Source organism: Hypanus sabinus, chromosome 12, assembly GCF_030144855.1.
Source record: "Hypanus sabinus isolate sHypSab1 chromosome 12, sHypSab1.hap1, whole genome shotgun sequence".
Lineage (NCBI taxonomy): Eukaryota > Metazoa > Chordata > Chondrichthyes > Myliobatiformes > Dasyatidae > Hypanus > Hypanus sabinus.
In genome coordinates, this window is record NC_082717.1 from 56,368,604 (window position 1) to 56,656,961 (window position 288,358).

A 288,358-nucleotide genomic window follows, 5' to 3' on the forward strand; every position below is an offset into this window, starting at 1 on the left:
TCAATGCTGAAAATATCATCATAGGTAAGGAAGCAACATCTGTACAGAGTATACAGCTGCAGTTTCACCAAGATCAGATATACTCACACTAAAATATATTCACATCTATACTCAAATCCTCTCAATAAAATGGGATTGAAAATTATGGAAGGGATAATATTCCATTCCTTGTTAGTTGCGAGAGTTTTGCAATAGGGCTGGAGAAATGCAGAGTGCAAGGACAAAACCAGCAATTGAGCTCCCAGCATTCCAGTCTCCAGGCAAACACAGTTTTACTTCAGTTACCAGTTTAGCCAGCTGAACTTCAGTAGCAAAGCAGCTTTTTAAAATAAAAAATCATAATAAAAATAATAAAATGAGTAATCTGTAATGTTTCACTTCTAATGCTTTTTGAATTAGAATATATGAAAACTTCCCATAAAGCAAATATTCCCTTTAAATGAGTTGCCTTCTATAATGATCCTAAAATGGTGAGAGAATTAACAAAACTGCAGTTTAAACTGTATCATAATTCCCTTTTTCTCCTGTGATAATTACTCTGTGTACAATCTCAGTCCTGAATTGGGACACGGTGATATTCCAAATTGTGAAATAGATTCCTTCCTGCTAGACACAGCAGCATTAAAACAAATGAGTGTTCTACAACAAGGCGAAAACTCAGCACCACGGGCTCAGATTGCTACTCACTGGCACAAGGACACAACTGGCATGGGATGGGCATCAACAAAAACAGAAAAAAAAGGCAGAGCAATCGTGTTGCTGAATCCCGGAAGGGCACTGGGAAGTGGTCACAGGTGATTGTCATGTGTGATAATTATTATTGCTGTACACCTGCTCCTCCACACTAATTAACTTTGGATATGCAAATCCTATTGCATCATGGCCCTGCTCTCCTCCCCTACAGATAAGAAGATGTTCATCTGCTGGATTTAATTAAGATAATGAACGGCAGGCCCACTGTGGCTTGGCAGGGAAGAGGGAAGCTGTGACTGACCTTTTCTCCCAAAACATTGACATTTCCCTCTCTTCTGAGTGCTCTGAGTCACCTCAGTGACTCAGATGCTGATAGGAATGGATTGATGAGGTGTCATTAGAGGAAAACATCATGACACCCGTGTTTGCTCGGAGACTACCGCAGGTGTTCTGACAAGGACACAAGCCTTTGCTGCTATTTGCCAAACAATTCTCCTGATTCACTAAAGTTTGATAATTGCAGAAAAGGTCTTGGAAGAGGGAAGCATTTCAATAATGTTTTCCCGCTGAAAAGACAAGGACACAGCATTTCTTTTCAGCTCAGAGACGCTGTATTAGTTCTACAAAAATATGCCTTTTGGAAATGGCAAACAAGCAGCTCATAAAATTCATTTATGCCGAGCACAGAATGGTACAAAGAGCAGCAGTAATAAGAACAGCTTTTAGCCAAAGCATTAGGGAGTTTGCATCATAATTTGAATCATTGCAAACCAAATCTGTGTGCACTTGGAAACATGTTAGTAATAGTGCAGAAGAATGTAATATGTCTCTTGAAACCTGAATTAGGCTACAATATGTATTACACCACTAAAATAAACTTAGTAGAGCAATACATATTCAGAAGTTGTCCCAAATACAAAATCTTTATTATAATCTTTTTATGATCTTTACAGCCAGCTGGATTACACCATAATTTGACACGTGCACCTGTGTTTCATCACATTAAAAGTTTTAGTATCTCAGGATAACAAATGCCAAATAGCTTTTTACAATAAAACATTTGCTGAATATTGCAGTTTTTTACATTATTAACAATCTGAGCAGCCTGGTTTCAAATTTTTTGAATTTTCCATCATTTAAATTATCAATTAACTAAACCCTTCAATACTAAATAAAAAGCTGCAAGGATAGAACAGCCATCAGGAATATGTTCATTTAGGACTTTTGAACTAAGTATTAATACCCTGCAATGTTCTGAAAAAAATAATAGCTATTTCTTTGTCTCCAACCATTATATTTCAGGACCAGCAAACTTGAAAGCCACACTGAAGATGAATTTTGCATGTTGTATTGTTGTTGTTGCATTTTGGGGAAGCTTTACACTGAAAAAATGGTGTAAGAGTTTAAAAAAAAAAGAATTTTCTGGAGTTGGATCTCCAAATGGATGCCAAAATACCCAGAGATGTTTGCTCTTTAACTCTGGATTGCTTAGATTTTTCAATAATGCAACACCTATTCTTTGGAATTATGTGCAGAAAATTTGAGGGCCCAGTCTGCAGTCAATTTCAGCACTTTTCTCAATCTTGCTCTGCCACAACATTACATCTCAGGTCTAACAAACTTCCCATGGGAGTAGAGATAACAGTTCAATGTAGAATGACTACAGTCCAGAACTAAAGTCACAAAGTCCTGCAGTATACAGATGATGCTTGTGTTTGAATGTGCTGAGACCCAGTCCATCAAGCCATAACTGATTTAATCACTGAAGCACTTAAGAGGATGGGCCTTGCATTCAATAATCACAAGGCAAAGATCTTCTACACCTGTCTCACTTCACTGCACTGCCCTTTCACAGTCAAGGTTTAGGGTAAGACTCTGGAAAACTTGGTAACCTCTTCAACCTCTAACCTCTTCACGGTGATGAGACACATTAATGATAAGCTCACCCACTTCTTTTAATTTCCACCTGATTCAAGGTAAAAGGAACTTGAAGCTCCATATCACAACACCATAAGACATAGCAGAATTAGGCCATTTGGCCCATTGAACCTGTCTGCCATTTCATCATGGCTGATTCTCCTGCCTTCTCCTTGTAGCTGCTAATCAAGAACCTATCAACCTCTCCTTTAAATATACCCAATGACTTGGCCTCCACAGCTATGTGTGGCAATGAATTCGCAGATTCAATAGCTTCTGGCTAAAGAAATTCCACGTCATCTTTGTTTTAAAAGCATGCCTTGTATTCTAAATCTGTGTCCTTTGTTCCTAGACTCCCCCACTATAGAAGACAAACTCTCCACGTCCATTTTGTCTAGGTCTTTTAATACTCAATAGGTCTCAATTAGATTCCCCCCCCCCCCCCAATTCTTTAAAATCTCAGTGAGTACAAGCCCAGAGCCATCAAATGCTCCTCATACATTAATCCTTTCATTCCCGTGATCATTCTCATGAACCTCCTCTGGACTATCTCCATTTCTTTCCTAGATAATAAATAATCATAGAAGATAACTAGGCAAAGAGAAGAAAAGATTCAAGCATGTGCTCAAAGCCTCCTTGAGAAAATATGACATTCCCACTGACTCTTGGCTATTGCCACTGAAGGTTGAAAAGTAGCATTTGGGATGATATTAGGAATCTAGAGGCTATGTCTTCAGAAGCACGTTGAAGACATATGCAAGAGCTGGACAGAGTTGGCCACCCCACAAACTACTCATCCACCTTAGAACCCAGAAAAGCCAACAAAAGCAAACCATTCTCAATCCTAAGGGACTGAGATGCTTATTTTAAGTGAAGAGGTGATATTATTTGTCATTTTGCTTTGATCAGAAAGCAGGACTAACAAGTCAGCTAGGAATCCTAATCCTGATCATTTTCCAGTGGGTCTTCCTCGTAATTCTGTGTGCACAAATGCATTAAGCCTAGTTGGGAAACTGGAGGAGGACGTGGAGGTCTCAGTTACGGAGACCTATGATCGTCAACATATTTAGCTGATCTTCAATCTGGAATACATAAAATTTAGATTCTAATGGGAGTTTTGAAACAATGGGACTTAGTTATAATGAGTCCTAACATTAATAGGGCTTCCCTTGAAGGAATTGTGAGATTCTAATCAAATGCATTTAAAACTGAATTAATACCTACTAAAATCCTTTCAGAGCGTCTGTAAACAATTAGTTTCAAATGAACAATAGTATAGTCAAATAACAAAGAGCAGTAAGATATGCAGGCCAGATGTTGGTGAAATGCTACATGGTTCAATTGCTCTCTTGCAGAAAAAATGGCATTTTGGCACCGATGTATCATTGTCATGTCATCACCTATAAACTTTTGTAGCTCACATTATGTGATACCCCAGCTTCATGACAGTTTTAATATACTGTGTCAAATGAGTGCAGAGTTCTGTGTTGACAGATTGGACTGTGAATTTTAAAAAAGCAGCTTTATAGCCACAAAAACAGAAAATTAAGTGCTGGAAATTAAAGCAATCTGCTTGCTCTTAGGAAAATCAATGAATTTCAGATCTATTTTCTCCATTTTTACCTTGTTCTAGTGATTGGCATACATAGCTGAAGTCATGAGCCAGAGCAAGGTGTCCTTTACTGAAACTTCTTGGTCTGGAAGCCGAGAAGCATTGAACTGACACACACAAAATGCTGGTGGAACACAACAGGCCAGGCAGAATCCATAGGAAGAAGCACTGTTGATGTTTTGGGCCGAGACCCTTCATCAGGACTAACTGAAAGAAAAGATAGTAAGAGATTTGAAAATAGGAGGGGGAGGAATGCATTGAACTGTTCCTTTTTCCCTTTGGAATGCACCTGAAAATACATTTCCAGAATGGAAAGTGACTATGACCTTTTTGTGGGATGAATTGAACCTCTCAGGAAGTTTGACTGGACACATGCTCATTGGAATGGCATCCATTGTTCTGGGAAGTGCCTACCGCAAGAAAGAATTAGTTTTATAGTTGCTGTAGAAAGGGGATATAATACAGGTTTTTTCAGGTTAGCATCAGCAATCCAGCCCTGATTACATCACAGCAACATCCCACCCCAATCTAGAATATGGAAAGGGAAGGATACAACACATCACCAAATCTTGCTATAACGTGTGTACAATTAGCAGCAGCCGCACAACAACCTTTTAGCTCTTTATTGAAGCTGCAGGTGAATGGGTAAGGCCCTCTTCCTTGATACTGTCATTTATGGGTTGATTAAAAATGTATTAATGCCGCAGCAATTTTTCTCAGGCTGACACTGCCACCGGTTTTACATTCATTTGACATGTTTAGGAGAGGTTGCTGACTTGACCTCCAAGTACCTTTAGGAATCCAGGAGAAGACCTTTGGTTGAAGGATGTACTGTAACTACCTTGAACGGTGGGATGACAAAGTTGGCTCCTCCCATCTTCGGGAAAGTTTGATGTACAGGTGACAATACTATTCATTTTATGAAAATTCTGCTTTACAGAATTCACAAATTTATGTGCAAAAATTTGAGATAAGGAATAGAATCCACTCCTGCAGATTCATTTATTAATCACATGAATATCAAAGCACACAGTGAAATGCACCATTCGTGTTAACAACCAACACAACCCAAGGATTTGCTGGGGGCAGAACCAGGGCTTTGACTATTCCGACTCAACTTCTGGACTTGCTGACTTCGGTCTTCATCCTTCAGTCTTTGATCTCGATATCGACCCAAAGACTCACCAAAAGTCAGGACCCCAAACTCTGGACTCAGTGACTCACTGACCTAGGGGCTCACCAGCCCTTGTGCCTCCTGACCACATGAACCTCCAGTCCTAGTACCCGCTGACCTGGATGGGCTCACCAACTTGGAGGTCCCTCAGCCCTCCTCCTCACTGGTCTTTGTCCAAAGTACTTGCCAGCCTGATATCCATCTGGGGAATTGCTGGCCTTTGAATGTGGAGCATGGAACAGAGGACTAGACTCTGGTCTCAGCTCTAGATTCCGGGTATACGTGTGGAAAAAAATGAAAAGAAATCATCACTATATTTATTTTTTATGCACAGATAATTTGCCTTCATGCTATGCACTTTCATGATGTAGCCCTTTTTCCAGAATTTCAATCTCCCTGAGGAACACCCCATCCTCCCCTGGAACATAAGGTCACCTGTACAATAAAGGCAAAGAAAAATGTTTATGGAAAGAAACTGTGGAGGCAAAATGATGCTACCATTGAAGTTTACATCCCTGAAAGTCCATATCTGTAACTAAATTCAATTTTGATCTGTTGTACATACATCAATAGATTTGATTATCTCCCAGAGGAAAATTAGGCTCTTTTACTCTGCTAATATGGATCTCCATGCAAGCAAATAGACACAAAGTCTTTGTGGGTTAAAGTGCCCAGGAAAGTAGGAAAATCTAGGCAAAAAGAAAGTTGGCAACTCTCTTTTCTCCATGAGGTTCAGATACTAGATCTATATTGACAGAATCCTGATGAAGGGTCTCAGCCTGAAACATCAACTGTACTTGTTTCCGTAGATGCTGCCTGGCCTGCTGAGTTCCTCCAGCATTTTGTGTGTGTTGCTCAGATTTCCAGCATCTGCAGCTTTTCTCTTGTTCACTACATGTGCTATTTTACAAGAAAGAACACAATTAGAATAAAAACAAAGGGAAGTCAATTTTAGTGGAGATTGATCAAAGTGTTCATAGTGTTTCTAAAATGTAGTGTTTAGGGTTTTGCTGGTTGATTCAAGAACTGAATGGTTGAAGAGAACTAGCTATCCTTGAACCCAGTAGTGTGGGACTTCTTGCTTCTGTATCTCCTGCCCAATGGTAGCTATGAAAAGATGGCATGGTGCAACCTTTGATGTTACAGCACCTCCTGTGGATATTGCCAGTGGTGGCAAGGAGGTGCCCATGATGTATTAGATATAGTCCACCACTGTCTGCAGTTTCTTACATTCCTGTGCATTCAAACAGCTGTAGCAGACCATGATCCAACCAGTCGGGATAATTCCAACAATTAAGCTAGATAAGTGTGTTAGAGTGTCCGAGGACAAGCCAAATTCTTAAACTCCTAAGAAAGTAATAACACTGGCGCGCTTTCCTTATGAGTGCATCTATGTGGTGGGCCAAGGACAGGTCATCCTATTGGTAATACCTCAGAACTTAAAACTGCTCTCTCTCTCCATTGTAAACTTCCCAATGTAAACTATCCAATGTTTGCTGTCAACAATCTACTCGTTAGTCTTGCTGGCATTGAGCAAGGGGTTATTGTTGCAGCAGCACTCACTGAAGTGTCCTACCTCAGTCTGGTAGGCTCAGTTGGGGGTCAGGTACAGAGGGCCCAGTTATCAAAACAGTATTAAAATAGTAATTGTTTAACAATATTCTTTGTAGATCCTTACAATCAGAATCTAGCATGTTGGGTGCTATCCAAATAAAGTTATCATCAAACGATCTTCACGAAGGTTGTCCTTTTTAGGGTAAAACAAGTGAAAACAAGGTTTGCAATAGATAATGTTCATATTGTTCTGTATAAGAAGTTAAACTGACAGAATGCTTTGAAATTCATCATTTGTAATCTTCCTTTGCTGGTTCTTCCATTAGCAGATTGCAGTCTGGATGTTTGATTTGATATATATTAATGTTCAGCTTTAAGATAATCAACAATACTTGGATTAGATCACTTTTAGTTTTGCTAGGTTTAGTTGGTGGATTTACACAGACCATATCCTTCAGTCCACAGCAATGCTTTTTGCCATTTAACCTCACTGAGTCACTTTCTCCCTGTATTTTTAAATCTTTTTTTCTGAAGAATGCATCAAATGTCCTTCCTAAAGAATTCATGGAATTGCTTCTACATCTATATTTAGTAGACATTTCTAGTCATTTTTTCCATGTTAATGTATTATACACTTCACCTTTCATAATTATCTTACATTTGTTTCCTTCTCTTCCTGGATTACTAACCAGTTGATGCAATCAATCACTATTTGTCTTTCCAGTGATCCTTATTACCTTGAATACTTCTCTTAGACCACCTCTTGACCTTCTCAGCTCATGATAAAAGCTGCAATCTCTTCACAGCTGCTAATCACCAGTGATAAGTGACAAACTTATTCAATGTTATCTTTCTGAAAGTCATATTTTTAAAAATAATTTTGATTGGTACCTTTAAAATGGGTTGGTTTATTTTTCCTATGATGGGAGATAGAAAGAGAAATTTTACAAGCTCCAAGGAGGTCCAAATTTGATCCTTGGCCTTGAGAATCAATAGTGCATCATAGGTTTGCGTATGCAAGAGAATGCAATAGTAGTGCAATACTGGTTGCTGAACAATATTGTGACAAGATATGAAACAGAGAGTACTGAAACAAGGAAGATTCTGGCATATGACAGTGATGTAAATTGTCACACTAGGAATGCTTGAAATTTCTGTTACAACAATGACTCGCAGATCTGCTCTTAAGAACAGCGTGATGTCTGAACATAAGAATAAGCCCTAAGAGAAGGAAGCCAACATCCTTCTCCTTGGTAAATACTGATATAAAGTACTCATCAAGGATCTCACCCACATCCTCCACATCCAAGAAAATGTTTCCCCTCTTTATCATTGGGTGGTCCCACCCTCTTCCAGTTATTCTCTTACTTTTGATGCTTGTATGTATAGAGTGCCTTGGGATTCTCTTTAATCCTATTTACCAATGTTTTCCATGGCACCTTCTGGCTTTCCTAATTCCTTTCTTGAGTTCTTTTCTGGCTACCTTACAGGCTATGCTCTATGCTCTACTCATAGGCTATGTTTGACTCTAGTTTCCTAAGCTTTGAACACTTTCTCTTTTTCTTTTTGATTAAATTCATTGCCTCTGTCACCATCCAGGGTTGTCTTACTTCGCCATACATGTCCTTCCTTCGGACTGGAACCTACCTGTCCTGTACTCTGTGCAGCTGGTCTTTATGCACCGTCCACATTTCAGATGTGGACTTGGCCAAAAACAACTGTTTCCAAACAGCTCACCCTAGTTCCTGCCCAACGCTCTCGTAATTTGCCTTGATCCAATTTAATACTCTCCCGCAAGTTCTGTAATAATCTTTATATACAGCAATATTAAAACTTAAGAAGTTGTGGTTAGTGTTCCCTAATTGCTCACCCACTAAAAGGACAGTCATATGGCCAGGCTCATTACCCAACAGCAGGTCATAATCTAATACCAGGTGTAGTACAGCCCCTCCCCTAGTTGGATTACTTGCATATTGATTTAAGAAACCCTCCTGGATGCACCTCATGAATTCTGCCCTGTCTTGCATTCAGAAAGTTCCAGTTTACGGTAGGGAAGTTGAAGTCCCCATGACAGCAACAGCTCTCTTTATCCTGCCTGCATATCTGTTCTTTGATGTCCTGATGCCTATCAGTGGTAGGCTGGGGTGTTTGTAGTACAGTCCCATCAGAGTCATTGCACCCTTCCTGTTTTTGAGTTCTACCCATGTAGTCTCAGTGAATGAGCCTTCCATTATGTCCCCTCATTGTGCAGCTCTGATATTGTCCCTGATTGGTAGTGCAACTCACCCTTCTCTTTTACCTCCTCTCCCTCATTTCCAAAGCATCAAAATTCTGGGACATTAAGCACCCATTCCTATTCTCCTCTCAACCAAATCTCTATGATGCCCACATCATCATAGTTCCATGTACTGATCCATGCTCACTTTCACCTATAATTGCCCGGGTGTTAAAGTGGATGAGGCTTCCATCAGTCAGGGTCAACCATGGATGTTGCATCCGAGCTGCCTAGATACACAAAAAATGTAGCAAGCTCCCCCTCTCCGCGTAACTGATGAACACTAAGGAATGGCAGGGACTGATACAGTTTGGCACCAGCAGCGTCAAAGGAGTTGCCAGTCAGCGTTGAGCTCAATGCAGGACTGCCTTACTCAAGTCAAGTCAACTTTTATTGTCATTTCGACCATAACTGCTGGTACAGTACATAGTAAAAAAGGAGACAACATTTTGTCAGGACCATGGTGTTACATGACACAATACAAAAACTGGACTGAACTACTTAAAAAAAAACATAGAGAAAGCTACACTAGACTACAGACCTACACAGGACTGCATGAAGAGCACAAAAACAGTGCAGGCATTACAATAAATAATGAACAGGACAATAGGACAAGATGTCAGTCCAGGCACTGGGTATTGAGGAGTCTGATAGCTTGGGGGAAGAAACTGTTACATAGTCTGGTCCTGAGAGCCCGAATGCTTTGGAGCCTTTTCCTAGATGGCAGGAGGGAGAAGAGATTGTATGAGGGGTGAATGGGGTCCTTCATAATGCTGTTTCCTTTGCGGATGCAGCATGTAATGTAAATGACCATAATGGCAGGAAGACAGACCCCGATGATCTTCTCAGCTGACCTCACTATCCGCTGCAGGGTCTTGTGATCCGAGATGGTGCAATTTCCAAACCAGGCAGTGATGCAGCTGCTCAGGATGCTCTCAATACAACCCCTGTAGAATGTGATGAGGATGGGGGGTGGGAGATGGACTTTCCTCAGCCTTCGCAGAAAGTAGAGACGCTGCTGGGCTTTCTTTGCTATGGAGCTGGTGTTGAGGGACCAGGTGAGATTCTCCGCCAGGTGAACACCAAGAAATTTGGTGCTCTTAACGATCTCTACCGAGAAGCTGTCGATGTTCAGCGGGGAGTGGTCGCTCCGTGCCTGCCTGAAGTCAACCACCATCTCTTTTGTTTTGTTCACATTAAGAGACAGGTTGTTGGCACTGTACCAGTCCGTTAGCCGCTGCACCTCCTCTCTGTAAGCTGACTTGTCGTTCTTGCTGATGAGACCCACCACGGTTGTGTCATCGGCAAACTTTGTGATGTGGTTCAAGCTGTGTGTTGCAGCACAGTTGTGGGTCAGCAGAGTGAACAGCAGTGGACTGAGCACACAACCCTGGGGAGCCCCCGTGCTCAGTGTGATGGTATTGGAGATGCTGTTCCCGATGCCGACTGACTGAGATCTCCCGGTCAGGAAGTCTAGGATCCAGTTGCAGAGGGAGGTGTTCAGGCCCAGTAGGCTCAGCTTTCCAATCAGTTTCTGAGGGATGATTGTGTTGAATGCTGAACTGAAGTCTATGAACAGCATCCGAACGTATGAGTCTTTTTTTGTCCAGGTGGGTTAGGGCCAGGTAGAGGGTGGTGGCAATGGTGTCATCTGTTGAGCGGTTGGGACGGTACGCAAACTGCAGGGGGTCCAGTGAGGGGGGCAGCAGGGTCTTGATGTCGAGCCTCTCGGAACACTTCATGATGATGGACGTGAGTTCAACGGGACGGTAGTCATCTAGGTAGTACACTGTAGACTTCTTCAGCACAGGGACGATGGTGGCAGCCTTGAAGCACGTTGGAACGATGGCGCTGCTCAGAGAGGTGTTGAAGATGTCAGTGAGAACATCTGCTAGCAGGTCTGCACATCCTCTGAGCACTCTACCAGGAATATTGTCTGGTCCAGCAGCCTTCCGTGGGTTGACCCTGCACAGGGTTCTTCTCACATCAACCACGGAGAGACACAGCACCTGGTCATTTGTAGGAGGGGTGGACTTCCTCACCGCCACGTCATTTTCCGCCTCAAACTGGGTGTAGAAGTTATTCAGCGCATCTGGGAGGGAGGCATCACCTGCACAGTCAGGTGATGTTATATTGTAATTGGTGATGTCCTGGATGCCCTTCCACATGCGCCGCGGTGTGTGTATGCTTTGCCCCTCTGATGGCTCAGGACAGTTTGGCCCTCACTGTTGTTACAGCTGCCTTGTCGCCTCCAGCTCTGGATTTTTCCCTCTGGGCTTACTCCCAAAGCCTTCCTCATGAGTGGGTATAGCCACAAGGCAGTGGAGGTTTAAGATCAGAGTAACCCAGAGATTAGTAACTTGCGAGTTCCTGCTCTTCAGCCTCTTCCCTAACTCCCTATACTTACTGTGCAGGACCTCTTCCCCCTTTTTACCTATATCATTGGTGCCAATATGCATCACAACCTGCAGCTGTTCTCACGTGGACCCTGGCACCTGGGAGACGATGCATTACCTTGGCACCTTTTTCATGATCACAGAACCTCTTGTCCATTCTCCTAACTATTGAGTCTCCTATCGCTATCAATCTGCTTGAATTTACCCTTCCCTGCTGAGCCTCAAAGCCGGCCACAGTGCCACTGGCCTCATTTCACCCACCTCCCCACCCCCCCCCCCACAACCAAGCAATACCTAAAGGGGAAAATACTTGTTACTGAGGAGAATGGCCACAGGGAACATGGCACTGACTGCTTACTTCCCTGACTTCCCCTGGTCGTCACCCATCTACTTCTAAAACCTTCAGTCTTATGCTGAGTACACCCAGCTCCAGCTCCTTGACCTTGCCAATTAGGTGCACTTCTCACAAATGTAGTCATCAGGGAGACAGTTAGGTACCCTACAATGCCTCCTTTTACATTCCACCGCCTCAACTACCATCCTGCCTATGCTTGTTATACCATCAAAGTGCAGTGCAGACTTCAGACAAATGAATGGCTGCAAAGGAATCAGGAGAATCTCTCCCCAATTTATTAACTTGCTTTTTTCAGTACTGAACTGACAATATTCATTTAATTGTCATGTCCACAGACATCTCAGGCTACCAAAGACTTGGGATATGCTACAAATTGAGCCTCTACAGGTGACATTTTTTTATCTTGTAAGTTACCATAGATTGTAAATTTCTGTTGATTTGACTGCGGGCTCTGCACGGGGTCAGCAGTGGGCAGAAGAACGACAACCTGTAAGCTGTACTAACTCTTCTTTGCTCTCTTATTTTGTTGTTGCCCTTCATTGCAGCTTAGTGTCTTTACTTAGGGATCGCTGCAATTCATGATTAATTTTCACTTCCTTCTATTTCAGTGGGTTTTCCTGCTCATTATCATACTGAGTTTATTAGACCTTGCTGTTCATGCTCTTACTCTGTCATATGTTCCATAGGTACAGTAAATATCACTTATCTTGTAATTAATATGCACATCCTCTGCAGTAATTAAACCAAGGACCCCCAACCAGCTGAGCTTTCCTATTGCTTCTAGCTTATCCTGATAATGGACTTACAGTAATCCAAAACTACCTTTTGAATATTGTTCATAAAGCAAACAGAATGACTTTTAACATCTCTATGATGACTGTAATAATATTTGTGGAATTTCTTAATAACCAAGAACGTTATGAATTGAATTATGTGGATGTTAATTAAACTTTGAATCTGTTTGAAGCTCCTTCTTAGGAATAAAACCATTCTATGGTGTCTTGAAAGACTGCCATTTGCTCTTTGTAGTTCTTTTCCTTTATTTGGGGGGAAAAAAGAATAAGATTAACAAAGTAGAAAATAGTCCTGCAATAATCTTTATCCTTTTGGGAACATGTTATTTTTGAAATGCAGGTTGCGTTTGTGAGTTTCAAACCTATAACAGGATAATACAAAAAGTGGAAGTCAAGTCAAATCACATTTCCCCTAACTTAACTAACTGATATTTTGTCAGCCAGGTAGGTGTACATTGCAGCACATACTGTACTTAGCCATTACAAGTTTTTTTTTACCGGGTTAAACTTTTCAGTTAAATCATTTGTAAGCACAGAAACAATGAATCACAAGATAACATTAGTTGATCAACCATGTCAATAGTGAATTCTCTGTCTAAAACTGCAGAGAAGAATTTATGGCGTTTGTCAAATGACAATGCATTTTAAATTGTCATTTAAATATTACTACTTCTTGTGGCACTTATGATTTTTAAGCTTTTGACAGAAGCTTTTGTGCCATTCATTAAAATTCAGAATATTTTTGGTTCCTTTGCATACAAGCAGACCTTGCTGCTGCAGACTGGCTTCGAGCTTTCAAACGCAGAGATGAAATGTAAAGCACAGTGCACCATTCTTGCCACTAGTCTATGCTGTTGTACCAGATATCATCCTTTATTTTCCAAACATGTCCATAACACTTGTGATCAACTGTGACCAAGTGTGCTACAAAATGCATAAATGGTAGGGTGCAAATCTCCTGAGATATCCACAAAGTATTGTCCGTGCTCTGCTGTTTGAGAATGTACTGCATAGAAGATTGGAATTTCTACTCACTTCTCCTGGCAATTGAAGGAGAAACAAATAATCACTTCAGAGCAAATAAGGGTATCATTGAAAAGAGTTCAATAATCAATCACTTGGATTCCTTTTCAGTTCTACAGTGGGGAGGTATAGTGAGGTAGAGATTTGTAATATATAGTTTTTGTGATAGGTACAATACATAGTCAGTATTGAGAAACTCTCCCCCAGAAATGTTTAAGACCACAGGGCAGAGTTTAAGGTGTAGAGTTAGAGGTTTAAGGAGATGTTCGGAAGAATTTTTCACTCAGAGGATGACTGTGTTATGGAATACCACAGAGAATGTGGTGGAGGCAAGTTCTCTCATGTTTGCATAGTATTTGGACACTTGAATCACCAGGGATACTAGGCTAAGGACCTGGTAAATGGGATTAGTATAAATAGGTGCTTGATGGTCGGCATAGAAATGGTGAGCTGAAGGACTGCTGTTGCACCGTGAGAGTCTCGGATTCTACGGGTGCGTTTTTTGGAGGATAGGGAATCCTGTCATAGGAGTGTGCTAACTGAGTCACTGGCTTGAGTCTGTTCGGTGTATCCCTAATGAATCGTTACATGGAAGAGTAAAGTTGAGTCTTGAGATGCAGAAACATTCCCCTCATTTGTTGTACTGCATGCAAAGCAGGTCATCTGCCACTCAAAGCGCACATCTCCTGATGACAAAGGAAGGATATGAACCTCAAATTCCTTTTACCTGAAGTGAGATATTTATGGCAAACAACCTCTATATAGAAATGATGCAATTTCTGCACATAACGATTATAAGCACAAACTATTATCAATAGGAACATATAAGAATCAAGATTCGTCAATTTTCATGTGTTTAAATCATTGTTCCTGAGCAATAGGAACTGCAAATCTAAGAGGGCTTTCATTGTATTCAATGCCTTGATTTTTCCTCATTCCTACTCCATCCGATTCACATTTAAGTCAAAACTTTGTTTGCCAACCTACCCCTGGAATGACATATGGATGTAAGAGATGCAATATGGTAAAAGGGCCTCCAGCCAGTCCATCAGTGTCAACCGCCAAGCACCCAATTTTACACTAATCCTAACCTCCCCCGCCCCCCAAAAAAATTCTCTTTCCCACCATTTTATTGACTTGCTCAAACCTACCTCTCATCCTCGCACTGGGGACAATTCACGGTAGCTAATTAACCTCCCAACCCACATTTGTGATGTGGGCGGAAACTATCACATCCAGAGGCCACCCATGCAGTCACGACGAGAAGATACAAACTGCGTGCAGGTAGCACCAACATTAGACTGAACAGGTTGCTGAAACAGTAGAACAACAGTTCTACGAGTGGTACCACTTTGCCACAGACAAGTATACACAAATATTTACAAATTTATATCAAAAAATGTAATCAGCTCATTAAATTCACAAAGTACCAAACATAGCAAAAAAGGTACAATGTGCTTTTAGAATGTGTCACAGGAAAATACTACATTCATATAATAGAATCATTTAGTTAACTGGCCACGTATTAATTGCAATGCCATCCTGCCTTAAATGATGTTAATTCATCACAAGCATATATGATGAAATACCTACATGTGTAGGGCATGCTGTGATATCAGCCAGTCTAGTTAACTGGTCAGCTCATAAATGTCATCGCTATTGTAGAATATTAAAATACTCCTCCAGTTTTATATAATATCCTATAAAAATCTTTATCTATTCAGTTATACAAAAGGATCTCCTAAAATCAAGTGGGACTTTGTAGGACATTTTAAATTCCTAATAATATGTTGACTATGATGCAGGAAAGGTTGAAGTAGGTTCATACAGGCTTGTACTATATTTGTCACGTGATGTTAAAATCATTTGCTTCTTGTGCAGACTTCCTGATTATATTCATTTATATTAGATCTCATTGACTGGAGCCGATGGCATCAAACCCAATTGTCAAATGGAAAAGGAAGCTTACCAGTGGACTGAAAGTGCTCCTTCTGTTACTGCAGTCTATGCTTGGATGCTCCTCGAGTTCAATGGCAAAACCTATTCTTGATGGGATTCCCTGGTGTTACACTGAAAAGCTATCACGTTGACTCGATTGCACTTTTGATTAGGCAAAGGTTATGATTCAATGGAGTATCTAAGCCTCTAGATTGAGGGACAGAATTATATATTTTAATTAAATGTTTTCAATTATTTCCATAACTTGTGTTTTAATTCAGTTTATCTTTCTTAAAATGTTTTAAAGTTACTTTAGGTTTAGTAGTTTGAACGTTGGCTGATAGTTTAATAGTTGGCTGCCGGTAACAAACGGTGTTCCACAGGGATTGGCATTGGAACGGCTTCTTTTCACATCAGATGTCAAGATGTCTGACAAAATTGATAGATTTTGCAGACAATACAAATCTAGCTTGAGCACAGGTAGTGTTGAAGAAGAATGGAGTCTGCAGAAGGACTTGGACAGATTGGGAGAATGGGCAAAGAAGCAGCCCTTTGGTAGAAGGAATAAAAGTGGAGGCTATTTTCTAAATGGGAAAATATTCAAAAATCAGTTGTGCAAAGGGACTTGAGAGTCATTGTGCAGAATCCCCTGAAGTTTAATTTGCAGGTTGAGCTGGTGGTGAGGAAAGCAAATGTAATGTTAGCATTCATTTTAAGAGGTCTAGAATACAAGAGCAAGGACGTGATGCTGAGGCTTTATAAAGCACTGCTCAGACCACACTTGGTGTGTTGTGAGTAGCTTTGGGTCCTTTATCTATAAAAAGATGTGCTGGCATTTGGGGAGGGTCCAGAGGAAATTTACAAGAATGATTTCAGGAAAGAATGGGTTAATGTACAAGCAGTGTTTCATGACTCTAGGCCTGTACTGACTGGATTTTAGAAGAATGGGAGGGTATCTCATTGAAACCTATTGAATATTGAAAGGCCTAGACGGGGTGGATGCTGAGAGAATTTTTCCTATAGTGGGTGAGTCTAGGACCAGAGGGCACAGCCTCAGAATAGAGGTACAAAGATGAGAAGGAATTTCTTTAGCCGCAGTGTGGTGAATCTGTTGAATTCACTGTGATGGATGGCTTTGGAGGCGAAGTCATTGAGCATATTTAAAGCTGAGGTTAACAGGTCCTTGGTTCATCAGGTATCAAAGGTTAAAGGGAGAAAGCAGGAAAATAGGGTTGAGAAGAATAGTAAATCAGCCATGATGGAATGGCAGAACAGAATCAATGGGCCGAGTGGCCTAATTCTGCTCCTATGTCTTATAGTAATACGTATTGTAATTTAATGTGAAAATTTAGCAAATGCTTAAAAGAATTACATGATGTTCAAGGTGGCAATCAATAGGCTTAAGACTCTTTTATCTCTTGCCCACAGTTGTGGTGAGAAGTGACGATAAAGCTTGTACAAATGCATCTGCGTATCCTCGTTCTCCAGTCATCTTTTCAGTTCATTCCTTTCATTAATATATTTATTTAAGAAGCAATGACATCTAAATTGAATCATGTTTCAGTCTCTTAAGGAATTAGTCAAGATGGTTGGTTTGATTTTAATTTAGAATCGGATCTGATATTGATACTAAATAGGCAATAGATGTGCAGTGGGCTTTCTTAATTCTCGAATAGAGTGAGTTTATAATGATGTGATGTCGAGTGATGCTGGTAAACTATTAATGATTGTTTCCAATGGCCAGAAGTAAGACAGGAGGTGAAGCACTTGCTGTGAATTTCCTGCATCATGCCCCTTCCACTTTACAGTTGCTTGGGCACATTATTGACAAAAGCCTTATAGAAATATATCCTCAAATAACATAAACCGTTTTAGACAAATCTGATCATTGTGCCAGTTAATTCTAGTACTTTAGAGAGTTTACTATATTATAAATGGAAAAACCTGCATGACATCAACCACTTAAACAGTGAATTTGACTGTCCTAAAGAAGGGCTATGCCAGTTTGGCAGATGTCAAAGGAAATTAGATGAGTTATATTATAAGCAGCTTTAAAATTTTATTCGAGCAACACACACAAAATACTGGAGGAACTCAGCAGGCCATGCAGTATCTAGGAAAAGAGTGCAGTCAATATTTCAGGCTGAAACCCTTCAGCAGGAATTTAAAATTTTATTTATATTTTGCTGATTTCTGATTACAAATATACAATTATTATTTTTCAATTATTGAATTGATAAATATGAGAATGCAGTTAATGCTTCAGATTTTATTCTTATGATTCTCATACAGGAGTAGCTTACAGCTTTGTTGCTGAGTTTCCTTATATAAATGCCACAGAAGATCACACAGATGATGTAGGAACCAAATTCAGAAAGGAAACACAGGTTCATTTATCATGTGCTACCTAACCCTTGCCTTCAATGTCATTGTTCCTGCATTTTGAGGTCCTCAGGATAGGTTGCTGAGGCAGTAACAGCTGAACTGTGTGCTCGTGGTAAGTGGGAAAGAGGCGCAGGGCTAAAGGTTATTGCTGTCAGGTAAGGGTCAGAAAATAACAGGAGATAAATATAGCAAAACCACCCTCTACAATACAGGTGTGAGGGGCAAAGTTCAGTAGAGCAACTGTTTGTTCCAATTGCTACAGCAAAACCTTGTTAAACTACTGCACTAGTAACAGTGGACTCAGAAGTTAACATGCCTTTTATAGAGGACAGCACTATGGAGCTGACCCACAGATATAGCAGAAGAAAATATGGATGCACTGTTGTATTAGAGATGGGACAGGTGTAAAATAATTGCCAGTTATAGTAGTATCATTGTATATGTCAGTTTGGTTTATAGAGGTGATTTCATGCAATTTTTCTCTTGGTGGTGGAGAGGGGTGGTGCGTGGCAGAAGGATTCTCCATGCCGTTGTTTTATTTTTGAAAAGGAAAATTAAATATTTCAATTATTAGAACGGTGGAAATTCTGAAAAGTTGCTTTGCATGTCAGGGCCGATGCAAACTTTTCTGAATGGTCTTCCTACCACCACAATTATGAATACTAACTTACTCCTACCTTCCCAAAAAATGCACTGCTAGTGATCCATAATTAGCAGCATGGTTGTAGTGCATATCATCATAACCAATGCTCAAGAACTGCCTCCTTTTTTGTTACAAAATTCCCAAAAAATCATTATTTTGGACTGTGCGTACAATCCCGTGTTTGTTTCTCCACTTGCTGCTTGCCTCTCTCTTGATTAATGTCTCCTCTTTATTGTGAGCAGTACCTTGGCACATTTTATTCAGGATGCCCATTGAGTCATGCTTATATTGCACTTCATCTTCTGCTGCCTCCACCAACTCGAAGGAGCATTCAGACTAGTTATCTAATCACCTGATCCTGCGCAATTTCAAAAATGGTACTCCTTGGATGGGAATTTTCCCAGGAATGGAGGTTGTGGGATGAGAACAGTTGACTTTACTCAGAGGGAAGATGAGCACTCCATGAATTTTTTCATGTTAGACACCATGTAGCCCATGCAGTCTCTCACAAATCTGTTCCGCAAGATTTCTTTGACCTCAGTTTAACTATTTTGTAACACAGTGTATTTCAATGACACGAGTCCTTCTAACATGCTCACTTCCAGGAGCTGCCTCAAATTTACATGTTTTTATTACATGAAGAGAATTTTAATTTTAATTGATTAAGTTGTAGCTATGAGTAGCTCTGCCTTCAAAAAATACGATACTTTCAATTATTTTCTGATTAATAGTTTGGACCAAACAACATTTTACCTCAGCAATCAACCTGAGTGCTTAGAGGTGTATTTAAAACTATCTGAAAAGTCACTGTTTTATGAACATTGCCAAAACGTTTTTGTTATTTTAAACAGTTATTCCTTATAATCTAATATCCCAGATTTTTCAAGGTGTAATTGTTCCCCCTGCAACAATATTATGTTGACACTGAGATGAGCAGTTTTTCTAACACAGTGTGAAATGCATGCTTCAAGACTGATTCAGTTAATTGAATTGGTCATAATCAGTCAGGTTTTTGCACTCTTCCCTAAAGATACGTATTACTATCTGGTATGAAGATGATTGCAAATGCATCCAAAAGTATTCAGACATTCATATAAAACAAACTAGAAACACATCAATGCTCGGAGCAGTCCTTTTATCTCATCCTTTATTTTGCATTTTGTTTTACTGGCTGCCAAGAGACATGTGGCCATGCAGCAGAATAATGAAGTTGTCTTTAATTTAGTTATACTTTATTAATGTCAAAGATGCTCACCCATTAATCAATTAAAAACACGGTCGTGCAGGAAAAAAAGCTTCACTGCGCTTCCTTTAGTAATAAGATCACATGCATTTTAAAAAGGAGTGCGATTATCTCAATGTGTTTCTGAGTTGAAGTTAAAAAATGTAAAAATGATTTTCATTCCAAAACTAATTAATATGCTAAATTATTCAAATTAGATTGTAATTAAGCATCTACTCTGTAGAAAGCCTTTTCGAGATAATTTATGATAAAATTGGTACTAGTGATGCTTGAGATTAATTTTTGGTGGTGCTTGCTTGCTGTCCTGAATGCAAAAAAGCACCTGAACAAATATTTTTAAACACCTAATTTCATTTGGCATTCTAATGATGTCTTTATTATTTTTAACAAAACACCTACACAGCAATGAAGGATCTGCAGACAGAACCCTCAAAGCACTATCCAGACAGTGAGTGTCCATCTACTTACCCTCGATATGCAGTCACAATTTATCATTTTGTTGTCCTAGACCCACTCTTAAACTATTCACCATCAGCTTCTCCCACATTCTTTCTTTCTGAGCAAGAGAATAATTGGGAACTGCAAAGTTTAGGCCGCTTTGTTAAAATTGTTTGGTGTCACCCTTACCAGCTTGCAGTTTGGCACCTAGTTCAATTCTTAAAATAGCTTATTTTCTGCCTGGACTTATTTACAGGGATGCGAAATTTGAGGCAAAATATCAAAATATTTCCTGGCAAGCTTAGTTAATCCAAAAACACTGCTTCAAATTAAAGCATTCATTTCATGCTCCCTGCCTTTTTGTCAATGTCTCAGTAGGCCATTCTTCAGGAATAATGGAAATAACGTTGCCCATACTTTCAGAATAACAACCAGATACGGCTTTGTGCCTGTTGGTGAAGCTTCCATAAATCTTCTCTAGTTTCAAAGACTGTGTAGCATTTCATCATCACATTCCATAATTTTATTTTAATACTACATAGTTTTACACAAAATCATGCACCATTATACTGAAGCTCCAATGCTTCACTTTAAGACCAGATGGCCATGGCCAAAAGTTAGAATCTTTTCTTTAAATAATTCCCATAGAAATTATTGTCAGCTTCTTTTCCTTAGAGTTAACTTGCAACCTTCTGGTTTTGATGGAACCAAAGCAGCTGGAAGTTCCTGAGTGGGACAAACAGGTGGTGCTTCATTTGCAGAGATGTTGCACTGACCTTCTGTTGCTCATCCAGGCACTCCTTGTACTCCGGATAAATTGACTTGAGGTTCTCACTGGCTACCCTGAAGCTGCTCCTTCAGTTTAATTGGTCAGAAACCTTGTGATTCAACGAGAATGTTACAATGGGAATGCTTTTGAAGCGTTTTCTGTCCTATACAAAGCCTGAAGTACACTAGAGGCTCAACCTCACGCTAAAAATCTGGAAGACAAAGGTTCCCCACTGGCCACAGAGGATCACTTGATACACCAGGCATGACCTTGGGACAAAAGAGGACACCGGTGGTGAAGCTGACCACTACCTGCAGTACTTTACTGCAGCCTTCTGACTGAGGGAAATGGTGGTCAAAATCCAAGATCTCACAACTGCTACTAAGCCCATAGTGACACATCCCAACTCAATCAATACATTACTAAAGCAACAGCCTAAATTGTATACTCAGAATGTAGAAATTCAACTTGTGTAGTAATGCAAAATGCTAACAATGACTGGGAAGCCTGATTATTAGGACAGACCAAAGGACTGTAAGATGAGTTCATGATTTGCTATTGCTCATTTTGCTCCTTTACCTGGGATGAGGTGTGTGTGTGTGTGTGTGTGTGTGTGTGTGTGTGTGTGTGTGTGTGTGTGTGAGAGAGAGAGAGAGAGAGATCCTCCTCCATTGCTCATTGACAGTGACAAAGCTCTAACCTGCATGGTTTTATTCTGCTTGTTAGCAATAGCAGTAGTGCAAAGTGCACACTATGCTCCAAGATGAGTACAATTGATTCTTCCATTGCCAAACACAATTTTAAATTTAACATTCAAAACCTGAATCAAATATAATTTTGGTGTGCATATGCATCAATCAGATTCAAGTTCATTTATTTATTACAAGTACTGTACATCAAAATATTCAGTGCAATGTGTCAGTTGCCATAATAACCAACACAACCAACATTCCCTCCAATTTTTTTTTACAGCAAAAAAACAATTGCTCTGAGCAGGAAATTTTTACACGGCCTGAAAACTGTGCAGCATATGTATAAAAGAAAATTCCAGCTGTGCAGCATCAAAGACTACAAGCGCAGGAGCATTTCAGTTACTCTGTGGCCACACACCCACACAGCTTACAGAGTACAGTGAACACAACCTAAGGATGTCCTGGGCAGCTGCAGGTGTCGCTACACATCCTGGCACCAACATGGTCAGCAGAACAACACAAGCGACAACAGTAACTAAGCAAAACAAACCCCTTTTTTCCCTCCCACTCACAAACAAGTCTCCACTCCCAGGACAGGCCACCTCCAACCTCCAGTCCCTGGCCCAGGCTGCAGATACTGAGCAGACTCACAGGGGCTTCTGACCCCAAGATTCATCAATTGAGTGGGGAAGGATTCAAACCTGGACCGGACTCACAAACATCGGGCCTCCCAAATTCTGGACACACCAACCTAGGGGCTTCAATCATCAGTTCTTGACTGCTGAACTCACTGGCTTTGGTCTCCGACCTTCAGTATTCAACGTTAGCTATCGACCTAAGAAAGCAGGGCTTTGAACTCCAAACCTCAAGCTCTAGACTCACGGAGACATCCGACCCCAGGACTCACGAAACTGACCTTTCTGCCTGCTACCCACGTGGTCCTCCAATTGCAGGACTCCCTCACCTGGGGTGTTACAACCCTTGTCCATGCCGACCTTGGTCACCAAGTGTCAGTGCCAGACAACCTGACATTTATCCATAGGGGATCAGTGACCATTCACCGTGGAGTGCACCAGCATGGATTCTGGCTCCTGCCCTGGCTCTTCATTTACTTCCCCGATTCTCTAACTACCCTCATCCCTGTCCCTAAACTTTAACCTATCCTCTAACCCACTGCGCTGCTCTCAAACTATCCCAATTAACCTAAAGAACAAATAAGTCAGAGCCACATCCTCCACAGACATCACAGTTTGCTCCCAACATCACCACTTTCTGCTTGTTTTACATCAACACGCCCAGAATGAAACAGTTTCATATGCCATGTAATAACTACAAAAAGCTTTTTGTTCCCTGCTGTGAAAATAATCCTTGGTAAAATTATTTCAAGATCAACCTTTTTTTTTAACATAGAATTTTTAAGACTGTCTCCCAGACAGGACTATCAATTGTGATCAATAAAAATGTCAAGTTATTGCCATCTGCTCAATAATGCAACTTGTTAAGATAACGCCAATAAGTGGTGAGTCTTTGTGTGCACCTTCAATGGGAATTATCATCAAATATTTCCATCTAAGAGTATTATAGGTGAAATCTACAGTCACAACCATGGGTACTTCAATAAGCAGCATCATTTTAAGATGTTTTAAAAATCTACCAATACTCAAAATTGACAGATGCGGACTGCAGACTCGGGTTGCGAGTGTAGTTCCCCTTTAAGAAAATGGAAGTGGGGCTGGCATACTGGTTTTATGGTTATGATTGATTCACTGAAGCCTTAGACCACCCCCCCCACTCCTGACTATCCTGCTGTCAAATCTATTGTCTGAGGAAGATAAAGCTGAACACCTCAGAACAAGATGGCTGTACAGAGAGACATCAGGGCTGTTATGCAGTTTGCTTCACGGAAAAATGGCCACCCTCTACAATTTCAGATGCAGTACCACAGCCAAATAGCCTCACCATTCTTGGCAAACAAAAGACAGCTCAGTCTTTTAAAGACAGAGAAGATGGAGTATCATTGTGGTTCACTGACGAAATGGTTCTGTATCAGTCCTACTCACCAAACTCAGAAAAACTAGTGGTCAAATGTTGTCCATTCTACCTGCCAAGGGAGTTTCTTACTATCATCCTGGCAACAGTGTACTTTCCACCTCAGGCCAACGTCAGGTAGGCACTGGAGGAGACGAGCGCTAAACAGCAGTCGCGAAACAGCACACCCGATGCTTTCCCTATCACTGTGGAGGATTTCAACCAGGCCAGCTTGAAGGAGTCTCTGAAAAACCACCAGCAACATTTCAACTGTCAAACCAGAGGAGCCGGCACACTTGACCACTTATACAACCATCAAGAATGCCTACTGTGCCATCCCACACCCACAGTTTAGAAAGTCTGATCACCTGGGTGGACTTCTAACTCCAGCGTCCAGATAGAGAGCAGCATCAATGGTAAGGACTAAGGTGGTATGGTCAGGGGAGACAGAAGAGGTTTACAGTACTGCCTTGAGTCGGGGGACTGGACATTATTCAGGGATTCATCTTTGAATCTGAATGAGTACACCACAGTTGTCAGCAACTTTATCAAGACTTGTGTGGATGAGTGGGTGCCTTCGAGAACATACCGGACATGTCCAAACCAAAAGCCTTAGTTTAGCCTGAGGGCTAGATCTGTGGCATTTAAGAGCGGTGATCCAGAAATATACAAGAAGTCCAGATACGACCTACAGAAGGCTATTATAAGACTGATAAAACAATTCTGTTTGAGGTTAGAAATGGAATCACATACATGCCAACTCTGCCAGGGGTTGCAGGCCATTACTTTCTACAAAGCAAAACCAAACTTCATGAATGGCTGTGATGCTTCACTCCCAGATGAGCTCAGGCCTTTTATGCACACTCTGAAAGGGAGAATAGAACTACACCTGTGCAAATCCCTGCAGCGTCTGGTGCCCCTGTGATCTCTGACTCGGAGACCAATAACAGAACATCTTTCAAGAGGGTGAATCCTTGCAAAGTGTCAGGCCCTTATGGGGCTCCTGGTGGGGTTCTGAAAACTTATGCCAACCAACTGCTGGAGAGTTCAAGGGCACCTTTGATACCTCACTGCTGCAGTTGGAGGTTCCCACCTGCCTGAAACATCACCATCTGGTATTGGACGGGCCTCTGCACAAGATTAGAAAAAGATGCGGAGAGTTGTAAGCTCAGCCATCTCGATCATGAGCACTGGCCACCCCAGCATCCAGGACACCTTCAAATGGTGATGCATCAGTGAGGACCCCCATCACCCAAGACATGCCCTCTGCTCATTGCTACCATCAAGGAGGAGGGATAGGAGCCTGAGGAGACACCCCCAACATTTCAGGAAGAGCGTTTTCCCTCTACCATCAGAATTCTGAATGGACTGATCCCATAAACACTACTTCACTATTTTTTCCTCTCTTTTTATTATGTCTTGTCACAAAACCTCAAATTTGATAACATATACCAGCGATATCAAACCTGATACTGATTCTCAAGTAAGAACATGTGCAAAGAAAAACTACCACGCAGCAGCAACACAGGCTCGTGACTTCAGATACTGATTGGTCACAAGAAAAAGCATAAATTAATCATAATTCGTACACATTTTTTAAGAAAAAGCACCATTAGAACAAGAGGAGTCTGTTATTGTGCAAAGCGATCCAAGTTTTGCTGTACTAAGGTTGTGAAAGTTGGTTCAAGAACTGGATGGTTGAAGAAAAGTAGCTGTTCTTGAACCTGGTGGTGTTGGAGGTAGTGCCCCATGTCACTGCTACAGATCACCTGGAGAGATGTACCTTTGATGTAGGGGGCTGGGTCCACTACTCTCTGGAGCTTTATATATTCTTGGGATGGTGATTTGTGTGCACAAGTGGCTGTTAATGCTGTTTGAATGTAGGCACGAGGGTTGGATGGCAGAGGTTAAAGGAAGGCATTTAGGATCAGAGATCCTCTCTGAATACCCTTCACTGTATCAGGATATTCAAACCAATTACCAAGCATTTTGACAAACAAGAGAAAATCTGCAGATGCTGGAAATCCAAGCAACATACACAAAATGCTAGAGGAACTCAGCAGGGTCCTGCCAAGGGGTCTCAGCCTGAAACGTTGACTTTACTGTTTTCCATAGATGCTGCCTTGGCCTGTTGAGTTCCTCCAACATGTTGTGTCTGTGACCAAGAATATTCAAGCAGGGACAGATCTTACGGTAAGGAACTTTGAGCCTTGTCTGCCATCCTGAACTGAGCTCCACGTTCTGACCTCTTCCCTGAAAGCATGAAATCCAAAAGTTCCTTGTAGATAAGGCCTGATTAGATCCTTTGATTCAGCGGCCAAAGCTCTCTGAGGTAGAATGTTCCAAGGATTCATGACTCCATGAGTGAAGTAGCACTTTCTCAACTCCATCTGAGATAGCTGACCACTAAGTGTGGAATTACAAACTTCAAAATTGTGACTCCAAGTTCTATGTCCCCATATGAGGAAGCATGGCCTCAGCATTTATTTTGCCAGCCCTCCTCAGAATCAATAAAATCACTTATGGTTCTCCTAAACTTCCACATAGGCCCAATATGTTCAACTTTTACACATAACACCTTTTTTTTTAATCAACAATCATCCCAGAGAGCCTTCTCTGAATTACCTTTAAATGTATTATTTCTTAAATAAGGATATCAAACTGTATGCAGTAGTCCCAGTGCTGAATTACCATTGCTCTTAACAAATACAGGAAGTGTCCTGGTTGGAAAAGTTACTGTGTCCCAGAAATTCAACAAAGAACTGAGGTAAAATTGTTCTAAGAATATTGACATAACACTTCATGTAAACAGAACTCCTAAAGTTGAATGATGTGACAAACGGGAAAAAGTGGGGCTAAAGCTGAGAGACTCATAAAAATGATGAAGTGGTATCTTGGCACTAATACTGAACAACATCCTAAATGCAAGGGTCAAATTCCAACAGCAGTTTGCTGGTTTTTCAGGGTTCTCACTACCTTCACCCAATTACAGTGGCAAGTGAGAGTAATGGTGGGGAAATTCAATATCGTACTGCCCCTAATAGCAGAGAAAATGGTGTGCTTGCTCACTGTAATTTTTTGTTTGAGAAATAGACAATGCCACAAGCACAAATGGAACCCACAGAGATTATCAAGCCCATTATATGCCAGGACAAATACATCATGGGCAGCCAAGTGAGATGGTTGGGAGCAAGGAGGTTATTAATTTAATAACTTCAAAACCAATATACTTAAGCTGTAATTCTCAATAATTTTCTCCATCAATTGTCAATCAATATACCATCAAAACCAAACTGTTCACTAATAGTAACAGGTCAAGCAGATTACTTGGGCCTTTGTTAATTCTTTCCGTTACTTAAAATGCTCAGAGGAAGAGATAGTAAAAAAAGAGGAGATGTTTTAATTGAAACCACACCCCAAAATTATTTTGACCCAGCTTTTGTGACTTAATTGGGTATCCTGGTGGGACATATAATAGTGCTGCATAGCACAAGCCACTCAGAGCTCTCCTGGAAAGCTCCAGTAAGCTTCTAGTGTTAACAGCCATCAAGGATTTCACAGGTCAGGCATTCGATCGATACAGCTAAAAGCAGCAGGGACTATAATGTCGACAGTCGACTTCAGAAAATGCTGTAAGTGCCAGCTTGCTCCCTCTCGCCCAGCTGCTGAAGACAGCTTAATTAACCCTTAGAAAATACAATTTATCCAGAGGCTCCACAGGGCTGCAGTGATAGGCCTTATTGGTAGACTGATGACTTGGAGATCTGGCAGGTCTGAATTCCCCACTTCCTCCTCCAACGGATTACAATTGGGATGCAAAAACTTGTTTTCAGTTTGTGTGTTCATTACCTCCTTAAGAGAATGCTGCTGGGAGACACAGGGGAAAATAGTTTGTAGGATTTCACATGTGATATTTGCGGGAGTCTGGTCTAGTAGGCACACTGATTACTCATGTCATGGGCTCTTTGAGTCCCACCGTTCCACTATCCCTTTGCCTCTACCTGAAACACTCCCTGTTCGTTGTCTACTTTAATAGCATTTTAAAGCCCCTTGAAGAACTACAGCTAAGATAACGACAGGAATTTAGCAGGCAACATGAATAAGGAAACCCTGTGGGTCAGAGTCCCCCTAGTGCAAGCATTTTAATATTATGAGCAGTGAGTGGTTTTTAATATGTAGACGGTGCTTTTGTTTAAAGTTTTGAAAAAGCTGAAGAGGTGGCCCTAAATAGCACCTCCGAAGGTTGAGCTGAATTGGACAGTATTTTATGCACAATATCCAAGTGTTAAATGGTGTTGAAGCCAACAGCAGATGCCAACACCCAGAGGCTGGTTAAACAATTGATCGCCTGCTGCCATTTAAAGATATTTTACTGGACAGCTCTTCAATATTACACCCTGTCTTCTTAGTGATTAGCTATTTGGGAATAAACATACTTGAAGGGATATTCACCACTTGAAGAAATATCTTTCACTTCTGGAATCTTACTCATGGGATTGTGAAAAGACCCATGGAATGCCCAAGGAGAATTTCTGGGATGCTTTGCAAGATTTTAGCAATTTTTAAGGAATATTTATTTCAAAATTCTCATGAGATTTCACTTGAAGGGGGGGGGGGTGACTCTCTATTGTAAGACCTACTCGGGTGTAGCACATCTTTCTTAGGGCATCTTCTTAGGGTTTGGACAAGGAACAACAAGACAACATCAGGGCTACTGAAGCACAAATGATGGTAACCAGCAATTAGTGTCAGAACTGTGAACCAAATCCAGACCTTTACACCAGGTAGTCTTATTATCTTTGCACTGATTTACTGCCTGTTTTCATCCACTGGCTGAAATAAGTGTTTTTGTTTAGGAAGTATAGCAGGTGTTGATTCTTGTTGCATCCAGTCTGTGTGAGATGTTATTCTGTCAGAAACAAAATGTCATTTATGCAATGGAGATGACTAAAGTGAAAAACCAGAAACTGCATTTGTTCGCTGTCAAGATTTATGTCCTTGATGAATTTCAATAAACATAGCAGATTGTTCAAAAAATCTTATTTAGTCAAGTTCAAAACCATGATACTAGGGAATTCTGGGTCCAGAATCAAACATAAAATGTCATAGAATATTTCAAGATTCAGGATTCAAGATTGTTCTAATGTCATTTGCAGTACAGTAAAGGAGAACAAAATGATTGAAGTTCAAGTTTAATTATCATTCAACCATACATGAATACCAATGAATACAGCCAAACCAAAGAGCGTTCCATGAGGGCCAAAGTGCAAAGCACAGTACCAACAGTCATACACAGCACAAGTCACACATAAAACAGCAGGTAAACACAGTCACACAAAAAATATACATAGCCCAAGTCCCTGAGCGACATATGCTGTAAATTGATGGTGCAGCGGAGTAATCGGCAGGACAAGCAGTTCTCACCAATTGGAATATATACATATGCACACACATGCAATTTAGCTCGTCATTCCACCAATTGAACACTGGGAGGCAGTACAAATGGGAGGGGCCAGGTCCAACACAGCATGAATGCCCCACTGCACCTCCTCTGGAATTTCCTCTCCTGGACTGCTGCAACAGGCTTCAGGCCTAGTACTTGCTACAGCCAAGGCCACTCAACTTACCCACCATCTGTCTCACAAGGGAAATGAACTTGCAGCATTTTGACATTACTAATGTCCAACAGAGTCTTGCAGTCGCAAGAGAAACATCCAAGGCAATCTCTCACTGTTGAGCTGCACTCTGACGCCTTTTATATATCAGGCAGTAACACGGGCTGCACCAAGTCCAGCTCTTCTGCCAATGAGCACCCCACTTATGGGGTAGTACCTGAAGTTCTTAATGCCGAGCATTACCTTGTGATCGTAAAAAAGATGTGCATCAGTTCCAGAGTAACAATTTGTCATTTTAGAACAACAAGGTAAAGCGCAGAATAATAATAAACACATAAAATATAAATACATAAGATAGCTTGTATACATTGATTGTATGTCCATAAACTGACACTAGGCACAGGAGTGTCTGTACATAAGGTGACTCTGACAGGAAATGATAAAGTAGTGGTGGTTGGGGTTGTTGAAGGGTGGGTTAGTGGGTGGAGGTGTTGGTCTGCCTTACAGTTTGGGAAAAAGTAACTATTTTTGCTTCTGGTGATCCTGGTATGGATGCCACATAGCCTCTTCCCTGATGGAAATGGGACAAATGACTACCCGTTGTCAAGCCCTCCTGTCTGCCTCGGTACAGTCTCCGTACCAAGCAGCGATGCAGCTTGTTAGCATGCTCTCCACTGCACACCTGTAGAATGACACAAGTAGAAATGTGCATAGTTCAGCTCTCTTCAGCCTCCTCAGAAAGCAGAGGCATTGGTGAAGTTCCCTGATTCTGTGGAATGCGTTCAGGAACCATAGAGGTTGTGCCAGATGTGCACTCCAGGAGTTATTTAACACTTCTGTACAGAACCTGCAAACACTTCAATTGTTACTGCCCTCTTCCTTATTAAAAATTACAGATATTCAACTCATGTTCTTCACAATCCCTAATCTTGACAATCTGATACCATAAATTTTAATCCCTTTGCTGTAAAGAATAAGTCTCCAAACTAGATTTTAGTCTCAGTGCCTGAACAGCAGAGCAAACATTAATGCCATTGCTTGATTTCAATGTTGTAATGACAATGACAACGGAAAGCAAAGTTGTTGCCACAGCGATGAAAATGAAATTCTGCTCCTTTATTCTGAATCTCATGCTTTATTTTCTCACTTTCTCAGTTCCAATATGGGGTCATCAACCTGAAGTAATAAGCCTGCTTCACTCTTCACTGACCCATTGAGTGTTTCCTGCATTTAATTTAATTCCTTTTCTCAGATCCCTATTTAGGCTCAGCTCGACACAATGAACCTTAACATCCTGTTGGATCTAGGGCAGGGCTATAAACTCCTCATCCATTACATTATCCAAAAGAGTAAATGTAACTCATCCATTCGGACTACACTACCCTATTGAAAGGCCATTTTGGCCATCCAATAGGAGGATATCATGAGGTCTGGCAGAACCTCATCAAAACAAACATTCTTAGAAATCTCATAAGATTTCATAAGTACAACAAAATTTATTACCTTGACTGCCAATTTTAGAAATAGGATCCATAACAAGTGGGCCATTTAGAGCTGAAGTGAGGAGGAATTTCCTCACTCAAAGGGTAATGTATTGATGAGATTGTCAGATTTCTGAATATTAGAGCAATTAAGACATACAATGGCAGACCAGGAAAGTGGGATTGATGTATTAGGTCAGTTCAGTTGTATGCTGGAGAGGGTTCTAAATTACTTAGTTCTGCTTCTATTTCTTTTACTGTTCCTATCACTTTGTTTAGATGAACATTTCCTGCACTACTATTTTGGGCTAGTGAGCTACAGAAGCTCTAATCAGTCTATGTCCCAAGACCTTTATCCTATCTCACAACATATCCTAATATTATATCACTGCATACCCTTGCTGAATTCCACTGGTATTCCAATCCTCAGTGCATGCATTTGGAATATTTTTACTTATTCCATTCTTATACTCTCTGGCAGGATGTTCAGCTAGTTTGGCCTTCATGTTTACTCCCTAAACCCATCTTCCTCAAAACAGCTGTCTGAACCTAGCAATTTTCCTTTAAAATCCACCCGTTCATCGTGCTTTCCATTTCCTCCATGGTGGCCTTGCCAAGCTGTATTGATAACATGAATTATCTTGAGACTCCTTCCTTTAAATAATAGAACATAAACGCAAGTTTTGTTGAGGAACAAAAAACATCATTCTGTATTAAATGTTTTCGTTGATTGATGCCTTCCCCAAAATTGTACTACTTCTCCAGTCAGATTGCTGGTTATGTTATAGAACCCAGCATGGCACAGTCAACATTACTCTGTGCTCAGTCAAAATGAAGTGATTTCTCAGAGTTTTCTACAAAAGCAAGCAGCATCAATTATACAGCCACTATTCAGGAGTATTGGTCAGTTTTAATTAAATCAGAATTTATAGGGCCTTTTGCTGAAAATCACATGTTTATTTTAGTAGTGAGGTTGAAGGGGAATTAAAGCAATAATCTAGTTTTAGAGTTTAGGGAAACAGTGTTAATTGAACCCATAAATTTTACAGTTCTCCGGTAGCTATCAACAACCTTCATTTTGGTACAATGCTTTAAATGCCAAAGGTAGTAAGTGTGCTAACTTTGGTCCTTGATTTCAATTTGTAGTGTATGTGAGGAATTTGACACCAATTCCCACAGGAACACACATGGGATTCTCTCTGCAGTCCACCTGATTTGTGAAGTTTCAAATTCCATCTGTACGCTTGATTAATCTGCAAGAATTGTCAGACATAAAGCCAATAACACATTGTTCCTAAGTACAATTTTATAATCATGGCATCAGGAATCAAAGCTATTTTGAAGCTCATGCACATAACTATCAAAAATGATCTCTGATGTTACATGTGGTTTACATATTATTGATGTCCAGTATTTATTTGGGACAGTGAAAACTTGATGTACCTGTTCTTTTTTGTTCTGAGTATCTGATTATAGAGATAAATGAAAGTATATGATGATTACTGAGGATGAGCTGATGATGTTAAAATATGTTCCAAATTGATTTAACAATTTCTGTTTAACTTTGCTTGAACAAGACAATATTACTGTTTGTCAACATCTCAATAGAATTTGATTATTGGATTGACTATTGAGTAAAAACTGTTAATTACTGAATGATAATATTATTTTGCATTATGTCCAAATGGTTTATTTTAAAAGTAACTAGAACCTTTAGCCAATTAATACCTATGTTTTTGTATATCCTCAAAACAAATTTCTTGCACAATGAAAGAAAATTGCTGAAAGGAATGAAACCATATTTTGAAATTAACAGAATTGATTTTAATTGTTAAGAGAAGGATGCTGGGGGTAAATCAGCCAGTATCAATGATGGGAAAAACAAAGCTAGCATTTCAGGCTGATTAATTTTCATTAATATTTATTTTAACAAATAGCCATGTGAAATGGAAAAGGGTTACATTTTTGGACACCTCTGCTCCCACTTTTTTGTACCTTCTACTTCATCCTTCCTATGCTAAAAATGAACTACCTCCTGTTTCAAGCAGATTTCAATCTTAACCTGCAAATTGGAGCACATCATCACTGTGTTTCTTCTGGTGTTATGAAAAGCAGGATCCAATTACAAGCATTATGCTTTGAAGGTGAGGTAAAATCCATCTACAGGTGCAGAGTTTAACTATTCAGACATCTGGACATTCAAGGATGGAAACTGAGAAGGGCAATGAGACACACTCAACGGGAGTATGTGACAGAAAGGGAAAGGGGAATGCCAAGTGAGAGTTGGCACTCATATAAGTAATTCTTTATATTCTGTATCCTTTCTAATGTAATGTGGTGGATAAACTGCAGTGGTCTCTCTTTCTATTCTTGGTCGGCCCTCCATCCACAATAAGTAAAAATCTTCAAATTTTCTTTAGTATTTTTATTACATTAACTAGCAGTTGTGTCAAATTGCAGAACAGTGCTCTGTTCAAACTTCTCTGCTCATCTATTCTAATTTTAGCACTCCAACCACTGTGCAAATTCAGCAAACGCTGATGATCTTAAATTTCAGATCATTTCTTTAGTTCAGGCCCTAACTTAAAGAGAGATTTCAACAGAGGTCAAAACACTGGTCCAACCTCTAATATCCATATGAATGGATGATGACCTATAATTCACAAGAACAGATGTGCTCTAGATTTTGCTGGGTAATGGGCAAGAATTAAAATGCCTTTTCCACCCCAAAATGCTTCCCAAGCAAAGATTAATTGCCTTTTCTTTTAACCACTATTGGACTCATCAAACTGATTCAGAGGGCAGGTTAGAGCTTTGCTGAATTAAGAAGATAACTGGAATAGTATATGTCCTGGAACTTAGTTTAGAAACTCGGATTCTAGTCTAGTGTTTTAAATTTACTATGAAAATCCAGGTATTATAACTTACTGCAACAATTACGCTAAGGTAGTTTAAACTCTCTTGCCTAACATTTCTGAAAATTGATGTTCAGCAGATGCTTATACTGAAGACAGCCTTATTATCGCTCTCTGGCTGAAATAGGCATTTAATTCTTGAACTTTGCACTGGGAAATTAAGAGTGTTGTCTATCCTCCTCCCTCCCCATGTCACTATGAATTTAATCACCACAACTGATGTAAGAATCGTTTGAAACAGAAAAACCCACAGAACCTCAGTCTGGAGCATTATTCCATGATGAATACAATTGTATACTGTTGGATGGTCACCTCAAGAGTTAATAGACTGGCCGTAGTTATTAACAGAGAGACCCCAGCATGAATTTAGATGCTCAGATAAAACGAGAATAAAACAATGTAAAATAATTCAAATGGAAAACTTCAGCTGAACAGGTCTGTAAACTGATGGCAGGCTAGATAGTAAATCTAAACAATGTGGGGGTGTGATTTTAATTAATGCAGGTGGTTATAGACATGGAAATTTAGGAGCATACAGTTACAGAGGGAAAAGTCTAACCTCTATCCATCCTATGCAAATAAATCTGGTGACAGAATTGAATCCAGGAATTAGAAATGAAATCTGAGGTGAAAAAGAAATTTTATTTTAGAAAAGAATATCGTTAGGCATAAGATTCTAATGAATCAAATCTTTGATCCTGCAACAAATTTATATTGGAATTGAAACAAATGATAACTTGCATCAAGCAGATGGACATTTTTTTTCCCTTTGGCACCTGGCCATCCCTTTATGCTGAACCAAACAATCTTATTTGAATCTGATAAGGAAAACAGCTCAACTGCATTACAATGAGGTGCAAATTGTATAACACATAGCGAGAGCAAGTGAAAGTAAAACCTATCGCGCATAAAGGCTAGATGTCTTTTCAATACATATGAAATTATCCTGCTGCATTTTTAGACCTATTTCTGAGAAAGCCATGGTGATGGCTGCATCAGTTACAAATAAAAGGAAATGTTATGAAAATGCTCTGTAACTAAATTTATAGTGACTTACATTTTGAGATTGAAGCAGAAATAATAGAGTGGTTTAATCTCTCAGCATCCAGATGCAAAATAATAGCTTCTGCCATTGCATGCAATCTTGTTCATTATACATTGAAGAATAATGGGTTGGTAGTGGGGCACTGGCAATAGACCATGCAAAATACTGAAATCCTTACGTAATTTTAATTTGCCATCTATGTCTCCTCACTCTGTGAAGAAAGGACACACTCGCATTCCAGGTTTTATATGTAGCATGGTATTCCTTAAAGGGATTTGTCGACAACAGGCTGCTTAGCACAATATAGAATGCAGCAATAAGACCGCAAATCTGATAGGTTACTTTCAACAAGGCCATATTCAAGTACTGCTGTTTTTTTATATAATGAAGATCACAATGTTTAAACACTGTAGAGTGTATTTGAAAAAGTGCAGCAGTCCATTACCATGCTGTGTATACTGTCATTAGTGATAAAAGCTAGACCATTTAAGTCGTCGCCATAAATGCTCACCTTCTCACCTCTGCAGAAGGATGATAATATCACTGTAAATATAGCAGATATTTCAATACATTGTGTGTTATAACACTTTCACCTCAGAACCGAGGATTAAATCCAGCCACGACAAATGAGAGTGAAAGAATTCTCATTCTTTTTCTCATTCAAAAGGTTAACTGAAATACGTTTGGACAGTCTCAATCCTACTCCCCGTGGACATGAGTTTACAGCATAAATTGTCTCGCTGTGGTGTTTACTGGCAAGAAAATATCTTCTAAAGTGCATTTTAAATAAAGAATAGCAAAACCAAATCTCAATTATCAGATTACATACATATATCGTAGCAAAAGTCCATGCTTGATATTAAATTCAAAACTTACCAAAAAGGCACAGAATTATAAATGAGTTAGAGAGCCATAAAAGATTTATACTCTTACTAAACCCTAGAGAGAGCGAGTGTAATCTGATCTCTGTACACTAGTGTCAGAGATTGTTTGTTTACCCTTGTCAATATGCATTACTTTCAAAACCTCTGTACCAGCATTTTTCCATACTGTAGTTTTCCTAAAGAAGATTGGCTCAAGTTAAAACATGGCTTATAAATAAAGGGTTTCTCGTGAAGTCCACAATATAGGTTAATATTCTTTTTGCAACACTTGAGATTCATCAATGAAATATATGTTCTGAATGTATCTTCTGATAATGAACACCATTTCACAGTTAGCAATTCTGGATCTGTACTAGTTGTTTTATAAGCCTCTATTCTTTCTCAATCATCACTTACAATTAATAGGAATTTGGTGGCCCATTGATTATGATGCTATTAATATGACCAAAAATTACTCTCAATTTCTCTTTTTTATGTTTTAATTAGCTGGTTAACATCGAGAACAATGCTTCGTCTCTCGGTGTATGAAGACCAAATTCCTAATCGGCTAGTTTAATATTCTTTAGAATGGCAACAATCTTCCTCCAAGGAACAAAGCATCTTTTTTTTTTCCTGTCCAGAAGAAATCCATTTTCTGTTTTACTTTATCTTTAATCACAATTCCAGCCACTCTGTCCAATTCAGCCACAACCAGTGTCCTCTCTGATGCAACTGTTTTCATTGTCTTCTGTCTGACACTGACACTTCTGGTGGTTTTGGAGTTGATACACATGTTTTCTGGGCTCTATATCCAATTATGGCCACTTTCATGATCTTCTACCCTATACAGCTGTTTTCAGTGTTCTTCTGCCTGCAACTACTGCTTTCAGTGAAATTCCTTCATTGAAGATTCCACTAGCTCTTAATTAAGGAAATAACTCATCATTCTCAGTTGTTGAAATCAATCATTACTCACCCTCTGAGCTCTTTGGTTCTTATTGAGTCTTGGTGAGTTCTGTGAGCCAGACACTAGTTTATTTACCTGATTGGCCTCAGTAATAATCAAATAGAAACCAGATGGCTCCATTAAGGTAGTTTGCTCATGCCAAAAACCAATACTGATGACACTGCTGTCAGATGCACGTTGGAAGTTACCCACAGCAATCTCAACTATCTATTAGACTATTATTTGTTTCAATGCCTTTAACCTGTAACAACAAAGAGAGACATCTTTAACTCTTAAAAAAAATCAATTTTTGCATATTACACAAAAACACAAGCTTGGGGTATATTATTTTGAATTATCTAGCTTTTATTCAATTGTATTTTCTATCTCAAGGTATGTGGGCATTTGATGAGAGGAGAAAAACAAGATGTAATTTAACTAAGAACTGGAAATTCAATCTATAAATGCTCTTCAATAATGCAAGTGCTTTTTGCCAGTATATGGTTTAATATGAATACAATATCAATAATGCTTGGTTCATGAGACCGATATATGCACGTATTTCATCTGGCTGTGCACTAGATGGCAGGTTGGTACTGCTTGGCAGCATCAGTAAGCTCTGCATTGCACAAATTTTGTTCTGAAAATACTTAATCATTAAAGAAACATAATGGGAAATCAGCAACTGGACTTAACTGCTGAAGTTCTTTAGATCTGCTACTTCAAACTAGAAATTTATTTCACAACAGAATTTTTCAGGGTGATTTAGGATGGTACCTCCATCTGTGCAGTTTGCAAAACTGAACTGCAAACAGCAATCAATGCTGAATACTTTAATCATCATGCAGTAAATTGGGTAAGTTCATATAGGTCTGGCAGTGTTTAAGCATTAACATAAATAATGTGGTGGTTCATAAATGATAAAAGGTGCAAAAAAGTTAAAAGTATCTTCTTTCTTTCAAAGAAAAGAAGTATTTATTTGCCTTTTTACATCAGAATCACACATCAGATTAGAAAGGTTGTGATAGTAGGTGATTTTAACTTTCCACATATTGACTGGGACTCCCAAACTGTAAAAGGATTGGATGGGAAAGAGTTTGTCAAATGCGTCCAGGGAAGTTTCCTTAATCAGTACATTGAAGTCCCAACTCGACAGAGTGTAGTACTAGATCTCCTATCAGGGAATGAGACAGAGCAGGTGACAGAAGTTTGTGTAGGGGAAAACTTTGCATCTAAGGGATCATAATGGCATTAGTTTTAAGGTAATTATGGAATAGGACAGGTCTGGTCCTTGGGTTGAGATTCTAAATTAGAGAAAGGCCAATTTTGATGACATCAGAAAAGGATCTGTCAAGTGTGGATTTGAACTGGCTGTTTTCTGACAAAGGTGTACTTGGTAAATGGGAAGCGTTCAGAAGTGACATTTTCTGTGTACTGGGTTTGTATGTTCCTACTAGAATAAAAGGCAAGCATAACAGGTTTATGGAACCTTGGCTTTCAAGAGATATTGAGGTCATTGCTTTAAAACAAAAGTTGCGCAGCTGGTGTAGGCAGGCAGAAAGAAGTGAAGTACTTTGAGGAGTATAAGAAATGCAAGAGAACACTTAAGAAGGAAATACAGAGGGCTGAAAGAAGACAGGAGATTCTTCTCACAGACAAGGTGAAGGGGAATCCTAAGGGATTCTACAGATAATAAGAGCAAAAGGATAGCTAGAGACAAAATTTGTCCTCTTCAAGATCAGAGTGTTATCTATGCATGGGGCTGAAAGAAATGGGGCAGAGCTTAAATGGATTTCTGCATATGTGTTTTCTGGGGGATAGACACAGAGTCTGTAGATGTGAGGAAATGCAGCAGCAAGGTCATGCACTCTACATTGATTATAGAGGAGGAAGTTTGCTGTCTTGAGGCAAATTAGGATGGATAAATGTCTCAGACCCTGTGAGAGGCTAATGTAAAAATTGCACGGGCCTTAGCCACGAGTGAGGTATCGGAGGATTGGAGGGCTGCTAATGTTTTTCCATTGTTCAAGAAAGACTCTAAGAATAAGCCAGGATATTATAGGTCAGTGAGCCTGGCATCAGTTGTGGGAAAGTTATTGGAAAGTATTATATAAATATCTGGATAGACAAGGACTGGTTAGAGATGGTCATCCTGGCTTTCTGCAAGGTAAATTGTGTCTAACCAATCTTATAGAGTTTATCAAGAAAGATAGCAGGAAAATTGATGCGGACAAGGTAGCAGGTGTTATTTACATGGACTTTAGCAAGACATTTGACCAGGTCCCACATGGGAGGTTGTTCAAGAAGGTTCAGTAGCTTGGCATTTAAAATGAAGTGGTGAATTGGATTAGACATTGGCTTTGCAGAAGAAGGCAACAAGTGGTAGTAGCTGGCTGCCTCTCTGACTGGAGGCCTGTGATTAGTGGAGTGCCGCAAGGATCTGTTCTGCGTCTGTTGTTGATTGTCATCTGCATCAACGATTTGGATGATAATGTGATAAACTGGATCAGCAATATGCAGATAACATCCAGATTGGGGGGTGTAGTGGGCAGCAAGGAAGACTACCAAAACTTGCAGCTGGATCTGGACCAGCTAGAAAAATGGGCTGAAAAATGGCAGATAGAATTCAATGCAGGTAAGGGGGAGATGTTGCACTTTGGGAGGACAAGCCAGGGTAGGTCTTACATGGTGAGCAGTAGGGCACTGAGGGGTGCAGTTGAACAGAGGGATTTGGGAATGGAGATCCAAAATCCCTTGAATGTGGTGTCACAGGTAGATAGGGTTGAAAAGAATGCTTTTGGCACATTGGTCTTCATAAATCAATGTATTGCATAAAGAGTTGGGACCTTATGTTGGAATTGTAGAAGACATCGGTGAGGGCTAATTTGGAGTATTGTCTTCAGTTTCAGTCACTTACCTACAGGAAATATTTAGAGAAGATGATTGAAATGGTACAAAGAAAATAAACAAGCATGTTGCCAGGACTTGAGGGCCTGAGTTACTATATATGAAAAGGTCGAATAGGTTAGGACTGTATTCCATAGAACATAGAAGACTGAGGGGAGATTTGATAGAGGTATATAAAATTATGTGGGGCATAGGTAGGATAAATGCACGCAGGCTTTATCCATTGAGGTTGGGTGAGACTACAACTACAGGTCATGGGTGAAAGGTGGAATGTTTATAGAGAATATGAGGGGGATCTTCTTCATTCAGAGGGTTGAGAGACTGTGGAACAAGCTGCCAGTGCAGGTGTAGGATGTGGGGTTGATTTCAACATTAAAGAGAAAGTTGGGTAGGTACATCGATGAGACATGTATGGAGGGCCATAGTGTGGTTGCTGGTCGATGGTACTAGGCAGATTAATGGTTCGACACATACTAGATGGGCTGAGGCCACGGTTTCTGTGCTATTGTGTTCTATGATCCTATGACTCTAAACACTAGCATGTGTTAAACTTTGCATCTTGCATAGCTGCATGGGACCCCATGTGTGGCATAATGGGTGTAAGAATCAGCTTTCCAAAGGCAGACAGTCTCATGATGAGTTCAGTCTCTCATCATTGTGAGAACAGAGGCTGTGACGTGAGAATGGATGCAGAATGAGAGCAGAAGTACTGCTGGATGAGACAGATGGGGAAAGAGCAAAGAAAATTTCAAACACCAGAAAATCTGCAGATGCTAGAAATCCAAAGCAACACACACAAAATGCTGGAGGGACTCAGCAGGCCAGGCAGCATCTACGGAAAGGAGAGAAAAATCGTTATTCCAGGCCGAGACCCTTATTTGAAACTGGAAAGGAAGGAGGAAGGAGTCAAACTAAGAGGGTGGGGGATAGGAGGAAGAAGTACAAGGTGACAGGTTATAGGTGAAATGGTGGGGGGGGGGTAAAGAGCTGGGAAGTTGATTGGTGAAAAAGCAATAGGGCTGGAGAAGAGGGAATCTGATAGGAGAGGAAAGATGACCATGGAAGAAAGGGAAGGGGGAGGAGCCAAAGGGACATGATGGGCAGGCAAGAAGAGAAGGTGTGAAATGGAAAAGAGAATTTATTGAATTTATTTAGATTTTACATCTATCCCGCAACAGGAGGGAGTAAAAACCTTTGCATTGTGACTCCATCGCAACATACAGACATGTGAGTTTATTAGTCTAATGACTTGTAGAAAGAAGTTGTCGCATAGCCTGTTGGCTTTTATGCTACAGTACAATTTGCCTGATGGAAGCAGATGAAACGGTCTATAGTTGGGGTGACTGGTGTCCCTGATGATCTTCCAGGCCTTCTTTCTGTACCTGCTGCTGTAAATGTCCTCAACGGAGGGAAGTTCACATCTACAGATGTGCTGGGCTGCACTCTGCAGTGCCCAGTGATCAGGCTTGGTTCAGCTCCCGTACCAGGCAGTGATACAGCCATTCAGAATGCTCTCAATGGAGCCCCTGTAGAAGGTCTTAAGGATTTGGGGGCTCATGCCAAACTTCTTCAGTCACCTGACGTGGAAGAGACATTGTTGTGCTTTTATTGCCACAGCTGGAGTGTACAGTCCAGGTGAAATCTTCAGTGATGTGTATACCAAAGAACTTGAAACTACTCACCACCTCAGCTGCAGTCCCACTGATGTTGATCAGGCCGAGCCTGTCTCCATTCCTCCTGTAGTCCACAATCAGCTCTTTTGACTTCTGGACATTGAGGGAGAGGCTGTAATCAATGCACCACTGTGTCAGGCTGTTAACCTCTCCTCTGTAGGCTGTCTCGTCACCACTAGAAATAAGGCCGATCAATGTGTCATCTGCAGATTGGAGCTGTGTATGGCAGCATAGTCATTGGTATAAAGGAAGTAGAGGAGAGGACACGGGACACAACCCTGTGTTGTGGGTCAGAGGGGCAGAGATGAGGGAGCCTATTCTTACCACCGGTCGGCATGGGGAATGGTGGGGGCAACTACCAGAAGTTTGAGAAACTTATGTTCATGCTAACAAGTTGGAGCTACCCAGCCTGAATATAAGGTGTTACTCCTCCAAACTGAGTGTGGCCCCATCATGGCCATAGACTGACATGTCAAAAGGGGAATGGGAAGTAGAATTAAAATGAGTAGCCACTGGGACATCTCACTTTTTGTGGTGGATGAAGTGAAAGTGCTTGACGAAGTGGTCTCCCAATCTACGTTGAGTCTCACCAATATACAGGAGGCCACACAGGGAGCATTGGATACAGTAGATGACCCCAACACACTCACAGGTGAAGTGTCGCCTCACCTAGAAGAACTGTTTGGGGCCCTGAATGGTAGTGAGGGAGGAGGTGTAGGGGCAGGTCTGGCACTTGTTCTGCTTGCAAGGGTAAGTACCAGGAGTGAGATCAGTGGGGAGGGACGAGTGGATGAGGGAGTTGCATAGGGATCAATCACTGTGGAAAGCAGAAAGAGGGAGAGAGGGAAAGATGTGCTTGGATTCTGAGATCTTGTTGGAGATGGTGGAAGTTATGGAGAATTATGTGCTGGATGTGGTTTGTGGAGTGATAGGTGAGGAGAAGAGGTATCTTATCCCTGGTGTGGCAGCGGGAAGCTAGGGTAAGGGCTGATGTGTGCAAAATGGAAGAAATGTGGGTGAGGACACTCTGATGGGTGATTAGGATGGCTCAGCACATCTTTGGGACTTAACCACTGGACCTAGAGACAAGCTACAACTCTTGATATCTACGGTGCACTCGTAACATCATTAAAGACCCATTCCATCCCAGACACTGTTTGTTCAATCACCTGTCAGATGGCAGGAGATACAGAAACATCTCAGCCAAGACAGTTAGACTGAAAAACAGCTTTTTCCCGAGATCTGTTGTGTAGCTGAATAACGCTGCGCCCTGGCTTGCCAATGAGTGTCACTTGTTGCATGCAAATATGTGATCATTTTTAATTAAGCCATACCCTATGCATTATAAATATCTGTTTTGCACAGACTGGAGAGGAACTGCAATTTCGTTGTCTTGATCAAAGATAAAGTTCTATTCTATTCTATAGAGGGTAATGTACTGGTGTAGATTGAGATTGGTAAACTGGTGAAAAACAATAGCAGCAAGCAAATTTGGGAGTCTGCGACTGGTAAGATTCAATAACAATCAGAGCTTGATACATAACTATTCACAACTTATGTCAGTGAGTTGGATGCTGAAATCAAGTGCAATATTTCAAAGTTTACTAATGATATAAAGGATGGAGCGTGGGCAGTGTGGATAGCATGCAGAACCACTTCAAGGAAATGGAAACATGAAATATGACTACACAAAGACATCACAGATGGAAAATAATAAGGGTAAATGTGAGATTTTTATAGTTTAATAAGAAAATAGAAAGGAAGAATATTTTTCAAATGATGGGTGTTTCATTTGTGCTGCTGTTTGAAGAGACATGGGTGCCCTAGTACATGAAGCACTAAATGTTAACATCTAGGTATAGCTAGTAGTTAATGGTAACATTATATGTCATTCTTTATTGCAAGAGGAATTCTATATAAGATTAAAGATAGTTTGTTCTAGTTATATGGAGAATATGTCTGAAATATGGAGTACAGGTGTAGTCTCACAACCTACGGTAGAATATATTTGCAATTGAAGGAGTGGGGCAAAGGTTCACTGGGTTCACTTCTGGAACAGTGATTTTATTAGATGAAGAAAAATTAAGCAGACCAGATCTGTGCACTCTTACATTAAGAAGAATGAAAGGTGATCTTATCGATTCATATAAAGTGCTTAGGGAACTTGACATGGTACATGGATAATGTTTCCCTTGGCTGTGGTCAAAGTCTAAAAATATGGGTTCAGTCATTCAGGACAGAGGTTAAAAGGAGGAGAGGGAATCCATGGAATTTTGTGTTCAAGTGGACTGTATAAAGTCTGTTGCAAAATATATTTAAGAAAGAAATCAATAGGTGTTAAGAGAATCACTGGGAATGTAGTTAGCCTCAGTCAATGGCACTGATCAGCCACAATATTATGGAAAGGTGAAGCAGGCAGAAGGGATCAATTTTTCTTAAGTTCAGCAGTTAGTCCTTATAATAAGTTTTTGTATAATACAAGACAGATTTGCCATTTTGGACTAAATTGCACTCTTAATGAAAAATAGACAATTTGTGCCTTTCCTTTTTAATTATCAACTTGTTAAAAATACTTTCTCAGAAATCATACATTCTGTATCACTGATGATTCCAAGAAATAAAAGATAGTCAACCATTTTCATTAAACAAAGTCGGTAACCTCTTAATACCTTGCCATTGGATCTTGTGCTTCTGGAACAACAGTGCTTTACTGGCAAAGTAGAGCAGGCTTCAAGCTGCTTTCACTGGGTCTAGGAGAGGGTGCATGAGCACTAAAGAATCTTTTGTAACAAAGGGAAGATAGCAATGAAAATGATAAGTGGTTGTCACATTTAATAAATGACACGGTAAATATTTTAATGACCCTGATCATTTTGTTAAGATTTCCATTACTTTTTTTTATCCTACAGCAGTATCAAAAGCCTTAGGGAAGGAAATTCTGTGCAGGAAATGTAGGATAACCAAGAGAGGTTACAGGTTCAAATCTGAACAAGGAATTCCTTTCAGTCACAGTAACGAAGCTTAAGCAGTTGATACCTGTAAGGGGCAGATCAGTGCTTTTATTATGATTTCCATAGTTCTTTTAATATAATGTTATTGCAGGATGAATGCCCGATTGTTAGCTGCCAGTATTGTTATGTCATATATGGTGGATGTTAAATTGTATGAATGTTCATTATAATAGTGACTTTAAAGCTTGTTCAAATCAAAGTTGATTAAATAAGAAATCACAATGTCTGTACTAAGTAACAAATACACTCAGTGGCCACTTTATTAGGTACCTACTGTTGCCTTCCTGTCGGCTGGAACCAGTCTGGCCATTCCCCTCTGACCTGTCCCATTAACAAGGCATTTTTGCCCACAGAACTACCACTCACTGGATGTTTTTAGTTCTTTGCACCATTCTCTGTAAACTCTACAGACCCTTGTGTTGAAACTCCCAGGAGATCAGCAGTTTCTGAGATGCTCAAGAGACAAGGTCTGGCACCAACAATCATTCCACGCTCAAAGTCACTTAGATCACATTTCTTCCCCATTCTGATGTTTGGGCTGAACAACAACTGAACCTCTTGACCATGTCTGCATTCTTTTATGTATTGAGTTGCTGGCACATGATTGGATTTGCATTAACGAACAGGTGTACAGGTGTATCTAATAAGGTGGTCACTGAGTATACTGTATATTTCAATATACTAAAATGGCGTTTTACATTACTTTTAATGAAAAAAGCACAGCAACTTTTTTCAATCTAGTAAAATATGCACTTAATACATACAAATATCAGTTTAAACAAAGGGTTGACACATTTTAAATTTTCTGAATAAAATGCTGATATTTTAAAATGAACCTTTGCAAAAATAATCTCCCATCCCTACTAATTACAGAACAATGACTAATAATAAAACTGTACTGTAGATGGCCTTGTTTTTTGCATTTTGGCTACTGGGACATGATACTTAATTATCAGAGCAAATTCAGAGTGACTTCTTTTTCCATTATGGAACTAGTAAACATAGGATTTAATAACATAGTTCTTACTGCTGGCTTATAATCTGGTGGACTAGCCTAATAATTCATAGTGTATGTTATTTTGAGAGTTTGTACGCAGTTCAAAAACCTAGAAGAAACTTGTAGTAGGAAAGTAACCTTGAAGTTATCAAACTATCTTAATACCCACCTGGTTCACTAATGTGCTTTAGGAGATGAAAACCTTTTGTCTGGGTCCCACTGAATTAAATATACCGAAATCACATTATTCATCTTGCTGGAAAAGTGTCAACATTTGGCTATTCTGCTTTACTTTCCAGAATGTCTTTTGTGTGGTGTCTGATCTTACAGATGTACTCGGTGCTAATGGAATAGTTGCATGACATTGTTCTAACATGCGGATGTGTTGCAAGATTAGGTCCACCTTAGCCTCCTGTGTTCATGTATTGAATGGTAACTTATTCAACACAAATGATGCTACAGATTTGATTTGACGCACTGTCTAAGATCATTCCTCAGCTGCTTGTCCACTCACCTTCTCCGTCATTTACAACAAAATTAAATTGTGCCCTTATACCAATCCTATTCCAGTCATTATTATTGCAACACAGACAGAAGCAAAAGATAAGTGAGCATCAAGTTTCTCTTAATTACTGCTCAACAAATCCTTAAAAACCCAACCAAAAAAAATGCTAACTCATTACATCAACAACAGTAAAAGCAGATTGGTTCTAGGATTAATGGGCCAGATTACCTCATGTGACTTCAAAGTGGAAACTTATTCTTCACAGTGATCTGATTTGTCAAATTTCAAAAATCTGATAAGCCCTGTATTTTCTGCTCGTGCAAATATCTCTCCATTATTTCCATCAACATACATTTTGAAATGGTAAAGATAAATCAGGATAAAGTTCATAAAAATAACAATATTATCTGTTGAAGATCATGACCTTGAAGTGGCTGACTCAAAGAACACAAGCCTAATTGCTGCTCTGCAAATTAAAAATCTTACAAACTGTAGCTGTCAGTTTTAAATAAAAGCCATATTTTTATTATCATAGATATTTGACCTAAAACAAATTAAATATTTAATCTTGATGAACTTTTGAGATCTTCCTTTAATATGGGATTTTCTTTTCAGTCTTCTTAATTAAATATAACAGTGATCATTTAACAGAGTTTACAGTGATAGGTCTTCTGGCAAAAGAGTCTCTGCTCCAATAGGAGTTGGATATCTGAACAATGATTTTAGGGCAGTATATTTTGCTTTGTGGTTGTTTCATTTATTTCTTTCATTTCAGGAAGGGAAAAATGGAAGGATTTGAATGTATTCACCATAAAAACTAAAGTGATACCTTCCTACTAAATCAGATTGTGGTGTGGGTCATTATAATTTGATTTCTCATTGCTAATCCCTTGTATTTTGACTGAATGGTAAGAACTTTATTCAGCTTATACAAGAAGCAGATTTGTGAAAAATACCTAGCAGTAAAAAGCAAAGGAAATTTCACAGTAAAAATTCAATTTCAAAGTTTGCAAGGCAATTTCTATGGACCAGTTAAAATACAATTGCTTATTGTGGCAATATTAACTGTTCTTTTTCTATTCTTAACCTTTCAAAGATGGTCATGGTTTTTAAAAGCCATTTCAGAAAATATATCAGTACTGAGATTTTTAATGCACCATATAAAATTCTTCATGTAGTGTACTTTGCTCATAATTGTGTTTTGTATTTAGATTAAAGCAATTTAAAACAGCAGGTGTTTTTAACAGGTTTTGACACTTAAAGATTAATTCTATTATAAGGAATATAATGCAGTGAATAATTTAGCAAATTTAATGAAAAGGAAGCTTAGTGAGACCTTTTAATGCAATCCTGATAACTTAACCTGCATTCACTGAATCTCAGTGTATCATATAAACGATAACTTTCATTCAGAGACATAATATTTGGAAGGAGGAGTAAGAAGTTCAAAGTCACACAAACTTCAGCTTTCATCATTTGATTTTAGGAAAATGTAAGAAGTAGTTTTGAATCAAGGTCAAATGGTAATAATGCAGTGCACAGGAAGTTGAATAAGGGATATTCAATAGTGCATTAGCAGTGCCACAAGACTCAAAAATATTACTGTTGTTTGGATATGTGAGGAGACCATGATTGCGTGCAGGTATACACAATGCACAAGTGAGAATGATCTGATTTCCCTCCCCCTCCAACCCCACATCTGAATACATCACTCAAAGGTATCTGTGTAGGAAGTAGACCATTAGAGATGCATATTTCTAAATTACTTGTAGTTGGTGTTGCATAGTTATAATCAGTTTGGCCTTGATTTTAATCCTGCCATTAGCAGTGTGAGGGAAAGACTAGCTCTAAAATACTGGATGCTATTTCACCAATTGCTGTGGTTACACAACTGAAGTGTTACTTGTGATATTTACCTGGTTTCTCTAGGCATTAAATATGGTCAGAATCACATGTCCAGGACTCACTATTATTCCTTATCTCTAGCTTAACCTGCAATCTTGCTTCTTCCCTGTAAATGTCAGAGCCCTTCAGAGTGTGCTTTCTGTGTAGCAGGTACTGAGTAAAGCATGGTATTATCATTAGTTTTCAAACACCCATTGAAGGGGAATATTTCTTTTGCACCAAGTGTAATCAATATTGTGTAGCAAGAAAAAAAACTAGCTGTCAACTAATTTTGGTATTCAGCTCCTATATTAATACAACATAAAATGTGTAATAATATTTTTACAAATTGCTGCAAATTTATCACTTTATCAAAAAAAATGTCTGTAATAATTATACTGTTCTAATAAAAATGTGCGAATAATTCACCACATTATGTTACTACAGGCTTTAGGTGCTGAGTTTTCCAAGTCTGATAAATTGTATAGTCCACTGAATAAATTCACTGATTCCACAATCCCAGTGGAGAAACCTGTCTGAAGAAGGCATGAGAGGTGACAATAATACAGTAACTCTATGATCCATGGTTCTGCTGAGTTCACATCCCAGACAGAGAATGGGTTTGCTAAATGTTTTCTCCATTGCAGATGTCAGAATCAGTAGATATCTTGAAATATGGTAGCACTTTATTTGAATCTAAGGAAGCTGCATTGATTTCTTTACCTACTTCTATGAGTTTCAAACACTTGACAGAGAAAGGAGCGTTATTGAATTCATGAAAATAGAGCCCTCTAATTCTAACTCTGCTGAGATCTCAAACAAGTAACTTAATTGTCTACTATTTGAGAATTGTCTCATCAGGCAAGACTAAAGGATAACTTTGTCATTAATGGCAGCGTTTAAGTTATCACCATTCTGCTGGCAATAACTTGAAGATGGGCAGATCACTTACTTCTCAGTTCCAGGTCAATTTCCTCTGTTCAAAACCAATCAATCAACCTGTGATTCCTCTGTATTCAGGAGGATTTAGGACCAAATAAATCAGTAAAAAGAATCACAAGGAATTTGAAATTTCACCAACTGATTTTCATTTACAGGCGTTCTATAAAGTTCAATTTAAGGGGGAAAACCTGTTTAAGGTTAAAAAAAATGAAGCCAAAGACCAACATCTTGAGAAAAGCATACCATTTATTTTGCATTTTTCATTCACATTTGACTTGTGCAAGAGTTCAGTGGAAACAGAGGAAAGATTCTCATTTAAAACACTGAGAGTCAAAGAGTTAATTATAATATCTTAATAATTAATTGCATTTACTGTAATCAAACAACACAACCTGCCAATGTTGTTCTAAAATAATATTCAGACACAACATTTTTAGAGATTTTATGCTGTTTTGATACTGTTTACTGATTGCTTAGAGAAAACTACAGATTACCAATCTTGCCAGGATGACTTCAATTCTAAAGTAGAATACATCAATGAAAGGTCTCTAATTTAACTGTGATTTTTTATAAAACCAGTGATAAGTAATAGTTATGCTATCACCACTTTCCAAAGCTAATGAATTTTGAAAGAATGACAAACAGAAGGCAACAAAATACATAAACTGGTGCATCAGAATTTCTGTCGGCACAAAGATTTCTAAAACAGACATACATGGTTGCTACTGGGATGAGGGGATACAAAACAAAGGCTTGAAAGCCTGGTAATGTTTGCTTTTGAGATGAGAGGGCAAAGATTTCACAGAAGGATGTAAAATGATGAGCTGTCTACACAGGGTGGAAAGTGGTAAGTTGTTCCTTTGGTGAAGTAAAGGGGAAATCAGTTAATATCAAGATGAAGAAAAGATTTTTATTTACACAGCATATGGTTTGAATCTGGAATACGTCTCTAAAGATTCATGATTCAAGATTGTAGAATGCCATTTCCATTACACAAGTGTTAGGGAGAATGAAATACTTGTTACTGTGGCTCTGATGCAGCATTAAAAAAAAGAAATACAAGAAGATAAAGAATGCAATAATAATAAAAACAGAAAAAATATAAATACGTAAGGCAGATTATATATAGATTGATTGCATGTCCATAAAGTGACGCTAGTTGCAGGAGTGTCTGTACACAAGGTGACTGACAAGAAGCGATAAAGTGCTGGTGGTGGGGGTTGGGGAGGGGTGGGTTAGTGGGTGGAAGTGTTGATCAGCCTTACTGCTTGGGGAAAGTAACTATTGGAGGAAAATATGATGGAGGCAGGTTCCACTACTGAATTTAAGACCAAATCAACTAAATGAATAGCAGAGAAAAATGACTAGGGCCATGGAAAAAGAACAGGTGGATAGAACGGGAGAATTGCCCTGATTGAGAACTAGCATGAACATACTGGCCAGAATGATCTCCTTCTGTGATGAAATCATCCTATGATATTTTTGGTCAAAATTTTAAGCTATGTATCCTAAACTATTTTAAGCTGCTCTGTATTAATTTATTAGCATGTTTCTATGAAATGTCTGGGGAATTCTTACACAGTTAAAGTTGTTATATAAATAACATCATTGTGAAGGTCTATTCCTTAGTCTGACATTTTGAAGCATGCAGATTACTCAAACAGAACACTAGAATATAAAGTGAAAAACAAAAGGGTAGTTGAAGTTTGAGGCAGAGCATATTTATTGATAATAACTTCGAGGTTTTAGAATAGATCAATTATTAGTGATGACTGATAGAACGCTGTGGATGCAAGCTGTTGAATGAACTAAGTTCAAAGGATAAATACTTCTTCAGATGTTTGAAAGTGTGACTTTAAATGACTGTGGTAAATGAATACGTGCAGAATGCAGGGTAAACTCATGGCCTTTAGGAAAAAAAGCATAGCTATCATGAATAACAGACTTACAGACAATACAAAGCACGGCAATGAGTTTGCCAGGTTAATAACCCTATGGGGCGTGATCTTCCTTGGGTGCTATTATTAATGAACTAATTTATCACTTCACCACAAATAGCAAAAAATCTATCCCATATTTCATTCTCTAGTTTTCTCCTGAAGACAATAGTTCATGCTGAGATATAGCAGCAGTTTCCCAGCATCTGGCCCAAGAGGCCATACTTCATGTGTGAGCTTAGGTAGAAATGCCAGCAAGTTATCTGACCAGATGGTGCATGCCAACGGAACTTGATTCTGTCCTCACCTCATGCTCGTACACAAACAGTTTCCACCAGACATCTCAGAGCAACAATCAGTGCCAGGAAATCTTGCATGTAACCCTGTGGTTCATGGAGCAATTGGTAAGTCCATGCACACCTGCCTAGAAATACACTCCCAGCTGGTATCACTATACAGTATATTGTCCTATTAACAAGTTATATTCCACCTCCATATTGAAGTCAATAGAGCATGTTTTGAGAGGAGAGTACAATGTACTAATATGATTAAAAAACAGATGGACACAATGAGCAGAGATTAATTTTTAGGGAACAGTGTTTTGAATCTATTCAATCATTGTTTATAAACTTACAGGAAATTTGAAAGTCTGACAATTAAAGGATTAGAAAATGAAATAGACCAACTCCTGACTGAAATGAAATTAGTAATTTCCATGGCGCCATGGTAGCATAGCGGTAAGCACGACTCTATCACAGCTCGGGGTGTCAGTGTTATGTTTTGTGACTCTAAAACATTGAAATAATTGAATGAAAAACAAAAGAACCAGGAGATGCATGTCTTAGCTTCATTTTTACTTCAAGCGAGAGGAGAACATCTGACGTGGTGGTGTGATAACATATGCTATTCATATACTTTTACATATAATCCTTAATGATTTAAATGAACAAGAATGCTTGATAAAACAATATATTTACAGTATTACAGATACCACTGAAATATTAAATACACAACACTCCTCCCTGCTTAGCTATAAACTCCAACTCAATATTGTATGCATCTCAACTTAAATACAGGTTCTGGGGCTTCCTCCTTGGTGGTTGTAGGAGTTGACTCTGGGACTGCAGGAAGTGGTTCTGACAGTTCTGGACACCTTGTTTCTGGGCTTGTTGGCATCCAAAACAGTGGATGGGAAGCTTCACTGGACAATGTGAATCATAATGTGTGAGTACGATTGTCACCATTTCCTTAACTTTTTGGAAAGTCTCCTCACACTGCTTTGTCCATTGCCATTTCTTCCCGATCTGTAGTAATGAGTTCAAAGAGTGGAGCACAGTTGCATGTTTGGCTGGAACCTGTTATAGTAATTGACAAATCCTAAAAAGGACCACAACTGTGACATGTCCTTTCTCCTTGGGGCATCCACCACCATTTGAATTTTCTTAGTACATTCATGTAATCCTTGTACATCAATAGTGTGACCACAATAAATGATTATTGTTTTAAAGAATCCACACTTGTTGTATCATGCTCTGAGCCCATAATCTTCTAATCTTTTTAACATTGTCTTGAGATTTTGAAGATGTCCTTTGTCATCCTCACTGGTAACAATGATATCATCCAGGTAACACTGAGTTATTGGGCAGCCTTGGAGCACCAGGTCATAGCTTTCCACCAGAGTGCAGATGCAGATACTACTCCACAAATAAGCTTTTTATAGCAATAAAGCCCTTTTAAGTGCTTATGGTGAGAAACACTTTGGACTCTGCTTCCATCTTCATCTGTAGATAGACTACAGTTAAGTCCACTTTGCTGAAGTGTTTCCTTTCAGAACAGATGCTCTCTATCTTGGGAAGTGGGTATTGATCTACTTTCAGTACTGGCTTGATGGTGTCCTTAAAATCACCTCAGATGATGACAGATCCATTCCTCTTAGCTAATGGAACCACTGGTGTTTCCCACGTGCTCCAATCAACTTGGAAAGAATTCTTTCAGCCTCCATCCGATCTAGATCTAGCTACTTTATCAAAGATGTTATAAGGAATTGGATAAGCTTTGTAAAATTTGGGTGTGGCATTTTCATTTAACACTATTTTACCCTTGAACTTATGATGAGCATTCAGCCCATGATGTGAGATGAGAAAAGCTAGTTTATCTTAGCGGCCAGTTTTATTGCAACAAGCACAATAACAGACAGAGGGCAATGGTGTTGTGAAAACTAACCCAGCCACATACAGAAAGGGAAAGTGATTATCACAGACCTTGGGGTGGCACACAAACAAACAATTATATAACCTGAGCTACAATAAATTAAGTTGAACATCTCACCATAATTCTACTGAACATGCACACCACGAATGCATTTTAAAACAAGAACAGTAAGTAGCGCTGGCTGTTAGGAATGCTCAGGTGAACTGTCAACCACTCCCCCGGAGCACTGCAACATAACAGAGTTTTTCAATGCCAGCCTTGAACACTGCTATAATATCAACCAAGGCTACCCAGTCATCTGTCACTCTCATCATTATCAGAATTTTTATCAACAACATGCAGATTAGTGTGCTTTCTGAGATTCAAACTTTGCTTTTCCTCTTTTTTGCTTCCCTATGCAGTCCATTTATTTCCTTCTGCCTGACAGACTCTTTGTATATCTCCTATTTTATTGCGTTCTTTGTGAGTTTCACCTTTAAATCTGCATTAATCTGATGGATCCAAGCCTCTGTCACAATAGTAACACAATTTATTTGACCAGGCAGGTGGGTGTTTAGACACTGCAAATTTGTTCTCGTTTACTTTATTTCCTGATTACTACTCAATTGCATCCATCAGTTGTTTCCATTGATACAGCAGTTTCAACTGTACTTTAAAATGTGTGTTGTGTTTCAGTTAAAAGTTGTTTTTCAATGGTTTCTTTTAATATTCTACAAACCAAACAATCTCTCAGTGAACCATTAAGTCCATCATTGAACTGACAATGCTCATACAATCTCTCCAATTCAGCCACGTGTACGGAAATATATTCCCCTATCTTTTTCCTTACTTGGGAAACCTAAAGCATTCTGTAATCAACAATGGTTTCCGTTTTAAATGCTCCTGCATTACTTTCATGATATCAGCAAAGTTCATTTCAGCTGGTTTGGTTGGAACAGTGAAACTTCTAAATAAACTGTATGCTTTTCCACCCAATGTTCTCTGCAAAATGGTCACTCATTTCTCACTGGCTATTTCATTTGCTTCTAAGTACAGCTCAATTCACTCAGTATACATACTCCAGTTATCCCCTGGGCTATCCTTCTCATGTAGCTAGCCATTCCTTTTTTTAAAAATTTATGATTATTATCACATAGTACTCACTGTTTATGAACCCATGAATTTGTCCATTTTTTAAAAAACTCGAACTTTTTTCTCCTCTTGCAAAGAAAAATAGTGCTGCAATTTTTTAACATGAATTTCTCAATGCACCGCAACAAGTAGGCTGTCATCTTGGGTTTGTTTAAAATGTCTTTGTCACCACTCTTCTGTTTTGAAATTCCAAATATTGAACTAATTGCAAGAAAGACAAGGGAGATGGGTGATGCACGTCTTATTTATGATTTTACTTTTAGCAATGCATGCACATATGTCTTGGTGACATATCCATTCATGTGCTTTTACATATAACCCATAATGAATTATTTAAATAAACAAGAATGCTTAACCAAACAACATATTAACAATATTGCTCAAATACTACTGCAATATTAAATACACAACTGCCGGTGTTTGAGACTAAATACTGGCATCTTCTGTAAGAAAGTTTGTATGCTCTTCCTGCATGTGCTTGGATTTCCTTGGGGTGCTCTAGACTTCTCCCAAAGTCCAAGGACATACCCATTAGTAGGTTAGTTGGTCTTTGTAAATTGTCCTGTGATTAGGCTAGGGTTTAAATTGGTGGGTTGCTGGACAGTACAGCTTAGTGGACTAGAAGGGTCTATTCCGTGTTATATCTCTAAATATAAAAGAAAATAATTATTATATTTTACAAATAGATAGTTGATAGGATAAAAGAGAATTGGGAGGGATGACAAGAAGGAACAGTTATCTTTTTCTTCATATCTATTTGTAATGCCAATGAATTGCAGGTGGGGATATTAACTATGTATTTTTGTTCGACATTTCTTTACTTTTTTTAGCTGAAGCATTACCAGAACTTTTTGTAAAAAGAATTCATGCCTCCAATATAGTGGAGGAGGTTGGGAGTGGTCATGAAATTGCCACTCCCAACCTCACATGTTAACATTCACATGTCAATATTGTAAAGGTCCAAGCTTTCAACAGTTCTATAAGGAATTCCTGTAAGTTTGGAACTATCTGCATAAAGATCAAGCAAATTTGCATCCAGCTGATTGCCATGGATTTTCCAGTTCTGCTCCAATGTTAGACATTTCATGGAGTCCAGCAGCAGAGCATAAATCTCTGCAGTTACTCTAGCATTTACATGGAAATTGCATCTCATTTCATTCACATAAATAGAGGAAAATAGCTTCAAGGAAAAGGGATACCTACAATGTAGCTTCTGGTTTTATCTGATGCTACTGAAGTATTTAAAATATTGAAGAGCTTGCAGCCAAAATGTAAATCATTGTCATTTCTAACATCTCTTTCCTCTCCTAAGATGTTGCAGCGGAAATAATACTTTTTTCACACTCCACCAAATGATAACATGCCTTTCAATATCACACTATTAGGATACTACATTACAAGACTGAGTATACTTTAGCAGAGCTTTATTGGCTACCAACCACTTTGAAATCCCTCGATTAAATGACATACTATATAAATACAAATTTTTCTTTCAAATTACACTTTTATTACCATAAGCAGTCCGCTTCCTAAAATCAGTACCACCCAGATCAGCTTTTTCAAACAAATTCTCAAACTTCACAAAACTATCAAGCTGACGCAGTTCAAAGTCTTCATCTTCAATATTTGAATTTCCATATTACTTTACCAAAAGAAACAAACACACTGTTAGTTGAACATCTTAGTCATTTTCTTTACTCTGGTACATGGAAGTAAAGTGGCCCCTGCTTGAAGTAATTGCATCAGTGTTGTTTTAAGAAAAGTAACTTTGGTTTAAAATAAACTTGACTGAAAGCTGGCAGTCTCATCGTGGTGCATTCAGTCAACTGCAGCAAAACTGTCAGATTAATAACACCTGTGTAATTTTCTCTCATCTCTTGAAAGATAGGGAGTTGGCCCATTGCTTTGTGGAAGCAATTTATCCATCAGCATTTCTGGCAGTTTAATAGGGAGGGGGTCTTAAAGTTGATTAATCTGTTTGATTCTCTTATCTGAGTCAAACTGTTAATAGCTGTTATTTTTCTTTTATAAAGAGAAAGCACTTTTATTTATGATAAGGAATATGGATAAATGCTTCTATAGCGAAGGAACTATTATGTTAAAATATAACTTGGCTTAGGAATACATAAAATTCAAAATGTTAAGTCAAAATGCAAAGTGTAAGTTAAGATCAGTCAACTCATTCTAATAATAAGAATTGGGATTTACTGTCATTATATCTCTACATACCAAAAAGAGATTTTCAATAATAGTTCATTACAGTTTCAATATTTAGTACAAGTTCAAGGAATTTGTCAAGAATTCATCTGCCATAATTTCCCTAAAATAGTTATAAAGACTAGAGATTTTCTTTCCACTGATACTGTCCATATGCTTTATATGACATAAAGAATCAAGGGTCTAAAGAAAGGACATTCCTAATGAAGATGCATCTTTTAAAAAAACATCCTAGTTACCTTCTATTTTGAGGTATGCATTCCATTTCGACCTTTTAATCTAAGTTCAATAAGTTGGTTTACAGCTTCAGAACAATGCTTTCACAAAACAAAACCCATGGATACAGAGAATTTATGATGGCTTTTCTTTAGCTCAGTTGTGCTGTGGCTTCAGGAATAGTTTGCCAATGTCCAATAAATATAAGGAGCTTAGTATTTATATACTGATGCTTGAGTAACACCAGACAAGCATAAACATCAAAGCCTAAATTGCTATCCGAAATGTACCACACAATTATCTCTGTGATAGATACATTTTGTACTGCCTTCATTGAAATACAATGGAAGTCATGAAAAGATTGTTTTGTTCTTTGGCATTCCCTTGGAATCAAGGGTAACTTGTTCCCACTCAAGGTCTGGGGGTCATGCGATGTTGATGAGGGCAATGTGGATCTCAAATACTTTGCCAAAGGGTCTCTGATTTAAAATGCTATCTCTTCCACAGATGTTGCCTGTCCTGCTGAGCTTTTCAAAATTATCTTTTTTTATTTCGTATTCCCAGTAATTGCAGACTTAAGGCTGTCAAAGCTGGGAAGGGGATATTTGATAGGATGGATATGCACTTGGGTGGCTTTGTAGTTTGGGAGGTGGCACCCTCCTTCTATCACTTTCACATAGCTTCAGTGTGCTCCAAAGACGCATATGCCTCTCAAGTGCACTTTCTCCATTTTGATCAGTTATACTATAGGGATTCCCACAAAGAGCCCACTTAATTCTGACTGTATTAGCTGCCAGAGATTATTTAACAATATTAAAGGTGTTAATTATTCCCAAAGCAACTATCTGGCTCTAAAAATTCACTGCAACAAATGTGGTATGTCAGTCCTTTGGTTTTTAATTTTTTGAAGTCAGTGACCTTTCATCAGAATTTGATAAAGATTTTTTACCTTCCTTTTTTCTATCTTAAGTTTCTAGTACCTGAAATATTCCAGTTCTGCTGTTGCACATTTCAAGTTTTAAAATGTAATTTAAGATTTTATTTTCTGACTTTGTCACCCTTCATCACACCCACCCCCTCCAACTCCCCCTCCTGTACTTCCTCTCATACACATACTCCCTCTCCTCCTTCTCTCTCACACACACATTCCCTCTCACACACAAACACATTCTCTTTCTCTCTCTCTCTCTCACACACAAACACATTCTCTCTCTCTCACACACACACATGCAAACACATTCTCTCTCTCACACACAAACACATTCTCTCTCTTTCTCACACACACATTCCCTCTCAAACACAAACACATTCTCTCTCTCTCTCTCTCTCTCTCTCTCTCTCTCTCTCTCTCTCTCTCTCTCTCTCACACACACAGTCCCTCTCTCACACACACACACACATTCCCTCTCTCAGTACTATTTTATTTTTCCTCTCGGGGGCAAATAAGACAACAACTCACTCTAAGTGAACCATAAATATATTATTTCATAAAATAAAAGCCTCTTGGTGTACAACAGTGAATTATTTCCTTTTTTAATTTTCTTTTCGGTGGATGTAGTAGTTGTCAGATAAGTCAATGCTTATTGATCTACTCAAAGTGCCCTAGGGAATTCGTAATAAACTGCCTTCTTAATATGAGCGTCTTGCTGGGCTGCTTTGAGGTTAAAATTAACAATATCACTGTGTGCACCTGAAGTTACATTTGGGCAGGCTGGATAGACCTTGTTAGACATTCATGAATCTGACAGGTTCTTACAATAACCAGTTGTTTCAGCTACTATTACTGATGCTAGTTGTTTTTTCAAGTTCTGCTTCAAAACTGAATTGAAATTACCATCTGCCTTGGGGTAAGATTATAATTCATGTCACTTAAGCATCAGCTCTGGTATACTGGATCAGCTTTTATGTCACCAGCAATCATTTGATTCACCAAGTCATCTCTGCTATTGCTTCCTTATCTTGATTTATCTAGAACTTATAAACCACAATCGAAAATGGGCTTTGTAGACCGGACAAGGTTCAGAGAAGATTCACAAGGAAATTACCAGGGTTAGAGAAATCTAGTTATGAAGAGAGATTGTTTAAGTTTGGTGCTTTTCTTTGGTATGGTGGAAATTGCTGGGAGAGACACTTATTGGGTACAGGCGGTTGACCTAATTCTCCTAACAATTTCAAAAGTTTATGTGTGGAAGGAAGTAGAGGGTAAATGTTTTTGTCCAATAAATGTTGGTGGTCAGAAACATATTGCCTGAAAAAGTGGTGAAGTGAGAAATTCTTAACACTTTTAATAAGTGCCTAGATGAGCACTTAAAATGCCATAATCCACAAAGCTATGGACCGTCACATGGAACGTGGGAATAGTTTAAATAGCTCTTGTGTTGCTCATCATATGCTGAATGACCTTGTTACATGCCATTAATTTCCATGATTCAATGAACAGCAAAATAGTGAAAATATTCTGGAAAGGACTTCTATGTTAGGGAAAGAAATGTTTTTGTTTTATGCTGTTATTATCTGACACTAATGAAGTCTAACCAATATAGCTAGCTCATTGCCAGGAGAGCCACTAGCACCTAAGCCAGACTTACAGGAATAGAACAGCTGCTGGGCATTCAATAACAGTCTCGGAATGCTGCATTGAGTAGCAACGATAGATAGCAGACTCGGATTCTCCTGCAAGTCTAAATATCTCATGGATCGTTGACTGGAGCTTTGTTCTTGTTTACAAAAATATAAATGCTGGGCCAAGTTTGGAGGGAACTCCCTGGGTTTGCTGTCACCTGCCAATCAAAACTTCTTTTTCACTCCACCAGCCTTTATATATCTTGAGCAATAAGATATTGTTATAGTTGTTTTTTATGTTCATCTTACTGCAGAATATGTAGTGGATTAAAGGGACAAAGGTCTTGTTCACAGTGTAGAAGAGAATATACTGCACCCTCATTATAACATGGCCTGTAGAAAGAAAGCACTTTTTGGTGTTGGAATATAGTCTGGCCTGTACTTGGCTTCCCAAGTAAAGTATTATCAGCAACATCAGAGGTGCAAAGCCAAATGTAGTATTGTGTAACTATTTTAACGTTAGGGACCATGAAGGCAGCAGGATAGAATCCTGAGTTTACTTAATGATCTACATTATTTAAAAAATACTAGTTTGTGCTCCTACTGGACTAACCTACAATAGGTCTAACTCCATTCACCTTCAGTCAAATATCACAGAGGAGAAGCCTGCAGTCAAACCAGAGGGAGCATGTAAAAAATGCTGCTTATCATTAAACTTACTTTAATTCTGCCATATAGAATTTCAAATGGAAATGTGGAATTGAAAACAAAATGAGGCTTAGATTTCATGTTGAGGGATATTAGTGAATGAATGCTTAATGTCTTTGCTATCATAATGGAAATGCTGACTTGTTTAAAACAAACAGTTCAGCAGCATATGTGCACTAATATCAAGCTATGTTATTTCAGAGCCTAAGTGAGAGATAAGAACAGAGCATGACAAATGAGAAATGACATTTTCTCAGTCAGGTTGTATCTCCCCAGCGCTAATCATAGTTTGTGTGCTCTCAAATTAAACTGAGATTATTTACAAATGGCTCATATGCCACTCATTGTACTTTATGTGGCACGGGATGACGATAGTGTTCCGGTGTGTGAGTGTGAGTTATTCCGGTTGATTGGTTGACCTAATTGGGTGGTCAGCACAACATGACTTAAGGAAGAAGCAATTTGTACCCCAAGGTGAGCACTTTTAGATGCGGGTGTTCAGTTCCACTCTCAGCATCTCGTTATCTTGGTGGGAGTCAGGCATCCTGCCGATGCTCATTTATGGAGCTGACTCAATAATACTTGGCTCAGAGTTCCTGTGTTTATTTCGCCTCAGGCTTTTGGGTACATTTAGGGCTGGGGGAAAAGTGAATTCTGTTTGGAGATTGCTCCAAACGGCAAAAATGAGTGTTTATTAGCAGTTAGTGACTGCCTCAATAATGACAGAACAGTTCCTTGTTATTGCTCATTAGATTCATATAATATGATTTGTAATAACATTTTCTATTTGATATTTATACTTGATTGCAACACAACAATAATTTGATACCTGCTGTATTATGATGATTATTATACAATTATAACACTGAAATTAATTGCTTTTTTGTAATTGAAAAACTTCAATCTGACCACTCAAATGCAATTTTAATACTTTCTGTTTTATTTCAAAATAATTCCAGGTACGTTGTAGGCAAGTGTCAAAATGTTGCATATTCTATCTCCTGTCCTTGCAAGGAAAGCTGCCATTTGCCAGTTGCTTGCCATATCAGTGAAACCACCATGATCCGGTTGATCCAGTTGCTTGCCATATCAGTGAAACCACCATGATCCGGTTGATCCAGTTGCTTGCCATATCAGTGAAACCACTAATTGCAGGGAAATCATGGACTGGAAAGTGGCTTTATGAGATGTGTCTTATAAAAGCAACTCCTTTAATTCATTTCATTTCAAAAACATACAGTTTGTTGAATCTGGAAGTGTATCTTTCTTTTCTAAGACAGCTTTCACAAGACCACTTCCCAGTCCTTGAGTCCAGCGTGATCCCACAGTCAGTGATGCTGGAACTAGAGGCTGATCTCTGCATGTCCCTCAGTGATTCTGATCTTTCAAATCCAGATGAACTGCCAGGCAGAACCTTGGCTAAATGCTTCAGTTTAAAGACAATACCTCTGACAACGTTGCACCCCCTTTGCCTAGGTTATGTTTTTCAGACCTTGCTGGGGAGTGTGTACCCAGAGTTGCCTAGCAAAGCTGATCACTTAACTGGCAAGTATTATCTTTCTGTGTAAGGGCAGGTGATGAACTTGAACTGTTTTGACAACTTCCCACTCCTCAGAGCCGTCATTACCATTCCCACATAATACCTGGGTGCAATCGTGACTGCAATGTATGTACTTACTTCTCACGATGCTGTTAAATCTTCACAGGGTAAAATAAGCAGGCAAGGAGGTTATAAAACAATTGTGTTCGATCAGCAGTGAGAACCCCAAACAATGATTCTGATTTGCCATCCCATTCTCACTCCCTGTCCTTGGTCAACGCATTGTTATGGAGTAACAGAATCATTCAACATGGAAACATGCCCTTTGGCCCACTGAGTTTGCAATGACCATCAAGCACCCCTCTGCATGATCTTTACATTAATATTTTTTGTTATTCTCATCTAGCCAGCAAACCCCCCCCCCCCCAAATTCAACCACCTATCTACACATTAGGTACAACCAACAATAGCCAATTATCCCAGTGACCCATATTTCTTTGGAATGAGGGAGGGAACGCCAGCAGCCATGGAGAATATATAAACTTTACACAGATACTAGGCTAGGTTAGAATTGATCCCAGTTTCCATCTAAAATATAGTGGCTCCATTAACTGTGCCACGGTGCCACCCAAATGAAGCTCAAGCTTGATGTTTGTTTGGACACAGTGCAGCCTGCTGGGTATTGAATTCAACGTCGTCGACCAAGACTACTCTGAGCACTTTTGGGCAGCAACTTTAGGATGGATATGGAGATCTTCAAATGGAAACACTATCACAAGTCCTGTTGACTGAGAGAGCAATAACCCACAGGAAAAGGATACAATGCAGTTTATAGGACCTACACAGGTAAAGGAAAAAGAAGCTTCCAGGGGATGCTAAAATCTGTAGTAAACTTTATATTGGCGGGGAAAAGGAGGAAAGAAGCTATATGAACCCCTTAAAGATAGATAGCAGGTCTGATCGAACCATATGACTGAATTAAAAGCATGGGAAAAGCTTACCACTCTTTCTATGAATGGCTTGGTTGTGTTTTCTGTTCCAATCCTATCTGACCAATAATATCACAAAGGGAAACAGGGCTAAAAATTCAAAACGATAAAATAATACAGGCAAATAAAATCCCCAACAAAGAAGATTGATGCAAATCAATAATCACTAAATTGTTTTGGACAGAGAAATAAGAGGATGCTAATAAAAATTCATAATAATTAAATTGGATAGTAAAATGAATAGTAAAAGTAATGATTTCACCACAGGGGACGAGTCAGTTGAGAGAACTGAGCTTGTGTTATTTAATATTGCTGATGAAGTATACTCTGTCACACTTCTACCTTGTGCACCTGGAACAGATGCAGTCTCTTTATGATGCATCATGAAGACTGCCATTCTCAACAATGAATTTCTAATGAAGACCACTTTGTTTTCAATCCAATATTATAAAACACTACTGAATATTTTAAAGCTCTGTTCTGCCATTCGGTTAATCATTGGTAAAAGTGAGAAGTATTTTACTTCAGCTCGATTGTACAATATGAATTTGTCACAAAGAAATGAGGTTCAATTTCTGCTTACAAATTATGTATGGATTGTTCCCAATCTCATAGGTGGAATTTGTGGACTGATTAATTAATTAATATAAGGTAGTAGTTAGCACACCTGATTGAGGTGAGTGGGGGGGGGGGGAAGAAAGAGTGGTATGTATCTAAATCTTCTACTTTATATAAACTTTTTAAGGATGAGTGTATAGACGCATGTCTCCGCACCTGGCTGAGGTTTATGAAACATAAACCCGGGAGATCCCGGAGAGATTTTAGCACTGCTTTAAATGTTTTGGCAGAGGAGAGCAAAAGAAGGAAAGAAACTTTCTTCTACAAAGTTATAAGGTATTTCCACTCATGTAGATATTTCCACCTGTGTAGACAGAGTTTCTGAAAGGCATTTTGGTGAAGAATATCTAAGACATTTTGAAATAGTTGCAGCCTCTAAGTTTTTTTCTGACACTATTCTATGAGTGGCCTTCTCTACCTCTAACCCGTTTTTTTTACCTTCTTGCGTAACCAGCACTACCACACTAACACAAACAACCAATACAGCCATCAGATTTGAATACCTGTGTTCATCTCTGCCACGCTTCTTCATTCATCTCCTCACTTGATATTGTTAAAGGGAAGCCAGAGGGTTAACTCTGCATACCCACGGTTACATTCCCTGCTCCTGGTGCTGCACCACACCTAAGTGGCAGTCTCCGATTCTCAATGCAACAACTCAGATATATCAGTGACTGTGAATGTAGCCACCTTAACCTGACTTCCTGGAGATCCAATGCATTCCACATGCTGAATGTCTCCTGTGCTCTTGATGTCATTATTTGCTCCTCTGCTACAGGCAACATTAAGGAGAAATCCTTGTTCAGCACTGTGACTCAGATAAATTAGTGAAACAGTTGATCCCCTCCTCAACTTCCCTGGCTGTTAAATTTACTGCTCAGTGCCTGTTATTTATTCACAACAGATGATGCATGGGTCCCAGTAGGGTCCCCAAGCACACAAACTCATTTGTGGCAGAAGTCATATTGTTAAGGGCATCAACACTTGCACAGTTAAAACCCAGCAGGAACATGCAGAGTAGGCACACTTCAAAATCAATCAGTGGGCAATGCTAATTTGACACCAGTACTGCCAAATTGGAGCTCAGTGCTCCAGCTAATGCCCTCTCTTAATCACACACAGCTGAATACGCTTTCAGCAGCAGGAAGGGACACCAGCAGAGCTATTTAAAAAGATAATCCACTGCTTTCTGGATAGTTGGTGTTACAGGAGTCACATGTCAACTTGTAAAAGAAATCTGCTTCCTCAATGACAAGTGAGAGAGGCATCACACAGGTTGCTTACATATCATGATAGAAATAACAATGTTGTATAACAGTTCACCATGCCATCTGCACTTCAGCCTCAAGAAACCAAAGGGTGGCAACTGAGTGACAGTCATTTGCTCATAATTTGGGTCCCGACTTCCTGATACACAACCCATGCACAAAAGGCCAATATGGACACAACAAATGCTGTACTGTCAAACAAAAATGTCATTGAGCCAAGCATGGACATGCTCAGATAACTGTTAACATAACAGAAAGAACAATGCAGATAGATCTCAGTCATGTAGGTTTGAAGATTTATGGTCAATGCCGTACAGCCTCAGCTGTTACTTAATGCTTGCTGTTCACACAGGCATGTCTTGACACAGAGATGCCCGATGAAGGTTTGTTCACCCAACTAGCCTTCAACCTTGTGATTGGGCAAGTCGATGATGTGCGACATCTTCTGCCCAAACCGCAGCAGAAAAGCAGGTCATCGCTATAACTTTGCTGGAACTGAGTGGATGCCAATACTTGTCCAAAAAGCAATTGAGGAGCACTCAGTTAGGGTTTGGCAGAGCAAAACTGCATGGCACTCCATTCCAGGTCATCAATGAAGGAGTTCAGTGTGGGTTACACCGCCAGGGCTCTCTCAGCATCATTAGGGAGCAGCCCCTTGCCACCATTTAGAAGAGCAAACATCCAGCAGCATAAGGAGAAAGGGAGGAGCCTCCCTTCTGGCCATGCTGAATGTGAAATACAATCGTCATGCCCAATTCAAGAAGCTGTTCCTGAAACATTGAGTCTGTGTGTTCAAGCTGTTGTACCTCCTCCTCGATGATAGTAATCAGAAGAGGGCATGTCCTGGGTGATGGGGGTCCTTAATGATGGATGCTGCTTTTTTGAGGCATCTCCTTTTCTAGGTGTCTTGGATACAGGGGAGACTGGTTCTCATGATGGAGCTGGCTAAGTTTACAAAGTCTTGCAGCTTTTTCTGACACTGTGCAGAGGACCCTTCAACCAGTCAGAATGCTCGGAATGGTACATCTGTATACACTTTGGTGATAAAGTAAGTCTCAAAAACTCCCAATGAAATATAGCCACCCTCGTGCCTTCTTTGTAATTGCATCAATATGGTGGACTCAGGATAGATTCCCAGAGATGTTGACACACAAGAACTTGAAACTACTCACCCTTTCCACTTTTGATCCCTGGATGATGACTGGTGTGTACTCCCTCAATTTCCCCTTCCTGCAGTCCACTATCAATTCCTTGGTCTTCCTAATGTTGAGTGCAAGATTGGTGCAGCAGCACCAGGCAACCAGCTGGTCTATCTTGCTCTGCTACGCCTCCTCACCACCATCTGAAGTTCTGCCTACAATAGTTGTGTCATCGGCAAATTTATAGTTGCCATTTGAGCTATACCTAGCCACACAGTCGTAGGTGTAAAGAGAGTAGAGCAATGAGCTAAGCATGAATCCTTGAGGTATGCCAGTGTTGATTGTGAGCAAGGAGGAGATGTTATTTCCAATCCACATAGTCTGTGGTGTCCCGGTGAGGAAGTCAAGGATCCATTTGCAGAGCGAAGTACAGAGCCTGTGTTTTGGAGCCTGTTGATTAGAAATATGAGGATGATTGGTTTGAACACCGAGCTGTAGCTGATAAACAGCAGCCCAACATAGGTATTACTATCGTCCAAGTGATCCAAGGCTGAGTGGAGAGCCAGTGAGATTGAATTCACTGTGGACCTATTGTGGTGATACGCAAATTGCTGCAGTCCAGGTCCTTGTTTAGGCAGGAGTTGATTCTAGCCGTGACCAACCTCTCAAAGCACTTTATCACAGTAAATGTTAATGCCTCCAGGCAACTGTCATTCAGACAGCTCGCCCTGCTCTTCTTTGGCACTGGTATAATTGCCAGCCTTTTGAAGCATGTGGGAACCTCTGACTGCATCAGTGAGACATTGGAAATTGCGCACAGCACATTCACTGTACTCTCCCAGGACAGTGCTCCACAATCCTAATAATCTGCTAAAAAGCAATTTGTTGGACTGCTAAGGTACTCTTCAAATGGTTACAGCAAGCTCTGTTTATACAACAGGAGCTTGAACTTCCACTGTAGAACCCAGTGACGAATGCAATGCTGCATTTTGGATGAATGTATAAGTGTGCTAAAGGATTGTTCAACATACACTTGTTGGAAAGGACATGCTCCCGAGTTCTGTTTAGTGTGGGTGCCAGTTCCTCAATATTACATGTAGACTTTTTGCTTAGCCTAGTCAATGTACCAAATATTACAATCCATATTTCTAGCAATTGACTTTAAAGGCTGCTGAGTACAGCAGAACTTGAGTGTGGTCTCAGTATAGAGGAGTACTACGCACCACTTGTGTATTTTCTCACCAATATGAAAGTACTGTAGGTCAGGAAAATCAGGTTAGTGCTAGATCCTTACAGATGATATTGGTAGGACGGCTATATGATTGCTTTCTGGAGCAGCTTGCGCTTGAGCCCAATAGGAGAAAGGCTATTCTGGATTGAGGATTGTGTAATGAACCAGATTTGATTAGGGAGCTTAAGGTAAAGGAAGCCTTAAGAAGTAGTGGCCCTAATTTGATAGTGTTCACCCTACAGTACCTATATATTGAAATCCCCCACAACTATTGTAACATTGCCCATTTTACATGCTTTGTCGATCTCACGTTTGTACCCCACATTTGTGACAGACGGAGAAAGATTCCAGTCTGTCTGAGTTGGCAGCAACATCTCAAGCTCCATCATGCAGAGCACTGGTGCCCCCCAGGGCTGTGGGCTCAGTCTGTTGCTGATGCACAACTGTACTGCCAGGTCTAGCTCAAGCCACATCACCAGTTTTGCTGATGATACAAGAGTGGTTGACCTCATCAGCGACAATGATGAGTCAGCATACAGTGAGGAGGCAGAGAAGCTTGTCACATGGTGTGAGAACAACTTGCCTGAGTCTCAATGTGGACAAGACAAAAGAACTGATAATTGACTTCAGGAAGGTGCACATTGACCACTTTCGAAACAGAATATTCCTGATTGATAAAGATAGTTGGGTAGTTGAGTGTCAGAGTCATTTTGCCTTGGGCATTCTCTGATGCCAGTGGCACAGTCAGGAGAACATGCTACATGAAATTGATTCACTGACCCAGAATGATCATGGCAAGACATTGAATTTGGTGCTGCACTGCATAGAGGTCCAAGCGCTGGTCTTGACAGTTTCTCCTCCCATTGTGTCTGTGAAGCCACTTGGCCAACTCAGTATACATGATAACTACCCTGTTTTCACTTCCTGCCTCACAACATCCAGTGCATAGTGTAATAAAATCATTGAAATGTACAGCACAGTAACAGGTCATTCAGCCTATCTACACTCAACCTTCTACATTCTAGGGAATAAAGTTCCAACCTATTTAATCTTTCCTTATAACTCAGGTCCTCCAGTCGTGGCAATATCCTTGTAAATTTTCTGTGTATTCTTTTAACCTTGTTTACATCTGTCCTGTAGGTAGTTGACCAGAACTGCACACAATACTCCAAATTAGGCCTCACTAATGTCTTATACAACTTCAACATAACATCCCATCTCCTATACTCAGTACTTTGATTAATGAAGGCCAATGTCCCAAAAGCTCTCTTTACAACCCTTTCTATCTGTGATGCCTCTTTCACTGAATTATAGACCTGTCTTCCCAGATCCCTTTGTTCTACCTGGTTGGTCCTCCCAAGGTGCAACACCTCACACTTGTCTGCATTAAATTCCATCTGCCATTTTCAGCCCATTTTTCCAGCAGGTCCTGATCTGGTTATAAGCTTTGATAGTCTTCCTCACTGTCTACTACATCCCTAGTCTTGGTGACTTCCACAAATTTGTTGATCCAGTTAACCACATTATCATCCAGTTTATTGATACAGATGACAAACAACAATGCTTGCAGCAGTCCATTAGTCACAGGTATCCAGTCCAAGAGGCAACCATCTTAGACCACTCTTGGGCTTCTCCCACAAAGCCAATGTATAATCCAATTTACTACCTCATCCTGAATGCCGAGTGACTGAACCTCTTGACCAGCCTCCCATGCAGGAGCTTCTCAAATGTTTTGCTGAAGTCCATGTAGACACCATCCACTTCCTTGCCATTAACTTCCTCAAAAAACTCTAAGATTAGTTAGACACGACCTACCATGCATAAAGCCATGCTGACTAATTCTAATCAGTCCCTGTCTATACAAATACTCATATATCTGGTCATTTAGAATACCTTCCAATAACTTACCTACAACTGACGTCAGGCACACCAACCTATAATTTCATGGTTTATTCATAGAGCCTTTCTTAAACAGCAGAACAACATTAGCTATCCTCTAATCTTTTGGTACCCCTACTGGATGATTTAAATATCTCTGCAAGGTCCCCTATAATTTCTGCACTTTGTCAGGCCCTGGGGATTTGCCCACCCTAATTTGCCTCAAGACAGCAAACACTTCCTCCTCTGTATTCTGCAGAGCGCCCATGACCTCATCCCTGCATTACTTCACATCTATAAACTCTGTGTCCATCTCCTGAATAAATACAGATGCAAAAATTTCATTCTAAGTCTGCCCCCATCTCTTTCAGCTCCATGTGTAGATTACCACTCTGATCTTCCAGAGGATTGATTTTGTCCCTTGCTATCCTTTTTCTCTTAATATATCTGTAGAATCTCTGAGGATTCACCCTCACCTTACTGCCAGAGCAACCTCATGTCTTCTTCTTTTAGCCCTCCTGATTTCCTTCTTGCTTTACTTATACTCCTCAAGTCCCTCATTTGTCCCTGCTGCCTATAGCTGCTGTGCACCTCCTTTTTCTTAACCAGAACCTCAATATCTCATGAAAACCAAGCTTCCCAAAATTTGTTATCCTTGCCCTTTATTCATACAGGAACATACAAACTCTGTACAATACTCACAAAATTTCACTTTTGAAGGCCTCCCACTTACCAAGTACACCTTAGCCAGAAAACAGCCTGTCCCAATCTACACTTGCCAGATCCTTTTTGATAGTATCAAAAGGTGCCTTTCTCCAATACAGAATCTCAACCCAAGGACCAGACTTATCCTTTTCCATAATTTCCTTGAAGCTAATGCCATTATGATCCCTGGATGCAAAGTGCTCCCCTACACAAACTTCTGTCACTTGCCCTGTCTCATTCCCCGAAAGGAGATCTAGGGTCACGTTCGCTCTCGTAGGGACTTCTATATACTTGATGCACCATCAATAACTCTCGGAGACGTGAGGCGAGAGACAGGCTTTTATTAGCTGGAAGAAAACACTGTCAGCAGCAAGAGACCACCACACAACCTCCTGGAGACTGAGGGAGGAGGAGTGCCTCCAATCGCCTTTATCCAGGGGTCAGTGGGAGGAGCCACAGGAGCAGTCAGCAAGGGGGCGTGTCCAGACAGGTATATGTAGTTCACCACAATACTGATAAAGGAAACTGTGCTAAACACATTTGACAAACTCTATCCCATCTATACTTTCACAGTATGGCAGCCCTATCAATATGTGGGAAGTTAAAATCACTTGCTATCACAACACCTTTCCTCTGGAGGGTTTCAGCCCAAAACGCTCTACTGTATTCTTTTCTATAGATGCTGCCTGGCCTGCTGAGATCCACCAGCATTTTGTGTGTGTTGTGTGTGTTACCTTTCCTACAATATCCTTTGCATTGAAATATATGCAGCTGAGAATATTAGTACCACATGCTCAACCTTTTGATTCCTGTCTTCACAAACACTCTATTACTTGTTCTAACACTCTTGTTCCTATCCCCTTGCAACTCTAATTTAAATCACAACCCCCACCCCGTTCAGTTCCAGAAAATATTAAATCCCAGTCTTCCCCATGTTTTGCCAATCTCAAATGTCTTCAAGTTCAGAATAACACCTACTGCAGCCACAGTTCAGCCTGTTCTCTTGGTGCAGACTAACCTTAGGTGGTGATGGCCATGATTCAATTCTGGTCTTCTGCTGAGGTGGCTAGCTGTTCATGTTGTCTGCATACACCAATCAAATAAACGGGTTGGTAAAGCAAAGTTGGCATCATATCTGCTTTGGAAGTGATTTGCATGGGTTAGTTGCCGATCACCAACCCTGTGTCTGCTTTGTGTGTCTATTTCCATTTCAGGGGCCTTTGCAATTTGACAGTGTAAAGGTTGTAACAAGAAACAAATTGATAATGTTTGCTAAAGGTGACAAGACCATTATGGCAGTAACTACTAATGCATATTAAAAACTCCTGAACTGAACTAGTGGACAGTCAGAACAGACTATAGAAAAGCATTCATAACTCAAGAGATTATATTTACTTTTTTATCAAGGGAGAGAGGGATTCCAATTTCATTCCATGTTATTTAAATGTGGTATGTTATTACTATTAAAAATTCAGTCAGGAATTTTCCTTCATAAATGGTTCTGATAGTCCTGAGCTGTAAGCTTTCTGTCAGAAGCAATAGCTTGTAATTTACAAATTCGACCATTGTGACATTTTTTTAGATAATTTTGCTCCTCTTTTTCATACTTGAGAAAGCTTTTTAAGTTTCTATTCCTTGAAAGTTAACATTTTAAATGGTGTCAGCTGCCACATCACTTCTTTGGTTCTGAGACATTAAGATTTTTAGTATTTTGACCTCGTTATCCATGTTGAAGTAATAGAGCTACACATCTACACTGGAAAATATTATCACTCAAAAAGCTGGCAAATTACGGCTTCTTGCCATCCATATCCATTCTCCATTACAGCTGGACATAGCACATTAACTGGCTCATTATCTGCTTCAAAACATATGGGCTTGGGTTTGGGTGGGTCACTCTGATGATATCTTTAGGTGCTTGGCTAATTATTACAATTAAGTGCTCTCATTCACAGGACCAGGTATAGAAAATGGTGCCACAACCTTGGAAAATGGACGCCAGATGCTTTGACAAAGACTAAGCAGGGGGACTCTAGCTACTAAAAATGCCTTGATCCTAACAAAGGAAATACATACAAAACAATTTAAAAGAAATTGCTATTCTATAGTTCAAATAAATTCCTTAGCTTTAGTGGTGCATTCTGTTGCACAAAGATTTTGAATAGTTTGCCATAAAGCCTGCTGATATGATGGGGAGAAATATGAGCAATTTGCTGGTGACCAGTTTCATATGATTACACAAAGCTCGATTATTTGAAAACAATCAGACATCCTTAAAGTATTTTCTGAATGTGTGAATTAAACAAAAATGCATTTTGCAGTGCAAACATTATTACACAAGAAAAAGTCATTCTGCAGTCATTCAAGTTAAAGCATATTTTATCCTCAGTGTTTCTGTAATATACTATATTTAGCAATAATAGCAAATTCCAGGATCTGTAGTCCATTGTTTCTGGATACTAATGCAAATCAGACAGTTGAACAGTTGAAGATTCCACGTGAAATACTTTGGTTTGTTGAAGGCAGGACATCAAGAGAGAATAAAATTTGCAAGTCCATTTTGTATTGTACGATCTAAGTGTCTATCTTACTGTTGAAATCAAAACAAAGCTTACTCTTGCGTTTATCTTTACCATGTTTCTAGACCAAAGAAAACTTTTGGCATTGAGTAGGTAAGTGTGTCCACCAACCCTAGGCAAATCTAAATTCCCACAACATTCTGAGGTCCCCGTGGATGTACAACATTGTATTTTGATCTATTAATACTATTTGTGTCAATGTAATATGATAGGTAACTCGCCATACAATAAAAGTATTTGCATTCTTCTAACAGTTTGTGTAAGAGTGTTACCATTATTATGTAGGAAGTAAAACTTAGATGGACTCAACTCAGTCTATTTTTAGCTATATTCCTGTTGTTGACTACAGGTAGCCATTAGATTTCCCTGCCACAAGGATGTGTGCTTAGCCCACTGGGCTCATGACTGCAGCTAAGCAAGCTGAATACGTCAACTGGAAATTTGCTTAAATCATGACTGTTGTTGGCAAAATCTACAAATGGTAACAAGGAGGCAAATAACATCTTTCTCAATGTCAGCAAGACAAAGGAGATGGTTATTCAGAAGAACTCAAACCACTCGCACTCCTCTTTACATTGGCAGTACAGCAGTGAAACTGCAAGCAATTTCAAATTCTTGAGAGTGCATATCTCACACAGCCTGTCCTCTCATGATCCCAGAACACATCCTACACAATCAGAAAAGTTCAGCAACACCACCACTTCCCAAGGAGGCCGAAGAGAGTTGGACTAAGCACACCCATACTCATATCCTTCACCAGACGCACAGCAGGCAGCATCCTAACATGCTGCATCAGTGCATGGCATGGAAAAGGCACTGTGGCTCTACAACGGATAGTCAAAACTGTCCAACACGTCACCAACACCAGCCCACCACCATCAAGGACATATATACAGAAAGATGTCAGAAAAAGGCCAATAACACCACCTACCCTGCTCATAAACTGCTTTTCCTCATTCGCATTAGGCAGGATTCACACCAGGACCACAAGACTCAAAAACAGTTCCTTTCATCAAGCAGAAAGAATGATCAATATTTCCACCCACTAACCCAACCCACCAAACGCTTGCCCCACCACGACTTTATCAGTTCCCGTCAGAGTCACCTTACGTACAGACACCATCTACGTAAATAAGCTATCTGACGTACTTATATTTATTGTGTTCTTTGTCTAATTGTATTTTTGCGCTGCATCAGATGCAGAAGCTGCAAAGGTCTGTAGACTCAACCATTTCCATCAGGAGCACAACTGTCCCTGTTACCAAGGGCGCCTTCGAGATCTGGTGCCTCGAGAAGGTGTCACCCATCATTAAAGACCCTCAGTATTTGGGACTTCACCTCTTCATGTTACTACCATCAAGGAGTAGGTCCTAGACCATAAAGAACCCACACTCAATAACTCTGCAATCGATTTTTCCCTTTCATCATCAACTTTCTGAACAGCCCATGAAGACAACCTTGTTACTAATCTTTAACAACTTCTAACTTATTTTGTAACTTATCATAATTTTTATGTCTTGCCTAGTGCTGCTGCCTCAAAACAGCATGTTCCACTACACATGTCAATGAAAATAAACCTGATTCAGACTCTGATTCTCTGAGGGATTTGTTAGAGGTTCAACAAAAGTGAGGTCTGTTGTTTAAATGAACTCCCAATGAACTGTCATCATGCTGAGATATTGACGCAGTCTCTCTTCCCTCCAATGCTGCCTGGCCTGTTGAGTACATTCAGCAGTTTTTCTTCGCAATTAAATTTCCAGCTTTTTTTTTGTCGATGTGTACTTTGTTGTGATACAAACTGAATCAAACCACAACTGTGCTTTTAGAATCCTGACAATGCAATTCAGGAACAGCTTCTTCCCCTGTGCCATCCGAGTCCCTAAATGGATATTGAACTTACAAACAGAACCGCACGATATTTTAAAAAATTTTTACTTTTGTAACTACTTATTTAATTGAACTATTAGATACACTTACTGTAAGTCACTTTTTTTTCTATTATTATGTATTATGTTGTACTGCTGCCACAAAGATAACAAATTTCAGGACATATACCGGAGATATTAAACCTGAATCTGGAACATGTGATCTCTTGGATGGCAAAATAGACAGTTAAGGAAAAATAAACTGGATGGTTTTCTATGAAGAATTACCAGTCCTTAAGGCAAATTTGGCAATTTTCCGGGGTTGTAGCTGACCACAGATTTACTTGTAGCTAGGATCTTATTGGTTGGATATCTTGATTTCTCTGATGTTTTTCTACTTGAGGCAGCAGTAGTTGTAATTAACATAATTTAATGACACTTTAATAATGGTAATTTAACAGGACTGAACACTCAATACCTGAACCGTGTATGTGAGACTCCGACGAGCTCAGGTTCCAGACTGACTCATCAAATAGCCGTTGCAAAAGCCTTATTCATTCATTAAGAGAATCATCTGCTCATCAACAGAAGTATACTCTATTAGAGAATGAAGCAAATATTGAGAGGTTTTAGAAAGCAGTGAGGCGAAGAGGTCAAGGAAATGTAGCAACGAACCAGCTGTAGAGGTCATCATATTTGTTGTGACATGAAGAAGAAAGTTCACTGGGTTGTCTCTGTGTATCATTGAGAAGTACAAGATCATGGTGGGTCAACTCTTGCGTAATTCTAGTCATCTTGTGGTTCAAGAAAGACAGGAGAAGAGTTCACTAATCATCAGATCTTGGAAAGAAGAAATTAGGTGCCATATATACTGTAAACTACTCTTTAAATGTGTTGAATATCTTACTAGGTTGTTTGAAAGCCAACATAATAACCCTCCTGACTGAGGACAAGACCAGCTGTTCATTATATCTGATAATAAGGTCCATGTTATGTATTAATACTTAGGAGCAGCACGTCATGCAACCAAGAAATAAGGCAAATTCCAAAAGAATAGGTGGGTTAATTCTGTCAGGATACCACACTGAAGGGAAAAAATCAACCTCATGTAAGTGAATTGTACATCTTCGGAATAGTAAAATGAAACTTTCCCATCAGAGCAGGAACAGAGTCAATGGGGAGTCTAAGACTGGCACTGCACCAACATAGCATGCTCGCAATGCTCAGCAGAACAACACAGAACACGACACAATTGAATATTAAAACAGCAAAACAAGCCCCACTGTTTCCCCCCTCCCACAGCCCTCCAACCCCAGAACAGGCTGTCTTCTTTGGCCCCCAGCAGACTCATAGATCCACATGCACTGGGCCACAGCTTCTCCAGCAGACCCACAGATGAGTTCAAAGGATTTAAACTTGTCTCCATGTTCTATAGCTGACATCTTTTATTGAAAATGATTGTTGCCAGAGATGCACTATTGCTGAAAATATGTAGATAGGAATTAAACTGCAGATGCTGAAAATCTGAAATAAAAACAGAAGATGCAGGCACCATTGAGCCATTGGGTAGCTCGTGTGGATGGAGAACTACAGTTAATGTTTCAGGTCAAATCCTCTTCAGCAGACACTGATAGCACATGAGAGATGTTTGAAAAGACTGGTACAGTGCAGTGCACTGAGTTACAGAGAGGTTCATGAGGAGAAGGAGAGAGCATGTGGCTTGACGAGCCATGGGAAGATGTCTGGACATCGGGCAGAGCAGGACAGCCAAAACTGAACACTGAGAGCTGAGAGTGGAGCTTGGAGGTATGGAGAATCTAGACAATAACAGACTTAAGCACCTGAAGAAGAAGTTAAAAATGAGACAGTGACTAAATGTGGTGTAAGGGTGAAGAGTAGATGTCTTGAGGGGATTGGTAACAATAGTTTTAAAATGATGAGGTGCTTTTGGTCTCTAAGCAAAGGAAAGGAATCAGAATTATCATCTATCAAGGGAAACTGGAGGAAAAGTTAAATGGTCAATGATTGAATGGGGAAAGGATCAGGAAGGCAGGATGTGGGGCTCCTGAGGAGATGATCAAGGTGAATGCATGGCAAAATGGGAGAGAAGCTGCAGTGATCTTTGCAACTGATGTCTTACACTGAATTATTAAAGTATGCTTTATGTTGGTGTGAGCACATTAAAATGTTAATTCTTAACCCCACTAGCTTTCAAGGAGTGGCAGAGGGCACAGGATGGACTCTTCACAAAACGCAGTACAGTCTGGCATAGAATGTTGGGAAATTCAATAACAATGATGTGCCCTGACACACAGAATCATAATTTCCCCAATAATCATTAATAAAAAAAAACTTGAGTCGGCAGTCTGCATAATACCCCCATTTGTGCCTTGCTTGGCATCTCATTTCAATAAAATACTCTTAAGAGCTTAAAAAGTCCTTCATAACCTTAATTTCTCTCAACTCAAACAATCTGGGATCATCTAGGTGACATTATGAAGCTGTAAAATGGTGAGTGCACTTATAATTTCTGTTCCTTAGAGATGCATCCCTTTTTCTAGATGATATAACATACAATTAAATTCACAGTGTGCCCTTCTTACTGTACTTCAGCAGGGAAAAGAATTAAACTGTTCCTCTGGAGATTTTCTACCAACCCTTACACGTCAAAGCTTGAGACTCTTTTGACCACTATTTTTAGTACATCTGTAAAGGTTCGTGCTTCAAATTACTGAGTTTGCCATTTTAATAAAGTTATTAATTCAGTTAAGATAAAAGAGTTAACTATTTTGTGTCCCATCCAACAATTCTTTAGAACAGTGTACGCATGGATAGAATCAGTCCACTAAAGTTAGTTGCCAGAAAATTTTTAAACTACTTTGATTTTCTCTCCAAGACTTTTCATGCAGTTTGTGTGGGTCTGCTTCTGGCTTCCGCCACATTATTTGCTGTAATGTATTTGCTTTTGCCATAAGTGAAGGGAAAATGACAGCATTGAAATGTTTTTAAGTTGCCAGGGTGAGTTCTATTTGCTTTTGGTTCATTTTATAATATTGGATTCTAAGGTCTTTTAGAATCTGCTTGGCTCTGGGGCGAAGTCTTATGACATCCTGTCAATTGTGCAATTTCAAAATAGACAGGTATCCTTCCACTAAAGCATTGTGTACAGCTACCATGGTGATGCAATATCCCTCTAGCTCAACTGCGGAATTCAACAAAACTAACAATCTTTTTCAGAGGCTTGTACGCTCATGTATTTGGTCACGTATAACCTGAATGCTTGTATAAAGCACATTTTCTCTTTTTCCCCATTTTCACAAAGTTTGGTCATTTTAGTTGACCCTCTCCCACTCTCTTCTTCTGCAGTACCATCCCTTTTGCTGTTCAATCTCTTCTTTGATTTATCCCATCACAAACCTTCCATTTTGTTTTCTCTTTCTCCCCCAACTCTTCCTTTTAACTCACATTTCAACTTCTGCAACTGCATATTGATTCGGATTAAAATGTTAAGTTATTGTTAAGGTACAGAATCCTTCATTCAACCAAATCAAGTTCAAATTTAGTTATCATTCAAATAACATTCATTATAATTCCTGTATATAGCCAAATGAAACAGTGTTTCTCTGGAACAAAGGTGCAAAACGCATTACCAACAGCACACAGCACTAATAGCACATGTAGTTGTGATTTCAGAAATACATACAATCACAAAGCAACAAAATGATATAGCCCAAGTGCCTGCGTGGCATGACTAGATTATCCTGCTCCAGCTTGTTCTGCCATTGAGCAAACACTAGAGGGCAGCACTGAGCAAACACTAGAGAGCTGCGCTAACTGGAGGGGCCAGGCCTCAACCCAGTACAGATTCCAGTGCACCCACAGTCCCCTGCTCTCTCCCATATCACCTTGGCGTCCTCTCCCCTGGACAACTGTAAAAGGTGACTCTGCGGCCTAGGCTTAGTCATAACCACAACTGAGGCAAAAGAGCTCCCCCACCGTTGGTCTGGCCAATGAACCAGTGAACTGGATTTGCAGTATTCTACATTACCAATGCCCAACAGGGTCTTGTGATCACAATAGTAATGCCCGAGACAAGCACTTCCACCGTGCACCATCCAACGGCCAACAACACTGCCAGATGACAACACAGCAACGGTATTCCAAAGTCCAGCTCCATCACTATCAAGAAACTCGCAGATGAGATAGTCCTGCAGTACTTTATAGTCTTAATATCCAGCAGTGACTTGTGATCATAATAAAGACATTTAAGATAAACAAATACACGTTTGATTGGACCCAGAGTGGCTGCTGCATATGAGGGGGCCACCATCTTCCCCTATCCTCAGAATGAATTCCAACAACCTTTGTTATTAGCATGATGGATTCTTAAGCGATTCATTCCACATAATCCTTTTGTTATTTAACAATATCAAGTAATGATTTATGATTTCTGATTAGCATAAAGTTTTACAATTTTCTTTCTGAACAGATAAATGATACTTAATGATAGTTCACTCAAAAGTACAAAGGTTGTAATCAACATTTTAAGTGAATTCATAGACAGTGGTCCAACTTAATTTACAATGTATACATGAATAGTTTATTCAAGGTTCAGGAAGTTTAAATTTCATTGCAAAAGATCACTTTCAAGTTGGAGGCATATGGTTAATAATTTCAGCTCAGACAAAAGATCCTGCTCCTTAATAAAACACAGTTTTCAACTGCCTCTAGTTTCTCTTCTATTCAAAGGTTTTCAGACAACAAAATAGGCTATCATATCGTGTTCCTGAATTTTGTGGCAAAATAATTGAATAGGGACTAAATTTAACTGATGTTGAAACCTGTTAAATCTTTTAATGGAGTTGTTTTTCATTCTCAGAAGTTTAAAGGTTCCTGGTAGAGGGTCAGCTGGGAAGACATATTCATCTTTTAAAAAAAAATCCTGAAACTATTCATGTTTCATGCTTTATATTTTGGTTCATCATAAATAATAATGTGTGTGAGTGAGTGTGCATAGAGAATTGATGATTCAAACTTACAACCTAGTTTTGCAAAATACAAACCGCACTTCTCGTAATGCAGCAGTGGAAGACAGCTGGCTTTAGTTCAGTGTAATCTTTCCAACAGGAGTTTTGCAAAGGTCTCAGTGGCAAGATTTTAACAAGAATGTGTTTTTTGACAACTTTATGGTTGAGAGTGCTGAGGACCTTTGTTGTTATTGTGCTGCATTCAATCTGCCTGACACAATTCTCACTGCAATGGAATAGGCTGCTCTATTGACAATAACCATTTCACATGGTGACAGTCAGTAAGAAATTCCTGTTTATCATTTCTGACAACACTGGACATTTGAATGATTGTCAGTTGTCCTCTTCATTTATAACATTTTGATACTGTCTGAGTGTTCTATCAAATACTGTTCAAGAAAATGTAACCAAACTATACAATTGTTTTAAACTTATGAAAATCAATGAAAGAGAAAAATAATGGTTCAATGGCTTTTATAGTGCTATGTGCTTTCTATAATAAGTATAATGATGGAGTTGAGTTCATAACAATGTAGAAGTGGAAGAATGAGAGATAAATAAAGATAATGTGATCGAGTGAAAGCATAGAAATTGCTCACTGATACCATGGGCACAATGAAGTTCTATGCTGGAAATAATAAAGATTTAATCATTAAAATAATTATACCTAAGGAAATCTATACAACTGTTTATACTAGAATGTTTTGCTGCTAATATTCCAAATAGATAAAGGACTTATATGCTTTCATTCAATCCAATTCTGACTAACAGCTCAAACTCCTTAATTAATTATAATTGGAATTCCCTTAACAAAATGAGCCTGAGTATCCAAATTGTATCCAGAATGCAGGGAAATAGAGCTAATGATTCAGTTTGATGATACTTCACCATCTCCTACTCTGATCATTGACACTGACTAGACCGCTGAGTTTTCTGGTTTTGTTTCAAGTTTCCAGCATTGATATTTAAAAATGTGATCCTGGGTCTTCCTTCCATTCGATGCCCTTGCACAAAAGGCATAGGCTGTGTTTACTAGCATGAAGATCCATTCAATGCATGTTTTCTGTTTGATTTGGGGTAAGTTGGTCCTTTGGACCATTTGTACAGAAGCAGGCCTATTTATACCAGTGTGACCTTGTTCATGATGACCCACGGCAATTCCTAAAGGGTTTTCCACTGACTTCACACTCCAACACAGCACCACACACTCTATCTCCAACCTCATTACTATGGCATAATTTGGGTATTTCAACAGCCATATCCTGCCTTATCCACTGCACATTCCTATGGATTCATAAGCTTCAGTGATGAGTCCAGACAGCCACTTCCCACCCGGATGATCACCACCACCTCATCCTCCCATACCTCCCCCTTAAATATCTGGAGTCTAGTTTGTCCCAATGACTGAAGCTTTGACTCCCTGTACATGTGACTTCCCTTGTCAATCCAACGTCTTAGATCCTTTTTATTGCATCTCACCTTCTATCAGGTTCAAATTCAATTTCTAGAATATTTTAAATCACAGTCTGATCTCATTTACTGTTACTTAAGTGATGTAAAACTTGTATAACAATGAAACAAAGATATTATTACACAGTGTGGCATACCCATGACAAAAGTAAATAATAGTATACCTGGCTTTCCTAATCTTTAATTTATTTTGTAGTTACAGTTGTTTCATTCTTCTTCCTATCCTTTTGATGTATTTCAAACTTGGTGTACTGAATGTCACCCATTGGCATTGGATGGATCTCAAATGGTTTTAGCTCATGTATGCACATTCCTGTCCTTACCATTTCAAAGACAAGCATACAGGGCACAATATCAAGGCCTTTGGTTAATGAACTGGATAGTTTCTCAATACCTGAATCACTCCCATAAATGGCTCAAGTCAGTGCAAAATTTTCACTCTGATTTCCAGGTAAACAATTGTAATCCTAAAACCATGTTTTATTGCCAGGATGTGAGTAAAGGATTTTCAGCCATGTCTCAGAGGATATGAGTATCATCTTAAACCTCAGGTGAACCAGAGTGATGGAATTCTAGAGCATGGAAACAGATCGTTCATGCCTACTGTGTTGCCTAGCAAGGTAGCCCCATCTGTTCGCTTGGCCTCTCCCATCCATGCACTGTCTAGGTGGCTGTTAAATGTTGCTGATGTGACTGCCTCAGCCACTATTTCTAGCAGTTTATTCCAAATATACACCAACGTTTGCATGAAGCACCTGCCCCAAATGTTCTTTTTAATACCTTGTGTTCCTCAACGTCGGACCTCAGTCAGTGAGGATTCATAACAACATCTTGCTGACTATAAACACAGATGCACCTCAAGTCTGTGGTGCTTGGTGCCCCCCCCCCCCATCCGAGTCTATCCTCTAAACATGTATGATTGTGTGACAAAGCAACGCTCCAATGCCAGCTTAGTCATTAAGGAACATCTAATGACACCACTGTTGTTGGATGAATCATAGGTGGCTTACCAGTAAGACAAGTCTCCTGGTTGAGTGGTGACACCAAATCAGCCTTTCGCACAATGTCTGCAAAATTCAAGAACTGATTGTTGCCTTCAGAAAGGGGAAGGAGGGTGAATTGTGTCAGTTTACATTGGGGGATTGTCAACGGAGGGAGTCATCTGCTTCAATTTCCTGGGTGTTAGCATATCTGATGGCTTGTCCTAGGCCCAGCACATAAATGCTCAGTTTTGTTAGTTTCCTGATCAGTCAGGGCTTCAAAGGGTATGGCAAGAAGGCGGGTGTATGAGGTTGAGTGGGATCCAGGATCAGCCAAGGCTGAGTAAGCTCGGCAGGCCTAACTCTGCTCCTATGTCTTATCATCTTATACACTCATAATGAAAGCGCACAGTGGGTTTACTTTCTCAGGAGGTTAAGGGGGTTTGGTTTGCCATTGAACACTCTAACAAACTTCTACTGATGTACTGTTGAAAGTATCCTGACTGGTGGCATGATGGTCTGGTACATCATTTGAACCTGCAGGAAAAGCAAGAAGCTGCAGTAAGTGGTGGGCTTTGCCAATCAGTCCCAACCGGTGGGAAAATCTTTCAAGAAGACAACATCTATCATCAAGTTCTCCACCACCCGGACCATGCCATCTTTCACAGCTACTATTGGGTAGGAGGTAGAGAAGCATGAAATCCCTTGCCACCAGGCTCGACAACAACTACTTCCCTTCAACCATTTGGTGCTTGAACTAACCAGCAAAACACTAATCAGTTTAGCAACGCTATGAACACTTTGACCATTTATCAATAAAATTAAATTGCTTTTTTTTTCCAATTCCAAAGTTGTTTTCCTGCAACGTTTGTGTATAAACTATGATTAATTTCTGCTTGTCTTTTGAATGCTGCTGATAAGATGCTACGTGTCTGAGTTGTTGCTGCAAGTAAGTTTTTGATGGCACCTGTGCATACGTGTACTTGTACATATGACCTGCCAGATCGATCTCCAACCAACTCATCAAGTTCACGGATGACACAACAATGGTTGGTCTCTTCAACGATGACAATGAGACAATTGCCCTTGTTGAAGAAGCCAACCACCGTTGGATGTAGCAGTAAGGAACAGATCATTAGTACAATTTTATACAGTACTGTGCAAAAGTCTTAGGCACATATATATAGCTATGGTGTCTAAAGCTTTTGGACTGTACTGTATTTGTCAATATGGGGCAGAGAGCGAGTTGGATTTGGATGTAGGGAAAAGCAAAAGTGGAGTGCCATGGGGGATGCGACAGGTGGCAGAGAAGATGTGCTGAGGTGCAGAGATGGTACAGGTACAGATACCCCCAGTCCCGAGACACCAGGCAAGATCACTTGATTCCATACAATTGGTTTATTGATGATTACAGAATATTTCTCTGGTGCTACCTGCTCCTTTCCATTTTCATTCCCCTTTTTTTGACCATGATTTCTCTCTCCTTGCCCCCTTCCCACTCTAATAGAGACCCAACTCAGAATCAGGTTTATCATCACTTACATACGGCATGGGTTTTTTTTTTGCGGCAGCAGGACAGTGCAATACATAAAATTACTACAGTAGTGTGCAAAATTCTGAGGCACCCTAGGTTAAAGAGATGATTGTGGGCTTTAGGAAGGTGCAGGTTCACCACTGCTCACTGCACATAAATGGCTCCTCCATGGAGAGAGTTACAAACACCAAGTTTCCAGGAGTGCACAGAATGGACAATCTCATCTGGTCCCTCAAAGGCACCTCATTAGTCAAGAAAACATAACAACATCTCCACTTCCTAAAGAGATTGAGGTGAGCAAGGAACCCCCCCCCCCCCCTCCACCCACCTACTCCAATTCTAAATAATTTTTCAAGGAGCACCATTGAGAGTGTCCTGACCAGCTGCATCATTGTCTGGTACAGAAATGCAAACTATCTGTCTGCAAGACCCTGTAAAGGTCTGTGAGGATCATTGGGATCTCTCTTCCAACCATCTGAAATACTTAGCACGAGTCCTGCATACACAGAGCCCTTAGTTTTGTCAATGATCCCTCTCATCTGTCCAGCAATCTCTTTCACTCCCTACCATTAGGCTGGCGGTATGGTAGTGTTAGAACAAGGACTGTGAAGATGGGAAACAGCTACTTCCCTCAGGTTATGAGACTACCGTTCTAATTCTCCGTCAAGTCTCACCATGTATGAAGCGCCAACAGAGTTATGCTGTTTACTTTTTAACTTTTCACAGAAATGCACCTTATTATTTGTTAATTTATTTGTGGTAATATTACTTCATGTGTTGTGCATGAGTTATATGTAAAAGAGATATAGTCTGTGTGTCAATACATTTGTAAAAGATGTCAGAGATGGAGACCAAGTGATAAGTTAAAGTGAGAGAACTGTTGGAGGTGGACCAAGTAAATCTGAGGTCAGGGTGGAAGTTGGAGGCAAAGTTGATGAATTTTATGAGCTCAGAGAGGATGCAAGAATGCAGTTGACAATATAGCAGAGGAAAAGTTTGCGAATGCTCCCAGTGTAGGCCTGGAATATGGACTGTTCCACGTAGCGAACTTACAGGCAGGCATAGCTACAGCCCATTGAGGTCCCAGCAATGATCCCATTGGCATTCCAATAGTCATGGGTTCCATTACTAGAAACTACCCTTGATCATCATCCTCAGCTTCCTATCACTGAGCCAATTATGAACCCAATCTGCTATCTTCCCTGGATCTTATGTGATCTAAGCCTCCTGACTAGTCAGCCATGAGGGACCTTGCTGCAGTCTATATATATGACATCCACTGCCCTTTCCTCATATAGTCTCTTGATTACCTCAAGAGACTTGTCAGACAAAGCTGTGCTGTCTGAATCAGACTTCGTCTCTCCAAATGTTGATAGGTTCTGTCCCTCAGAATCCCCTTCAACAATTTACCCACCACCAGTTTTAGACTCACTGGCCTTTAGTTCCCTGGCTTGTGCCCTGCATATTTTTTTTCCTCCAGCTTCCTGTAAGGTCTGACAATACACCAGGTTGGGGCCTGGGGATTTATCCACCTTAATGCACTTTCAGGTCTCCAATACCTCTTCCCTTCTAATTCCTAAATGATTGAAGACATCATCACTCATTTCTCCATTTCTTCAGTTTCCACTGTTTTCTCCACAGTAAAAGTTAAAGAGAACTGAACTGGAGCTACAAGATGTCACAGCCATACTTTGTAAGTGAGCAATGATATACGCCCAGGTTCAGAGTCAATATTTACCTCTCAATTAACTCCTAAAAACAACTTATGACTTGATAATATTGTTGATTGCAGGAGCAAAGCCTTTGTGATTGAATAATGCGGAAATACAATTCTAGGGATGGCTTTTGGGATGACTGGAAAGTGCAAATATTTATACAAAGTGGATTGGCATACAAGGAAGCCAGTGCTAGTGGGAAGATAGAGGATTGGGAAGCTTTTTAAAACTTGCAGAAAGAAACTAAGAAGGTCATTAGAAAGGAAAAGATGAATTGTGAGAGGAAGCTGGTGACTAATATCAAAGAAAATACTAAAGCTTTTTTAAGTGTATAAAAGGTAAAAGAGAGTCGAGGGTAGATATAGAACCAATACAAAATGACACTGGAGATATTGTAATGAGAGATGCAGAGATGACAGAGGAACTGAATGTGTATTTTGCATCAGTCTTCATACTGGAGGACATATGCAGTATACCAGACATTCAAGAGTGTCAAGGAAGTGAAGTATGTGCAGTGAAAATTACGACTGAGAAGGTGCTCAGGAAGCTTAATGGTCTGAGGGTAGATAAATCTCCTGGACCTGATGGAATGCACCCTCAGATTCTGAAGGAAGTAGCTGGAGAGACTGCAGAGGCATTAACGATGATCTATCAAGAATCGATAGATTCTGGCATTGTACCGGATGACTGGAAAATTGCAAATGTTACTCCGCTATTTAAGAAGGGTGGGAGGCAGCAGAAAGGAAACTATAGACCTGTTAGCCTGACATCATGGTTGGAAAGTTGTTGGAATTGATTGTTAGGGATGAGATTATGGAAAATGTGGAAGCACATGACAAGATAGGCCAAAGCCAGCATGGTTTCCTGAAAGGAAAATCCTGCCTGACAAACCTACTACAATTTTTTGAGGAAATTACGAGCAGGGTAGACAAAGGAGATGCAGTAGACATGGTGTACTTGGATTTTCAGAAGGTCTTTGACAAGGTGCTGCACATGAGGCTGCTTAGCAAGATAAGAGCCCATGGAATTACAGGGAAGTTACCAGCATGGGTGGAGCATTGGCTGGTCAGCAGAAAACAGAGAGTGAGTAGAAAGGGATCCAATTTTGGGGCTGCCGGTTACCAGTGGGGTTCCACAGGGGTCGATGTTGGGACCACTGCTTTTCATGGTGTATGTCAGTGATTTGGACTATGGTATTAATGGATTTGTGGCTAAATATGCCAATGATACAAAGGTATGTTGAGGAGCGGGTAGTGTTGGGGAAACAGAGAGCCTGCAGAGAGATTTAGATAGTTTAGGGGAATGGGCAAAGAAGTGGCAAATGAAATACAATGTTGGAAAGTGTATGGTCATGCACTTTGGTGGAAGAAATAAATGGGCAGACTACTATTTAGATGGGGAGAGAATTCAAAATGCAGAGATGCAAAGGGACTTGGGAGTCCTTGTGCAAGGTACCCTAAAGGTTAACCTCCAGGCTAAATTGGTTGTGAAGACAGCAAGTGCAATGTTGGCATTCATTTCTAGATGTATAGAATATAAGAGCCCGGATGTGATGTTGGGGCTCTATAAGGCACTCGTGAGACAACACTTGGAGTATTGCGTGCAGTTTTGGGCACCTTATTTCAGAAAGGATATAGTGACATTGGAGAGGGTTCAGAGAAGATTCACAAGAATAATTCCAGGACTGAAAGGGTTACTGTATGAGGAACATCTGGCAGCTCTTGGGCTGTATTCCCTGGAGTTCAGGAGAATGACGGGGGATCTCATAGAAACATTCCGAATGTTAAAAGGCCGGAACAGATTAGATACGGCAAAGTTATTTCCCATGGTAGGGGATTCTAGGACAAGAGGGCATGACTTCAGGATCGAAGGATATCCATTTAGAACAGAGATGCGGAGAAATTACTTTAGTCAGCAGGTGGTAAATCTGTGGAATTTGTTGCCACAAGTGGCTGTGGAGCCCAAGTCATTGGGTGTATTTAAGACAGAGATAGGTTCTTGATCAGCCAGGGCACCAAAGGGTATGGGGAGAAGGCAGGGGAGTGGGGATGACCGGAAGAAGTGGATCAGCCCATGATTGGATGGCGGAGCAGACTCAATGGACCGAATGGCCTCCTCCTATACCTTATGGTCAATAGGAGGTTTAGGATATGCCAGCTGGAAGGGCTCGAGATTTATGTGAAAAGTTCAGGTATTGTGACCAGAAGAAAAATCATAAGAGATTAGGATTCTGAAGAACCAAGTGTGTTTACTTTATTTACAGACACAGCTCAGAACAGACCCTTCCAGCCAATCTGCCGACAACCTGGTCACTGACTTAACCTTGGCCTAATCACTAGATAGTTTACAGTGACCAATTAACCTACCAACTGGTATGCCTTTGGACTGGGAGAGGACAATAGGTGCAGGAGTAGGCCATTCGGCCCTTCTAGCCAGCACCGCCATTCACTGTGATACTGGAGCACTTGAAGGAAACCCACACTTTCACGAACTCCTTTCCAGATGATGTCAGAATTGAACTCCAACCCCCCCCCCAAGCTGTAATAGCATTGCTACACTACCGTGGCCCCTCCACCAGTTGGAACAGTGCATCTGCAAAGATTAAATCAGTGACACAAGTCCCCAAAAGCACCATGTCCTGTACTGCAAACACGAGGAAATCTGCAGATGCTGGAAATTCAAACAACACACACAAAATGCTGGTGGAACACAGCAGGCCAGGCAGCATCTATAAGGAGAAGCACTGTTGACATTTCGCGCCGAGACCCTTCGTCAGGACTAACTGAAAGGAAAGATAGTAAGAGATTTGAAAGTAGTGGGGGGAGGGGGAAATGCGAAATGATAGGAGAAGACCGGAGGGGGTGAGGTGAAGCTAAGAGCTGGAAAGTGATTGGCGAAAGTGATACAGAGCTGGAGAAGGGAAAGGATCATGGGACGGGAGGCCTCGGGAGAAAGAAAGGGAGATGGGGGCGGAGAAAGCACCAGAGATGGAGAACAGGTAGAGTGATGGGCAGAGAGAGGAAAAAAACAACTAAATATGAACAACTAAACACCATAGGCATTGCTGCATAATCCAGTAGAACTCAAAAAACAAGTCAGCACCTTGTTGAAATATCCTAACATTTGCCTCAGTCATTAGCTCAATAAGAGTTGATGTCCCGAGTACGGATGACGAAGTGGGGACCAGACTGTGGTTTGGATCTGAAACACCAGGGATCGGGAAGGTAAAGAGGTTTACAGCTGTGTCAGGCGTCCGGAGTCCCTGTATATATCCCGCTACGTTAAATTCACTTGAATTTATATCAGTGCGTGACACGTAAGGAAATAAAAGTAAACTGTGTTTGGATATTGAAAAGTGTCCGATAGATTCTCGGAGTTTTAATGTACCCGGGTCGGCTGCTCCTGCGCTTCGCAACAAGTGGGGAATTGGGGTGCGTTGTGCATTTCTCCATTGTTGCAGTGCGGTTCAGGACAAAATCCAGATACTGGTGTTGTCCCTCATCTTCCCACTCCCCTACTGTAAAGTTTATTCCCATCTGTGTCAGTTGTCACCAGACTGCTCTTCAGTTTCGGTTTCTCAGTGGAACTGGAAGCATTTGTTCGCAAACCCTCAGCCGCTCCGCGCTTCTGGAGAGTTTCAAAGCGCCGCTACGGACTCGCGTTTTCAGGAAGTTCAGTACGGACAGGTAACGGCACTGAAAGATTTAAACACTTTCTCATGTAGCGACTGCGGCAGTTCGCTCTCTGCACAGTCACTAACTTTACTCGGGCAAAGCCGTCACTGAACTTCCGGAGTCCCGGCCTGAGGCTCGGAGCCGGCAGCTGTCAATCCGGCTCCGGGTCTGCGCGCTGTTAGTTTCCGGCCAGCTGGAAAGTTCCTCGATTGAGCTTCAACAAAATGTGTTCTTTTTGTCTTTAAGCTTGTCTTTAGTAGTCCGGTCGTGTAAAGCACTAACAAGAGGCCATGGAAATGTGAAAGGTAGACTTTAAAACGAATTATAATTTGAGAAATTAACTAAGAGTGACCATATGTAAACTGGAGTAATAAAGGCCAAAAAAAGTTGGACGGAATACCCACCAAATTAGATCACAGCAGTGCGAAACTACTTTTCTCCTATCTAGTATTTGCATCGTTTTCGATATTATTTATTTTGGCCGCGGACTAAATAATGAATGAGCCTCCCGTTTATTTAATTTTAAGCAGGCGATTTACAACATTAGGATCGGCTTGAGGTGTTAATTATTTGTCGGCGAGCAGAATCTTGCAGTATTCACGTATCCATTTGTGGAAATGAAACTGAAACTGTGGATACGATGTTAAGATTGCCCGTAATCTCCAAACCCAAACAAGGAAACTCGGAAGAAGCTTGGCTTCAGTTTGTGGATATTTGGGTATAGTCAATCATGGCCGTAACATTCTACAGGTTAACTATTCTTAACACAGATTTGTACTGTCCTTTCATGGCAGTGAAGTTAGAAGGATATGCAAAATCAACGAGATCTTTTGCCAGATGATTTGCGCCCGTTGTGTGTAGGCTATATGTGGTCACATAAAGGATGTGATTCATGCTCTCCACCTGTTGCTCAAGGAGGAGGGGTTCACGTTGTGGGATATTGCATGGTGGGGGGGGGTGTGGAGAGTGAGATACTGGTCTTTACATGGGACAGGTCATAGACATCTGCACCTGAGGAAAAAGGAGTGGGAATGCAAGGCTGGGGAGTGGTACGGATGGAGAGGGGTCTAGTTTCAGAGAATGGGATCTGGTGATGGATACTGGGTGGAGGAATTGCCTGCAATAGGGGTAGTGTGGCCTTTCAGCATTCAGTGAATGAGAGCTGTTTCATGTGGGTGGCTGTATACATTAATATCAACAAGATGCAGTTTCCCAGTCCCAGCAGAACTGGAGGGAAATTCTGTTAAACCTCAATTAGTTTTCAATGGAAGTTTTCTTTCCACAATCCCTTGCACAAGATTTAACATGATATTAATTGTTATCATTTACCTCAATAGATTCCTGTTGGTTTTGTAGCTGTTCTTTTCCCTGTCCTGCATGTTAAATGATAGACATGCCCACCCTAATTCTGATTTGGGATGAGGCTCCTTTGCTTCAGAAGTTCAGCCTCAGAAGTACACAACTATACTGTGTATCAGAATCAGTGTTTTCTTTATAGTATTTCAAAACAGTGGCAAGTTTATGCCCACAAGAAAGGGATGGTGATTTTTCCAGTTAATTTAGTGCAGCATTGCTTAAAGTAATGTTTCCAAATGCCCACCTGCACTTTCTATTCTGCATACTAATGGTGAACAGGCATGTAAAATTTTATCTGTGGATGACACTATGGAGCTTTACTCTTTGCATAACTTATTACTATTGCATTGTCAATAACCATAATCTATTACATAATTCCCTTACAATTTATGATGAACTTCAACCAAATGAATTGCCTGTTGTTGATGTCTCATTGAACTGGAGTTGGATGTATTTTTTTTTAACTTTACAAAGCATAGCTTTATTTGTTATTATTGATACACCAACAGTTTATGCGGTGCTGGCAGAAGCCATTGCAGCTCGCCTGGGCTTTGGAGTGGTGCCTTCATGGAATCCATTACTGAATCTCCAAAACACCACCTTCAGGTGCCTCATGCGACCTGTGCCGGTTGTGTTTCTCTTTCGGCTTTCACACTCCAGTTATACTTCCTCTTTCTCTTGGCAGGATAGGCACATTTACCACAGGTAGATTTCTGCAGGTGAAATGTTTTAGCCCCACACCGTCGGCAAAGAGTGTGAGTCTTGTTCCGCCTCTTAACAAATGGCGATGTTCCCTTTGTCATTTTGCCTGCACACCCGAAAGCAAGTTGGATGTATTTAGGATCACCTGGGACACTGAGCTCGCGAAAATGTCTCTTTTACTTCTCTTACATTTGTTTTTCACCATAAGAATGTTCCTGTGACTGTTAGAGCTTGCAGTTTACAGTTTGGAGTCTGTTTGAGTGACCTAGTGCTTTCTGTCTCTGAGAAGATTCTGGGTAGTGAGCGCGTACGCGGATGGTCTTGATGTGAGGAAACTTTGAGATGGTGCATGAGCTGATGTTCAACTCCATTTTTCCAGTTGAAGCGCTCATTATTTGGTGATTAAAGCATCGAGGGAGATTGAGGTGAATGCAGAAGGTGAGTGAGAGTTCAGCACCTACTGCCTTCCTTTTGATTGCTGTGGGAGAAGTCTGTGAGTGGCCTTTCGCAGTGTGGCTCACTGTGGCAGGGGGATAGGCCTCTCTGCCTCGTGGTGTCCCTTCTTTCAATGAATGCTAGTGATATCGTAGGATGCTTTTTTAATGTTTTGTGAGAAAGAAGGAGGTTTGGCAGTTGATGTTCTGTTAGTTTTTTGTGTGGGGGAGTGTTTCTTGGGGGGGGTTGATGTTCTTGTTCCATTTTTGTGTGGGGGAGGGGTTTTGGGGATTGGTCATCAGGATGCTGTTCTTTCTTGTGTGGGGAGTGGGTGGGCTTGACGTTTCTCTGAACAATTTTCATGTTCTTTGTTTCATGGCTATCTGGAGAAGTCACATTTCAGTGTTATCCATGCTTTGATAAATTAACCTTTGAACCTTTGTAGCCTTATACTAAGGTGATAACAACCAAGATAGACGCTTCGGATAGATGGGTGAGCACCAGTAGCAGAAAGGGGAGTAGACTATTTGCCTCACTAGTAGGTATAACTGTTTGGACACTGTTGGGGGTGGTGGGGGATGTAGGTTGATCTTTGAGGGGCTAGCAGTTGCAGTAAAGTCTCTGGCACTGTGACCAGTTCAGGGAGAAAGATTGCGGTCAGATAGGACAATAGAGATAGGAGACTGAACATGAGCGGGACATACAGGAGAGACTGTTGCCTCAGAAGAGACACCATGATCATGTGCTGGCCTCCCTGTTGCCAAGGTTAAAGATATCTCTGTGTAGTTGCAGCATATTTGTGAGATGTCAAGTGTACAGACAGTGGTTGCTGTACATTTTGGTATAAATGTCATAGAATGCCGGGAAAAAGTATTCACCCCCCCCCCCCCCGGAAGTTTTCATGTTTTATTGCTTTACAATGGATTTAATTTGGCTTTTTTTATATACTAATCAACAGAAAAGGATTCTTCTGTGCCAAAGTGAAAACAGATCTCTACAAAGTGATCTAAATTAATTATAAATATAAAACACAAAATAATTGATTGCTTTAAGTATTCACCCCTGTTAATATGACACAGCAAATCATCACTGATACAGCCAATTGCTTTTAGAAGTCATGTAATTAGTTAAATGGAGATCTGTTTTTGGAGACCTTGTGCATTCAAGGTGTTTCAATTGATTGTAGTAAAAATACACCTGTATTTGGAAGGTCCAACTGCTGGTGAGTCAGTATCCTGGTTAAAAGCTACACCATGAAGACAAAAGAACTCTCCAAGCGACTCCATGAAAATATTATTGAAAAGCACAAGTCAGGAGATGGAGATAAGAAAGTTTCCAAGTCACTGAATATCCATTGGAGTACAGTTCAGTCAATCATCAAGAAATGGAAAAAATGTGGCATAGCTGTAAATCTGCCAAGAGCAGGCCATCCTCAAAAACTGAGTGACCCTGCAAGAAGGGGACTCATGAGGGAGGCCACCAAGAGACCTATGACAACTCTGAAGGAGTTACAAGCTTCAGTGGCTGAGATGGGAGAGAGTGTGCATACAACAACTGTTGCCCGGGTGTTTCACCAGTCACAACTTTATGGGAGAGTGGCAAAGAGAAAGCCACTGTTGAAAAAAACTCACAGGAAATGAGTTTTTGAATTCTGAAGTTTGCCAGAAGGCATGTGAGAGACTCTGAAGTCAGCTGGAGGAAGGTTCTATGGTCTGATGAAACCAAAATTGAGCTTTTTGGTCATCAAACTAAACGGTATGTTTGGCGTGAGCCACACACCACCCACCATCAAAAACACACCATCCCTACCACGAAGCAAGGTGGTAGCTGCATCATGCTGTGGGGATGTTTCACTACAGCAGGCCCTGGAAGGCTTGTGAAGGTAGAGGGTAAAATGAATGCAGCAAAACAGGGAAATCCTGGAGGAAATCCTGATGCAGTCTGCATGATAACTGAAACATGGAAACCTCCAAGGGAGGTAAATACATTTTATTGCACTGTAGATGGGACGAGGGATAAGGTCCTGCAGAATGAGGACAGGGAGTTAGGTAAGAAGTTAAAAAGCAGGACCTTGAGGGTAGTGATCTCCAGATTATTCCCAGGGCCACATGCCTGCAAGATCAGAAATAGAATGGTAGGCCAGTTGAATGCGTGGCCAAGGAGCTGCTGCACAGGTCAGGTATTTACGGCCTTGTACTTTTGGGATCTCTGGAGCAATGGGTGACCTGTACCTGTATATTATAGGAAGGGTGTGGAGAATTTAGAGACAACCCTGAGATTCATTTTCTTGCAGGCATTCACAGTAAATAGAAGAAACTCAATTTAATCAGTGAAAGACCACGTCCAACAGGCCAGTAAGCAACTAGTGTGCATAAGACAACAAACTGTACAAATAGAAAAGAAAGAAAAAGAAATAATAAGTAAACAATAAATATTGAAAACATGAAATGAAGTGTCCTTGAAAGTGAATCCATCGGTTGTGGGAATAGTTCAGTGTTGTGTTGAGTGACGTTGAGTGTCATTATACTCTCTGGTTCACGAGCCTGATCGTTGAGGGGTAATAACTGTTCCGAATCTGGTGGTGTGGGTCCTGAGGTTCCTGTACTTCCTTCCTAATGACAGCAGTGAGAAGAGAGCATGGCCTGGATGGTGGGGTCCCTGATGATGGTTGCTGCTTTCCTCTAATAGCACTCCATGTAAACATGCACAATGGTGTGGAGGGCTTTACCTGTAATGGATTGTATACATTTTCCATTCAAGGAGATTGGTATTTCCATACCAGGCCATGATGCAGCCAGCCAATATACTCTCCACTGCACATCTATACAAGTTTTTCAGAGTTTTAGATGTCATGCCAAACCTTCACAGACTCCTGAGAAAATAGAGGAGCTGCCATAATTTCTTTTTAATGGCACTTATGCTGGACAGGACAGATCCTCTGAAATGATAATACTGAGGTATGTAAAGTTGCTGACCCTCTCCATCTCCGATTCCCCCAATAAGACCTACAGTTTCCTTCTGGAGTCAATAATCAGCTCCTTGGTCTTGCTGATATTGAGTGAAAGGTCATCGTTGTGGCACCACTCGGCCAGATCTTCAGTCTCCCTCCTTTATGCTGACTCGTCACCACCTTTGACTCACCCAACATCAGTGATGTCACCAGCAAATTACATGTGGCATTGGAGCTGTGGTTATCCTCACAGTATAAAGTGAGTAGAGCCAGGGGGCACCTGTGCTGATGATGGTGATTGTGGAAGAGGAGTTGTTTCTAGTCCGAACTGACTGGAGTCTTGTGAGGATAGGTTGAGTGAGCCAGGGCTTTTTTCTTTGGAGTAAAGGAAAATGGCAGCTGACTTGATAGAAGTGTACAAGATGATAAGAGGCATAAATTGAGTGGACAACCAGAGACTTTGTTCCAGGGCGAAAATGACTAATATGAGCAAGCATAACTTTAAGGTGTCAGGAGCAAAGTGTAAAGTGGATGTGACAGGCAAGTCCATTACACAGAGTGGTGGGTCTGCTGCACACACTGACAGGAGTGGTAATATTGCAATGGGCACATGGATGGAAGAAAAATGGAGGGCTGTGCAAGAGGAAAGGGTTAGCTTGATCCCAGAGTCGGGTAAAATGTTGGACCAAATCATAGGCCGAAGAGCCTGTTCTGTGCTGTACTATTCGATATTCTAAGAGGGATAGGTTGTACTTGAGTCAGAGAAAAACCAGTATCCTTGCAGAGAAATTTGCAAGTGTTACACATGATGGTTTAAATTAGACCGACAGAGGGATGGGACTCTGAGCAGGGCATGTCATGGGATTAAGCACTAGCCACCAAGAGCAAGTCTAGTAATCAGGATATCCAGGGGCACAATAAAAGAACTATTCAGTTAAACTACATTTATTTTCAACAGGTAAATTGTACAAACTAAAAGCACAACTTGAGTCTGGAATATTGTTAGCCATAATGCGAGGAGGGCAGGGTGGCAGCTCAGTATTCCAGAATACAGATGGTTCAGATTTGACAGGTACATTTGGGAGGGGGTGTTGCCTTCTTAATGAGAGACCAAGCAGTAACAGCAGTACTTAGGGATGCCATTCCTGGGGGATTGTTAAGTCCGGCCATATGTGTGAAGTCAGAAGAACAAAGGGATAGTCACTCTAGTGTGGATGTAGTACAGACCTCCAATAGCCAGTGGGCACTTGAGGAGCAGGTGTGTAGAGAAATTGTGCTTAGCTGTAAGAACATTAGCATTGTATTACAAGGAGATTTTAATTTCCCTGTTATTGTCTAAACCACCCTGAGGGTTAAGGACCCGGGGTGGGGTGGAATTTGTAAAATGCATCGAGGAAAGTTTCCTGAGTCAAAATATAGAAGGTCCTAGTTAGGAAAGTGTAACCCTGGACCTCCTCTTGGGAAACGAGGCAGGGCCAGCAACTGTAGTTTGGGAAGGCTGTCAGTGCCAGTCTGGTGGCCATAATTGGATTAATTTTAGAGTAATAATGGAAAAGGATTAACCAGATCAACAGGTTAGGGTCCTAAACTGAAGGAGAGCTAATTTTGAAGGTATTTAACATTAATGAACGGCTTTATTTGTCACATGTACAGTGAAATGCATTGTTTGTGCCAACCAATCAAACTGCCCAAGGATGTGTGGGGGCAGCCTGGAAATGTTGCCATGCTTCTGGTGCAGACACAGCATGCCCACAACTTACTAACCTTTGCCGGCATGTCTTTGTAATGGGGAAGGAAACTGGAGCACCCAGAGGAAACCTAAATGGTCACAGAGAGAATGTACAAAGTCAGGCAGTAGTGGAATTGAACCCAGGTTGCTGGAATCGTATTAGACTAACCAATAGCTCCTGTGCTGCCATTAGCTCTTGGTAAGGGCGTCGAGAACTGGAAGGTAGCTAATATACTATTGTTTAATAACGGTAGCAAAGACGTGCCAGGGAACATCAGACCAGCCTGTCTGAGGTCAGTAGTGGGGAAGTTTCTGGAAGGAATTCTGAGAGGACAGGGTACAAGAGTCTGATCAGGAGGAGCTTGCATGGCTTTGTGCATGGGAAGTCATGTTTGATGAATCTTTTAGAGTTCTTTAAAGAGCTAACCAAAAGGGAAGATGAATGTTGGGGAGCAAATGTTACCTATTTGGAGTTTGGCAAGGCCTTTAACAAGGTCCCACATGGTAGGTTGGTTTGGAATGTTAGATCCCATGGAATCCCGGAAAAGGTAGGTGGATTCGAAATTGGTTTGAAGCTAGGAAGAGTGGATGGTGGTTGAAGTTTCTCGGAATGGAGGCTGGTGACTCGTGAGCTGCGGGGTTTCTTGTTGGGACCCTTGTTTTTGTTATTTATATAAATGAATTGGATATAAGTTTTGTATAGTAAATTTGTGCATGACACAAAATTAGGTGGTGCTGATGGTGAAGAAAGTTATCATAGATTGCAAGGGGATCTTGATCAGTTCGGGAAGTTGGCCAAGGAGTGGCAAGTGGATTTCAGTACAGGTAAACATGAGATGATAAGTTTTGGAAAGTCAAACCACCTTAGGGCTTACACTATGAATGCTAGTGCAATGGAACAGGGAGATTTAGGAGTACAAGTGCATAGCCCATTGAAAGTGGCATCACAATTAATCAGAGCGGTGAAAAGGGCTTTTAATACACTGGCCTTCTCTAGTCAGGGCATTGAATTCAGGGTTGGGACATTGTGTTACAGTTGCAAAAGTCTTTGGAGAAGCCATACTTGGAGTATTATGTATAGTTTTAATCACCCTGCTATAGGAAAGATGTGGTTAAACTGGAAAGCATGCAGAGAAGATTTACAGTGATGTTGCCAGAACTAGAAGTCCTAGGTTAAAGGGAGAGGTTGGCCAGTGTAGGTCTTACTTCCTTGGAATATAGAATGTGTGGTGACTTTAATAGAAATATCTAAAGTTATGAAAAGCATTTATATAGTAGACGGTAAAAGTCTTTTCCACATGGTAGTGGAGCCCAAAACTACGTGGCATAGGTTTATGATGAGAGGGAAAAGATTTAAAAGGGACTTTAGAGGGCACCCTTATCATGTAGAGAGTGGTGAGTACATGGAATGAATTTCCAGAAGATGATCGAGGACGGTACAATAGGGTTATTTAGGAAGGACTTGGGTAGGTAGATGGAGTGGCTCCTTATTCTCTGAACCATAAGGCATTAGCATAACCTGATCAATTGTGGGAAAGTGAGCAGATAGATTATGATGAACAGAACCCTTGAAATAAGTGCTAATTCCTTTTTCTGATTCCACATGCAAAAGTAACACTATTCTTGTTCTTTGTAGGGATTATGCCAGTCTTGTTCTTTGTAAGGATTTGCAGGGATATGGGCTGAGCACAGGGAATCGAGGCTAGCTGGGTGGGCACCAAAGTTGGCATCATTTTGTTGAGCCAGAGGGCATGTATGCATCCTTTAATGTTCTTTGGCTCGATGAAACCTACTGAACTCTGAAAGGACTGATGGAGTGAATGTGGAGAGGATGATTTCATGAGTGGGAGAGTCCATGATCTGAGGGTACAGTCTGAAGATAAAGGAATTTACCTTTAAAACTTCAGCCAAAGAGCGGTGTGTAGGTGGAATTCAGAGTTGTGGAGGCCAGCTCTTCAGTTATATATAAGGCTGAGGTTGATAGATTGTTGATTATTTAAAAAAAAAGGGTTCTGGGTGAAAGCAGAAAGCTGACATTTGAAAAATATTCATGATTGAATGGCAGAGCCAAACTCATTGGATTGAATACCCTAATTCTGTTCTTGTATCAAGGTTTTAAGGTCTATTGAGGTGCAAGAATCTGTTCCACATTCTCTAACCATAAGATATTAGCATAACCTGATCAATTGTGGGAAAGTGAGCAGAAAGATTATGGTCAACAGAACCTTTGAAATAAGTGCTAATTCCTTTTTCAGCTTCCAGATACAAAAGTAACACCAGTCTTGTTCTTTGTAGGGATTATGCCACCCAAGGGTACCACTCGAAAGAAGCTTCCTGAACCTCTGCCTGAGGGATTGGTTCTGACAGATTCTGAGAAAAGACATTGGAAACTTGGGAAAGTTATTGGCAGCGGTGGATTTGGACTGATTCACTTAGGTAAAGAATATCTTTTTGCACAATTTATTTCGTGAGAAAGCCTGAGCTCTTTAAGTGATTCACAGTCAACAAACATTCAGTATTTACTGTTTTACTGGGAGGTTGCTTTGCATCAGAGTGCTATGTAGTAACAAGGAATCTCTGAGCATCACAAACTGAATCCATCCTGATATTTTTATGAGTCTCCATTTAGTTTTTTTCTACATCAAGGGGAAACTCAGTCTATAAAGCTTTTGACTTTCATCCTGTGGGAAAAGTATGTCCAAAACTGCATTATTCCCTGCAAGTTGCATTGCTCCTGGTATTGCTTGTGGCAGTTAATGAAAAGCAAAGTGTGAGGGATGTTCTTTGCTAAATTTAATTCTATTTATTTATTTATTTATCTATCTATCTATCTATTTATTTTTATTTTTTCCCCACCCATTCCCCACCCATTTATTTATTTATTTATTTATCTATCTATCTATCTATTTATTTTTATTTTTTCCCCACCCATTCCGGTTTACCACCCACTCTCTCCCTATCCCCTTATTTATTAATTCATTGTATCAATTGTATGATCAATTCTATCCATATTAAACCCTAATTCAGAATATACTTTCTCTCCATTTCTGGATAACACTAAGGTAGTGTTATCCAGAAATAGAGAGAATGTTTATTAGTTCGTGATTTTACTAATAAGATAAATTTTTGTAAATGCATTGAAATTCACCACATATATAAGGTGAGCCTTTATTTGACAATCATCGAGTGAAGTGTAGTTTTTGTCTTATTATCTTAGAACTATCGGTCACTTATTGGAGCACAAGTAATGGTGGCCAGCAAACCTGATATTGTTCCTGATAGAATAAGAGCTTAGGTATTCCAAGAGGTTAGAACAAAACAGCAAAGTATTTTATTTCCAATAAATACATCAGTCTGCAGAAGTTTACTTTGTTGCTCTTTTTGCACGGTAAACGTAGCTTTGGTCTCTGGCAGATGTTAAGTGTCCAATTTGATGTGTTTTGAAAAATATTGATGCTAGCATCAAAGATTGAGTAAACTTGGCGCAAATTTGTGATCTTGACTCAAAAAGCATGGTGCTGAAAACCGTCAAAACAGGCAGATTGGATTACCTGAGCATGACATGGTGCAGCCAGGTGTGTTTGTTGAGAACTCAGGAGGTTCTACAACTTAAATATTTTCAGTTGGAAATACTTTTTTGATGTATTAAATGTTGAAATACATTTAATTGCTCAGAAACTGACAGGTGTATACCAGTGAAATATTGAGTCGTAATGGAAACATAATATTTTTCCAATTTATATTCCTTTAACCACAATATTCAACTGATTTTACCTAACAATTAATAATGCATAGTAACAGTAATACTTGACAATATACTTTGGTTTCTGAACTAATTGAGGATAGATAACATTGAACATAGAAATCTACAGCACATTACAGGCCTTTCAGCCCACAATGTTGTACAGACCATGTAACCTATTTTAGAAACTGCATAGAATTTCCCTACCACATGGCCCTCTACTTTTCTAAGCTCCATGTACCTATCTGAGTCTCTGAAAAGACCTTATTGTATCCTCCTCCAGCACCATCACTGGCAGTGCATTCTACACATCCACCACTCTGTATGGAAAAACTTACCTCTGATGTGTCCTTTGTACCTACTTCCAAGCACCTTAAAAATATGTCTCCTTATGTTAGCCATTTCCGCCCTGGAAAAAAGCCTCTGGCTAGCCACATGATCAATGCCTCTCATCATTTTGTACACCTCTATCAGGTCACCTCTTATCTTCCGTCACTCCAAAGAGAAAAGGTCAAATTCACTCAAACTATTCTCATAAGTCATACTCTCCAATCCAAGCATCATCCTTGTAAATTTTCTCTGAACGCTTTCTATAGTACGCACATCCTTCCTGTAGAGAGGTGACCAGAAATGAACACAGTACTCCCCAAGTGGGGTCAAAATAAGGTCTTATATAGCTGTAACATTACCTTATGACTCTTGAAGTCAATCCTGTAGTTGATGAAGGCCAGCACATCATACGCCCTCTTAACAACACTGTCAACCTGCATAGCAACTTTGAGTATCCTGTGGACATAGACCCCAAGATCTTGCTGATCCTCCACACTGCCAAGAGTCTTACCATCAATATTACATTCTGTCTTCAAATTTGACCTACCGAAATGAACCACTTCATGCTTATCTGGGTTGAAGTCCATCTGCCACTTCTCAGCCTAGTTCTGCATCCTATCTATGTCGCACTCTAACCTCTGACAATCCTCTTGACTATCCACAACACCCCCATCTTTTGTGTCATCAGCAAATTTATTAACTCCCCTTCTACTTCTTCATCCAGGTCTTTTATAAAAATCACAAAAGGAGGGGTCCCAGAACAGAACCCTGCAGAACACCACTGATCACCATCCTCCATGCAGAATATGAACCATCTATAATCACCCTTTGCCTTCTGTGGGCAAGCCAATTCTGTATCCACAAAGCAGGGTCTCCTTGGATCCTTTGCCTCATTATGTTCTGAATGAGCCTTGCATGGGGAACCTTATTAAATGCCTTACTGAAATCCATATACACTACATCTACTGCTCTACCTTCATCAATGTGTTTTGTTACATCCTCAAAGAATTCAATTGTAAGTTATGACCTGCTCGTGACAAAGCCATTCTGACTATCCTTAATCAGATTATGTCTCTGCAAATGCTCATAAGTTCTGCCTCTCAGGAACTTCTCCAACAACTTGCCCACCACTGAAGTAAGACTCAATTTCTTGAGTTACCTCTACACCCTTTCTTGAACAAGGGAACAACATTTACAACCTTCCAATCTTTTAGTACTTCTCCTGTCCCTATTGACGATGCAAAGATCATTACCATTTCCTCCTTTGCTTCCCACCATAGCCTGTGGTATATCTTGTTCAGTTCCGGCAACTTATCTAACTTAATACCTTTCAAAATCTCCAGCACGTCCTCTTCCTTAATGTCTACATACTCAAGCATTTCAGTCCGCTATAAGTCATCCCCACAATTGCCAAGCTCCTTTTCAGGGATGAATACTGCAGCAAAGTATTCGTTAAGCTCCTCTGCTGCCACCTCCAGCTCCATGCACTTGTTTCCACTATCACTGCTGACTGGTCCTATTTTCACACAGTTCATCTGCTTGCTCTTCACATATTTGTAGAAGGCCTTAAGGTTTTCCTTTATCAAGCTTGCCTAGGCCTTCTCATGGCCCCTTCTAGCTCTCCTGATTTCATTCTTGAGCTTCTTCCTGGTACCTTTGTAATTTTATAGAGCTCTAACTGTACCTAGAACCTTTTGTAAGCTTTTCTTGGTTTCTAGATTTCCTACATCCTTTGTTCAACAAGGTTTGTTAAGCCTACCATCTTTTCCTTGCCTCAATAGAACATACCTGTGCAGAATGCCAGGCAAATGGTCCCTGAACATTTGCCACATTTCTGCTGTGTATTTACCTGAGAACATCTGTTCCCAATTTATGTTCCCAAGTTCCTGCCTAGTAGCATCATATTTCCCTCTACCCCTATCCCTCTCCATCACTATGATGAAGGAGATAGTTGTGATCACTACAAAGTTTTCTCCCACCGAGAGGTCTGACACCTGACCAGGTTCATTCCCATTACCAGATCAAGCCACTCCTCTAGCTGGCTTATCTACATATTGTGTCAGGAAACCTTCCTGAACACAGTTAACAAACTCCACCTTGTCTAAACCCTTTGCTCTAAGGAGATAACAGTTAATATTAGGAAAGTTAAAATCACCCATCACTACAACCCTATTATTATTGCATCATTCTAGAATCTGCCTCCCTATCTGCTCCTTGATATCTCTGTAGCTATTGTGGGGGGTCTGAAAAAAAAACAACCAGTAGAGTGGAGGATTACATATACCTGGGGATACGAGTTGTCAATAAACTGGACTGGTCAAAGAACACTGAGGCTGTCTACAAGAAGGGTCAGAGCAGTCTCTATTTCCCGAGGAGACTGAGGTCCTTTAACATCTGCCGGAAGATGCTGAGGATGTTCTATGAGACTGTGGTGGCCAGTGCTATCATGTTTGCTGTTGTGTGCTGGGCAGCAGGCTGAGGGTAGCAGACACCAACACAATCAACAAACTCATTCATAAGACCAGTGATGTTGTGGAGGTGGAACTGGACTCTCTGACAGTGGTGTCTGAAAAGAGGATGCTTTCCAAGTTGCATGCCATCTTGGACAATGTCTCCCATCTACTCCATTATGTACTGGTTAGGCACAGGAGTACGTTCAGCCAGAGACTTATTCCACCTAGATGTAACACTGAGCGTCATAGGAAGTCATTCCTACCTGTGGCCATCAAACTTTACAACTCCTCCCTCGGAGTGTCAGACACCCAGAGCCAATAGGCTGGTCTTGGACTTATTTCCACTTGGCATGATTAATTTATTATTATTTAATTATTTATGGTTTTATATTGCTATATTTCTTCACTATCTCTTGGTTGGTGCAGCTGTAACAAAACCCAATTTCCCCTCGGGATCAATAAAGTATGTCTGTCTGATTGACTTCCTTTTCTGCAGCTGTGATACTATCACTGATTCACAATGCCACTCCCCCACCTCTTTTGTCTCCCTCCCTGTTCCTGTCTGAAACATCTAAGGCCCAGCACCTTCAGCAGCCATACCTGCCCCTGAGAAATCCAAGTCTCTGTAATGTATTGACATCCATGTATTGATCCATGCTCTGAGTTCATCTGCCTTGCTTATGATACTCATGTTTCAGGTCTGTCCTGTTGCAAACTGAGCATCAGCAGTGTTTTTGTGACTATGGTGTGTGCTTGGATTTTATTGAAGCCAGCACTACAGACCATTGATTGAAATAACTAACTCAGCACTGACTTAGGATCAACATTTGTAATTTCATGATGTACCATCTGTAGTTTGTGGAAGGGTTGTGAGTACAGATATTATTCTGTAATAATTTTACACAGATTAAACACAATATAAAGCCTTGTTTATATCACCTTTCCTTTAGTAAGTAGATGATTGCAAGTCCTTGAAAATGAAACTGGCAAATTTAACTGCTGAAAAAGCATTAGAGTAATATCCCAGTCAGAGCTGAGGTTTGAATAGGGTGGGGAATTCACTGGTGGATTTTTGTGTCAATAATCACTGCATTGTTTGATTTTTGGTCATTTTTTTAATTGTTTTTATTTCTAGCTGCTCCTGCTTCAGCAAATGATGTTGGGAATGATGCAAAATATGTTATTAAAATAGTAAGTAAGCTGTTTTCATGGAGGTAATTTTTGGATTATATTTGCTTGAAATCAAACTGCAGTTGTTCCATTCAATAACACACTTTCAGCTTTTGTTTGTTCCATTACTGAGGTACCTAGTTGATTTCATTTTGTACAACTGAACTTCAAATCCAAAAGAGCTCCATATTATTGTAGAATTACAAACACAAGAAAAACTACAGATGCTGGCAATCCAAGCAACACACACAAAGTGCTGGAGGAACTCAGCAGGCCAGGGAGCATCTGTGGAAAAGAGTATAGTCGGTGCTTTGGGCTGAGACCCTTCAGCAGGTCCTGTACTCCGTAAATGTCGACTGTACTCTTTTCCATAGATGCTGCCTGGCCTGCTGAGTTCCTCCAGCATTCTGTGAGTGTTGTCTAGATTGTTGTGTTGGCTACGCCCATGTACAGAGCCTATTGATGGGGTCAGGTGACTGTTCCTCACAAGCTCGTTGTTAACCTGATAATTTATATTCTCACGTTGATATACAGTCAACCTATTATTGCTGTTTTTTTAAAACTCAGAAATAGAGCCCTTTTGGCCCAGTGACCCCACACCACCCATGTGACCAACTGACCTACTAACCCACCCGCCTTTGGAATGTGAGAGGAAACAAGCACATGAAGGAAACCCAACGTACAAACGCCTTACAGCAGTGGAAATTGGTCCTGGGTTGCTGGTCCTGTAATGATGTTACACTGGCCACTACACTGCCATGCCACCACAAATTATTGATGATTTGCAACATTTTTTATAATTTCATCACACTATTTACTAGTCAAATCACTGAGCACAAAAACAATCTCTTGGCCCATCTCATCCATGCCGAACTGTTACTCTGGCTTGTCCCTCAACCTCCAGCTGGACAATAGCTCTCCACGCCCCTCCCGTCCAAGTATAGCAACTTCTCTAAAGTGTTGAAATCAAACCCACTTCCACACTCTCACCACCCCCTGAGTGAAGAAGTTCCCCTTAAATACTTCTCCTTTCACCCTTAACCCTAGTCCTCTAGTTCTAGTTTCACCCAACTTCAATGGAAATTACCTACTTGCATTAACCCTATCTATACCCCTCATAATTTTGTATATCTTTATCAAATCTTCCCTTGTTCCCCTACTCTCCAGTGAATAAAGTTTTAACCTTTTCAACCTTTCCTATAACTCAAGTCCCAGCAACATCTTTGTAAATTTTCTCTGTACTCCTTCAATCTTATTGTTATCTTTCCTGTAGGTAGATGATCAGAACTGCGCACAATACTCAGCTTTTATTTTCACATTCAGATTTTTTTTTATCGTGCATTGAACTACATAGTGAAATGGGTCATTTAGACCATAAGGCATAGGATCAGAATTATGCCATTCAGCACATCAAGTCTGCTTGCCACTTCATCATGGCCGATCAGTTTCTCTCTGAACCCTGTTCTCCTGCCTTTCATGCCCTGACTAATCAAGAACCTATCAACTCCACTATAAATAAACCCAGTGACCTAGCCTGCTCAGCCACCTGTGTCAATGAATTCCACAGATTCATCACTGTCTAGCTAAAAAAAATCCCTTCTCATCTCCACTCTAAATGGATCTCCCTCTTTTTTAAGGCTGTGGTCCTAGACTCCGCCACCATAGGAAATATCCTCTCCACATCCATTCTATCTTAACCTTTCAACGTTCAATATGTTTCAATCAGATCCCCCTCATTCTTATAAATTCTTGCGAGTACAGGCCCAGAGTTGTCAATCATTCCTGATACAATAACCCTTTCGTTTCTGGAATCATTCTCCTGAACTTCGTCTGAAGCCTCTCCAATGTCAGCACATCCTTCCTTAAATGAGGGGCCCAAAACTGTTCACAATACTCCGAATGGGGCCTCACCAGTGCATTGTACGGCCTCAGCATTACATCCTTCTTATGTTCCAGTCCTCTTGAAATGAATGCTAGCATTACATTTGCCTTCCTCTCCATTGACTCAGCCTGCTAGTTAACTTTTAGGGAATCCTGCCCAAGGACTCACAAGTTTCCTTGCTCCTTGGAATTTTGACTTCTCTCCCCATTTAGAAAATAGTCTAAGCTTTTATTCCTGCTCCCTTTGTTCTCATCCTTTGCCTCTGCCAATCAGCCAATGCTCTATCCATGCACTTCCCAACACTATTCCACCTGCCGCTTCTTTGCCCGTTCTCCTAATCTGTCTTAAATCCGACAGCCTCTCTGCTTCCTTAATGCTACCAACTCCTCCTCCTCTGTTAGTATTGTCCGCAAACGTGGCCACAAAAGCATCAATTCTGTCATCCAAGTCGTTGACTTACAAGATAAAAAGAAGTGATTTCAAAACCAACCTCTGCAGAACAACACTAATCATCCACAGCCAATCAGAATACTCCCTTTGTTCCTATCCTTTGCCAATCAGCCAATGCTCTATCCATTCTAGTATATTTCCTGTAATACCATAGGCTCTTATCCTGTTAAGCACCTTGCACATGATACCTTGTCAAAGGCCTTCTGAAAATCCAAGAACACAATATCCACCAATTCTCCTTCGTCTTTCCTGCTTGTTATTTCCTCAAAGAATTCTAACAGATTCAGCAGGCAAAATTTTCCTTTTAAAGAATAACCATTCTGGAAAGATTATTACTAATGCTTTCAAGCTCTCTTCAGCGACCTCTTACAGAACCTGGAGGTGTAGTTTGTTTGATCGAAGAGACTTATCTACTTATCTACCTTCAGACCTTTCAGTTTCCCAAGCACATTTTCCCTCTTAATAGCAACTGCACTCACTCCTGCCCCCCCACAATGAAGACTGATGCAAAAGACTTAATCAGTTCATTCGCCAATTTCTTGTCCCCTATTACTGCCTCTCCAGTACATTTTAAGGCAGACAAATTTCTACTCCTGCTTCTCTTTTACTCCTTTCTCATGCTTCGCTAATTTCCTTTATCCCATTGTAATGCTAATACATCTGACTTTAGCATCTCCCTCTCAAATTGCAGGGTGAATAATATCTTAATATGATCACTTTCTCTTAAGAGTTCCTTTACTTGAAGCTCTCTAATCAAATCTGGTTCATAACACCACATTCAATCCAGAATAGCTGATCCCCTAGTGGGCTCAACCACAAACTGCTCTAAAAAGCCCTCTTGTAAGCTTTCCATTAATTTTTTTTTCTCTGGGATCCAGCACGAGGCTGATTTCCCCAATCTTCTTGCATAATGAAATCCCCCTTGACTATCATAACATTGCCCTTTTTACATACCTTTTCTATCTCCCATTGTTATTTGCAGCCTCCATCTTGGCTACTGTTTGGAGGCCTGTATATAACTCCCATCAGGGTTTTTTTACCCATGCAGTTTCTTAATTCTACCCACAACAATTCTACATTTTCCAATCCTATGTCACCTCTTTCTAAGGATTTGATTTCATTTTTTACCAGCAGAACCACATCACCTCCTCTGCCAATGCAATGCGTATCCTTGGAAGTTAAGCTCCTCGCCATAATCTTCTTTCAGCCAGAACTCAGTGATGCTCACAATGTCATAATTGCCAATCTCTAACTGTGCTTCAAGATCATCTACCTTATTCTGTATACTGCATGCATTCAAGTATAAAACCTTCAGTCCTGTGTCAATAACTCTTTTTGCAATTTGTCCCCCTTTTACACGGCAACTCATCACAGTGATTGCAATTTTGCCTTCTCATCTGCCTGTCCTTCCTGACAGCCTCAATACTCACTGCTTCTGCTTGTAAACCAACAGCCTTATCACTGGTTCCCACCCCTGCCAAATTAGCTTAAATCCACTCCGTTAACAACCACCCACTTAAGGATGGGTGGGGTAGGGGGTGCGGTAGTCTGCAAGTGTTACCACCTTTTTCTCACCAACATCTTATACAACTTCAATATAACATCCCAACTCCTGTACTCAGTACTTTGATCTATGAATGCCAATGAGCCACATGCTCTCTTTATGACCATACCTACCAGTGATGCCTCTTTCAAGGAATTAAAGATCTGTACTCACAGATCCTTCTGTTCGATCACACTTCTCAACACCCCACCATTCAATCTGTAAGTCCTGCCTTGATTTGTCCTCCCATCTCACTCTTGTCTACATTAAATTCCATCCACCATTTCTCAGCCTTCCTCGCTTTACCCAGTCTTGGTGTCATCCACAAATTTGCTGATCTAGTTTATCACATTAACATCCAACTCATTGAGTCATTGAATTGTGCAGCAAAGGAACAGGTCCCTCAGTGCAACTGGTCCATGCTGACAGAGATTCTTATCTAAACTAGTTCTATTTGCCTGCACTTGGTCCATATCCCTATAAACCGTTCCTGTCCATGTACCGTTTAAATAATGGTAATCAAGTACTTGTGGTTCTCACCTAGTTGAATTTTGTTGTTTACAATCCTTTTAACAATTTCATTAAAAAAATCTCTTCCTCTGGTTTTATGACCTTGTTTTTCTATATTAAATGGCACCTAGTTTTGTTTTGTTTGTAATGCATTCTCTTCAAATCTCTACGTATTTACTAATTACTTGATTTTTTTTTAAATTTCAGCAAGCAGATCCTAAGTTCAGATTTTTAATTGCTAATCATGAAACAATATTATTAACAACTTGGTGAAGGGATCAAATGTCAAATTGCATATTTGCTGATGATATTAAACCAGTTTAGATTACAAGCAGGGAAGAGGGCATCCAGAGTTTAAAGGAATGCTAAGTGTATGAATATGTTGGATAGAATGTTAAGTGGGAAAATGTAAGGTCACCTACTTTGGTGTACAAAATAGAAAACCTTTTTTTTAATGTGAGATATTGGGTAATGTAGACAATTAAAGTATCTCGGTGGCTTGCAGTTAAATTATAGAAAACAGATATCCAGTTTCAGTAAGCATTTGGAAGGTGTTACGTGTCAGCCTTTATTAGGAGAGGATTTGAATATGGAAGATGATGACAGTTGTATAGGGACTTCATGAGATCATACAATTGCAAGAAAAAGTTTGTGAACCCTTTGCAATTACCTGGTTTTCTGCATTAATTACTCACAAAATGTGGTCTGATTTTCATCTAAGTTACAATAATAGACAAGCGCAATGCTGGAAGGATGATTATTCTGGATGAGAAGTCCATAATTGGGAGCCCTGGTCTCAGAATATGGGAAAGCCTGATTAGGAGTGAGATGAGGATAACTGTTCTCATGCAGAGAGTAGTGAATCTTCAGAATTTTCTATCCTGGTCGAGTGTGATGTATACCTCAACCCATAAAAATGCCCACTTACAGCCTTTCATAATGAGAGAGCCTTTGTGTCTGCCTTAGATATATTCAGATTTAAAAAAGATTATTTGACTAAATTCACACACAACCTCCATCATTCAAAAAAAAACATCAGCTTTTTCAAAATACTGTTGGCCTTATTGCATCTTGAATCAATGCATGATTTTCTGTTATCTGCTTTCTCCCAGATGTGCATTTGTTCCTGGTCTCCTACAACTAAGGAATTAAAATTCTCATCCTTGTGTTTGATGCTCCCCATAGCTTTGCACTTCAGTGTCATGTGGATTCCTTTTGGTTTTTTTTTTGGCCTTTGTGATACCTCCTTTATTCACTCTTGCTGTCATGTGAACTTCACACTTACAAATACACTTTCTTTCATATACTTTCCTCTCCAGCACCCCATCAAGATTCATTTCTTCCACCAAGTTTCCATTGCACTGCGCCAAATAACCTGCTTTAATGCCATCAGTTTTTTTCTCTGTGAAACTCCTGGAAATGTTTATCTGGTTATAATGCCCTTTCTACATGCACTTTATTCTTTATGCTTAAAGACTAATCTGATTTCCAGATCTTGAATTTACTTTACCTACCAGCTCATTTGGCCGGGGATTGTAGAATATAGCCATGATGGCAGGTATAGTATTCAAGTGAGAATATAAAAAGGAGGAAAGTTTTGGAGTTGCCCTTCCCCTATCGCTTCTCAGTCTTCCTCCCCTGAGTAAAGACTCAGTAGATCGGGGGCAGGGGGGGGGGGTGGTGCAGGCAGTGTATGTGGTCTGAGATTGGACTGTCCACTAGAGATCTCTTGGATATGCATGATGGGCCATGGCTAGATTTATGTGTGATGATATTTCCCCAGTGTGATGCACAGGTGATTAATTTCCTTTAGTGAATCCAGACAACAGGAACAACAGACTTCCCAGCCAGCCTGTTACCCACAGAAATGCATTTTCCAATCGGAGGCATTGGAGTACTACTGGATTTGGGAAGTGTGACTGGTCATAAATCACCTAACTCAATGTGGATTTGGATTTGGGAGTTGCTTTTCTCTATGACTCAGAATTACTTGATGCTTACTGAGGCACAGGAATGGCCAGTTAACAAGTGGTTTCCACCTCATGTGCAAGGGATGAAACAGCTTTAAATCTGATCGTAGTTCTACTTTCCCAAATGTGTGCCTTAATAAAAGAAGTAATTCTTGTTTTCAGGAGTACCAAGAAAATGGACCTCTGTTCTCAGAGCTGAAATTTTATCAGAGGGCAGCTAAACCTGAACACAGTAGGTACCTGTGAAAATCGAGTGTGCTAATTACACATTGTATTTATGAGCTGCTGCTTGTATGAATGAGAAGAAATTTAAATACAGCGTTATTTCCTTGTACATAGTAATTATATTTTTTAAATCAGTCCCTCAGTATGTTCAGGACTAATTCCATGTATCATCATCATCTTCATTCTGTAGCCGATGAATGAGGAAAATAATTGAACATAATTGCGGTGTTACTACAAAGATAACCAGATTTAGTAGGACACAGCTAAGGAATAGGCTAATTTTGCTTGTGTGCATCAAAAGAAAATGCAAGTATTTTAATGGAGGGTTTTGTTTGTGCTTTGCTTTTTAGTAAAGGCATGGATGAAAAGCCATAAACTGAGTTTCTTGGGGATTCCTGCTTACTGGGGATCAGGCTTGACAAAGCACAATGGGAGGAGGTGAGGAGGCTCTGTGTCTCATGTCATTTTGTCCTGAAGTAAACGCTTCTTTCAGGAGTGACATCTTTCTCTTTCTTTCTCACAGCTATAGATTCATGGTAATTGACAGACTTGGTGTCGATTTGCAAAAATTGCTGGAAGCAGGGGAGAACAGGCTGGATAAAACTTCTGCTTTGAAACTAGGCTGTCAGCTGGTAAGCAATGGATACAAGTAATATTCTTGTCACACATCTCACTGACAGAAGGCTAGAATTACACCAGGTTTGAGCCTTTCTTTACTATTGTGAACAAACTGACATTCTAGTTCTGAATCATAGTATCAGAGGCAAAAGCAGGCATGGGGTATTGCTACTCTATAACACAGCAGGCAAAAGTCTTTGTATTTCTGTAGTTAAGTTGGTGGTGTTGATTCCCCACAATATTACAACAATTTGTATGTGTTTAAAAAATCTATGGAACCAGGGGGTGTAAATAAGAACTCATTGGTTTTCAACAGAGAGAAAAATCTGGAGACAGGAGATTTAATGGAGGGGTGCACTGATATTCTGTATCAGGAAATAAGTTTTAGATATTTTGACACATGTTAGGCAGGATAAGTCTCCAGGGCCTGATGGGATTTATCATGGAATGCCATGGGAATCAAAGATGGAGATTTCTGGGTCTCTGGAGACTTGTTATCACTGGAGGAAAGCTAATGTCCTTGGTTAAAATGGGCTAGAGGGATTGCCTTGGAAATTGTAGACTGGGAGCATTTCAGCATTGCTTGGGAAGTTGCTGGAGAAGGTGCTGACAGACAGGGTTTATGTTCGATTGTAAAGGCAGGAACCGATGAGGAGTCAGTGTGTTTTGAGTGGGAGAGATCATGTGTTGCAAATTTGATAGAGTTTTTGATGGGGTAACAAATAAACTGATGAAGGTAGTGTGGTAGACATGTGCATTTCTGGTCACCCCCATTACAGGAAGGATGTGGAGGCTTTGTAGAAGGTATAATAAAGGTTAGTTATGATGCTGTCTGATGAGAAGAGGCTGGACAAGTGGATTTTTTTTCCTGGAGTGTTGGAGGCTGAAAAGAGGTTTATAATGCTATGAAAGTTATGTACAGGAGAAATAGAGGCTTTTCCCCAGGGTGGAAATGTAAATACTGGAGGGCACAACTTTACGGTGAGGGGGGAAAGTTAAAGGAGAAGCTGACTGTGTGTATTTAAGAGGCTTTCAGACCGATATAGGAACAGGAAGGAGTTGCAGTGGTATGGATCAAATGAAGTGAAATATGTTCAGTTTAGTTTGGCATAATGGCCAGCAGTAGTGGTATGTTGGGCTGAAGGGCCTTTTACTGTACTGTTTTATGTTCAATGTTAACTGGACAAAGGTCCTGTGTTGCAGGCTGTTCCGGAAGGCATAGCCAGGGAAAGCATAGTGCCCATGAGGGACAGCAGGGATAATTAGAGGAGATCTGAGGGCGCCATTTTAATCACACAGAGTGCAGTGAGTACCTGCAGCACACTGCTGGACAGAATGGTGGAACCTAAGTTGCTGACAGCGTCTAAGAAGTGGGTTTAGTACGCATCTATACAGTGTGGATGTGGTAAACCAAATGGGTGGCTTTCATGTTGTAATGCTATGACTCTCAGGTGATCAGAGGTGTGTTGCAAACTGATTCGAAATTGGCTTGATGATAGGAGGCAGAAGGTAAGAGTGGATAGGTGTCTTTTTTTTTCTGGGTAGAAATTTATAGCAAGCAGTGTGCTGCAGGGATCGGTGCTGGGAAGTTGCGTGGTGTTTAACATGTAGAAATAATTTGGAAGAGAGGGTAGGTGGTATGATTAGTAAGTTTGCAGACAACACAAAAAGTGATGAATTCACAGGCGGCAAAGAATATTGTTTAATGCTCCAGCGAGCCGTAGATCAGCTAGAAAGTTAAACGGAGTGGGAACAGTTAGAATTTAATCTAGAGAAATGTGCAACAATGCACTTCGGAAAGTGAAATTTTTATAGGACATACAGAGTAAATGATGGAGACCTTAGCAGTGTTCATGTACGGAGAGACGTTGGAATGCAAGTCCATTTTTCTTTGAAAATGGAGACATACTGTAGATAGAAAGGAGATTAGAGAAGGTATTTGGTATCTTTGCTGTTGTTGGCCAGGTCATGGAGTATAAGAATTGGGACATGATGTTGTGTCTGTACAATTAGATTATATTTGGAGTATTGTTTACAGCCCTGGTTGCCACACTACAGGAAAGATGTCATGACAATGACAGAGTGCAGAGGGGATACACCAAGATGTTGCCTGAAATGGAAGGTTGCAGATTTAAGGGGAGATTGGATATGCTGTTCTTTTTTTTAACTGAAATGCAGAAGTTTGAGAGGTGAATTTAGTGGGATTTATAAAGTTATGAGGGGAATAGATTGTGAAAGTAGGGGAGTTTAGACCTAAAGAATACAGACTGAGAAGACTGAAATTTAAGAGACTGAGAGGTAAGTTTTTCGTACAGAAGGTTGTGGTTATTTGGAAAGAGGTGATAGAGGCAGATGCAGTTACAAATTTTAAAAGTTATTTCTACAGGTACTTGGATATGAAAGACAGAGGGATGCAGCCTAATGCAGGCATCATGGTTGGCATGGATGAGGGGGCCGATGGGGCCTGTTTCTGTGCTTGTACAGTTCTATGACTTCATGTTCACATTAGGTAGCACTAGTGCTGTTCACTATTTCTGAAAATTGGCTTTGAATTTCTGAGGGAAGCAAGCATCCACTTTGGGTTTTCAACACTTGAAACCAAGGTCAAACTTCTGATTCGCTGTTTTCCAAAAAAAGGGAGGAGATATTTATTGCAGATACTGAATAGGAGTTATGAGAGAGCTTGCACCTGTAGAAGTTTAGTGATGCAGTCAGTGACATGAAAATTTGGAAATTCAGTTGCTCTTGGTCTTGCAAGATGGAGGGAAAGGAAGATTAAATAGCTTTATTTTGTAGCTATCTTTGCTTTTTTATTTTAGACATGACTAAAACAATGCCATCATGCTGAACTGGTAACTGTTTAACCTTGGAATAGACTGTTTTTGTTAACTGGAATTTTCCAATGGTCTCCAATTAAGATTTCAATCTTTGATTAATGGAGGGTTTATGGGAAATAGGGTATCTCTGTGCTGTTACTGTTTAAAAGTAATGTAACATTATCATGTGTAAGAAATTATTTTGACCCCAGTACTTTGTGGACTGACATTCATTTTTTCAATTTATACATGTGCATAATATAAGAGCAGCTTGATATTTTGGAGTTTATTCATGAGCACGAATATATCCATGGTGACATCAAGTCAGCAAACCTGCTTCTGGGCTTCAAAAATCACAAAGAGGTATCGTATATTTGCCTTTTCTGATAACAAATAACTTTGTCCTTGTGTAATGAATGAATAAGAGGAGAGAAAGGGTGCAGCTGAGAAACTTGACTTGCGTGTTAAAGCTGACTTGGGCATCGCAACTGTTTTTTTCCACTTCATGTTAGATTGTTGTAGCAATAACCCAGATTAATAAATGCAAGTCAGATTGTCTCATCATTTCGTGAATTGTGACATACTTACACAAATGGCACTAATTGCTGAATGAAAGGTGGAGAATGGAAGGTAAATGTGAAGGTGTGAATGTGAAGAATAGGGAACAAATCCTAGTGAGATGTCAACTGCCAACAGCCAACAACTTTCACAATGCAGCACTTTTCACAGTGCCTGTGCCAGTAAACTGGAAGAATTACAGTTTATTTCATGTTGATTTCAATTATTTTATAACTATAATGATTGGAAGTGTTCCTGTACAGTGCTAAACACTGGCATTTTGCATTCTGCTGTGTATTCTTTTAAACAAGTATCAAATCATTTTAAAAAAAGTTGGGTTAAAACACCTTTAGATAGACCACATTTAGGTCCTCATTCATAAGGAAATATTTTGCATATCTTAGCCACACACACAAAATGCTGGAGGAACTCAGCAGGCCAGGCAGCATCTACGGGGGGGGGGGGGGAGTACAGTTGATGTTTTGGGCCAAGACGCTTTGGCAGGACTGGAGAAAAAAGATGAGTGGATTTAAAAGGTTGCGGGGAGGGGAGAGAGGAACACAAGGTGATAGGTGAAACCAGGATGGGGAAGGATGAAGTGCTGAGAAGTTGATTAGGGAAAGAGATACAGGGTTGGGGGGGGGGTAGAGGGAGTCTGATAGGAGGGCAGAAGGCCTTGCAAGAAAGGGGGAGGTGATGGGCTGGCAAGGAGATAAAGTGAGAGAGGGAAAAGGAGATGGGGAGGGAATGATGTGCTTGGTGGTGGGATCACGTTGGAGATGGTGGAAGTTCAAGAGATTTATGTACTTATCTTAGTTGTTTTGAAGTGGCAGTGGGAAACTGGGTCCTTATTGATGTGCTGGAATTTTCTTCAATATTGTGTTTGCATTGTGACTTGAATGTTCCCCACTGGGACCATTCAAAGAGCTATTTGTCAATACTAACACCAGCACTTTTTCAAAAAATGGGCAAGAAGAGGTTTTGTCATTTACCATTCTGGGCATTGTCTATTGCAGAGTGAAGGTTTATTAGTTTAGTGACTCTTTCAGGGTCAAACCAAGCATTAATTTCTTTGCTTTGATTATGCCATGAAAGGCATATGTGGATAATTTAGTTTTATTTTGTCCATTGGTATTGGGAGCCACATTCATTCTGGTTGAATCATATAGACTCTATACGATAGAGTCTATTTAACAGAGTGGTATTTTGGCAAGTATTGGTTTATCATAGTCTCATGTACACATAGATACACTGTAAAGCTCGTCTTTCGAACTCTTGCATAACGATCAAATCATTGCACTGGGCATCGAGGTAGAAGTAGGTAAAACATTAAGAATACAGAATAAAGTGTAAAAGCTAGCAAGACAGTGCAGTGCAGGTAAACAGGAAAGTGAAAGATTATAATGAGATAGATTATGAGGCCAAGAGTCCACTGAATAATACGAGAATAATTCAGTAGGGAATCTGTAGGTAGTGTTCCTCGACTCTGTTGCCTTTGCCCTTGGTGGCAGAGTTTATGGGTTTGCAAGTGCAGTGGAGTAACCTGATTGGGTAATTGCTGTACATTTTGTGGATGGTGCACACAGCAGCCATTATGCACAGGAAATTGTTGGGTAAGGAGCCAGTTAATTTGGTTTCTTTATCCTAGATGAGCTTGAGTTTTTTGAGAGTTGTTGGAACTGAGCTGATTCAGGTAAGTGGATAGTATTCCATCCCACTTTATCATGTTGGAGATGGTGGGAAGGGGCTTTGAGTTCCGGCAGAAGAGTCACTGCAAGCTTTGCAGGCACGGTGGTTAGATGGCTGTTCTGGTTGGTTTTCTAGGTAATGCTTACTCCCAGAGTAATTGATGATTGACAACTTAGTAACAGTAATGCCAGGGTAGATGGCTAGGTGGTCTCTAACTGGAAAGGACCATTGTCTATGGCACAAATGTTATTTGCTGTTTAAGTCCCATGTTACTGAGATCTTGCTTCATGCATGGATGGATTGTTTGTCTGAGAAGATGTGCACAGAATTGAACTTTGTAAACTCATCAGCAAGTGTCCCTACTGTTGACCTTATAACAGGAGACTAGTCAACACTGAAGGATTTGAGGCTGGTTGGGCTTGGGATTCTACCTTGAGTTGATTTCTGTCGGCTGGGATGATTTACATCCAACAACTGCAGTCAACTTCCTTGTTGTGCTGGGGTGTTTTGCTCATGAATTTGACCTGTTTTACCACTACATTTGGACATGGGTATCCTTGGCATTGAAGTTAATCAGCTTGATCTCATTTGTGGAGTTCAGATCAATACCTGGACCAAGGCTGTGATAGGTCTGGAGGTGAGTGGCCCTAACAGAAACTAAACTGGGTATTTGTGAGTAGATTGTTGGAAAGTTAACCTATGACAACCTTCTATCATATCCACAATAACATCAACCTTTGTGTCATCTGTAAACTTATTAACACACCCTTTCATTTCCTTATCCAAGTCATTGTTAAAATTCATGAGGAACCTTGTTGAGCACCTTCCTAAACTCCATCCACGCCACATCCATTGCTCCATGGTCATCAGTTTGTTTTGTCACTTCCTTGACAAAATGCCTTCCCTCACCTCCCACGATAACCTAAGATATATCCTGTCCAGGTTGGGGACATTTATCCTAATGCTTTTCTAAAGTTCCAAAGCATCCACTTTCTTTGTATCAACAAGTTTCAGCATATTGGCCTTTTCTATGCAGACCACACATTTGTCAAGGTACCTCTGAAGCAAAGTACTCATTACCACCTCTCCTACTCCTCCAACTCCAGGCATGTGGTTTCTCTTCTATCCTTGATTGGTCCTACTCTCACTCTAGTCTAGAGGTACATGCAGAACATGTTGAGATCTTGCTTCCCCTTGAGCTCAGGTGTTACCTGTCCCTTTTGTACAGGCCTTACACTTCTTAATAAACTTGGGAACTTGGCTCCCTTTGCAAAATCAGAAGTAGCAAGCCTGGGTGTATTCCTTGATTCAGTTTTGAATTTTGAATTATAGAATTTTGAGCTACTTAAAGAAAGTGATGAGAGCAGCAGAGTTATGCCGTTTCTGTCATGTAATGATGCTGAAAATCTAATTCACACCTTTATAGCGAAGAGACTAGATTATTAGACTAGATGAGAGAACATATCTCTCCCATCCTAGCTACTGTGCATTGGTGTCCTGTATCTTTTAAAAACTGGTTTTAAAGTTCCCTTACTTGTTTTTAAACCTGTTAATGGTCTGGGACCAAAGTATATCACAGACTTGTTTTCATTTTATAATCCCGCTCAGTCCCTCTGTTCTTCTTCTGACAGTCTCTTAAATTTAAACAATTTCCCTCAAAAGGTAATTGACAGGTCAGCTTTTTTGAACTGTGTTCCTATTCTGTGATATTCAATACCAATAACTACAGGGGATACGGACTCATTTGACGTTGTTAAAGCAGCAGCTCAAAGCTTACTTATGTAATCTTGCTTTTACCTAACATCTTTTTGTCTTTTATTTTCATGTTTATCTTTATTTTTTAATTTACATATTGTGCTTTATTCCATTATAAAGCAATTTGAACTGCATTGTCTGTATAAGAAGTGCTCTTACGAGTAAGTTATTAGGGTGATGGAGAGTACAGCACAGAAACGGGCCCCTTGGCCTCATGTAGTCCATGCTAAACCATGTAAACCACCTACTCCTGTTGACCTACACCGGAATGATAGCCCTCCATTCCCCTACTATACATGTACCTATCCAAACTTTGGTTAAACATTGAAAAAGCGCTTGCATACACCATTTGTCCCAGCAGCTCATTCCACACTTTCACGACCTTGGAGTGAAGAAATTTCCCCTCGTATTGCTTTTAAACTTTTCACCTTTCTCGCTTAACACATGATGGCTGGTTAGCATCCCACCCGACCTCAATGGAAAAAGCCCACTTACATTTGCCCTATCTATACCTTTTGTAATTTTGTATACCTCTATCAAGTTTCTTCACAATCATCTACATTCCAAGGAATAAAGTCCCAACCTATTCAATCTTTCCTTATAACTCAGGTCCTCCATACTCGGCAACAACCTTGTGAATTTTCTGTGTACTCTTAACAACCTTGTTTACCTCCTTCCTGCAGATAGATGACCAAAACTGCTCACAGTACTTCAAATTAAGCCTCACTAGTGTCTTGTACAACTTCAATATGACATTCCATCTCTTGCACTCAGTACTTTGATTTATGAAAGCCACTGTACGAAAAGCTTTCTTTACAACCCTATCTATCTGTGACTCTATTTTCTACAAATTATAGACCTGTATTCCCAGACCCCTTGATTCTACCACACTCCTCAGTGCCCGACCATTCACTGTGTAAGACCTACCCTGGTTGGTCCTACAACACCTTCCACTTGTCCGCATTATTGTTATACCTTCTTCAGAAGTGATCCTAATGATCCGCAAATCTGAGACCCTGTATCCTGCAACAATTCTTCAACCAACATTCAGCTGCCTCATCATCCTATCTGTGCCGTCACTAGCACTTGGCACTGGCAGCAGTCCATCAATTACTACCCTTAAAGTCCTGCTTTACGGCTTTCTAACCAACTCCCTATATTCTCTCTGTAGGACCTTGTCCCTTTGCCTAGCTATGTTTTTGGTCTCAATATGAGCCACAGCTCGTGACTGCTCACCCTCCCTTAGAATTCTGTGGACCCAATCTGAGAAATCCCTAACCCTAGCAACCGGGAGGCAACATACCATTTGGAAGTCTCTTGATGTCCACAGAAACTCCACAGATCCAGGGGCCTGGTCATGGCAACTTTCACCAGGTAGGTCATCCCCGAAGTGGTATCCAAAGCTTGTTACTGAGAGGCATGGCTCCTATTCCCTTTCCCTCTCCTGACAGTGAGAGTAATTTTAATGGGTGAGATTAAACTGATTGTGTGATAGTTAGCTGGATTGAATTTTTTTCCATCTTTTGTGAACAAGATGTATCTCAGCGATTTTCCATATTATGGAAAAGATGCATGTGTCGTAACTAGCTAGAATAGCTTGGGCTGAGGCTAATGATCACAGTGTTGTGATACTGTTCAGTTCCCTACCCTTTGCTGTATCCAGTGCTATCAGCTGTTTCTTGATATCAGTTGGAGTGAATTGAATTTGCTGAAGAATGGCTACTGTTTTGGTGGTAATCCCAGTTCAAGGTTTAAATGAATCTTTGGTTTGCAATTAATGAACTTTGTTGAATGCTTCAGACTTTTCTTTAATATTGATATGTGGTGTCCCATTATTTCTAAAGATGGGGATGTGTTTGGCCTCATCCTCTGTTTGGTCTGATGGCCCATTCCTGACGAAATGTGGTAAATTGTAAAGATTTGATCTGATCCATTGGCTGTGAGATCACTTATCATTTATTGCATGCTGCTTTTTTTAAGCACACGGGTAGTGATGTATTTATTTTGCTCCATGTTGCTCTCTTCTGCGATCCCTATTGAACCTTATTTGATTGAAATGCTTAAGAAAGGGAAATAGTGGATTATAAGATTGTCTATTTTGTTGGTTTGCCTTTTTGCTGCTAATGGTTCACAGAATCTCATGAGTGATGAGTTCTGAGCTGTCAGATCTGTTCTGAGTGTGTCTTTTTTAGAACCTTTATGGTGTTACACAATGCCATGGAGGATGTCCTCATTGTTAAGAAAAGATTTTGTCTCCTTGGCAACTATGTGGTAGTCACTTTTACTGATGCTGTCATGGACAAATGTATCCCCCACAGGTATGTTGGTGAGATGAAGTAGGTTCAATCCTTGTGTTGATTAACTCGCAAAATGCCCAGACTGTCTTTGGTAGGTATGCCCTTTAGCTTGGCCTATGAAACCCCTCACCTGGAATGACATCCGGTGCCCTTGGTAACTAGTATTCCAGGTGTCATTCAATATGGAGCAGCACAATTCAGGTGGATAACCAAACTAGTTGAGTTATGCATTTAATGCCGGCAGTGTTCGATACCCTGATATTTACGTTTCTAAAGCTCAGGATCCCAAATGGTGCTTTAACTACTTTCTCAATTTTCCCTGGCACTTTCTACTAACTTTGCACTTATGCTTCTGGACTGAAATGATGGACAATGCATGATTCACACCCACAATTCATTTGTTGATAAGTTTCTCACTTTATGTAACACTGAAAAGCTGAACAAGGATGTTTTCGAGGTCTGATTCAGATTTCTAGTGTGAAATGCCGCTATCTTCTGTTCAGAAAAATAGCAGCTTTTTTCATTGAAATGCTTTTAAATATTTCAGGTCTATCTGGCAGATTATGGTCTTGCCTTCAGGTACCGTCCCAATGGAGCTCACAAATGCTATAAAGAGGACCGCAAGAAAGGTCACAATGGAACGATTGAATTTACTAGCATCGATGCTCACAAAGGTGTAGGTAAGGACATCGTCCATTCTGTCAACAAACTGTGAGTGGTGTGAATCTCTGTTTGTGGAGAAATTTAATTTATGTGTCTTGTTACCTGACATTTAAATCCAGTCAGCTTTACTTCCATGGATGTACTGCAGTGTGGGTTTACAAAGCTTAGAACTGACCCTGTTAGATGCAATGTCATCTATAAAACACTCTACTATTTTTTTCAAATTTTGTAGCCCTGTAATAATATTGTAAGTAATGACATTATCATTTTTGATGCCATGATTTAGAGAGAAACAATGCATTCGACTTTCTTAGTTGCATATTCAGTTGAAGCATTTTCCTCTTTTGTGCAGCTCAGCCATTGAGTTTAAAGTAGTTTTCTTCATGGAAATAATTTTAAGCAGGGACAAGTTTCACTTGAATAAGGGATGAGCCAAAATATCTTGGTTGGGAAAGGTATTTTGATATTAACTCATCTAAGAGGACACTTTGAAAGGTGTATTTAAAATGCAACATATATAAGTAACTGAGGAAATGAAGTGTAAACTAACAGAGTGGATGTGAAAACAGTTCAGACAAACAAAATGGGCATAAGAAAGAGGGGTTATTAACCTGCCTACAGGTTAATATGGACAAACTTTAGAAGGAGGTACATGCAAATGAAAAACCAGAAACTGCATGTGTTAGGATCTTTGAATGTTTGTGGTGGGAGATGATTAAGGGGCTGTTGAAATTACGAAGTGCTCTAACGTAGTCTGTCCGGTTGCTGAGGCTGAGGAAAAGTACGTGTCACAGTCCACAAAAAACTTTTAAAGAAACATAGTAGATACTTCCAGAAAGATCTAATTAATTTCCAACCTCAAATAATGTTCCTTGGAAATTCAATTGCCTAATTATGTTTCTTTCAAAATTTTGCAATGGAAAATTGCTTTTTTTTAATGGAACAAAACATGATTTTCTCCATTTCTGGGTCATGTCATGTCACCAGGGAAATCTGACCAACCACATGCTTGTGCTTTGTGCCTTTGCATCAGGATTTCATAGGGTGATGTTTTTCCTCACGTAGTGCTTCATTAACAGCATTGCCTGAATGTTGTCTCAGAAATTTTCATGGAGTACTGTAAGTCAAGCCGGGCAGTGGTGTAGTGGCATTGGTACCAGACCTTGAGGCAAATGGTCCAAAGTTCAGATCCGGCCGGCTTGTTTGCACACTTTCCATCCGTGCTGGGTTGAGTGTCAAGCTAGCAACTCGGCTTTGTAAAAAAGACATTTGCTAAGGAAATGGTAAAAATAGGAACAACTACTAGTTAAATCTTTTACTTGCCTTTCTAGCACCTGAACTGAACTGACCATAACCCCTTCAAGGCCTTGATCCTGTGTTGTAGAGTAGAAACCTTAATTTGAACCAATGCCCCAACTGCCCACTGACAATAAATTTTATATCAGAATTCTAGGCTTACAATGTTAAAACTGTGATGAATGTTGACTGAGAATCCATCTTTGGGTTAAGTATAATTTAACATAGCATGATTTTGATTTGACCTTTTTGTTTGTATTATAATTTTTAACCGCCTGTGATAGAAAGGATATGATGAGTGTGTCTCTAATTAGACAACCTTCAATTAAAAAGTCTTTGGAAGTTAAATTTAGCTAGTATTTTGCTAGTACTCTTCTAGTGAAGCGTACTCCACTGATCAGATCAGTATCCACATGATTGTTGCTTTGACATTTTCAAATGATACTTAGTGGAGAGTATAATGTTGAGGAATGCCTAATGCTGTCATTTCACACTGCTTAACAAAAATACCAATGAAAGTGAACACATTACCGTGCGTCTAGTGTCATTTCATGGAGAAGTCAGTGTTGCAGAGCTTGATCTATGTGACACTCCTTAGGCGTTGGCATTCTGTGTATTAAACACCTAGGCTTTTCAGTGTCTGTGGCACACAGTGAAGAGCAGACTATCAGGTTTATCATAGTATTTGTGCCCTTTTCTGTATCATCGTTCCACAATAATTAGCTTAAACCTTCAAAGCATTTGGCAGTATTGGTGTTCTTGCATGTGAGCAAGACTAAAAAGGAATTAGGCTATCTTTTGAGCTTCTCCCTTCCAAAGTATTACACTCACTGTTCTCAGCAGCTGCTGTTTATTTGCACTATAATGCTTGTTTTCTATGATTTCATGCCTCAAAGGGGAACGCACAAACGGGTTCCTGTGCTGGTCAGGTCAGCTTCTGGAGTCTCTACTTTATTGGAGTGACATCTCAAGGAATGGGATGTGGAGACAACACTTCTCCAAGGGCATAATCACACCTACAAACCACTTCCTGGAGAATAGCTCTCAAACACTTCTCATCTTGGTACTTATTTTGGTCCTCTAAATCCTCTCTAAAGAGGTGAATAAAACTTGAGGGTAAGGGTTAAGAGATTTAGAGTGGATCTGAAGGGGACCTTTCTGCCCAGGGAGTGATGAACAACACACACAAAATGTAGGTCAGGCAGCATACATGAAGAGGAATAAGGAGCTGACATTTTACGACAAAACCATCCAGTCCTGATGAAGGGTCTCAGCCTGAAATGTCGCCTCTTTATTTCATTTCATCAATGCTGCCTGACCTGCTGAGTTCCTCCAGCATTTTATGTGTGTTACTTTGGATTTCCAGCTGTAGAATTTTTACTGTAGAATTTCTAGTTTTTGGAAGTGATGAATATCTGGATTCACTGATGGACATGATGGTGGAAGCAGAGTCACGAACAGAGACTTGAGGTGTCTAGTCGTTGAAGGCCTTGAGCCAAATGCTGCAGGTGGTGATTAATATGATGGGTGCCCATGGCTAGCCAGGGCATGGAGAATTGAATGACCTCTTTTGGTCAATGTCTTCTGGATAGATCAAGAAAGCATGTATTTCACTTCTTTTAAGTGTTTTACATTTGTTTTTCATTTTCACTGTGATTCTGGGATTGTTGGAGCCTGAGGTTTGCAGTTTGGAGATTGATTGCATGCTTCAGAACTCTGCAGTCTCTGAGAGGATTCTGGGAGGTAGAGACTGCATGTGGGAATCTCATGGCAAGAAGGCTGCGGGATGGGGTGTGAGCTGATATTCGGCTCCATTTCACCATTTAAAGCTTCCATTGTTCGTCAGTTGAAGTAACGAAGATTGAAACATCGAGGTGAATGCGGAAGGTGAACGCCTTTTTATTGCTCAGCTGCCAGAGAGGAAAGACTGCCTTTTTACCTCTGAGGGATCACTTGCTCGCTGTGCTTCAGGAGGGGGGAGACTGCCCTTTGATCGTTGATGGAATTGCTGACTGCTAGAAAGATGTGCCCTGAGAATGTTACACCAGTTTTCTGCGTTTTGCATGAATAAAGAAGTACGAGAATCTTACAAAACAGCTGTACATAAAGGCTGACAAATAACCAAGGTGGAAACAGAAGACCAACTTTGTAACTAAAAACAATACTGAGAGCATGAGTTGTAAAGAGTCCTTGGAAGTTGACCTGTAGAGCATAGAATCAGTTCAGAAGACTGGTGATTGAAATTATCCACGTCAGTTCAGGAGCCTGATGGTTGCAGGGTAATAACACATCTGGTGGTGTGGAACCTAAGGCTTTTGCACCTCCTGCTGATGGTAGTAGTGAGGTGCCAGGATGGTGGGGGTCTTTAATGATGGATGCTACTTATATGTGATTATGTATGCATGGCTAAGCAGCCTTTTCCACTGTGTGCAACTAGGCTGCAGACCTATATTGCAAGTCTCAGGCTATTACTGATGGCAGGAGATTTCTTGGTAACAGAACGGCCTCTAACAGGGTTTTGAGTCAATTCACAATACCCGTCAAGATGTATTGAATAATATTTAGAAAAGTCAGACTGACTTTACTGTAGCTAGAAGCAGTGGCATGTCATGTCATGAGCAGGACCAGACTGCCAGTCCTCTGTGGGACATGGTCCTCATCGTTTCAAGATCAGTGGATAATCCAACACAAGTGGGTCCTGAGTAACTTACATACCACTCAATCTCCCTTGATACTCTCAAGTATGCAATGTTACAAATAAAAAGGCACAATCTGCATCATTCCCAAAGGGAAAGAAATGGGTTGTGGATCATTAATTACTTAATTTCATTCTTAAATTCTGTTGCAAAATTAATTAGTTGAATATTATCTGCATAGTTCATTAGCTGATAAGATTCTGAAATCCGGTATTTATTCCTTAAACCATTAGTGATTTCTGCACTCCTTCCATTGTAGGCTGCTGAGTAATGCTGATTCTATTGGGTGCACTATTGATGGCCATACTTCACACTGTTAAGGACCCAAGAACTGAAATTCCCTTTGTATTCCCCACTGTCATTTATGTTTCCTTCCTGAAGTTCTTCATAACTTGTCTCTTTAACAAGTTCTTTTTCCGTTACCTTCCCTAATAACCCCTCATGATGTGGTCATGAACTTATGATCGCAAATATTACTTCGATTAATGTTTTGAACATCATCAAATATTTGTCTTGCTCAAGTTATGATGTTAGTAGTTCTTGAGAGTTTTCTTTATTTGTAAAAGGCAAAATTGGGAATGGATGTCAGCAGGGCAATGGAGGTGCCTCAGATACTGGAAATCTGTGCTCGCGTGCATGGTGTAATGTGTACCGTAGGAGTGGACTCTATATGCACAAAGCTACTTGGTTTTTAACTAACTTGTAAATTTGTTACTTGCTCTCAGATGTAGCAAATCTGTTTCTTTTCTAGCTGTCCTCTTGGCTAGTTACTAATCTTGGACTGCTAATCCTTTCTGATGGATGACTAAGTACTTCTAGGCACTGATGCTCAAGACCACTCAAGTCCAAAACTAAAAAAACATTTCAAATAACCAAAAGCTGAAGATGAATTTTCTTGCCTTTTTGTAATTGTTAGTTTTTGGGTTCATTAAACAAGGTTTTGATAGATAACTTTTTAAAAAGAGCAACTTTTCCTTTAATCCTGCTATTATTTTCAGAAATATTATGGGTCCTATTTCTGCCTGCCCTTTTTTAGGAAACATGCAGTATGGTTTGTTTAATTGACCCATGTGTTAATCCCATTTTGTCCTTTCATCCTAAAGTTGAATGTTTCATTATCTTTGTTCTAACTTCTGCCTCTGTTTATGGCAATTGCTCTGCTTGTGATAACAAGAAGCTACGGAGCGCTGGGACATTGCTCAGCACATTGTGGAAACCAGCGTCTCTTCCAGGGACTCTGTCTACATTTCTCGCTCAGTAAAGCAGCCAGCGTAATCGCAGGTTCCACCCACCCTGAACATTCTCTCATTTTCCCTCTGACAAAGGAAGCAATAATCTGAAAGCATATACCACCTTGCTCAGGAATAGCTTCTATTCCACTGTTAAGAGACTATTAAATAGTTTCCTCATACAATAAAAATGTCCTTTTGGCCTCATTATAACTTGCATCTTATTGTCTACCTGCAGTACACATGCTCTGTAGCTATTTCACTTTGTTCTTCATCTTGCATTAACTCAATGTCACGTTGTAATGATTTGATCTGTGCAGATTGTATGCAAGACAAGTTTCAGTTTTTTTGCTCTAACTTGGTATGTGATAAAATTAGCCAATATACCAATTTATACTTTAATATGCTCCCACCTCCATCCTTTTTTCCTTTTTCTCCTGTTCTCACTCTATTCTGCTATTTGCTATCTACTGATAACCTCCTGTGATTCATCAGCAACTTCCATTATACTTTCACCCATTTTGTTTCTGTATTTAACTCTCAATTTGTACATCTCCAGCAAATCTCAGTAGGTCTTGCAAACATTCATATCCCATTCCCTGTGCATGACTCTTCTCCCAGAACTGTGATGTCACCTCCTTATCCACATCTTCACATCGCCAGTCTCCCTTCTCAATGGATCATTTGCCCCCACAATGATGCAGCCTTGATATGCATCTTTCGCTTTTTATGTTCCAAATGTGTTATTGTCTTTGTGACACCTTGGTCAAATCCAATAATCCCTTTACTCATTGTCATAATCCAGGTTTATTATCACTGACGCTTGTGAATTTTCTTGTTTCGTGGCGACATATAAAAATTAGAATAATTACAGAACTAAGTAGTGTGAAAGAGGAATACTTGATATTGTCGTGGATCATTTGGAAATCTGCTGGAGGGTGCGGCTGGGGTTGTGATTGAGTTGGCTGAGTCTACAGCTCTCTGCCGTCTCTGTACGTTGAAGACTTCATACCAGGTAATGTTGCATCCAATCAGAATGCTCTCCATACTCCTACAGAAATTTGCAAGAACCTTTGGTGACATATCAAATCTCCTCATACTCCTAATGAAGCAATGCCACTGGCAATCTTCTTTGTGATTGCATCAGTGTGTTGAGCCCAGGACAGATCTTCTGAGATTTTGATGCCTAGGAATTTAAGTCTGCTCACAATTCCCACTGTTGGCCATGCAGTGAGGGCTAGTGTGTGTTCTCCCAAATTCCCCTTCCTGAAGTTCACTCGATCTTGCCAACATTGAGTGCAGCTGGTTGTTGCAGTACTACTCACTATGATCCATTGTCAAGGATTCCCGTTGCAGAGGGAGGTACAGAGGCCCCCATTTGAAGCTATTGAATAGTACTGTAGGAAAGGTGGTTCTGAACACTGAACAACAGCCTGACATATGTATTGATGTTGTCTAGGTGCTCCAGAGCTGAGTGGAGAGTCTAGAGAAATTGCATCAGCTGTAGACCTGTTGTGGCGGTAGACAGATTACAGTAGATCCAGCTGCTGGCTCCTGTGGGAGTTAATTCTCGCCACACTCAAGCTCTCAGAGCAGTTCGGTATTGTGAGTGCTGTTGCTGAGGCAGCTGACCCTGCTGTCCTTGGGAACTGGTATCATTGCTTCCTTCTCCCTAGCAATTCCTTTCATCAGAACTTGTGTAGAAGTGACATTAATTTTGTGCGTCTGAACTGTCACATGCTCCATTTATGCTGCCTGCACTTTTGGAAATATCACTACGCTGTCGTTCTCATCCTTCTGGCTGCTTTCCACGGGTCATCAGCATTACGTGCGATTTATAAAAATCTTGAAAGGTATTATTAATTTCTTTATGATCAGTAGTTAAATTACCGTCTTGTTTGCGAATTTTAATAATTTGTCGTTTAGTCGAGATAGCTTTTAATTGATTAGTTAACAGTTTACCAGTACGATCACTGTGAATATAGAATTGAGCCCTGGTCCTAATTAATTGATTTTCAATTGAAGAAGATAATAGTAAACTATGTTCCATTTGAAGCTCAACTCTCTTCTTATAAAGTTCTTTGGTAGGAGTCACGGAATAAATCTTATCAATTTCCTTGATTTTATCCACTAATAAAGCAATATCAAAATATCTTTGTTTTCTTTTACCAGCAGAATATGAGATAATTTGTCCACGGATAAAAGCCTTAAAAGAGTCCCAAAGTATTCCTCTGTCGATTTCTTCAGTACAGTTTGTTGAGAAGAACAAGTCAATTTGCTGTTCTATATAGGTGATAAATTCTGGGTCTTGAAGCAAAGTAGCGTTAAGCCTCCAAGATCTGATATTATTGGAATAGTCCGAAATCTTAATAGATAACTTCAAAGGTGCATGATCCGAAATAGTAATAGAATCATATTTACAATCAATAACATCCGTTAATAACCGATGATCAATAAGAAAATAGTCAATTCTAGAATAGCTATGATATACATGTGAAAAAAATGAAAATTCTTTATCTTTAGGGTTCAAAAACCGCCATATTTCTGTAATTCCTGAATCAACAAACGGATTAATAAGTAGGGCTGATCTGTTCGGAAGAGTACGAATAGGTTTAGATCTATCCATCGAAGGACTCAAACAACAATTAAAATCTGCACCCATTATCAACATATATTCATTTAGATTAGGAAGGGAAGTAAATAAATGTTTAAAAAATTCAGGGCAGTCAAAGTTTGGAGCATAAATATTAACTAGAACAACTTTCCGATGGAAAAGTAAGCCAGTTATCAACAAAAATCTACCCTGTGGGTCAGAAATAATTTCATGATGTGTAAACGATATTGAGGGGTCTATAAAAATAGACACACCCCTAATTTTAGCGGTACAATTCGAGTGAAATTGTTGACCCTTCCAGAACCTAAAAAAACGTTGATTATCCTCCCTCCTGATATGGGTCTCCTGTGCAAAGATAATATTAGCATTCAGTCTATGGAATACTTTAAATATTTTTTTACATTTAATCAGATGATTTAAACCATTAGTATTCCAGGAGATAAAGTTAACAGATTTATCCATCATACTAATATTAGTTGTGTGTATCATAAAAGGTTAGAAAGACACATAACCCACAATTCAGGAAGGAGGAAAATTGATTCAGGAGCAACCGGAGAACATGACACCTCAACAATATTAATAATTTAAAGTCGGCCCATAAACTAAAAGCAAAAAAATAAAGAGCAAAAGCGTGAAAAAAGATCCCTCCCCCCTCCCCCCACCCTTCGAAAAAAAGCCAAGCGGCAGGCGCATAATCTAATACTAATATTACCCCCATTTCAAGATGGCAGCTCTATAAAAAGATTAAAAGAAAACTATGTAACACCCAAATTAAGATATAGAGTTGCAAAAAAAAATATATCAATCAGAATAAAAGAAAACTAATATAATAAAACAATCATTAATAAAAAAAGTATAAACATCAAAATTTAAAAGTGTAATATACCTTTAAAAAAAATCCCGTGTACAAATACAAGATGACGTTTCAAAAGCAAAGACTTATGGGAAGAAGAAACGCCATTTTGAAAAAACCATATTACTAAATACAAATGTGAGTTCAGCAATCTGTTAAAAGACAAAATAAGATTTAAAAAAGGGATATAATAAACAGTACAATATATATAAAAAAAAGACCAAAAATCCAAAACATTCGTCCCATTTCTGAGTACAGGCAAACAAATAAATGCTTGCAAAAAACAGAATCTTACGGGAAAAAGAAACGACATCTTAAAAAAAAAGTAAATCATTATTGCAAAATATAAACGTATATAACCAAAACAGAAAGAAAAAAAAGATATTATAAAAATTAAAAAGAACATCTATAAACAATGATGATAGTAAAAAAAAACAGACCCATAGATCAAAATAAGAAGTTATAACCCAGCTTCATAGGTTAAAACTTAAAATAGAAAGATATCCTCTCTCTGAAAAATCTTCCACATAACACATAGTTCAAGTTGCAGTAGAAGATCGAAATTCTTCAACAAATTTCTTCGCTTCTTCCGGAGTGTTAAAAATTTGCTGACTGTTGTCGCTCAGCGTAATTCTAAGCTTCGCTGGATACATTAAAACTTTATAAATCTCTATATCAATCAGAATTTGATGGTGACCAGTCCATGATAGATAATTTTTTTAACAATTTGAATATTCCTAAACTGATTGATGACGATCATAGCCTGTTAGATGCTCCTATCTCTATGGTGGAAATAAGAGAGGCTATCTCATCAATGAATTCAGGGAAAGCTCCTGGTCCTGATGGTTATATAGTAGAATTTTTTAAAACTTTTTCTTCTTTGCTCCCTCCTTGGTTATGTGAAATTTTTAATGATGCGTTTGCTGAGAAGAGATTACCTCAAACTTTTTATGAAGCTAATATCTCTCTAATTCTTAAAAAAGATAAAGATCCTACGTTATGTACATCTTATCGCCCTATATCACTATTAAATGTAGATTCTAAGATTCTTACAAAAATTTTAGCTATTAGATTAGAAAAAGTACTATCACAGATTATTTCAGAAGATCAAACTGGTTTTATGAGGAATCGGTATTCCTTTTTTAATGTTAGAAAATTGATTAATATAATTCATACTTCACCACCCACAATCCCAGAATGTGTTATTTCATTAGATGCTGAAAAAGCTTTTGATAGAGTTGAATGGATATATTTATTTAATACATTGAGAAATTTTAATTTTAGTCCTAACTTTATATCATGGATTAAATTAATATATCATAAACCTGTTGCTTCTGTTCTTACAAATAACTATAGATCCTCTTTTTTTCAATTATCTCGTGGTACGAGACAAGGCTGTCCCTTAAGTCCTTTATTATTTAATATTGCATTAGAACCTTTAGCTATTGCTATTCATGAATCTCCTAATATTTTTTGGTATTACCCGTAATGAGAAGTTATACAAATTATCACTTTATGCTGATGATTTGCTGTTATATATTTCTGACCCTGATAGGTCTATTCCCGCTATTTTATCCTTGTTGGTTCAATTTGGTACTTTTTCTGGTTATAAACTAAATTTAGATAAGAGTGAATTATTTCCTTTAAATGCACAAACTTTATTGAGTGATAGGATACCATTTAAAGTTGTTACTGATAACTTTACCTATTTAGGTATAAAAATTACCAAGAAATATAAAGATTTATTTAGACTGAATTTTTTACCTATGCTTCATCAAATTACTACAAGATGGTCTCCTTTGTTTTTATCATTAATTGGTCAGATTAATGCTATTAAAATGATGATTTTACTGAAATTTTTATACTTATTTCAAGCCCTACCAGTTTTTATTTCTAAATCTTTTTTTGATAACATTGATTCAAAAATTTCCTCATTTGTGTGGCAAAATAAAAACCCTAGGTTAAGTAAAAAGCAATTACAAAAATCTAAAAAAGATGGTGGTTTAGCTTTACCTAATTTTAGATTTTATTATTGGGCAAATAATATTCGTAATTTAATGTATTGGAAACTAGACTTGGATTCACCACTGTGCCCACAGTGGGTAAATTTGGAATGTAATGAGGTAAAGGGATATTCTCTATTCTCTGTTCTTGGTTCTTGTCTTCCTGCTGATTTAGTTAAATTTAATAAACAAATATCTAATCCTGTTATTAAACATACATTACGAATTTGGTTTCAATTTCGTAAGTTTTTTACTTTGAAAAACTTTGTTCTTGATAGCCCTATCTTACTTAATTTCTTTTTCAAACCCTCTTGGACAGATCAAGCTTTTAACATATGGAAAAGGAAAGGTATAAAATGTTTTCGTGATCTCTTTTTTGAAGATACTTTGATGTCATTTGACCAACTTTCCAACAAATTTGAATTACCTAAATCTAATTTTTTCAGATATTTACAAATTAGAAATTTCTTACATAAAGTTTTACCATCTTTTCCTAATTCAACTTTGGTGGACTTTACAGATTTGATTTTTACCTTAAATCCTTGTCAGAAGGGATTCGTAGCTTTTATTTATAATATGATTATGAAGATACAACCAGAAATATCAGTTAGAATTAAACAAGAATGGGAAAAAGAACTTCGATATAATATATCAACAGATAAATGGGAAAAAATTTTGCAAATGGTTAATTCTTCTTCTATATGTGCTAAACATGCTTTAATACAATTTAAAATTGTACATAGAGCTCATATGTCTAAAGATAAACTTGCTCGATTCTATTCTCATATTAACCCTCAATGTGACAGATGCCATTCAGAAGTGGCTTCATTGACCCATATGTTTTGGTCATGTCCCACTTTACATAATTACTGGAAGGACATATTTGCTACCATTTCCTCAGTTTGGAATATCGATTTACAACCTCATTTTATTACTGCAATTTTTGGCATACCAAATGAAGATGGTAATCAGTTTTCCCCTTCAATCAGACGAATGATTGCTTTTGTAACATTAATGGCCAGAAGGTCTATATTACAAAACTGGAAAGAAGTAAATCCTCCTACCACGTTTCAATGGTTTTCTCAAACTATTTCTTATCTGAGCCTGGAAAAAATTAGAAGCACTATTTTTGACTCATCAATTAAATTTGAAGAAACTTGGAGACCGTTTATTCGACATTTTCATATGAATTAATTTGGCCTTTTCCAGACCTTCTCTCTGCTTATTCATGTTCAGGTATGGAGTTCTGGAGTTTGTTGACACTATCATATACTTGTAAACTATTATTATTGCCCATGTTAGTTTAGTTTAGTGTTTTATTTTTCTTAATATATACTTTTTTTTCACATATTTTCAAATTTTTTTTCTCTCTTTTAATGGTTATTTTTGTTTTTTTTCATATATAATCATATGGACTTGATTGATTAAGGTATTTTCTTCTGTTGATGTTTAATAGGATATTGTTATCTTATTATCAACGTGATTTCAAGTCTATTGTATTCATAATTTACTCATTATTTTGTTTTTTTTTGTGTATATATGAAAATCAATAAGAAGATTGAAAAAGAAAGAAAGCATTACGTGCATGTTGTATGAAGTGGGCAATCATGGTCTTTGACCTTGATTGTTCTTTGCTAGTTTTTCTACGGAAGTGGTTTGCCGCCTTCTGGGCAGTGACTTTACAAGATCGGTGACCCCTGTCGTTATTAACACTCTTTTGAGATTGTGTGTTTGGCGTCAGTGGTCACACAACCAGGACTTGTGATGCACACCGGCTGCTCATCCGACCTGTTTCCTTGGCTTCGTGTGACCCTGATCAGGAGGGTAAGCTGGAGCTACAGCTTACCCAAGGGTGACCTGCAGGCTAGCGGAGGGAAGGAGCACCTTACACCTCCTTTGGTAGAGATGTATCTCCACCTCGCCATTCATGTGAAAATCATAAAAAACAAGCATAAGCAAGGTCTATCACCGCACAGCCGACTGGAAATTTTGCTTTGCATCAATGTTGGTAGCTTTGAAATATCAGTGTTGAACAAATTCTTTGACTTTGTGTAGGCAAGTGACTTGAGGAAAACTTTCAGGTCATGCCTGAAAGGATTTAATGACCTGGCAAGAAGCTGTCTCTCTGTAAGTATTGTAGTTGTGTTAGGCTTCCACCACTACATTCAGTTAGTAATGCTTAGGGTTGCTGAGAAGGCTTCCTTAATAAGGGAGGGTTTTTGCAGAGTGTTGAAGATATAAGAACATTTCATTTATTACTTCTTCTTGGAATATTTTCCAGGTGCTCCCAAAGCCACCGATATTCTTCAGGGAATTTTGCTGAACCGTTTCATTGGTACAAATAAAATAACATTGGCAATGAGATTGGCATTTGGAAAAATAAAATGCAGAAAATAATTCTCAGTGCAAGGGCAACAATAGATTGCTGTGCAAAACTGATCCTTGACTAGCTGCCAAACCTAATTCAATACAAGTGAAAATCCAGGCAATGTGAAAGCCTCCCAGTGAATGGTTTAATATACTTCCTGGATGTGTCATCGCAAAGGACAAACTGTCAAATCATTAGCTGGTCAAAGAACTGTGAGGCAGGTGAATTCTTCATTATTATGGCATTTTGAATAAGGTTAATGGTTTTTATTTGCATGGAATTATAAGATGTAAGGAAGATCCTGCGAAGTTGCAAGGCAGATAGAAAGATAAATGAAAACTATCTTGGCCACTGAAAAAGGTCTTTGAATTCAGTAAGGTGGGGATCTGCGTTCATGTGTTCCAGTCACAGTCACACTTGTTTGCTTGTCTGGAGGATGCCCAAGAGATGCTGACCTTGTGGCCTTTTACCCAGCATTCCCCAGGCCAAGGGACCACTGGAGGAATAGGCAACTGGACTACAGTACAAATCCTTTTAAGTGTTTTTCTTTGGGGTGTATCCAGTGATTAACTATCTTTACCAAGTTGTCCAGAACCAGCCAGCCAGATTTCCCTCATGCTGGGTATAACTGAAACACATACATGGTATGGTGGATCAAATTCAGGACCTACGAGGCTGAGGAAGCACAGTAAGACTGTTTGGCTGTTACTGAGAGGACCACAGAGTCTACTGAATGCCTCTGGAAGTGATGCAATAAATTAGATGCAAAGTTTAAAAAGAAAATGAATCCATTATATGCCGTCATCATCATTATGTATCGTGTCATGTGACGTAGTGATCATAGTCTTCCATCTTCTCTATCCATAATGATTATTCTTGGAAAATTTTTATACAAAAGTAGTTTGCCATTACATTCTGAGCAGTGTCTTTACAAGCTGGGTGACCCCAGCCATTATCAATACTCTTCAGAGATTGTCTGCCTGGTGTCAGTGGTCGTGTAACCAGGACTTGTGATATGCAACAGCTACTCATACGACCATCCATCACCACTTTCAAGTGACCCTGATCGGGGGGAGCTAAACAGGTGCTACACCTTGCCAAAGGGTGACCTACAGGCTGGCAGAGGGAAGGGGCATGTTACACCTCCTTTAGCAGAGACCTATCTCTACCCCACCACTCACAAATATATGCACGTATTTAAACTTACCCTATTTTTAAAAATTGTGTTTTACAAGTTCCTGTAATATTTAGGAGAGGATTTTGCCATGATCGTGAAAAGGTTTTAAAAATTCCTATCAGCATTTTTGATATTCAGTACCCCCTGCCTCATGGAGTGGTTTTCAGTTGTCAGTCTTTGGTGTGAGTCTTCTCATTTTCTGTGATAACAAGACGTTGCAATGGCTGCCAAGCCTACCTTAACCACAGGACCACACTGATCAGGCCAACAGCCTGTGTAAATTTCAGCTAATTGAAGTAAAATCATATTATGCAGCGGAGAGTTGCTGATCCATGTGGCTTTGTAACAGATAAATTTTCTGAGCAGAGGATGAAATTCTTAGATTGAACGTTTAGTTTATACATCTACATTCTGGAGAAAAGCACAACAGTTTATGCTCATGGGATAAAGAGTTGATTTTTGCAGTGCTAGACGCAGAAATAGATCAACTAAGTTTTAGAGTAAACCTTGATCGGCTCTACGTGATCAATATTGGTCTATGAGAAGATTTAAGTATTCGTGGTATGAATGTTTAGCCATGGCCAGTGATTTTGAAAAGACCATAAGTCAGTAAGGCATAGGAGTGGAATAAATCCACTTGGTCCATCGAGTCTGTTCCACCATTCCATTTATTATCCCTCTCAACCCCATTCTCCTTCCACAACCTTTGATGCCCTTCCAAATCAGTCTCCACGTTGCATTTGCCTTTCAATCTGACCGACTCAATCTGCATGTTAACTTTTAGGGAAACCTTGCAAGAGGATTCCCAGCTCCCTTTGCACCCCGATTTCTGAATTTGCTCCCCATTTATTCCTTCTACTAAAGTGCATGAGTATTCACACCTCTACCCTGTATTCCATCTGGCACTTCTTTACCCATTCTAATCTGTCTTAAGTCCTTCAACAGACTCCCTGCTTCCTCAATGCTACCTGCCCTTCCTCCTGTCCTTGGATGGTCTGCAGACTTTGCCACAAAGCCATCAACTCTGTCATCCAAATCATCAACATAACTAGAAAAGAAACGGTCCCTATACCAACCCCTGCAGAACGCCACTAGTCACTGGCAGCCAACCAGAAAAGGCCCCCTTTATTCCCACTCTTTACCTCCTGCCAGTCAGCCAACCTGCTATGCCAGTACCTTCTCTGTACTACCATGGGCGCTTATTTTGTTAAGCAGCCTCATGTGTGATATCTTGTCAAAGCCCTTCTGAAATTCCAAGTAAACAATGTCCATTGACTCCTTTTTGTATATCCTGCCTATTATTTCCTAAAAATAATTCCAGTAGATTTATCAGGCAAGATTTCTCCTGACTTTGACCTTCAAGTACTCCCAAACCTCATCCTTATTAATGGAGTGCAACACCTTGCTAACTATTGAAGTCAAGGTATCTGTCCTATAAGTTCCTGTCTTATGAACCAGGGAGCGAAATATTATGAAGCTGGGTGAAGTGGGGACCCTGCTTCCCCATCCATCCGAGGAAAGCTACAGCACCCACAATAATTCCTACATCCGTCAACAGCATTTTAATAGTCTGCTTCTAAGGGTTGTGTAAGGCAGTGTTTAATAGACCAGGTGACTTAATATTCTATTTACAGATTGTACTGACCAGAATGTTCACGGTAATTCTTGTGAAGGGATCGTCAATGCTATATTAGCCTAAAGGAAGGCAGGAGAAAACGTGAAAATTCCTCAGCCCTTGGAAGATTTTGTGCATATAAATGAGTCTGTCATATAAACCAGTCTATCAAAGCCTTATCACATTAGTTAAAAGGATGTTTTTATCCATTTTACCCTTTTTCTTTGCCTTTATGTGACAAATTCAGGTCTTATTAGAACATGGAGTTACAGTATTGGAACGGGTCATTTCGCCCAGAAGGTTGTACTGAAACAGGTAAAAAAAAACAAGTCAAAAGCACCCAAACACTAATCCCTCCTACCTACCAATGTCCATATCCCTCCATCTTCCTCACATCCATGTGTCTCTCAAAAGCCTCCAAAGTATTTGCCCCCACCACCATACCAGGCAGTGCATTCCAGGCATCCACCACTCTCAGAGTAAAAAAACCATACCCCCTACATCCCTCCTTAACCTACCCCCCTCACCTTCAATACATGCCCTGTTAATTCCTATTTATGACACAAGCCCCAGGATGTCTGAATGTGTGTGATGCAGGAGTTTCTGCTCACTGTACTGCAATTGAACGAGACTGTTGTCCAGTTTTTGTTAGAGAATCATACTGTGCTTTGCTTGCAGTTGGAAATAACATTCCCACACACAAGTGTGCAGGAAAGTTTTATAATGGCTCATTACAGGGTATTTGATTTCATAAATCTTGAACAAAGCATTAAGATCCTCTTATTCTAGTTGTAAAGCCATTGACAAGAATACACCAGTGTAGGGGAAACCATCGTGCCTCGGCTAGTTTTCTGACAGGATATTCAGTTGGAACTGTGACTCCTCTATCTCCCCTTGACCCAGCAGAAAAGTAAAAGTAATTGTTCAGTCTGTGGACAGTTACTTTATAGTTGAGTTTCATCTCTCTTTTAAGCATCACTTTCTAGATCATAACGTCTGTTCATCGTAACAATCATGATAAACTTTGCCTTTTAGTATCAGACCATAGATGATTTACCACTGAAAGGATCTGCAGGTACCTTGATGACAGATTTGAGTGGAGCACCAACACAGAGGTTGTGTACAATAAGGGCTGGAGTCACCTCTACTTCCTGAAGAGACTAGGTCCTTTGGAATATGCAGGGCTCTCCTTTACAAGTTCTACCAGCCTGTTGTCACCAGTACAGTCTTTTATGTGGTGGTGTGGTGGTGTGCTGGGGCAATGACATGATGCCAACAGGCTCAATAAACTGATTAGAAAGACTGGCTTTGTTCTACCACAGCCTCCAGTGTGTCCAGTTTGACTTCTACAGCAAATGACCCTATGGAAATCCTGGCAATTCTGAACAATGTTTCTCACCCTCTGGCTGAATAGAGGAGCACTTGTAGTAATAGACTAAGATAACTGTGCTGCTTCTAAGAGTTCTACATGAGGTCATTCTTACCCTCGGCCATTAGGCTTTATAATGAGTCAGCCTATAGCCGGGGAAGTGATGGCCCCCCCTTCTTAGACTGTTTGAGATAACTTATTTTTTATTATTGTTTCTTACTTCTCTCCTAATATTTGTATATCTGTGCACTTGTAATGCTATTGTGACACTATAATTTCCTTTGGGATCAATAAGGTATCTATATATCCACCTAAAACTGTAGGCTTGTCCAGAGATCAGAGATGAATTGACACAGTAAGATGTGAACTAAAAAGTAAACTGACAAGAATGCTGACCTGAGGTTGAGGTTAAAATATATTGAGGCACGGGAGTTATTGTGCCATTGCATCCAAGGGAAAGGAGACCGCCTTGCTAACCCTTGTCCCAGTGAGTTTAATTTAAGGTAAAAACTTGATCCTCTCTGATGGCTGTTGCTCCATCACTTACCTGAAAGGCAGAAGCAGGCTTTTAACAAAGATAGGAGAGTGTGTCCTGTAGTTTAACTTGTGGAGAGATTGCTCATATTCTTCCTTTAAGGAGCTTGTTCACAGCATGGTAAACTGTTGTGCAAAGAAAATATAAATATTTTAACATTTTGTTTTAACTTTGCTTAACATTTTTTGCCAAATTAAACCCCACAGGTACCAGAAATTGTTGAGCACTCTACTTCAGTTTAATATAAATATTTTGCTGTATACCCAGCACCCTCTTGGTAATGTAGTGGACATACATAGTGGACCCAAATAAATTAGGCTGCTTTGTAAAATTCTAAAATACAGATTTTCAGTACAGCTAACCAGATCCTGATTTATTCTCTATACTGTTAAAGCGTTTATTTTTTAGATTGCCACGTTTTATCATTGATTTTTAGATACTGTGAACAAATCTTGGTTATGCTGTTGTGCTCATAATTAAAACAGAATAAATTATATGGCTGGGTGAGACTGCAGTTCATGTGGTAGTTTCTCAAAGCCAACAGAGTAGGAATCCATCATCTGCTTTAGAATATAAAACTCAGAGCAGTACAGCATAGTACAGGCCCTTCAGCCCATCACATTGCAGCAACCTTTTTACCTTCCCTAAGATCAATCTAACCGCCCAAAATGGCCCTCAATTTTTCTATTATCCATGTGCCTATCTAAGAGTTTCTTAAATGGCCCTAATTTGTTAGTCCCTACCACCACCCCTGGCTATGTGTTCCGTGCACCTACAACTTACCTCTCATGTCCCCTTATACTTTCCTCCAATCATCAAAAAATTATGCCCCCTTGTATTAGCGATTTCTATCCTGGGAAAAAGTCTCTGGCTCTCCACTCAATCTACGCCTCATCTTGTGCACCACTATAAAGTTGCCTCTCATCCTGTTACACTCCAAAGAGAAAATCCCCAGCTCTACCTTCATAAGACAAGCCCTCTAGTCCATTCAGCATCCTAGTACATCTCCTCTGCACCCTCTAGATGCATCAAGTGCACTTGCAATGAAATCTGGTTCTGAAATTCTCTTGTGTTGAAGAGCGGACGCTGGCACATGCAGATGTCACTGCTTTCTACCCACACCCTGCCCTGACATCGTTTCACAGCTGTCACCACAAGACTGTGAGCTGAATGTGTGGCAAGATGGTGGATTATGTATGCATATGGGCTCAACTCCGGTTTCCCAGCAGCCTCTGCTGTATAAATCACAATGATAATCAATATTGCCCATTACCTGCAGGTCTGAACCTATCAGTATACTGACCCGTCCCTGTAGTTAGTTTCTCCTAAACTGATTTCACATGCAGACTCCAGTCAAGATACTCAGACTAGGTGTAACTTAGAAGGTATCAGAGATGAAGTTCACGTGTGGTAAGACTGGGGATGATTGGCCTCGGATCAGGTAGTTGCAGGGAGATTTGTTGTTGTGTCTGATGCACAGAACATCAGACAACATTTTGATAGGAAATGCCTTAAAAAGTTTATTATGGTTGACAAGGATGCAATCTGCAATTGTAGTAAAGCTCAGTGTTCTCTCATCTTTCTGTAATCCCCTGCCTTTTGACTTGGAGGTTTGCTTACCTTCCTTGCAACGAAAAAAGTAAAAGATGTTCCTGTCATTTCCAGATCCTGCTCAAGAATAGCACTTAAAATCAGAATTCCTTGTCACCTTGCTAGCTAATGCCAGTAGGATGCTTGCCATTGAGTTTATAATTGTGGCTGCATACAATGACCGGTGAGAAGAATGTCCTTGAAACTCTCACTTCTCAAAAGAATGCAGACCTGGGTGTATGCAGTGTCCCGTATGAGAAGATCCGTGGTTTTGCCTGGGATTCAGGGCTTTATCCATGGACATTATTAGTCCAAGTCAACTAAAGCTTGAACAAAGATAGGCCATTCAGCCCATCTTGTTGTTATGACACTCAAATCACAACTGATTAATACCTCAGTCCCATTTGCCTTGTTTCAGTCCATTATTTGGATATGATACTGGGCAAAATTGATTTTAGTCTTTAGCATTTCAGATGACCCTGTATACATAATATTTTAGGCAGGTTTTGGACTTCCTATGTCTTTTCATTTTTACTGTCAGATGACTTAACTTTAATGTTATATTTGGTTCTCTTGGTCTGTAGCCTTCCCCTCATCCGCCTGAAGTAAGTTTGTTCTCTCTGTCTGCCCTGGTACATTTCATGCTCAGTATAAAAACCTTGCTTCTCATGCCTAAACGTAAATGCAAGGAAATTGTGAAGCCATGATGCTACAGAACCGTAATACAGTTGGATTATGACTGTGATAAGGTTAGACAAAAAGTCACAGAAGGAACACATTGGAAAATTTCATCATGTTGCTATGCTGCTGTGTGTCTGAAAAATAATGGTTGTGAAGCCAGTTTACTAGGAAAGGACCATTGGCTCCATCATTGACATTTTTCTAAAATAAAACAAAACAAGGCTATTTAATAAGTTCTATGAAAAATGCTTTGTAGTAAAACTTGCTCCAAACCATGTTTGATTTATTTTCCATCTTTTTCTTGAAGTAATACTCTTTGTCAAAGTCTGGCTTCATTTAAGTAATTCCAGCTGTAAGCATTTCACAGTACAATGGTCTGAATTGTCATGGCTGCCACAGTTATGCTTGATTTAGATTTAATCGTTTGTGCGACGTTAATATAACATTAGGTATGAATGGAAAGGGAGGCAATTTTTTGTTTGAAGCGGCTGCTTCTCTCAGCGGTTGTTGTAATCCCACCTTCTTATTTAATTTAGAGATAGAGCGCAATAACTGGCCCTTCCAGCCCAATGGGCCCTTATTTACAACATTGTGACCAATTAACCACAAGGCTTTGGAATGTGGAAGAAACTGGGGCAGCTGAGGGAACTCATATAGTCACAGGGAGATTGCACAAACTCCGTACAGAGAGCAGAATTGAACCCAGGTTGCTGGGACTATTAATAATGCTATGCTATCTGGTATGTTACTGTGCTGCCCACCTGCTCAATAAAATATCATATGAGGAATGAATTTACCCATTGTAAAATAGGACCATGTTATTTTATAAATACTTGGAGAAATTTCTGCTTCATAGGGCTGACCAGGTTTTGTCCATTCTGCTGAACCTACACTTGTGTTTTTGTGTGTCTCCCCACACACAAAAATTGGTTCTCTGCATTTTTATTGGTTGCTTCTCTGGCAACCTCAGAGTGTGCACTAGAAAATGTAAAGTTATCCTTACCTTATCCTCTCAGCAGGCTTACTTGTGAATGGAGATTATGTGCAAGATGCCTGCAAAGCTGAATGTGGACTGGTATGTGGAATGCCAGAATTTGTGATTCTTGTCACATCATGTCTATTAATGAAACATTCCACTCTCTCTCTATATTTATTAGCCCTAATATATATATATATATATATGGCTAATAAATAAGAAAAACAGATTTTCATCCAAATATGTAAAATATTCAATGTTCATTTACAGTTGCTACATTGATGGGACATTGTTCTCTATGGATAGGAAGTAAAGTTTGAATTCAGGCTGAAAACAACATGTAGAATAGTTTCTTTTCACTGCCGACATTTTGCTCTAATCCTCGAGGAAGCGTTGAGTAATTGAGTGCTGCATCTCCAAGGGTGTGCTGGCAGTCACTCCTGTCAGCTCACAGAGCAGCATTCAGATATCAGTGCCTTCCATCTGACACCGGTGGTGAGGCACAATGAAATAACGAGGACATTAAAATAAAACTGGGAAATGTGCTGAAATGAGAAAAAATGTTTACATCAGCATGAATTTTTTTTAGTTTCCTCTACCTTTGGAACTGAGTTTTACTGTGTTTCTGACATTGACCTTTTGCCCGGAGACCTGGTTTGAATCGAAACCAACCGGAACATCCCTGTTGGGCCTTGGATCATGAGCCAGGTTTCTGCTGTAATTCATGTGGTTTATACAAAGCCAGAGTGTTTTTTCTGCGTCAGGTGTGCCAGGGAACTCCTGGCTTTCATACAATTTTATATTACAGAAAGATAGCAATACAATGCTCAGATACTGCCTGATCTGCTGAGAGTTTCCAGCATTTCCTCCTTTTCCACAACTACAGTATCTTCCCCTTCGGACTCAGTGGTGGGCTTTGTCTTTCAGAAGTTCGGTATTTTTGATTCTTTTTAACTAGATGAAAACTTAAATCTCTTATGTTGCTTAGCTGTCTCTGTCATTGCAGTCACTTAATGCAAATTAGTTACCTAACTAGTTGAGGTTATTAATATAGAGGGTGATGGCTGAGTGTCTAGTGGCTCGTAGCTATTAAATGGTGCTTTGAATTGGAGTCATGTCAATAGACATCAGTAGCTTCTGTGCTAAAATATCAGTTTAATCAATAGCATAGAAATTCATGCAATTGCATCGGAATAAAACTTGTCACTGCATGTGGCTGGCTGACGAAGTGCATGTTGAAATGGGATCATGTGGCCTTAAGGAAACTGGACATACTGTGGTATTGCTAGTCGTCTTGCAGTGCACATTGGATAGCCTTACAGCATTGGTCTTTTAAAAAGGGACAAGAAAAGAGACTCAGCCAATGAATGGAAGGAAGCAGGCTGTCTGGCACATACTTACCTGCATCTTTGGGGAGATGTGGAAGATTTAGCTCAGGCAGAACAGTTTCCTCATCATTGTTCTGGGTGAACTGATGGCTGTTTTGTGAAGCACTGCCTGCAAGCTATCGTGTGCGGGGGAGTTAATTCTGACCTCTGTGTGCATTGTGCTAGACAGGGTCCAGGCAGTTCCAAATCCAAGAGTAATATTGTACTATTTTCATCACAGAAGCAAAATGGCAGGTGCTGAAACATGAATAGATTCCATGTTGTTAACAAATGTCCTGAGGCTGGGATTTGAAAATACATTGTTGGAACAATGACCAGAGTTAGCAAGAGAAGAATTAACTGCATTCAGTACCTTAAGCATCGTTGAGAACCTGCAATGAATACCCGGGTGCTGCCAATAACTACTGACTCAACTGGACAAACCATCTAAAGGCCCTGGGACGAGTCAGGAGGAAGGAGTATTCTTTATCAAGTGGCTCTCCTCATAATGAGACAAAGACATTTGGCTCAAACTATGATTAATTGAAATGTAGCATTACTATTGCAAAGCAACAAGTGTGGAAGTTTTTAGTGACAAGACACAGTAGCAACTAGCTTACTGTATGGCAAGGTTGATCCCCCTCAGAAAGAATTCTGCAACTCGCAAGATATGAGGAGGAAAGAAAACCTTTAAGGAAAATGAGCTTTTGTAAATGCTTCATTTTGTTACTTTAACCGTATTAGTATATTTTAATTAATTAGTTGTTAGTGAAATGTTAAGTTTACTTTCAAGCAACTGTTTTGAACTGAAAAGCTTTTGCCCCTCTGCATTACCTTTTGCAGGATGTCCCAAATAGCATGCTGTTAAAACAGTAATGTAGCTTTATAAAACTATGTAAGTTTCTTTGTGTTTCTTTTATTCCCATTCTTTACAGTTAACACACACAATGATCTAAGGCGGGTTGGACTGCCATCTGCTCAACTGATAGACTCTTTATGGTCACTTTAAGTGCGGAGTAAACGTGAATGCTTGTGTCATACTGCTGTAATACAGAACACCCATTACACAGACAGACTAATTATAGTGTTGCCCATTATTCTCACATATCATTTGAAGCAAAGCAGAGGTCAAGCTTGTTCTGCTTGATCTATCACAGAGCAAACTACTTTATTGTTGTCAATATTACAAGCAAATTACTAGAGAGCACAATGAATAACTTTATTAATTAAAATCCTGCACTGTCAGCTTTTGATAATTACTGCGAATTATTACTGTATCCGAGTTATGTTTGAACTTTTTGCCATTGTTAGTGTCACTGAAATGGTAGTGTCTAGATTAATGCACAGGCTGCTTTGCAGCAGTATTTCTAGTCACTGAGGCATGTAGTCAATATCTAATTTCTCTGGAGATACCAAAATATTGCACTTTATTGCAAAATTAAATGTTTTTTAAAGAATTGTCTGTTTACATGACACCACTGAAGCTCTATTATTGTGAATAGCGGAATGTGTAGCTTTGCTCTAGAACTCTGGTTCAGCAGCTGTGGTTATATATCGAGTTATTGGTAGTACGCAGTTTGATTCTTCTGGGCTGCATGGTGAAGTGAAAAACTGTCCTTTTTTTATGTGAATGCAATGCATGCGCCCTAAAATACCTGCAAGACTAACTTGTTATGCATCAACTGGTAGAACTTCCACATGCTGACACTTTGTGGAGGAATATAGATTCATACTACAGTCATGGACATTTTTATAAATGTGCAGTGCTTTTGTGGAAGTCTGCCAATCTGGGAACTAATTAGAATTCTGAGAGCTATGCATATCAAATTCCTAAATGGGATTAAAGCAGTGTGATCTTTGTTCACGTTGGTTCTGTATTTTCTAAATCTGCTTGAACACCCAGCTCAGCCGCACCTTCTGACCCCTCGTATTTTTCTTACTTATCAGACTGCTTGTCTGGCATCAGGTATCCGATGAGCGAAGTTTTCCTTGGAATAAATAATGGAAAGATGAAAGCCATCACCTGTAGTCCCTGTCACAAATTATGCTCCTGCCTTACGTACCCACATCTCTGAACTCAAAATGTAATGCACGGTCTTTTGTCTTTACCACAAAGTCACAGCTGAACACCTTAAAAACAATGCACTCAACCTAATCGACACTGCTGAATTAATATGTCTGGATAATAGACCTGATTGAGGATTAATGATGCGGGTGTTAGAAGAAGTCAAGTTGGTATTTTTGTCCCAGTAGTCAGGTAATTTCTAGATAGATACCACCTATCTAGAGATAGGTGGTATCATTCTTGAGGCGAGCATTTGGGTGAGAATGTTTCAGTGAGAAAAACATTTAAATGAATGCCATTAGCCATTCCAAAACAGGGATTCGATAATGAAGTCTTATTGATTACTTAAGACAACTGAAGTATGTTCAATTTTGTGGAAAATTTAGCTTAGTTTTTCCGCAAATGTGTCTTTAGGTAGTTCAGCTGAACAACAGTGATTTAAAGTTAAAGGGTAGGAATAAAATGGATTATAACTCCACAAATTTAATCAATTCAAAGCACATGAAATATGCTGAAATGGAATAAAAACAATATGTTTCTGATAGTGGAAACTACTACTGTGTCCTTTTACCACTGTGTTTATGTCCGATCATTTCAATCAATAATAATTTTAGATTGTTGCAGCCTGCTTTCGTCTGTTTTGTAGATCAGCACTTAGAGTAAAGTTATATAATTTAAAACTGGCCCCTTACAAGTCTTGGCATTTTTGATTCACCCTGCGAATAATGGTGGTTTTCAGCGACTTATTCGCGATTCATTTCAAAAGACTGCAGTCGAACTGAACGCAACAACGTGTGTGCTGGGTTTGCCATTCCTGCTCTACACTAGATGGCAGTTTTGCCTTTTCCTCAAACTTTGTTCTTGTGCAAGTCAGGAAAAGGCCATCAGTGTTTAGTCTGCGCGCGGGGTCTCCGAATGGGTGATTCAGACCCTGTGGACTTCCTGGAACATGTGTTAGCAATTTAAAGGCAGACATTTATTTCTTTGTTTCACTGCTGGCTCTTTAAGAAAGTGTTGCTGCTGGATTATGAGCTGTCTGGATCATGTCAGAGGCCACAGAGATCAAGTTCATGTGACAGGCCAGACTGAGGAAGGATGAGGTTGGGGGAGCTAGGGAAACGGACCCCTGCTTTTATTACACGAGTCACAGCCTGTCTGTGAACCAAGGCCAACATTGTGGGCGTTCCAACTCCAGTGCAGCTGAACAAACAAGACACTTGTCTGCTTGAGTTTTACACATTTCATCAACAACAGTTAAATGAAAGGTTTCTCTATATTTTCCTCAAGTGATTTTTAATCCTTCATTCTTAATTTCTCTTCCTCAATCACGTTCTTGCAGCTCCATCCAGACGAAGTGACCTGGAAATCCTTGGCTACTGCTTGCTACAGTGGCTGTGTGGGAAGCTGCCTTGGGAGCAGGACTTGAAGGACCCTGTAGCAGTTCAACACGCCAAAGTCAAGTATGAATTTTCTTCCGTTTCGTGGTTTACTGCGGCTAGTTTGGTGGGGGGGGGGGGAGTCTTCAAATACACCATTTCCTCTACAGTATCACGTTTCAGCCCTGCTCCCCCCCCCCATGTCCATATATTCTTTTCATTCATAAAAATAATCTTAAATTCTCCTCCTGAACAAAGTGAGTTCCTCCAGCATTTTGTGTGTGTTGCTTTGGATTTCTAGCATCTGCAGATTTTCTCATGCTTAGTCATTTCAAAGTCCTTACATATTTTTGCTGGAACCATCTGAGAAATTCTTAGTTATTTATATATGTTATGTCATTTAGCACTATGAATTGGTAAATACTAATTAAAATTCTCTATATAAGTGAATTCACTGTTTTTGTATTCAAATGTGCATAACTATAGAGAAGTTTTATTAAAGGGATAAATAACAATTGGGTTTGTAGCTATAGATATGAGTATTTATATTCAGAAATTTTACCAAGCTTCTGCTTTGGTTTGTGGAAATATAGTTTGAAAGTTAAGAACTGATTGAAAATATGTTAAATTATCAGAAATACATATTTGAAAGTTAATTAATAGTAGCTGGATCCTGAAGTGAAATATGGTAGTAGCAAAGAATATCAGACACTGGCACAAATGCTTTGATGTATATGGGACAAATAAAACTAATCAATTTTAAGCATTGCTGGCAAAAGATATGCAAGAAGACAACTGAGAAAGAAATCAATGCATTAGTCTGCTGAATTGGGAACATCTAAAACTAGCCATGATGAAAAAGTCCAGTATTGAATTAAGAAAAGGAAGGCATGTTGGAGGCGTGATTGATGGGGAGGGACTAAAATAATTATTTTGAAAGAAGGAAGTGCAAAGATCTTTCAGTAACTCGGTCATCCTTGGATGGGAAGTCAAATTTAGCAGTAATCAGCAATGTTAAAAATGCATTGCAGTGTTAAAATGAGTGCATGTGCAAGAATAATTTTGTCCAAGTTTAACAAATTCACAGCAGCTTAAAGTATCTACAATATATAGAATGTGATGCATAAAATCTTATCATGTTGGTAATGTAAATTGTACTTGCAAAGTAGATAATTATTTGGTTAAGCATTTAAAACACCAAGTAACAGGAGTACAATATTTTGTGAGTTTAAATGTTTAAATGCTTCTATCTTTAGTAAGTATGACAAAATGACGAAAATGCTAAAATTCAGACTTTAGCTTGGGCACATTTTCTCAGCATGCTGGGTTTGATGCTGACATTTTTTTGTTATCAGAAAGAATTTTATAACTTATTAAGATGTTTTAATTCTTTTTCAGATTCATGGAAAATCTCCCTACTTCAGTCCATCAGTGCTTTCCCCCTGGATACGATAGTAGTAAGAATGTTATGTACAATTATACCGGTGTACTTTCTAGGCATCGTGAAATACCAGCCTGCAACAGTCTTTCCCAGTCGGGACAATAGTCAGTTTTCAAGCAGCTCGTGAAGTGACTGCTTCATCTTTTGCTCATTAGGCAAAAGGATCCCCAGTATCTTTTGTTTATAACCTATTATCAGATATATTATCTATTTGTGCAGCAAGTGGCACAATTAGCATTTCAAATGCAACATTATTGATTCATTTTTTAAAATAAACATGCTAAATGGATTTTAGGTGAAAAGAATGACTTAATTAACTGGAATGGCTGCAGAGAATAAGCAATATTATTTCCCATTCATCGCAAGTTAGCTGTAGATTTTAAGCAATGTTATTGGCACTGAACCTTAGCATTTGCCTGACAAAGAGTTCTCTGCACATAAACCCTAATATTAATCACGAAAAAGCCAATCACAAGAGTTAAATCAGGAATCAAGAATAAAATCATTTGCACGAATTAAAAATTTCTTCTTTTAAATATATTTAGTCTCCTCATATGTCAAATGTTTGTAGTGAAAAGGACATCATTGCCAGACAGATAAACAATCTGACCTTCCTTAAGCACCTTGGGTCATAAAGAAACACTAACCCCTTGTCAACTAATACTTAACATTCTGTTCTTTCATGTAGAGGAAGTAGTTCTTCCCAAAAGGCAGACTAAGATCAAAAATTATCACTGTGCAAATCTTGTGGGAGAATCCATTTTCTATCATTCTACACACATGCAATCTAATATTCAGAGCAGCCTGTTCCAGAGAATAAAAAAAAATTGGCTTATTTAAAAAGTGCTGTTTTTGATTTTGACCATATGTTGCTCACTGATAGGGATAATGCTGAGGTGATCCAGCTGTTGACGGAGTTAACTGATTATTAATTAATCCTCCTCCCTCCCCCCGTGTTATGCTGGGATGTCATTCTGAATTATGTGCTCCACTAGCTGGAGTGGGGTTTGAAATAATAATCTTTTGGTTCAGATTGAGTGTTGAACCACGGAGCTAGTGATGAGACCTTGATAGCAAAGGAACTTTTACCTAGAACTCTTTCCCGGAGCATAGTTTTATACAATTGAATAAATGACAAATAATAGACTGACCCTGATTAACCTTAGCAAGGTTACTCGGGATCAATAAAGCTTTCACATTGGCTGAGCTACTGTTGCTTTTATTGGTTTCATCGTTTTTGATGTGTGCCAGCTTTAGAAAAACACTAGAAAACTTTAATTAAATTGCACTTTCTGTATTCTTCATTTTTCACTGCCAAATGAATTTGATCATAGAGAATGTTCTAACTTGTTCATATACACCACCGCTGACAGTCGTTCTTTTATTTTTTTTTCTTACCCCTCAGTAAGGCAAAACATGACACCTGCTCTTCTTTCTGCTCCTAAATTGCATTTTTTGTTCTGATTTTCTTCACTTTATCCTGTGCAAGCTAGTGCAGCTTTATTTTTATGAAGTGAAAAGAGTTTTAACATTATTTTACTTAGCCTGCACTCTACCCCCAGATTCAAAGAAAGCAAATAATGGAGCACCCATTCCTCAAGTTTCGAATCCAGTTTTTTTGAATTTTGAAGTAGACTAGTACAGGGTTTCGAGTGCTACACAAACTATAATAGCCTTTTCCGTAATGGATGTGCATGAAAATCACCAATGGCTGAACCGCCTGACTGTTTTCACCATGTCCCTGCAGGAACAGTGCCTTCCACACTTGCATAAAACAGACACCTCCCAAAGCTGGGACAATGTGCAGGAAGCCTATTTCTTGCAAAGGGAGCATGACAGTGAAGGTTTCCAACACTAATTCCTGTCAATGCCAATGGCTCTTTGGTATTCACGGAGATAAGGATTTGGAGAGCTACCAGCACATTTGATACTGCACTGAACCTTTCGTAAGGCAGTGCACTTGAGCTGCTTTCTGACGTCAGATGGAAGTTTGCAGTGCCCGCAGGCTGGTGGTACACTCTGCTGTCACTTGTCTTTCTTAGTCCTTTCTGGGATAGTAAAGCCAGCAAATAGTTTCTGCAGAAAATAGTAGAAGGTTAGCGTTCTGACCAGCAACCATAACAGTGGGCTGGATTACCCTGGATCGGGTTGAGCTTCTCAACAATAATTGGACATGAATTTGAGATTCTGTCATGCTCCTGATTTGTACCCAAAAGATGTGACTAGGTTTGAGGAGTTGGGTGGGTGTGTAAATCGGCCTCCACTAGAACAGCTGAGAACACTAATCAGACTGATGGTTTATTGACAGCAGTGAGGCTATGTTACTGTCCTGTGGTCACAGGATCGTTGTGCTAATCCTGACTTTCACCAGATTAATATGTGATCAGCTGGATTATGATTTAATGGTGGATGTCCGTGCCTCTTTTGTGACCTGTAGACCTTTAGTTAGAGAAAAATGGCCAAGCATGCAAAATTGCACATCCCAAAATGTCTGGTTTGAGGATAATAAACACTCTGCTCTGAAGAACATGTACATAATGCATAGGGTGTGATCTGTGGAGAATAGGGCGAGCTTTACTAATCTTTCCCTTGCTGTTATTCTTAATAGTTATGATAATTACTGAGTTTGTTCAGTAATTTCCTTATCCTAAAATATTTTCAGGTAGGGGTATCCACTTAAGATCGCTCCTAAAAAGGGGCAGATTCTAATGAAGTCCACTGCCACACACCTCAGCAATCCCAAATATTTGTAAGGGAACTGACAACACCCTCAAAGCCACTCTGAACACGGCTACATGCAGCAAGTGAACACAATTCTTGCTGCAACATCTATGTATAGTGAGTGGTATCTGCTGTGTTGCTGTGGAAACTATGGCATTGTCCATTGGATGCTGTCAGCAACCTCCATCGCAGAAAGGATGTGCACCAGGCTTTGCGTCTAGTACTGTTCGAGTGGTACTGTACACCACTTCTGCTCCCATGTGTCTATGAGAGCTGACAAAATCATTAGCCAGCAAGCTTGGATTGTGAACGTCTGTCACCTCAGCCCCATTAAACCTGAAGACAGCAAGAGTAGATCCTACCCCTGAACTACATGGTACAGAACGTGCAGTGAAGCGTTCGTGCCAGTGACCATCGGTGTCAGATGGCCTATGAGTGCACCTTCACTGTTGCTCTCTTGTTGAACTGTTGCCTGTCCAGGCTGGACGTCTTTTGGAGAAGAGTTGAGTGACGGGAGGGCAGGAGAAAAAGAATGTTATTGCCCGGAACTTCTGATTAGCAGCAATGATGGAATGAGCAGAGACAGAATGTGTCCTAGAGAATTAATTAAGAATGGAACATCATTCTCGATAGCCTTGAAGTATTTTTTAGCTATGTCCAGTTGTTGCTTTCTTCCAATGTTGAGAATGATAGTGCCATCATGTTCTGCCCTCTCACCTTGAGAATGTTTGTACTGATTATACTTCATCTTTTTATGCATGAGGAACATTGTATGGTGTCTCGGGGGTATTTTTCATAGCTGAATAGCTGGCAGAACTCGCTGGGAGTACGAAAAAAATAGTCAACATTTCAGGCTGAAACCCCATCAATGCTGCTCAACCCGTTGAGTTCTTCCAGCAGACTGTGTGTTGCTGCAGATTCCAGCACATCTCCTGTGTCTTTATTGAATTGTTGGCAGTGTGGAAGCTGTGGTGTTCCTGTGAAGTTCAAATTAGTGATTGGTGTGTTCACCTTCTAGGGTCATTATGAAGGTAATGTCCTGAATTACATAAATTTTGTGGGTAGGTGAACAGTGGGAGTTAGATGATGCGTTCATTGACCTTGACTCATCTTGTGTGGTAATTGAGCTTCTTGCTTTGCTATATCCAATTTCTTAGCACTCCACTCCTGGTATTGACATCAACAGCTAGCTTTTTCCACTCAGCTTTGTTGAATGACTCCAGGAATTCCTGTGGGGAGAGAGCCTCTCTCCTGCTCTCAACCAGTTGCCAGTAATCTGCATCTCATGTGGCAAACTACCTAGGTCTTGGCATGCCTCTTACTGCCACTAAGCTCCAGGTTCACCTCATAATGCATTTAATTGGAGCCTATCAGCTTGAACCAGTCCAAGCCATGCACAGAAAGTTGGGCCCAGGGAGAGGTGTTAACGACTGTGCAGTTCACACTGCTGACATTGAGTAGGCAGCATGAATTTACCACCTGCCTGAACCAGGTCAAAGGGCAATTCCACTGCACATTCTCCAATACTATCCAGTTTTACTCCCATTGAGCCAACAAGAAAGTTGGAAGAGTTACAAAGATTGGTTCGCAGATACCTAAAACAAAGCCATAATAAATGAGTGCCAAGCTGTTAGCAGCAGAAACTTAGTAAAACAGTGGCTTTCTGTTTAATTTTTGGAATACTCAGTCGAGTGATTTTTTTTTTAAGATTTCAGTTTTTTTGCATGTTGATTATAGCTCTGGAAAAGTATGAGCCCCTAGTCACATCTTCCAGGTGGATGTGACCTTTTAGGTCTAATTGAGTAAAGTGGAAACTTGTAGGTCAACTCTTCGGTTAACTCTCCAGTAATCCTTCAGGTGGGAAATCCATCTTGGGTTATGGCCAACTTCCAAGATCCCATGACTTAAATCATGTGCTCCTGCCTGACGACCAACACTTCAGTACCAACACTTTGCTGCTTTCAAGCCTCTTTCCCCTCACTGCCCCCCCCCCACCACGTGAGCATATTCTTACCTAATATCCCTCAAGTAATAATTCATCTGATTTCTCTCTGGAGTCAAGTGTAGGCTTTGCTTTGTGAAATTGATTTGAGGGCACAGTGCTGAGGTTGAAATGGTTTTCCATTTTATGAATTTGTTGTTTGTTGAGGTTGTTGGATCAGCTTTTATGGATGTATTTTCCAAATAAGAACAGAGAGGAGTGCAGTGCAGGAACAGACCCTTTGAGCCTCAGTGTTGTGCTGAACCAAATGAATTAGTAATCAAATGGTAAACTAAACGAATCCCCTATGCCTACACAATACCCAGATCCCTCCACAATCCTTGAGTTTGTCTGCCTATCTGAATGACTCTTCAAAAATCCCAAACGTATCTGCCTGTACCACCAGACCAGGCAACACATTCCAGGCATGCACCACTCTCTGTGTAAAACAACCTGTCTCCAACATCTCTTTTAAAAATTACCCTCTCTCACTCTAAATGCGTGCCCTCTGGTATTAAACATTTTAACCCTGGGGAGAAACGAAACTGTATGTCTGTCTATACTCTCGTTATCTTATAAACCTCTATCAGGTCTCCCCTCAGCCTTCGCCACATCAGAGAAAGCAACCCAGTTTGTCCAAACTCTCATTATAGCACATGCCCTCTAATCCAGGCAGTGTCCTGGTAAGCCTCGACATCCATCCTATAATGGAGTGACCAGAACTTTACGCACTGCAGTAGATGCAACCTAACTGGAGTTTAATAAACTCTACAATTCAGAGGGTCAAAGCTGCATCATAACTTCCTGATTATTGAACTCAAATGCCTCATTTAATAAAGGCAAGTAGGTGGCCCCCCGTTTTCCAAACATTCGCTTTACGACAGCTCGCTGCAAGGAAAGACCTACATCAGTTATCTCTTTTCGCTAGCCAAAAGAGTGTTTTTGCTTTTATGAAAATAGTCAGCACGCTCCCCGAGCAGCCAAGCTCCTTCCCCGGAACTGCATTTTAGCCGCCATAGCTTAAACACGTGCCTGTGAGCATCTATGCTTTACCTCGACTTATTTTGTGCATCCATTAGCAAGTTGAGTTCTACGGTATCGGAAAAGCCTAAGCGAGCTTGTAAAGGTGTTAGGCTTAGAGTAAACTGGATGTAATTAAGCGTTTTGATCGTGGTCAATGAAGTAAGGACATTGTCCGCACGTTGAACTTGCCTGTGTCCACCATTCGCACTATTTACATTCCTGAGAGAAAGAAGCTTGAAAGCTATCGATGTTACTGTTGGTTCTGCTCGTAGCAAAGTGGTCTCTTTTAGTCGGCATCCAATAATGGATAAAATGGAAAGTCTGTTTCTTGTGCGGATTGATGGGTGTACAAAGCGTGGTGTTCCATTAAGTTATACCTAAGGAGAAATCAGTCAGTCTTTTTAATAAGCTGAAACAGAAAGCACTGGATGATGATGAAAGTGTTGCAAAAGTAGAATTTAAAGGTAGTCATGGGTGGTATGATCAGTTTCTGAGGTGACGGTAGCTTCATAGCTTAAAGGTTACTGGAAAGTGTGCTTCCATACAGAGTGCTTCCACCGAGAGCACTTGCGTGAGATTTTCGCTATGCTTGACAGTCCTGCAATGATTACAGGAACGTATTTCTACTTTATATAGGCTGTGTATTTATCACATCATTCTTGCTTTTACTATATGTTAGTGTTATTTTAGGTTTTATGTGTTATTTGGCATGATTTGGTAGGTTATTTTTTGGATCTGCGAACACTCACAAATTTTTCCCACATAAATTATTGGTAATTGCTTCTTCGCTTTACGAACCGTTTCATAGGAATACTCTACCTTCAGATAGTGGGGGAAACCTGTATGTCGTATGCCTTATCACCCTATCAACCTGTGTAGCTTCTTTCAGGGAGCTATGAACATAAGAACCCTTTGCTCATCAACACTATTAAGGTACAACACTTCAAATTTGACCAGGTTAAGTTCCATCTCCTATTTCTCCACCCATATCTGCAACTGATTTACTTTTTTTTTTGCCAGTCATTGTCACTATCCACATCACCACCAATCTTCATGTCATCTGCAATCGTACTAACCCACCCATCTACATTTTCATCCAGAACATTTATGTACATTGCAAGCCGCAGATGTCCAGGCACAGATTCCTGCAGAACACCACTAATCACAGACCTCCAGCTAGAATAAAGCCCTTTGACCACCACCCTCTGTCATCTTTGGGCAAAGCCAGATCCCGTGGTAATTTTGTGAGCTGTTCTAGAACATGTGTGGCTTCATTTATAACCAGTATACCAAATACTCAAGTTGAGAGAGATATGGTCAGGGTGAAGGCCGGTGACAGAACGTTCATTAGGCAGACACTGACAAATTTTTCCTTGTAGCTGCCCTTTCAATTATCACCCAGGTTCATGAACCCTTGGAATGGTACTGGGGTTATAGAGACAACACACAAACACTAACTGAAGTTTTAATTCAACTTTAGCCATTCCACACCAGACCTGCTGTGTTTCTTCCACAGAGATCAGTTTTATTGGTACTTTGCAAAGGTACTATTGAATCCCATCAGCTGCATTGAAGAGTAACAAAATATACAAGAAGTGAACGGGGGTTAAAAAAAACCAATTCACCTCCAGTGAAAATCTAACTCGGCTTGATCCACATTGTATAGTGTAGTGTAAAATGGTTAAAATATTTGCGTATGTGCGTTGACCAATCCATGGCAATACCAGTGGTGCTCTTGGGCCCATGTATATTGCTGAAAAAGTTAAACGTGGTTTGTTGAATTGCATAAAAATTCCAAGTAATTGCCTTTGAAATGCAAAAATTGTGAAAAATAGCATTGTTGCAAGTACAGAAGACAGAATAAGGCCACATAGATTGATAATAGTGATAACATCATTTTGTTCAAGGATTATGGTCATTACTGGCCCTGAGGTGCTCATTACCATCTCTTGCTTCACTTGATCTGGTAATGAGTACCTCAGGGCCAGTTATGCCCGCACAAGATGATGATATTGCTATATTATTGTTAAGGAGAAACTCTATTTTAATTATAATCACAGTGAGCTGAAAGGTCACTTACTATTATGCTGCAATTTTTTTTTGTGTGTCCGGCTGAGAAATGCCCACAATGGCAGAGCACGGACAAGGAGGACAGATGCAAAATAAGTTGTGGCCCTAATACAAACAGCACTGAATGCTTTGTTTTCTAACATAATGGATTTCTGAAAGCACTTGCTATGGTCAGCAGAAATATTCACTTGCAGGCTCTTGCTGTACAGGGCATAACCAATCAAACATATGAAGAAACTGTTGCAAAATAAATTGATTATGAAAGGCGTTTTAACTTCTTATATAGATAAAGAATACAAATTTGCAGCAGCATTGATTTAATAGAACCATGGTTTTTCTGTGTATGTGGGCCTGCCTGAAAGATTTTTGCATGTTTCTGTTTTTCAGATTTATAATGGTGTGGACTTTCAGCTTTGACATTTGCCAGCACCAGGTCCAGGCCACTTGCAAATCCCTTGCCCACAATTTAGAACATACAGGCAGAACAAAGTCATGATTTCTGTAAATTGGAGGCAGGTGCAAAGATTTAGAAGCCCTGTCCCCTGTTAGTTTCAACCCCTGTGATCAATTATGTGTATGTTTAATATCTTTGTTACTGCACGGAATCAGATGTTATGCCACAGTCTCAAGCTGCCTGATCTTATTTATTTAATTCTCTAAAGTGTAGAGAATCCCTTTTGCCTTGTATCACCAAATATGGTAAGGTTACTAGCATTTTGTGTCTTCAGCATCAGTATTAGTGCTGCTTTAAGCATTCCAGTGTCTTTAATCCTCTTGATAATGACAAAAGGTAGTAAAGCTATGTGATAGAAATTATCCTTTATATTCAGAATAAAAACAGCATTTGAATTATTATTGTAAATATATAAGTAGCTGTCTCAGTTTGATTGCTAGATCATTGTCTGATTTGTATCCTTAAATGGTCTTGTAGGTGAAATTGTGAATTATCTGTCTTATGTGAGTACTCTGAAGTATGAAGAAAGGCCACAATATCAGAAACTGCACAACATCCTATTAAATAGTCGGGAAGCCAGCCAATCTGATCGTCTGGATCTCAGTGGAAAAGAGCGTATGGAATCTTGGCTTTTGTCTGTTCCTGAAAATAGTAAGAGGAAACAGGAAATTCTCCCGTCACAAAATGTAAGCCTATATATTTTATTTAATTTCCCTGAACTGGTATAATGTTTTCAGTGATGTGTGTTTTCTGGTATATATCGTCATGGATTGTATAAATAATTTATAAAGCAGATGATAAAGCCCATGATCTTACTGTGTCATCTAGTAGCAGACTAAGTATTATTTTCTCCAAGGATGACACAAATATTTCATTCTCACTCTTAACTGAGATCCATGGTCAGAAATTATAGATTTCCTTGAGAAACTGGTAGGGAAAATGACCAGTATAACAAGATTCTTCAAGAATTTGCCATGATAGACAATTTGACAAGGATTAGGAATGAATTTTTTGTCTTAATCAATGAGTGGCGTGGGGCTTCTAAAGAAGATGAGCCTTGAAATGACATGGTGGATTACTAATGTGAAGACTATTAACATATTCATTTGTAATTCCTTTCTCTGCTATTTTAGCCATGGAGTTAACACATTTATTTTAAACTTGCATAGTGCTTCTAAAATGGAGATGAAAAGCAAAGCTTTTTAAGTAATAGAACAGTATTTGAGAGAGGGAATTAGTGTTTGATTTTGATTGAGCTTCAAGGGCAGCTGTGCAATGTTGGTTTGACGGCTATGGTATTTAAACTAAAGATATTTTAAACAGGAAATTTTGTTGTGCCGGTAGTTGTGATTAACACTAGTTAAAATGAATTCTAATTAATTTGGAAATTATTTGTGTTTTTCATCAATTCCTGTCCTTTAGTTTATTTGGTGCATGTTGATGCTTGCACAGGAAGTTGCTGAATGTAAAAGGTCCACAGATAGAATCATTTACTCACCCACTATTGTTTATACTCCAATTCCGTTCTCATTTTTCCTTGTCCCTCACTCTCATTTATCTTAAAGCATGTATTTAAAACAAAAGATGTTAGTTTTCAAATTGTGATGTTACTTAGTCAGGGACTAGTGTCGGGTAGCTGTACAAAGATGATGGACAGGTGAGTTAGGAAATAAGTAGTAGATTTTCTATCAATCTCGGTTAACAGAGATCGATAGAATGAACAGAATGAAAGAGCTGCCCAGAGCTGCTCCCGTATGGTCAGGTCTAGAAGGGAACAAGGGCAAGAAGAGTCTTTCAGTTGCAAATGAGCTCAGGCAGGGGCAAAAGTGATCAATGTAACTAAAAACACCATAAGGAGATGAAACATGAAGGTAAGAGAGACAATAATATAAAAGAGGATACAAAAAGAGTTTTGCATATATTAAGAGTAAAAGAGATGTCAGAGTGGATGTTGGAGTACTGGAAATTGATGCCATGCAGGTATTAATGGGGACAAAGAAATGGCGGATGAACTTTTAGAGTATTTTGTGTCATTCTCCACTGTGAAAGACACTAACAGTACGCCAGGAATTCAAGAGTTTCAGGGGGCAGAAGTGAGTGTAGTTGCTTTTACTAAGGAGCAGGTGCTTGGAAGCTGAAAACCCTGAAGGTAGTTACCTGGACTAAATGGACTGTACTCCTGGATTCTAAAAGAGGTAGCTGAAGAGACTGTGCAGACATTAGTAATGATCTTTAAAAAATCACTGAATTCTGGAATGGTTCCTGAGGACTGGAAAATTGCAAATGTCACTTCACTCTTTAAAAAGGAGGGAGGTAGAATAAAGGAGATTATAGGCTAGTTAGTCTAACTGTAGTGGTTGAAAAGATGTTGGAGTCCAGTATTAAGGATGAGGTTTAAGGATATCTGGATACATATGATAAAATGGGCCAAAGTCAGCGTGGTTTTCTAAAGGGAAAATATTATGCAATTCTGTGAAGGAATATCAGGCAAGATAGACAAAGAAGAATCAGTGGATGTTGTTTACTTGGATTTTCAGAAGGCCTTTGACAAAGTGCTGCACATGAGGCTGCTTAACTAGAAAATAGTTTATAGTATTACAGAAAAGATGCTAGCCAATAGAAAATTGGCTGACTGGCAGGAGGCAAAGAGAGGGAGTAAACGGGGTCTTTTCCAGATGGCTGCTAGTGATTAGTGGTGTACCACAGGGGTCAATATTGGGACCACTTTTCTTCACATTATATGTTAACGATTTGGATAACAGAATTGATGGCTTTGTAGCAAGTTTGCAGACAATACGAAAATTGATTGGAGGGCAGTTAGCGTTGTGGAAGCAGGGAGCCTGCTGAAGGGGTAGACAGATTGGGAGAATTGGCAAAGAAGTGGCAGATGGAATACAGCGTAGGGAAGTGTATGGGCATGCACTTTAATAGCAGGAATAAAGACATAGACTATTTTATAAACAGGGAGAAATTTCCAAAATCAGAGGTACAAAGGGATTTGGTAGTCTGCATGTGTTAACCTGTAGGTTGACTCAGTGGTGAGGAAGGCAAATGCAATATTGAGCTGTTGCCAATGTCAAGATGTCTCAAGCAAGAGCAACTGATGGATAAAAAGGGAAGATGTGAGGATAGTACTCAGGGACATAGAGGTAGTGGTGCACATTCCAGAAAGGGAAGGTAATTCTCGGGCATTGACCATCGAGGAATGTCAGAGAATTACCAGGCATCATGTTGTCCCATTAGTCTGGACAGTGGTGGAAAAGAGCTAGAGGATTTCCTAGTCATTTGTGTGAGACAGGATAAAGCAGGATGCAGAAGAGTAATTAGATTTTGGCATATTGGTTTTTTTGATGTGGTGAGACAGAAACCTGATTGTTTGAAAATTAGAGTCCCAAGAAAGATTAGCACGAAGTTCAGATGTCAACCCATCTAAGGATTTTGGAGAGGAAAGAGATATTGAAGATGGAATTGTAGATCTGCATTCAAATACAATAAAAAAATTATAAGCAGTGCACTAAAATATATTGTCTTTTGTCTCGTGGTTTGTGAGCCTACCCATTCCTGACTTTCATGCCTGTATATTAGAGCTTGGAACTAGGGAAATCTAAAAGACCATAAGACGTAAGAGTAGAATGAGGCCATTCAGTCCATCAAGTCTGCTCTACCATTCTATCATGGCTAACTTATTATTGCTGTCAATCCCTTTCTCTTGACTTTCCCCCCCCCCATAACCTTTGATCCCCTAACTGATCAAGAACTTAACAACCTCCACTGATGTCAATTGATTTGACCACCTGTTTCTCACTGGTCTCAGTACTCATTTCTGGGATGGAACACGGTCAGTTAAATTAAAGGAAAGGATAAAAGTTTTCAATACAGGTTTTCGGTGATAAACTTGGCCAAGTGTGGTCTTTGGAACCTAGTTCCATTGATTAGAATGGGCTGTTCAACTTGCACTAAGAAGGTAACAGCTGATATGTGGTTGATGATGTGAATGTTTTAATTAATTTTATATTTGGTAAATGTTCCTACATTCATACTTTTATTTAGTTTTTAGTAATTTTAAGTGTGTCTGATTGTTACATCCACTTCGCAACTTTGAAAGGTTTTTGACAGGAAAAGCTATCAGGGTGGCCTGTGCGCAGGGCTTCAAGATCCTCTGTCTGACGGCAGGTCACTATTTGTGGTTCCCTGCTTTAGAATTGAATCAAAGTCAGGTTTAATATCACTCATATACGTTGCTTTGCAGCAGCAGTAGATACGTAATAATAAAAACTGTACAATAAGATGGATATATTTAAATTTAAAAAGAGCAAAAACAAATGAAAAAAGTGAGGTTGTGTAATATTTCAGTGATATTTGAGTTCTATTGTAACTATATTGTTTAATTAAGCATTCTCGGTTTGTTTAAGTAATTAATTATGGGTTATATGTACAAGTATGTAAATGGCATACATCATTATGCCACCAGGTCATAAATGCACACTTCACTAAAATAAAAGTGATCTTAATGATGTACTCTGAGATCAGTTAGTATTTGGAATCTTACATGAAAATGTTCAAAAATGGCCCCGAACTGAAGCACAATTCATGTTTTAAAAAGTGGCTGAAATTACTGTATCAATAGAAAAAGAATCAGATGCAATGGACTTGCAGTCAGGAATGAAAGTGAGCATGAACGAAGTTGCAATAGCCAAGTAGAAACCAGATTTTGCTGCAATCTTTGTGACTGTGCGCACATACACTAGACCAATGTAGGTTTGAAAGCCAAACTTGTGGAAAATGCAACAAAATAGGACACATACAAAGAGCATGTCGGGCAGACACAAATAAATGAGCTGCACAGGGAGGTGATAAAGCTAAAAAGTCAAGTTGCAGTTTCAAAAAAAACACTAATCTGCATGGTGTGGATGAATAATGATGTGAGTAACACAGGACTGTGTAGCCTTGAGACTTACAATGTGAAAAATAACAATAGGCAATCAACATGGCTTACACCAGAAGTAAACGGCAAATTAAAGTGGAATTGGACACTGACTAGGTTGTTTCAGTCATAAGACAAAGTGAGCTTGAAAGGCACTTTGAAGATAATAAACTGAAGCCTGTAAATATCCAACTAAGAACTTGCACTGTGAAAAGATAACATTCATAACAGTGAAATACAACAACCAGCAAGCAACATTGGGCATGTATGTGATAAAAACAGGAGGACCAGCATTGAGGGGTTATGAGTAGCTGAGACAACTACAACTTGATTGGGGGTCTATCCACCATTTGCATGCCACACCCCCAGGAAAACAGTCAGCTGAAAGTGAAATAACGGAAGGTACTGGATGATGCCACAGCAGTGTTCAAGGCTGGCGTTGAAAAACTCAGACATAAGAAGGGTATAATGATGTTGAATGAAAATACTACACCCAAGTTTTACAAAGCATGTCTGTTTCTTTGGACCAACCATGAATAAAGTAGCCAGAGATCTAGATCACATGGAGGCTGAAGGAATTCTTTCCAAGGTTAACTGGAGTCCATAGGCAACACCAGTGTTCCCAGACACCAGGAGAAATGGGTCTGTCAGGATCTGCAGTGATTTTAAGGTCACCATCAACCCAGTACTGAAACTAGATCAATATCCTTTGCCTAGGATAGGGGATATCTTTGCAAATTTTCTGGAGGGAAGCACAATAGCAAATTGGACTTGTGTAGCTGAGGCCAACCTATAGATGGAGATGTTACAGATGATCTCAGTGAAAAACTGAATGATGGTTCTTTCCTATCCTATAATAGGTTTCTGCCAAATCTGGCTACTGAGCTCCACCCCTTGAACTTGCTACTGCAGATTGGGAAGAGTGGCAATGGACAATGCAGTATGAGTGGGTTTCCTTTATAAGGCACTAATCAGGCTGCACTTGGAGTATTGTTAACAGTTTTGGGCCCCCTGTCTCAGAAAGGATGCATTATCAGAGGAGGTTCACGAAGATGATTCCAGGAATGAAGGGGTTAACGTTTGAGGAACATTTGGCAACTTTGGGTCTGTACTCACTGTTCAGGAGGAAAGAATGCAGGGGGAAACTTGCCAAGTGTTAAGAGGATTAGATAGGCTTGATGTGGAGAGGATGTTTCCTATGGTGGGGGTATACAGAACTAGAGGCATAGCCTCAACATTGAAGGGCAACCCTTCAGAATAGAGGAATGGAGGAATTTTTTTTAGTTAGAGAATAGTGAATCTGTGGAACCTTCTGCCACAGTCTGCAATGGAGGCCAAGTCCATGGGTATATATAAGGCAGAAGCTGATCATTATCTGATCAGTAAGGGCATCAAAGGATATAACAAGAAGGCAGGTGTATGGGATTGAGTGGGATCCATGATCAGCCATGATGGAATGGCAGAGCTGACTCAATGGGCTTAATTGCCAAATTCTGCTCATGGTCTTAGCAGTGAGATTCCAGATTAAATGTACACTAGAAAATTAATAAAAATATTATTAAACCCCAGGTTGATGCAGCCAGAATAAACAGAGTAATTGATTAAATGAAACTGAAAAAAACGAGTGTGAAGGGCTAGTACTTCTGCTGGCTTATTTGAGCTATGGGATACCTGGAGCTTTTTAAAATGAGATCTTTTACAGAAAATTTAAAATGAAATTTCAAATACTGTATCTGAGGAACCAAAAGAAAATATAGCAAACAAAACTTGTTAAATTTTAAAGAACAGAGAAAAACAGGCTAAATAACAATTGGACATTTTAAATTTATTGTCGATAATTGATTTTTACCATTGAATACATAAAAGTGGTTGAAAAAGACACTAGAATGCATAAAAAGGACATTTATCTTGGTTATTGAAAAATAGAGTTGACTGCTCTCTGATTCCTCCATAAATATATATATACAATGGAGCTGGAAGTGGGTAAGAGAGACGGTTCAAGTTTGATATCAGTGAAAAATTGAGTGAGGATCCTTTCCTATCCCATAACATAGATTGCTGTGTGTTTGTCTAAAGGCATAAAGTGAAGAAAGGATCAGGTTGAGCTGAGCCCATGGTTTCCGTGCTAATATTCACTGAATAGGTTCCTGGTTAAGTGTTAGATGCCAGAAATCTTTTACTGGTCTTTCAAACAGTGTAATTATAATTTGGAATGTAATGGAAAGATTTTTAAGAAAACCACTCAGTTGTTGAATTGACAAATACAACTGAATTTAAACTAAACTAAACATTCAAGCTATATGTGAATTTGTTTTCCTTTCAGCTTATAAAGTTGATCTTTATTATTCAAAGACCAGATAATATGAAACGCACAAACCTGGCAATTGGAGGCCAGTTAATCTGATGTTTTCAGCAGCAAACCATTGGGATCTATTGATCAGTCTGGGGCACTTGTAGTGAAAGAGAGAAGTAATTCCAAGCCATAGTGCTAAATAACAAATGTCATGTTATATAAGTCAGTGGTAATAAACTTGATTTTGATTCTAGCGAATAGTTGTACCTAATTAACATATTAGAATTATTTAAGAATCCAACCAAAATATTGGACAAGGGCAAAGTGGTTGATGTATACATTTAGATTTTCAGCATCTGTTTGATAAAGTGCCTCAAAAGAAACTAGTATACAAAAGAATACTCTGGGGATAGGGGTGGTGTTGTAAATTAGATGTTAAAGAAGCAAAAGGTAATGATCAATGGGACTGGTTCTAATTGCATAGCTGTGACAGGCTGACTAACTCAGATCTGTTCTAGGGCCTCTCATGAATTTATAAAATAGCGATTTATAAATGATCGAGATGAAAGAGTTATAATTAGAAAAAACAAGTTTGCTGTTGATAGCAAGGCATGAGGAAAAGTAACATAGGCAAGCATAAAGGACACAGAGAAACTTAGCATAGTTTAGGAGTTAACCAGATAAAATACAGATGGTGTACAGCAGTGTTGAATCAGAAAGCATAGATATAATAATTAAATGGTGGAACTAAGGACCTGAATGATAAGAATTCCTCAACTATCAAAAATTATTTCCAGCTTTAGAACATTGACTGGTGCAGAGTTTTAAAACTGAAGAAATTCAGTAGGGAAGTACTGAAGATCTTCAGTGGAGGCGATGAGTTTTAGTTACATTGCCTTTAATAATGAGTTGAGTATGTCCGACCAAGATTGCAGAGAGCTAAGTGTACTAAATTAAATCTTTGTATCCCGATTTCCTTTTTGTCCCAATATTGATAAATACTGTGTGAATGTCATTGTTATCATATGAGTTAAAAGTTGAACTTTTCTTGAAATTACCAACTTGAAGCAAGACAACTGATCACTTCTGCTGATCAAAACAGGCTCTTGGAGCTTTGAAACTTAAAGAACTTCATACCTGTATTTGAGCTTGGTTCTATATCCACTGCACTTGTCCACTTTCACACTGCTGACACTCCAGAAATCCAGGGCTGTTTTAACCTTTAAGCAGTTCATTTTCATTCTGAAGAGATGTGAAAAAACACTTTCCTGATTATTAGACATTCCCAGCCTTTTAAGTGATCAAATGTGGCCAAAATCAGTGGATGTGCATTATTAAAACATCTTTGCTTAGTGCTGTATTATTTGAGCTTTGTTGTTGTAAGTAAAGGATTATAATATCCATAGTCATGAATACGCTTATTGGGTGACGATCTGTAGCTCACAGCTGACAAAAAATATTGACATCTGCAGTCCAATGTAGCTATTATTTTACACAATGACACTGAAATCATCTATTGAGGGTGTTAATGGATGGCTGATAGTACATATGCAATTTTCATGATCTTTTCAGAAATAATATACTAATTAAGTTTCTGTTATCATCATTGTTGGATCTGATCTGCTTTCTTGTCAAAGGACAAAACAGGAAATTATACAGTAAGGCAGATCTTCCTATGGCTGAATTAGTAATGCTTATGTAAGTTTGTCATTAATTTGCATCTGACTGCTGTTATACAGTGCCCTAATAAGACTACACCTGCAATATTTGCATACAGACCCAGTTCCCTACATACCAATTTGGTTTTTAGGAAAGGACATCAAGTTGACTAAGCCTCTGCCCTCGTGAAATGTACAAAATTATTGCAGGCCATACAGGATGAACGCAGGGACAAGGTTTTCCCGGAACTGGCCTTCCAAAGAATCAGACTCAAAATAATAGTATTTAGGTGAGAACAAACTTCACCCAGAGGGTAGATGATCTTTGAAATTCTCTATCAAAGACTGCTAGTCAGGCTCAGTATGTCAGTACATTCAAGAATAGTGTAGATAATAAGGGAATTGAGAGAAATGGAGTTAGTGCAGAAAAATAGTGCTAAGATTAAAGATCAGCCATGATCTTACTGTCACACCAGGGCTGAATGGCCTGTTTCTTATTTGCTTAATACAAAAGAAATTCAGAAAATATTAGTTATAAATTTATAATAAATGGTCAGGGAAACTTTTGCTTTCTGTACCAAATGCACTTAAAAAATCAGAAGAGAATACAGTGGATTTTGGTTAATTAGGCTATCAGTTAATTGGGGCAGCTGCTTATTTGGGACAACTTTTAAAGAACAAAATCTAATCAAGAAAATAACCAGGATTCCTTTCATTTGTTTGGACACTTTGCCACTTAATTGAGGCAGGAGACTGTTGCCAAACAGTTTCTAACTAGTGTCAGTCGCATGCACTTATGTGCCTGTTAGTCATTTCACTGTACTTACAGCATTAAGTTTTTAAATAGTGTCAGTTGCGTGTGTTGGTATTCAAAATCCAGTGATATCTGTCACTGGTATTTGGCGATGAATAAGCATTAAGATGATTCAGAACTATTTTGCTCACTGTGGTTTCAAACATTCAGGCTTGGAGATGCCATAAATAACTTGGTGAAAATGAAATGATTTCATTACTTCAGTAAGTTAGGAACTACAAAGAATTTGAAGGTATTGGCAATCATCTTGAACACTACAATGAAAATGAAGAAATGAAAGCATCATAGGAAGACAGGCTGTTACCTGAACTAGGTGTCTGCACTGATTTTGTTAATTTACAATTTGTTAATCAAATGAACATGGCAGTGTACATTGGATGAACTCTTGAATCGATAACTATTATACACATTTAATACACAGTTTTATAATACTGTGGTCGTATTGGTAGTGTTCTAGTTGGTTCTCTATTTCACTTAAATACATAATTTGTTAGTCAGTTTGTCTTTTTATACCGTTTAGGTATTTGGCTAACCAGCAGCTGCTTAATTGGGCCAAAACATGCAGGTCACAATGTGTCCCAGTTAACTGTACTAGCAAGCAGCCGTTTTGATACTGGGCTTAAGACCAGTGCAGTAGGAGAGAAGTATTTTGTAACTTGGGGAAGAAATAAAATGGCAGCAATTTTACTGCACATCAGCAAATTGAGAGTGCCTGTGATTAGATGTTGGACAGTAGTTTTGATTTTGCCATCATGTTGGATATAAAATAGCTGCTTGCATTTCTAGCAGCACATCAGTGTGAGATGTCTCATAGCTCTTCACAAAATAATTACTTGTGGTAGTGCATTGACTACTGTAAAATAGGCAAATGTTTCATCAATTTTCAGTCTGCAGATGGCAATGTGATAAACAAAGTGCACATAATAATGCAATAAATCTATGCAGAGATGAAGTGGAGTGAAATATCAGCCATCAAGCCCATTTTAATATACTCAGGAGTCAAAAGTGACTTGAGAAGGTGTTGAATGTTTTCCTTGAAATGAAGAATCACTTTTTGCAAAATATGTTTCTTCCCACTTTTCAGGAGCTGTTACAAATATGCATTTTTTGCAGGCCTTTTAATTTTGAAGAGCATTAAAGACCATAAGACATAGGAACAGAATTAGCCCATTCAGCCCATCGAGTCTGCTTCACTATACCATCATGGTTGATGATTTATCCCTCTCGACCTCATTCTCCTGTCTTCTCCCCGTAATCTTTGACACAGTAACTAATCAAGGACTTATTAACCTCCTCTTTAAATACACCCAGTGACTTGACATATACGGCCACAGAATTCCACAGATTTGCCACCATCCAGCTAAAGTAATTCTTCCTTATCTCTGTTCTAAATGCATGGCCCTCTGTTCTGAACCTGAGCCCTCTGGTGCTGAAGCATCCTGTCTAGATGCACTCTATCTTGGCTTATCAATATTCGATAGGTTTCAATGAGATCCCTCTTCATTCTTCTAAACTCCTGCAAGTATGTCAAATGCTAATCCTTTCATTCCTAGAGTTGTGGACCCTCTCCAATGCCAGTATATCTTTTCTTATTTAAAGGGCCCAAAACTGCTGACAATACTCCGCGTGCAGTCTGACCAATGTCTTATAAAGCCTCAGTATTACACCCTTGCCTTCATTGCATTTACCTGCCTTACCACGGATTCAACCTGCAAGTTCACCTTTGAGGAATCCTGTACAAGGACTCCCGGGTCCCTTTGCACCTCTGATATTTGAATTCCCCTTTTAGAAAACAGTGCTCACTTATATTCCTTCAATCAAGCTGCATGACTGTACACTTCCCTACACTATTCCATCTGCCACTTCCTTTCCCATTCTTCATATCTAATCCTTCTGCAGACTCCCTGCTTTCTTAACACTGTCTGCCCCTGCACCTATCTTCATATTGTCCACAAACATGGGCACACATCCATCAATTCTGTCATCAAAATCATTAACATATAATGTGAAAAAAAGTCCCAACACTAACCCCTGCTGAACACCACTAGTCACTAGTCGACAACCAAAAAGTGTCCCTTTATTCCCACTCTTTGCCTCCTGCCACTCAGGTCATCTTCTATCCATGCTAGTATTTTTCCTGTAATACCGTGGGATCTTCCTCATGTTAAGCAGCCTCGTGTATCACCTTGTCAAAGGCCTTTTGAAAATCCAAGTAAACAACATCCACTTGCTTTCCTTTGTCTATCCTGCTGTTGTTTCCTCTAAAAATTCTAACAGAATTTTCCAGACAAGATTTCCCCTCAAGGGAACCATACTGACTTTGGCCTACTTTATCTTTTGCTTCCAAGTACCCTGAAACTTCATCCTTAATAATGAACTGTAACATCTTCCCAAACACTGAAGTCAAGCTAACTGGCCTATAATTTCCTTTTTCTACCTCCTACCATTCTCAAAGAGTGGAGTGATGTTTGCAATTTCCAATCCTGAAGAACCATTACAGAATCTAGTGATTCTTGAAAAATTACTACTACTGCCTCCACAATCTCTTCATCTACCTCTATCAGAACCTTGGAATGTGGTCCAGCTGAATTATCCATCTTTAGACCTTTCAGCTTCCCAAGCACCTTCTTAGTAAGAGCAATTACGCTCAGTTCTGCCCCCTGCCACTCTTGAATTTCTAGCATATTGCTATTGGCTTCCGCAGTGAAGACTAATGCAAAGTATTTATTAAGTTCATCTGTCATCTTTGTCCCCCTTTGTTACCTCTCCAGCTTAATTTTCCAGCAGTCCAATATCTACTCTCACCTCTCTTTTACTCTTTATATATCTGGAAAAAACCTCTAGTATTCTCTTTTTTATATTATTGGCTAGCTTATCTTCATATTCCATCTTTTCTCAGCTTGTTGCTTTTTTTTAGTTTGCTTCTGTTGGTTTTTAAGAGCTTCCCAATCCTCTAATTCTCCAGTAATGTTTGCTATATTATATGCCCTCTTTTCCTTTTATGCTGTTGTTGACTTCCCTTGTCAGCTATGATTGTCATCCTCCCTTTAAAATACTACTTCTTTATGATGTATCTATTCTGTACCTTCTTAAGTTCTTCCAGGAACTCCAGCCATTGCTATTCTGTCATCATCCCTGCTAGTGTCCACTTCCAATCAGTTTTGGTCAGCTCCTCTCTTGTGCCCAGGACAATGAAGTCCAGAACTACCCTAGTTCGGATCATGGGCATGGATCTTCATGTTGATGACTGGCCAGAGATCAGGCTCAAACCTTGGGGTTGTTTTCACCTTTCCTAAACTTCACAGTCACGTGCATGTTGATGTAAAGAATAGAATCACCAGAGGGTAAAGTGAAAAACCTTTTACCTTTTACATACTAACTTGCCACAACAATCACTGGCTGCCTACCCACTTCTTGTCTACTGGCTTCTGGAGTGTGAAATTTCTTAGGGAAGTCGTTCTGGGCAGATTAGTAATACTTTACATTGTGCAAGTGGAATGGTTTTGCCACCTGGTTTAATCAGGTCCCAGGCTTACTCAATGATGTTGATCATCATGCACCAGATCCTAGTCTTTCCATGACCACATTTGTTCTTGGCTAATTTTTCTACAGGTTTGGCATTGCCTTCTGGCAGTGTCTTTACAAGATGGGTGACCCCATCTCTTTTGAGATTGTCTGCATGGCACAAATGGGTCACATAACCAGGACTTCTGATATGCACTACAGCCACCCACCACCTGCTTCCATGGCTTCACATGACCCTGATCGGGGGCCTAAGCTGGTGCTACACCCTGCCCAAGGGAGACCTGCAGGCCAGCAGAGGGAAGGAGTGTCTTATACCTTCTTTGGTCGAGGTGCATCTCCACCCCGTACAGGATGACACTGACGTTATATGTTTGAATGTTTTGACATTTATAATCATTCCTAGTGGTCATAAATTATTTAAAATTAAAGAAAACATTGTAGAAATAATTCTATAGAAATGTAAATATCCAAACATAATGAAATATATTTAAATTGCATGAATTTTTAAAACTCTTCCCTCATTCCAACAGATGTGTGGCAGGTTTTAGCAGCGTAGTTGGTGGGAAATCTGCAGAAGTTCCTGCTCTGCTGCTGATATCCAAGTTCAGTGTTGGAGGAGAATGACCCTCTCTGCACTGTTCTGGCCACAAGTTTGGAACCTCCATATTCATTCATGCTTGTGCAAGAGTCCTGCACTGCATCCCACTTCCTTGTGGAACTGAATTCAGACCTTTATTTGTTGGGACTGAAAGATAGCAATGATTTTTAAAACATGAGTTTAATATAAGAAAAGTAAGCATTGGCCTACAGGTAACTGAGTTTATGTTTGTTGGAAGTAACAGGACTTTCATAAGTTTTTCAGACTCGACTACACGGCTTTTGCATGGCAGACAGGTTTGAAAATACACTGCCCATTATATTAATTAAAGACAAAAAATCAGGCATCCTTTATATGCATTATTGGGGCATTAGGTCTTCCCTATGCACTTTCAAAATAAATTGTTGGACAGTTAAGACCATCAGTAGAAAATCGGTTGTCCCTGAACTGCGGTCTGAATTCCGGTATTGGAGGCTTTAAGTACTACTCCTCAAGAACAAAGGATGCCATTGACTACCAAGTACTGGGTTTCAAATAAACGACCAAGAAATGCACATGGGAAACTTTTTCATATGGCTTTAAGTTGAATCAAACAGATCACAAAATGGCAGGTGTCTTTCAACACACCCAGAAGGAAATGTCAGTTAGATTTTGCATTTGGTTGCATGAGAATTAGTTGAATATTCAGCGAAGTAGTGAGCCATCTATGTGATTAAGTGTAACGTCAAAAGTAATGCAGAATTAGTAAAGGTTAATTGTCACAGTAGCATATGTCAGAGCAGAAGAAATGCTATAATGACGACCTAAAAGTGAAAAGGCATTTAATTGTTGAATAATGCATTTTCCAGTTAAGTTGGGCATGACTATTGTACTAAACTATAATTTTAATAAAGGTTAGCTTGGATGGCTATGTGAAGTGACTCTTTGTATTTTGCAGATGATCGTAACATGTAAAAGATCCAACAAATGGTGCTTGTTTTCAAAAAGTGGAACACATGATTGTAATTATGACTACAATGGTATATCATGCTTGCAGTATTGTCAATCATGCGACTTCGAATGAGAATCAAATTTAATTGCACCAGCATGTGTCATGAAATTTGTTGTTTTTGGGGCAGCAGTACATTGTATTACATAGTAATAAAAACTATAAATTACAATAAGATGTATGTGTGTATTGTGTGTGTGTGTGTGTGTGTGTGTGTGTGTGTTAAATAAGTAATGCAAAGAGGGAAAAATACTGAGGTAAAAAAATTGGTAGCATCAAAATTCACTTTATAATTTAAAGAATAGCTCAGAGTTTACTTAAAGACATTTCAATCGCATTGATTATATAATCTATTCAAAAAGAAAATAGTTGTTTTCTTTTGTTTCAAAGTGTAGGAAGGTTTTCCAGAGAAATGGGTTGTTGCCTAGTAGTCTTTGGTTTTAATTTTCTGTTACTTTCAACTCCTGTTCATCTCCTTAAAGTGTTGTCTCTGGGCTCTTGACATTCAGAGAAATCAAAGTTTTCTGTTAGATTCCAGGGCAGCAAAAACATCTATAATCTCAGTAAATGGTGAGCTTATCTCAACCAATGAAATGTAAAGCTCCATTCAAGATTATAATTCATCTTCTAAAGACACATTTCCAAAATAGAATTTCTTTTTTAAAAAAATTGTTAAAATACCATTCTGAAGTAAAGGATTCCATAAAAATGAGTAAGATTAATCAGATGTCCACTTATTTAATTTCTTTGAGGTGAATGCATTACCTGCTGCTTAGTAAGTTTTTCCTTGTATGATGAACCCTCAAAACATAAAGGGTGGTACAATGGTTGAGAAAAGTATTATGGACATGAGTTGGTGCTTGCAGTGTTTTGTCACTCTGACAGCTGCCTATGGTGGGCTAGCACAAGCCAAAGTGGACAACGAGATGTCTGTTTCAAAGTTATTCCAAATAGTGATGCATGTATCCATTGCATAAATCAGTTTGTGGATAAAGTTTAATACAATCATTTGAAAAGAAGAATGGGTAGAGTCAAGGAATTTAAAGGAATGTTATTATTGAACAATATCTTATCAAGTTTACACACATTCAAGTGTTTCGATGTGCAGTCTCATGTTAAAATAGTATAAATTTCTCCCGTGTGCTTGCTGAACTGTGCAGTGTGGTAATACTTTGTTGCAATAGTCATATTGTTCACTACCATCAAAAATTTTAGAAACAGAGGGAAATGTGCTTGTGCAACCTATTGTGTATCAACCATGGACAAAATTCTACCCCAAATATTTTTCACTTCAGTTCTGCTAACCAGTTCAGTCGATCAGAGGCTATCCTTTTGGGTGAGTAATACATCTTTAAAACAAGAGTTCATAAAAGTACATAGATAATTTTAACTTGCCATCACTTATTTTACCAGCACAAATTCTTAACTATACACTGTGCATTAATGTCATAGAAGTTACTAATTGACAGCAGCTTGCAATGAGACAATGAACTGCACTCTATCCTAAACGTACTTTTAAATAAATTCTCTCCACTGGTATAGGATTACCACCCTCTTCCCCATTTAAAAAAAAACTTGCCATTATCAGGATTGAGCTGAGTTTCCAACTTGTGATCTCAGATCTATCATGTTTGTGCCATTGAAATGTGTAGATATCAAAGCTGTAAAGATTTCTACTTCTGTTATCTAAATAGGTATGAATTCTAGACACCTGCTACCCTATAGGTGAAAAGATACCTTGTCAACTCCCTTATTGTTCCAATTGATTTCCCTGGCTTTGGATCTCTCCTGAGCCTTGACTCTCCACTCCATTGAAGCCCCTTATAATTTTATAAATCTCAACTAACCTACATGTGGCCTCCACCTGATTGCAAAGATAACAAACCCAGCTTATCTGATGTTATCAGCTAAAAGCTTCCTTCCTTGGCAACATCTTTGTATTCTGTTTTCCTTCAGTTATATGGTGACACAGCTACGGCTGGTGTCTAATGCTTTATACACTGTTATTGTTTGAGTTCTCTAGTCTTATAACCTGTACCTTGACAATTAAAGCATCACGTATATTTTGCTAACCACTTCATCTATTAGATTTTGCTTCCTTTGGGCATCTGTGAGCATGTACTTAAATGTCTTTAGCTACTACTTCATCTCTTGGTTTCCTATCATTTATTATTTATTCCCCTCATTTTTTTGTGTTCCTCAACTTTGAATGATCTCGACTTTCATTTCTCGTGGTAAATTGGTGCTGTCATAGCATGTTTCTTCTCCTTCAACCGGACATAATATTTATACTATCTGCAAACTCTATTCAAGGGTCCGAGGTAGGAATCTAAGTCATTAATCTAATCCTCAGAGCAATGGAACCTCACAGCCAATATGCTCCCAGCTGTTCTTTTCAGGAATAACCTACTGCCTCTTGCCATTAGTTCCAGATTCAATTTGCCATTTGCACCTAAACCTCATGGGGTTTTACAGAGACTTGTCATAAGCCTTGATGAAATGTACTTAGACTACTTCCATCCTGACTGTCCATTTTGTCACCTTCAAAGTTGGACTCCTGTAGTCTGGCCTTGATTATTTTAATCTATTATAGTTATATGATTATTATAAATTATGCAAATAATCCTTCAAAATATATTTAACAATATGTTCACAAACTCCTGGTCTGATTAGTTTCCAATAAATTGTTCTTTTCAGTGTATTTAAATACTGTTAGCATCTTTTGAACTCAAGTCCGCTGTAACCGTAGAGAGTTGGAAAACACAGTTGGTGTCATAGATAGCCACAGATTTGCTGATCCAGTTTACGACATTCAAGCTGTAGCTCTAGTTCCCGTTCCCTCACGCAATCTGCAAGGAGCTGTAGCTGGATGCATGTCTTGCTGGTGTACGCATTAAGGAAACCGGAGGTCACTAACTTCCTGCATCATGTCAGAGGAACAGACCACAGTCCTTGGTTCCTTTCTCACTGCTCGACCCTGTCCAACATGGCTGCTCTGCTTAAGCCTAATTTTTTTATTATTGCACTTATCTGCATTGAAACCCATTTGACACTCTTTAACCTACTTCCTTAACTGATCAAAGTTCCCTAGTAGTTGGTGATAGCCTCTTTCACTGCCAGCAACACTTCCTAATTCTGTGTTTGATATGTGAGGGATTTCTGATGTTCCCGTTCCAGACCATTTAATGCTGTGCTGTGGGGTAGTTCATGTTATTGTTTGACCCTGTTTGTAATAGCAATTTATATGCCAGTGAAGCAATTGGAGAAGGATATGGAGTGGAACCCTTTGGCGCAACTCACCCATGCTGACTGAGGTGCCCATATAAGTTACTCCCATTTGCCCATAATTGTGCCACGTCCCTCTCCAAGTGATACTTAACTGCTGTTATTGAACCTGTCTCTACAACTTCCTCTGGAAGCTGTTTCCATATGTGCACCACATCTGCATGTTTTCCTCAGATCCCTTTTTAGATCTGTCCACTCACCCTAAATCTATGCAGTCTAGCTGCTGATTCTCTTTCCTATCTATGGCCCCTCGTGATTTTATTGCGTCTCTCCAAGGTCTTCTTCAATCCAATGGATAAAGTCATTGCTTGCCTAATCTCTTTCTTGAATTCTAGCAACATTCTTCATAATCTTCTTTGCGCAATATGATTAACGTTGTTATCTTGAGCTTGTTTTATAATTATTTATGTATATGACATTGTTCATGATTTATGGACATCACAGAGTAATTTACAATCAAGGAACAGCTGCAATTGTTGTCGAAATCCAGGTCTCAGTCCCTGCATTGGCTCTTCAGACAGCACTGATGCACTTGTGGCATTCAGCACAATCTTGGTTTAACTCTGCAGGACTTCCAGTGTTCGACTTTAGTAAGAACAGAGATTTTGTGTCTGGCTGGGGGGTGTAAATCCAAATCCTTGTAGTGCCACTACATCTCCAGGAGAGCTTTAATAGGTGAACAACTTCTGGGCTGTTTGATAACTCAAAACTGCTGATATTGTTGCAAGATGTAATGGAAACCAAATGTAAATCATTAGATCAAGGTAAAATTTTGCTTTTTAAGTATTGTTCAGCTTTATCATCCAACAAATAGAAGCATGTGGCCTGAATTGCAAATAATACTGGTTGATGGTATGTTTTATTCCTAAATGCTAGTTCTTATTCTCAGTTCTACTAACATTGAAATCAACCCAGTAAAGAAAATAGCAGAAGAATCAGTAGAACTCATTTAATTTGACCTGGGCTTCACTGTGATGTACTGCAAAGCTTTTTTAAACTCTTATGATGTGCTAAACGTTATTGTTATTTGCTTTTGTGGTGTAACATTCATATTAGTTTATTATTGTCATGTGCTGAGATACAATGTAAAGCTTTTGGTTTATGAGACATTCATATAGCATATCTCTATACATAAGCTCATTGAGACATTCAGAAGGAAAACAGCATGCAGAATTATGTTTGAGCTACAGAGGTGGTTCACATAGAGAAAGCAAGGGCTATGAGGATCAAGAATTCATCCATTATGTTAGGAGAGGCCTATTCAAGAATCTGATAACAGTAGGATAGAAGCTGTCCTCGAGTCTGGTGATACATGCTCTCAAACTTCTATATCTCTTGTCAAAGGGAGGAGAAAGACAGTGGGGGGGGGGGTGGGAGGGTGGGGGTGGAGAGCGGAAGGGGTAATGTTGGAGGATTCCCTGATTATGTTTGCTTGTTTTCCCAAGGCAGTGGAAATAGTAGACAGGTGATGGAAGGAAGAAAGACTGGTTTCTGTTATGTTAACAACTTTCTTTCAACTTTTCACTTTCTTGGATGGAACAGTTCCCATACCAATCTTTGAGCATTGGGGAAATCCTTGGCCTTTTGAGGTGCTGCTTTGATTTATTAGTTGTAGTGGTAAAAATAGCTTATCCAGGACAAACTCCTGATGATATTTGCTTCCTAGAACGTGAAGCTCTCAGCCATCCCTACCTCCTACAGATACAGAGTGTGTCCTCCATCTAGCTTCCTGAAGTCGATGATCAGCTCCTTTGTTTTGGTGACCTTGAGGGAAAGGTGGTTGCCTTGGCACCATGCCTTTAGATTCTCTACCTCCACTTCAATTTCTGATATTTGGCCCACTATATTAGAGTGATCTGAAAATTTCAAAATGTTTGCTAATTAAAGCATGTCGTTAAAGTATAAAGGTTTGTTGTGGGTGCTAAAAGCTATTTGGATTGGATGTAACATTTATTACAGTGTTTAGTTATGAAAGCTGGACTTGCACATGTAGTTGCATTTGCAGGGACTCATTAAATTCTATAGGCAGATACATTTACAGGTCTCTTGATCCTGTGAACTACAAAACCTTAAGTAATTATTCTTTATCAGTCAAGTTTTGATACCATTTATTGCAATGCTATAGAGGTTCAGTTAACAATGACAGGTTTTTGTCTGTTTTCCAACTTAATGACAATTTATAAAAGCAGCACTGGTTTGTTTGTTCAATGGGATGGCCTGTAATGAATGTTGTAATTGAATATTTCCTCTTATAGGTACCTGTATTAAGACCAAGATCAACAAGAAAAAATGTTCTTCAAGAAAATCGAATGAAAGGAAAGAGTAACATTTTGAGTGATATTGAATGCTCAGAAATGTTGAAGTTTAAAGAAAAGATGAAAGAGGTTGCAATGCCTACTTCAAACCTGGTTGAGGTAACTGAATTTTCAGAACAATACAAAACCAGGAAGCAAAAGTCAGTGGTTCAGGTGATTAGTCCTATTGAAGCTGAAGCAGTGCATCAGAATCAAAGAATCAAATCAGACATTTTGCACTACGGTGCTGCGGTTGTAGTTTTGTCAATATTAATTATCTTTCTAGTTTTGGTACAAATGTAACTTATTCTAAAAGCAGTTTTTGAGTGCAAGGGATCTCTTTTGAAAGGATGTGAATTTTTGAGGAATGAAAACACATGAAAATGTTTGGGTGATAGAAACGTCTTTAATTCAGTTGTCACGAACTATTAATATTGCAAAAATGAGAGAATCCTTGAATGCTGGGGGTTTGTTCAGGTAGAGCACCTTTTGATGATCATCTTCGCTGTGATTGGCTGCAAAGAGAAGATCATGTATTAGTAGTATCTCCACCTCACTCAGCTTCCATATCCCACTCCCATGCCTTGTCTTACCTTACCACAGTACGGGCATTCTCCGAAGATTATGTTAAAACTTTGTCTTGAAGAAGGTAGACCTCTTAACCACTGCAATTTAAACATTTTTCACTTGAATTCTTCAGTTCTGAAGTCAAAGGCAGTTTTAAAATACTGAATCCAATTATACCCACCTCATAAAGGCACTCCTGATGGAACGGCTGCCCACACCGCGGATCATCACATACTTGATCTGGTATGGATGAGGCAAGGCGGTAGGCGTAACAAATCCCACACTCCATGCCTAAGCTCTGTCAAATAAATAGATGTGGCCTTGTTGAGAATTCATCATTACTGTTCTAACTGTAACCACTCCATTTAAAGTCCAAAATTTGGATTGCTTAACACCATATGAAGTCATTAATTTGCTGTAATTTGAATTGTAAATTTTCAGTGAGAGTGAAGATGAGCAATAATCTTAAAACTGTTGTAACATACTGATTAGTTCATCTTCTCATTGTATCTTCACCATGTGTATGCCTTAATCATTTCTTTTTAATACAATGATTAAACATTTAACTACAACTTCCACTTGCAGTTTGCCTGAAGCAATTCTTAACTGTAATTATTAGTTCAACCTCTAGTGATTACTCTTTATCTAGATACATCAGATTAAGGGGTCAGACTGCTCAGTGGAAAATCCTTGCCCTCACACTTCTGGAAGATCAGCGGTGAAAGTCTGGTTGAAAACTGTCAAGACTACATTTTCTATACTACCACCACCATCCCAAGTCCAAACCGAGTCAGAAACCATATTGTTCTGTGGGGTCTCACTAAAGAAGAGGCCTTCTGCCAGGGCTTGTAAAATTTCCATTTCATCTGTTCAAGTAATGGCAAGTGAAAAAAGCCAGCTGCAAAAGGCACATGGTTCAACTTCGTAAGCAGGCAAGTGCCCAGCAACTTAACTTCTAGTCATAAATTGGTTAATCAGTCAAGTTAAATACAATTTATCATAGTAGCATTTGCCTGATGGATTGACATAGCTGAAAGCATCTCCGCAAATATGGAGGAATTAGAGGCAGTCATGAAGTAAAGTCCATTTGACTACGAATTTGTTCTGTTAGAGAGGTATTTTCAGGTAAGTAAATTAAACTCAAAACATACAACATCCCCTCAATCTACTTATATATTTCCTATGCCAGAACCTCAGCGATTCTCTACAATTCTGATGGCATCCTTCTATTATAGGGAAATTGTAAATGTATTTCTCACCCTAAGAATTTTGGTTGACACAAAGTGGAGATCAACTACAAAATGAACCATCTCTATGCGAGGAACAGCTTTCCAATGGTAAGAATCTTAGCCTTATCGTGCTGTATGTCCAAAATGGATCAATTGTTTGAAATCTCCAATCTCCTGTAGGAATGCTATATTTCAAAGCTTTCGACATAGAACATTACAGCACAGAAACAGGTCTCTTGAACCTTCTTGGCTTTGCCGAACCATTTTTCTGCCTGGTCCCACTGACCTGTACCTGGACCATATCCCTCCATACACCTGTCATCCATGTACCTGTCCAAGTTTTTCTTAAATGTTAAAAGCGAGCCTGCATTACCACTTCATCTGGCAGCTCATTCCACACCCCCACCACTCTTTGTGTGAAGCCACCCCCCCAATGTTCCCTTTAAACTTTTCCCCCTTCACCCTTAACCCATGTCCTCTGTTTTTTTTTCTTCCCCTAGCCTCAGTGGAAAAAGCCTGCTTCCATTCACTCTATGTATACCCATCATAATTGTATATACCTTTATCAAATCTCCCCTCATTCTTCTACGCTCCAGGGAATACAATCCTAGTTATTCAACCTTTCTCTGTAACTCAGTCTCTTAAGTCCTGGCAACATCCTTGTAAACCTCCTCTGCAATCCTTCAACCTTATTAATATCTTTCCTGTAATTAGGTGACTAAAACTGCACACAATACACCAAATTCAGATTCGCCAATGTCTTATACAACCTCACCATAACATTCCAAATCTTATACTTTGATTTATAAAGGCCAATGTACCAAAAGCTCTCTTGACAACCCTATCTACCTGTGACACCACTTTTAGGGAATTATGCATCTGTATTCCCAGATCCCTCTGTTCTACTGCACTTCTCAGTGTTCTACCTTAGTTTGTCCTTCCAAAGTGCAATACCTCACACTTGTCTGTATTAAACTCCATCTACCATTTTTCAGCTGGTCCAAATCCCACTGCAAGCTTTGAAAACCTTTCTCACTGACCAGCACACCTCCAAACTTCGTATCATCAGCAAATTTGCTAATTCAGTTTACCACATCATCCAGATCATTGATACAATGGATCCAGCACTGATCCCCGTGGCACACCACTAGTCACAGGCCTCCACTCAGAGAAGCAATCCTCTACTACCACTCTCTGGCTTCTTCCATTGAGCCAATGTCTAATCCAATTTACTACCTCACCATGTATACCTAGCGACTGAATCTTCCTAACTAACCTCCCATGCAGGACCTTGTCAAAGGCCTTACTGAAGTCCATGTAGACAACATCCACTGCATTTCCTTCATCCACTTTTCTGGTAACCTCCTCGAAAAACTCTAATAGATTGGTTAAACATGAACAACCATGCACAAAGCCACGTTGACTCTCCCTGATAAGTCCCTATCTATCCAAGTATTTGTAGATCCTATCTCTTAGTACTCCTTCCAATAATTTACCTACTACCGACATCAAACTTACCGGCCTATAATTTCCCGGATTACTTTTAGAGCCTTTTTTAAACAATGGAACAACATGAACTATCCTCCAATCCTCTGGCATCTCACCCATAGATATCGACATTTTAAATATTGCCAGGTTTAAACATTGCCAGGGCACCTGCAATTTCAACACTGGTCTCCTTCAAGGTCTGAGAGAATACCCTGTCAGGTCCTGGGGATTTATCTACTCTGATTTGCTTCAAGACAGCAAGCACCTCCTCCTCTTCAAACTGTATAGGTTCCATGACCTCACTACTTGTTTGCCTTATTTCCATTGACTCCATGCCAGTTTCCTTAGTAAATACAGATGCAAAAAAACACATTAAAGATCTCCCCCATTTCTTTTGGTCCCATACATATCCGACCACTCTGATCTTCACGAGGACCAATTTTATCCCTTACTATCCTTTTGCTCATAATATATCTGTAGAAGCTCTTTGGATTATCCTTCACCTTGACTGCCAAAGCAACCTCATATCTTCTTTTAGCCCTCCATATTTCTTTAAGTATTTTTTGCACTTTTTATACTCCTCAAGCACCTTATTTGCTCCCTGTTTCCTATGCATGTTATACATCTCTCTCTTCTTATCAGAGTTCCAATATCCCTAGAGAACCAAGGTTCCTTATTCTTATTCACTTTGCCTTTAATTCTGACAGGAACATACAAACTCTGCACTCTCAAAGTTTCTCCTTTGAAGGCCTCCCACTTACCAATCACATCCTTGCCAGAGAACAACCTGTCCCAATCCACGCTTTTCAGATCCTTTCTCATTTCTTCAAATTTGGTCTTTTTCCAGTTTAGAACCTCAACCCGAGGACCAGATCTATCTTTATCCATGACCAAGTTGAAACTAATGGTGTTACGATCACTGGAACCAAAGTGTTCCCCTACACACACTCCCGTCACTTGTCCTAATTTGTTTCCTAATAGGAGATCTAATATTGCATCCTCTCTCGTTGTTACCTTTATATATTGATTTAGAAAACTTTCCTGAACACATTTTACAAACTCTAACCCATCTAGACCTTTAACAGTATGGGAGTCCCAATCAATATGTGGAAAATTAAAATCCCCTACTGTCGCAACTTTATGTTTCCTGCAGTTGTCTGCCATCTCTCTGCAGATTTGCTCCTCCAATCCTAGCTGACTATTGGGTGGTCTATAATAGAACCCCATTAATGTGGTCATACCTATCCTGTTTCCCAGCTCCACCCACATGGCCTCGGTAGACAAGCCCTCTAATCTGTCCTGCCTCAGCACTGCTGTAATATTTTCCCTTACTAGCAATGCCACCCACCACCCTTCATCCCTCTGCCTCTATCACGTCTGAAACATCAGAACCCTGGAACATTAAGTTGTCGGTCCTGACCCTCCTGTAGCCAAGTTTCACTAATGGCTACAACGTCATAATTCCATGTGTCAATCCACATCCTCAGCTCATTGGCCTTCCCCACAATACTCCTTGCATTGAAATAGACACACCTCAGAAGATTATTACCACCACACGCAACCCTTATTTGTCACTTTGCATGAACTTCTAACACAATTTATTTTCACCCCTGCTCCACTATCTGCTCTGGTCCCCATCCCCCTGGAAATCTAGTTTAACCCCCCCCCCCGCCCCCAATAGCACTAACAAACCTCCCTGCCAGGATATTGGACCCCCTGTAGTTCAGGTGTAACCTGTCTCTCTAGTACAGATCCCACCTGCCCCAGACGAGGTCCCAATTATCCTGAATTCTGAAACCCTGCCCCCTACACCAGTTCCTCAGCCACGTGTTCATCCTCCAGAGCATCCTACACTTACCCTCACTGGCACAGGTAGCAATCCTGAGATTACCACCCTCGAGGTCCTGCTTTTTAACTTCCTACCAAGCTCTCTATACTCACTCTTTCTTCCTACGTCAGTGGTATCAATGTGTAGACATCCCTGACCCTGGCACCTGGGAGGCAACAAGTCACCCGGGAGTCTCTGTCGCAACCACAGAACCTCCTGTCTGTACCTGTAACTATCGAGTTCCCTACCGCTCTCCTCTTCTTCCACCTTCCCTTCTGCACTGTAGAACCCGACTCAGTGCCAGAGATCCGGCTGCCACAGCTTGTCCCAGATAAGTCACCCCCCCCCCAACAGTATCCAAATCGGTATATTTGTTGAGGGGAATGGCCACAGGGGAACCCTGTTCTGCCTGCCAGTAACCCAATTACCTGTGCGCTGCTCCTTTGGCATAACTACCTCCCTGAAAGTACTATCTATAAACTCCTCATTCTCCCGAAAGATCCAGAGGTCATCCAGCTCCTGCTCCAGTTCCCTAATGTGGTTTGTTAGGGGCTGCAGCTGGATGTATTTCTTGCAGGTGTTGTTGTCAGGGACACTGGAGGCCTCCCTGACTTCCCACGTCCTGCAAGAGGAGCATTCCAACATCCTGCCTGGCATTCTCTCTACTCTAAACGGACAAAACAAAATTTACCGGAGCCTACCCTCGCTTCTGCCTGTTCACACCGAGGCCTTTTGAGCCCAAGCCATCCCATCCCTCTCACTCTGCTGCCTGCTGGATATGGTGGTCTTTTTTTTTTAAACCTTTGGAGCTCTACGTCACGTGCCTGCACAGTCTAGCCTCTTTTCCCCGAGCAGTGCAGAAAAAAAATGACTTCTCTCCGAGATTTCTTTACTCCTTCACTCCCAGCCTCTTGCTACAATTTGAGGAGTTTGTAACTTTCATTTCAGAATGGCAGAACCATGTGCATACATTAAAAATTTTCGGTAAGGCAAAGTGAATTAATGCATAATCAGTTTGTTCATTTATCAGAAAATGGTTGCAACTTACAAACTTCTCTTGGGTGGTAGGCGATGGAAAATCAATCTCTAATATATCTTTGAGATTTTGCAACACTGTGGACTCTGGAGACCTGGGGGGAGAGGGGGGAGGGAAGAACACTACATACATTAGCAGTGTTAAAATAACAAAATTTCAGCCAGCACTGAAAACTGTACAGCATTTCTAAACTACTTACCACAGATGCATGTTAGTATTCAACTTTTTCTTCAGCGGAGTTACCACTAGGGGTAAATATGTATCATTATGACTACATTTTATCAGCAGTGAACATAAAATTTAAAACTAATTTCTCAGGCGCACCTACCATGGTCAGCACCAAGGAAACAGCATTCTGGCAACATTTTAGGGTGTCTAGGGTCCACTTCTACATTTATTGAAGCATTGTTTCCTGTGACAACCAAGAAGAAAAGCATTTCACACTGCACAATTCTCTGCTCCAACAGATTATTCATTTCTTAAGAGCCCTTCAACATAATTGCTTGGTGTGTAAATGTTTCTTTGGGAAACTTTCCATCCTTCCCCAGGCTTTTGGTGACCTCTCGTGTGTCTTCGTGGCTCACTGTCAAGGTTGCAAGTTAATAGATCTCTTTAAATAAAAGTTGTAAATTAAAGTTTTCCACACACCATCCAATTTACAGAAACCAATTCACATATTTTTTCTCAACTGATTTTCCTGTTATTTTTATTTGAGAGAGCATTTATTCAGTGAATGGAACACAAAAGAACTGCTGAAAGACCAGGGGCTGGTGGAGTGTTGCCAATTCTTAACATTTCATGTTGGGTATCCTTCTAATGGTCTTCATCAGACAGCAATTAAAACAAAGCCGGAAAAGAAAAGACAGATAAAAATTACTACCACCCTTACCTTGATTTTACTGCCATTTCTGAGAAATCAAAACTATTTTGTGAGGAGTGCAAAATCCTGTCACAAAGTTTCTTTGAGTGATTTCTTTATCAGTATGAGTCAACCATTTTTATTTCACAAGAGCAGTCCACTGTAAATGTAACTATTAATTAAAGATTTGTACTTATGGCGATTCTCCTTGTTGTGGCTCTGCGTGTTGGATTTTCAGGTTCAAGTACCCAGGTTTTCTCATCTATTTCATCCATAACATCCCAGAACTCTTGTAATGAATCCAGTGCTGCGAGAAACTGACTGTGAAGATTTTTTAACGAGCTCTGGAAAAAAATGATGGAAAAGGGAAACAGTTCTTTAATCAAGTAATGGAGAAAGAATTTGTGTATTTGCAAAATGTGCTTCATAAAGTTCCACACTTTTCACTTGTTAGAAATTTGAGTCCGCAGCAGATTAGACATATTAGAATAAAGGGCAAAGATAACAAGTGTAAGGAACCTTAGTTTTCAAGATATTGAGGCACTGGTTAAGAGAAAAAAAAGGAGGTGCAGAGCAGCTATAGGCAAGTAGGAACAAATGAGGTGCTTATTTTATGGAGTACAAGAAATGTAAGAGAACACTTGAGAAAGAAGGTATGAAGTTGCTCTAGCAGACAAAGTGAAGGAAAATCCTAAGGGATTCTACAGAGAAGAGCAAAAGGATTGCAAGGGACAAACTTGGTCCTCTGGAAGACCAGAATGGTAATAGATATGTAGAGTCAAAACAGATGGGGAGATCTAAAATGAATTATTTGCATCTGTATGTACGTGGGAGATGCATACACAGCCTATAGCAGTGAGGCAAAGCGGGATCAACTTCATGGACCTAGAGGATGAGATGTTTGCTACCACGAGGCAAATCAGGTGTATAAATCCCTAGGTTGCATAGACCCCCATTCTTCTTAACTCCAGCATGTTCAGGCCAGAGACATCACATTTCATTCCGGGGATCATTCTGTGAACCTGCTCTGGACCCTCTCCAATGCCAGCACATCCTTTCTTAAATAAGGGGCCCAAAAATGCTCATAAAACTCTGTTTGGACTGACCAATGCCTTATGAAGCCTCAGCATTACATTCTAGCACTCTTGAAATTAATGCTCACATTGCATTTGCCATCCTCACCACCGAGGCAGCCTGCAAGTTAACCTTTAGAGAACCCTACACGAGGACTCCCAAGTCCATTTGCAACTCAGATTTCTGAATTTTCTCCCCGTTTAGAAAATAGTTTATACCTTCTTGCGAAATGCATGACCATACAATTCCCTACACTCCATTCCATCTGCCACTTCTTTGCCTATTCTCCTTATCTGTACAAGTCCTTCTGCAGACTCCCTGCTTCCTCAACAGCACCTGTCCCTTGGCCTATCTTTGTGTTGACCGCCAAGCTGATCGCAAAGCCATCAATTCAGTCGTCTAAATCACTGGCGTTTAATGTTAAAAGGAGCAGTTCCAACACCACCACTGTGGAGCAACACTAGTTTCAAGCAGCCAACCAGAATAGGCCTCTTTATCTCCTGCTAGTCAGTCAATCTTGCATCCATGCTCGTATCTTTCTTGTGATACCATGGTATCTTACCTTGTTTTGCAGCCTCATATGCAACACTTCATCAAAGGCCTTCTGAAAATTTAAGCAAATAATTACTGACTTTCCTTTGTCTATTCTGCCTGTTATTTCCTCATAGAATTGCAAGAGATTTGTCAGGTAAGATTTCCCCTAAAGGAAACCAGGCTGACATTGGTCTATTTTATCATTTGCCTCGAAACCTCATTCTTAATAATGCACTCCAACATCTTCTCAATCACTGAAGTCAGGCTAACTACCCTATAATTTCCTGTCTTTTGCCTCCCCGGCCTCCCCCCAACATTTTAAAGAGTGAAGTGACATTTTTTTGCAAATTTCCAGTACTCTGGAAGCACTCCAGAATCTATTTTTTTCTGAAAGTTCACTGCTAAGGCTTCCACAATCACTTCAGAACCCAGAGTTGTACTCCATCTGGTGACTTACCTACCTTCCAACCTTTCACCTTCCCAAGCACCTCCTTAGTAAAGGCAACTACATTCATTTCTGCCCACTGACACGTGTATTTCCAACATACTGCTGATGTCTTCCACAGTGAAGACTGACACAAAATACTTAAGTTCATCTGCCATTTCTTTGTCCCCTGTCATCTTCCAGAAAACTATGAGAGGCATAAATAGAGTACATGGTCTAAAAAAATGTGAGTGACTAATTTCAAAGGTGATGTGTGAGGCAAGTTGTTTTTATTTTAAAACAGAGTAGAGGGTGCCTGGACTGACTACCAGGGGAGGTTATAGAGGCATTTACAAGGCTTTTGGATACATCAGTATATTGAGAATGGAGGTATGTGGACATTGTGTAGGTAGAAGGGTTTAGTTAGGTGTCTGATTAGTTCAGCACAACATTGTGAGCCAAAGGACCTGTTCTTGTGCTTCTACATGCAGAATGAAAATAGTGAAGTTGGTTGAAAAAATTGCATCCGAGATAGTCCAGCGCTCGCTCTGAACTTCAGCGAAGTGCCAGTCCAAGTTACATAACCAAAACACTGAACAGAGCACCAGCACACAAATGTTTTAAAGTCAAGATATCACTGGTACTACAGCAGAACCAGGCCTACACCTCAGCCATTCTGACCGGTGTGCTGAGGTTTTATAAATTCTATAAACCAGGCCAATCCAAGTCAGACACTTGTATCCCTAGCCATTTAGATTCCCAACTTCATCATAATTATTGCAGTGTAGAATTATTAGATGCTCAAACCTACTGCTTTTCCTTCATGCAAAAGATGCATTTTGTGCAGCCTAAAGATACTGATAATGGGGAAAAAGGTGCTCCAGATCCCATCATCAATATTCTGGACAAAAGACTTAAAAATACATAAATGCATCATTCTAAAATACATAATTTGGATAAACTTCTACTTACTAAATAAACAATCTCCTCTAGTTTGGTGAAACACACGATAAATAGAAAAGGAAAGGACCGCTATATAATGCAATTCTCTTAACAGAAAATTTATAAATTGTTTGTCTTTTAGTGGAAAATCCAGTAATTTTCTGTATCCAAAATCTCTTTCAATTTTGTTCTTCCTGCTGAACTTATAATTGACAATTGATAACTGGACCACTATTTCTTGACAGGGTGACAGACTGCAGATTTGTGTCCTCAGCCCATTTGGTTACAGGCTTAGCCTTCTGCCTTTAATGTAAACTACTCTGAAAGGTTTAGTCTGCCTCAGCAATCTCGACTGAATGTTTATTTATGGTTGTATTACAGTAAAATACCTCCATCTGCCGTACAAGTCTAAAGCAAATAATCATCTCTTTCAGCTTGTAGTGCTCAATTGAGCCAAGCAGCACTGATGTGCTTCAATATGCATGATCAATATGAATTTAACACTGTACCAGAAACAAATATGCCAAGATTTTTTATCTCTCCATTTCACTTTAATAAAATAACTTGACCAAATATGTTATCAATGACTTTAGCATTGTTTTGATCAATACTTTAATCTAAAGTGCTGAATTGCTGCTACTGACCAGAAATGTTTTATTTTCACAGACCTCAAGGTTTCCTTCCTCCACTGCCAACAGAAAAATAAACAACTGTACTCTGTGCCATTTACATAATCGAAATTCCATTCTGACCTCACCTCTCAAAAAATTTCAAATACTCATTTTCAATCTTCACTCTCGGGCTTCAAAGCAGCCAGGTGCATGGCAATTCATCAACTACAGCAGCTCAGTTTCCACTTAAAGTACATCACGCTGCACTTGTTCATGTTCATTCTAAACTAGTCTTTCCTTTTACACTACAAGACATTTGCAACTGAAAATGGGTGCAATAACTAACACCATCAATACTTCCAAAGTTATGTAGCGAATGACAGTTATTTAAAACAAATTGTCCAAAATCACACTGATCAAACATAACACAATCACCAAAGCCGAAAATCTAAAGTTTGACGTCACTACTTTGAAGGCACAATCAAGAAAGAAAGCAATTCCATAATTACTGAGATGCAGACAAAGAATAGGCTGTAGGAAATTAACCCCTTGCCTTCAGGTGACCACTTTTGAGAAAGCTATGGTCTGAAGTATTTTTGTTTGTTCAGTTGAAAGCAATAGGTTAACTACCCTGTCAGTAGATAAAGTTGTCCGGCGAGATAGCAGTTACATATGGGGATAGGCCACTTTGCCCTTGATGCTCATTCCTCACTAGTCACAATGTGCCATCTCAGTTTCCAACCACTGGCTTTATCTGATCGTGCTGTGAAACACCTGCTCTGGCTATCAGGCTTGGGCTTGACGTGCAAAGACCTGCCATCATCTGCTTGACATTGCACCAATTATAATCATTCATCTGAATGAATATGTCAGAGCAGCAGCAGCAACCCTCTCATCACAGTAACAGAAAAATACATTACAACATTATCATCCCAGCAAGAAGACAGGGACCATAAGGAAAAGTATGGATGCCATGTAAAAATGTCAAATTATAGTTTTAGCAATGGAAAATAAATGTATGCTTCGATTAAAATTATATTCAAATACTACTGATTTTTAGGGTAATTACAAAACAAAACTGCAAATACTTATAAAATACGCATTCTGTAATTTCTATTTGACTGCAATTAATTGAACTCTTAAAGGTATACATAATTGAAATGCATGAGGAAATGTAAGCAGGCTTTTTCCACTGAGGTTGGATGGGACTGCAACCACAGGTCATGAATTAGGGGTGAAAGGTGAGAAGTTTAAGGGGAACGTGAGGGGAAATGTCATCACACACAGGGTTGTAAGAGTGGAACAAGCTGTCAGCACAAGTGGTGCATGAGAGCTCGATTTCAACATTTAAGAGAAGTTAGGATAGATACCAACAGGCTCTAGGACAGCTTCTTCCACCAGACCATCAGACTGATTAATTCATGGTGGAGATGTAACGTAAAGATTTTTACTCATGTATGTGAAGGATGCAAGGAATGAATTCAATTCAATTCAATACATGGATGGTAGGGGTATGGAAGGCTATTGTCCCAGTGCTAGTCAATGGGAGTAGGCTATTTAAATGACTAGATGGGCCAAAGCACCTATTTCTATGCTGTACTTCTTAGTGACTATGTCTAATTGCAGTCCAAGGCCAATTAATTCTATTGCATGGTGCATGTTTTTTAACTGACATGTTATAGAATTGAAGCATTATATTAACTGCAGGCATATTCATGCAGACAGTTCTTATGAAGTTATATCACAGGCACTGATACATATGATGTACTTACACACAGATTCCTGCTGTAACAGTGAAGCATGTTATATAAATTCCAGCACATTACACAAGATTTGGTCATGGACCCACTGCTTAAAAATTGAACTGTTGCTCTAGGCACGTGGCAATGGTTTCTTCACTATGTGTGCCCTGCTTTGCTGTAGAACGTAAAGAAGAAAATAATATTCTAAGAGCTGGATTAGGCCAAAGCAAAAATGGGGTTGAGCTGCCCAGAGGCCACATTATTAGATATGATTTGTGTATCAGCCCAAGTGTATCTTATCGGAACAGTAGTGATGGGACAGAACCAGGGCAAAGTAAAGCAGTTGGCTGGGAGGTAGGGGGGAACTAATTCATGTAAAGCAGCAATTTGTATCACAGTTTCTTGCGTCTATTCACTTTTTGCACACTAAACATAATTACCATTTTAGTTATTCTGTCTCCAATTCCTATACAAATAATTTCATTCTAGTCTAGTATTACCATGCAGGGAAAAAGCTGCACTGCTGAAGAATGTGTTACAACGTGTGGGTATCAAATCAGTGTACGCTCAGAAGCTCCGGTGTATTCTGTGAAGTATCACTTAGGAGTGATATTCTCTACCTGACAAGCACAGATTCAGCAAATACTTCATGACACATATGCATTCTGCCTGAAAACAATCTCCAAATATGTCATTTTAATTTATTGACTCACTTTATTGTGCCTTGACAACTACTCCAATGAAGTTGAGGAAACTGCACCCCAATATTTGATTGCAGCATATCATTGTTTTCCAGTCTCAAGCTGAAGCTCAATGATGTTGGCTCATAACATTAATGAAAGGTCATGGTACAAAATGTCAGCTGTTCATTTCTCTCCATAGATGCTGTTTAACATGCTGAGCTCCTCCAGAATGTTGTCTGTGTTGCTCAAAATTTCTAGCATCTGCAGTATCTCGTGTTTATGATTTTCTCTTTATTTTGTTTTTCTTTTCTCCCTCTAAAACAACACCTCCTCCCTTACCCAAATATTATCCAGTTTAGAAGTTAATTTGGAAAGTACAATGCACACAAAATGCTGCAGAAACTCAGCGGGCCAGGCAGCAATGAAAAAAATATACACTTAAAGGTTCGGGCTGAGACACCAGCAGGACAGGTCCCAGCCCAAAATGTCGAATGTACTTTTTTTTCCCCATAGATGCCACCTGACCTGCTGAGTTCCTCCAGCATTTTGAGTGTGTTGCTTGAATTTCCAGCATCTGCAGGTTCTCTCGTTTGGAAAGTACAAAATCTACCTTGCTATCACGGGAGGACTTTGCTCATTGTAAATCAATACACACTGAGACCAACTTATAATTCTATTTGTACGCAAAGATAAACTTACCTAATGCAGTTTCCCCAACTTCATTGGAGTAGTTGTCAAGGCACAATAAAGTGAGTCAATAAATTATAAACACTAAAAAACCTGCAGAGACACTAGAAATCTTGAGAGGCACACACAAAATGCTGAAGGAACCAGCAAGTCAGGCCAACAGCTACGAAGGAGAATAAACATATGACATTTTGGACTGAGACACTTTATTCTGAATTCTCTAAACTGTACACCCAACACATGTGGCACCAAAGCTTGGCACAAGGCAGCCTGAAGTCGTCTTAGTCAGTTGTCAACTTTACTTGAATGTGTGGGTAACATAGAAGGCAGGATCAGCTTTCTGAATAAGCTCAATAACGAGCTGCTTGTTAGGTATTATTAGAAAAAAGATAATGAAACAATTAAGAAAGCAATAGGAAAGATTAGTACTAATCAAAAAGCACATTAATGTCAAGAGAAATAAAAATATTCCAGTTGGAGGTGTGCAGACATAGCTGATGCTACCAGCAGGAATGAAATAATTGAGTGTTTGATCCAGAATAAAGCCTTCAACAGAAAATAAACACGTTTCATGTGACTGGTACACTTTCTGAACATGATCAAGGGAAGACATTCCCATTTTCCCCAAGGAATGGTCATAACTGACAATCCTATAGAATAGTAGACCTGAGGATTAATATTTTTATTCAAATAAAATATATTGATAAATTCACCCGACTCTTCAGTCAAAATCCTAATTAGTTATTATAAAATAATCTCAATAATCATTGCCAAAAATGATCTCAATAATCATTGCCAAAAAGTGGCAATCCTATCATTAGTATCTTGCCAAACAACAAGGAACAACTACAGTGTTCAAATTTCTGTTACTTATTTTGATATTTAGGAGGTTCAATGATGCAAACCTTTCTCTCCTCTTACTTTCCTTTTGTTACCAGTCACCTGGTGATATGTCACCTAAGTCATCTTTATGCACAACTGAGCAGGAGCAAGTGATTATGCCACTTGATTACACGGCCCCTCATAGACAACATTAATGTTTCTTCACTTAAGTGCAGTTCAGCATGAATATGTTTGTGTAAGCACCAGGAATAGGAACTCTGAGCAACTTTGCTTCTTCAGGTTCCTGGCTAAAACCAGCAATCTACCACATCACTGTAATTCAACCAGTTACTAGATGAACTCAATAAATTACAGGGGCAGTCAACAACAAATAAATGACTAAATGCTTTCATAAATATTTTCATAATAAAACATCTTGTTTTAAAGAGTGTCTTAAAAGTAGACTCAATTACAGCGAAGGCGGTTTTATAAATGGCTTGCTCACAGTACAAATTAACTACAGTAAAAATAAATTGATTGCAGAATTGGACCAGTACCTGATGTGTCCAAGAAAGCACAAAGGGAACAGGAAAATCTGTGGCACAATCAGGTGGGTCTGCTGGATACTGAAAATAAGAGAAAAGTGATCAAAAAAATATTCCTTTGTTATCACTAGACCCCAGGGTTTTTACAAAGGTGAAAAAGATAGTCTTCTGATTACAGATCTTTACCACACAAACTCTGGTGCCAAGCTTATTCGAAGAAACTTTTTAAACATAAAAAGTATTCAAAGAGACACATAGCTTAAGCTTACGATATATAGAATGGATTTCAGGAAGGAATCTGGAACACATCACGAGTGGTGGTGGAATTAGGTACTTTCATAAGAACTTAAATATTTAGATGACTGCATGAAATGCTATGGCATAGAAAACGACAGTGTAAGTGCTGGAAAATAGGATTCATAAACAAAGGAATCCAATGGTAGACATGGACACACTGTCCTAGAGAGCCTGTTTCCATGCTGTATGACTGATAACCGATTAATCAGGTGACGGTGCAGATGCAGACTCACTCAAATACATTTCCCTCCCCCAACACAACTCCATGTAATAAACTATCATTTTACTTTGGCCACAGTTCATAGATCACCCTCTCTCCTTCCCACCATTCCTTTAACTCAAAATTAGTAAGCACACATACTGTATAGTAGTGTAAAAAACTTCAAGTCATGAGAAGGTAACGAACAATTGAAATTCAGCACACAGTATAAAGCCAGAATGCTTTAATATGATTTCAACAAAGCATCACAAAGTATCAGTACCATAAAAGAGGTTTACTGTTCACCAGTGATCTAGATGCAATTGAAAGCCAGTGTAGATGAGTGTATAAGACAGGTGTCTTGACTGAATTGTACCATTACTACATTAGAGCTGTTGACACAAGCATATTTAAAATTCCAGAAATCAGAGATTGATCCTCCCTCAGTGTACCTACTTGTAAAACACACACTTTAAAAAAAAACATTGAAGGGACATGGACTTCACATTCTGAGCCAACTTCTTTAGAAGGTGGTGTGCTACCTTCCTGAACTGCTGCTGTTCTTGAGGTGTGACTTCGAGGAGTTTGATCCAGCAACAATGAAATAAGAGCGATATACAGTCAGGATGATCATGGCTTGGACGGCAGCTTCCAGGTGGAAGTTTTCCCATGCTTTGCTGTCCGAAAGGATAAAAAGGCAAACAAAACTACATCCAATTCCCAAAAAATGTAGATTTCTTTGGTCATAATGAAAACGGGTCATCAGCTTGGCTGAATAATGCATAAATTTTATTAAACACACAACCTGGTAGAGTGTCTGGATTATGGACATATCCTTCCATCTTTGTCACTTGTAATGGTTTTGATATAAGAAAAGACAACATAAGTGTTCCAGAAACAAAAAAAAACAGATTTTATAATGAAATGTCTCAGAAATTAAGGGAATAATTGACAGGGTCTTTCTGACTCATATTCACTTTAGAAGTCATGATCTGGATACAAGCCCATTCTGAAGCCGGAGCACATGAAAATCCAGCAGGTGGCACTGAGGAAAACTATATTACTAGAGCAGCCAATTAAATACTAACTTCCTCAAGTAAGATTGTTTCCAAATATTGTTCATAAAAACTAAATAAATGTTAGAAGCTGACATACAGTAACTATGGGGTTACATCATTAACTTCAGACTGTGACCATTTCCCAGTGGAAGCAATTCCACTTACTATCTACAATTTTCACTTCAGTTCTTCTCAAACTACTAATTATTTCAAGGAAGACTTTTATGAACATTTTTTATATGGTACTGTGTCTGGTCATTACTCACGTGCCATCTTTCACACAATTATTTTCAAGCTAATTTGCTGTAGGACAACAATAGATGAGCATAAAGTCGATGCAGAGCAATAGTCAAGTTGCTGGTATTATAGCCAAAGCTCAGAACCATTGATCCAAAGATTCAAACCCCACATGACAGAGAAATTTTATTCAAATAGTTCTAAAAAGTACAATTTAAAAGGTATTCTCAATAATTCTAACACAAAGGTACTGGATTATTGAAAAATATCATCTGTCTCACTGATGAACTTTCTGGAAAGGAGAACAGTCCAGACCAATCATGATAACTGCTTCAGTTCAGGGGCAATTAGAGATGATGAACACCAAGTGCTGGGATTACTCAAAGCATCACGTCCCATGAACAAAGATAAAACAAAATGCACACTTTCAGCGGTCATTTCTAGCTTTGAACACCCAGCCATATTTAAAAACTCATGCTGAGAGTAAATTTGTGTGTCCATACTTTTCTCTGGCTAGGCTTCAACAATTGGGTGTGTAAAGGAAACAAACCTCAGATATTGCTGTGTATGGTTCAGTCACCTGCCGTATTATCTTGTTAAGTCACTAGGAGAACATTTCATTTGTTGTGATCAAATGACTGAATATTTTGATAGATTTTCCATACAGTTTTAAAGATCAGATTTGCTTCTGCTAAAAGTGAGCACCTTATAATCAAGATCAACTTAATTTATTCTGAGCAGTTACATACTTTCCCAGAGAATCAACTTGTGTAATAAATGTGAATGCAACTTGGAATCAGTTTTCTTTCTCCAAAACTTTATAACCGAAAGACTGAAGTTGGATGAAAATGCAAGATCAAATAATATCTAATTCTTCATTTACGATGGTAAATAAATACATCTTCCTGTACCCAATATCAGTTCCTTTAAAAAAAATCACTAAATTGCTGTTCACATGAAATTCCAACACTATATCATAAAATCCATTACTGGTTCCTCACCTTTGATTTTAATTTAATTGTGATCATATGCTCTCGACCTGCAGAATCCTCAGCCTTCAGCTTAATGGTCCTGAACTCTGTATCCATATAAGCAAGCCTGAGAAGAAAATATATGAAAGGTTTATGAAATCAAAGTCTACTAGCAATTTGATGTGTTTGCTTTACTCCTATTAATCTGAAACTAATATCAAAAAGACAAGGTCTTGAGTGCCAAGCATTTCTCCTGTCACAGATTTACTGTTGTTAATACACCAGTCTGCTGCTTAATGTGATCATATATCAGAAAGTTATTTATGACCCGTGTCAAGGCTCACGCTGTGGTCAGTGAGCACCATGTTTCAGTTTTCCATCATAGCTACCTTTGGCACACACAGCAGGTTTCTGTCAGCCTTTACTTATGCACGCATAAAACATCCTGTCAGTCCTTTGATCAATTTTTGCAGTTTTATACTGCGTTTGGCCAGGCAGGATGTTTTTTAAAACCGTAAAATTACTCACTTCTAATCTGTTCCTTTTTATTCAAGCTTTTGTCCTGTAAACTGTTAATGCTTTCAACAAGACTGATCATTGGTACATATAGAAGTTCTCCACATTCCTGCTTTTGCAGCAGTTTCACTAACCAAGTGCAATTGTAAGTAGGAAAATCATTAATGCAGTTCATTTAGAAAGAGAGCAATGCAAAATCCATAAACATTCTAGTGGGATATTCTACTGTTCATATTGACATTTGTTAATCAATTACTAAACTCTTCTCACCTAATGTAGTACAATAATTAGTTTAAGAAATCTGCACTCCCACATGATGTGGTAGCAAGTCAAATCAGTAAAACCCCTGGATTAACCTATTCCAGTGCCAAGTTAGCCCACTTTCAACACCATCATTCCTCAAGACTCATCACTCAGCTCCAAGATCTATACCTCCCTGTGCAACTGAATCCTCGATTTCATCACCGACAGACCTCATACAGCACAGAAATAATTAAACCAAAATAAACTTTAAACCAGAATAAAACATGCAATACCTTTTCATTCTTACCTTCATAGACAATGTGTTAAATATTGTTTGATAACCACATTTCTTAAAAACCAACAGCACCATTGCCAATCGTGTGACTCTTGGGGAGGGATACTACAATAACTGAGGGATTCCTCACCCATCCCAACTCCTCTCTAACCAGCAATGCAAGAACCCTATACAGTGATACTCCCTTACCGAGAAGGCAACACCCCCTCTGCCTGTACTTCAGTCACATCTAGATACTGTATTCTGGAATACTAAGCTGCCAGTCCTGCCCTTTCCTCTGCCATATTTCTGTTATGACTACAATATTCCAATCCTCTGAGCCAATCCCCACTCTGAGTCTGTGTGCCTCCTTTGAGCATTGAAATTCCCTGCCTTCACTATGGACCCTAGCTATGCTGATTATTAAGTATTTTTGTGGCATTAAGCATGCTTGCTCTTGCTCCAAGTCCACCCCTCCTTCCAATACAGTTTAAACCCTCCTGAGCAGAACTGGCAAAGTTACCCGTGAGGATATTGTTGTATCTCTGCTTCAAGCATAACTCACCTCTCTCGTATAGGTCACTCTACCCCAGAAAAGATCCAAGACCCTGAATCCATGCCCCCTGCACCAGCTGCTCAGCCACAATTCATCAGGCCTATCCTGCTATCTCTGTTCTTGCTAGCACATGGCACCAGGAGTAATCTGCAGATCACTACCTTAAACATCCTGCTTCTTTATTTCCTATCCCACTCCCTAAACTCATTCTACAGGACCTCATCCCTCCTTCTACCTACATGAACAACAATCTCTAGCCACTCACTCTCCCCTCAAGAATTTGCTGCACCTTCCCAGACACATCACTGACATTAGCACCCAGGAAGAAACACATGATTTTGGTGTTTCTTCTGCAGCCACAGAATCCTCGACTGTCCCCCTCACTATCAAGTCTCCTGTCACTATTGCTCTGTTTTAACGTACCCTTCCTCTCTGAGATTCAGACTCTGATGCTGCAACAAAGATCTGACAACTGCTGTCAACCCTTGAAAGACCATCCATCTCTACAGTATCCAAGGGCGTATGTACAGCTGGAGTCAGAAGTTTACATACACCTTGGCCAAATACATTTAAACTCAGTTTTTCACAATTCCTGACATTTAATCCTAGAAAACATTCCCTGTCTTAGGTCAGTTACGATCACTACTTTATTTTAAGAATGTGAAAATGTCAGAATAATAGTAGAGAGAATGATTTATTTCGGCTTTTATTTCTTTCATCACATTCCCAGTGGGTCAGAAGTTTACATACACTTTGTTAATATTTGGTAGTGTTGCCTTTAAATTGTTTAGCTTGGGTCAAACGTTTTGGGTAGCCTTCCAGAAGCTTCTCACAATTAAGTTGCTGGAATTTTGTTCCATTCCTCCAGACAGAACTGGTGTAACCGAGTCAGGTTTGTAGGCCTCCTTGCTCACACTCGCTTTTTCAGTTCTGTCCACAAATTTTCTATCGGATTGATGTCAGGGATTTGTGACGGCCATTCCAATACCTTGACTTTGTTGTCCTTGAGCAATTTTGCCACAACTTTGGAGGTTTGCTTGGGGTCATTGTCCATTTGGAAGAGCCATTTGTGACCAAGCTTTAAATTCCTGGCTGATGTCTTGAGATGTTGCTTCAATATATCCACATACTTTTCCTTGCTCTTGATGTCATCTATTTTGTGAAGTGCACCAGTCCCTCCTGCAGCAAAGCACCCCCACAACATGATGCTGCCACCACCATGCTTCATGGTTGGGATGGTGTTCTTTGGCTTGCAAGCCTCACCCTTTTTCTTCCAAACATAACAATGGTCATTATGGCCACAGTTCAATTTTTGTTTCATCAGACCAGAGGACATTTCTCTAAAAAGAAATCTTTGTCCCCATGGAGCAGTGGCTTCTTCCTTACTGAGCAGCCATTCAGGTTATGTCGATATAAGATTTATTTTACTGTGGATATAGATACTTGTCTACCTGTTTCCTCCAGCATCTTCACAAGGTCCTTTGCTGTTGTTCTGGGATTAATTTGCACTTTTCGCGCCAAAGTACATTCATCTCTAGGAGACAGAATGCGTCTCCTTCCTGAGCGGTATGAAAGCAGCGTGGTCCCATAGTGTTAATACTTGCATACTATTGTTTGTGCAGATTAACGTGGTACCTTCAGGCATTTGGAAATGCTCCCAAGGATGAACCAGACTTGTGGAGGTCCACAATTATTTTTTCTGACATCTCGGCTGACTTCTTTTGATTTTGTTTGTTTCTTTTGTTTCTTTTGATTCCAGTCTGACCCACTGGAATTGTGATATAGTCAATTAAAAGTGAAATAATCTGTAAACAATTGCTGGAAAAATTACTCATGTCATACACAAAATAGATGTCCTCAACGTCTTGCCAAAACTATAGCTTGTTAATATGAAGTCTGTGGAGTGGTTAAACAATGAGTTTTAATTACTTCAACCTAGGTGTATGTAAACTTCTGACTTCAATTGTACCTGTTAGCACGGGAAATGGGCAAAGCAGAAACCTGCCTACTCTTCTCAATTTCCCCGATGGTTTTTCATACTTTGGGCGTGACCACCCTCAAAAGTTCGAAGAAAATTATCAAAGCACATATATGTTACCATATAATACCTCATGATTCATTTTCTTGTCATCATTTACAGGGAAAAAAGAAATACAAAAAGTTTTACGAAAATTATACATAAGGGTGATTCGTCAATTAGAAGCCCTTTTCACTACATGAAATTCTGAAAACTAAAGTTTCTTGAATCTCTGGTTTGTTTATGTTATAACCTTCATTTTAGGCTCTGGAATGAAGACCAGATCTTGGCATTCATCAATCTTTAAGAGAACTTTTAGATTTTAAGGCATTTTTGCGGGCTTTTCATGGATGTGTGTCATTACCATCACATCACCAAAATACTGAATTTAATTTAAAATGAAATAACAAAAATTTCAAAGTTAACCCTGCAAATAAAATGGTTTTTAATAAATATACTTCAGTTCTGTTTGTTCTCATTTTTTTCCGGCCTCTCCTTTGAGGCGTTTCACGATGTTAGATCTGTCAGAAAGCACAGGTGAAACCTCTCGAAGATGGGGGCCATTCTGTTTTTGTTGCTGGCCAGCTGGAGGTTCTGATGGGGTATTCTCTGCCTGCGTTTTCTTATCAGCCCCCTTTTGTTTCTTTGATTAAATCCGCACCATCATCTCTCCAGTCTCTGTTTGTGCTTTGGTAACTGTGAGATGATCCTAAGTTTTCCTGTCTGCCTCTCTTTTGTATCTCTCTCTTTCAATGTACTGCTGATATTTCACCGAGTCTTCTTTAATTGTGCTTCTGGTTTTTTTTTTGATCAGACTGCTGATAATTTTGGAACTAGCTCAACAACTTCACTGCCACATATTTGATGGTAATGGCATGTGATGGTAAAGGCATTTCTCCCTTTTAAAAAAATGTTGGCTAGGTCTCATACTTGCTAACTCGACTGGATAGCTAGCTTGAAAATGTAACTTAAATATACAGAAATAAAGTGAAGTTATTTGTTTCTCAGTTAAAACACTCAAATAGTAACTCATTTGGTAATGACACATAATAAACATACTCTCTGATAAGGAGATATACATCTTTAAATTACTCACATTTCTAGATGTCAAAATGTCAGTCTTCTGCCATGACAGCCAATGCTCCCCTTGTCACTTCTCATTTCCATGGCAACTACATAAGCAGTTGTTGGAAAAAACTTGCTTGGTCTTTAAAATGTGTTGCGTGTTGGTAATACAGAAGTGTTGGGAACAGCAGTTCCTTGTCATTAAAGTTTACAATTTGCATACAAAATAACTCACATGAATTTGACATGTGTTTTAAAAGTTCTTGTGAGAAAATACTTACTAAAAGTTTCATGAATTTAATACTTATTATTACTTTATTCTGAAGACAAAGTTACAGAGTCTGGGTGGGGGGACAAACCCAAAATGGTGAAATTCGGGCACATTCAAGTTTTTAACTCACTTAAATATTAAAGTATTATTATTTATGAAGTACATTGAAAAAAGTTTAGTTACTATTACCCAACTTTTAAAACTATAGTACTTGTTTTTGTAAAAGCTATTTTTTCTTGAAAATCTACCATAAAGTTACACTAATTTAACTTTGTATGTTATCATCCACATACAAAGACAGATAAAAATAACTAATGTGCAAAAGAAGAAAACCATGCTAATAAAAAATAATACTGAGAACATAAGTTGTAATGAGTCCTTGAAAGTGAGTGTGCCGATTGTAGTATCATTTCAGACTGGTGGTGATTGAAGTGATCCACACTGGTTCAGGAGCCTGATAGCTGTGGGATAATAACCTTTGCTGAACCTGGTGGTGTGGAACCTAAGGCTTCTATACCCACTACCTGATGATAGCAGTGTGAAGACAGCCATCAAGTTCAAGGCAAAGGTAGATAATGCCTCATGAATTAAGAGTGATAATGATAGTGGACAAGTAGCTCTAATCATTTGTTTTTGTTTCCCTCACGGAGCAGCAATTGCAGGTGGAATGAACACCTATGACTGTAACTGCAGCAACAAAGGCAGGAGGTGAGTCTGAACTATTTGTCAACCACTGATATAGGACATTACATGTGCTGTTCCCTTCTGGAAGAAGACACATACAGGGTTTCTCCCAGTCTTTACACCTCCGATAATCTACATCGAAAGATCAGCATTGATTTCATTGCTAAAATTATGAATTGCACAGGTAGCAAAGTCATTCTAAAGCAACTTTAATCATTTAAAATGCCACAGACAAATTTGAACAATGGTCGCCAAGTGCAAATCAGCAAATCTGAAGAGGTGCTAGAACTAGAATAGGCCCATTTACTCACTGTTGTTCCACATCTTTCTTTAGCCTTAATAAACAAGCGTATATCTAAATCTACATTGAAAAGTTTAATATAGAATCCATAAATTACTTGTGTAGCAATGAATATGTCCAGTCGAACTGTGAAGTGGACTAAACTACTATACAAATGAAATTATGAACAGAGATGTCTTCCCTATTTAAAGAATGGGGTTTCCCTTCCTCCACCCTTGATGCTGCCCTCACCCCATCTTCACACCATCTTAAAAAGGATAGAGTTCTTTTTGTCTTCACCCACCACATCATTCTCCATTCGCCATATTCAGTGGGAGCCTACCACCACTGTCTCGCTTGGTGGCGCAATATTATCAGTGCCGGACTTCAGAGCGAAGGTTCCTGAGTTCGAATCTAAGTCGGGTTGAGTGTCGAGCTAGTGGTACGAGTTTTGGCCTCGTAAAAACAAGAATAGCTTGCTACAGAAACACCGTCATGACGGGTGCCCCGATAACTCCACTGCCAAGGGCTATTCTTCTTCTTCTTCCTCCACCGCTCACACCTTCACCCCACCCCCCCTCAATTCTCCACTCTCTGCTCCCTCCATGATTCCCTTGTCTCTTCGTCCTTCCCCCCATTAATCCTCCACTTGCCACTTATTCCTGCAAGCAGAAGTTCTGCACCTGCCCATTCACTTCCTCCTCACCTCCATTCGAGGCCGTAAACAGTCCTTCCAGGTGAGACAACATATCACCTGTGTATCTGCTGGGGCTGTCTACCATATCCGGTGCTCCTGTGCAGCCTCCTCAGCATTGGGGAGACCCGACACAGATTGGGGGACCACTTTGCCAGGTACCTTTGCTCTATCCACAAAAAGTAGCATCTCCTGGTGGCTCACCACTCCCATTCTGAAATGTCACTCCATAGCCTCCTCTACTCCCACGATGAGACCACTCTCGGCCTGGAGGAGTAACACCTCATTTCACCTGGGTAGGCTCCAACCTGAGGTTTCTCCATCTTTCAGTAATTTCCCCCTCACTCTCCTTCCATTCCCCACTCTGCCCCCCACCTCATCTCTTCTCCTCACATTCCTCTCACCTTCCCCCGATATCCCTCCTCCTTCCCTTGCTCCAATAGTTCACGCACCTGTCCTATCAGATTCCTTCTTCTCCAGCTTTACTCTTTTTACCCATCTCCTCCTGACTTCACATTTCATCCCCCCTCTCCCCCACTTGATTCCACTTACTACTTGCCAGCTTGTACTTCCTCCCCTCCCTCCACCTCCTTATTCTGGCTTCTTCCCTCTTCCTTTCCATTCCTGTTGAAGGGTCCCAGCCCAGAACTTTGTTTGCTTATTTATTTTCACAGATGATGCCTGATCTGCTGAGTTCCCCTTGCATTTTGTGTCTGTTGCTCTAGATTTCCAATATCTGCAGAATCTCCTGTGTTTAGAAGTGAAATTATCTGCCTCTGGCTTTATTAGCTCCTTTAGTCTAGATTCATTTACCAAGATAGACTGTATTGGGGTATTTAATCAAATGGAAAGATTTTGATTAAGTCTCTACTTGGTTCCAATAGCATAGGAAAGATAGTAGCAAGAAAATTAAGTTTTAGCCCTCAAGCAATACAGCTCCTGAACCACCAGGGGCCATCCAAAGGCCAAACAATATGCATTCAGAAAACGGTGAAGATCGATGGTTCAAGTACCATCTTGAAAGACACAGGTCAGCTGGCAATTAGCAGCACACATGAGAAACTTACAAATCTTGCTGTGCCCAATATCCTCAAAGATATTTAAATTAATATAATTTTTAGAATAGTACTGTAAATTCTATGGACTCAAACTCATGCAAATTCATTATTCATAGAACAAAAAGAAATCATAACTTACTTATCCCAACCTAAATTTTCAATCTCTTTTATAAGCTGTTCATAATACTGTGGAGGTGGAGGACTTTGCAGGTCATGTTTGTTTCTTAATGCAATTTCCTGAAAAAAAAGGAGAAATTATGGTTCAACAATGATCTCATATTTACCAGGTAATTTCTGTAGAAAAGACAATCTGCCATTATAATGAACTGCAGTATAACATGGACACTACAGGAGTTAAGATCATTAATTTTGCAAAACGCAGCAGCCACTGGATGCACTTCAAGGTTGATTTCTCAGGTCAGGTCAACAGCACAAGCACTAACTCTCAAAATAAAATGAAAGTTTTGATGATTTAAACCATGCTTGGGCTTGGTGGGGGGGGGAGGTAACAGCATGAAACATTTGTTGAACAAGATTGTATCTGGTTGCTGCTTTCCAAGAAAGAAGAGCCAAGGTGAGCAGTCATTATGTAGGAATACTTGACTGAAAATGGCAGAAGGAATTTAATGCAGACAAGTGTAAGGAAAGTTACCCCCTGTAGTAGCTTGCTGGATCTTCAATCAGAGTACTAGAATGCAAACTAGTCTTTGTTCTGGCATTGAAACTTGGAAAATTAAGTGACTTCAGTTCTTGATCTGTCGACTAGATGACACATCTTGTAACAACTGAACTTGGAAATATAAACAGGCAGGAGAGGTCCCATTTCACACAAGACAGCACACCTTTCAACCTATGAAACAGCTGAAAGCCTTCTAAATTTAATAACTAAAAAAAGCACTGAAAAATAAAAACTAGAAGGGTAGAACTAACAATATGCTGTTATATAGACCACTGTAAAATATCTCAAGAGACTTCATTTATTTCATCAAATTCTTAAATAATACCATCAGGGTTGGTGTTTTCACTCCACTCCTGTGAGTTCTAAAGTGGCTGATGAAAATCAAAGCAGCTTCTGCCACAGCTGAGAAGGTGCTCAACATGGCGGACAGCCTCTACTGCTTATTAGGCTAGGATTTTGAAAACTTTAATGCAAGGGTCTGTCACTATTCTACAAAGGTCTTGACATTCATACTGCAGACCACGTTGCTTGTTGCAATAAGCAACAACTTCACACACGCGTTCAGTGACGCCATCTTAAACCTTCCGGTTAAGGTGGCAGTACCGAATGCATGTGGCAGCTCACTGGTAGTTCGAAAGGCAAGAAATTTGACTAAAAACATTTAGGATGAATGAGATTTAGGAAGGATATGTGATTTTAACATGCAAAAGAATAAAGGGCTGCAAATTCACCAGCAGCCTCAGGGGAGTGTTTTCATCAAAGCAGGGAACTGTATGTACCTCCAATTTTAATTTAAGCAGCACCTGAAGAAGACATGCCAAATTATTTTTAGTATGATTCTTGACCCATCTTATTTCTGAAACAATCTTTCATATGTGTAATGGTTTCTGGGTTGATAGTATTGAAGTAAAAAATAAAATTGCATAAGACAAAATTGTCAAACACTGTTGCCAGTGCAAGAGCTATAATCATTGCACCTTCCACATGTGGCATTACTCACAGTGCAAATGAAGTTCCAAACAAAGGAACAAGGTTAACATACAAAAGCACACGAGTTAGCAGTAGTTTCAAAGCTTGTTCAATCCGTATCATTCTTGCCTTAAGGAACGGATGGTGTTTTCAGTTAGTTACCTTTTGTTTAACAAATCCTGATTGGATTCTGCAAGGTTTAGAAAAACAACCAGAACATAAACTTCACGTAAAGTGTGATTTACTGTTGAAAGGCCTTTTTCAAAGATGTTTACAACTTTTCAAAGCATTTCTGATCCTTCTGGACGGACCAGGATACCATCAGAGGAAGAAGTGACCACAATGAAAGATAAAGCAGTACAAATTCTGTACGCTACCTTCAACCGCATCTCTTCCATTTCACACACGTCTGCTCTTATCTCATCCTCCTCCCACCCTACCAGGAATAGGTTTCCTCATGTCCTCACCTACCACCCCACCAGCCTTCGAGTCCAGTGCGCAATTCTCCACAAGTTCCACCATCTCCAACGGGATCCCAGCACCAAGCACATCCTTCCCTCCCCCCCGCCTTATTCTTTTTCACAGGGATTGCTCCCTAAGCGACTTCCTTGTCCATTCATCCCTCCCCACCGATCTCCCTCCTGGCACTTATCCTTGTAAGCAGAACAAGTGCTACACCTTCTCCCTCACCACCATTCAGGGCCCCAAAGACTCCTTACAGGTGAGGCAACACGTCACCTGTGAGTCTGCTGGGGTCTTGTACTGTGTCCAGTGCTCCCAGTGTGGCTTTCTGTGTATAGGTGCAACTGATGTATATTGGTAGGTGGCTTCGCCAAGCACCTATGCTCCATCCACCAGAAGCAGCGGGATCTCCCAGTGGCCACCCAGTTTAATTCCACTTCCCATTCTGATATGTCAATCCAAGGCCTCCTCTACTGTCGCAATGAGGCCACACTCCAATTGGAGGAAGAACACTTTATATTCCGTCTAGGTTGTCTCCAACCTGATGGCATGAACATGGATTTTTTGAACTTCCGGTAATGCCCTCCTCCCCTTCACCATTCTCCATCCCTATAGATGCTGCCTGGCCTGCTGTGTCCCACCAGCATTTTGTGTGTGTTGTTGTTTGAATTTTCAGCATCTGCAGATTTCCTCGTGTTTGCAGCCTATAATTTCATGGCTTATTCTTAGAGCCCTTCTTAAACAACAGAACTACATTAGCTACCCTCCAATCCTCTGGCACCTCACCCATTGCTAAAAATGTTTTAAATATCTCTGTTAGGGCCCCTGCAATTTCTGGACAAGGTTTGAGCGAACACCTTGCCAGGCCCTGCGAATCTTTTCACCTTAATTTGCCTTACGACAACAAACCCCCTCCTCTGTAATCTGAAAACAATCCAAGACCTCCCTGCTATATTGCTTCACATCTTTTAGCTCTGTGTCCATCTCTCAAGTAAACATTGATGCAAAAATCCAATTAAGGTCTCCCCTATCTCTTTCAGCTCCATGCACAAATAACCACTGATCTTCCAGAGGACCAACTTTGTCCCTTACTACCCTTTGCTCTTATTTATCTGCAGAAGCCCTTGCGATTCTCCTCCACCTAATCTTCCAGAGCAAACTCAACACCACTTTTAGCCCACCTGATTTCCTTCTTAAGTGTTCTCTTAACATTTCTTATACTCAAGTACCTCAATTTTTCCTTCCTGCCTATATTTGCTATGTATCTTCTTCTTAACCAGGGCCTTAACATCTCTCGAAAACAAAGGTTCCCTAATCCTGTTATCCTTGTCTTTTAATCTGACAGAAACATATAAACTCTGTACTCTCAGAATTTCACTTTTGAAAGGTTCCCATTTACAAGTACACCACTGCCAGAATCCAATCCACACTTGTCAGATCCTTTTTGATGTCATCCAAATTGGCCATTCTCCAATTTAGATTATCAACTCAAGGACCAGAGCTATCCTGCTCTATAATTATTTTGAAACTAATGGCATTATGATCACGAGACGCAAAGTGTTCCCTTACACAACATTCTATCATCTGCCTTGTTTCATCCCCAAAAGAAAATGTAGTATCGCACTCCTTCTTGTTGGGACCTATGCATTGATTAAAGAAATCTTCCTGAACATATTTGACAAACTCTATCCCATCCAGTCCTTTTTCTGTACAGGAGTCTCAATTAATATGTGTAAAGTTAAAATCACTTACTATCACAACCTTGTTTCTGGTGACAGTCTGCAATTCCCACGCGCTGCCTCCTGCCTGTCAGCCATTCCTCTATCCTTGCCAGTATCTTTCCCGTCATGCCATAGAATTTTATTTTGTTCAGCAGTCTCTGTCATGGTACCAATCGTTGATTCCCTAACTTGCTCCTAATATCCGCTCATCTTACCCTGTCCACTTCGGGAACACTCTTTAACCAGCCCGGACAGCCTGTAGTGGCTACGCTCTGTGCGTCGACAACACGACCGCTAAGAGAGCCGCTCGTACCTGAACCAGAACCCTACGCTGGGGATCTGGGGAAGTGCCGGGCCTTTCTGCCGCAATGCTCCTCCTTGGTGTTCGAGCAGCAGCCATACACGTACACCAGGGACAGATCAAAGATAGTTTACATCACGGGGTTGTTGCGAGGAAGTGCCTTAGAGTGGGCCACCGCGATTTGAGATAATCAGCCAGACACCTGACGCTAAGCATCTACTCACCCTCCATCAGGGCCGAATACTCCACGGAGTTCCGGATGCTAGCGGCTGACTCGGGGTAGAATGATGAGGCACTCCAGGAGGTATTTCGGCAAGGCCTCTGTGACATGGTAAAGGATGAGTTGGCGGCTAGGGATGTCACTAACAACCTGGATTCATTGATCTCCCTAGCCACCAGGCTGGATAACCGACTCTGAGAATGTCAGAGAGAGGGGACTGGTCATCCTACACCTTTGGCCACCACACGGCACATCTTCTCCCAGCCCGAGCCTCTCTCCTCCTCCCGGGGTCTGGCTGTTTCCACCAGTCTGGGAGAGGACCCAATGCAGCTGGGACGGAAACGTCTTTCTCCCACAGAGCGATTCCGGAGATTCAGAGCAGGGGGTTGTCTCTATTGCACTCAGTCTGGCCATTTTCATGCTACCTGTTCCCTTCTGCCAAAAGGGAGGGCTCACCAGTAGAAAGGGGGACCCTTGTGAGTCAGACAACATTTCCTTCTGTCTCCCAAACCTGGATGCAGATCCAAGAACTGTAAGCTACCACCAGCAGTCCCTGTCTCTGTCCGCCTCGGACTCCAGTGCCGAGAAAAATCTGTTGGATGAAGACAAGGTCAGAATTCCTCGGGAGCCGCTGAGTGCCCCTCTGGAAGCCCGGGCACTGGACGGATGAATTCTGGCCCGAGTCACTCACTGTACTCCACCACTGTCTTTGCTTCTCTCTGGGAACCATCAGGAACAGGTACAATTTAACCTAATTTCCTCTCCTCAAGCTCCTATAGTTCTTGGGCACCCCTGGTTAAGCCACCATAATCCCCACATTGATTGGTCCACTGGGAAGCTGGCCAGCTGGAGTTCATTTTGTCACTCCACTTGTCTACAGTTGGCCCTTTCCCCTGTAAAAACAACCATGACCTTGTCTGCCGCAGAATCCCTGACTTGTCTAGGGTTCCAGCGGAGTACCACGACCTGGGACAAGTGTTTAGTAAGCAACGGGCCCTTTCCCTGCCTCCACACTGACCATACGATTGTGCTATTGACCTTCTCCCCGGAGCTCCTCTGCCCACCAGTCGGCTGTATAACTTGTCCCAGCTAGAGAGAGAAGCAATGGAGGGTTACATCAGTGAATATCTCGCGGTGGGCATTATCTGATCTTCATCCTCCCTGGTGGCCGCAGGGTTCTTCTTTGTGTGAAAGAAGGATAGCTCACTACGTCCCTGCATCGACTACCGACTCGCTTGGGTAGAGTACGCCCGCAACTCCCTGGTCAGCACCGCAACTGGAATGTCTCCCTTGGGCAGAAGGTTTGGCTCTCTTCTAAAGACATCAGGAACAAGCTCAAGAAACTCGCTCCTCACTTCCTGGGACCTTTCAAGATTGAGAGTATTATCAACCCCATGGCAGTCCGACTCAAACTGCCTAGATCTATGCACATCCATCCTATATTCCACATTTCCCAATTGAAACTGGTATCTGTCAGCCCTTTGTGCCCTCCAGCTAAAACCCCTCCACCCATTCGGATCGTTGACGACCACCCAGCGTACACTGTCCGACGGTTACTGGATGTGCACCTCCAAGGCAGGGGCCTCCAATACCTGGTCGATTGGGAGGGATGTGGCCCAAAAGAACGTGCCTGGATTCCCTGCTCCTTCATCCTGGACCCTTCCATCGTCTGGGATTTCCATCGGGGCCATCCGGACAAGCCTGGTGGATCGCCTAGAGGCTCCTGTTGGGGGGGGTACTGTCATGGTCCTGATCGTTGATTCCCTACCTTGCTCCTAATTTCCGTTGATTGTGCCATGGTTCTGACCATTAATTTCCAAATTGATTCTAATTCGCTTTGATGACAGCACACCTGGTTTCCTCAAGAACTGCAGTACAAGAACCCCGGCGTCACAACCACTGGTGGCCAGTTCATTGGTCTATTCCCATATGATAACCTCATTTCCCGACCACTTAGGACCGTTAGCTCTAAGTTCAGCTCCAGTCTCAAGATATTCTATGAAAACCCCATTTCCACGTCAAGACTCCATTTCAGAGTTCTGTGTCAAAATTTCTCCTGTTTGCTGCTCAATGTTCATGTCTGCACCAGCATCCCCACTCAATCTCCATGCTTGTGTCCTGCACTTGGGTTCTCCTCAGTCGCTCCGTGCAACAGCCTCATGTGAGGCTCCTTATCAAATGCCTTCTGAAAATCCAAGTAAATGACACCTACTGCCTTTCCTTTGTCTAACCGGCTTATTCCTTCCTCAAAGAATTCTAACAAACTTGTAATGCAAGATTTCCATTTACAGAAAACATGTTGACTCTGACTTATTTTATCATTCATCTCCAAGCACCTCGAAACCTCATCCTTAAAAATAGACTCCAATATTTTCCCAAACACTGAGTTTCGGCTCACGGGACTATAATTTCCTTTCTTTTGGCTTCCTCCCTTCTTAAAAGGCGGAGTGACACTTGCAATCCTCCAGTCCTCCAGGACCAGACTAGAATCAAGTGATTCTTTAAAGATCATAATCAATGTATCCGTTATCTCTTCAACAACCCCTCTCAGGACTCTGGGATGAAGTCCATCTGGTCCATTTGGTTTATCCACCTTAAGACCTTTGAGTTTGCCAAGCACTTTTTTCTTTTTAATAGCAATGGCACTCACAGACCTCCAGCACACTGCTAATGTCTTCCACAATAATAACCAATGCAAAGTACCCATTAAGTTCATCTGCCATTTCTTTATCCCCCATTAGTACCTCACTGGCATCATTTTCCAGTGGTCCAACATCAACTCTCACCTCCCTTTTACTCTTTGTATAATTGAAGAAAACTTTTCATATCCTGCATTATATTATTGACCAGTTTGCCCTCATGTTTTATCTTTTCCCTTCTTATAGCTTTTTCAGTTGCCTTTTGTTAGATTTTAAAAGCTTTCCAGTCATCCAACTTCCCAATCACTTCTGCTACCTTATATGCCCTTTTCTTGGCCATTATGCAGTCCCTAACTTCCCTTGCCAGCCATGGTTGCCTACCTCTGACATTTGAGAACTACTTCTGTGGGACATGTCTATCCTGGACCTTATGAACTATCTCCAGAAACTTCAGCCACCTCTTCTCTGCTGTTATCCTCACCAGCAGCCTCCTCAAATACACCCGAGCAGGCTCCTCTCTCATGCCTCTGTAATTCCCTTTATTCCACTGCGATACTGATACATGTGAGTTAGGTTTCTCCCTCTCAAATTGCAGTATGAATTTAATCATATTATGATCACTGCCTCCGAAGAGTTCCTTTACATTAAGCTCCCTAATAATTATTACACAACACCCAATCTCTTAATTGCGCAGCGAGTTCATCCACCTTATCCCAAATGCTATGCGTATTTAAATACAGCACCCTCAGACCTGTATTGTTCACCCTTTTGAATTTTGTGTCTGTGGTACAATTTAACTCTTTGCTCTGTCTGCATTTGTACCCAATCATTGGCTTGTCCTTCCTAACATTCATGTTACATCCATCATCTACTTGAAAACCTGCTGGCTTATCCTCAGCTCTATCATACCGGTTCCCATTCCACTGCCATATTAGTTTAAACCACTTCCAATAGCTCTCATAAATTTGCCCGCAAGAATATTGATGCCCCCTCAGATTCAAGTGCAACCCGCCCCTTTTGTATAGGTCACACCCACCACAGAAGAGGTTCCAATTATCCAGAAATCTGACTCCTTGCCCCCTGCTCCTACTCTTCAGCCATGAATTTATCTGCCACCTCATTCTATTCCTATACTCACTGTCACGTGGCACAGGCAGCAATCCTGAGACTACTACCCTGGAGGTCCTGCTTCCCGGCAAACTTCCTAACTCCCTGTCTTACTTTTTCAGGACCTCCTCCCTTGTTCTGCCTACGTCGTTGGTACCAATATGTACCACGACTTCTGGCTGCTCATCCTTCCTTTTCAGGATATCGTGGAGACTTTCAGAAATGTTGCAGACCCTGGCACCCGAGAGGTGAACTGACAACCACATCCTGCACAAAAGCATTTCACTATCTGTCCTGGCATCCCCACTGCTCTAACTGTGCAAAAAGAAAACAAGGAAGAAAAATTAAATGAAAAAAAATCTACCTACAGCCTCTGTCTCTCCTCGCCGAAGCCTCTATGAGCCAAATCCTGAACTCCCCACTCTACTGGACCACTCGCACCACGTCTCATAGTCCAGAGAATAACTATCTTAGAAGACCCTATAGCAGGAACTTGGAGAAGAAATTGCCACATCAAGCTCTGGGCATGTTCTTCTAGAGCAGGTAATAAATTAACATGAATAGTAAGTTTTGAAAAGTCATGAAACTTAATAAATAAGAGTTGTGAAACTAAATAATTAATGATTTTTGTTTGAAAATGTGTGATCAATCTTTGTGTTGTATGAACTAAAAACAAATAATAAATTATGGTTATTAAGCAAAATCACTGCACGGTATGGTTTATCAGGTACTGAACTTTAAATGGCAGCAACAGCCTTTTGCTTTTCCAAAATTTCCTCCAAATGATTCTTGAAAAATAATGTATGTCCTGACTGCCTGTTCAGTTTGAGCCAAAGTAGGTGCAATCATACTAGCTAGTTCCATTTTGAAAGAGTATTAAAATCCAAACATTATCTACCACTATGATCACTTGATTGCACCTTGGGAATATTATCAGCCTTTTTTGTCTTTTAAACCTCGAGCACAGATTCCCAATCTTTTATATGCCATGGTCCCCTGCTGTTATCCAAGGAGTCCGTGGATCCCAGGCAGGGAACCACTGACCTCGAAGCTTATGAATACTTTAGAATAAAAGATTTTAGAGTAGTATTTAAAAAGTGCTAAAGAAGACAAGTATTTATTATCAGAGCTCAAAAGCCAGTATTATAAACTTGAGCTATTTCTGTATAATGCATACAGTTCATTGAAAGTATATTGTTTCGTGGAGTTCTAGCTTTAAGTTTCACCTGCAGTTTTACTTACCAGAACAGTTTTAAACTCCAGCATAAAGCTAACCAGATCAGTGGATTGTTGCAGTCTCTGGAGAGGAATAAACAATTAGTCAATCGATTTCTCATTAATTGCTGTGGCTATGTGGACATCGTGTTAAACCTCAAGCAGATTATGGCCTCAGTTCCAGAACAAAATCAAATCCCAGGATTACCTTCCTTTCATATTTACCCAAACTGCAAATGGAGATTAGCAGATTGCCTAATTAGATTAGATTAGAGTTATTAGTCACAGATACATCAAAACATGACATGCATCCTCTGTGTTAACACTGTCTGAGGATCAGCTGGAGGCAGGGCCCCAAGTGTCGCTATGCTTCTGATGCTAACATAACATGCTCACAGTGATCTGTCTGGCCTGAAATATCCTGGAGTTAAACGATGAGCCTGAAAATAGATTCACACCTTCAAACCAATTCACATACTTGACTAAATACAGTTACTTATTTGAACAAAAAGACTTTTCTTTTAAAAATCATACATACTGTACATTTGTTCATGCATAAAACACTGCTAAAGTCCCAAATTTTGATCTGGATTAAATATGAATAGCGAACCAAAGGGAACTGTAAAGAATCTCATAATAACTTGTTATACTGGTTAATTGTTTCAAAATCGTCAAAAGCTGAACCCCAAGTGTTTCTAACAAGAATATTTAAACCTATGTTTTTCTTATTCTTTGGTCCATATTCAACAATGGGGTGGAAATGTTACAGGAACAGATTCTGTGCCCTCAGCTATTTTACATTAATAGCTTGTATGATAAGAGTGCAACATTTGTCAACCCTACAAAGCTGCAGTGTGGAGAAGGCAGAGAATTCTGACAGACAACTGGGCAAGGTGACAGATCAAATATGATGTGGGAAACAGTGAGGTATACATTGAGCTGAGAGAATGAAAATGCAGAAACCTTTTTAATATTAGACAAAATGTAGTTTTGTTGGATCATTTTTTGATGCCTCATGACATGCAAGTACACAGCAATTAAATGGCAAAATAGTCTTTACTGCAAGGAGCTTTGGAATACAAGAGACAAAAAAACCTTGCCAAGAATGACCTCTTGTGAGGTCTCATTTAAAGTAATATGCGCTTATCAACACTGAACCAAAAATATAAACTTATCTGAGTCAGTGCAAAGTGGACATAGTACTGTGATTTCTAGAGTGATGAGAGTCGGAGAGATTGAATAAGATGAACTTGTACACAGTGGAGTCTGGAACAACTCGTGAAGACATACACGTTCTGAGAAGGAATACACCACATAGTAAAATGCAACACCAGTTGCAGAGCACAAAATTATGGTGCATGGAAGAAATTCCTCCTTGTCTCCATCCTAAATGACATCCGTCATCCCTCAACTAAGGGAGGAGGGATGCCATTTAGGATAGAGACAAGGAGAAATTTCTTTGGCACAGAGGGTTGAAGGTGTTTGGAATTTTTAACCTCAAAAGACCAAGAATGCGCAGACATCGAGTATATTCAAGTTGAGATGTGCCGATACCTTTGGACTTCAAGTATCTTAGGACAAGCAAAATAGATGGAAATGTGGATTAAGGCACAGGATCAACCATGATCTTACTGAGTAATAAGTAGACACAAAGGAGATTTTGGTCTACTGCTGTGTCTATGGTTTTAATTTGTCCTTAGTTGATTATATTGGGGAGAAATTAGTCAGAGGGTGGTAAATTTGTGGAATTTGTTGCCACGAGCAGGTGTGGAGGCCAAGTCATTGGGTGCATTTAAGGCAGATAGATAGGTTCGTGATTAGCCAGGGCTTTAAAGGGTATGGGGAGAAGGCAGGGGAGTGGGAAAGACTGGAAAAATTGGATCAGCCCATGAGTGAATAGTGGAGCAGACTCGATGAGCCAAATGGCCTACTTCTGCTCTGATATCCTATGGTCTTACTGCAAGCACAATACTGTAGAGGCCATGTGATGTGTCCCAGTGAAGTAAATGGAAATCGGTGTATTTCTGGGCAGCAGGGACAAGCCAGGCCTTATGATAATGGTATGGAAATTATTGAAAAGAGGATTAAGTGCACTTGCCAAGGCAGAATCTGAGTGTTAATAGTCAAAGTGCTTTATTGGAGGAAAGTTCTGCCTTTGATCAATTTGGTGGAGTTTTTGAAGTGTTATCCAAAAAAGGTTGATGAAGGCAGGGTATTTGATGTTGAGGAACATAGAACAGTAGAGCACAGCACAGGAAAAGCTTTTCTGGTCCCTAATGTTGTACCAAACTAATTAAGCTACTATCACTCAATTCCTTCCACCTGCACATGGCCTTATTCTCTCCATTCTCTGCATATTCACACACGTCTAAAACATTCTACTGTATCTGGCTCCACAACCCTTGTTAATCCAATCTCTTAAAGTAAATTCCCTCCATTACAGGTAGCATCATCGAATATATCCCGTGCATCCTCACAATAGCCTCCACATCCTTCTTTTTTTAGGGCAACCAGAAATTAATGCAATACTCCTGATACCATTTCTCTGCTCATGTCTGCAACTGATCTATATCCCGCTGTAAACTTTGGCAATCTTCTACATTATCTACAATACCACCAATCTGTGTCATCTGCAGACTTTCTAATCCACCCACCTACTCTCTCATCCAAGTCATCACAAACAGCAGAGATCCCAGAACTGATCACTGTGGGACATCACTTGTCATACAACTGAAGCCAGAATAATCCCCATAACACTACCTTCTGTATTCTATGGGCAAGCCATTTCTGAATTCGAAAGGCCAAATCACCACGGATCCTATGCATTTCAATCTTCTCAATGAGTCCACCCTGAGGGACACTAAAATCCTGACAGACAACATCCACTGCTCTACCTTCATCGATCACTCGCTTCACCGCTTTGAAAAATTCATTAATGTGTAAGTCATGCTGACTGTCCTCAATTAACCCATTCTTATCCAAATGTTCAACGCTATCCCTAAAACTCCTCTCCAACAGCTTTCTTAATATTAATGCGAGCCTTACCGGTCTACGCTTCCATGACTATCTCCATTTCCCTTCTTTTGCAAAGGAAGAACATACCTGAGTAACACATACAAAATGCACGATGAACTCAGCAGGTCAGGAAGGCTCTCTGGAAAGGAATACACAGTTGAGAAAGGGGCATCTCCACCCTTCCTTTCCAGTCCCGATAAAGGATCTTGGCCCAAAACGTCAATGTTTTATTCCTTTCCATTGATGCTGCCTGACCTGTCAAGTTCTTCCAACATTCTGTATGTGTTACTCTGAATTCCAGCATCTGCAAAATCTTATGTTGAAGAATATACCTGTATGGATTTAATTTAGTTATTTAGAGATACAATACACAATGAGCCTGTGCCGCCGAATTACACCCATAGGACCAATTAACAGTCTAACCCCCATGTCTTTGGAATGTGGGAGGAAACCAGAGCACCCAGAAAATGTACAAACTTCTTACAGATAACACCGAGAATTGAACCTGGGTGCCTGGTGCTTTAATAACAATTGTACTAAACACAACGCTGCTGCGCCTTAAGTCACTTAACAAGGACCAAGTACGTTAGTATGTATTTGATAAGGAACTGCAAAACTAGGCTGTTCCAAAGGATAAGGATCTGGTTAACTGGATCCCACATTAACATAATGATAGGATTCAGAGTGCATTGGTGTTTTTCTGATTGGAAGTCTGTGACTAGTGGTGTGCTATAGGGATTAGTACTGAGAGCTTTGCTGTTTGTGATAGATAACAACTTGGATATGATTGCAGGAGACATGATGAACAGGTCTGTTGTTCAGTAATGCTGTTCTGGATAGAGGGAAAGATTCTCCAGGGTGACAGATGGAAATAGACAGAGCACTTGCAGGTGGAATTTAATCCTTCTTTGAGAAGTGAAACGATAGAACAGGTATAGTGAAAGGCAAGGAGCAAGGAATGTTGATGAACAAAAGGACCTTAGGGTTCTGTCCAGTTTCCAGAAAGTGGCTTTGCAGATTTATAGGATGACAAAGAAAGCATTGGGAGGCAAATGGCATACTTCCCTTCACAAGTGAAGTCAAAAATATAAAAGCTGGGATTTATGTTGAAATTTATAAAATATTGGTTAGTTTGCATAGAGTACTGTGAAAAGTTCTGTTCATTGCACTATAGGAAGAATGCAGCTAGCCTGCATTCAACACAATGTTGTCTGGATTGGTAGATTTTAGTTACTGGCAGAGAGTGGATAGGCCAAGTTTATCTTCCCTGGGATAAAAGGAGACTTGATAGAGGTACAAAAGTTATAAGTGGCATAAATAGTCATTTTTCTCCCCCACAGTAAGAGTTTCAAAAACAAGAGGGCATAATTTTAAGGTAGTGGAAGCAGTTTTAAAAAATTTCAGGAGAGAGTTTTTCTACACAGAGCAATTGATACCTAAAACTCGCTTTTGGAGATGAAGGAAACAAATTAAATCAGAACATTTAAAAGGCATTTAGACAGGCACTTGAATAGGCAAGACACATGGTTCTAATAGGGACAAAAGGGTTTAGTGTTGATGGGCAAAAATGCCAGCATGGACACGATGCCAAGGAGCCTATTCCCGACTTATACAAATCCATGACTCCAGACTTTTCCATTTACTTCACAACACTGAACATGGAAACAGTCCCAACATTGAACATTCTTCACATCTGAAGTTTTCGATGCAACAATGTTGAAAGCACAGCAGGCAAAACTAAATGCAGGCAAAGAAATACTTCAGCTCAACATGTCTTTGTTCAATAAATGATGATGCCCTTTAAAATTTCTGTTACTGCCAGTCTTCATAATATTAGCAAAATGTTGACTTTTAGAAAGAAATCTATTTCTCCTCCTGATTTAGTAAGGTAAATCATAATTGAATATATTTTATTGTCTAGAGGCAATTTATAGCAACCTCTAAATTTTTATTACACAACGGAAGCTATTATTTTGCACATTACCTGTTTCACAATGTGTTGGTATCCATGCAAGATTTGGTTTAACTGCCAGTTGCACTGAAGCCTTCAACAGATTAAAAAACAAAAATAAAATTATGTAAGTTTTGTAGCATACAAGTCATAAATGGCAAAGAATGAAAGAAAAATAACGAATTTCAGAGTTTTTCATCCAACTAAGTAGTACCTGATGTGAGCAACTGTTCAATATATCAGCAATGTGCAGCAAGGGAAACCAAACACTTAATGCTGTGAAATTTCTCAGATATTGGTCACTTTATAGTGACTCCGTGTAGAACAGTACAGCACAGCACAATGGCGCAGAATGGCTGCCACTCAGCTTCCATCCTGAACTCTGGCACAGTCTGTGTGATGCTTACACATTCCCCTGTGACAGCTAGGGGTTCCTCCAGGTATTCCATGGGCTGTACAAGCTGTTTCATGCTGGTGACCCCATGACTTTATGACTGAAATTCAGCTAACTAATCTTTACTCTTCATCTTAAGTGGAAATTTGAAGAGTTGTTTTCTGTTATATCATCACAATAAAACACGTGAATTCACAATGTTTGAAAACTTACAAGCATTTAATGAAAGCTTTATGGTTATCTTTGTAACCTACTTTAAAAATGGCATACATTTAACACTAGACCAAAACTAAGAGATAAAGTGTAATGTCTGCTGATCTTTTCCATTAAGGTGACAGCTTTCTAATAAAGCTTAGAATCTCCACAGTAGCTAAAATTATTTTTCTGAAATTATTTAATCAGAGCAGAGCGTTTAGGATTTTTTAAAAAATGGGTTATTTGGGTTTCTTGCTTTGTGGCTGCCTGTGAGCAGACAAATCTCAAGATGTATAAATGTGCTTTGAATCCTTTGAATAGATGATGCTGAGCATCCTAAGCTTTGTTAGATCAACTTTCTTCATCATAAAGGCAGAAATGCAGATGATAGTGCAGAAGATGAAGTAGCTAGTTTACAAAGAAAGGCAATGTGTAGTGAGGAGTGGCTGTTGATAGGGCAAAATTGCAGTCAACAAGGTGAGTTGCAACATAAAAAGTGGACAAAATTAAAAATATTTGAATGTGTATATGGAATAAGGTAGATGAATTTGTAGCACAGTTGCAGGTTGACATATATGATGTTGTGGGCATCACTGAAGCATGGCTGAACGATTATAGATGGGAGCTTAATGTCCAAGGATACACATTATATCAAAAGGACAGGCAGGAAGGCAGAGGGGGGTGGCATTGCTCTGTTGGTAGAAAATGAAATCAAATCATTAGAAAGAGGTGACGTATAGTCAGAAGGTGTTGAACCATTGTGGATAGAGCTAAAGAACTGCAAGCGTAAAAAGACCACGATGGGAGACCCCCAAACAGTAGTAAGGATGTGGCCTGCAAATTACAATGGAAGATAGAAAGTGCATGGCAAAGGGGCAATGTTACAACTGTCACTGGGGACTCCAATATGCAGGTTGATTGGGAAAACCAGGTTGGTGGTAGAATACATGAGAGGGAACTTCTCGAGTGCCTAGGAGATGGCTTTTTAGAGCAGCTCACGGCTGAGCCCACTGGTGATGTGCAATTAACCAGAATTGATTAAAGAGGTTAAGGTTAAAATAAAAAATCCTTCGGGACAAGTAATTATAATATGAACTTTATAATATGATCGCATTCACCCTGAAATTTAAGTAGGAGAAGCTAAAGTCAGATGTATCAGTATTACAGAGAAGTAAAGGGAATTACAGAGGCATGAGAGAGAAGTTGGCAAGAATTGATTGGAAAAGAACACTGGCAGGGATGACAGCAGAACAGCAATAGCTGGAATTTCTGGAAGCAATTTGGAAGGCACAGGATACATACACCCCAAAGAGGAAGTTCTAAAGGCAAGATGATACGATTGTGGCTAACAAGAGAAGTCAAAGCCAACATAAAAAACAGAAACGGTTTATAATAGAGCAAGTATTAGTGGGAAGTTAAAGGACTGGAAAGCTTTTTAAAACCAACAGAAGGCAACTAAAAGCCATTTAAGTAGGGAAAGATGGAATATGAAAGTAAGCTAGCCTATAACATTAAAGAGGATACCAAAAGATTCTTCAGATACATAAAGTGTAACAGAGAGGCCAGAGTGGATATCAGACCACTAGAAAACAATATTGGAGAGGTAGTAATGGGAGAACAAGTAAACAGTGGATAAACTGAGTAAGTATTTTGCATCAGTCTTCACCATAGAAGGAGGTATGGAGGAAGTGCCTGATGTCAGGGATTATGAAGTGTGAAGTTATCATTACTTGTGAGGAGTTTCTTGGGAAATTAAAAAGTCTGAAGGTGAATAAGTTACCTGGACCAGATACTGTATACCCCAGGGTCCCAAAAAAGGTGCTTGTAAAGACTGTAGAGACATTAGTAATGATCTTTCAAGAATCACCAAATTCGGAAATGGTTCTAGAAGACTGGACAATTGCAAATGTCACTCCACTCTTCAAGAAGGGAGAGAGGCAGAAGAAAGGATGGCCAGTTAGCCTGACCGCAGTGGTTGGGAAGATGTTGGAATCGATCATTAAGGATGAGGTCTCAGGGTACTTGGAGGCACATGATAAAATAGGCCGTAGTCAGCATGGTTTCCTCAAGGGAAAATCTTGCCTGACAAATCTGTTGGAATTCTTTGAGGAAATAACAAGCAGGATAGAGAAAGGAGAATCGGGTGATGTTGTGTACTTGGATTTTCAGCAAGCCTTTGACAAGATGCCACACATGAGACAGCTTAACAAGCTATGAGCCTGTGGTATTACAGGAAAGATTCTAATGGGGATAAAACAATGGCTGATTGGCAGGAGGCAAGGAGTGGGAATAAAGGGAACCTTTTCTGATTGGCTGCTGATAAACAGTGGTGTCCCACAGGGGTCTGTGTAGGGACTGATTCTTTTTATGTTATATGTCATTGATTTGGATGATAGAATTGATAGCTTTGTTGCAAAGTTTGCAGATGATATGAAGACACATGGAGGGGCAGGTAGTTTTGTGGAAGTAGAGACTACAGAAGGACAGACAAATTAGGAGAATGGGTAAAGAAATGGCAGATGGAATGTAGTGTCAGGAAGTGTATGGTTATGCACTTTGTTAGGACAAATGAAAGGACCGACTAATTTTCAAAATGGACAGAAAATACAAAAAAATGATGCACAAAGGGACTTGGGAGTCATTGTGCAGGATTCCCTAAAGGTTAATCTGCAGGTTGAGTCTGTGGTAAGGAAGGCAAATGGAATGTTAGCATTCATTTCAAGAGGATTAGGATATAAAAGCAAGGATGTAATTTTGAGACTTTATAAACCACTAGCGAGGCCTCACTTGGGAGTACAGTAAACAATTTCTGGCCCCTTTTCTTAGAAAGGATGTGATGAAACTGGAGAGGGTTCAAAGGAGGTTCACAAAAATGGTTCCAGGATTGAATGGCTTGTCATATGAAGAGTGTTTGATGGCTCTGGGCCTGTATCCACTAGAAATCAGAAGAATGAGGGGTGACCTCATTGAAACCTATCGAATGGAAAAGTGTCTTGAGAGTGGATGTGGAGAGGATGTTTCCTATGGCAGGAGAGTCTAAGACCAGAGGACACAGCAACAGAAGAGGGGTGTCCTTTTAGAACAAAGACAAGGAGGAATTTCTTTAGCCAGCAAGTGGTGAATCTGTGGAATTTGTTGCCACAGGTAGCTCTGGAGTCCAAGTCTTTATGTATATTTAAGGCAGAGGTTGATAGATTCTTGATTAGTCTGGGCATGAAGGGATATGGGGAGAAGCAAGGAGATTGGGGACGAGAGGAATATTCATCAGCAATTGTGGAGCAGACTCATTGGGCCAAATTCTACTCCTATATCTTATGGTTTTATAACCCTGGCCACTGCCTTGTATATGGTGGACAGGCTTTGGGGCTTTGGTGGTGAGTTAGCTGACATTTTAGTTTATCTTCAAATGCGATTCCCTACACCATTCTTTTCCAGAGCTGATATACAATCCCTGTTCAATCTACTTCACCCAGTCTACTGTAATTAGCATGTTTCAAAAATTACTTTAAAAACTCAGTCACTTTTCATTCATCATGAAATTGTTATTTTTCAATTCTATACCAGTAGCATTGCACAATATTCTCCATTATGTTGCATATATGATGGCTTCTCAATAAAGCTAAAGATAGTTATTTTTCAATTCTATACCAGTAGCATTGCACAATATTCTCCATTATGTTGCATATATGATGGCTTCTCAATAAAGCTAAAGATAAAGTTTATTATCAGTCAACCCTACATGAATATCCATGAATACAGTCAAACGAAACACTGTTCTTCCGGGGCCAAAATGTAAAACACAATACCAACGGTCATACAATGGTGCTAGAAAGTTTGTGAACCTGTAGAATTTTCTCTATTTCTGCTCAAACAGGACCTAAAATGTGATCAGATCTTCACGCAAGTCCTAAAAATTGATGAAGAGAACACAATTAAATAGTGCAAAAAACATTATATTTGTCCATTTATTTATTGAGAAAAATGATCCAATATTACATGCATTTGTTGGAAAAAGTAGGTGAGCCTTTGTTTTCAGTAACTGGTGTGACACACTTGCACAACAATAATTTCAACCAAATGTTTCCAGTCACTGATCAATCCTGCACATCAGCTTGGAGGAATTTTAGGCCATTCCTCTTTACAGAACTGCTTCAACACTGGGATGTCAGCGGGATTCTTTTCATGAACTGTTTGCTTCACGTCTTTCCACATTTCTATATGATTAAGGTCAAGACTTTGACTTGGCCATTCCAAAACATAATTTTCTTCTGTTTAAACCATTCCATTGTTGATTTACTATTGTCTTTCAGATCATTGTCTTGTTGTGTTATCCAACTTCTATTAAGCTTCACGTGACAGATTGCTACCCTGACATTCTCCTGTAAAATGACTTGATACAATTTTGAATTCATTGTTCCCTCAATGATTGCAAGCTGTCCAGACTCTGAGGCAGCAAAGCAGCCCCAAACCATGATGCTGCTTCCACCATGCTTCACAGTTGGGATGAGGTTTTGGTGTTGGTGTGCAGTGTCCCTTTTCCTCCAAACATAGCAATTTGCATTTCTGCCAAAAAGTTCAACTTTTGTCTCATCTATCTGCAGAACATCATCCCAGAAGCGTTATAGAACATCTAGGTGATCTTCGGCAAACTTGAGATGTGCAGCAATGTTTTTATTTGGAGAGCAATGGTTTCCTCCATGCTGTCCTGCCATGAACACAATTCTTGTTCAGTGTTTTTCTTACAATGGTTACATGGCTTTAGTAAGTTCTTGTGATTTCTGCAGGACTTTTGCTGTTACCCTTGGGTCCTTTTTCACTTCCTCAGCATTGCACGTTGTGCTCTTGACATGATGTTTGCAGGACACCCCCTCCTAGGGAGAATAGTAACAATACTGAGTTTCCTCCATTTGTAGACAACTTCTCTTCTTGTGGACTGATGAACACTCAGATCTTTAGAAATGCTTTTGTAGCCTTTTCCATCTTCATGCACCTCTACAATTCTTCTTCTAAGGTCCTCTGTAAGTTGTTTTAGTCGAGACATGGTGCGCATAAACAGATCTTTCATGAGAAGAGCAGGCTCTGTCAGTAACCTGAGTTTGTGTGTCTTTTTTTTTATATAAAGGGCAGGGCACCCGCATCTCCAATCTCATCTCATTGATTGGAACACCTGACTCCAATAGGTTTTATAGAAGGTATTACCCCGGAAGTTCACATACTTTAAACATAACATTGGATCATTTTTCTCGTAAGTAAATGAACAAGTATAATTTTTTTGTTTTATTATTCAATTGGATTCTCCTTATCTAGTCTTAGGACTTGCTTGGAAGCATAAATTGGAAACAGATGTAAGTATGTATGGAAATGTATGGAAGAAATGTGGCAAATGTTCAGGGGATATTTGCGTGGAGTTCTGCAGAGGTATGTTCCAATGAGACAGGGAAAGGATAGTAGGGTACAGGAACCGTGGTGTACAAAGGCTGTTATAGATCTAAGTCAAGAAGAAAAGAAGAGCTTACGAAAGGTTCAAAAAGCTAGGCAATGATAGAGAGCAAAAAGATTATAAGGCTAGCAGGAAGGAGCTCAAGAAAGAAATTAGGAGAGCCAGAAGGAGCCATGAGAAGGCCTTGGCAGGCATGATTAAGGAAAACCCCAAGGTATTCTACAAGTATGTGAAGAGCAGGAGGATAAGACAAGTACTTTGCTTCAGCATTCACTGTGGAAAAGGATCTTGGCAATTGTAGGGATCACTTACAGCAGACTGAAAAGCTTGAGCATGTAGATACTAAGAAAGAGGATCTGCTGGAGCTTTTGGAAAGCATCAAGTTGAATAAGACACCAGGTCTGGCTGAGATGTACCCCAGGCTACTGTAGGAGGCAAGGGAAGAGATTGCTGAGCCTCTGGTGATGATCTTTGCATCATCAATGGGGAAGGGAGAGATTCCGGAGGATTGGAGGGTTGCAAATGTTGTTCCATTATTCAAGAAAGGGAGTAGAGATAGCCCAAGTAATTATAGACCAGTGAATCTTACTTCAGTGGTTGGTAAGTTGATGGAAAAGATCCTGAGAGGCAGGATTTATGAACATTTGGAGAGGCATAATATGATTAGGAATAGTCAGCATGGCTTTGTTAAAGGCAGGTCATGCTTTACAAGCCTCATTGAATTTTTTGAGGCTGTAACTAAACATATTGATGATGGTAGAGCAGTAGATGAAGTGTATATGGATTTCAGCAAGGCATTTGACAAAGTATCCCATGCAAGGCTTATTGAGAAAGTATGGAGGCATGGGATTCAAGGAGAAACTGCTTTGTGGATCCAGAACTGGCTTGCCCACAGAAGGCAAAGAGTATTCTGCATGGACGTCGGTGACCAGAGGTGTGCCTCAGGGATCTGTTCTGGGATCCCAACTCTATGTGATTTTTATAAATGACCAGAATGAAGAAGTGGAGGGATGGGTTAGTAAATTTGCTGATGACACAAAGGTTGGATGTGTTGTGAATAGTGTGGAGGGTTGTCAGAGGTTATAGTGGGACATTGACAGCATGCAAAAATGGACTGAGAAGTGGCAGATAGAGTTCAATCCAGATAAGTGTGAGGTGATTCATTTTGGTAGGTCAAATATGATGGCAGAATATAGTATTAATGGTAAGACTCTTGGCAGTGTGGAGGATCAGAGGGATCTTGGGTTCCGAGTCCATATGACACTCAAGGCTGTTGTGCAGGTCGACTCTGTGGTTAAGAAGGCATATGGAGCAATGGCCTTCATCAATTGTGGGATTGAGTTTAGGAGCTGAGAGGTAATGTTGCAGCTATGTTCTGTATAAAACCCTGGTCAGACCCCACTTGGCTAGGCAGAACTGTGCTCAGTTCTGGTCGCCTCACTATAGGAAGAATGTGGAAACTGTAGAAAGGGTGCAGGGGAGATTTACAAGGATGTTGCCTGGATTGGGGAGCATGCCTTATGAGAATAGGTTGAGTGAACTTGGCCTTTTCTCCTTGAAGTGAAAGAGGATGAGAGATGACCTGATAGAGGTGTATAAGATGATGAGAGGCATTGATTGTGTGGATAGTCAGAGGCTTTTTCCCAGGGCCGAAATTGCTAGCATGAGAGGGCACAGTTTTAAGGTGCTTGGAAGTAGGTATGGAGGAGATATTAGGAGTAAGATTTTTATGCAGAGAGTGGTGAGTGCGTGGAATGGGCTGCTGGTGACGGTGGTGGAGTTGGATACGATAGGGTCTTAAGAGACTCCTGAACAGGTATATGGAGCTCAGAAAAATAGAGGGCTTTGGGTAACCCCAGGTAATTTCTCAGGTAAGGATATGCTCGGCTCAGCTTTGTGGGCTGAAGGGCCTGTATTGTGCTGTAGGTTTTCTATGTTTCTATCTGATCACATTTTATGTCATATTTATGCAGAAACAGAACATTCTACAGTGTTCACATACTTTTTAGCACCTCTGTACAATGGCTAGGCACAGATAGCACATATAAGATAGCAGTAAATATCCAGTCACACAAAATAAAATTTATAGCCGAAGTCCCTGGGTGACACATCCTGAAAATTGATGGTGCATGGATGTTATCAGCAAGAACAAGCAGCTCCGCAAACGAACCTACACAGGTACACAATCCAGTTTTTGTTCCACCGAGTGAACACTGGAGGGGCCAGCCCTCAACCCAGTGTGGATGCCATGCTGTACTGCTTCTGGTGTCTCCTCATCTGAACTGCTGCAACAGGCAAGCCTGCAGACTGAGGCCTGGTCCTCGTTGCATCAGAGGTCATGCTTTTTGCCTCAGCAATAAACAAGGGAACCGGACTTTCAGTATTTTACATTACCAATGTCCAACGGGGTCTTACAATCACAAGAGAAATATCCCAGACAATTACTTGCTATTAGGCTGCACACAGTCTGTGAGCTCTGGCCCGGATGCCTCTCTATAGTAAGCAGTGGCGCACTCTGCACTAAGTCCAGCTTGTCCAACAACGCGCTGCTCAGTGATGGGACAGACCTGCAGTACTTCAAATTATTAATGTCCAACACTTCCTTGGAATTGTGAAAAAAAACATTTAAAAAGACAAAAACACCTTTGTCTTTTTGCTCCGGAGAGGCTGCTGCATCAAAACACACTGCCACCTTACTGGAAGATCTTACCCAAAGCTGCTACACTTTTAAACTTGCACCCATGCTTTTGCTATCAAAAATATCACTTTCAAAAATACAAATCCTCACAACTGCCACAAATTTAAGAACATCAGAAGACTCTAGTCTGCGTGCAGGCCCTGACCCCAATCAGCCAACATTCTGAGATAGTTGAATGGCAGTGATTCTCAATGCGACATTTCAGATTTACAAATTCCATCTCATACTAACCCACAGGCTTGGCCCTTTGACCATCTGCAGCCTGAAAACTCTACTTCTTTCACAAACTACTGATGAAAGTGCTTTCAATATTTTCAAACTTTCAGTTCAAAGCTCCTGCATATGGATTTTTTTGTCATCCCTTTCATCTCCTCAATTTCTTGTTTGGTTTACTTTAGAGGTTTTCTCCCTCTCCCACCCCCTCTCCTCCCAACTACCTTGGCCATCACGTTTATCGGATTGGCTGCTTCCTTATAATTAGCAGATCATGCAATTCATCAACTTGCTCTGTGATCAAAATATATCTTCGATTCCCTCTTCCCAAGTCTTCTGGAGTTCCCACTTATCTTTCAATTTATACATCTGACAATGGGATAGATATTTTACAAAATATTACTGGTGTATTGCCATAACTTAGATTTAGTACGAAGTCCTAGAGGTTGCCTATAAATACCACTGCTTGTACTTTATGACCCCAAAAAGACAGATTTACAAAGCACCGCACTGCATTGCTGAAATGCGCCTCAATTCTTCATACAATATTACCTGAAGTGCACTGTCTGTCACATCAGAAGAGCAAAACTTATTCAGCAGTCAGCAAGACCCCACACCAATTAACTGTTTTTGGTTTTTTTTCCTAATCTACAGACTCTGGGTAAGATACTGATCTGGAAAATACAGAACAGACCCCCAATCATTAATAATATTGTTTATGTTTAAAACATAGCTCAGATGTGGCTCATTACCACTGAGTCCAAGACATCCAGAGATATCTCCTTTTGGGTAGAAATCACTCAGCTTCTTACAACACATCTATGACAATTAATGTTAGTATGATCTTGCGTACAAATTGGTTGATTTATTCCAAGATTACAATAGCTACAGGACAGCAAGATCAGTTGTAAATTACTTTGGAGCATCCCATGATTTCAAAACATGTTTAATTAACTAAAGGATTTCCTTTAAAGTGCGCTGCTGAATCCTTGATAGCTCCATGAATGCTTCTACCCAGTTGAAGGATGACATTTAATAATGATGTAGTTAGTATTTCTTCAATACTGCACCAAAGTATCAACCTAGATTATGAAGTCAAATCCCAGGGGAAATCTTCACCCGCACGATAACCAGATGAGTGAAATGACACATATCCAAATACTAACACAAATGTAAAAATTAAAAAAGAAATCCACACCTTCCCTGTTTCAGATTTCTCTCTTCAGGCAACAATATCCTCACACGAAATTCTTTGTTCTAGGAACAGAGAATGATGAAGTTATTAAACTGTTACGAACCCCGTAACTGGGTCACTTACCAGCAAAGATAGAGAGGTCCGTTGAAGTCTGATGGTACTATTTTTAACAGTATTTATTGGTAAAAATACACAAAAATAATATCAATGCAAACATACAGATACTACACGTCGTCAATACTATATCTAAAAGTGCGTGTATAATAATAATCAATAAGAAATAAGCTCTATCATTGTCTAGGGGATAATGTATTGTCCGATGGAAATATAAAAGTCTCTCAGTTCATTCAGGCTGCAGCCTTTGGTTGGAGAGAGACATTTTAGAAACTAGCCAGCTTTCCTTTATCCGATCTTGATCTGTATTCGTCCTTTAGCGAGGCCGTTTCGTGGAAGACTCGTCATCCGGGCAAGGATGGACACACACACACACACACACACACACACACACACACGAGTCCCCACCGGTCTCATATGTTTCTCCTGGTGCATCTAAAGGGGTTGTTCCCCAGACCCTCTTTTATCCTTACTCACGGGGTCTCGGATGTCAATCAGGTTGGGATGATGCAATCCCTCAACCGGCCCACTCTGGTCATTCCCTGAGGGCTTCGATGAATAGTACAGTACTCAATACACAATTCTTCTCCAAGAGACAATGGCCGTTATCCGTGGCTTTGTCTTGCAGAGGCCAGGACACATTCCAAGCCCCGCATATTCTGGATGTCTCTCTCATATTTCCTGGGTCCCAGACCCGAATTAATAGCGATCTTGCGATTCTCAAAAAGGAGGGGGGCTACTTTGTACCCTTCGGCCCCTAAGAGTTGCGGCACATTCGTAACAAAACAAACCTATATCCATCCCAGTGTAGTTTTGTTAACAGCATCACAGCGGATAGTTTACATTCGATTTAAGTTCAATATATATTACTGAAAAAGTGTTGTCCCAATAGAAAGTTATGGAACAGACCAAATAAGGTACTATGACAGCTTGCCAAAGAATGGACAAATTCTTCACTGAAAGATGACAAATTGGGTAGATAACTGCAATTCCCCAATAGTACTTCCCACAGCTGGCAATATAGGCTAAGCTGTCAGAACTCCTCCAGTACCTGCCTACAACCCCAGCTCTCAAACCAATAAAAACTCCTTTAAGGACAATCATAGCTTTCCAGATACTGAGATAAATGTTAAAGCCAATGCTCATTCACCTCAATGGAGCTGTCAATTTAAAAACTAATACAGGATACTTTTCTGTACCACTGATAGTGACTTCAGCCAGTATTTTCTTCAGAACCTGCTCCCATCACCATTACAGAAGCTTATGCAAATAAACCAATATTTTTGGCATAAGTAACGCTTCATAGATTAATGTTGCAAAAATTGTTGACACTGCAACTTAAGGTTGGTATCAAAGTTCACAGTTTCATTTTATTGTCAAAGTATACATGTATAGACATGAAAAACTGAAGGAAACTAATATAAAATATAAAATTTAACATTTACAGTAACATTTATCTTCTGCAAAATCCTGATTTCTCATTTGGGGGAGGGGGGGGGATTGCTGATTTCTAAAGAAATATTTCTTTCGATTTCCCACACGTTTAGCAGCCAAAGTAATATGTAACAAATGCAACTCAATAGTTTAAGTATCAACTAACTTTTGAACAAATCAACTGAAATTATTTAAAATTGCTGACTCCCCAGCTAATTTCCATTTCCCAATGTCAAAAGGAATTCTTAAATCAAGATTATGGTTAGTGAAGAGATATTTAAAGTTCACTGCACCAGGTGATTACAGAAACACATTTAGAGACAATTCTGTTCAGTTACCACAGCAATTACCATCAAGAATTAGAAGGCCATTACATTTATGACATTATTACTCAGAAAAAAAGCAACACCAATTCCCTCTAGCAGCCAAAAATATATGGTCCTCTAGTAATAACCAAAGAAAATTTTATAAGCATTTCATCTGAGCCATCTGTGAAAAGTATTTCTTTGGATAGCTCTGCTAAGTTGACTTTTGCATATCTCGCATGGAAACTTTGAAACCTGGCAAAAAAAAAAGAAGTAAAAATCTGAGAAGAGTAGATCAGAAAAATTTAGTGCATTGCAATGTGTGTGTCTTTAGAAATTGAACAAATTGGCAAAACAGTAATGGAAAATTTAGAACTTAGCAACATCAATAAAAGCGTGAAGGAAAAAAGTTTTTAAAATTAACTTTTAATAAATGTGATTTTTTTTATTAAATACAAAATAATATGTCCATCATAAGTAATAAGCAGAGTTCGTTTAAAGAGGTAGTAGATATTGATGAGGAAAAATGCAAGTGCATATGAAGGGTAGGAGAACAAGATAAAGGTAGCTTCATCATGCACAGTGGGCTGAAAGAGCTCCCTGTAAAACTCTACAGGGCATGGGGCAAACACTATTATAGACAACAGCACTTCTCCTATAAGGACTAACCATGTAAACAATAATTATTTATTAATCATGCTAATACTGCACCTTAACCATAACAAAGCCATCAAACACGGTTTTTTGTCTGTTCTGAGGCAACAGAAGGGGGCACTCGTTGATCAGGGCATCAAACCCAGCCATGAATTAACATCAAGATGAAGATCTGCAAGATATAAATATGTATGGTTATAAAAATACATTTTATGATGCTGTTTTTATGAAAATATTTCAAAACTTCAATCTCAATCAAGACCGAATTTTTCAAATAGAAAAACATTTCAAATGTGAAGTAAGTATTCCATTGACAGCAGGGCAGATGTGTCAAAAGAAATGCACACGATCTTCAAGCCTCAGGCAAATAAAAAAGCTTCATATTATTTAATCAACAAAAGAAATACCAGCACTGGAACTTCAAAATAATTCAAATAAGACCACCCAGTACTTATTTGCCTTTTTAATATCACACAGGGAACACAGAATCTGGATTTAATTTCTAGGCTATTAATTCCCAAAACACTTTTAAGGGGAAAAAAACACTAATGGGCTGGCATTTAACAAAAATATAGCAAGCAACATATTAAATTCAAAACATTCTGCTGAAGCATGATATTTAAAATACACGAAGGATCTCTACTTCTGAACTGGAAGCCCTGTTGGAATATGTGCAGACATGGTTTCCAGGTGACGATTCAGGTGGGTTTAGCTCTGATCTGCCTCTCCTTTGGCAGATTTAAGTAAACCATTCACAAACTAACAAGTGTTATTCAGGAAGAAATCATTTCAAGAAGATTCTCAAGAACTGTCAGTACCTGTGATCCATATCCCAATAAAGGGCGGGAGAGAAAGGGGGAAAAACAAAACAAACACTGAAAAATATAATTACAAATGTAAAACCATCCATAAAGTTCAGGGTTTTTGTAATGCTCAATTACTACTAGAGACTTCTTCAGCCTGTTACTCGTTGTAACGTGCTGTTTACTTACATTGGTGATTATCGCTATTCCTACTAATTCTTCCTTGTTGTAAATAAAAGTACCAACCTAACATTTCAAATGTACCATGATGTAAAGGAAAAAATAACTGATCCTTCTTTTGCTATTTTTCCTTCATGTAACCAGAAATAATGAGAAACATTTTCTATCATTAAAGGAAAGTTAACTAATTTTAAACATGTAATAATTTATATCAAGTAACTCTGAATCCAGCTGAACATTATTAACACTTGCCCTACTGTCCCACTACACCCCAACCAAATTGTAGCATGTTGCACACTAAAATATACAGCTGACTGCACTGTAGCTGCTTAACAATCCTTTCACTGCAGACTTGAGCAACTAAATATAGAAAAACTTCCAGCCAATCATCATGCCAGAAGTGAAAAAAAAATCAAGCTCACCCAGTCCACCATCTCAACCATCCTTACAAGCTAGTTTCTGACAGGAAATTATCTGACAGAATTATATATTAAACAATTCCCATTAACAATAGCAGTTCAGAATCTGTAGAAATAGTGCTGAGTTACTCTTTTTTTTCCCTTTTCCCATCGTTTGCTGCCCTAGATACATCAAGGCACATATGACCCAAATTTTCAATTTTACTTGCAGTGATACAATACATACTAACAACTTGATGGTGAATTCTAATAAGTGAGGGAATTACTGCTGCCAGTCCAATATCACTGCTTCCTATACAAAATGCAGCAATCCGTTATAGGAAACAAACACATATTAGTCACACTAGAGTAAAAGTACAGCCATTCCTCAATTTTAGAAAGGGATGCATTTCTGGAAAATTTATCAGTTTATGAAACTTCTCTTTAATAGCCAAGTGGGGTAGAAAGCATTGTAGATGTTTTAGTGAACTATAGTTCAATAATGGACAGTGTAAAAACAAGTCAAGAAACACTACATCAGCTGATAAACTTTTCTGAAAGAGTGGGGAAAGATTGTGGGCTGTATTTAAGGAATACCTGTAATGAACTCCATCAGCTCTAAACAAAGATGAAACAAATGATATCCACCCAGCAGAATTTCAGGAGGCAACATTAACGTGAGCAGTGTATGTGAGAAGTAGAAAGACGAGAGAAGGCAGTAGCAATTGCCAAAGCGATGCTATTCTTTGGCATCAAGTCCCATCAATTCAGTCAAACAGCCATGTGAATCCTATCAATAATCTCCTGTGCTGTGGAAAATCTGATTAAACCTAATGATTAAGCTTAATCTTACAGCCAGTTTTGCTCAAGAGGGAAATATGAACAGGTATGCTAATATGACCAATGGCCCCCTCAGACCATCTGTTTGATACAACAAAGTGCTTCAGATGAAGTCATGTGTCTGCAAGGCCCTCGGAGCAAAGGTGCAGAAGTCAATAGCAACGTTGTCTCTTTGATGAGGACAGTAAGCAGGCTCATTTACAGCAAACGAGATAAACCTAACATAAGTGAAATACTTAGAAAGCTAGAACTGGAAATGTGAGCCAGAATGGTACTGCTTGGGCTTGTACTACTCCTTATAGAGATAATCCAGCTCTGCTGTAATCAGAATTGGAGATTACCTTCCAACTTTTTCTCCCCAATTATAAAAGTAGGGAAGAAAGACAAAAAGTCTAAAGTATTTATTTCAAAGGCACAAACTATCGTTAGTGCTCGAGAACACAAAAAACAGTAACAGTGCATTTCTGAAAACAGCTAGAAAAGGGCATACCCTGAGACAAGAGTTCTAACACCAAATTGTGGGGATTAACTTTGTCCCAATTCAGATGTGTACCACAGAGGGTAAATCTAGATTATCCAATCTAACTGGGCAATACTGCCCGAGGTCTAAGTATCTCGATATATTGGCATTTCAAACCAGGAATGAAAATTACATGAAATAGTCCAAATAACAATGGAAATAATCAAAGACTTATCACCACAATTCTGATTTTGTTCAAGTGTAAAAAAAATTCCTTGCAAACATTTTTCAAATCTGGGCTTTGTTTAGTTTCCTCTTAAAAAAAGAATAAAAATATAGTGAATTTGGTGTAGGAGCAATTCCACTCTGACTGAGATAGTGAAAGTAAGCAGATCTGTGGGTGTGCAACTCTTTAATTGTGACATTTTGATTTGTTTGCTGAAGAGCAAGTATGATACTTTTTCCCAAAATAGATAGAAAAAGCAAAGTAGGGTTAAAAGTGTCTCATCCAGCACTTAATCAGTTTTAAAACTTTCCAAATTGGTTCCAGGCTAATGCTGGACCAATTTCAATACGTCTTTCTTCTTTAAAACTGTTTGAACTACTTCATTTCATTGGATAGGAGGAATGAATGAAACATTATCTGAAAACTTCTCTTCCCCGGTCAATAATAATTATTAAGAATTTTATTATAACCACAATTGTCCAAATGTTTAATTCTATTCACAACTTCTCATCATATGAAACAATCCACAGCTGCATGCAGCAAGACACAAATACATTGACGCACTGACAAATTAAGTGGAAAGTAACATTAGTGCCACAGGATGCCAGGCAGTTACAAGTTAACAAGAGAGTATCTAATTCTCTGCTTTGGATATTCATGGGCTTTTCCACCAGCACCACCCACAAGTCACTCTTGACCAGAAACTCGATCAGCTTAACCAGTACAAGAGTTAAAAGAGGCTGCAATATCAAGCAGCAGATGACAAACAGTAACACCATCTGCAAAGTACAAATCAGGAGTGTTATGTCGCACTCTCCATTCATCTGGCCAGGTGCTACTTCGGCAATAATTAAGCCATTTAACAGCATTCAAAACAAGCGCTACTCATGTTAAACATTTATTCCCTCTACCGTTAGTGCAGGAGTTGCAATATCCTCCATCGAGAAAATGCACACTAGTTCTTCACTATTTTCATTGCAGCTCTCAAATGTGAAACTCCTACCTCAAAGGAGAACAGGGCCAGGAGACGCACAGGAATACTGTGCTGAGGCTTCTTGCTTAAGTTGGCACACTATCTTGAGCTAGAAATTTACTGCCATTCTTTTATTATCACTGTACCTTGGAACTCCTTCCAAAATAGCATTGTGGGATATCCTCATCAGAAGAATTGTGATAGATAAAGATGGCTCTCCAACGCAAGATAAAAGGCAAATTGGAAAGAAGAATAAATGCTGGCAACACATACAGATGGATGTATTTTTTTTAAATCAAATGACTTCACTGATAAAATGAAATTAAACCAGGATGTTCCTTTTGTGTAAAAAGTTCAACTGTCTATCTTCAGGAAAGGCCAAAATAAATAGTTATTTTTTTATTATATTTAGACAATTATTTTGACAGCAAATAATTATTTTCTACCTAAGTATGTTCTGACAAACAAAGAAAGGTATTTTTCAACCCACCTTGTGAGACATCAAAGTGGATGTTAAGATAACTGCATTTGTGATGTACAGGATGTGGGTCATCTTGGATCTGCAAAGAATTCAAGGGGGAATGCACTTATATAAAGTGCCAGCTAATTGACTCCCTCAAGAAATAAAATCCCAAATTAAATAATCAACCAGCCACAGTGTGCACTATATGCCAGCAGGGAAGTGTCTGAAAGTCTTACTATAAGGTGTTCTTACTCATAAAGCAGACAGCACAGGAGACAGTTGGTAGTAGTCATTAATGCATACAAAAAGAATTTAAAAAAAACAGGAATAAGTAGAATAACAATTGTCCAATAGATTTTCAGCACTGGACATGAGCAGGCTGCAATGGAGAGAACGACAACCCTGAACAGGTCACTAAAGATAGATGAAAAGTGATTGCTCAGGAACAGAATATCTTATGGTTTTGCAAAGCACTCCCTTGATGTTGTTCAGACTCCCTCAAGCTTCTTGTCTTTTTGATTGTAGGTCTAATCTACTCTTTCGGTCATGAACCTTATTAACCAAGAACACTTTACTCAGGGCTATCATACTTTCTAAAACTACTTCAGTCTCCTAATAATCCAAAAATTCTTTTTACCCTGTCTTGACCTTTTCATCTCCAACTGCCTTAACTTCTCCGCATCCTCAGCCCAAGAAAATACAGAGTTGTGGGCACAGCTAAACAGGTCTTGGAATCCATCCTCCCCTCTCACTGCCTCAGTAAAGCAGCCAATATGAAAATAGAACAGTACAGCACTGTCAACCCACAATGCTGGGCCCATCTTGATGTCAGTTTATACGAAATGTTCTCCTCCTGTGTATCATCCATATCCCTCCATTCCCTTCCTATTCATGTCTCTTAAGCTTCACCTGACTGCCTGATTCCACACTACCTTTGATAATCTATTCCAGGCACCCACCATTGTGTAGAAAAACATGCCTCTCAGATCACCTCTCCACCCCCAAACCTTACAAACATATCCTCTGGTGTCTGATATTTCTATCTTGGGGAAAAAAAACTCTGTCTACCCCATCTATGCCTCCCAATTTTAAAAACCTTTCAGATGTCCCTATAGTTTCTGATGGTCTATGGAAAACAACTTGGGTTTGGCCAACCTTTCCTTACAACTCATGCCCTTTAATTCAGGCCACATCCTGGTAAACCTCTTCTGCACCCTCTCCACATCCTTCCTATTAAATGGGCAAGCAGATCTGTATGTAATACTCCAAGTGTGGTCTAACAGGAGTATTATATTACTGCAGCTTGACTTTCCTACTCTTACATTCCAGTCTTCTAGCACTTTGAGGAAACACAGAAATGGTTCATTTTGATAGGCCAAATATGATGGCAGAATATAGCATTAATGGCAAGACTCTTGGCAGTGTGGAGGATCAGAGGGATCTTGGGCTCTGAGTCCATAGGGCGCTCAAAGCAGCTGCGCAGGCTGACTCTGTGATTAAGAAGGCGTATGGTATATTGGCCTTCATCAATCATGGAATTGAATTTAGGAGTCGAGAGGTAATGTTGCAGCTATATAGGACCCTGGTCAGACCCCACTTGGAGTACTTGCTCAGTTCTGGTCACCTCACTACAGGAAGGATGTGGAAGCCATTGAACGGGTGCAGAGGAGATTTACAAGGATGTTGCCTGGATTGGGGAGCATGCCTTTTGAGAATAGGTTGAATGAATTCGGCCTTTTCACCCTGAAGCGAAGGAGGATAAGAGGTGACCTGATAGAGGTGTACAAGATGATGAGAGGCATTGATCATGTGGATAGTCAGAGGCTTTTTCCTGGGCTGAAATGGTTGCCACAAAAGGACAGGCTTAAGGTGCTGGGGAGCAGGTACAGAGGAGATGTCAGGGGTAAGTTTTTTGCTCAGAGAGTGGTGAGTGCATGGAATGGGCCACTGGCGACTTTGGTGGAGGCGGATACAATAGGGTCTTTTAAGAGGCTTTTGGATAGGTACACGGAGCTTAGTAAAATAGGGGGCTATAGGTAAGCCTAGCAATTCCTAAGGTAAGGACATGTTCGGCACAACTTTGTAGGCCGAAGGGCCTGTATTGTGCTACAGGTTTTCTATGTTTCTATCTCCTCACTTGTTTCTTTCCATATTCTGGGATATATGTCATCAGGTCCAAGGGATTTATCCACCATAATGGTTTTCAGGAGACCAACACTTACTCTTCCTTAACTTCAAAATGTCCCAGCACATTAGCCCCACTCTGCCTTCACTACCCCCCAAATCCTTCTCCTGAATAAATACTGAATTAAAATATTCATTATCACATCCTTTATTTATTAGATCCCAGCCCTATGCGTTGCAGTTTATCACCTTCCAGCAACTTTCACCTACTTTCATCCTCCCACCTTGCTCACTTTCATCTATGCTCGATTGTCTCCCTCCTCTCCCCTATCTGGCATAACTTGCTCATCCGCTTTCACCCTTTTCAGTCCATCTGACTCACTTCTCTCCCTCTCCTCTTTATACCGACCATATCCCTCTTCACTCTCAGTGCCTATACAGGGTTTCAACCTGAAATACCAGCAATCTCTCCGGCCACCAACTAAAGATGCTGCTTGACTCAATGAGTTCCTGCTACTGGTTGCATTAATGGCTAAGGACACCAATAATCCTCCAACAGATTCAACTTAGCAACTTGAGGTTTAAGTTTACAACCGATAGATAAAATGAAAAAGGGTATCAAGACGTATGCCATTGATAATTAATAACGCTAATTAATGGAGAAATAATCTGAAATTTCATCCCTTCACATGCGAAAGTCACATGCAGAAAACCAAGCACTTCATCAGCATCTAGCATTTCTCCAATTCACTTTCACATAGTGGAACTATGCTCATTTTATTCCTCTCTTCCTCACCCTGTAGACATTTTTCAAAAGAGAATCAAGCAGCTACCTTTGCATGAAACTCTCAACCACAACATAGACATAGTTGTGCCTTCAAATACATTGCTAACATTTAATTTGGCCTATACATCATTTCAATGAATCCCTCCAGTCTGTGTGACGCCTACTTTTAGATGAGCTATGCTTAACTGCAGTTGAACTTTTGAAAAAAAAACAATGTATATAGCACTCTGACACCAAGTCAATATCATCAGTCCAGACCAACACCATTTCAAACTGAAGCAATTAATTCAAAAACTTAGTTACCTACTTAACCTCAAAATGTGCTCAGCTATTAGCACTCCCCACCCTAACCTCACCCTGAGAGTTTCTGGCAGAAAGTTCACCCACTACATTGATCACCCTCCTAGTCAGTTTTATTATCCAACTTACATAAATTTTAACTAATCCAGTTTCTGCCAATGCAGAAATTGACATTTCTACACCAGAATTTCCTGTCTACTGCTTTTGTCTTTGTTTACATCTCCCCCAGTCTCCTTTGATGACAACATTTGAAGATCGGCCCTCCGTTCAGCTCTCTGCCCTGCACTCCTGCACATATATTTCATCCAGCACTGGCAACATGCATTCCATCCAAACAGGGGCTTCAGAAAACTGGAGGCTTTCCACTGGAAATTTATCCCTCTGTTCTCCACATTTACACTTCAAAAACCTTAATTTTCATCTAAACTTATGCCACCATTACCCATGTCATTTGGCTTGGTGTCACAACTTTGTGTTCCTCTCTATTTACTGTAGTTAATTGGAAGATTTGTCTCTATTACAAATAGTATTTAAATGTAATTTGCTGTTGGTGCAAAATGAAAAAATACCAGTCTCATTAATAACTATGTCTTGGTGGCTAAAAGAGCATTGCTTCAATAATTCCAATATACTGCTCATGATATATATTCATTTTAAACACAACCATATCACAGGATGGTGGTCATGATTCGTAATATTAAAAAAACATTAAAAGTTAACATTTTGCAGCTCATTCACAGAATGTAAATGTATCCTTCCTGTAATAATTGTATAGTACTTTGTAATTATGGAAACATATTGCAATGGAGTAATTTGTTCTTCAAAGTCAATGTGACATACTAAGTAAGACAACTTCTTCCAAATTTACCTTGGAAGTTCGGTAATATTTTGCTTTTCTGGATTTTGAGATGTGAAAACTAAAATTGAATGCCACGAGGTTTAAATCAACAAATCATGATTTTGAAGTCAAGAGGTTAGGTCAGTATGTGCCTTACATATTAAATGACAAAATGCTCTAAAGAATGAAACAGGAAAGTATCTAAGGATGTTGGTGAATAAATCACTGAAAATTAATTAAGTCCATGGTAGTTAAGGAAGGAAATAAATGGTGTAATTAAAGCTGAGAGTTTAATTTACAAATCTAATTATGAGTAGATTGACATGTGTCTCGCTTTATTAAAGCCAGATCTGTTGTATGGATTTGAATAATGGGTCAAACCTTTCCGGCTCCGAGTAGAAACATAAAGCCAGTAAGTTTTGTGCATTCTGATGGACACAAAAAGCAGAGGCTTACAATGGTAATGGTGCTGCATTCTGCCATTAGGGCCTACTGTGGACTCTAAAATCAAACCTAAATTTAAACTTCATATCACTTATAAAACTTTTTTTAAAGCGTCCACATGGTCTGTAAGCAATGAGTGTTGTTACAAGCACAAAACTAATGATTTAATCATAAATCTTAAAAAAAAATTTCCCCTGGAAGTTAATCTGATCAACCATTTGAGTTAACTCCCACACCCCCTATCTATTATCCACACCATGGCACTACACTGTAGACACTAAGCCATTTTTATAATGCTTTTAATGTTGTACATACATGCTAGTATTTATGTATTTTATTCCATATCCATCCTCTAAACTATTTTTATAGATAATTCTTTATAATTGTTGAATGCTGATTTTAATGTTGCATGTCACTCTCTGACCAACACACCACAGCAAAGTACTAATGTGTGTAAACAGATTTGCCGAATAAAGTTAATCTTATTTGGAAAACCAAATTAAAACAGATTTTGCAGGAAATATCCAACTGGCCAGATAGCATCCAAAAACAGAACAAAAGTGAATAGCCTTTCAAATGCAACATCATACAAGCTGCAGAGAAGGTTAGAGTGGTGGAGAACTCAATGGAAATCTTCAACATAATGGGGAAACCAAGAGAAACTGAAGGTATATGCATTGGAAGTGCCAGCTGAGAAAGAAGGCTGGTGATGATGATCCAATAATTGATTTATAAAGTTCAAAGTAAATTTGTTATTAAAGTACATATACAACTCTGAGATTCATTTTCTCGTGGGCAAACTCAAAAAACCATAATAGAATAATAACAATAGAATCAATAAAAGACTGAACTTTGGCTTTTGCATACTGCTTGAACACCAACAAACAGTGCATATACAAAAGAAAGAAATAATAATACTGAAATAAGCAATAAATATTGTGAAGATGAGATGAAGAGCCCTTGAAAGTGAGTCCATAGGTTATGGAAACATTTCAATAATGGGCAAGTGAAGTTGAGTGAAGTTATCCCCTTTGGTTAAGGGGGAGTATGTGTCCTGAGGCTCTTGTGCCCTCTTCCTGATGGCAGCAGCAAGAAGAGAGCACATCCTTGGTGGTTGAGGTCCCTGATAATGGATGCTGCTTTCCTGCAACGTTTCGTGTAGATGTTCTCAATGGTGGGGAGGGCTTTACCCATGATGGAGTGGGGCACATCCACTTCTTTTTGTAGGATTTTCCGATCAAGGGCATTTGCATTTTCATACTAGGCTGTGATGCAGCCAGTCAATCTAATCTTCTCTACACATCTATAGAAGACTGTCAAAGTTTTAGAGGCTACACTGAATCTTCCCAAACTCCTGAGGAAGCAGAGGAACTGCTTTGCTTTCTTCATAATGACAACACCAAGGAATTAGTTAAGTTGATTGCATCTTCAGCACCAGCCAACCCACCATCAAGGATATACAGTATACTGTATACAGAAAGGTGGCAGAAAAGGGCCAGCAATATCATTAAGGATCCTGCCCACCCTGTTGGTAGATTGTTTGTCCCACTCCCATCAGGGAGGATGCTACATAGCATTCCTACCAGAGCCACCAGACGCAGAAATATTTATTTTCCCCAGGCAAATGAACAGCTCCGCCCACTAACCCATCACCACACCTGTGCCTAGCTTCATTTTATGGACGTACAGTCAATGAATATAAGCTATCTAATGTACTTATATTTATTGAGTTTTTTTTTAAATTATTGTGTTCTTTATCATAATTGTGTCTTTGTGCTACATCCGATCCAGAGTAACAATTATTTCGTTCTCCTTTACACTTGTGTACAGAAAATGACGTTAAACAATCTTGACTCTTGAATGAGCAGAAACAAAGTGTAGAACATCCAAAGTGGTCTTTGGTCAAAGACCCACCGCTTTCAGTAAAGAGCTGAACTGCAGCCGGAAATCTATGGAGCAGGAGGGAAGAGTCGATCAACTCCGCCCCAGCTGCCAATAAGCAGCTTTCAGTGGCCGGAGCATGAACTGGCTTTCAACACCCAAAATGTGTTGGCAAATTAAACGTCACGTACTTCCAATAATAAACTTTTAATCAGGAGTTTTTGATTAGAAACCGGATTAATTTGATAGCATCAGGTTTCACCTTCCTAAGCAAAAACTGAGACTACAAAATTAACTTGAAAAACCAGAATTCTCGCTCAATAGCAATTTTCGCAGCCGATTCCTACGATTTTGCTCTTCAAGGTGTTTAGCGATGAAGTGATAACTTCCCAGCACTAAGCACAAAACAATGTATACACACTGCACTCCAATTTAATAGACGCCGAGTTCTGCAAACACTTTCATTTTAATAGGGAAAATAAGTCGTTTTTATTTAAATTAATTTAAATGAATGTTTCCAAGGTCTTGACGCTTAAATTATTTCAACTGCTATAACAGGTCTATTTTTTAAAAATGATCTTGCTTTAACTGTTTAGGATAAAGCACGAATAGTCCTAATCCTCGGTGTAGGATTAGGACTAATTTGGACACTAGGCATGAATGTAGGAACTGCCGGTGAGTTCTCGGGAATATGGGGAAGTAATGCTTTTGGATGTTCAGGTTAAAATTACACTGTACTCACTTGGACTGAATGCTGTTGAATCCGCCTCTAGGCCCGAATCTCCATTCTACAAACACTTCATTCAAGCGCCGCGTTTTGTTGAACCAATAGGAGCGGCCGCCGGCCGGAACTCGCGGCGCCGCACAAACATTTCATTCAAAAGTTGCTGCACGCCAACCCATCCAACCAATCAGTGGCTTTCGCCGCCCATCGGTACGGGGAGTGGGTCGGACCATGGCGCCAAATCTGATACAGCAGAGTTTCGAAATTCAGAGAGTGACCTGTGAAAGATCCTCGCTTAGCGTTTGCGCTGCTCCACTCACCGCGCAGTTTCAACACGGCTCCTGTGATTGTCGGGAAAGCGTACCTGCTGCGACAGAATCCCCAAAACCGCTCTGGACCAGCCTCGCAAAACATTTCACCACTCTTGATCAGAGATCTTCGGAAGCAATTGAACTATTCCGAATCAGGTTTTTTAATCACTGAAATCGTGTTTTATTTCGATTTACAGCTGCAGTACAAGACATAAAATTATAAGTTACGGAGTAAATACGTACTGTATACTAAAGACATAACGAGGTAGTGTTCGTGGACTGTTCAGAGATCTGAATTCGATGGGATTCAATGAGATCCCCTCTCATTTTAAATTCCAGCAAGAAACGGCCCGGAGCCATCAATTGCTCCTCATATGACAAACATTTCATTCCCATAATCATTCTCGTGAACAGTCTCTAATGTCAGCACACCCTTTCTTAAATTAGGGTCCCAAAACTTACCACAATTCTCCAAGTGAAGCCTCAGTAGTGTATTTCAAATCTTCAGCATTACATCCTTGCTTTTATATTCTTGAAATGAATGCTAAAATCGCATTGGCCTTCCACAGCATGATTTGACCTGCAAATTAACCTTAAGGGAATCCTGCACAAGGATTCCTAAGTTCCTTTGCAACTCTGATTTTTTTGAATTTTCCCCTCATTTAGAAAATCCTCTATGCTCTTATTCCCTCTACCAAAGTACTTGACCATACACTTGTCAACACTATATTCCATTTGCAACTTTTTTGCCCATTCTCCTAATCTGTCCAAGTTCTTCTGCAGCCTCCCTGCTTCCTCAACACTACCTGCCCCTCCACCTATCTTCATATCATCTGCAAACTTGACAATCAATTCTATCATCCACATCATTGACATATAATGTAAAAAGAAACTCCCAACACCGACTATTGCAGAACATCACTAATCACAGACAGCCAATCATAAAAGGCTCCCTTTATTCCCACTCTTTGCCTCCTGTCAATCAACCAATGCTCTATGCATGCTGGTATCCTTTTTGCAATACCATGGGTTCTTATTTTGTTAAGCAGCCTTGTGTACAGCAACTTGTCAAAGGCCTTTTGAAAATACACAGCATCTACCAATTCTCCTTTGACTATCCTGCTTGTTATTTCTTCACAGAATTTCCAAAAGATCTGTCAGGCAAGCATTTCCCTTAAGGAAACTATGCTGACTTTGGCCTATTTTATCATGAGCCTCCATGTACTCTGAAACCTCGTCCTTAACAATTGACTTCCCAACCACTGAGGTCAGGGTAACTTTCCTTTCTTCTGCCTGCTTCCTTTCTTGATGAGTGGGGTGACATTTGCAATTTTGCAGTCATCTGGAAACATTCCAAAATCTATTGATTCTTGAAAGATCATTACTAATGCCTGCACAATATCTTCAGCTGCCTCCTTTAGAACTCTGGGGTGTAGTCTGTTATGATTGTTCTCAATAAAGACGAACTTGGTGTGGGTTACGTTAGAACATTTTATTACTGATCTGCGGCTCATCACTGAGTGCATGCAAGCAACTCACCATCGAAACTTATGGTTCTGGGTGAACTAACCGCATTGCGCACTGGGGAATGAAGTTCTTTATTATGTACACATCATTACACATCTGGTCCAGGTGACTTATCTACCTTCAGATCTTTCAGTTTCCCAAGCACCTTTCCCTAGTAATAGCAAATGCACTCACTTCTTCCTCCTGACATACTCAAAATTCTAGCACACTGCTAGTGTCTCACACAGTGAAAACTGATACAAAATACTTATTTAGTTTGTCTGCCATTTACTTGTCCCCCATTACTACCCCTCCAATGTCATTTTCTCTCTCTCTCACTCTCTCTCTCTCTCTCTCTCTCTTTTTATATATATATATATATATATCTCTGAAAAAGGTTTTGGTACCCTCTTTGATATTGTTGGCAACTTTACCTTCATATTTCATCTACTTTGCCCCACATGGATTTTTGTTGCCTTCTGTTGCTTTTTGTAAGTTTCCCAATCCTTTAACTTCCCACTAATTATTGCTCTATTATTTGCCCTCTCTTTTGCTTTTATGTTGGCTTTGACTTCTCTTGTTGGTCATGATTGCGTCACCTTGCCTTTAGAATACTTGTGCTTCTTTGTGATGTATCCATCCTGTGCCATCCGAATTGCTCCTGGAAACTAGCCACTGCTGCTCTGCCATCATCCCTGCTGGTATCTCCTTCCAATCAACTTTGACCAGCTCCTCTCTCATGCCTCTGTAATTCCCATTACTCCACTGTAATACTGATACTTCTGCCTTTACCTTTACCCTCTCAAGTTGCAGGGTAAATTCTATCATATTATGATCATTGACTCCTAAGAGTTACTTTACCTTAAGCTCTCCCAATTCATCTCTGGTTCATTACATAACACCCAATCCAGAAATAGCTGATCCCCTAGTGGGATCAACCACGTGGTTTAAAAAGCTGCCTGATGTGTTTTCTGCAAATATATGGGATCCACCACCAGCTTACTTTTCCCAATCTAACTGAATATTGAAATCCCCCTTGACTATTGTAATATTGGTCTTTTGACATGCCTTTTCTTTCTCCTTTGTAATTTGTAGCCCACATCCTGGCTACTGTTCGGAGGCCTATATAAATTTGTAGGAGCCATGCATCTGCTTTCTACCTGCATTGTATTCTGGTTTGCATGTACATTATCTTTATTGTGGTAATGAGTCACATGAGTAAGGAGGCATGGTAAAGGCAAAGGGAATAAATTACGTATTCTTGCTTTGTTTGTATAACAAATCTGTGGGATGACTGGTAGTGGTAATTGTTTTGGTTAAATTGGCCACTAGTCGTTTTACCCTTGACGTTTCTTAACTCTACCCACAAGGATTCAATATCTTCCAATCCTATGTCACTTCTTTCTAACAGTTTGGTTTCATCTTCTACTAACAGAGCCACAACACCCCCTCTTCCTATCTGCATGTCATTTCAATACAATGTGTATCCTTCAATGTTAAACTCCCAACTATAATCTTGTTTCAGCCACAACTCAGTGATGCCCACAACATCACACCTGCCAATCTCTAACTACTTGACAAGAACATCTACCTTATTCCATACACTGTGTAGATTTGAATATTACACCTTCTGTCCTGTATCCATCACCCTTTTTGATTTTGTCCTCCTTTTACACTGCAACTCATCCCACGCCATCATCAGCCTGTCCTTCCTGACAGTCTCACTACACACTGCCTCTGCTTGTAAACCAACATCCCTATCTTCAGGCCTGTCACTTTGGTTCTCATCCCCCTGCTCAATTAGTTTAAACCTTCCTCAACAGTTCTAGTAAACCTACCTGTATGGATATTGATTCCTTGGGTTCAGGTGTAACCTGTCACTTTTGTATAGGTCAGGTCATACCTTCCCCAGAAGAGATCCCAATGATCCTGAAACTTGAAACTCTGCCCCCTGCATCAATTCCTCAGCTACACAGTCATCTGCCAACTCATACTATTCTTATCCTCCCTGGCATCTGGCACAAGCAGTAATCAAAAGACTGCGACCTTGGGCCTCCTACTTTTCAGTTTTCTACCTAGCTCCCTAAATTCTCTCTAAAGGATCTCCTCATTTTTCCTACTTTTCATTGGTGCAGATATGTACCGAGACTTCTGGCTGCTCACCTTCCCCCTTTAAAATGTTGTGGACCTGATCCAAGACATCTCCGACCCTGGCACCTGGGAGGGTATATAGCACCCAAGTTTCTCCACAGCATTCACAGAACCTCCTGTCTACTCCTTTAACTATGGAATCCCCTATCATTACTGCATTACTGCAGTCCTCTTTTCCTCCTCCCCTTCTGAGCCAGTCAGTGCCAGAGACACAGCACCATGGCTCTCCACATCCCCCCCCCCCCCCAGTAAGTCATCCCTCCCAGCAATCTCCAAAACAGTGGCCATAGGGGTGCTCTGTATTGTCTGCCCATTTCCCTTCCTTCTCCTGACAGTCACCCATTTACCTGCCTCCTGTATCTTTGGAGTGACTACCTCCCTGTAGCCTAGCTATCATCTCCTCAGTTCCCTGTTTGAGCCAAAGGTTATCAAGCTGCAGCTCCAGTTTCTTGAAACATTCTCTGAGGAGCTGCAGTTTGGTGTACTTGGTGCAGATATGGTTATCTGGGAGGCTGGAAGTTACCCATAATTCCCACACCTCACACAAAGAACACAACACAGCCTCTGAGCTATTCTCACTGGTGTAATTATGCACTAACAGACAAAGAATTAAAAATGAAGGAGAAACTTACCAGAAATTTATGTCACCCAAGCCTGTTTTCACCAAAGTCTGATGAGCCAAAACCTCCCCTCCCTATCACTGGTCCACTCACACAATGGCACTCTGCTTGTCCGTGCCCTAATTTTATTTGCCCTTGCTAATGAATTACGACTGCGCCACTGCAAAGAAAAAACAAAATCTTGCAAAAGCTCCTTTTTTAAAATCTCTTTCCCCCTAACCTGCAAGAGGCCTCCTACACCGATTTGTCTGCATCACCAGAAGAAGCTGACCCCAATGCATTCCTTGATTTACTACGCGCAGGGATTACTCCCTGGGCTCTCCCCTTAAAACTCAGAGAGCTGGAGTTGAGAGTGTTTATAAAGCAGTGTCATGCGAAAGATTTTGAATTAATGCATGGACCTTTAGGTCACGTGCCGTTTCCTGGGCTTGGAGGAGTCTGTGTCTTATTGTAACTCACTGTATATTTGGAGACCTTATGGACTGGTGGGTGTTGTATGAGCTAGAGAGCATTCTGGACAAGGGTGATAATGCTTTAATTTAAATATTATGTAAATGTTCCAATGAAAGAGACGCAAATAAACTTCTATACGTCAAAAAATAGTGGTCTGGAACAAGCTGACAGATGGACTGCAACTACCCAGCACTGATGCAGAGTACTGCCAATTGGCTGTCAATGCCATCCAGCCATTGAGTACTTTTCATTATCATGAAATTATTGAGGAAGAAGGAAATTTTTAGTTACACTTTGCTTTTCTGCAATTTTCAGTGATTTCTGTTAATTAGAACCTTTTGTCTATACAAAGGCAGCCCACATCAAAGATGTATGGACAGGGTAACATCACCACTCTGAGAAACAGTCTTATAAACATGAGATTGTTTACTTACTTGGTAGTTAGCACCCTTAATTAGTGGCTATCATGAACTCTGAAGAAATTCAGTGAAAGTGGCTTAAATTTATATATCAAGTGCAGAGAAAAGTGTTGGCTTTTGTACAGAAAATGATAATATTTGATATTCTCTGAGGAGGAAGGTTCATCATTGCTGGCTAGGGCTTACAAGCTTATTGAATCAACAATGTATATTGTAAAGAAAAACAGAAAAAGAACTACAGCAAATACATTTGCAAATGCATCAACCAGTACTACAGTGCTTATCTAGATTCATGAAACTACCACAGAAAAAAGTGAAGAAAATTGTAGAAGGGCAGATTGAGGACCATACACTGAAAAGAGGTTAATCATTTAGTTTTTCTTAAATCTAGACAATCATATTGTTTTCATCAGGAAAGAGGTACAGAAGCCTGAAGGCACACACTCTGCATTTCAGGATCAGCTTCTTCCCCTCTGCCATCTGATTTCTAAATGGATATTGAACTCATGAACACCACCTCACTACTTTTTATTTCTGTTTTTTGTTGCACTACTTATTTTTAACTTAGCTATTTAATAGACTTATATATACTTACTGTAATTCAGTATTTTTCTCTATTTTTATCATATATTTCATTGTACTGCTGCCGTAAAGTTAACACATTTCATAACATATGTCATTGTTATTAAAACTGATTCTGATTCTGTTTATTCTGATTACATAATACAGGAGAAATGCCATCTTTGGGGGTGAGAAATATAGCAAAGGGTTACAAGTATAGCCAATAAGGGCTGAATTCATAAATTCAAATGGGGGTACAGACTGGACAATGTTAAATTGGTTAATGTAAGATTGATCTGCAGACCATCAGAGTTTCCATTCCAGGTTGGACAACTTCATTGGTCAGAATGGTTATAAACTGGAAATGGATGCTAAAGACAAACTTACTTTTGAAAGATGAGAGATCTGCTCTGCAGGTGGCACTTAAATCTCAGCTGACAGCTAATACTATTATCAACGGCCTTGGAGTAGTAGTGGATACGTCCAAGTCCATCACAGACAATACCCTGCCTGCCATTGAGCACATCTACATGAAACGTTATCACAGGAAAGCAGCATCCATCATTAGGGAACCCTATCACCCAGAACATGCTTTCTTCTCACTACTCCCACCAGGAAGAAGTTACAGGAGCCTCAGGACTCACACCACTGCGTTCAGGAACACTTATTCTGGGCAGAACAGCCTAGAAGTACCAATACCAATTTCAGGGATGTTGTCCGGGAATGTTGAAGTTAACATGTCAACAACTTCAGCATCATATCAAGTTTTTCCTGGACATCAAAGGTCTCGCACTGGTTGATAGGGTGACTAAGGACTATGGTTTGTTGGCCCTCCTTAGATTGTGTTTAAGAATCGTGGGATAATATTGCAGTTCTATAATGCTCTGGTTAGACCACACTTAGAGTATTGTGTTCAGTTCTGGTCACTTCTCATTGTAGGAATGGGGATTCATGATCCTGTTCCGTTTTTGTCCAGTTTTTTGTGGGGAAGTGGGATTTGGGGATTGATAATCGTGCTGCCTTTCTTTTCTTTCCTGGTTTCACAGCCACATGGAAAAGAAGAATTTCAAGTTGCATACTTTGTAATAAATGAACCTTTGAAACTTAGATGTGAAGCTTTAGTGAGGGTGCTGAGGTGATTTACCAGGATGCAGCATGTCCTATGAATGAGCTAAGCTTATTCTCTGGAACGAAGGAGGATTAGGGGTGATTTGATAGAGTGTACAAGCTCATAAGATGCATAGATCAAATGGACAGCCAGAGACCTTCGCCCAGGGTAAAAATGGCTAATATGATGGGGCATAATTTTGCAATAATTGGAGGGAAGTATGGGAGAGGGGTAAGAGACAAGTTTTTTTTATATACAGAGAGGGGTGGGTGCATGGAATAAATTACTGTGGTAGTGGTAGAAGCAGACATATTAGGAACATTTAATAGAATCTTAAAAAGAAAAATTGTGGGGGGGGGAGGGTTATGTGGGAAAGAAGGGTTAGATTGATCTTATGAGTAGATTAGAAAGTTGACACAATATCATGGGCTGCAGGGCTTCTGTTGTGCTGTACTGTTCCAAGCTTTATCAGTGGATTAGAAGCAAGTTTAAATAGAATTTAAAAAGGAAACTAATATTCTGTATTTTTAACTTTTCAGATTTCTTAAAGTTGCCTGATCTAATTATTACCAGCATTTTCTTGATGAGCCTGGAAACTAATACTCTTTTACTCATAAACCCTTATACAGTAACCCCTCTCAGTACAGTTCCTATTTATGAACAGAAAAAAGCAATAATTATACACAAATGACTTGCAGATAGCCACACATCCCCCTTCCACCCCTCCCCCAACCAATAACTTAAAAATTATTTCTCAACATATTTATAGTACATGAAAAGGTTAAACTCACGCAAAAAGTATTCTGGCTATGTTACAAATTTTACATGTGATTCATTGGGAGTTATTTCTAAATTACAATTTTTTTCAAAATAATATACTCTCCTTTACTAAAGGATTCTTTAACCTTTTCATGATCCTTTCAACTTCCTGTTCTATATAAGCACAATATGATTTAGAGAACAATAAAAGAGCTGTTGGTACTATAACTTGATAAAGGGACATTCAGATTATTATTTATAATAGAGGAAAATTGAAAAATACGGGAAATACTTGGTAATGGACTAGTACATCAAATAGATATTTAAAGAAAAATACCTCAAGGATAGTTGCCTACAGTTTTTTTAAAGCTAACAGGGAGGTTTAACTGGGAGTCCTAGAAAAAGCCCCAAAAACCTTTTCAAAATTGTGGCAAGCAGCAAGTGTAAAACTGACCCTTAAACTCATGCTTGAAATCCTCTGGAATATACACTCATCAATTAGAAGAAGTTATTTGGCCAAGTTTTAGTGGTGATTAACTGCTTAAGCATCCTCTGGAGTGACAGTCTCAGTCTGTGCCTCAGCCTCTTTCCCAATATAGTGCATTCGGCAAAACTGCAGTTTCAGTTTCTCGGCCATCTTGAAGGATCCTAGATGTTCAATTGCTAGCCACTCTTCCAGGCAGTTGAGCTTTAATCTGACATATTAATCATGAGATAACCTAGCTGTCTATAACTTTGTTTTTGCACAATTTATCATACACCTTATCCAGCTTTGTCTCTTCATGTCTGGCACTGGACAAGGTGTATATGATTCTTCATTTTTACAGGACTAGTTCCTTTGTTTAACAGCTACATTAATAATGAATATATTGAAAAATGAGATTGCAGAGTGTAGTGGAATTCATTTCTGCTCCTGGTATTTAGTCCACAATACATCGTGAATTCTCAGCTTTGATCTACCAAAGCTTCCTGTCCTTATTATGACTGCAATGCCACACATCAAGATAGAGAATGCAGACTGTGAACATGGGGCTCCATAAGGAGCTGGGATTTTTTTTTTTTTGCTGATATTGGTTAAGTAGCTTTCTCCAGAAATAGGCACTTACAAGTCATAGAATAGAACGGAGGGGAAGAATTGGAGATGGATACAGTAAGTGAAGAGTAAAAATTTAAAATAAAATTGATAAGTGATTCCAGTAATAGCAAGAAACTGCACCGATATAGGCAACATACCAAGTCCTGTGATCCAAGTAGGTCTATAACAGAAGACATCACGAGCTATTATTAACACAAGAGGTTTTGCAGTTATTGGAAATCCAGAGTAACACACAAAAAATGCTGGAGAAAATCAGCAAATCAGGCAGCATCTATGGAAATGAATAAGCAGCCATCATTTAGGGATGAAAAACTTCCTCAGGACTGGCATGGAAGGGGAAAGATCCCCAGATAAGGTGGTGGGGGGGGAGAAGAAGTAAGAGCTAGAAGGTGATAGGTGATGCCAGGTGGGTGGGGGAGGGAGGATAAAGTGAGAATCTGGGAGGTGAAAGGTGGAAAAGGTAAAGGGCTATAGAAGGAGGAGTCTGATAGGTGAGGAGAAAGGGAAATAGAAGGGGCATCAGGAGAAGGTGATAGGCAGGTAAGGAGAAGACATAAGGTGGGGGCCAGAATGAGGAAGTAAAGGAGAAAGATGGTGGTGGGATGGGGAGACTTTACCAGAAGTTGGAGAAATCAATGTTCATGCCATCAGGTTGGAGGCTACCCAGATGGAGTACAAGGTGTTGCTTCTCCAACATGAGAGTGGTTTAATCATGGCAGAAGAGGAGGCCATGAATTAACAAGGTAGCATTACAGATTTTCATCAACTACATTTTTTATTTGGGAGAAGAATCTTGTAAATGTCAAGTAGTTTGGTGTTGATTTTAAGTCCAATGAAGTGATTTTTGTTTTCTCTCAGTGAATCATGAGTCTTTAGAATTTTTTTCCTTAAAGGGTTGTGGAAGTGGAGGCTTTGAGTATTTTAAAGCCAGAAGTAAACAGGTGAGCAGAGAGCAAAGAGTTATTGCAGTTGGGCTGGAATATGGAACTGAGGTTACAGTCAAGTCATGACCTTATTGAATGGTGGAGCAGACTTGAATACTCTTAATCCTAATTCATCTGAGGAAGACTTGTAAATCCCTCAGACCATCGCTTTGAGAAACTGAAGTACTCAAGGCTAGGATGTCAATTGTAATGCTAAAATGGCTAGAATAAGGCAGCTGGATATTGTTACACTGTGAATGATTTCAGAAGGTCAGTAATATGTAAGTTCTTCTTAGGACAAGAACAGACAGGAATAATTGGGTCATGGTGTCTGTGCTGATAGTCACTGTGGACTTGGGCTGAGAGGTATGTTTCCTTATTATTTGAGTCTATCACACTAAGAGACTGAAGCAAGATCTGCAGTTATAGGACTGTGAAGCTGGATGCCATGCATTTAAGATCTCCCAAGGCACTGGGAATCAATCTTCAAGGAGAGAGATGAGATGCAAGAGTTTGTGTTCATCAACATGTTACTAACTTATAATTAAAATTTTCCCTCCACCGTTCTTTGCACCTTTTGGGAGCACTTTAGGGCATTCAGGAAACATTAGATGCTGTACATTGCCATGCAAACTTAATTTGAATGTATCTCTTAAAGCTTGCATTCTAACACTTACTCTGTTTTGTTTATTCTAGGCTTCAAAGAGCAGCTACCAGAGTTATCACTGACCCACATGTGAAAAGCTCATAGCACCCAACAACCCACTAATCACCATTAGCAAATATCAGTACAGCTACATTCTTCCCAGAGGATGCAATTAGTGAGGTTGAAGAGTTAACAGAACAAGGAGCAGCTTGAGCATTAGGAACCTATGACCAAAATGGCAAGATTGCTAATAACAAATATAAAACTTGTGAAATTGGAGGGCTATATTTCGCTATTACTACTTGTGCTAATAATAGAAATGAAAGTACAGCTTATGTTAATCATTGAATGGTAAGCATAGAAACAATCTATTTGCTCTATTATGCCTGAAACAATCCTTTTGTTGAGCTAAGCGTCATTTACTAGTCTTTTTTCCAAAGCCTGATTTATTTTTCTGTTGTTGCACAATTCACTTTTAGAACTGATTACTGAATCTCCTCTCACCATTATATTACTAAGTAAATTGCAAACCGTAACAACTGACCATGCAATTGTTTTTCTGTACATGCCACTGAATCTCTTGCCAAACCTGCACCCTTTACCTGCTGACTCTTCTGCAACTGGAAACCATTTCTACTTAATTACTTTTACCAAACCCCCTCAGGATCTTGAGGATTACCAACAAATCTCTCCTTACTCTTCTCTGCTCTGAGGTAAAACAAAGCTCCCTCAACCTAACTGAAATCTGATACCATTCTAATAAATCTTTTTGTACAGCTCCCATTCTTTACATGCTTTCAGAAGTTGAAACTGAAAATACTTCAGATGCTAAAAATCTGAAGTGAAAACAGGTAAAGAGGTCAAGAACATATGTGCAGAAACAAACAGGGTTAGTGTTTCAGATTCTAAAAGAAAATGTCAGGAATACTCAGCAAGCCAGGCAGCATCTACTGACAGAGAAAGAGGGATAATGATTCAGGTCAAAGACTGTTCACCAAAACTGGGAAGACAGGAGAAAAAGGGATGATGAAGGATCTCAGCCTGAAACATTGACTGTTTACTCCCCTGACTGATCTATTGTGTTCTTCCAGCATTTAAAAGCCAAAAAGAAACCATATTTTCAGTTTCAGTCAGAGTTTGGCAAGGTTTGCAGTGGGGTAAGATATTAATGAAAAAACAAAGACACACAAATGAGGAAATTTTTGAATCAATGTTATCGAAGAAAGATTTAGGAATAAAAGTTGGTATGGCTTGAAATAAATAAATCTCCTCATTTGTGTGGCAAAATAAAAATCCCAGGTTAAGTAAAAGACAGTTACAGAAATCTAAATAAGATGGTGGCTTAGCTTTACCTAACTTTAGATTTTATTATTGGGCGAATAATATTCGAAACTTAATATATTGGAAACTAGATTTGGATTCACCATTGTGCCCACAGTGGGTAAATTTAGAATGTAATGTTGTACAAGGATATTCTTTATTCTCCATTCTTGGTTCTTCTCTTCCGGTTGATTTAGTTAAACTCAATAAATAGATATCCAATCCTATTGTCAAACACACAATATGAATTTGGTTTCAATTTCGTAAGTTTTTTACTCTGAAAAACTTTGTTCTTGATAGCCCTATCTTACTTAACTTCTTTTTTAAACCTTCTTTAACAGATCAAGCTTTTAGCATATGGAAAAGGAAAGGTATAATATGTTTTCGTGATCTCTTTTTTGAAGGTAGTTTGATGTCTTTTGACCAACTTTCCAACAAATTTAATTTACCTAAACAAATAAAGAAACAAAAAAGCTATGAATTGAGAGAACTTGTAAAGAGAGAAAAAAAAAGATAAAATGTAAAAACTTCAAAATATAGAGCTGTAGAAAATGCTGAGGTAAAACGGTTGTAGTGGAGAGTGAAAGTGAGAATATAATAGATGGATGATCTAACTGGAGAAATCAGGTTACCTGAATTCAGCAACTGCTTGATCTGCTATTTACAGTTGTCATATTCCAGGCTGGGGTAAATCATTGTTTTGTGAAGGTTTATCTTAACTCCCTGTTGTTGTACTACACAGACTAAAGATTATACAGTATAAGAAAAATGGCATCAGATTTTTGGATCATTGGGCTCTCTTCTAGGGAATTTGCACGTGAACTGAAAGTGGACTAATATCTTAGCAGGAAGATTTGCCAGTACTGTATAAGGGGTGGGGTGGTTAAACTAGAAACACAGGGAGATGGAAACCAGAGTACCAGAATAGATAGTGCAGAGATTGAGGAAACAGTTGGTGTTCACACCTCAGATAAAGTCAGGAATCAGAAGGTTGAGCATGGTGTGAGCTGTGTCCTCAGCATCATACATCTCAGTGCAAGAAATATTGTAGGAAGGGTGGATGAGCTCAAGCCATGGATCAACAGCTGGAATTATGATAGTGTAGCCATTAGTGAAACTTAGTTACAAGAGGGTCAGGACTGGCAGTTCAGTATTCCAGGGTTCCGTGGTTTTAGATGTGACCATGCAGGAGAGACTAAATGAGAAGGTGTGGCATTACTAGTCAGGGAAAATGTCACAGCAGTGCTCAGACTGGAGAACTCATCTAGTGAGGTGTTAGGGGAGGAACTGAGGAATAAGAAAGGTATGACCACATTAATGAGGCAATATTACAGACCACCCAACAGTCTGAGGGATTTAGAGGAACAAATTTGTAGAGAGATTGTACTATTGCAAGAAACATAAGGTTCTCATAGTAGCTGATTTTAATTTTCCACATATTGACTGGGACTCCCATACTGTAAAAAGAATAGGTGATATACAGTTTGTCAAACATGTCCAGGAAGTTTCTTTAATCAGTACATAGAAGTCCCAACAAGAGATACTTGATCTGCTATTAGGAATGAGACAGGGCAGGTGACAGAAGTTTGTGTAGGTGAACATTTTGCAGCTAGTGATCACAACATCATTAGTTTCAAAGTAAATATTTAAAAAGATAGGTTTAGACCTTGGGTTCAGATTCTAAGTTGGAGAAAGGCCTATTTAGATGTTATCAGGAAGGATCTGGCCGGTGTGGATTAGGACAGGCAATGGTGTTCTTGGTAAGAGAGCGGCGTTCAAAAGAGAAATTTTGACAGCACAAAGCTTGTATGCACCAGTCAGAATAAAAGCTAAACATAACTGGTGTAGGGAGCCTTGGATTTCAAGAGATATTGAGGCCCTGGTTAAGAAACAAAGGAGGTGTGTTGCAGGTATAGGCAAGCAGTAACAGGTGGGGTGCTTATGGAGTAGAAGAAATGCAAGGGAACATGCAAGAAAGAAATCTGTAAGGCAAAAAGAAATGCACGAGGTTTCCTCAGCGGACAAGGTGTAGAAGAATCCTAAGGGATTCTACAGATAGGTTAAGATCAAAACAGAGTGAAAGGGACAAAATTGGTCCTCTGGGAGATCAAAATCGGTATCCGTGCATGGAGCCAAAAGAGATGGGGAGATCTTAAATGAATTTTTTGCATCTATATTTCAGAATCAGAGTCGGTATCAGAATCACTGGCATGTGTCGTGAAATTTGTTAACTTAGCAGCAGCAGCAGCTCAATGCAACACATGATAATACAGAAAGAAAAAATGAGTCAATTCCAGTGTTTATATATGTGTATTTAATAGATTAAAATAGTGCAATATAGAAATAATATATATAAAAAAGTGAGGTAGTATTCATGGGTTCAATGTCCAGTTAGGAATTGGATGGCGGGGGGAAGAAGCTGTTCCTGAATCTGAGTGTGGCCTTTAGGCTTCTAAACCTTCTTCCTGATGGTAACAATGAGAAGAGGGCAAGTCCTGGGTGATGGATGTCGCCTTTCTGTGGCACCACTCCTTGAAGATGTCTTGGCTACTTGGAGACTAGTACCCAGGATGGAGCTGACTAATTTTACAACTTTCTGTAGCTTCTGTTGGTCCTATGCAGTAGCTTCCGCTTACCAGACAGTGATGCAGCCTGTAAAAATGCTCTCCATGATACATCTATAGAGTGTTTTAGGTGACAAACCAAATCCCTTCAAAATCCTAATGAAATATAGCCGCTTTCTTGCCCTCTTTATAGCTACGTCGATATGTTGGGACCAGGTTAGATCCTTGGAGATCTTGATGCTCAGAAACTTGAAACTGCTGACTCTCTCCACTTCTGATCCCTCTATCAGGATTGGTTCATATTCCCTTGTCTTACCCTTCCTGAAGTCCACAATTAGCACTTTTATCTTACTGACATTGAGTGCAAGATTGTTCCTGTGACACCACTGAAGTGGCTGGTATATCTTGCTCCTGTATGCCCTCTCATCACCATCTAAGATTCTACTAACAACCTATTTACTCAGGAAGCGGACACAAAATTTATCAAAGTGAGGAAAAAAGCATTGACTTGGTGGGCAGGTTTGCCACTGCTGCACGGGTGTGTTTAAACTAAGTAGTGGGGGGGGGGGGAGGAGATGAACTGGAAATATAAGGATGGAGTCAAAGGGAAAGAGAGAATAAGAACAGTTAAGAAAGACAACAGAATTAACGGAGCAGAAATCCCAGGAAGGGATCGGAGAGTATAGCCAAGTGCAATAGGAGTCAATGTGAAAGGTGAGGGGAATAATGGATTAAAAGTATTATATATGAATGTACAAAGTATAAGAAATAAAGTGGATGAGCTTGAGGCTCAGTTGGAAATTGGCAAGTATGATGTTGTGGGAATAACAGAGACATGGCTGCAAGAGGACCAGGGCTGGGAAATGAATATTCAAGGGTATTCATCCTTTCTAAAGGACAGACAGGTGAGCAGAGGGGTGGGGTGGCTCTGTTGGTGAGGAATGAAATTCAGTCCCTTGCAAGGGATGACATCAGGAGATGTAGAGTCAGTATGGATAGAACTGAGAAATTGTAAGGGCAAAAAGACCCTAATGAGAATTATCTACAGGCCCCCAAACAGTCGCCTGGATATATATTGCAAGTTGAATCAAGAGTTAAAATTGGCATGTCGCAAAGGTAATGCTACGGTTGTTATGGGGGATTTTGACATGCAGGTAGACTGGGAAAATCAGGTTGGTACTGGACCCGAAGAAAGGGAGTTTGTGGAGTGCCTCCGAGATGGATTCTTAGAGCAGCTTGTACTGGAGCCTACCAGGGAGAAAGCAATTCTGGATTTAGTGTTGTGTAATGAACCAGATTTGATAAGGGAACTTGAGGTAAAGGAGCCATTTGTCATAAGGTGGGCATTGAGAGAGGACCCAAATGCAAGAGACAGACACTGAAGTACTAGGGACAGGACTAGGTGTGTCAAGAAAGCAAGGGAAGTGGGGAAGAAACGACGCTGAACAAAACGCAGGCTCTGGGCGAGACTACGATACAGGGCCTGGGCTAGGACTAGACTAGGAAAGCGGGACCTGGAAGAGGAACTAGGAACTTGGAACCTGGACAAAGACTCTGAGCCAGAGACTGGACAGGGACCTGAAACCTGGGTCTTGACTCGGACAGACTCCAGATCTAGGTGAGGACGAGACGTGGCAAAGCACCAGGACAGGACGTGGGGGCAGGGTGCAGGACTCCTGGGCTGGATGAGGACGTGAAGCACAGACTAGGATTTGGGAGAATGGAACACAAAGCCTTGATCTTGGGAGAGAGGAACGCAGAACACAGAGTCTTGGTCTTAGGAGACAGGAACATGGAACACAGAGCCTTGGTCTTGGGAGACAGGAACACAGAACACAGAGCCTTGGTCTTGGGAGAAAGGAATGCGGAACACAGAGCCTTGGTCTTGGGAGAAAGGAACACAGAACATGGAGCCTTGGTCTTGGGAGACGGGAACGCAGAACACAGAGCCTTGGTCTTGGGAGACGGGAACGTGGAACACAGAGCCTTGGTCTTGGGAGACGGGAACGTGGAACACAGAGCCTTGGTCTTGGGAGACGGGAACGTGGAACACAGAGCCTTGGTCTTGGGAGACGGGAACGTGGAACACAGAGCCTTGGTCTTGGGAGACGGGAACGTGGAACACAGAGCCTTGGTCTTGGGAGATGGGAACGTGGAACACAGACCCTTGGTCTTGGGAGACAGGAATGTGGAACACAGACCCTTGGGTCTTGGGAGATAGGAATGTGGAACACAGACCCTTGGGTCTTGGGAGATGGGAACGTGGAACACAGACCCGTGGTCTTGAGAGACAGGAATGCAGAACACAGAGCTGGGACCCCTCCTTGGGAACAGGACGTAGGGCCAGGACTCATACACAGAATGCTGGACACGACGAGACAGTTCCCAACATAAGGTAGTAGCAAACAGCCAGACTTACCTAGTGAAGGCGTGGACACAGAGACAGTTTCAACTCAAGGTAGCAGCAAATGGCCGGACCTACCTAGTGAAGGTGTGGACACAAAAAAACAGTTCCAATCAACGAAAGACAGTTCCTTATCTGGACACAGCAAGGCTCCGGTCTTGCTCCAGCAGTAGAACTTGACGGCGAGGATGCAGGCAATACTCCAGGCAAAAGGTAGCAGGCAAGTCTTCACTTCAGCCAAGGGCTACAGAAAGAAGGAGAAAAGAAGGGAACAGTCCAGCCTCAGGGTAATGGCAAAGACGGCCTTGCTTACCCAACTGAGGCAAGGATAGGAAGGGGCAGATCCAACCACAGGGTAATGGCAAAGACAGCCTGACTTATCCCATGGAGGCAAGGACGGGATACTGATGAGACGAAGCAGCAACTACACTCGACACCAGGGCCACTTATATTTCCAGCCCCATGATGAGCATCAGGTGTCTTTGATTAAGCCCAACTGAAACAAGGGACAGCCGGAAGACCTGGAGTCCGGAGTCCATGGACTGGACCATGAATCGAAATGCAGATTTCACGGACTGGACCGTGAACCGGAATGTGGACTTCACGGACTGGACCATGACACCATTAGGAGGTAGTGACCTTAATATGATAAGTTTTAATCTACAGTTTGAGAGGGAGAAGGGAAAATCAGAAGTGTCAGTATTACAGTTGAACAAAGGGAACTGCGGAGCCATGAGGGAAGAGCTGCCCAAAATTGACCGGAAAGATACCCTAGCAGGGATGACAGTGGAACAATAATAGCAGGTATTTCTGGGAATAATACAGAAGATGTAGGATCAGTTCATTCCAAAGAGGAAGAAAGATTCTAAGGGGAGTAAGGGGCGACCGTGGCTGACAAGAGAAGTCAAGGACAGTATAAAAGTAAAAGCGAAGAAATATAACATAGCTAAGATGAGCGGGAAGCTAGAGGATTGGTAAAATTTTAAAGAGCAACAGAAGATAACTAAAAAGACAATATGGGGAGAAAAGATGAGATACGAAGGTAAGCTAGCCAAGAATTAGGCTAATTTGAAGTAAAATGGGAGGTTAATTCTTCAGGCCTGACAAGGTGTTCCCTTGGACCCAAGTGCAGAAATTGCTGGGGCCCTAGAGGAGGTATTTAAATCATTCTTAGAGACAGGGGAGGTACAAAAGGATGGGAGGATAGCCAATGCTGTTCCACTGTTTAGGAAAGGCTCTCAAAATAAACCATGAATTTATAGGCCAGTGAGTCTGACATCAGTAGTGGGAAAGCTGTTGGAAGGTTTTCTGAGTGACCGGATATATGAGTATTTGGATACCATGGACTGATTAATGATAGTCAGCATGGCTTTGTGCATGGTAGGTCGTGTCTAAACAATCTTATAGAGTTTTTCAAGGAAGTTACCAGGAAAATTGATGAAGGCAAGGCAATGGATGTAGCCTACATGGGTGTAAACAAGGCATTTGAAAAGGTCCCACATTGGAGGTTGGTCAATTAGGTTCAGTCACTTGGCTTGGATTAGAGATTCACCTTGTGGGAGAAACTAGAGAGTGACAGCAGATGGTTGCCTTTCTGAATACAGACCTGTGACAAGAGGTGTGCCGCAGGGAGCGGTGCTGGGTCTGTTGTTGTTAGTCATCTGTATCAACAATCTGAATGATAATCTGGTTAACTGGACACCAAGAGTGGGTGTGTAGTGGACAACAAAGAAGACTATAATGGCTTGCAGTGGGATCTCGACCAACTGGTAAAACAGACTGAAAAATAGATGGAATTTAATGCAGACAAGCACAAGGTTTTGCACTTTGGTAGGACGAACCAGGGTAGGTCATACACAGTGAACCATTGGGCACAGGGGTGTACAGTAGAACAAAGGGATCCGGGAATACAGGTTCATAATTCATTCAAAGTGACATCACAGGTAGATAAGGTTATAATGAAAGCTTTTGGCATATTGGCCTTCAGAAATCAAAGTACTGAGTACAGGAAATGGGATATTATGTTGAAGGTTTATAAGACATTGATGAGGCCTAATTTGGAGTATGGTGTGCAATTTTGGTCACCTACCTACAGGAAAGATGTAAATAAGGTTGGAAGAGTACTGAGGAAATTTACAAGGATGTTGCTGGGTCTGGAGGACCTGAGTTATAAGGAAAGATTGAATAGGTTAGGACTTTATTCTTGGAACGTAGAAGATTGAGAGGAGATTTGATAGAGATATACAAAATTATGAGGGTATTGATAGGGTAAGTGCAAGCAGGCTTTTTCCACTAAGGTTGTGTGGGACTACATCTAGAGCTCATGGATTAAGGATGCAAGGTGAAAAATTTAACGGGGACATGAGGGAGATACTTCTGTCAGAGGGTTGTGAGAGTGCGGAATGAGCTGCCAACATAAGCGGTGCATGCAAGCTAGATTTGAACCTTTAAGAAAAGTTTGGAAAAGTACATGGATGGTAGGGGTATGGAGGGCTAAGGTCCTGTTGATGGTCAATGGGAGTAGGCAGTTTAAATGGTTTGGTATGGACTAGATTTGCCAAAGGGTCTGTTTCTATGCTATACATTTCTATGACTATAAAATATAGAGCAAAATTAATCTGTGCTGATTTATTGCATGGAATCAGTTTCATATATGCACAGTATGGAAATACCAAGCTGCAAGTGTTTGAAGCTGTCATGAATCTTGGATCTTCAGCTTGCTTCCACACATCTTTGAGGGTCTCAATTTCACCATGTAATTTTCACAATTCACTTTGAGTATTACTGCTTCAAACGGAGCTGAATTAGAATAAGAAGAATTCAGAATGGCAGGGTAGTGATAGGAGAAGGCACCTTGGAAGATGATTGAGATTTATGGCAGTAAAATTAGCCACCTTGGCAAAATACACCAAAGAAAGCAGATCTTACCTCAAATTCTGAGATCTTGCCCCATGTGAAAATTCCATGAGTGGCTTCAGTGGCAGATTCTTCCTGATAGCAGCTCAGTATGGGCAAACATGTCAATACATTCATCCTCCTAATCAACTGAGGCTCATATAACCTTTTCCAGGCATTTTAATGTTCCTGTTACAACACTGATGCTAATTATGCACTCTTTGATACCAAGCAGCTTCCATACATGGGCACAGTATGTACATTTGGGCCTACAATTTACTATTACCTTGGATGCACAGATTTATCAATTGTATTTTATGATCAATTTCATACTTTAAATCAGTTATGCTTTGTACTTGATGATTAAATTCCTCGGCATACATCAGTATAAAGTTCCTTTATAAGAATTAAACTGCACATGCATGCTTAACTCATTGCAGTGCCATGTCTCAATTTTCACCATAGAAAATGCTTGAGCAACTGTTTTTGTGAACCCTAGCTCAAGATAATGTACAGTATTTCAGATTTTGAAAATGAAAAAGATCTTTTCAATAGCAATGAAACGCAGGTGAACAATGCCATTCTCCTAATCAGATTCTTCGTTGAAAGTGCCACTTAAATTGATGTATGCTCCATGGAAGTCTAGAATGTAGATGAACGTTAATTGAAGACTATGCTGATTGGTAGTGGAATTCTTTATACCTAATGATCCTTTTCAAACAGAATCTCTAATTTTAATTAAGTATAGTGAGGTCTACATCAATAGATCATTTATATCTTTAAATCTGATATCTTATTTAGAGAATTCTCAGTATATATACTCTCAATTTACCAAGCTAGCCCATCAAAAAGTCCATTCTGACATTTGAAAATCAAACCAAGGTATTAGCTATATAATACATGGTCAGACCCTGGGGTTGTTATGGAATCGAGGTACACAGGTATGCAAGTGAAAGCAGCATCACAGGTAGATAGGGCTACAAATGCAGCACTCAGCACACTGGCTTTCACCATTAAGCCTCGAGGTTAATTTGCAGTTACATAAGATGTTGGTGAGGCAGCAGTTGGGAATATTGTGTGTCATTTTAGCTACTCTGAAACAGGAAAAATATTATTAAACTAGAAAGAGTGTATAAAAGACTAGGAATCTGCCCAGCCTTGGGTGTGGTGGGGGGGGGGGGGGTGGTGGTGAAGAGGGGCTGTATACAAGTAGAGGTTTTGTAGACTGAGACTTTATTTCCTGGAACGTAGAAGATTGAGGAGTGATCTCATGGAGGTATATATGTAAGATCATGATAGTGTGAAAGCACAATCATTTTCCCAGGGAGGGATGTTAAAAACAAGAGGATAGGTTTAAGATCAGAGGTAGCCTCTTCATAGAAAAAGGTTGTGCACATTTGGAATGAGGTGCAGAAATAGAGATTGAGATAGGCACTTTAAAAGCTATCAAAAGCACAGGCAGATGGGATTAGCTCACTGGACAATGTGGCTGGAGTGAGTGGGCAATGAGATCTAGGAGTCCTTGTTCATCAGTCACTGAAGGTGAATGAGCAAGTGCAGCAGGCAGTGAAGAAGGCTAATGGAATGTTGGCCTTTATTACAAAGGGAATTGAGGACAAGCACAAGGAAATCCTCTTGCATTTGTACAGAGCCCTGGTGAGACCACATCTGGAGTATTGTGTACAGTTTTGGTTTCCAGGGTTAAGGAAGGACATCCTGGCTGTAGAGGAAGTGATGAGTTGACCAGAGAACCTGTTTCTATGCTGTATAACTTTCACTCCAGATTTACAAATGATCAAACGTTAATCAATTTTCCACAAATTGGTTAAGTGTTTCACCTTACACTTATGTAAAAAAGTTTCCTGTCACCAGTGCTGAACAACCTAGGTGCAATTATGAGGTTTTATTCCAGCTTACCCAATAAAGGAACTACAGATATTTCCGCTATAATGGAACAGTTATGTTCCTAAGAAACATTACATTGTAGAAAAATGTGCTATTAAAAACAATCATTTCAAAAAGCAAAAATGGGTTGGAGCTAGAGGGTTTTAGAGCTGCAAGAGTAAGTTATTATTTTTCCTGCAGAATTTTTAATGTTTTTAATAGCTATAAGATTATTTTGTTTTGGAAAAATATTAAAGGCTGTATGTTAAATTGTTTATTAAAGTGTCTTTGCACAAGTATCAACAGAGGTGATTGTCAATTTGCAATGCCCTCCTGCAACAGTCTGATTTCTTAAAAGGGAATGGTATCTGATTGCTGCTGGCAGATAATGTGGAAACAGTTCCTCCTCACTGTCGTCCCTCCTTCCCCCATACTTTTCTTCCCACAAGTCAGCTTTTTCATTTCTGTTTGTTAATTTCTTATGTAACTCTTAAGTGATGCTCTAGTTCCTGCTCAAAATCACATAATAATCAATTTTTAAGTGTTCCCTAATTCATTAGCCATGTTACTATTCAATTCTTGTTATTGAAACACGTGTTACAGCAAAACTACCTACCTATAGTTTCTCTCCATTACTATCATAAATTCCACCCATTAGGTCATTTTTCAGTTTACCATATTCAAAGAACACATATTCAATCTGGGTAATCAGCCTTCTTAATTTAACTCTTTCACTGTAGCATTTATTCTGGTGCATCCACACAGCATTCTCTCCAGGGGAAATATCATGATGTACAATAGAACTGAATTTAGAAGTCCACATGGGGTTTAATGTGAATGCCATACATCTGTGTAATCTATACTGTTTTACCTTCAAGAAAAGAGACAAGCTGTACTATGTTAACCATAGAGGGTTCGCCCTTCTGTCTGCTACAAATTATCACCACCTTTTTCCAGTGGCAAAGCCGTATTATGTGAATTGCAATGCAGATTCTTTTCATCCTGAGGCACAGGGAAAACCATCTTTAAACCTCAAAACCAGTCATTAGAATTATGCTATTTTCAGTTCAGTATAGCCTTTGACTCCATCAATCAGGATACCGTGGAGCACTCTCTCCTCAATTTCAGCTGCCAACAGAGACTTATCTCTATTTATACTTCCTCTGCAACTGCATGCAAGGTATGATACCAATGAATGGGTTGACAACAATACCAATCTCAGTAAACACCTGTGTCAAACAAGACTGTGTCACTGCCCCAATACTTATTTCATTCATCCTTGACACAATTTTCCCAACAAACTTGGTACGTTAATTGATCATTCTAAATTGTCCTGTGATTAGGCTTATATTTAAAATTGGGGATTACTGGACAGTGCGGGTCAAAGAGCTGGAACGGCCTATTCCATGCTGTGTACGTCAATTAAAAAATAAAAAAAAAAACCTGAAGAGCTAAATGGAATTCAGAGTGAACAGAAAACTGTTTATTTTATGCTGAATCAAGGTCTGTCAAAAACTCAGTCTACCAGATATCAGTGAACCCTGTTCTTTATGCTTCGCAGACCTAGGCACTTGAAGGCACTGGACACTACTACAAATGTTGCTGTGAAAAATCTTCCCAATTCATTGGAAGGATAATTGAAGCAACTTTAGTTCTCTTTCCCAGGTCAACTGGATTAGGCAGGCCACTTTATTCACATGCTCAACATTAAATACCCAAAATATCCACTATATTCCATGTTGATATTAGTTGATAGCCAGACAGACAGATAGAGAAAAAGATTCAAGGATCTGTCATAGTTTTGTGCACCTTCTTAATATAACAATGCCCTTTTACAACATCCTATTGGCATGATTGTACAGAAAAAAATGGTTTCATTAGCGGATTTAGATAGATCACTTGCTTTTCTTTAATTCAATTCTTCATGAATGTACAATGTCAGTACAGATACCTGGCAGACACTGCCCATTACTTAACTGGTAATTTCTCAGTTTTAATGCTATAGTAATTCTTAGCCAGCTTTCAAATTTGCCAAAAGCCAATGAGCTACATCCCCATGGATCCTTTGGGAATTTGTAAGCACAGCTGCTTAGTGTGGCTAGTCTGCCTCAAGCAAACTGTTGCAAACTAAAAAAAAGTCCCAGATTGCAGACAGACAGAATGATTTAGTTAGGGTAATGGCAACAGAGCATACTGTACATTTGGTCTTTAATTTTTCCCAACAATTTTTAACTACCTTAAGTTATTACTGCCAAATATTTTCACATTGTTTGAGCAGATTCAAGAGATAGTGTGCATACAGAATGCATTGTTTTTTTAAAACATTGCTTTTAAATTGCTTTTATTGTGTTTTGCAGGTTGACTGGCTTTATTTGGAGCACCAATAGGAACACCAAAAATATTAAAACAGTATTTTAAGATGGATGAAGAAGATTTATTGGCAATTGGCAATCTGGAGTATAGAGATCCTGGAATACAAGTTCCAATCCCATCATTTCAGTTGTGGAATTTAAATGTAAAAAAAGCTAAATAAGACTTTAAAATAAAAATGATAATAGTCGTAACAGTAATGGCGAAAATACTCATTTGTAATGAAGCCCTATGTGATTCATTGATGATTTTCAGTAAAATATATTAACCATTTTTCCATATATACTCCAGACCCACTATTCCAAATGACTCTTAAGCACCTCTTCAAATAGCTTTGCAAGCCAATTTATTTATTGTTTCCAGAACCTATACATACATTGCTGATAAGTCCAATATTTCTCGCCTTTCTAAATTGCCCTTGACAGGTGATTATGAGCCACGTTCTTCATTTGCTGCAGGACTTTGGTGAAGCTACTCCCAGTGCTGTTGGGCAAAACATTCCAGGATTTGGATCCAGCACTGAAAGAATGACAATATAATTTGACATTAGTATCATATGCCACTTTAAGAAAATCCTTCAGGTGAAGGTATTTTCAAGCATCAGAGAATGTGACCGATGACCTTTGGTGCATCACTCTTGGTGGTAGAGGTCATGGTTTCGTAATGTTAGTCTGTGTGAATAGTTGCATGCATTTTCTTTACAGAATGTTTATGGTGGTAGATGGGCTATTGATCACGTGGGGTACCTTGTATATAATACTCAGCTTCTCAGTGCTGGATTAGCACTCATTTGGCCATCAATCCGGTAAGTGCGTCACCCTCAGAGACAATGTCAGCTATTGCTTTAAACTATGTCCAAGTAGAGATGTATTTCACCTCACCATTGTCAACTGATAAACAGAGCCACTGAGTGCAACAATCCATCCATACCACCCACTTGATTAAGACTGGTCTATTAGGTTACCAAATTGAGTTATTTATTAAAAACTAACAACCTTGGTAGCCAATATCATTAAGTCTTCTTGTCAAGTCATTAACCAGGTATCTGTATTCTTGAACTAGCTTGTCAATTCATCTTAATTAGTTCTAACAACATGTCTTTTAAAAGTAATACTTTTTAAGTATATGATTACAAACTTAAATATGCTACCAGAAAATAGGTTAACATGAAAGTTTAACCCCATTCAAATATTTCAAACAGTTCAAACTATTAAACATTTCCACATGTAACAAATCAATATTTAACTAATGGTATAACTGATCCTGTGCAATAATTTCAAAAACTGAATAATAACATCAAAAGTGCTAGTTAAAACAGAATATGAATTACTACGCTTTGGAATTAAAAGATGAACTGAAGTGCACAGGACAAATTCACACTGTAGTGCCAGTTGCAACATTGCAATAAAGAGAATTGTTTTCTCTCAAGTAGAGATTGAATGAGTACATCTCATTCAGAACTGGCAGTCTGAGATTGAAAACAGAGAAATCAATTGTGTGGTTAGTTGTTAGGTATTAAGTGCTGTCTTCAGTTTACCAGTGTTCCTACACAGAATAGAAGTAATTTGAATTCAACTGTCATTTTTACAAGACAAATCCAAATAGAAATAAATGCCAATACAGTGGTTGAATATGGAAATAAATGCCAATACAGTGGTTGAAAGCCATTTATATCTGGAAGAGAGCCAGGGCTTACATGTAGCTGCACACTTGCAGAAATCTGGCCACATTCTGTAAACCTCTTCTATTAACAGCAAAAAATTTAATCACACAAGAGGGCAAACACTCCCATCTAGATGGGAAACTCTATCAGCATCACAGGGTTAAGCTCCTGTGGCATTTCCTAATGAGGGGCAGGGGGAATCACATCAGCTGCAGCTGTTTACAAAACAGCTCACCATCTCTTTTTCCAATTCAGCTAGGAGATGGTCAAGAAATGTTGACAGTGACACTAGACAGCCTGATAGATAAATAATGGAAGAATACACAATAGTCGTTGACACACTGGCAGTAGCCTATGCTTCAGTGAACTGTTGCGATTGTCAATGCTACAGCTCTACTCCTCTGGCAGCCAGTAGTCTGGCACCATCTGGTCTTCCATGCCAGGCCCCAGGTACTGGCTGTAGGAACTGGCACAGCCTCCAGTGGCCTCTACCAGTGGCTGGAGATCTGGAACAGCAGCCGACCAACTGGCCTTGAGAAACCATGCCTCTGTTTCCTCATTGTCACCGGGCAGTAGCGGATCTGCAAAGCACTGGAGTGGCTGTACCAGTTGGTGGACAGGAGGGGAATGGCACCTTCTGGGTGCCCATTGCTCGACTTCCTCCAGGCTACATGACCAATGTCCCTCATTCAGTGGTGGGTATATGTGCTTCTTGGAAGTCAACTGTCCAATTGCTTCTTTGGGCTTTAAGCTGGCACTGAGCTTGACTCCCTCCAAGAGGTGGTTGGGCTGAGCTGGCAGACCCCTAGCCTCAGAGCCTTCAATCCCTCTCAGCAACATGAGCATCTCCTCATACTCTTCCAGCGCCTGGCTTTGCTCCTGCTCCCCCCAGATGGCCTGGTGTGTAACTGGTGTGGGATTTGCTGGAGGTCTGCACGACCGTTGCCGGGTCGGGTCTTCCGAGCAAGACAGAGAATCGGCGAGGAGCTGTGGGCAGAAGCCTCCCAACATGGCGACGGAGGAGTTTGCCGCCCGTTTCTCGCGTCATCACGCCTAGAGCACGCGACAAACAGCCCGAAGAGGCGCCAACGGCAAATATCGCGAGAACTGGTCGGGCGGGAGCGGAGGAGCGCGAGGGTAGAAACTGACGTATTAACGGTTCCCACCGCGAAATAACCAAGGGCACGAATGGATGAGCTGGGCGAGCTGTGGCTGTGACGTCGACGGCGACAGGGCGCATGCTCCGAGAGGGGCGGCGTGGTGCCGGGATTTGAAGTCGGAGAATGCCGCTGAGACTCGACGCCATTGCGCTTAAAGCCGGCATGTCGGGCTGGGGCCGGGAAACCGCCAGGGAAGGGGGATGAGCCATGCACTGAGCGATATTTACAGACGTTTTAGATCGATTCACGTCACTTGCAGATCAGAGTCAGGTTTATTATTGATAATACATCCTGAAATTTGTTATTTTGCGGCAGCAGTACAATGCAAACAATAAAAAAAATTACTATAAATTACAAAAACAAATACATTGTGCAAAAGGTAGCGTTCATTAGTTCGTATACCGCTCAGAAATCTGATGGTGGAGGGAAATGTTGAGTTTGTGTCTTAAGGCTCCCGAGCCTTCTCCCTTCTCGTTAACACGAATGGGGCATGTCCCGGGTGATGGGAGTCTTTACTGGTTGGTTGGTTGGTTGGATGCCGCCTTCCTGTTACAGTTGCTCTTGATGGTGAGGAAGATTGTGCCCATGATGGAGCTGACAGTCTACAAACCTCTGGAGCCGTCTGGGATCCAGTACAGTAGAGGCTCCTTACCAGGAGATGGTGCTACTAGTCAGAATGCTCTCCACCATACATATTGCAGAAGTTTGTCAAACTCCTGGTGAAGTTGACCACTGGCATACCTTCTTCATGATTGCTTCAATGTGTTTGACTCTACATCAATGACTCCTGAATAAGGACTGATGTGTGTTCTGTACAACCAAGCTCTAAGTACAATGGTATTAAATAGCTAAGGAGTTGATAATCAAATCTATCTGTAAGTACTGTTCCATTTGGCTACACGTTTTGGGTGATTCTGAAAAGTGGAATTCATAGATGCTGTGTGAACAGCTCTGAGTCCTCTGGTATAATTGTTCCATTACCACCATTTGTATTTGCTCAGCTATGAAATATGTATTGTCCTGCATCTTTCCCAAATGTCTGAGTTACTACATGATAGGCTGCAGTTTCAAACCAAATTCTCTGAGGGGAGTTTCACAATTTGGAGGAAACTTGCTTTATGTCCCATGGGATTAGTGAAGAAATTGTGGAAAATTGAAGATAGGCATTAAAACTATCAAAGTAAGACTGTCCTGTATTACTAAGTAATTTTTTTCATGTGCTGATGATTGATGCATCTCAGTTCTGTGCCTTATATGAGAGTATTTTCGAGTAGCCATTTCCTCCTGCTGTTCCTCCAGGACTAGCTGTACTGCAACTGTGGTCTGCCTGAAAGGTCTCCTCCAATTGTCTTTGTGTTTCATGCTCTTATCCTGTAAAAGTGAAAGAAGACACTTGTCAGTAGGTGTACTGTGTGTTGAGTGGATAGTTGGAGAAAATCAGTTAATGATAAAAATGTTGGCAGTATATTTCATAAACATGAGCATAAAATGGCATGGCTTTGAGCAAAGGATGTTTTATCTGAAAGTTGGTGTGAGGATTGAGGGCAGGTTGAGAGGCTTACTGTAGTACACATGCCAAAATATTGGTAGGATTTTCACTGAGCACCTTTCCTTGTCTGATATAAAATGCCCACAGCACTGAATCCAAGATAAGGTTGCCACATTCCTATGTCAGTCTTTAGCTATACCTTCCTGGGGGCAACTGTAATTTTTTGCCTCCCACCAGGAGGAAATACAACATTCTTTATGGCCTCTGCATCTTTCAGTGAAGATCACTGAATCCTGTCAGAGCCCTTTTGTCAGAGCCTAGTACTTAAAGCAATGGAGTGAAAATGGAACCATGTAAGTCCTTATTTTGTTAACACAGATGAATTAGTGAGAAGCCCAGATGTTAGTGCTAAGGCTGAGCTCCACAATATTCTTTTACTGTCATTGGTAGATGTGCATCGTTTTCCCCATCTGGAAGTTAAAATTCAGTAATTTCGAGAGCAAAGCATGAAGTTAAAGCAGTGGAGAAAGTGGTTCTCTGCTGACATTATGTCTGGCAAAGTGGCAACCAGAGTGGAGCAGACCCATTTGTGCTGGCTTATTTTAAGGTAATTCCCCTGAAACAAGACCATAAGATTTTGGTCACTTTGGGCCATTTGGCCCATCGAGAGTTCTCCACCATTTCATTTCGCTTGATTCACTTTTTCTCTCAGCACTAATCTCCTGCCTTCAACAACCCCCCCCCCCCCCTCCCACCACCATGTATCCCTTCATGATCTGACCAACATCAGGTTCAAATCAACATAATTTGTGAGGAACCACTGGAATGCTTAACATAGCTTATATCCATTATAAATAGGTTTCTTGATGATCTGTTTTGCTAGCAAAGGATATAATGCTGGAAACCAGTACTATCCAAAAAACTGGTCAGACTAAAATAAGACTGTTTGCACATAAGACTGTTTGTACCTCTTTGTGGATCTTGGACCACAAAGTTGCTTATATTAGTTACTTTAGGCAAAGAGCCACTAAAAGGCATATTTTAAAAAATTGAATATTATCGTTTAAAATTTAGAAGGTGTTGATGATCAGTTTTGATCACTATTATAGGGAAGATGCCATTCAGTTGAACAAAGTACAAAGAAGATTTACAAAGGTGTTGCTGGGACTCAAGGGCTGAGTTATGGAGAGACGTTGAGTAGGTGGGGATTTTTTTACATCAGAGTGAAGGTGAATGAATGTATAAAATTGTGAGGGGCATAGAGTGGATGAATGCACACAAATCTTTTTTCCCCACAGTTGGGAAGTCAACAACTAAGAGCGCTTGGTGTTAAGGGAAGAGGGGAGAAATTTAATATGAAACTGAGTGGCGACTATTTCAACCAGGGAGTGGTCTGTATATGGAATGAGCTGCCAGATGAAGTAGTTGTGGCAGTTATATTAACAACATTTAAAAGGTACTTGGACACATACATGGATAAGAAAGGTTTAGAGTGAAATGGGCCAAATGTGGGCAAGTGGAACTAGCCTAGATGGAAATCTTCATTAGCAGGGACTATTTTGGCTGATGTCTCTGTTTCTGTGCTGTGTAACTCTGACTCTATGAAATAGAATACTTGAAATAGAATAATGTAACTTGCAAATAGTTCAATATAAATCTGAAAGTAATTTCTAAACAGCCAGCCTGTCTAGTGTATAGATACTGGTTAATACCACACTTGGATTATGCCAAAGACTGACAACATGTTTTTTCTACAGGTAGAACATGTGAATAAGGATAATTTAACATATACTGTAAGAGTTTCCAAATACTCTGCTGGTGGAGAATTTTGTGATGGAGACAGGAACCCTGAATGCTTGGTGTTTGAGAAATTAGTAATCCAGCATTATTTCCTGCAAAATATAAATATTTTGAGGTTTGTAACAAAATTAAGAGACTATACTGTGAAGGCCACCCAAATAATACCTATAAAACAGATGCTAATGTTTTTGTGATCCAATGTAATATACATATAGAGTGGCATCTTTTACTGTTGATGTAGATGGTGAGAGTTGAAATAAGGAAGAGAGATACTTGCATCTGCAATTATGACATTTAACAAAACCCTTTTATTGCAGAACAGTCATTCATTTGAGGTGGATTTGAAATGTTTACAGTCCAAACTAAGACTTGGAAGAATCCAACAGATTATTAAGTGGTTGGTGTGTGTTGCTGTCTGGTATATGTATAACACCCTACAGCTGTTAGATTCTTTATCCTCAAGTAATTCATCTATTTGACATGTAATTGCTCATTGCCTCACCTACTTGACTAGGACAAATCTAATTAGTATTGTTCAGCATTTATTGCCCATTCCTAATCACTTTTATGAAGCTGACAGTGAGTTCCCTTCTTGAAACACTGCTGTCCTGGTAAAAATGGCAATTGTCTTGTAAACAGCTCTTTCCTGGAGAAAAACATAATGGAAAGGCCTGTGATAGTTTCTTCTCCTGTATGAGACTGACTTCTTCAAATTCTCTGTAGTTGGCATTCTTTGTTGCTGTTTCAAAAATATCCTTTTTTTTTGTTGGTGGTTCCTGAGGTGTACTTAGGCTCATCCTGAGGTGTCAGCATGGATTTTCCACTTCTTGGTTTCTAGGTCTCTGCCATTTTTTAATTGTTTATTTATACTGTGTTAATCACCGGGTAAAATTGCCTCATTATCCCTGCAATACTCTAAGTGTGAAGTGAAAAGCTGCTGCCTGAGAGAGTAACCAGCTTCAGTGTAACTTCTGTAGGTTTTTAAGAACCAAGAGTAAGAGTTAGAGTTTTCAAAAGGTGGAAGGCAAAGAAGATTCTCATAACTTTTATGTATGGAATAACAAGTGCCATAAGCAGGAATAGATGATGAAGCAAGATGGCCTTATGCACCTCAAGTGAAACAAAGGCTCAGGAATAGACAAATCAATCCCTCAAGTGGGATCTGTCAATCAACTAGATAGCTGATCTCTACTGTAGCTCCTGTTGCTCACCATTGCTCCATATTTGTGGACAAACACAGTATTAATAGTTTCAAATTACCCAATATCCTCTTCATTTTGGGAGAGAAACATTTTATACTTATAAGTTCATGATTTCATTCATAAATGGTAAGGATGAAATGACTAGATTCACTCTTCCCATTTTGAAACGCTTATCTTGTTTGTTCTTGGCATCCCACCTGTTATTACTCCAACAACAAGTATTCATTCCACATGCTTATAGTACTTTGCCTTAAGACCTTTCTCCTGATATCTCCTTTGGATTCATAGCAGATTGGTTTGACCCCTAATATGATCTGATTCTGGACTGTGCTTGCTGCACTCCACATAGCACCAATCAAACCTTTCATAACTGTAAACATTTGGAGAAAAGAATTTAGCCTGTTTGGGCTTGCTTAAGTATTTTTCTCTTAATTATAGTGTTCTAATGATATTTTTCCCTCTAGTACCTTCACCAGTACATCAATAACTTTTTTAAAACAATGAAATCAAAATTGTGCAGTATTACCCATATAACCCAAATAATCTTCATGGTAAGAACATTACCTTTTACAGTCTTTTACTAAGACTGCTTGATTAGATCACCTATCAATTTTTTGATGCTCTTCGGATTGCAGTCAAAGTTTATGCCAGTTGTCCACAGATGATACTTTAACCCTAAACACTATTCTTCTAAATTTATGCTTCATTTCCTCTAAAACCTTTCAGTTGTTGCTGTGCTTTGGCTGAATGCTGAACTTTTGATGGGATCAAAACAAGGCTGTTTAAACAAAAATATAGTTTCTCCTTTTTGTAATTGATGATGCTTGAGGTATGGCCATGGATGCTTATGTTGGCTGTCCAGAAGCTGTTGGTGATGTATATGTGTAAAAACCTAAATTGATTTGGTCCTTCATTGTTCTTAACTTCTCAATGTTTTTTTTTTACTTTGTTTCCAAAGTGTTTACTTATTGCTTGTAATGCTAAACATGCTGTAATTTTTTTTGTATTCATTTCATTTTTTTCTACACACTTCATCTTGTTTTGCAAGTTCCCTCCTTTATCTGCACTACCTACAACAACACCTTGCTATTGGCTACAGACCTAAATATATCTTTATTCCTTTAACCATGATCAACATTACAAGCTGTGATCTAAGTACAGAAATTTTGTGAATTCTACTCATTACATCTTGCCCGTCTTTCTGTCGTTGTTTACATTGATTTTTCTCTTCTTGTCAATAAACTTCCAGTTTGTTCCATAAGTTTGGGTCCAATTCTATTTCATTTATTTTTGCTAATAGTCATTTGACTAAAGCTAATATGTGTTTTCGGGAATTTAATATGGACTGAATGCCTGGATATTCTCTTATTCACCAAGATGGTGATTGTCAGACTTCACAACCCTTTGAATCCCATTATTCAGCTCAAAGTGCTCAGTCTCTTTTGTCCTAATGATAGATAGTGTTCTATCCATGTCTGATGTTAAGCTACCTCAGTCACCTGGTTCAGTGCTGTCGTTTGCTTAAAGAAAAGGAAATGCTTTTGTAATTTTCCAAATTGAAGGCTTGTTAAGTTTATTATTACCACACTCAGATTATATACATTTTTATAGTGGACAAGAAACTGGTCCAGAAGTTCAGTTGTTGTTCAGACCAGACATTAGAATGGGGAAGAAATGTGATCTAAGTGACTTTGACAGTGAAATGATTGTTGCTGACAGATGGGGTGGTTTGAGTAACTCAGAAACTGCTGATCTCCTGGGATTTTCACACACAGCCGTTTGGAGTTGACAGAATAGTGTGAAAATCGAAAAAAATCCAGTGAGTGGCAGCTCTGAGGGTGAAAATGCCTTATTAATGAAGGAAGTCAAAGGAGAATTGCTAGATTGGTTCAAGAAGGCACCAGTAATTCAAATAACCATGCATTACAATAGTGGTGTGCACGGGATGTTAAATGTGAAGTGGATGGGCTGTAGCAGAAGACCACTCCTGTACCTAATAAAGTGGCCACTAAACACTTCTACTGTTAATCTTGATATCCACCACAAGAATGTTGATTCCTCTGTAACACACCAAAAATATCGGAGGAGCTTGGCAGTTCAGGAAACATCTAAAGAGAGAAATAAACAGTCAATGTTTTGGGCTGAGAACCTTTGTCGTGACAGATTGATACCTCCTGGAGTTCTTAATTCTCTCTTGCTGTGACACTGCTTGTTCTATTTTTGTAGATTTCCCACTTTCCATCTTTCTTTGCACATGTGTAATCCTGCTTTAATTTTGCACTCATTCTGCTTTATTTGTTGATCATAGTTGCCAACATAAGCAGTGCTCGTGGATTTTAGAAGTATGCACTGGTTTCATATCATAAGAACGATTTCTCTACACACTTTTGTTTTACTCCTTAGCAACTGATTTCAGTTTGCTATGATCTAAGATTTGTAAGGTACTCTATACTCAGGGACCTGTACAAATTGGATGACAACCCTATTGTAATAGAAGTCAACAGATTGTTGGAAAGTTGTAAGCATGGTCATGTTGATTAATTTGGAGTGTAAGATGCAAACTTGGAGCTTCCTTCCCTTATAGTTAATAAGTGACAGCGCAGTGGAACTTGGACGCGTGGACTGATAATAGTTATAATGCATTATTGGAGCATTGTAATTTGTAAGGCTTTGTGTTATTTGAGCTAGTTTCCTTGAACAATTCTGTTCCAACCTACCAATGTTAGTTTCACATGTGATTCCCCTGTTCCCCTTTACCTGAAAAATAAATTAAGAATAATAACAGATTTTTGATTGCTAATATCCGCAGTACCCATTCAAGATTGCTGTGGATTTTCCTGAAAGGTATTTTTTCACCCTAACCCATCTGGATGATGTGCAGTAGGAAGCCTCTGGAGGATGTTCGCTTATCGTCCAGACAGAGCGCCGCCGTTTGTCTTTCTCATTGTCGCTTCATCGCTGCGGACACACACACACACACACACACACACACACACACACACACACACACACACACACACACACACACACACACACACACACACACACACACACACACACACACACACACACACACACACACACACACACCAACCCCCCCACCCCGCACAACCACTCCGTCAGGCAGCAATAAAAACAGAAATCATGGCGTAGTTTTTACACGTTTGCAAACGAAAACAAGGAATTAGTTTTAAAAACTGCTGATGTGTAAGTGGGTGATGAATGTCCCCAGATGGCGGGGGTGGTATTGGTAAGTCTAATCATAAAACAGATCGAATGTCTTTTAATTTGTATCATCTGATAAATTATATTCGCTAAGAACTTACACATTTAATTTATAAGTACATTTTTTCTAGTTATGAGGATTTGAATAGGATTAGTTACTTTTCTGGAATTAATTGATCCTTTTTGGATACCTGCACAATCATGCGATTTAAATCAATCACATCGGGATCGTTGAGAAATCAAACGATCGCACCCATTTTTATGGAGGAAGTCTGTCAGCATTTTACTGCAGAACTTCTCAAGTTGTTAACCTCCGTGTCAGTAGGGTTCATTATTGCTCCAGACCTTTTGTGTGGACGTCATTCCAACACCATTCACGAACTTTGGCTTTTCCCATGTTACTGCGAAAGTGATCAGTGTCAAATAGGTGTGGTTACTGGAACAAGTCTGTTCTTTTTTTGCGATAAATAAAGCTAAATCCGTTTTCCCTCTCAATTATGTTGGCTGTGCAGGACGGGAATGATTGTATTTTGATTAATGAATACCGAGTTGTCCCTTTGTAAGCTTTCAAATTCTCTTTCTACAAGTAAGATTAATTATGCATCACATAAGTAGAATATTTCAGATTTGAGTTCTGACACTGTCGGTTTTTGAAACTGAATGGGGTGATTTGTAATCTTCACACTTATTGATCACTGATTTTTTTACAGATCTTCATTAATGTTGGGTATTATGAATTATTTTTTTACAAATAATTAATTTTTATCTAGTTGAAATGTTGCCTACTTTTATATTTGCAAATATATATTTAAAGCAATGTCAGAAACAATTTGTCTCTCTTTGGGATTTTTATTTCACTTTACCGCCAACCTCTAGAAAAGGGTTTACAAACAACTGTTTCATTCATAGCTTTGGAAAGAACTGAAATAGATGACATTATATTTTAAGATTTTTCCCCATCATTCTTTCAGCCATTCTGGAAAAACGATCAAATAAATATTCTTTGGCTTAGATGGTCACTTTCAGATAGCTGAAGAAAATTAAAAATAGTCAGGATTTTTGTCTTTAACTTTTATGCCTTTGTGTTTACAAACGCTCCTCTCTGTTTGAAGTTGTTAAGCCAAAATTTTAATTAATTTGTTTTTATATATCTCAGCCCCACTCCAATGCACAGATAATTTTATGTTCCATATGCAACCCCCTCATTGATTCTATACAGTGATTAGGTTTACCTATACAATAGGTCTTGGATGTCAGAATTCAGCAAAGAGGGAATGAGGCATTGTTAAGGATAGGGAAACAAAACTGTGAGTGGTCTAGTAAGCAATATTACAACTGACTTTAAAAGATTTTATGATTTATAAGAAAATATTTGTTAGAGTTATTGTGTATAATGGGGAATATTAAAATGGTTGAGAAATTGAATAACATTTTATGTCTTTTTTCCAAAGAAGATCCAAATCTCCTGAATGTAATGCATGGCTACAAATCTAAATGTAGACAAGAAACTTAAAATTAATATTAGCAAAAATTAATATTGGAAAGGTTAATGGGAATAAAAGTCAATAAATTTCCAAGATCTGCTGAGTTGTTTCCTACAGTTGTGAAGAGGGTGGCTGTAGAAATAACAGATGCACTGCAGGTTATTCTTCAGAAATTCTGTGGGCTCCAGAATGGTTTCCACAGATTGGAATAGCAAATGTAACCTTTTAGGAGAGGGAAAAAAACACTAACTATAGACTTTGTTAGCTTAACACCATTGTTAGAGAAAATATGCAATGAATTTTAGTTAAATAGTAACAATAGAATAGGGTGGAGTAGATTTCTAAGTGGAAAGTTATGTTTCACAAATCTGACATTTTTGAGGCTGTAATTGACATAATAGATGAGGACAGTTAAGCTATTGTGGAGTATTTCGACTTTCCAGTAAAGTTTGATACACCATCAGCCAAGTGATTATGAAAAAAATTAAATGTGCACACTATTAAGGTAAAATCCTGGGTTGCATTTTGTGAAAGAAAAATGAGAGGAGGAGTAAATCTGCCACATTCGGATTTGATTGGGAGTAACACCACAAACAATTGTTACTACACCTAACTCTATCAATGATTTGGATGAAGCGAGCAAGTATGATACATTTAGATTTTCTCATCATATAAAGCTAACCGGTAATGTGGGCTGCAAAAACAGTGCAGAGAGAAATCATGGGGATAAAACAGATTAATTGATTGGGCAAGAATATGGCAGATAAAATAGTCAAAAATAAAAATGACAAAAATCTGGAAGGATACACAAGAAATCTTTTATAAGAAGTGGAAAAACCAAGCTCATCCTCGATGGCAGGAAAAAGCTAAGAAAATAGGTGGCAGCTTTTAAATGGTAAGAGTTTGAAAGGAATTAGTTATCAGAAGGATCTAAATATCCTTGTGCATAAATCACTGGAAGCAAACAAGCAGCTACAGCAAGCAATTAAGAATGCAAACAAAACACCCTCTATTGCAGGATGATTTGAGTGCAAGAGTAGAGAAATCTTGATCCAATTATACAAGGCCGTACTTGAGGCCACAACTGGATACTGTGTACAGATCTGGTCTCCTTCCCTAAGGTACTTGCAATAGAGGAAGCGCCATTTCAGTTTACCAGATCATTGCTTCGGTCAGTGCTAGCCCTTCAGTCACTGGCAGACAAATACTATTTCTTTTGTGGGTGCAATTTGCAGGAGAGGAAAAAGACTATTTAATAAGCCAGAATTTTGTGACCCACCCTTCCAGCCAGTCACCTCGGCATTAAGGTTATACTTGCCTTGTGCAGACATTCAGGTGAGCATGTCCTTGCAGAAACTGGCTTAATCTTCAGCAGTGAAACCCAGTGGAGCAGGGTCAGAGCCAGGAACATGTTCAGCTTGCTGAGGAAGACTTAGACAGTTTGTGAAGCCACATCCTCAGTCTAGCCAGCATTGAAAACTGCCGAGAAAATATGACATATAGAAACAAGAAGACGTTATTCTAAATGGAAGCAGTTCATAGTTTTAAAAATATATAGAAGAAAACTTAAAAATGTAAAAGGCACAGAATTCCCATAGAAGAATGCAGGTGAACCTTTTTCTGCTGATATGTAGCAAACCCAACAAATGTTGAGACAATTGTAAGATTGAATTTAGGAAATGAGTTTGGCTAAGTGGAAGGAGTATCAGTGGGAGAGCACTTATATGGTAGTGATTATAATTCTGTTTGCTTTGGCATTGTTATGAACAAGGAAAAGGACAGGGTAGGATTAAAACAACTAAATTGGGATAACGCTTTGTCTGCTGGACTAAATATCGATTACACCACTAAGTCCCATAGAATATCTTACTGATCATACATGGAAATCACAAGTTCTCGGGCCACAATCTCAATCTGCTGAAGAAGGTCCAGGATAGGAAATATCTTATTTTGGTCCATGAACTGCTTTCAGAACTGTCTCTGTAGACCGTTGTTGGCTGAAGTCTCAATGCAGGGGCTTTAGGTCAAGAATCTAGAATGCCACTCCAAAACAGCACTGAGGGAATGATGTGGTTCTGTCTCTTCAATTAAACTAAAGGCATGCTTCTATAGTAAGTGAACACAAGACATACTACAGCATTGCTCCGATGAAGAACTAGGGAGCTATCCTTACTACCCTGGCCAAAATGAATTCCTCAATTTATATCACTAAGTGTCAAGCAATCTGGTTAATGTCCATTGATACAGGTGGGAGCTTGCTGCCATTTTTCTTACATTACAATGACTACACTTCAAAAGTCAGACTTTGGGAATTCCTGAAGTTAAGAAAAGCAGTAAATATATGCATGATTTTATTGTCTAATGTAGATTCATTTATATGCATGTTTTCCTCTATGATTATTCTTTAATGTAGGAGGCTTTTCAGTATTAAAAAAATGGAAGTTAAAGTAGAACTGTACAAAATACCAGTTAGACTACGGCTAGTCAACACAATACAGACTGCACGGGAGAGGGCGTGGGAGAAACATGCAAGAATGTTGCTAGGAAGAAAGACAGCTATGAAGACAAATGACATAAGTTGGGTTTGTTTTGTTTGAAACACCTGTAGCTGAAGGGAGAGTTAATTGAAGTTTAGAACATTATGAAGGGCCTGGTAGAGTAAATAGAAAGGGTCTATTTTCTTTAGCATTGGGCTCAAATACCAGGTGAAAAGATTTAAAGGATTAGTGGGGAAATAAGAAAAGATCTTTTCATTGAGAGGAACTCACTGCATAAATCGGTGCTAGGGCAGTAACTGTCTCCACATTTTAAAGACTTCCAGGATATGTTTTGAAGGAACTATCTATGTACTGCAGGGCAACGGACCTTGTGCTGGAAAGTAGGATTAGTGTGGGTAAATTTTATTTGACTTTCGCAGATACATTAGTTTCAATAGCCTTGTGTTATAAATTTTGGACTTTCTTATGATTCAATGGAATGTAAGTTTCTTCTTGCATGCCTCTCCACTGGAGTGAATGAAGTTCCAATGCAATACCTGGTTCCTTTTTACTAGTGCTAGGGTATTGGGGAAAGTCCAGAGGCAGGATGAAATAAGTAAATTTGTATGAAACATACATTTCGGTGGCCACTTTATTAAGTACCTTCTGGTACCTGATAAAATGGCCACTGAGTTCATATTCATGATCTTTGCTGTTGTAGCACATCCACCTCAAGGTTCCACGTTTGTGCAGAGTGCAGATGCTCTTGTACACACCATTCTTGTAACAAATGGTTACTTGAGTTACTGTCCCCATTGTGTCAGCTTGAACTAGTCTGGCCATTCTTCTTTCAGCTTCTCGTTAATAAGCCATTTCCACCCACAGGATTGCTGCTCACTGGATGTTTAAAAAAAATTTTTTTTGCACCATTTTTGTAAACTCTAGAGACCGTGTGCTTGAAAATCCCAGGAGATCAGCAAAACTCAAGCCACCCTGTCTGGCACCAACAATCATTCCATGGTCAAGGTCACTTAGTTCATATTTCTTCCCCATTCTGACCATTTGGTCTGAACAACAACTGAACCTCTTGACTATGTCTGCATCTTTTTCTGCACTGAGTTGCTGCCACATGATTGGCTGATTAGATATTTCCATTAACAAGCAGGTGTACAGGAGTACCTAATAAAGTGGCCATTCACTATATATCAGGATGTTTCAATCTTCTGTGTTCAGGTGGGATTTCTAGACTTTTGATATCTGTTTGGAGGAAAAGTCAATATTTCTCTGAAAAATGTAGCCCTATTATTGAAGTTGTACATCTTTGTGCTTGCTATACAAATCAGCATCATGTAGGTATGGCAGACCATATTAATTATTTTTCAGAAAACTGCTGACCTAGAACTTCCCCTGATAGCTCACCTCATATGCTTTTTGGTCACGTGCTCATTTAACCAGCTGTTACATTAAGAAGATTCCCCAACACTAAATTTTTCACACAAACTGCCCCTGATCTAATAAGGAAGGCCATGCACTACACAAGGTTATAAATTATCAATTATAAATTACACTGGAAAATCTTTGACAGCTACCAAAGAGCTTGAGTGTTTGTAAATGTCTTTGACATTCACAACATATAAAAACAAAGAAAATTAAACATGTGGTCAGAATTGCATATATTGATCATTTAGAGAAGTGGGCTGATGAGTGGCAAATGGATTTTTTTTGCAGATTTGAGCAGCCACAATATGATAACTTGGGTGTGTTGAACTTCAGTTCTGGCGCTGCCTGTAATGTGTTCGTACACTTTCCCCGTAACTGAGTGGGTTTCCTGTGGGTGAGATGATAAGGCTGTAAGGTATCGGAACAGAATTAGGCCATACAGGCTATTGAGTCTATGCTGCCATTCCATCATGGCTGATTTATTATCCCTCTCAAAACTATTCTCCTGCCTTCTCCTTGTAACCTTTGATGTCCTGATTAATCAAGTACCTATCAGCCTCCATCTTAAATATACCCCATTGACTTGGCCTGCACAGCCGTCTGTGGTGATAAATTCCACAGGTTTTCCACCCTCTGGCTAAAGGAATTTTTCCTCAACTCTGTTCTGAATGGACATACTGCAATTCTGAGGCTGTGTCCTCTGGTCCTCAGCTTCCCTACTAGAGGAAACATCCTATCCCCATCCACTTTATTCAGACCTTTCAAACTTCTAACTCCAGTGAGTACAGCCCCAGAGCTGTCAAACACAACTCTATGTTAACCCTTTCATTCCTTGAATCATTCTCGTGAACCTCCTCTGGGGGCTTTCCAATGTCAGCAAATCTTTTCTTAGGTAAGGAGCCCAAAACTGTTCACAGTACTCCAAGTGCTGTCTGACCAATGCCTTATAAAGCCTCAGCATTACATCCTTGCTTTGGTATTCTAGTCCTCTTCAAAGGAATACTAATATTGCATTTGCCTTCCTTACTACCAGTTTACCTTCAAGTTAATCTTTAGGGAATCCTGCATGAAGACTCCCCTGACCTCTGATTTTTGAATTTTTTTTCCATTTGGAAAATTGTCCATCCATTTATCACTTCAGCCAAAGCGCGTGATGATACACTTGCCTACATTATTTCATCTGACACTTCTTTATCCATTCCCCCAATCTGTCCTTCTGCAGACGCTCTGCTTCCTGAACACTACCTGCTCCTCTGTCTATCTTCATGTTGTCTGCAAACTTGGCCACATAACTATCAATTCCTTCCTCCAAATCATTGACTTACTATGTGAAAAGAAGCAGTCGTAAGACTGACCCCCTCCCCTCGTGGTACACCACTATTTGCTAGCAGCCAACCAGAAAAGGGCCCTGTTATTCCCACTCTTTGCCTCCTACCATTCAGCTAACCTTTTATGCATAATAGTACCTTTCCTATAGTGCCATGGACTCTTATCTTGTAAGTAGCCTCATGTGCAGCACCTTGTCAAAGGCCTTTTGAAAACTGAAGTATGCAATATCAACCAAATCTCCTTTGTCAATCCTGCCTGTTATTTCCTCAAAGAATTCTAACAGATTTGTCAGGCAAGATTTCCCCTTAAGGAAATCATGCTGACTTTGGCCTATTTTATCAAGTACCCAGAAACCTCCTCCTTAATTAATAGACTCCAACATCTTTTCAACCACTGAAGTCAGCCTAACTGGCCTATAATTTCCTTTCTTTTGCCTCTCTTCCTTCTTAAAGAGTGGAGTGATATTCACAATTTTTCATTCCTCAGGAAGTATTTCAGAAACTCATGATTCTTCGAAGATCATTACTAGTGCCTCCATAATCTCTTCATCTACTTCTTTCCAAACCCTGGGGTGTAGTCTATCTGGTCCAAGTGACATATCTACCTTTAGACCTTTCAGTTCCCAAGCACCTTCTCTTTAGTAATAACAATATTTACTTCTGCTCCCTGACCTCTCACAGTCCTGAGATTCTGCTAGTGTATTTTATAGTAAAGACTGATACAAAATACTTATTCATTTCCTCATTTTTTTGTCCTCCATTGCTACCTCTCCAGCATCATTTTACAGTGGTTTGAAATCCACTCTCATCTTTCTGTATCCTCTTTTTTATGTCATTAGCTAGCTTACCTTCATATTTCATCTTTTCTCTCTAGTTGCCTTCTTTGAGTTGCCCTCTGTTGGTTTTTAAAAGCTTCCCAATCTACTAAATTCCCACTAATTTTTGCTATATTAAATGCCTTCTTTTGTTTTTATGCTGTTTTGACTTCCCTTGCCTCAGTTGCCTCACCGTCCCTTTAGAATACTTCTTCATCTTTGGGATGTCTCTTTCAAGCGTCTTCTGAATTTCCCCCATAAACACCAGCAATGCTGCTCTGCATTGGCTGGTGTCCCCTTCCAATCAATTTCAGCCAGCTCTTATCTCATGCCTCTGTAGTTCCCTTTACTCCACTGTAATATCAATACATTTGATTTTAGCTTTTCCATCTCAAATTGCAGAGCAAATTCTATCATATTATGATCTCTATCTCCTAGGGGTTCCATTGCCTTTCTAATCAAATTTGGGTCATTACATAACAATGGCAATCCAGAATTGCCATTCCCCAAGTGGACTCTACCACATGCTGGTCTAAAAAGCCATGGCATAGGCATTCTATAAATTCTCTCTCTTGGAATCCAGCTCCAACTAGATTTTCCCAATCAACCTGCATGTTGAAGTCCCCCATGATTTTTAGAATTTGGTTTAGTGTCACTAGCATATGTTGTGAAATTTGTTAGCAGCAGCAGTACAATGCAATACATGATAACATAGATAAAATAAATAAGTAAATCAATTACAGTATGTGTATATATGCATATTAAATAGTTAAAACTAGTGCAAAAACAAATAATATAAAAAACAAAAAAAAAAGTTGAGGTGGTGTTCATGAGTTCAATGTCCATTTAGGAATTGGATAGCAGAGGGAAAGAAGCTGTTCCTGAATAGCTAAGTGTGCCTTCAGGCTTTTGTACTTCCTTCCTGATGGTAACATTGAGGAGAGGGCATCTTCTGGGTGAAAGAGGTCCTTAATGGATGCCACCTTTCTGAGATACTTCTCCTTGAAGATATCTTGGATGCTATGGAGGCTTATACCCAAGATGGAGCTGACTTAATTTTACAACTTTCAGTAGCTCCTGCTTACCAGACAGTGAGCCTATCAAAATGTTTTTACCACAGTACATCTGTAGAAGTTTTCGAGTGTTTTGGGTGACGAACCAAATCTCCTTAAACTGCTAATGAAATATAGCCATTATCTTGCCTTCTTTATAGTTACATCGATTTGTTGGGACCAGGTTAGATCTTCAGAGATCTTGACACCCAGAAACTTGAAATTGCTCACTCTCTCCACTTTTGTTCGCTCTGAGGATTGGTTCATGTTCCCTCATCTTACCCTTCCTGAAGTCCCCAATCAGCTCTTTGTTCTTACTGACATTGAGTGCAAGGTGGTTGCTGTGACATCACTCAACTATCTGGTATATCTTGCTTCTCTACAACTTCTCATCTCTGAGATTCTGCCGACAATGGTTGTATCATTAGCAAGCTTATAGATGGCAGTTAAGTTGTACCTAGCCACACAGTCATGGGTATAGAGAGAGCAGAGCAATGGGCTAAACACACACCCCTGAGGTGTGCCAGTGTTATCACAACATTCCCCTTTTGACATGCCTTCTCTATTTTCTGTTGTAATTTGTAGCCCACATCTTGGCTACTGTGGAAGCCTGTATATATCTACCATCAGGGTCCTTTTACAATTATAGTTTCTTAATTCCACCCACAAGGGTTCTACATCTTCCAATCCAATATCACCTCTTTCCAAGGATTGAATTTCATTTTTTACCAACAGCACCAACCCACCCCCACTGCCTACCTGCTTGACCTTTCGATACAATGTGTATCCTTTCATGTTAAGCTCCCATCTTTCATCTTATTTTAGCCATAACTCAAAGATGCTCACAACATAATACTTCCCAATCTCTAAATGTGCTGCAATGTTATTACCTTATTCCATATACTGCATGCATTAAAATATAGCGCCTTTAGTCCTGTATTTGTCACCCTTTTTGATTTCATTCCCGTTACACTTTAAATCAGTCCAAAATTGTATACAGTACAAAAGGTGAATCCTCACTACTGCCTTCTAAAGCCTCAGCATCACAACCCTGCACTTGTATTCAAGACCTATTGAAATAAATGCTAACATTGTATTTGCCTTCCTCACCTCCAACTTTACCTGCAAATTAACCTTTAGGGTGTTCTGCACAAGAACTCCCAAGACCCTTTGCATCTCAGATTTTTGAATTTTCTCCTTGTTTAGGAAATCGTCTGCACATTTATTTCTACTACCAAAAGACATGACCATGCATTTTGCAACATTGTCTTTCATTTGCCACTTTCTTGCCCATTCTCCTAATTTAAGTCCTTCTGCTGCAAACCTGTTTCCTCACACTACTTGCCCCTCCACCAATCTTCATATCATCTGCAAACTTGGTACCAAAACCACTTATTCCATCATCAAAATCATTGAGATACAGCATAAAAAGAAGCAGTTCCAATGCCAACCCCTGTGGAACACTACTAGGCACTGGTAGCCAATCAGACAAGAACCCTTTTATTCCTGCTTGTTGCCTCCTACCAATCAGCCGATGTTCTAACCCATTAGTAACTTTCCTGTGATACCATGGGCTCTTAACTTGGTAAGCAGCCTCATGTGTGGCACCTTATCAAAGGACTTCTGAAAATCCAAATATACAACATCCACTACATCTCCTTTATCTATCGTACTTGTGATCTCCTCAAAGAATTCCAACAGGTTTGTCAGGCAAGATTTTCGCTTAAGGAAACCATTCTATCATGTCCTGTGTTATCAAGTACTCCATTACCTCATCTTTATCAATTGACTCCAACATCTTCCCAACCACAGAAGTCAGGTTAATGGGTCTATAATTTCCTTAGTGCTGCCTTCCTCCTTTCTTAAAGAGTGGAATGATATTTGCAATTTTCCAGTTCTCTGCCATCATGCCAGAGTCCAGTGATTTTTGAATGATCATTGCTATTGCCTGGACAATCTTTACCGCTACATTTTTCAGAACCCTAGGCTGCAGTTCATCTGGTCCAGATGACGTGTACCCTTAGGTCTTTCAGCTTTTTGAGCACCTTATGTCTGCAGTAAATGCTGTTTTCTAATGTTTTCTTCTCTACCTCTGTTTTCTTTTTGATGATGACCCAGAAGAGAGACAGAGCACAGATGCTGGAAGTTTTTCTGTACGTAATTGGTTGTAATCATTTCAAAGTTCAAAGTAAATTTATTGTCAAGTTACATATAGGTTACCATATACAATCCTGAAATTCCTTTTCTTGTGGGTATTCACAGTAAGTAGAAAGAAACACAATGGAAACAATAAAAACATACTGAATAGAGTTGGATGAACAAGTAGCGTGCAGAACACACCAAATTGTGCAAATACAAAAAGAAAATATTTATATAAATAAGCAATAAATACCGAATGCACGAGTTGTAGAGTCCTTAAAAGTGAGTACGTGGGTTGTGGAATCAGTTCAGTGTTGGGGTGTGTGAAGTTAATCCCCTCTGGTTCAAGAGCCTGATGATTGAGGGGTAATAACTGTTCCTCAACCTGGTGGTTGTTATACACATGGCTTGTCAGTAAATGCTCAGTCTGTTTAGGTTGAATTATTTAATCACCTGAAACTAACCATATTCTAAAGTTCAAAATAAATTTATCATCAAAGTGCATATATGTCATCATATACAACTCCAAGATTCTTTTTCCTGCAGGCATACTCAACAAATCTATAGAACAGTAACTGTAACAGGATCAATGAAATATCAACTAGAGTGCAGAAAAAAACAAACTGCAAATATAAATAAATAGCAATACATGATGAGAACATGAAATAACAAGATAGAGAGTCCTTAAAGTGAAATCATTGCTGTGGAAACATTTCAATGGATGGGCAAGTGAATGTAGTTATCCCCTTTGTTCAAGAGCCTGCTGGTTGTGAGGTAATAGTAAGTGCCTTTTTTTGGGGGGGGGGCAATTATGTATTAACCTCAAGGTTAATGGCAGTTTTTCTTAAAGTAATTTCAAATAAAACATTTTGTACTTCCTGTATTATCAACATGTTTCCACTTCCATAAATGTATGAAGGGAAAAGCACACAAAGTACACTGCAGATGATGTAGTCAAATCAACACGTACAAACAAGATGGAGGAACTCAGCAGGTCGGGCAGCATCTGTTGAAACAAGCAGTCAACGTTTCAGGCCGAGATCCTTAGCCTGAAACGTTGACTGCTCGTTTTCACGGATACTGCCCGACCTGCTGAGTTCCTCCAGCTTACTTGTACGTGTTGAAGGGAAAAGAATTTGCCTTCATACATTTATGAGATGTTTGATGCAACTTCTGTTCAAATATATGTTGTCAAAATTGGAAAATAAATAGCATTCTATAATGAAAATCCACAAAGATCTTCTCTCTGTACTATTAGGGGAAAATAGAATCTTCGCTATTAGTATTAGTAAAGAGTATTGGTAGTTTAGTATTTGATCTTATTTCCACTGTAACTGAAGAAGTTTGGTCTGCTTTGATAATTCTACATGATGTCTGCATGAGTTATTGATTTTGGAATGTAACTCCAAGTACCAGTAAAAGATGATCAACAGGCAGTTGTTGCAGGTGTGACGAAAATACAAGTCAAAACAGATTAATAATAATTCATTAAAATCATTAACACCAACTGACTAGTTATCTTTAGGGGCTGGTGTCAGGTAATAATGGTTGAAACCATCGTGGAATATTTTGAGGAAGAGGTTAACAGACTCTAGTGGCCATTTGCTAATTGGTTAATTAATGAATAATGTGCATTGTGTGATTACTGGAGCACCAATGTATGCTTTATAATGGGCATGAGGCAATTTTTATCAATCAAAACGCATCTTCAGTTGCACTATTAACTTCATCATTTACAGTTTATATGTGCAATAAAATGATACATAAATGGTTATAGAAAGGAGTTTGAACATTTGTTTAATGGTCCAGAGGGCACGAATGGGTATGGAGAGAAGTCGTTCTGTAATTGTAAGTGACACTAATAATCTATTATGTTATGTACAATTAAAATAAAACTAAAATGTTACTGAAATGTTTATAAGAAGGGAATTTGGATGTATTTAATGATCCAAAGGACAGGGATGGGTAAAGGGGAGGGGTCAGTTCAGTGTTTCTAAATGATACTATTAATTTGTTTGACAAACTCAACACTAGTATGAAATTATTTGCTTTATATAAATTAGTAAATTTTATTGATTATAGAGTGTCAATATTAAGTGGAAGTTATGTAATATTTTTGTACCTTGTTTTTTTAAAATCATATTCAAATGCATTCCAGTACACATCAGTGAAGTATAAAGACCAATAACAGGTGTCCTGCTGCCAGATAGATAATTTGTCTGTCTGTCTTTATCCATTTATCTAACTATCTATTTATTTATTTAAAGATACAGCATGGAGCAGGTCCTTCCAGTCCTCAAACCATGCTGCCAACAACCCATCAATTTTACTCTAGACTAGTCAGGGGACAATTTACAATGACCAATTGACCTACTAACTCATACATCTTTGGTCTGTGGGAGAAAACCACAGCACCTGGAGGAAACCCACACGTTCCACAGGGAGGACGTACAAACTCCTTGTAGAGGACACTGGGATTGAACTCCGAATTCTAGTGCCTCAAGATATGCTAGGATTGTGTCAACCACCATGCTACCGTGGCACCCTTTTAACAAAAACAGAGGAACACAATTAGGCCACTCAGTCCATCAAGTCTGCAACAATGATATTTTGGATAGAATCTGCAGGTTGAATATTTATACATCATACCGAAGGATTATATGTTACAAGTCATGTTTTTGCCTGATGTTTTGAAGAAGGATTCCCTTTGTTTTAGCTTTGCACAGTTTGCATGCTGCAAGGATTCATCTAATTCCTTTTCAAGAGTTACAATTGAGTCGGCTCTCTCTGTCTTTCCAAATAATGCATTCCAGATCTCCACATAATTTTCATTTCATCTCAGGTTCCTGTATCAATCTTCTACTCTGGTTTCTAATCACTGAAAATAACTTCCATTGTTTACCAAATACATACAGCCGTAATTCCTAGAACTAGTTAAACTTCTCCTTAATTTGAAGTCCTGCTCTGTTCTCAGGAGAACAATTTCAATGTTTTCATTTTCTCTCATTTGAGTAAATCTCCTCTGCACTCTTCTAAAATCTTGAAATCCTTCCTAAAATGTGGTGTCTACATTACAATTCAGCACTCCACCTGAGGCTAGGCAGTGCTTTTGTAAAGGTGAGCTCTGCCTTTTTATTTTTTTTTACTAATGATATTCTTTATAAAATAGTCTGGTCTTTTTGTATCAGACTTCTCAGTTTGTTGTGCTATTTTTGAAGGATATGCCAACATATGTCCTAGGCTCCTTTGCTTCTCCATTTCCTCGAAGTTGTAAAATTTACGTCTAAGTTATGAGGATAGAAAGAGCTGGACAGCTGTGCAGATAAAATTAAAAGCTGAAGTTAATACCAAATGTGATTCTTAATTCAAAATGAAAAGAAACTTAAAGATAAACCAAATATTGTAGCTTTAAAGCTCCTTGGCTAGAATCTATATTTGTATATTAAAAAGAACTGAAAACTTAGACCAGAAAGAGGCAATTGCCTGATAAATTATTATAGTATTGTTAACCTTTGGACACTGATTTGAAACAGACAATATTGATTTTGGAATCTATCTGTGTTACTGTGAGCTGAGAACGCCTATTGCTCGGCTGTCAACCAATCCCAGACT

The 288,358-nt window shown here is 39.7% G+C and overlaps 2 protein-coding genes and 1 pseudogene across 7 annotated transcripts; 1 reads left to right on the plus strand and 2 right to left on the minus strand.

The window, feature by feature from the left end:
• The first annotated feature begins 87,135 nt into the window (after window positions 1-87,135).
• On the plus strand, window positions 87,136-175,938 carry LOC132402906 (serine/threonine-protein kinase VRK1-like). Of its 5 annotated transcripts, none has more exons than XM_059985987.1 (12): window positions 87,136-87,457; window positions 97,375-97,515; window positions 102,740-102,795; window positions 109,292-109,361; window positions 109,705-109,792; window positions 109,878-109,986; window positions 113,059-113,151; window positions 119,635-119,767; window positions 145,524-145,644; window positions 146,959-147,017; window positions 155,728-155,936; window positions 175,591-175,938. In XM_059985987.1, the coding sequence occupies exons 2-12, from the start codon at window positions 97,380-97,382 to the stop codon at window positions 175,930-175,932; spliced, it is 1,416 nt and encodes a 471-aa protein (XP_059841970.1). In that variant the 5' UTR covers window positions 87,136-87,457; window positions 97,375-97,379; the 3' UTR covers window positions 175,933-175,938. The 5 variants fall into 5 exon arrangements, with proteins under 5 accessions (XP_059841970.1, XP_059841971.1, XP_059841972.1 ...); XM_059985988.1 differs by having other exon boundaries at window positions 87,162-87,231; XM_059985989.1 differs by lacking the exon at window positions 87,136-87,457 and adding an exon at window positions 87,586-87,919.
• On the minus strand, window positions 89,759-90,101 carry LOC132402495 (large ribosomal subunit protein eL37-like; annotated as a pseudogene).
• An 11-nt stretch (window positions 175,939-175,949) lies between the features above and the next one.
• fancl (FA complementation group L) lies at window positions 175,950-239,635 on the minus strand. Of its 2 annotated transcripts, XM_059985992.1 has the most exons (16): window positions 239,501-239,615; window positions 232,412-232,481; window positions 228,099-228,213; window positions 225,538-225,596; window positions 215,433-215,493; window positions 210,461-210,517; window positions 201,260-201,357; window positions 193,493-193,589; window positions 190,713-190,781; window positions 182,830-182,980; window positions 182,106-182,189; window positions 181,977-182,022; window positions 181,790-181,871; window positions 176,378-176,494; window positions 176,223-176,294; window positions 175,950-176,144 (listed from the first exon to the last, which is right to left on the minus strand). In XM_059985992.1, exons 3-16 carry the CDS (start codon window positions 228,189-228,191, stop codon window positions 176,103-176,105), a joined length of 1,128 nt encoding a protein of 375 aa, XP_059841975.1. In that variant the 5' UTR covers window positions 228,192-228,213; window positions 232,412-232,481; window positions 239,501-239,615; the 3' UTR covers window positions 175,950-176,102. The 2 variants fall into 2 exon arrangements, with proteins under 2 accessions (XP_059841975.1, XP_059841974.1); XM_059985991.1 differs by lacking the exon at window positions 232,412-232,481 and having other exon boundaries at window positions 239,501-239,635.
• Between the last annotated feature and the right edge of the window lie 48,723 nt (window positions 239,636-288,358).

Coding starts and splice junctions, on each gene's coding strand:
- fancl (XM_059985991.1), bottom strand. CDS start 228,191: ATGGCTGGGTTTGATGCCCTGATCAACGAGTGCCCCCTTCTGTTGCCT. Junction 215,494..225,537: donor AGAAATCTGAAACAGGGAAG/GTGTGGATTTCT, acceptor AATCTGTTGAAG/GCTTCAGTGCAACTGGCAGT. Junction 181,872..181,976: donor AATACTAACATGCATCTGTG/GTAAGTAGTTTA, acceptor CTCTCCCCCCAG/GTCTCCAGAGTCCACAGTGT.
- LOC132402906 (XM_059985987.1), top strand. CDS start 97,380: ATGCCACCCAAGGGTACCACTCGAAAGAAGCTTCCTGAACCTCTGCCT. Junction 109,987..113,058: donor TGAAACTAGGCTGTCAGCTG/GTAAGCAATGGA, acceptor ATATAAGAGCAG/CTTGATATTTTGGAGTTTAT. Junction 119,768..145,523: donor CGATGCTCACAAAGGTGTAG/GTAAGGACATCG, acceptor ACGTTCTTGCAG/CTCCATCCAGACGAAGTGAC.